Source organism: Antedon mediterranea, chromosome 1 (assembly GCF_964355755.1).
Source record: "Antedon mediterranea chromosome 1, ecAntMedi1.1, whole genome shotgun sequence".
In the NCBI taxonomy this organism is placed as follows: domain Eukaryota; kingdom Metazoa; phylum Echinodermata; class Crinoidea; order Comatulida; family Antedonidae; genus Antedon; species Antedon mediterranea.
Window position 1 is genome coordinate 22,731,932 of NC_092670.1, and position 288,358 is coordinate 23,020,289.

At 33.6% G+C, this 288,358-nt stretch overlaps 8 protein-coding genes across 23 annotated transcripts; 4 read left to right on the forward strand and 4 right to left on the reverse strand.

Moving 5' to 3' along the window:
- The first annotated feature begins 4,469 nt into the window (after positions 1-4,469).
- Positions 4,470-22,813, forward strand: LOC140063208 (fatty acid synthase-like). Its single transcript, XM_072109702.1, has 26 exons — positions 4,470-4,622; positions 5,812-5,961; positions 7,571-7,723; positions 8,171-8,344; positions 8,672-8,872; positions 10,865-11,681; positions 11,772-11,979; positions 12,106-12,295; positions 12,378-12,607; positions 12,826-13,321; positions 13,556-13,747; positions 14,644-14,883; positions 15,044-15,211; positions 15,302-16,565; positions 16,684-16,835; positions 16,955-17,167; positions 17,258-17,587; positions 17,697-17,816; positions 18,046-18,168; positions 18,379-18,602; positions 18,839-18,974; positions 19,378-19,574; positions 19,702-19,948; positions 20,249-21,228; positions 21,564-21,824; positions 21,978-22,813. Exons 2-26 carry the CDS (start codon positions 5,823-5,825, stop codon positions 22,089-22,091), a joined length of 7,569 nt encoding a protein of 2,522 aa, XP_071965803.1. The 5' UTR covers positions 4,470-4,622; positions 5,812-5,822; the 3' UTR covers positions 22,092-22,813.
- Positions 22,814-24,253: 1,440 nt separating this feature from the next.
- LOC140043070 (phospholipid-transporting ATPase ABCA3-like) lies at positions 24,254-37,948 on the reverse strand. The gene is made up of 20 exons (XM_072087739.1): positions 37,517-37,948; positions 36,185-36,463; positions 35,610-35,854; positions 34,093-34,333; positions 33,245-33,418; positions 32,825-33,018; positions 32,256-32,402; positions 31,434-31,706; positions 31,121-31,279; positions 30,603-30,813; positions 30,141-30,390; positions 29,670-29,923; positions 28,128-29,372; positions 27,633-27,832; positions 27,252-27,438; positions 26,982-27,094; positions 26,671-26,858; positions 25,776-25,946; positions 25,200-25,381; positions 24,254-24,732 (listed from the first exon to the last, which is right to left on the reverse strand). Exons 1-20 carry the CDS (start codon positions 37,860-37,862, stop codon positions 24,527-24,529), a joined length of 5,265 nt encoding a protein of 1,754 aa, XP_071943840.1. The 5' UTR covers positions 37,863-37,948; the 3' UTR covers positions 24,254-24,526.
- A 1,239-nt stretch (positions 37,949-39,187) lies between these two features.
- LOC140063218 (mitochondrial thiamine pyrophosphate carrier-like) lies at positions 39,188-99,331 on the forward strand. Of its 15 annotated transcripts, none has more exons than XR_011847603.1 (8): positions 39,188-39,452; positions 39,819-39,971; positions 40,069-40,251; positions 40,865-41,045; positions 41,786-41,899; positions 54,504-54,550; positions 68,138-68,231; positions 87,883-88,732. XR_011847603.1 is itself a non-coding variant. In XM_072109795.1 (7 exons), the coding sequence occupies exons 1-6, from the start codon at positions 39,324-39,326 to the stop codon at positions 54,506-54,508; spliced, it is 765 nt and encodes a 254-aa protein (XP_071965896.1). In that variant the 5' UTR covers positions 39,188-39,323; the 3' UTR covers positions 54,509-54,550; positions 98,461-99,331. The 15 variants fall into 15 exon arrangements, 7 of the variants coding, with proteins under 7 accessions (XP_071965896.1, XP_071965887.1, XP_071965865.1 ...); XR_011847602.1 differs by having other exon boundaries at positions 68,135-68,231; positions 87,883-88,731; XR_011847601.1 differs by lacking the exons at positions 54,504-54,550; positions 87,883-88,732 and adding an exon at positions 98,461-99,331 and having other exon boundaries at positions 68,135-68,231.
- A 4,090-nt stretch (positions 99,332-103,421) lies between these two features.
- Positions 103,422-120,813, reverse strand: LOC140063267 (heparan sulfate glucosamine 3-O-sulfotransferase 6-like). The gene is made up of 2 exons (XM_072109806.1): positions 120,029-120,813; positions 103,422-106,245 (listed from the first exon to the last, which is right to left on the reverse strand). The coding sequence occupies exons 1-2, from the start codon at positions 120,547-120,549 to the stop codon at positions 105,603-105,605; spliced, it is 1,164 nt and encodes a 387-aa protein (XP_071965907.1). The 5' UTR covers positions 120,550-120,813; the 3' UTR covers positions 103,422-105,602.
- Positions 120,814-124,794: 3,981 nt separating this feature from the next.
- Positions 124,795-126,537, forward strand: LOC140043086 (galactosylceramide sulfotransferase-like). The gene is made up of 2 exons (XM_072087741.1): positions 124,795-124,832; positions 125,430-126,537. The coding sequence occupies exons 1-2, from the start codon at positions 124,795-124,797 to the stop codon at positions 126,535-126,537; spliced, it is 1,146 nt and encodes a 381-aa protein (XP_071943842.1).
- A 1,145-nt stretch (positions 126,538-127,682) lies between these two features.
- On the forward strand, positions 127,683-153,733 carry LOC140043102 (ras-associating and dilute domain-containing protein-like). The gene is made up of 13 exons (XM_072087742.1): positions 127,683-128,001; positions 128,844-129,024; positions 136,926-138,773; positions 142,031-142,130; positions 142,222-142,471; positions 143,961-144,201; positions 144,696-144,865; positions 146,369-146,519; positions 150,370-150,522; positions 150,894-151,661; positions 151,924-152,036; positions 152,175-152,314; positions 152,452-153,733. The coding sequence occupies exons 1-13, from the start codon at positions 127,729-127,731 to the stop codon at positions 152,549-152,551; spliced, it is 4,488 nt and encodes a 1,495-aa protein (XP_071943843.1). The 5' UTR covers positions 127,683-127,728; the 3' UTR covers positions 152,552-153,733.
- Positions 153,734-160,076: 6,343 nt separating this feature from the next.
- On the reverse strand, positions 160,077-210,800 carry LOC140063325 (uncharacterized). 2 transcript variants are annotated; one of them, XM_072109819.1, is made up of 56 exons: positions 210,795-210,800; positions 192,376-192,489; positions 191,794-192,129; positions 191,266-191,379; positions 189,473-189,586; positions 186,246-186,359; positions 185,313-185,426; positions 185,102-185,215; positions 184,797-184,910; positions 184,477-184,587; positions 183,701-183,814; positions 183,445-183,558; positions 183,210-183,323; positions 182,807-182,920; positions 182,456-182,569; positions 182,176-182,289; positions 181,566-181,793; positions 181,216-181,329; positions 180,856-180,969; positions 180,343-180,456; positions 179,834-180,061; positions 179,522-179,635; positions 178,863-178,976; positions 178,644-178,757; positions 177,703-177,816; positions 177,251-177,364; positions 176,680-176,793; positions 176,444-176,557; positions 175,951-176,064; positions 175,644-175,757; positions 175,315-175,428; positions 174,799-174,912; positions 174,244-174,357; positions 173,376-173,603; positions 172,969-173,082; positions 172,531-172,644; positions 172,107-172,220; positions 171,658-171,771; positions 171,064-171,405; positions 170,758-170,871; positions 169,704-169,817; positions 169,222-169,335; positions 168,617-168,850; positions 168,392-168,511; positions 168,095-168,208; positions 167,321-167,680; positions 167,025-167,147; positions 166,752-166,865; positions 166,493-166,603; positions 165,943-166,062; positions 165,173-165,286; positions 164,794-165,021; positions 164,522-164,635; positions 163,700-163,850; positions 162,862-163,005; positions 160,077-162,427 (listed from the first exon to the last, which is right to left on the reverse strand). In XM_072109819.1, the coding sequence occupies exons 2-56, from the start codon at positions 192,467-192,469 to the stop codon at positions 162,343-162,345; spliced, it is 7,575 nt and encodes a 2,524-aa protein (XP_071965920.1). In that variant the 5' UTR covers positions 192,470-192,489; positions 210,795-210,800; the 3' UTR covers positions 160,077-162,342. The 2 variants fall into 2 exon arrangements, with proteins under 2 accessions (XP_071965920.1, XP_071965919.1); XM_072109818.1 differs by lacking the exon at positions 210,795-210,800 and adding an exon at positions 198,993-199,411.
- Positions 210,801-214,091: 3,291 nt separating this feature from the next.
- On the reverse strand, positions 214,092-235,220 carry LOC140043118 (uncharacterized). Its single transcript, XM_072087743.1, has 20 exons — positions 235,138-235,220; positions 234,498-234,611; positions 234,048-234,161; positions 233,386-233,499; positions 227,226-233,006; positions 226,748-226,861; positions 225,725-225,838; positions 225,231-225,344; positions 224,239-224,358; positions 224,003-224,116; positions 222,198-222,473; positions 221,672-221,785; positions 220,857-220,970; positions 218,748-218,861; positions 218,350-218,466; positions 217,582-217,869; positions 215,709-217,079; positions 215,138-215,251; positions 214,745-214,885; positions 214,092-214,312 (listed from the first exon to the last, which is right to left on the reverse strand). The coding sequence occupies exons 2-20, from the start codon at positions 234,556-234,558 to the stop codon at positions 214,092-214,094; spliced, it is 9,516 nt and encodes a 3,171-aa protein (XP_071943844.1). The 5' UTR covers positions 234,559-234,611; positions 235,138-235,220.
- Positions 235,221-288,358: the final 53,138 nt, after the last annotated feature.

Below are 288,358 nucleotides of genomic sequence, written 5' to 3' on the forward strand. Positions count from 1 at the left end.
GATCTTTCCGTTTACGCGCGGCAGCCTTTTAGTCTAACTACTGTACAAAATAACTAAATGTAAGTTCTATTAACAGTTAAAATATTGTTTAGGTAATATATATCGTTATTCTACAGACAGAAAGTATGTAAATAAGTCTAAATCAACGTTAAGAACGGCCCTTAAATTTAGTATTTATAGTCTACAGGAAACTACAGTAGACCAGTATCTGCAATGAAAGGTAATTTGATTAAAACGTTAACAAGATTTTACTAAGTAGAGGTTCAAACAAACCTAACGATTGATTTAGTTAAATAATTATTTTCAGCGAATAATTAATTACAGTAAATTTTATACGGCCGGCCCACCCCAAAGAAATTTAATTTAAAACAATCTTTAAAACAAAGAGGGCAGTAGAGTTACAGAAAATAAAGAAACAAAAAAGAAAATCTTGAATATGAACGACTTGAATAAAATCAATTATTAAAATGGGTAAAACATCATTTTACAGCATCATGGAGGTAGGTTATAATTGTTTAAATATTTCTTTTAGAGTCTGTGTTCATAAATACTAATTTATGTTGTTTACATTGGCCTAAAACAACTGATGATGTTAGGCCCTATAAAGATGAGGATGCCAGTTTAACACCATGCGGGTAAACAATCATCTTCTCCGGGAGTGTGAAACTCAAACGCACCACGCACAGAATACATGCAAGCCTAGCCTTGATTTAATCTCATCTATTTCTGATGTCAGTGTCCTAACGGTTGATAATCTACGATATTATCTAATAAGTACTTAATTTACTACACTTATGTTTATTTGCCATCTTCCAATAAATTATTTTTCTGAACATCTATTTTTACATTGAATCCGATTTGAACTCAGTTTTGATCGTTCACAATCACATGCCTTTTGATTAACATTGTTGATACAAATCCGGTTCTTAACTATATTAAACCAGAATAAAGTTGTAATAATTTATCTCAAGATAGTAAAAAAACCTCAAATCAATAATTGGCATTATTATGTTGTTTGTATTGTTTTAAAGCAAATATTGATAAAAGTACTGATATTAGATAATACTAATTATACACCATCAGTTACTCTAGGGTGCCAATAAGTTATTTTTACCATGTTGAACTTAAATCACACCTTGCTGATGCCTGATAAAGTAGTATTGTACAGTAACTATAATTATACGCCAATGAATGAGCTCTGCGTGATCCAAGAATAGCATACCTCAAGTGAATCTATAAGGATATTGATCAGTAAATATTCATATACTGATAAAGCATCATATATTTAGAACAAGTTGTTATTTTTAGACTATATTTAGGCCATAGCAAATAGATGAGATCGTTCTTGTCAGCCACCCGCTTGAAAAATTTGGCACTGTATCAAAAAATTCCATCTTTGTTTTTTAAATAAATAAATGTTGTTCATTGTTCAAAAGTGAAAAATAATAATGATATTTGCAAAAATATGTTATTGACTTAATGTTACTGTAATCTAAAATTTATGGCTTAACTGGATGTAGACCTAACTAGCTTGTTGCTAACAGTTGCGATGCATTGAGTGTTTGCGCATGCGACGCATTGAGGGTTTACGCATGCGACGCATTGAGCGTTTACGCATGCGACGCATTGAGTGTTTGCGCATGTGATGCATTGAGCGTTTGCGCATGTGACGCATTGAGTGTTTGTGCATGGTAATAACAAAATTTAATTCGAGAATTTTTCATTTGAATTTTTATTTGCATGTCTATAAAATTCAGCTTTTAAGTGTAGTTTAACAGTTAATCATTGTTATAATGTTTCACCATGAAAACAAAGTGTCCATTTGATACGTCTTCACATTAGTGTTAGTTTGTGGTAAAACTGACCATATTGCATTTAGATAATAGAATAGAAAGAGGCTGATTACTTTATTTTAGTTTGACTTCTATGAACTTTACTTAATTCACCACAATTCACTGAACTTAGAAAGGTTGTATATTTACCTTATAATACAAACTTAACTTAATTTTAGATTATGTGATTACCAACTTAGAAAACTAAAAGTTCATAGAAAACATTTGAAACATTGGAAACTATTAATATATTAGATTAAAATTGAAATGCATAATGGTTGAAAATCATGTTAATTATGGTAGTAATGACACTGAGATTGTCTGCTATTATAAGTTTGATATGATCTCTACATCTTTTCTGCAGAGTTTGTTTTATTTATTTATTATGTTAATTAGTGTTTTTTATTTTTCTATAAATAACTAAATTAATGGTGAACATACATTTATGTTGTTTCTGAAAGAAATTTTTTCTAAACTATTAAATAACTACTATTAGTACTACCAATGACAACAGAGGCTACAAGCCCAGTTTCAACTTTTTAGAAACATTCATCTCTCTGCACGTATTGTAATAATTTTCTTTATTTTCTATTTTTAGCTATAGACAGTAAATAACTATGTTTAACATTGTAATTAGATGATATTTGTGATACAGGGTACATTAATAACATTAATAATGATGAGTATATGCAGTGCTTGATATGTTATGATAATGGCTATTGTTTTTCTATTTTTAGCCCAATTCTATGTTAACTCTTTAAATACTACATATGGGGTTTGTGATAGCTAGTTTTGCTTATGTTTCAAAAACATGCGATATATGCATGCATGGAGTAATGCATGATATGCCAATAAAAGTCTATTTTCGTCCAGACTAATTATTATAATATCTTGGTTCATTTCTTATTGAAGTACTTATACTAACACAATAGCATATTGTTTGATGCTAGCTACTTTATAGATAAGGATAACATTTAGTTATTGTATTCAGACAACATAATAATCAGATATAATATTTATAATCAATGATATGTTATATGGGGTCAATGTCGTGTCAAAATCTGAATCTGTGTGGATTTAAACGCTGCATTTGGTATAAAAATGTCTAAAGCATCGATCATACTTAATTTGGTCAAATTAACTTGACCAAAAAAAAAAGTCCTGGTTTACAATTCCCTCAATTAATTGTTAATTATACTGATCACACCTGCCCAGTAGAACTCTCTATGTGGTCTGGGTAAAACCATGTGAGCTTAAAATTACGAATACTCCAGGAGTTTATAACATTCACCATGGAGGTTTCCTCCATGCATTCACCATCTGCTTCATTCATATGTTATAATGTCAGTTAAATTTTGAATGTGAAACCATAGTAAAACCAAGAAATATTTCTTACAAAAAACGCTGCTCGCTTATTGAAAAATATTTTTTATTTCAAATGTTTTTGAATGTGTCATTTTATTGTCACATAATAGATAGTTATTTTACCTGAAAAAATGTAATTTAAAGCAACAAATACTTAAATTGTCTGTCAGACAATGGTTTTTGGGTTTCTTTTCATTTTTTATATGTGAATAAATATTACTTTTTTGTTACAGAAGTGAATACTCAATTTCTGTCACTTTAGTTAATTTTATTGCTAAGGTCAAATCTGGGGGTCACTTCATCACCCTAGATATTTCAATTGTGAAGTATCCTATTACAAACACAAACTTTAATGGACTGTTTCGATAATAATTCAATGAATATCTGACACTGACAGTGAATATAGGGATTTGTAATTTTAGCATGACATGTCCTAATAGACTCTTTCCCAGCCGTTTTTTGGGTCTACTGTAGCAGCTGGAATCAATAAATCATAGTGGAGTTTCCATTTTCACAAAACTGTCTGTCCTTAGAACTATAACTGCTGCTTGCTTTAGCTTCTGATTGAGTAGTCCTAATGGGACGTAGCGGGCTAGAGCAGCAGCGTGATAACCAAGGGGAAATTATCCAAGTGTGAACAATTGTCAAATTTACCGATGGCCTTGGGTAAATTTACCATCTTTTAAGTTTAGTGCAAACAAGGCTTAAGTATCGCACACAGTGTATTCTCAAATTTATGTTGTGGTTAGATTCGGTTATGTAGACAGAAGTGTACATTTTAATGCAGAACAAACAAAAACCAAATTAATTTTGAATTGTCAAAATGAATTATTAAATTTGCCTATGATGACTAGACTTTTATACTCAAATTATGAACAGCTTGAACAACAACCAATTTCATAAAACACCACAATAAAATATTGTGAATGAATATTAATTTTCATTTTTAATTCATGAATCAAGAAACGTATACTGGTAGACGTAATCTAATTTGTATTATATGTAACTAGCTGCATTTACTTATTTTGCAGAAATAATTAATTATACAGTATCCCCTTTTACAATAATGGTATCACCCATAATATGGGCTGATGTTATCGATTGCATCATAGCAAAGCGGGGCTTTTGATTGGCTAGAAGTGTGCTTGGTAAAAAGTGTGGTTAGGGTATGTTGAATGCCTGCTCAAGATGTGGTGTGATTCAGTTGTTCTTACTGACATTATTATCTGATGGCAAATACCGTTTTTTTCTGATATTTTCTGTGCAGTATAAAAAGGGTGGGATTTGAGGAAAGCGTCAATTTTAAGACGAACGCTCGGTACTAGTGCATGCTTGATAGTAGTGCAGGCTCGTATTAGTACGCTTTTTTTAGAAGCAGTGTTGTAACAACAGCACTTCATCTCTTCTGTGCTTTTCTTCTCTGAGGTAGGATCAGTTTAAAAATTATTTTAAAATTAATTTTATGCAACTAGGCCGTAGATTAAACTTTAGTGTACAGTGGAGAAACATAGGCTAGAATAAACCTTGTGGTGTTTTAGTGTTATGTACATAATTTGTTTAAAATATTTTTTTGTGCTTAATTTCAATAACCTAAATTATTAATGATTGTTGTAGCAATTCACATTTAGAAATACTGTAAACTTAAAACAAAAAATATATTGGCACACTGTACGAAATTTTGACAATTATCATTTAGTAGGTTAGCTAGTAATGATTATCCAAACCAAAGGTTTTTGGCAGGCGAATGCTAGTAATAACACTTGGGAGAGGTCCATCTAAATAAATTATTTGAAGTTGGCTTCTAACCATAATTTTACATTCAGTTTCTCATTTAGGCTTAATTAATTACGGTATAACTGTAAAATAAAACCACATGATAAATATTCTCTTGTGTCGTGTAATTGGTGAAGTGCGAATAAAATAAACAACAATATTCCTGTTTATGAATAAACTATGCAGTAGAGAGAATGATGAGGTGATATTTTAAAATGTTACGCCTCAGTGATTTCTCTCAGAGGAAACTCTTGAATGGGGAATACAGATTGGCTGTTTGCCAATTAATATTTCTATGGCAACACATATGAGGTGATTTTCATTCAGCTGATTCTTATGGGCTGATATTGATAAAAATGAAGTACTTTGTGGCAGATGGTATATTGTATTTCATCATTAATGTTTATTTGAAGTTTTTATAGGTAATGAGATATATCTCACCATTTGTTTTGTATAAAGTTCCTCAGCCAATACATTTATAATTTTTTATTTTTAAAATACATTTCATACAAATCATAATTTTTTCTGTTTTAGTTTTTTATTGTAGTACTGTAATTGAATTTATATTTATTGGATAAAATAAATAAAATGGTGTTATTTAAATAGATGTTTTATGTCCAAACAAAAAACAAAAACAAAAATGACAAACCAGGATTGTCTTTTCCTTGCACCCCTCCCCACCCCCCCCCCTATTTCATGAAACATGGGAGAAGATTTGGTTCAGTATTTCAATTTTTGTGCCTTTATAATTGTCTCCTTTTTAAAAAAACTTTAACTGCGATTTCTTGGTTTTATGCAGCAAATAAAGTTTTATTTTGTTTTTTTATGAACTACTTGATAGTCACAAGCAATATGGAGCCATCAGCAGATGACATTGTTATTGGAGGGATCTCAGGCCGTCTTCCTGAATCAGACAATCTACAAGAATTCTGGCAACACTTGATCAATGGCGAGGATATGGTTACAGAAGATGACCGCAGATGGTTGCCAGGTAAAGACAAATTTTGTAGCAAATCATTTTAAAACTTAAGGTATCTATATTCACTCATGATTATTATTTTGAATTTAAACCGTCTAAAATAAAACTTTTAATAATGGAAATCAACAGTTTCGTTATTGCCTTTCTTTACGCCATTCCAAATTCAATCAAGAAATCTGAATTCACACACCAAATCCCACCTATTTAATTTGCACTTTCTTCATTATTCTTTTCTGTTCATTGTGGAGCGCTTAAAGACTCCCTGCATTTGTGCTACCATATATTTCGGTGTATAAGTCGCACCTATGTATAAGACGCACCCCCTAACTGAGAGTAAAATATCGGTATTTTATATATCGTCGATGTATAAGACGCACCTTATATTTCATCAAAACAATTTTTTTTTAAATTGTAATCAATATTATTTTGTTATATCTACAACGGCGTCCTTTATTTCGATTTTTTTCTTACCAAGGCTCGGCCGCGCTCAGGCTCAACAAGTTCTTTCTAACTTGTTATTCATGAGTTTCACACCGAAATATACGGTATATTAAAGGAAAGGAACACCCTGGGCTAAATGTGCCACTGTGCTTATAGATAAATGTAATAAAAACATGATTACAATGGTTCAAGGTACAATAGTAAGCAATTTAGTTAAAAAATAGACTTTTAAACGACAACATATCGGAAATTGAACAGCGCCATTTTGACAGGTTAAGAGCAAATATGTGACGTCAGATTAGGTGGACGCATTCAAGCAAATCCAAGCGTCCATCGTCTTAGTACAGTATTTCAATATGGAAGTGCGGGATATAACCATAAATAAAATCAATTAAATAGCCTAACATACCTAATAATTCGGAATATGGCTTGGAGTTTTTATAATTCAGAAAATTTGGAACCAGAATATACAGAAAGAGAGTTAGTTTTGCGTTGTGCAGATGAGGAAAAAAGAAGAGAAGAAGAACATTCTCGAGCATAACAAGCCGTCGAAGAATGGTGTACTTTCGGCCAGTGTATCTGTACTGTATGCCTTACTAGGCCTAGAACTCGTGTTGAACGAAAATAAAGTAGACACTGCATCGTCAACCAACAGCCTTCGTTTGGAAGGTTTGCCAGTTAATTCCCCTACCAAATCCCGTTTGAAACAGCTAGGCAATAAAAGTAACAATAGATTAATAATAGCTGAAAGATTTACGAATTGGCTTGCAGAAGAAAAGATCGAGCGAAGGTTTGTTTACCAAGCCAGCGCATGCTCATACCGCGTCATCGCCGTCCTGCATGACCGCATGTCGCGTTATTAGCCAATCATATTAGCGGATTCGCTTATCCAATAGAAGCGCCGAATGCAACCGCGAATCTTAAAATTTTCGTCGGCCGTATCTGACGTCACAAACAGGCTGCCATGAGCACAAGATGGCGATTTTCAAATGTCTTGAAAACAGCTTTAAATTCCTGTTTACTAGAAAACTACAAATCCGATTTAAACATAAATTGTTCTGAATATTAAGTTGGTAGGGTTACTTTTATAATAGTTAGGTAAAATATTAGGTTGTTCCTTTCCTTTAAATTGAACTTATTATTATTATTATACATTTTTATTTATTTATTTCATTTTCAGGACTTTATGGTTTGCCAAAAAGGAACGGTAAAATAAATAGCTTGGCTCACTTTGATGCAGTATTCTTTGGTGTCCATGCAAAGCAAGCTCATACGATGGACCCACAACTTCGCTTGATGCTAGAAATTACATATGAAGCAATCGTTGATGCAGGTAATTAATGTTAATTAAAGGATTTCCAATAAAAAAACACAATATAAGAAGGTAGAAACTAAGTAAAGCTCTGTCTACACTATCAAACTTTGTGATAAAAAAAATCTAATATACCTATATATGGACATGTCATTTTACTAACATATTTGGGAATGTCACTACCATATTTGGGCACATCACACTTTTTTTTATCAAACTAGTGTCATAGTGTAGACAGAGCTTAAGAACTACAGTAAAACGTGTATTAAAAAGGAAAAAAAAGGGTTTCTCCTGAATAGAGATCTTCCAAAGGTGCGGTTTTACTTTCATAAGAGATCGGTTTGACGTAATGGCCTTAGGGCTCTGTTTTAGAAGAATGCAAGATAAGGCATGGGTCGTCTGTAGAGGACCTAATCCAAATTTCCGAAGTAAGGTACAATAAACCCGTTATTTCTTGTTTGTTTCTAGGTATTGATCCAGAGTCTCTGCGTGGCAGCAACACAGGTGTATTTGTTGGTAGCAGTGGATCTGAGGCATCTGAAGGGTTTGGAAATGACCCTGATACCCTACAAGGATACACAATGACTGGGTGCAACAGGGCTATGTTAGCTAATAGAGTCTCATTTTTCTTTGATCTCAAAGGTAGGTTAAACCAATTTTTAATTCTATATAGTTTCACTATTTAAATTGTACTCTAAATGACGTTATTTATAGTTCATTTTGGTATAGTTCTACTCAGTTTCTCTCAAACTCAACATGATAATATAGTACAGGAAATATATGCACATAATTAGTAAAACGTTGAAAAAGAGAATTTACCTTTTAACCACCTATTGCCACTTTATAAATACATAATAATATTGACTGATGGGTTGTGTTTAATGGAGCATGCACACCTTTTGAAATTTAGTGTTGGTTACACACCCATATGATCCTTATTGTAAATATATGTATAATTGTATTTAACAGGACCAAGTTACAGTTTAGATACAGCCTGTTCTTCAGGGCTGCTTTGCCTAGAAAATGCAGTCCAGGCTATTCGCAGCGGACAATGTGATGCTGCCATTGTTGGTGGCCTTAATATACTGCTAAAGCCCCATAATGCCTTGCAGTTTCTAAAACTTGGAATGTTGTCTCCTGAGGGAGCTTGCAAATCCTTTGATGTTGAAGGTAATTTATATTATATATATTTATATCCGTATCATGGTTGAATTGTCACAGTCACCACCATCAGTTTGACCATTGTAACTGTCACCACCATCACTTTTACCATTGTCATTGTCACCACCATCACTTTTACCATTGTCACCACCATCACTTTTACCTTTTTCACTGTCACCACCATCACTTTTACCATTGTCACTATCACCACCATCACTTTTACCATTGTCATTGTCACCACCATCACTTTTACCATTGTCACTATCACCACCATCACTTTTACCATTGTCATTGTCACCACCATCACTTTTACCATTGTCACTATCACCACCATCACTTTTACCATTGTCATTGTCACCACCATCACTTTTACCATTGTCACTGTCACCACCATCACTTTTACCATTGTCACTGGCACCACCATCACTTTTACCATTGTCATTGGCACCACCATCACTTTTACCATTTTCACTGTCACCACCATCACTTTTACCATTTTCACTGTCACCACCATCACTTTTACCATTGTCATTGTCACCACCATCACTTTTACCATTTTCACTGTCACCATCATCATTTTTACCATTGTCATTGTCACCACCATCACTTTTACCATTGTCACCATCATCACTTTTACCATTGTCATTGTCACCACCATCACTTTTACCATTTTCACTGTCACCATCATCACTTTTACCATTGTCATTGTCACCATCATCACTTTTACCATTGTCATTGTCACCATCATCACTTTTACCATTGTCATTGTCACCACCATCACTTTTACCATTGTCATTGTCACCATCATCACTTCCACCATTGTCATTGTCACCACCATCACTTTTACCATTGTCATTGTCACCATCATCACTTTTACCATTGTCATTGTCACCATCATCACTTCCACCATTGTCATTGTCACCATCATCACTTTTACCATTTTCATTGTCACCACCATCACTTTTACCATTTTCATTCTCACCACCATCACTTCCACCATTGTCATTGTCACCACCATCACTTTTATCATTTTCATTGTAACCACCATCACTTTTACCATTGTCATTGTCACCATCATCACTTTTACCATTGTCATTGTCACCATCATCACTTTTACCATTGTCATTGTCACCATCATCACTTTTGTCATTGTCACCATCATCACTTTTGTTATTGTCACCATCATCACTTTTGTTATTGTCACCATCATCACTTTTGTCATTGTCACCATCATCACTTTTACCATTGTCATTGTCACCATCATCACTTTTACCATTGTCATTGTCACCATCATCACTTTTGTTATTGTCACCATCATCACTTGTACCATTGTTATTGTCACCATCATCACTTGTACCATTGTCATTGTCACCATCATCACTTTTGTTATTGTCACCATCATCACTTTTGTTATTGTCACCATCATCACTTGTACCATTGTCATTGTCACCATCATCACTTTTGTTATTGTCACCATCATCACTTTTGTTATTGTCACCATCATCACTTTTGTTATTGTCACCATCACTTTTACCATTGTCATTGTCACCATCATCACTTGTACCATTGTCATTGTCACCATCATCACTTTTGTTATTGTCACCATCATCACTTTTGTTATTGTCACCATCATCACTTGTACCATTGTCATTGTCACCATCATCACTTTTGTCATTGTTACCATCATCACTTTTGTCATTGTCACCATCATCACTTTTGTCATTGTCACCATCATCACTTTTACCATTGTCATTGTCACCACCATCACTTTTACCATTTTCATTGTCACCATCATCACTTTTACCATTGTCATTGTCACCATCATCACTTTTGTTATTGTCACCATCATCACTTGTACCATTGTCACTGCCACAATCATTGTCAATATTGTCACAATCACCACTACCAACATCATACACTATCACCATCATGGTCATCACCATTACTATCACATTTTTTTATTTTACAACACTACATGCACTTGGTTTATATTTTATACAGGTAATGGATATTGTAGATCTGAAGGCTTTGTAGCAGTTGTACTTACAAAACAGTCTGTGGCTAAGAGGTCATACGCAACAGTAGTTCATTCAGGAACAAATACTGATGGGTTTAAGGAACAAGGTATAACATTTCCATCGGGTTATATGCAGAAGCAACTACTAGAGAGGGTCTACTCAGAAGCAAAGATTAACCCAAATGATGTCAAATATGTAGAAGCTCATGGCACCGGTACAAAGGTCGGAGATCCGCAAGAGGTTAACACAATCACCGATGTCTTCTGTAGCGATAGAACTGCTCCCTTACTTATAGGATCCGTCAAGTCAAATATGGGCCACTCAGAAGCCTCTTCTGGTCTTGCTGCCTTAGCTAAAGTCATCCTAAGCTTTGAAAACAATACAATCCCACCCAATCTACACTTTCATAATCCTAACCCTGATATTCCTGGACTTAACGATGGAAGACTAAAAGTTGTCACGGAACCAACCAGTTTTGATGGCGGTTATGTGGGTCTTAATTCATTTGGTTTTGGAGGCGCTAATGTTCATGTGATATTAAAACCAAATATGAGTAACAACAAATCAAACGTATGTAGCATCCCTCGTCTGATTACATGTACAGGCAGAACAGAACAATCGATACAAGCACAGATTGATGCGGTTAATTCTCATAAGGACAATTCTGAATTTGTCAGCCTAGTCAATGAAGTATCCAAGCAGTCAATGGCAGGCTTACCAGCTCGTGGCTTTACAGTTGTACAAGAGAAAGATGAGCTTGTTGAAACCAAAACAGATGTCAATCCTGATAAAGAATTGTGGTAAGGGCTTTTAAATAATCTTCAAGCCTAATAGGACGAACTGCCTGAGTAGGCTCCTGGTTGTAATGTTTTATATTGTTTATTCATCAGGTATGTTTTCTCTGGTATGGGATCTCAATGGGCTGGAATGGGTCATGACCTCATGGTGCTCGACACCTTCAGGTCATCTATAGAGCAAAGTCACAAATTGCTATCAGAAATTGACCCTGGTGTTGACCTTTGTGACTTGATATACAAAGGCGATAATGAGAAGCTTAATGATACTGTCATATCATTTGTTGGAATTGCTGCTATTCAGGTATGTTTTTCTTTCATACACAAAAATTATTTTTCCTTTGAGTACTTTGCTATGGGGTATACTGTGACTGTGTAATAATGGTATTTCTTGCAATTTTACAATAGTAGAATGGTATATTCTTTGCAGATTGCTCTGGTTGACTGTTTGAATGCAGTTGGTCTAGTGCCCCATGGCATTGTGGGTCATTCTGTTGGTGAACTTGGTTGTGGATATGCAGATGGTAGTCTTACAGCAGAAGAAGCTCTTTTAGCAGCATACTGGAGAGGACGCTGTGTCAGAGAGGCTAAACTTCCACCAGGATCAATGGCTGCAGTTGGTAAGTCTAGACCGTTTTCTCTTCCAGTTTAAAATTTATTATTGCATCCAACTTTCTTCTAAATTAAATATTTCTATTGAAGGTCTGACCTGGCAAGAGGCTAAAGACCGATGCCCAAAAGGTGTTGTACCTGCTTGTCACAACTCTGAAGACACTGTGACTATATCTGGTGAAAAAGATGCTGTAAAGAAATTTGTGGCAGAGCTTGTAGCTGAAGATGTGTTTGCAAGAGAAGTAAAGAGTTCAGGAGTAGCATTCCATTCTCACTTTATGAAAGATATTGCACCAGAGCTGAAGAAAGAACTCTCTAAAGTAAGTATGCTCAATACTTTATTCTTTCTCTTTATTTCCAACTTAAAGAAGTCACCGTCCCGGACCTAAGAACATCAATTTTTAAAATACACAGTTGTGTATAGAAGAGGAGATTGAAAGATTTCTAAATAGAAGTTGTGAGAATATCTATTCAAAAATTTAGTTTTGTGATTTTTTTATTTTTAAGTAACATTCATGTTTTTATTATTTTGTTTTAGGTCATAAAATCTCCAAAGCTTAGGACATCTCGTTGGATTAGTTCATCTATCCCAGAATCCAAGTGGAACAGTGAGCTTGCTCAGTTCTCCTCTGCAGATTATCATGTCAACAATCTCATCAGTCCAGTTCTCTTCCAAGAAGCTTTACAAAAGATTCCTTCAAATGCAGTGGTTGTTGAAATTGCTCCACATTGCCTTTTACAAGCAATACTTAAACGCTCACTTCACCGTGACAGCGCCATCATCGGACTGTCTAGCCGTAAAGAAACAGAAAACTTAACCTTTTTCTTGAAAGGTATTGGTAGAGTTCACTTGAATGGCATCACCTTAGATGCAAATCAGTTATATGAACCAGTAACATATCCAGTATCTAGAGGAACACCATCGATAGCACCTCTTGTACATTGGGATCATTCCCAAGAATGGGATGTGCCGACTGTAGAGATGTTTGGAGGTGGTGGAGGAAGTTCAGCTACAGTTTCTAAGTTTAATATTGGTAAGTTGGTAGACCTTTAACATTCAACATTATACCAGAAAACAATTATTTGATAGAAATGTTAATCCAGAAAAAGAATGCACGAAGAATTTCATTACATTTTCATGCAATGCAGGTATAAGATCACACAGAGGAAAGCCTAGTCAAGATTGCCTCAAGATGAAGGCATCTAGCCTAGAAGGTGGAGAATGATATTTACATAAATTGAAATAACAATGTTATGAATTTTTCTAGATATTTCACCAGAATCACCTGATCACTACCTGCTTGGTCATTGCATCGATGGTCGTGTGCTGTTTCCAGCTACAGGCTACCTCTGCCTTGCATGGCGTGCGCTTGCTAAATTCAGCAACACTCTTCCAGAACAGACACCAGTTGTTTTTGAAGATATACACATTCATAGGGCTACGATTTTACCAAAGAAAGGTAATAACTGTGAAATTTAGCATTTAGAAATAGCTTCAGCATTCATTGGCAAATGAAGTGCATCATCTACAGCACAGACAAGAGGAAGAACAAGGTCATATAGATGGCTGCAGTCGCGTGCTCATTAGTGTTTACCGACCGACCAACCTACCAACTGACCGAAATTGCTGAACATGTTTAAAAATGTTGAAATGTTTAAAAACATTTATATTTTTTTTATTTACACGTGCGTAGCCTGTCACTTTTGACATGCTCGTATAACATAATTTCGAGTTGAAAAGTAAGTCAAGAAAACAGAAATCGGGCAAAAAGAGTGCATAATAACATTTAACGCGCAGTGCGCATGCAAAAATCTGCGCACTCAGATTTTGCCTGAAACGTACTCCTATTTCATCGAAAATAAATTTTGAAATTTTTAAGCGCACGTACGCATGCGCTACGCACGTAATTGTATTGCCATATGATTTATGCCCTGAAATTTATGAGTACCAAATTTTATTTAATTGTGATTCATGGTTGTGAAGATATGATTACAAACATGATTTCGTTAAATCGTGCATAGATCGCGTAATTTTTTATTGCGCACCGTGAAAACATAACCACATCGATTCCTGGCCATAAGGAATATACTGTGAAAAATTGACTTAGCTTGATTAAACTGATACCAAGATAAGGTCATATACAAGTTAGTGTTTACCGACCAACCGACCGACATAGTGAGCTGTAGAGTCGCGTTGCACGCGACTAAAAATATACATCTAGCAAGTTTGTTGACATCTGGTCGAATGGCAGGCCATGAACTCAGTATAGCTCTCCACCAGCATTGCAAGCAAATAATATTAGGCATTCCATTTCAGGAAATTATATTAAAGCAAGTGTTTCATTTTCATTTTTAGGTGCAGTGACGTTAGAGGTACGTTTAGCCCCAGCCTCAAACACATTTGAAGTAGCTGAGGGTGATCAGTTGACTGTATCGGGCAAAATATACTTACCAGAAGACATCAAGAAATCAGAATTGACTGGAAAGGATGATATGCTGAAGAAGCTGAACTCAAAAGATGTTTACAAAGAACTAAGATTGCGAGGTTATGATTATGGTCCGACTTTTCAAGGCATTCTATCTTCTACTGAGGATGGTTAGTGTTGTTATCTATTATTTTGTCTCTTCCATTTTTGCAAAACACATTGTCTCGGATTGACCCTCCTCAACTCTCCCAACAAACATTTCCTTTCATAGATTATTGTTTTTTTTTGTCTACATTGTTGTTTAATAACTTAATTTTATGTGTCTTTTAGGAAGCCATGGTAGTTTGAAGTGGACTGGTAACTGGGTGTCATTCTTGGACACTATGTTACAGATGTCAGTACTAGGCCTACCAGGAAGAAGCCTTCGTTTACCAACTCGTGTTCAAACCATTACCATCAATCCCACAATGCAACCTGATGTCATTGATAATGAACAAGGTAAAAAGAAGATTGATTGAAATTGACCCCTGACCTCTTGCAAATAACAAGAATGCACGTTTTCACAAAAATGTTATTTGTTTATTTCAGAATTGACTGTTTTTCTGGACAAAAACACAGGTTTGTGCTCATCAGGAGGTGTAGAAATACGTGGTCTACATGCAACAGTGACATCACGTCGTCAACAGCAACAAGCTTTACCCACATTAGAAGACGTGACCTTTGTTCCATACTATGAATCAAAATTGATGAAAGATAACCAGAAGGTCCATGATTATCAGACATTCTGTCATAGGTACGTTGGCCATGTTCTGCAGACTTTATCTGAGAAATTCCAGACATCAAATGATGGATTCCCTTACACAAGTATGATGAAGAGAGTGGTAGAAGACAAAACAAGTTTATTTTTGCAAGAAGATGTTGATCTTTACATAGATGACCCTGAATGCGGATTTGTCCGTATTGTTAAAGATATACTTGCGCTGCCAGTATCTGGAGACTTTGAAAAACATGTCTACAGCATCATTGATAAGCATTCAGAGGTTTTAAGCAAAGACAAGATGTTAAAGGGACTTCTTAAAAGCAGACATCTGAAGAATTGTCTGGATGTGGTTCTTGAGAATGTGAATGTAAGGAACATGAAGATTGTGGAGGTTGGCGCTCGTAAAGGCAGATTGTTTTCCAGGGTTGTGCCACTACTTTGCTCTCATCCAGCAGTTGAAGTTGATATCCTGGTGACTGATCCAAACCTGGAGAACTTTGAATCTCTGCAGACAGCTCTGGAATCTGTAGATGCCACCCAAGTAGAATGGAACACTTCAGATCAAGCGCCATCCAGTCTTAATAAAGCACATCTGGTTGTTGTAGATGGACTTGCACGAACAGCTCCAGATATTCCAACAACTTTGGCAAACATTAGAGAAATCATCCAGGATGATGGATTCCTTCTCTTGCATGAGGTCACTGCCAACTTCCATGCTGGTTTCAGCTTTGATGGATTCATCGATGGATTAATTCCAAAAGATAAGATCCCAAGAGAGTTAGGCATCTATCTCAATGGTGCCCAATGGATGACGGTAATCAAAGAGGCAGGCTTTGAAGTTGTCAGCCGTAAGAGCGATGGTATGCTTTGCACAATGTATTTATGCAAGAAAGTTGGTTGCAGTGTTTCAAAGTCATTGGATATCGTGAATATAACTAGTTCTAATTTGGAATGGGTGAATGAACTCAAAAGCAAAGTTAATGAAGAGAACAATGAGGACCGATTATGGCTTGTGTCTGACCAGGAGTACGATGCTGGTGTAGTTGGAATGGTCAATTGTATAAGACAAGAACCAGGTGGTCAACGTATAAGGTCAGTATCATATAAATATAATAGTTTTCTTTGTTAACAATTATGTAAAATAAATTGGTATTCTAAAGTGACCGTATTCTTAAATTTATTCATGTTTAAAATTGTGTTGCTTTTGCAGATGTATTTTCAATGCAAACTTGGAGCAAAGTGACCAGCTTGATCTTTCTCTATCCAGTAAGATGATGACCGATGTACTGAAGCGTGACCTTGTAATGAATGTCTATAGAAATGGTCAATTGGGGTCATTCAGACACAATGCACTAAGCAAAGGTACATTGAATAGTTGGTACAATTAGTGTACAGTTTCCATCTGATAGTGTCTTGGTGGTCTCTTGTTTGCTGCTTTCATGTTTATTTCTTAAAACGTATCCTATATATTTTTTCAATAGATGACAACAAAGCTGGTTTTGAGACTAAGCATGCATATGTGAATGTTTTAACCAGAGGTGACCTTTCATCACTTGCATGGGTTGCAGCTCCTGCACATCTCACCATGGCAACAGAAGACCGTAACAAACAGGCTTGTCGAGTCCATTATGCTGCCCTCAACTTCAGAGACATCATGCTTGCTACAGGAAAGCTACCTCCGGATGCATTGCCAGGTAATATTTTGATTTATTCTCAATTGTTAAAGAAGTCTGTTTTTTTAGTGTACATGGATCACAAAATAATCCTTATCTTTTTATAATTAGGTAATCTTGCACAAGAAGATTGCATTCTGGGAATGGAGTTTTCCGGATATAATTCCAAAGGGCAAAGAATCATGGGATTGCTACCAGCTAAAGCCCTGGCAACAACTGTAATGGCTGATGAGCGCTTCACTTGGTCCGTTCCAACTGAGTGGAAACTGGAAGGCGCTGCATCTGTTCCTGTTGTATATGCTACAGCTTACTACGCATTGATAGTAAGAGGACGCATGAAAAAAGGTGAAAGTGTGTTGATACACTCGGGCAGTGGTGGTGTGGGTCAAGCTGCTATCTCAATTGCCTTGCATCATGGTTGTAATGTGTTTACAACGGTAGGTAAGTACAAGTAATTTATTTACCATATGTTAGATACAGTATGTTAGATATTCCTATATTTTATTTGGTTATTTAATTGGCTATTCATTATTTCATATTTTTACTCCAGGTACTGCAGAGAAGAAGGCATATCTACAACAGAAGTTTCCGTCGCTTGATGATGATTGCTTTGCAAATTCTCGTAACACAACATTCGAACAACACATTTTAACAGCAACAAAAGGAAAAGGTTAGTTGTATATACAATACAGGTATCCTTTCTATTAGAAATGACTTGAGATTTTATGGGTATTTAGCAACATTGGTATTTAATTAGAATCACTTTAACAGAAGACAATTGAAAAGAAGAACCAAAAATGAGTAAGTAATAGCCTACACTGAAAGTGAAAGCCCTACATGCAGCATATGTGTATGTAAAATACATAATATTCAAATTGTGTAATTGCATACTCTTTCAGGTGTCAATTTGGTGTTGAATTCATTAGCAGAAGAGAAACTTCAAGCCAGTGTACGAGTGCTAGCAAGACATGGACGATTCCTGGAGATTGGCAAATACGACCTGTCTAACAACACTCCACTAGGTATGATGGATGGTGTCACTTGCAACAAGACTCTTTTAAATCTTGTCCAAGTTTAAGTATACTTTATGTGACAAAAAAATGTGATGTGCCCAGAATATAGATTATTTCATATCACTACCTTCTTTGGGTACATCACACTTTTTTTGTCAAACTAGTTTGATATTGTAGACAGAGCTTTACTGTACTGTATTTCTATCATTCTGTTATCAGGAATGGCAGTGTTCCTTCGCAATGTCTCATTCCATGGAATCCTTTTGGATGCACTCTTTGAAGAAGGTAATGATGAATGGCAGACAGTGGCAGATCTTGTTACTGAAGGAATCAAGTCGGGAGCAGTTGTTCCACTGAGAACAACAGTCTTTGAGAAAGATGATGTTGAAAGTGCGTTCCGTTACATGGCACAAGGGAAACACATTGGAAAGGTCTTAGTGAAGGTATGTGTTCATGGTTTTATATTTTATCTCAGATATTTAATGGTAAACAGTATGATATATGTCTATAGCTGTTGAGATACAGTACCATTAGATGTAAATTGTAAGAAGGGAAATACAACGCTGTTAGGATTTTCTTCATATATGTATACTGTATATAGAGATACTGTATTTTATTGGATTTTACTTAATTGAAATATTAATAATTTATTAATATCCTTGTATTTGTATTTTTGTAGGTAAGAGATACAGTGGAGCAGTCCTTCTCAATCAATGCAATATCGCACACTTACTGCCATCCTAACAAAGTCTACGTCATCACTGGTGGTCTTGGAGGATTTGGATTGGAGCTCTCTCATTGGTTGATTCACAAAGGTAAATCATTTTGTGATGTAAATAATACAATAATAAGGATAATGCAGTTAGAAATGTGATAGTAGTATAAAATAGATAATAAATATTAAATTTGCCTTTAAAAACAACCTGAAAATGTTGAATCTGTTATTTACAGTATATTACTATTTGTTTTATAATTATTTAGTAAAGCTCTGTCTACACTATCAAACTAGTTTGACAGAAAAGTGTGTTGTGCCCAAATATGGTAGTGATATGACATCATGTCCATATATGGGCACATCGCATTTTTTTGTCAAATAAACTTTAATAGTGTAGACAGAGTTTATCTCAGAGAGTGGGAACACGTTTTATCTGAAATTATTCAGTGGGTCTTCTGGTATTATATGTATGTATATATTATTTTACAATATATTTTTTTCAGGTGCAAAAACGCTGGTTTTGACATCTCGTTCTGGAATCAAAACAGGTTACCAATCTTTATGTGTGAATGGTTGGCGTGAGAAAGGCATCAATGTGATTATATCAAAACGTGATGTTTCTAAACGTAAGGAAGCTGAACTTTTGATTCAGGAGAGCAGTGATGTGGGTCCAATTGGTGGAATCTTCCATCTAGCTATGGTAAGAAGTTTAATATGAAATAATAACATACAAAAGTTTGCTTTTTTTCAATTATGTACACTGATTTTTAAGAAAAAAATTATGTGATGAATCAATTCTTAATGTTCACTTTCACTTCATTTAATAGGTTTTACGAGATGGGATGTTTGAGAATCAGACAACTGAAGACTTCAAGGCAGTTTGCGCTCCTAAAGTAACCGGTACAACCAACCTAGACGACGCTAGTCGAGCAGTGTGTGACGACAACCTGGATTGGTTTGTTGTGTTTTCTTCTGTGAGCTGTGGACGTGGGAATGCAGGCCAGACTAACTATGGATATGCTAACTCAACGATGGAAAGGATTTGTGAAAAGAGGACACATAATGGCTTACCTGGTAAGACCTTATTGCAAGAATAATGGGATTTGAATGAAGAATGATCAAGCAGCTTAGAATACATTATTTTATAAAAAGTCTTTCTACATTTATTTCCCTTACTGCACGTATATTTATAAATCATAAATGAATTAATATCCTTCTGAAACACAGCCTTATTAACACATAAAATTACTATATTATTATTATTATGTGAAACAATAAATGAAACAAAAATAAATTAATGGCAGCTTACCCACTAGCAGGTCAAATATGTTTACATTGTGAGAAAATTATAATGTATGTTATTTTTCTTGTTAGGTTTGGCCATCCAGTGGGGAGCCATTGGTGATGTCGGAGTAGTACTTGAACAAATGGGTGATAATGAAACCGTGATTGGTGGAACACATCCTCAACGTATCTTGTCTTGCCTTGACACGCTTGATTACTTCTTAACAACAAATCACGCCATTGTTTCCAGCTTTGTGCGAGCAGAGACCAAATCACGTTCTAAATCAGACAAAGGGAACTCTTTAGATCTTGTAGCTGTTGTGGCTAATGTACTTGGTGTGCGTGACCCTTCAACTATGAACCCTGACACGACATTAGCCGATCTTGGTTTGGATTCACTGATGGGTGTTGAAGTTAAGCAAACATTGGAAAGAGATTTTGAACTTGCTATTTCTATGAAAGATGTTCGCTTACTAACATTTAATAAACTCAAAGAATTATCTAACAGTAGCAGTGAACCCACGGCATTGGTTGAAAGTAAACCAGTAATTCCAGCCATTGATCAACATACTTTTGTTTCGCATAACGATAAAAGAACTTTAGTTAAACTTAATGACATTGACAATGATAAAAGGCCAGTTTTCTTAATCCATCCTATGGAAGGCTCGGTTGACATCCTAACAGATCTGGCTGCCAATATGTCCTCACCATGTTATGGTCTGCAGTGCTCAGCCAATGTTCCAATGGCATCAATGGAAGAGATTGCTGCACACTACATCAAGAACATTAAAGACCAACAACCAGAAGGTCCATGGACTATCGTTGGTTATTCATACGGTTGTTGCATAGCAACTGAAATGAGTCTTCAGTTGCAGTCACATGATCACCACTTGACCAATGATTGTCTGGTGTTCCTTGACGGCTCACCTGACTTTGTAAAGGCCCATTTTGGAAGGTTTGCTCATCAGCTGTCATTGGAGAAAGACGCAGATGGGGTTGAAGTCGGTCTTGAGTGTGGCATTGAGACCTCGTGTATCTTGGCCATTCTTGAAAAATTTGATAGGACGCCGGTTAGTAAAATGTTTCTTTTCTAAATTTTATTTCAGTTTTTGTATCCTGTAAGTGAAGTGAGTGTTAATATACCACTTATGAGTCCTACTTAGAATAATATACATTTTTTCCAGGGTATTTGGTCCTAATCCTTTCTTTTCATGGGTAAAAACAAAAAGTCTCGCATGTGACTTGATTTTATACGTTAATGTATATCTAATCCATTACCTGCTTTGTTTGTTTTCTGTTTTCATGATAACGTTCACAATTTTAAAGTTTTACTGTTACTGCCATGTAAAACTATAGATATTTTTTTTTCAAAATTGTTTGATATTTATAAATCTTTTTCGTTTAGTTAATAAGCGAATTTATCACTTTAGCTGACTTGGACACAAAAATATCTCATGCAGTTAGCATCATTAAAAATGAACATCCTACTCAGAACGAGAATGATCTGAAGTTTGCAATGACCTCTTACATTAATCGAATGAAAGCTTCACAAAAATATGAAAACAGTGGCTACTTTAATGGATCGATCCACCTGCTACGCCCTCAAGAAGGCTTCACTAGCAAGAATGACGATGTTAGTCTGCCGGAAGACTATGGATTAGATAAGGTAATGATGCTTTTGGTTTTCCACTTGTTCACACTGTACAATACACTATACACTATATGATGTACACTACAGCACACTAAGTATACACTACACATTACATTAATATATATTAATAATTAATTTATAATGATTTATATTTCTTTTGTGTTTTAGGTTTGTTCAGGTGACATCAAGGTCTCTTACCACAATGGTGACCATGCATCATTTATTCAGAAGGAGGAAGCACAACAGATAGCACAGCATATCAACAACATAATCTGTACTTAAAAGCAATATTTAGCAGATAGTTTAAGTTATCTTACACCCTCTATTAAGAAATATCAAAATTTATTTAAAAAACAAAAACATTTTTAAATATTTCCAATGATTTGTTTTTGCAAAAAAACTAGGATGGAAATTTAATATCTATGTTACAATTATTGTACAATTTATTTATAATCCTTAAACCAATTGAATAATTTAAAACAGTACGAGTATAATTTTATAACTTTCACATTGACATTATTACTTTATATTAGACTACTTTTTCACTTCAATTTGGAAAAACGCCAATGAATTGTTTGTTAACAATGATGGCAAATGAAAATAAAGTTTCGTAAATAAACATGTTAAATAGTAGATTGAATAATGTGAACTTCAAATTCAAATACACCAAAATTCCCTTATATTTTATTAGGTTTGGAAAAAAATAGAAAAAATTATAATACGAAAAAGGCAAGAGAATTGTTTTTTTGGTCAAAAAAACAAAGATGGCAAATGTAAATATTTATATATAAATTCAGTATTATAGCAAATTACAAAATATATATACAAATACAAAATACAAATAAATACAAATTTACAACTCATAAAAGAAGTTTATACTGCTGCGTTTAATATTTTTGTTTTAGTTGTACAAATGAAAATGTTTGCGATTGAATGAATTGTTTTTATTAAACTGAAAACAAGGATAAAGATTGCAGATAAAAGTTTAGTACATGTATTTTTATTTCCGGAAACTTATTTGACAAAATATAATTATTTAAATTAATCTATTTAAATGATAAGTACAAATATTAATTGTTTTTGTGCAATATATCATTTATTTTATTTATGACCAATAAATATTGCACAGTAATCATATTTGCATATTTGATTTATCTTTGATTGTTATTTAATAGTCATATTTTAATGGATATTTCACTACAATTCCAGGTATACAGATGTCTATTATAAAAAAAAATGATTAAGTACTTTGAAATTCACTAAACTATACAGATATTAAGTCTTTATGTAGCTGTGTCATCGAGTTATGAAATCATGGAGTCACAAATAAATTATTATATATATTACTATTTGTATATATTATGATTAAATGTAAATTTTGTTTAATATGACATCCACTAAGTGAAATAAATATCATTGGATTCAGAAAACATATTTGGTTGAGTTTGCATACACAAGTTGCATTGCGAATGTTCTTAAGTTATAACCCTTCATGTCACCTGCCAACACTTTACATACACTATACAAAATATTGCTGTTGACTATGTGAACTCCAGTTTTAATAGGTTTAAAAAAGTACTGTATATGTTTTCATATGTATAAAGCATTCAGTATTTACTACTGCAAATGAATAGGGTTGATTATTTCATCATGTGACCTCATAGACAATAATAGAATCTGTTCATATTTCTGAGCAAACTAAAGCTCTGTCTACACTATCAACATTTATGTGACAAAAAAATTTGATGTGGACATATATGATATATATGGACATGATAGTGTCTTCACTGCCATATTTGGGCATATCACTACCCTATTTGAGCACATCACATTGTTTTTGTCAAACTAGTTTTACTTTTACAGTACTTTTGCATTGCTTTATTGCATGTTCTATTAAAAGGTTATAATATTGAGGATTAATGAACAAGGCATGTTAATTCGTATAAATCATATTATCATGCATAAACATTGTCCTAAAATTAAAAGCTTTTAGTTGGTGTTGTGGAGAGAGGGTATGAAGTCAACTTATGACTCGTCATCAAATCACACAGTGACTCTGAAAACTTTGTCTTTCTGGCAGTTCGCATTATTTTACTATGGTAAATATTGCCTTTCCAGTCGATAATTCTTACCCAGAAATTCTGGTTTGAAAAATATGAAAGAATATGGGAATATCTACAAACACTTATGTAACTTTACCTCTTATATACTTGTTATTTTCATTCGTTCTACATACAAAATTGTCAATTTTAAATTACCTTACAATATATAATATTTTTCTATCACTCATCCATTATACTATACAAATTTTTAATTTTTTAATTTATTTATATAATTATATATTATAATCTTTATATAGCTATTTATAATATGTTTTAATCTATACTGTATAAACTGGTCCCTCTCTTGATAATGTCATTTTCACTTTTCTCATTCCACCATTTCAATGTATACTACACTATACCTAGGTCTAAATGCTGGCAACTTGGCTTGTGTCTGTAAGCTAGGCACTCATATTCATCTCTCTCTTTACCAAGTTTGAAATAAATACCAGCTTACAACTTGAGAAGTCGCACCCACCAGAAGCTGGTGAGTATATGTTTTAGATGATCTCAATATAAGTTATAAATACTACTGTATACTAAAGGCTATCTACAATACATTGAACATTGTATTTGATTTCTATACTATATGAAGTACAATAAAACCATGACATGTTATTGTACGACACGATCATCTTCCCTCTGTGCTCGGGCAAAGTTAAGAAAAACTTGCTCTAAAGTAGTCTGACTAACAGAGTAATCTTCTATACTGAACTTGTCCTTGGCACCTTCCATTATTCCAAAAATATTGGCCCATGTTTTATCGGAACGTTTGATGTGATAATGGATTATTCCCTGATGCTCGTCTTTCAATTCACAATCTGAGAGATAAAATTGTTTGAATGAAAATTGGAAACAGAATATTGATATAGATTGTGGGCTCATTGTATACTGTATATTCAGACTACATACAGTATAAGCACATGGTATATATATTTTCTAATGTTGAGATATTGTGTGTGAAAATAAATGTCTGTATTTTCTGCTTATTGCAATACACATTCAGGTTAGTTTCGGTATAAATAGTATAATTTTGTACTATTTCTTCATTCTAATAATAATAATGAACAAATTTCTTTTTTCAAAGGTATTGTTTTTTATGATTGTAGCCCATGTGGTGAACAGAAACCTCTGTCTACACTATCAAAGTAACTAGTTGGACAAAAAAAGTCATCATCATGTCCATATATGGGCACATCACATTTTTTTGTCACATAAAGTTTGATAGTGTAGACTGAGCTATACATAAAATATACTGATATGACATCAGATTATTGTCATTACAAACCTGGAAACGTTGTCTCAATGAACTCCTTCAATGGTTGTATATCATTCCTACTGTCAATCTTAGCATGGATTGTATATCCTTCACCAAATCTATGCTTAAGGTGCTGGGTACTTCCAAGACATCGGAACGTTCCATTCACCATAATAGCTAGCCTTGTACACAAAGCTTCACATTCTTCCATACTGTAAGAAAAACATGGCTAAAGTTATTCACTCCTATGGATACAGATAAACTTTATTTCATCCTTCACAGGAAATTTACATGGTTGCAGTTCAAGAATACAATAATGATGATATTGAAAACTTAACAAACAATTTAAGTAAATACATCAAACAAATTATCACTGAAAATTGTCATTATAACATCGTATCCTTGGGATAAACAAATATCTATAGCGGTTTGTTTATGTCCACGACTGGAGTCTACCGCTTTGTTCAATAAAGCTGGAGACAATTACAGAATTGAAAGAATCGGATGGATCCGCTATAACTGCCGTAAACCAGGTTTTAATCAGGTAAACTGTATTTATTTTATATAATCTGTTTACTTAAATTTGCCTATTTTGGATTATTTTACCTGTGAGATGTTAAAACGATGCATTTTCCACTCTCTCTAACTTGTGATAGAGTGTCCCATAACATCCTCCTAGCAACAGGGTCCATACCAGTCGTAGGTTCATCAAGGAATACGATTGGTGGATCACCCATCAATGCAATAGCTGTACTTAGTTTACGTTTATTTCCTCCACTGAAAAATAAATAGTAATATTATTATAGTAAATAGTAACATATTTAGCATTAAAAATGATTGTACAGTATTAGTTAACTCCACTGAGTTTTATACTGTACAACCTACTTATTATTATTCTTTACAGATTGTATATGGCCTAACCACGTTGAAACACCGGTTCTCGTCAGATCATCGAAGTTAAGCAATGTTGGGCCGGTAAAAGTTTGGATGGGAGATCATCTGGGAATACCGGGAGCTGTATATGGAGCTGGGGTCCCGTTAGGCATTTAAAATCAGCACTGCTGACTCTTATGGCAGCCCCTGCATCTAGTATTTGCCTCAGACGTATTGGCTTATGCCTCTACTCTGGTTAAGGTGGGCACTGGACAAGAGAAGCCCTTGATCAATGTTGGAACCAGCCAAAGGTGCTTTAAACAGTCCTGGCTTAGTCATCATTCAGATGAATGTGAGTCTAATTGACATTAATTGTAGATAGTAGTCGGCTATATATATTGATTGTGACAGTAATGAAGGTTCAATAAAAAATAAACACACAAGGCGATTGCAATGTATATTACAATTGGCGTATGTGTGCAATAAGTGTGCATTCACATAATACGTGAAGGTCAGTCTGTACTTCATCGCATTTACAAAGACATACATCGGGTGCCATGTAAGACCACCGGCCAGTTTCTATTCTAAGGTTATGCGATATAAGTCGTAAAAAGAAAAAAACCTGTACCTATAAGCACCGGTCATTTTGTCCGCATGTGGCTCAATGGTCAATGCTTTTAGAAGTCTGTTAACTTCTCCAGGAATCAATTTCTCTGGCATTCCACGAAGCCTTCCGAACATTGTCAGAGTTTCTCGACCGGTCATCTGATCAATGAGGGCATCAAATTGAGGACAATATCCCATATGTTGTTGAACCTAGAATAATAAGTTTTGTGATGTTTTTTTGTAAGAACAAATTTTAATTACTAATTTATGTTAATTTATGTATATTGACATTATTATTCTGCGATTTCCTTCTTAAAAATGAATGTATCTCACCTTTTTAATGTTTGTTTTGACGTCAAATCCATCTAGAAAAGCATTACCGGAGGATATTGCGGTATCACCTGTCAACATCTTGAAGGTGGTAGTCTTGCCTGCGCCATTCACACCTAAAAAAACAATTAACATAGATTTTTTTATGGGTACAATAAGAATGGTAGATATCTGTACTGTCCTGCCCACCCATAACCAACACATGCTAACAGCATTAAGCAGCACTAAGGGGTATCCCAATACTGGCAGTGATCTTACTATGTGTAAACTTACCAAGAAGTCCAAAGCATTCACCAAGGGGAATCCCCACAGTTATGTCATTGACAGCAACCAGACCCTTTGCGCCCCTTAATGTGTATATTTTCCTAAGATCTTTGATTACGAGGGCATCTGTCTGGTTTAGATTGGTCATTGGGCTCATATCAATGCGTTGCCGTTCTGCCGCAACATCTTCATCTTCCTTTAAGGAAAAAAGACACAAACATTTAAGTTAATTGAAGTCTACTCACTATACAACTCCACTATTGCTTTGGTTGGAAACTACTGACAGTTAAGTTTATTTGTTGTTTGTACTCATTTACTGTGCTATGTTATTACTCTATGGATATGAATTCTGAATTAAAAGATGAATAGAATACAAATCTTTTGTCATACCTTAATTACAGAAGCATCTTGAATAATTTCTTTATGTTGGTTTCTTTTTGATTTTAACGAATAACAGATTTTCCGAAGAAGTTTGTTGTCAATTATAAACACCGCAGCAAAATAAACAACTCCTTCCCACGCCAAGAATGTGAGGTAACGTCCAATACCGCCTTCTTCCCAAGCAATATAGTTCTCCTGGTAAACGACTTCTGTTATACAAACAAAAATTTTAGTTTGGTCAAAATGACATACTGTATGAATCTTGACAAATAACACCAAATTATAATTATTGGGCTATAATTCGTCAATTAAAATCTAGTTATTATTTGAGTTAAAAAAAAAATATATTGTGGCAAATGTGTTCTTATGATATTCTACATAAAATAGTCTTTTAAGTCTTTGGGGGTGGAGTTGTTTTTGTCATCTGGCAGGATTTGAACGCAGGACCACCAAACTACATTAGACAGTATTACCATTACCATGACATCAACAAAGCCTGCTTACCTTCAGTCTCACAATATAGTCTGCTAATATCACCAAGGGAACTGCAAATGGTTTCAATTTGATAGTTGTTATAAAAGATGTCAAATCCTCTTGCCAGGCAATATGGCGGTGATAGCATGAAAATCCAATCACATATTCTGGCTGCTTCTTGGAAGTCAAAAGCCTCAAAACTCAAGAAGTTCAAGATAAAATATGGCAATAGACCCAACACTAGATTGATTATAACGATGCGAACATAACCGGTTGCAGGTACGTCAAAAATGAACGACAACAGGTACGTTACTGGAATTACCGCCCATCCGTGAAGATACAGCAACAGAAGGATTTCCCAGATATGGCCGTCTTCAACGTATGCTTCTATGCTACATGCGACAAACAGGATACAGATACAAATGCATGGAACCATGTAGTTTATCATATCCCAAAGGAAAGTAGAGAACCAGAAGTTTGAAAGTCGTACGCCACTAACAAACTGGAGATGTTTTGATTTGACAGAACTCTCTTTGATGAGGAAGACGGAGAAGCTACCCGAAAGAAATGCCATGCCGAAAGAAATTGCAAACGCAACCGCATAACCCGTACCGAACGAGTTAGATTGATCTGCAGCTTGTCTTTCTAAATTTCTAGGTAATGGAAAGTTTAAGGTGGAAATATGGTAACTATCGTTAGCCATGCATTTCAGAACGGCGTTATCGATTGCGTTTAGCGCCAATGGTGGAACATGTAGCGGTTGGTTATTAAAAAACCCTCTCGCATAAACGTTATCATTCCCATCAGGAAGGAACTCGGCTGCAATGAGATTTTTCCGATAAAACACGGATTCTACATCTTTCTGTATATCCAAGAGGTACGACCTCATGTCTTGTGGTTTATCAATCTCATTATTGATATCCACAAATACACTGCTTTCCTTATTTTTAAACTGGTTTCCGTAGCAATTCATGAGCGTTTCTGATAGGGCGGTAGATGTGTAGTTACCGCTAGAAGCTTGTGTTACGATTTCAGACTCGTATCTCTCAACTGATATCTCTAAGGCGGGAGAATCGCCAACGTTTGGGATTGTTTTAATAATGATGATTGCCAAGGCTGCAAAGATGAGTGGGATTGAAAGTTGGATTAGGCCTACTAATAAGTTACGGTAAGAGTGTACGATGTGTTTGATGAACATTGCGTAGAATTGCTGTCCGTAAAGTGTCATCCCCGTGTTTTGTTGTTTCGAATCGTATGCATCTCTAAACAGGTTTTCTAAGAAAAAAAATACATTATATTTACTTTTTTTAAACATTTACATAGTTTACTTTTTATTCTTTATTTTAAATTGAGTAAAGGGTGTCTTATTTTAAATTGAGTAAAGGGTGTCTTATTTTTTATTGTGGTTTAAATATATTGAAGCACTGTCAAGAGAAAGTAAAAGTTCAGGCCAGCACTCAAACTGAAGTATGCGGATACGCTTTCATCATTATTTCAAATCAATAAACTGCGGTTCTCAGGATTGGCGCACCTCATATAAAAGTATGAAATAAAATAATTGTTAACTCCTACCTGTTGATTCCATTATTTCTACTTCAGTATCCTCTTGGAATAAACTGGCTTGTCCGTTGGCATCAACTGCTCCATAAGTCGGCTGGATAAGGCTGCTCTCTGTAATTTTACCGTTTGTGTGATTTCCATTCATCTTCAAATCTTTTTCTTCCATAGCTAGCATGTTTCCATTTGATGTGCCATTTGGTTTTATTATGGCAGGACCTAAGTTTTGTAGTTTGTCTTTCAAGGTGTCATCCATAGATTCTCCAGCTCTAAACATTTTAAAATTAGTTGGTAAGTTATAATATAATAGTATTTATGCATCAACTTTTACCTGGATAAGAAGCCTAGCACAATTTTGTTTCAAAAACCTACTGGATTTGAAGACTAGTATAACTTTGCTAGAAGGAATATACCTCTGGGATTAGAAGCCTAACTTTTCTATGCATGGCTAATCTTAACTTTCTTTAAAACCACTGTAGCACTTACTTAAGGAATACTTCTTCCATGGTTGTAACAGAAGCACCGTAACTAGCAATCCCTAAGGAGACCTTGTTACTTTCCAACTCTTCAAAAAGCTCTTCAAACTTTCCAGATGATTCACTTGGTAGAATGAATGAAATCTCCGAACCAACGTTGCTTTCTAACTCAGAATCAGGAACATGCGTTTGAATGATGTTTCGCATCCGCTGTACATCACATACTGGTTCTTTCACAATCACCATGTGATACCCAACACCTGGTTAAATATGCAAATAAGGTCAGTAAGTTTATAATTAAATTATGATATAACAGTAATAACTGCAATAATTGAAGCTAAGTGTTATGTTCCTTTTTAACATGGGAGATATATGCCCAAATATGGTAGTGATATTACATCATTATGTCTACAGTATATATGGGCACATCACATAAAGTTTGATAGTATAGACAAGAGCTTTAAAATATTACCATATTTCTTTTTTAAGAATAATGAAGAGCCACAGCATTGAAGTTGTCCTGATGACATAATGGCAATTCTGTCGCCTAAGAGGTCAGCTTCATCCATGAAATGCGTTGTTAATAGGATTGTGCGGCCTTCTCTGTGACGCTGTAGCAGATCCCATGTGAAACGTCTTGCATCGGGATCCATACCAGAGGTCGGCTCATCTAACATCACAACCTTTCAAAGAAGAACGATAAATGTATTCTGCATGGAACAAGGAGATTGGGATTTACTTTATGTAGCTTCTGTGATGAAGGTTTCTACACTTAGGATTTTTTATAGTGTCACTTTCAATTTTATCCACTTTTCAGTGCATAAACTTGAGGGATTGGGGTCGCAGGAAGTAGTTCCTGTCTATGACCTGAATTGGCCGGAACCGGATTTAAAGGGACACTTTCCTCTGAAATAAATAAAACCCTAAGGTGTCCTCTTAATAGATTAGATTATATTAATTATTACTTAGTTTACATTAATGTTATGTTACCTTTGAGTTGGCAATCAGGGCTATGCCCACAGACAGCTTTCTCTTCATACCACCTGACAATGACTTGGACAGCTGGTTCCGTTTGTCTGACAGGCCGGTAGCTTCAATGTAATGGTTAACCTCATTTTTTACTTCATTGGCATCCTCTAGACCTTTTAACTATAATAGAAAAATCTGACAATATAATATTTGACAAAAACATAAAAAACAAATACTGTAGAACACCTACAGGTATAGGACAACCTATTATGAGGAGACCACTGATATTAGGGTAAACTTTCCAATGAACATTTAAAAAAAAAACCAATCATACCTTTGCAAAAAATTCCAAGTGTTCTTGAACTGTCAAATCATCAAACAGTACATCATGTTGAGGGCATAGTCCTAGGCTAGTACGCACTCCCTCTATCTCTCTTTTGATGTCATAGCCGTTGACGTAAGCTCTTCCACTAGTCGGTTGTATCAGGCCTACCAACATAGACATTGTAGTGGTCTTGCCTGCCCCATTGTGGCCAAGAAGCACAGTTACCTGACCTTCGTACATATCCATTGAGATCTCATTAACGGCTGTCTTTTCCTTAAACATCTGCAAAAATATATTAAAGTAAATTCTTTTTGAACACCAACCAAATAAATATACACAACACTGAAAAAATGGGGAGTTCCATCATGGTTTAAACAGTGCTTTTACTGTCATTAATAGGTCTATTTAAAAAAAATGTATTAAAGATGTATTGTCCCCCAATAACATGAAAAATATAGAATAATATAATCAGACTTTGAATAGATTATTTTGTAGTTTTATTAAATCACTTTCGTAAAAAAAAAACCTGAACAATTTTATTTTTAAAATGACAAAATAAATGGTAAAATTCAACCAAAAACCCATTGGCTGGCAGCCAATTTTACTTTTTTATGCTTTAAATTACAGTTTTTTAGGTAAACAAATGTTTTTTTTCCATCGAATTTTTGGTCAAAGTGGATAACTATTAGGTGACATTGAAATGGCATATTCAACAAAAAAATTGTTCAATAATGACAATACATCTATAACTGAATAATTTTCTTTTTGTATTTATACCTATAAACTATTCAAAATAAGATCTGAAACATTTCATTCACATCATGAACTAACCTTTTTGAGTTTCCTAAACTGTATTCCAGGTACCAGGCCAATTGGATCTACTTCAAATAAGTCTTCATTCTCATATTCCTTCTTTCCAAGTGGATCATTCTGCCCCTCAACATGTACCGTGGTTGGCATACCGCACCAGTATGATTTCTATATTACAAAAAAACACAATTCCTCACAACGTACATCATTGTTAAATTTATGATTTTTGTTCCACAAATACTAAGCAGATAATTCATACAACAAAAAGTACTTTTCTCAGAGCTCTACAACTAAAAGCTTGCTTATTTGCTGAGTTCCTTTTACACTGAATATAATGATTGATTGTACTTTCATTTAATTTTATAATTATTCAAATCCTATATTTCATGTACAAAATGTTATATATATATATATCTACACTATCAAACCTGTTTGAAAAAAAAAGTGTGATGTGCCCAAATATGGTAGAGATATGCCCAAATGTAGTAGTGATATGACATTATCATGTCAATATATGGGCATATCACATTTTGTTATCAAATAAAGTTTGATAGTGTAGACAGAGCTTCAATTTATTATTTCAGAAAAACTACCATACGTACTGTAAATGGAAAATACCAAGGTTTTGGGATTCCAAATTCTCCAGGAAAGACTGCATCGACATACCACGTTAAACCTCCATAGAGAAAAGCATCAAACAGTAACATGCACATGGCCCATGCAAAGGCAAAGTTGTCGTCTACAGTGACTGGTTCACCGATGTTATCCCAACGAGCGCCCTCACCTGTGAAACAATTACATCATCATTAATAGACTTGCCACAAATCCCTAGTTAGTTTTTTATAATGTAGGTATGACTTTCCATGTATGCCAAAATTGTTCATTTTAATGAAGCTGAATCACCATCTCGAACCATGAATATCATTAAAAACAAGTTCATTTCAGTACACACTAAATAACTAAGAACATGGTTTGGCCATGATGTACAGCAATTCTATTGTTATTCTTACCAGTGCCTTCATGTAGGCCAATAATAAAGGTCCCAAGTCCCATGCAAGTATTTGGCAGTACACATAGTCCAAACTTAACACCAGCCGTCGCAGAACGATACCGAATCACCAAAAACCAGAATGGTAGGTAGGTAATGAACCACAGTAGACCAGCTGCTACCGCTGCATTATTAGCTGAAAGGTGACACATTAAACACATTAGGATAAAAAATCAAATAGTTATTTCAGTCCAGTTTGTTAAGGATATGACCAAGCATAATCCCACCCCCTAATGTAGGCTAAATTCGGACACAATTCCTTGGTAAATTCCATTGTTAATGCCATCCGAGTATAATACCACCCTCCCCACCCCCCCTAAATTTTTCCAAATATCTTACCCAGGTTCTGCCACTGAGCGCGGTCATATACAGTATATATTTTTATTGCTCTGTCTACACTTTTAAAGTTTTTGTGACAAAAAAATGTGATGTGCCCATATATGGAAATGATGATGTCATATCACTACAGTATTTGGGTACATCACCATTTTTTTGTCAAACTAGTTTAAAAGTGTAGACAGAGCTTTATTTATTTAAACATAAAAAACTCCATCAAATTATTCTTTTTGAACATATAAATTGCCTTAGTGCTCTTTTTTTAATGTGAGACACAGCCAAGGACTACCAAAAGTGAAAAAGTCTCTGTCCATTAAATTGTGACAATTTGTTTCACAGAACAAACAAAAGCTCATCTATAAAAACGAAGTAATTGAATGGGAAAACATCCTAACAACAGGATTTAAACACTGAATCCAGTAGTCACCAAGTTACAACTACGCTAACCACAGGTTAAAAAATATGCTTACATACCTTTTGAAAAGCAAACACTGACGAGAAAACACCAATTGATGACAGCGATGGAGTACAGCAAAAGGAAGACAAACACTACAGTTGGATCTGTATTGTTGAGGACGGCTGCGTTGACTTTCTTGACTTTCACGGTGAAGAACAATGTCATGATTGCTACTGTGATAATGAGATAGATGAGGTATTTGACAAACCAAGCTAGCCAATGTACCCAGTTACTCAATCCCATCATCTTCATCGATTCCTGGAAAAGTAAGTAAAATAAGTTATGTAGGATTTTGACTTGGCTGGCATGGTTCAGTTTAGCCCTCACCTACTGTGAGGAGAAGACAGGTTGGGAGTAGTAATTTAAATTTAAAAGGCAAATAAAAAACTACCATACAATCAAATATTTAATCTCCTCATTCATTCTAAAGCTCTGTCTACACTATCAAACTAGTTTGAAAAAGGACACATTGGGACCGATCATTCTAAAGCTCTGTCTACACTATCAAACTAGTTTGAAAAAGGACACATTGGGACCGATTCATTCTAAAGCTCTGTCTACACTATCAAACTAGTTTGAAAAAGGACACATTGGGACCGATTCATTCTAAAGCTCTGTCTACACTATCAAACTAGTTTGAAAGGACACATTGGGACCGATTCATTCTAAAGCTCTGTCTACACTATCAAACTAGTTTGAAAGGACACATTGGGACCGATTCATTCTAAAGCTCTGTCTACACTATCAAACTAGTTTGAAAGGACACATTGGGACCGATTCATTCTAAAGCTCTGTCTACACTATCAAACTAGTTTGAAAGGACACATTGGGACCAATTCATTCTAAAGCTCTGTCTACACTATCAAACTAGTTTGAAAGGACACATTGGGACCGATTCATTCTAAAGCTCTGTCTACACTATCAAACTAGTTTGAAAGGACACATTGGGACCGATTCATTCTAAAGCTCTGTCTACACTATCAAACTAGTTTGAAAGGACACATTGGGACTGATTCATTCTAAAGCTCTGTCTACACTATCAAACTAGTTTGAAAGGACACATTGGGACCGATCATTCTAAAGCTCTGTCTACACTATCAAACTAGTTTGAAAAAGGACACATTGGGACCGATCATTCTAAAGCTCTGTCTACACTATCAAACTAGTTTGAAAAAGGACACATTGGGACCGATTCATTCTAAAGCTCTGTCTACACTATCAAACTAGTTTGAAAGAACACATTGGGACCGATCATTCTAAAGCTCTGTCTACACTATCAAACTAGTTTGAAAAAGGACACATTGGGACCGATTCATTCTAAAGCTCTGTCTACACTATCAAACTAGTTTGAAAGGACACATTGGGACCGACCCTTAACAGGAGTAAGGCGTAATGTTTAAACACATGTTGCTCCTTGTTCATTTCACAGGAAAGTGTCCCCTGAATAGGGGTGTCCCTTGAATAAAGGTTTCCCCTGAATAGGGTGCCCCAAAGGAAAGGGTTCTACTAATTAAATAATTAAAATAAATCTTACTTTAAGGCGCTTTTCTTTTTCATAAGCAACGTTCTTAGCAATATTGAGGGCGACAAACACCAAACTAATCATAATAAGATCGGGCATGTTTGTTTGTATGAAGATGACGAAATCATCTTGGAAATAGGTTTGGTACGGGTAACGCTGCAACACTGTTGTAATATTCTCAGTTGAGAATCCAAGGAACTGAATTAATGCATTATCAATTGCATGCTGTATTGGTAGGAAGCCTTCCGCCTTATAACCTAAAATAAAACGTACAAAATGTTAAATTTACACAATAATACTCTAGTACCATATTTGGTATTATACTGAACTTCAAATGGAAGTAATTTTCCACTGATGAATGAATGAATTTTAAGGCCTTTTATACTGTATACATTTTGTTGTTGCAATTCAGTTTTTTATTTAACTGTGTAATTTTCGTATTTGTTATATTTAGGTATTTGCTATTAATATTTTAGAAATTTAACATTTTTGATGTGTAAATAAGATTTGTGTATGTATGCACTATTAGACCAGCTATTAACCAATCACATAGTGGTAAATAAATTTTGTATAATTCAACATTTTACCTGGTGTACCACCCCATGTTTCATTTTTCTCTCTTGGTCCAGCAGCTTGGTATAAAGGATATAGAAACCCTGTGTACCATCGTTGACTTTCTGAGAAAGCATCGACTAATACGTTGCGTGGATTTGGACTCAAACGAATGCTATAGTTTAAGTTAGACGGTAAGTTGTATGGATCTGGGAATTCATTATTAAAGACAACAGCGCCAAGAACATTAGAGTATGTTGTGTTCTCGTTTCTGATTGCTACCAATAAATCCTCTTCGTCTTTGAATCCAATTGCTAACAAAAAAATTTAATTTAAAAACAATAAAAGATGGTTACCATTAAATTTGGAACTTTTAATACCTAATCACAAAAGCTTCAGCTCTAGGCCTAGCAATCCCATCCAGGCTTGACTAATATGTCTGGCCTAGCTATATAGCTAAACCTACTTAGGCCTAGGCCTAGGACCTACTAGACTAGCCTAGCTATGCCCCTCTAGCTACTCTCTACTCTACTACACTAGGCTAGGCTCTAGACTAGGCCTAGCCTAGGCTAGGCCTAGTAAGTAGGCCTAGTAGTAGTAGGCCTAGCTAGGCCTCCTCCTATGCTTAATATGCCTAGCTAACCTGGCCGGTTTTAGACCTAGTAATTATGTATACTTAGTACTGTACGTACTCTCTATGATTAGGCCTGGGCAAGGAAGTAGGCCTACGTTTTAACAATCCTCACTATTATTATTACATAATGATTGTTGCTTATTTGTGTTTTAAAAAAAAGTTTTGTGAGATATTATTTTTCACAAAAAAGTTTTTGGGCTCTAGAGGGCGATATATTGGTACGTAATATACAGAACCATATTATATATAAAATATACCAAATTATATAAGAAGAATGAATAGTTCTGTTCCACTGCACCATACGCAAAGTTAGTTTATACACTCAAATATTGTTTTGATAAGTGTGATTTATTCTTGGTGTTTTACAGAAAAGATTTGAATACAAAATTACAAATGTAAGACATGGAAAATCAACACAAGGACCTATAACAAATTACAAATATTTCTAGTTCTCCTATTCATATTGTAATTGTATTAGGCCTACTTATATAGATATGAAAACAATAATTAATAATTGATTGATTGTAAATCGAACAACCATCTAAATAGTTTATGGAGGAATTACTCTGAAGTGACGCATAACTAAGAGTGACGCGCCGCATTGACGTACTTTGACACTCCCGTACGTATGTACATAAAATGTTTGTACACGCGTGCGTGTACAGTTGGTTAAGAATGTACTAAAATTAATAAAATACACGTATACGTTATGATTACGTAAATACCTACTTACTTTTTCCGATTTTGATAAGACTAAACCTTACATCCAGATTGCTTTTAAAATTCTCCATGACGTCATCCACAACGGACACATTCGGTGAATAAAAAATATCCCAATGATAAGGGGGTAACAATTGATGAACGGGTGGGGTCAGATTCCATGGTAAATTGTTCACTTGAAAGTCCCCATAAATAGTTGGTTTGGTGTAATCCACTGGCTCAATAAACCCTCTAGCAATCAATAAAATCGCTGCGAATATTACCGGAAGTCCGATTTCAAAGACTGTTACCAGAGGCTTGCGTTTTTGCAGTATCCAATTTTTCCAAAATAAAAGTCCAAATTGCTTAAAACCGGCCATATTGAATCTATCCTTTAAACATTAATAACAAACATACATGTCGATGTTCTGGAGTGGCTATGTGCTTTGGTTAGGCCTACCGATAAGTCTAGAAAGCGACTATGATATTAATATGCTGTTATTATATAAATTACTTCATTTATTAGCATGTGAGAGGCGGTCACTCTGCATGCAAGGTACAAAGGTCCATTTTTGTTTATCTTAATTAGTTAACTATTATCATTAAGAATAATACTGATGATGAATAAGCAAATACGCTAAAAGTCCGCTGAACTTTCACCGAATTATTTTAATTTATTTTGTAGGCTATAGGTCTTTTTTTATTTGTCTACATAGTCTCTGTACTAGAATTTTTTCACCGAACAATTCTATTTTTTGCGACAATTTTTCTGAATAAAATATTTCGGTTTATCTCAAATTTATTTATTTTTTATTCATTTGATACGGTATAGGCCTATAAAAAGTACAAAACGATAGCACACAGCTAAAAATGTTTAAATACAAAATATTAGTTAATTTTAAATAGCGTAAAATACTATAAAATAATATATATTTTTAGCCACTGATGATGAATTGACGTTGAAAACATTCTAGTGAGTTTAGGAAGTAGCTTGTATTCTTATAAATACATTATACAGTATATATATAATGTTTTTTGCCTGATTTGTTTATTATATATTTATATAATGTAAGTATAATGATCAAAATCCGTTGAAAATGACTATTTGCCATGCTGTTTACAAATGATAGCTTAGTTTTGGTAAGTTAATACGTTATACAACGAGTTATGTAACATTAACAATACATATCATATAAATTAATATAGGCCTTATTTATAATACAATATTTTGTTGGCGTTTAAGATGAATAAAATGTAATTACACTTTATATTACGATTTTAATATACCTAAATGCAGTTCAATACTAATTAATTTAATGTCAATTTCGACTTCTGTTAAAAAATGCTAATCTATTCACACCAGTCTGAAATTATAGGCTACCCGTGATTCCAGTGGTTCATAAAAACGTTGATAATTGTGAGCTTACTGGGAAAGAGAGAACAATAAATGCATTAAAATCATTGATAAGCTTTTGAGTTTTTAAATATTTTTATGACATCTACAATGCCATAGAGATATTATAGTAGATATTATAGTTCACTATAATTGACAGTACACAGGTACAACAGTAGGTGAAAAACAGAGCCATATATATGGCTCCGGTGAAAAAAACAGTGTAACGCCACCAACGATGTATCTCAGTGGAAGAGGAGTACACCACACACAACGCACAAACACATCATTTGATTTTTTTTTTCACGTCGTTCACGTTCTTCTTCTGTTTTCACTTCACGTTAATGATCGGAGTTTGCCAAACAATATAAAGAATGGTTAGCCTAAAAGTATGATGAAATACAATGTCGCCGCCATTATCGTAATATCTAATTAATTACGAGCTGAAATGGTTGGATTTGACCCAAATCAACAAAGAAAATTGACACCATTTGACCATGCTGCAGCCGGTGCAGTCAGCGGGGTAATCACTCGGTCTGTTGCACAACCGCTCGATGTCCTCAAAATAAGATTCCAGGTAGGCTGCTAGGCCTAGCTCAAGAGCCTAGACTACTTCTTCTAGTTGGCAATAGAATAAAAGACATAGTAAGCTTATAAATGCATCATTTAATGAGGATAAAAAGCAAAGAATTATGTGTGACCTAGGCTAACCCAAGTTATTAATCATATAAACTAAAATTATGATTAATAATAATAAATAAAAAGGGCCTAGGCTAGGCCCTATAGGCCTACTAGCTAGCCTAAAAATATAGTAGTACTAGCCTAGGAATAATAGGCTAGGCCCTAGCTAGTTAAGTTACGCCTATCTCTAGCCTACCAGGCATAGATAGGCTAGTAGTACTGCTGGACCCCTATTTATTACGCCATTTGTATCTCTCTGTAGCTTCAAGTGGAGCCATTGAAATTTGGAACTGGTTCCAAATACACTGGTGTTGCTCAAGCTGTGGGCAAGATATACCAAGAAGAAGGTCTCTTCGCCCTCTGGAAGGGTCATGTAGCTGCTCAGGGTCTCTCTGTTATCTTTGGAATATCACAGGTTATTTATGTTGTATTTTTTTCTTCACTAATATTAATTACAAAATTAAAAACATGCCTACAATTGTTTATTTAAATCTTTATTTGTTTTCTTTCAGTTTGTCTCTTTTGAATTTCTAACTAAGAATACATATTACTTGCTGCCAGAGAATCTCACACAGCCACTTTACAAACCAGTCTATCATTTTTTCTGTGGAGGTATTGCTGGATGTGTATCTACCTGTGTATCTCAGCCTATTGATGTCTTACGGACTCGTCTTGTGTCCCAGGGGGAACCAAAGGTAAGGCCTTTGGCAGTGAGTTCTTTCAATAGAGTGTCAAGCCTGCTTTTAACCTTCAACAATAGTATCTATGACCAAAATTAAAGAATTGGGAAGAAACTGTATTTAAAAACTCTTCTTTTGTGTATGTGTCGGGTAGTAATAATATAGTTAATAATTGAGATATTGAAATGTTTTATTTATACTGGGCGACCTCTTCAGTCAAAGACTTGTCTCCCAGAGGGCCCAGTTATAATCAGTGGCTGTGATGTATTAATACACCGGGGTAACCCCCTACTCGTCTCGAAAGATGTACTAGGTTCTTTAAAGTGCACATGAGCTAGATGTGTACACTGGACCTACGGTAATGTGATTGGTATTCAACCCTGTCGTTACTTACAATACATAGGCCTTGTTACACCAGTAAAGCCATAAACTACCTGTTGCCATCTCACTCAATTCTGGCCGATTCAATTCACTGTCCAGTTGTAACTGGCCTTCTTCACCTCCTTCTCCAGTCCATTCCTCCAGGTGTTTCCTGGCATCCTCTATTTCTTTCACTTGGAGGTTCCTTTTGAGGATGTACCTAGTTTAATAGAGATATAAAACATGAAACATTTTTTTTTACTTGTAGGTATACACAGGTATTAGACATGCTGTAGGTATGATGTACCAAGAGGCTGGTGTACGCACATTTTACAAAGGGTTGACCCCCACTCTCATCCAGCTTTTTCCTTACAACGGTCTTCAATTTGGCTTTTATTCATTTTTCAAGACTTTGTGGAAACCGGTCATGTCAAAGAAAAATGAAATAGGTAGACCTTAAATTTGTATATTTAGTTAGCATTCTTCAAGATTTCAATTTATTTTCCAAATTGCATAAGCTTATTTAATGAGATTAATAGTTAAAATAATGTAAAAAATGGAGGGAAATAACCAAAAGGTCAATGCTCATTTTTATGGCTACCCTTATACATATAAAACGGATGCAGAAATTCTGCCCTCTACAGACACACATCAGCTGCAATTCAGCATACCAGGGATGCAATACCCAACTTTTTTTTAATGGTGTCCAATTTGTTTATTATGTGTAGTTTTGTACATAAGACCAACTTCTTAACATTTTATTAAATTACAATTAATCGAGCAATAATAAATTCAAGCAAAAATAATGGAAACAATAGAAAAGAATGACAACTAATAGCCTTTTCACATCTGCATAATTTGTAACCATGTTTTATCTCCCGATTTATTAATAGTTCATATGATCATTCGCCCACTGTCATCAATCTTGGGAGAAAGCCTAGTTGCGCGCTATTTCATTACTATGCTCAGTTTATTACCAGGCTAATACACGCTTGCAGTAACAACAACTCGGAACAAAAGCAGGCCTCTCTTTCACATGGATTCCTTGTAAAATCTCGGGTCAATTCCCAGAAAATTGTCTTCACACTATGCAAGCCTGGTTATAAGTTACTTTTTGCAGGTGAGAAAAGGGTATAGGTAAAAAAAAACTAAATTTCATAATTGACCATGAATGTTAATGTCTTTTTAGGGGCTATTGGAAGTGGAATTTGTGGATCTGGCGCTGGCCTGTGTTCCAAGATTATTATCTACCCACTAGATCTCATAAAGAAGAGGCTTCAAGTCATCGGCTTTGAGGAAGCCCGTAAGTCTTTTGGTTCTCCACCCCAAGGCTCCAATTTCTACCATTGTATATGTTCAATAGTTAAAAGGGAAGGTTTTTTGGGGTTTTATAAAGGGTTGTCGCCCAGTTTATTAAAAGCTGTCGTTACTGCTGGTCTTACATTCTCTGTCTATGAACAGACTTGTGCAATATTATTATATCGTCATAGCAGCTGACAACTTTAATTATTATCATGGTAACTAACAATAATCTCTATAATTGTCATGGTAACTGACAATAATAATATTCATTTCGGCAACGAACTACAACCGCGGTCATAATTGTTTTCAAATTCATTTGAATAGCTAAGATTGCCGGGAAACATTGTTTTTATAGTTGATTGATTAAGTTCAAGTTCAAGTTAAAAAAACATTATTTATTCAACAATGGCATTATACAGTATAATATAATTATAGGTGTGTACATAAATGAAAACATAGTAATAAGCCATCATTTGTGGTCTTCTCTAGAAGAAAACAAGTTTTCAAATTTTAATTAATATTTTTATCTTGATCAAATAACCTATTAGCAAAATATTATTCAAAAATTAAAAAATAATAGAAAGGCTATGTTTAAGTATCGTTCACACTGGCTCTGACGAATAAAGTAAACATTTTGTTTCCGCGACTCTCCATGCAGGTGTGAACAACCCTTTAAATGTAGATATTAACTAAAAACATTTTCTTAAATTTTGCATCAATGTTTTAAAAAAAATATAATATATAATAAATTAAAAAAGTATAATTCATTTACAAAATCGCGGAAATATGCAATGAAATCCAGTTACCTATGTGTGTTGTATTTTATGCCATAGACACTCACTCTCGTACAATACATTATATGCAATGAAATCCAGTTACCTATGTGTGTTGTATCTTATGCCATAGACACTCACTCTCGTACAATACATTATATGCAATGAAATCCAGTTACCTATGTGTGTTGTATTTTATGCCATAGACACTCGCTCTCGTACAATACATTTTGAAAGATGAACCAGAACAGCCTTAAATATTTCGGTTCGTTTGCATACACATTTAGATTACTATTTATTTTTTGTATTTTGTATTAAAACACATTTATGCACAAGAACTAACCCACCAAGCAATAATTATTTATTTATTCAGTATTATAATATTTATTTTGTAAATTGTTTTAATATTTAATAAATTTAAAACTACAAACTAATTTGTTTTGTATTTGTTTAATAATAGTAAATTTAAATTTCAAGAAATCGTTGTTACACTGTTCATGGAGGTCTTGTACCTCCATGCACCGTTGTTCACTTTGAACACTGTTCCACCACTACACTAATGAATACTATACTTTGCATTCCTTGGTTTTTCCGCTACATTTATACCATTTGTATTCAATTTGTAATAAGTATATATGTTTTGTCGTAGATTCATTCATTCTACTATATTTCGTAATATATCGCATCTGTCTTCTTATAATGCTAGGGATGTGTGAATTTAATTCACTCATCATTTAGGTTACCTGGTCTGTTGACCCTGCACTAATTGTATACTATGTTTGTTTATTGTTAGAACTGGATACAAATCCATTAGGTGAATCCTGTACATGTTTAGCCCCAAACTAATATGCATTAATTTAATCCAAGTTTAGCAGATAGATTGTCAGGTAAAAATGACATTAATAATAGGAAAATAACGCTTAAAAAAGACATTTCGCCTCTATCATGGGGTCATTATCAAGTCCAATGAACAAAAAAAACACATAACCATACCTTAGGGTGAACCAACATGTCTATATGTTCACACTGTGTACGCTTTGTGTGTGACTAATAAACCTAGCTATCTTTCTATGTTGATTAACATATTTAATATTAACATAAGTTCTAATTTTGTATTATCTGTTTATTGTTGCTAACCCAATGCAAATCACAACCATCAGGTGCACACTGTACACAATTACTTGCGGCCAGTGAGTCAATTAGCCTCAAACCAAGGAGGTGTATGATGGACACTTCCTCTGCAAACAGATCTATTCAACCCATTGTTTGTTGCTTATTGAAATATAGTCAGTTGTTTATAGATATCTGAGATAACTGCTTTTTGTTAGATTTTACTGACGTGCATAATGCATGATAATAAGCTTTTTAATTTAATTACTGTAATTTTCCTCTTCACGTTAAGAATCATCGTTACTTTGAAAATTCAATCATGTTGTTGCCTCGTGAATGTACTCCAAAATCACAACCACAGAGGAATTAGTTTTAACAGTTTAATAAAGCTCTGTCTACACTATCAAACTAGTATGATGTGCCCAAATATGGTGCTGATATGCCCAAATATGGTAGTGATATGCCGAAATATGGTAGTGATATGCCTAAATATGGTAGTGATATGCCCAAATATAGTAGGTATATGACATCCTGTCCATATAAGTTTGATGTGTAGACAGCTTTAAAAAAAAATCTGTACACATAAATCTGTTTTCTTCAGTCAGTACTGAATCCTGTCACAATGGTGAACACTACAGCCAGCCCTTATTCAAAGGAAACCCCTATTAAAGGCACACTTTTTTTGAGTTCTGAAGTTATCACTAACCTACTACCTATACTTTTCTTCCACGATCTAATCGGAAAGCTGGTGACAATGCTTTTTCTTTCACTACTCCACAGATCCGGAACGAGCTTCCTGTCGATTTAAGAGAAGCGAATTCGGCACGCAAACTTTTCTTTTTAATTAATGCCAGTATTGTTAGGTGCTCTGTTATTTGTAGGGCGCCATTTAAAAACTTTCATAGAATAGAATAGCTGAGACATTTGTATCTATATCATGCATACCGCCCTCTAGTGTGTAATATTTACAGTTTTTGTTTTTCTACAGTGAAGTACTGTAGTATTTTAATGTTGGTGGTGTGTGTGTGTACAATCTCCCATAGGTCTAACTAAATGACTCATAGCAATACTGTATCTATGACTTCACGTCTAATAAATCTGATTACTTTACACATATACACTGTTATAATGATAATATTCACAGTCATTCTGTATAGGCCTAGTATGAACATTTTTTAAAATGCTTTTTTTTTTTCATCTCAATTCTGCCATTTCTTTCTGTTTAGTTACACTTTTGGTTAGCTTTTTTAATCATGTGGCACCACACAACACAAAGCCATCATGCTTGGCAGCGTAAAATTGTGTAAAATAGTAGAAGGCGTCATGTTGCTATACACGAGAGGTGCCATGTCGCAAGACGAGAAATGTAACACTAACAGTAATGATGAATTCTCTGGCATTCACAGCATTGTTTTCCGTCCTTTTCTTTCTTTTTTTTTGCTGTTTTTTATGCTGTAATTAATTTGTCTGTGCTTTATTAATTATTTAAGCCTTGCATTGTTACATCAATATTATTGAAAATCTCTGTAGCCTTGTAGTACAACAAACTACATTGCTGGCATTTCAGTTGATTAAAATTTAATTTTTAATGATTTTTTTGTGTAAACTATTTGTGTTTGGAACTGTTATGCATTCCTATTCTTCTCTCTCCAAAAAATTAAATGTTTTATGTTAGCATGGATGTAATATTTTTGGTGGTTTAATATCATATTTCTCATAATTTAATTTTTAATCATTTTTTTTTGTGTAAAACTATTTGAGTTAAGACATTCCTATTCTTCTCTATTCAGAAAATAAACTTAATTTTTATTTTAGCTTGGATATAATATTGTTTGGTGATTTAATATCATATTTCTCATAAAGCTTTGATGTCCCTGAATGAAATGTGACATTTTTTGGTTTGATATCATTCCTCTCTAGACGAAGTAATCTAAAACTTTACTTTTACAATTAGCTTTGACGCAACTAAAATATGTTTTTTTTTTTACTTCTCATAAAGTTTGTCTGATTTGAACTAGAAATGTTGCTATTATTGCTGATGAGCGAAATATGTAAAGGCGTGAAATACATTAGCGTAATGCCAAAACTTGTTTTACTGTTACAGATTACATTAGAGAAATGTCAGATCCGATGTGATGGCCATTAACGCAGAATATTTTAAACTACGTCGTTCATGTTGCCTCGAGTATTGGTGTTAGCTACAGCGTCACTAAAAACTAAAAATATCTCGACTGACTTATTAGCGCCAACGTGAAGCGTAAAATATTTATTGTATTTTCTTTATTCATAGAAATAACAATACAAAATTTGACATACTGTAGTACAATGCAATATATCTTATTTTGTTATACAAGTTTAAATTGGGAAATTGATTAAAATTATTAAATTCATGAAAATGTTTTTTTCTATAGTTTGTTGGTACTACTAAATCCAATAAATAATGATAATAATAATAATAAAAATAATAATAATAAAAACATATTCTTAAGTTTGTTCAACTTTGTAGTAGTTTCCAGAATGTTGTGAAATTCTGATTTTTCAAAAGCATCATTTATAATTTTTCCAAATGCATCATTTGTATTCTTTATAATAGCTTTTTGTTGTTGCGAAGATATTTCATAGATAACCCTATTAATTCATAAAAGGTCACGTCCAAGCATCAAAGGTCAGATATAATGGGAATGAATAATCATAGCCAGAGGGGTAGCTAACTTGCAATGGTACCATATGCTCTGTACGCTATATCACGACAGCAAAACAGGTCAAACTCGTCACACGTATACCGGTTGATGAACGCGTTAAATTCCGATACAACTAACGATCTTTATTTCTGACAACTTTAATGAAACATACATGAACCGTGAAGCGTGCAACTCCGCACGGGCCAATTAAGTATCATTATTTGAATTTGGTCGTTAGCGTACGATTTTTTGAATATTGTGTCAGGTGCAGAATAAATTCAAGTAATATAGCTACCAAGGCTAAGATAGAAAAAAATATTAGGTTACTGATATGATCATGCCTGATTAGACATCTGCCAATTCATTGGTCTAAATAATGTATAGTTCCATTTTATAAAGATTAGTAACATCGTTAATGTTTAATGATTGACGAGAGGGACTTTTAATGTTTCTATTTGGAAAAATTATTAATTTTATTTCATAAGATCATTAGCTTTGTCAGTTGCATTCAACTGTGGGTATTTTGCTTTAAGAAATATCTCAATTTGATAATTATATATAATAATATAAGTATTTATTAAATTTATGCTTTAATTTAAATTTGTTCAATTGTATTACATAGTTTGCGCAATGAAACCCATAAATTTCCTCATGTAAATATTATTTGAATCCCCCAAAACATTGATTTTATTTTTTGTAATATTGTCAAATTATCTTAGTTAGGTTCCTCTGTTTGTAGAAGCGTAATGACATTCTAGAAAAGCGGGAAAAAATGAAATTAATTGAAATTGAGTTATTTCAAATATTATGTTTCAATAAGTCAGACATTTTAAAAATAAATTTATAGTTATAATTTAGAACTCATTTTGAAACAGTCACTTTAATTGATTGTCAAAACAATCGTGACAAATGTCGAAGGTTAACCATAAACTCGCTTCCCCTCCGAGTGGGAGCGCCGTTCACACCGACATGCCTTATTGCCAATAGGTTGTTCAACCCAACTCAGACAGGAATTTTATCTATTTTATGATCTCTGCAATGTATCGGTTACAGTGCCTATGGTTCTGTCAATGATCTGCTAGCCTTATGGCGAGGGATCTGATAGCTATATCTTTTGCCAATTGAAATATAAAAAACAACTTATATACTTGTCAACACATTTTAAATTGTGGTTTGAAAAACATTTGCATTTACCTTTTACATAACAGTTTTGGTTACATACAAATTTTATATATTTTTTACAAGGCATTTCCGCAACCCCATTATACATATATTTATACATAGGCCTAGTATATACACATTATATATATATACTTGATACATATTCTTACATACATACATGTTTACATTTTACATACATGTATACATAATACATTTTACATATAATTATACCTTTTTAAATTATAAATTTTTACATACAATGTGACATATACACTTATTAAAGTATACATTTTACATATATGTTTTATATTCCTTTTATTTTATATTTACTATTCTAAAATACATTTTCTATTATTTTAATTGATTTCAAGTTAATATTGCGTCTATCTCAAAATGTATAATTTATCATATAAAATGATAATTAACAGGCATATCCGCAAAAACATTTATATTACTTATTCTTTAAAGAAACAATATTTTATTATTAATATTTCTGTTTTTTATTTTCTGTCATTATTTATGTTAAACACATTGCATTGTTTCAATTATACCATTTACTATTAATGTGTAACACCATTCCATCAATATTGAATAATAATATTAATATTTAAACCCCTTTAACATTGAAAGTTGTGAGAAACTTTTAGACTAGAGCATTGCGTTTAAAAAATTAATATAATTAATATAGGATTCAATGATATGCAGAGCCACTTGATATGGTAAACATCTTAATTTAATAAAATATATTTCATCAAAATAGTCTTCCAGACTATATAAGAAAAAAACTATCTATTTTGTTGGTACTGTACAGAAGAACACAAAACGTCGCTAGAACACAAAACGATGTCTATAGACGTGAAATCCCGTTTGTTTGACGCATACATAGCAAGTATTTTCTTATATAACAGTGAACTCTGGGTACTAAACAAAAAATTACAAGAGAGTATAGATATATATCACAGGAAAATGTTGCGAAAGATGATAGATATTAACAGATAGAGTGTGTAACACGAAAATATACGAGATAACAAAACAAGAAGAATGGAGTAAAAGAATTAAACGAAGGAGACTAAAATGGTATGGACACATAATTAGATTACCGGATGATACCCCAATCAAACAAACAATGAAGGAAACTAACAGGAAAGTAAAACTGGATGAATCAAATAAAGAAAGACTTACAAGGACTAGTAGACACTAACACAATAACAAACCATCCTGCCATAAACAGAAAAAAATGGAAACAAATTGTGGAAAGTGTAATGTCGGAAGACGGAAAACGTTAGCAACAACAACACAACACTGTACAGAAGACATTTTAGAAAAAAAAACAAAGCTCTGTCTACACTATCAAACTATTTTGACAAAAAAAAGTGTGATGTGCCCAAATATGGTAGTGATATGCCCAAATATGGTAGTGATATGCACAATTATGGTAGTGATATCACATCATCATGTCTATACATTTTTTTTGTCACATCCCCATGGTCAGATTTTTTAAAGGTGAAAAATTGTTTAAAAAGGCCTTCTAGAAATTCGAAGGGTAAGAAGGACAGTACAACCTATTCAGACCATTCCTTCCTTTCCCAAACACCCTTTATTTAAGTGACCCCTGATAATTATAGTTCACACTGAATGAAAGGTGGCGTTATGTTAACTAATGGAGAATCATAGAAATAATGAATTTGTTTATTTATTTATTCGGTATATAAAAAATATATTACAAAACGACAGTCAAGGACTGAAATGAATTGTATTACAAATATATAAAAATGTCCCGGTATTCCATTCCGTGAAACTTAATAAGTGGGGATGTAGCTTAATTTGAGAGGAAATACGCACACCTGCTGTGCCACCCTCTTTGCCATTGACTTCACACTCCTCCTACATGATAAAGAAAAACTTTTGCAATTAAACCACTCCAAAGTACAGTGAAAAATGTGACCACGGCGTATTTGTGTATAGTTTCAATACAGGAAGCATTACTTGTGTAACAAGAGGCCAATGTACATGCACTCTACTTCATGTGGTTTTCTTATTAAACTTGCATGTAGTGTGAAAGGAAAGGAAAGCGAAGGTAATATAGATTAACCGACTTAACACAATTGGAGAACATGGATTATGCTATTGTTATGGGATAACCTCTTGGGAAAGCTAGATTTTCATATCTTTCAGACAAACACATCGTAACCCTTTGTACACTATTTTTTAATTCATTTTGTTTTATGAGTACAGAAATGAATGCAATATTGTTAAACTGGACAAACATTGTTTTCTGGTTTGTTTGGTAGCATTGTTAGACGTTTCACCTTATCTTTGAGAAAAAAAAACTTTTGTTCCTGTCAATTTTTTTTTTTTTCAGAATGAAAAGGAGATTATTTTGTTTATCTTTTTGTGAGAAATACCGACCTTGTCGTAAACATATTTAGCTTTTTTTTGGCTCTTGAATTATAATACCCTGTGTTCCCCAACATTCAAAACGGATAAACGTCCTTGGTCATTAGATATTTATATTACTAACATTTACTACACTGTACTTGCACTTATATAATATACTTTATTCAACAACCAATGTTGTAATTCATTGTAACTGTATAATGCATGAGACACATGACACAAACCATCCTATAAAAGCTTGATGTGAAATACAACATGTGCCATAAAACAAGCAATGAAACGCAACCCATCGATATACTGATTAATTTCAGAAAAGAACGAATATTATACAAAATAAACCATTATGACATTTATGTATATCGTTTGCCTGACATGCAAATAGAATATGCACTTTTTGCTACAGGCTTAAATGAATCTGCAAGTGGGGAAATTGCTCAAACTAAGACTTGAACTCAGATTTGTATAGTTTAGGCAAGAAACCCTTGTTTCTTCACCATGCAATCCTTAAGATATATAAGATGAAATATGAAAAACACAAAATATTTATTCGTTTTTATTGTTACATAAAATGTAATTAACGTCTAAAAATACAACAGACACACACAAATTTTGTTAACATCATAACATTCATTTACGATTTAATGCATTCTTGACATAACAGAGAAAATGACAAAAACATTGTTAAAACGAGCATAATTGTAAATTGTAAGCGTTCTGAAATTCATAACCGCCGTCATTTTACGATTTAACATTATTGTAACATGCACGTAATTTAAGCTCAATAATTATTTTTGCGTGGTGACATTCAATCAGCTGACCTAATTTGAATGATTTAAGTTTTTCAAACTGTGTTTTATTATAGTAACAGTTGTTTGAATGTATAAATTAAGCTCCAATCTTTACTGTAGTTGTGCGGCTGATCATGATTAAAAAAGGTCTGCTGTTTTTTTATGACGAGTGAGTCACAAATTTATTTTAAACAAAAATGAAACATTTTCCCAATTAATACCGCTTATCATACGGTAGGACTTAGGTAATGCAGAAACCCTCCTTTGGGACATCCCTATTCTCATGATACGAACAATAAAGAGGAAAATATGTTTTTACAAGTAAACCTATCCTTATTCAGAGGACACCCCTATTAAGTGGGAACTTTGTTGGTTCCCAAAAATGTCTTAATAGGTATTCTACTGTATGCATGTATCTTTAAAATTAGATTTTAATTTTATATCTCCATGATTATTGTATGAGGATAAAGTATGGCGTGACCTTACCAAACTGTATTGTAGCTATAAGAAATATGCCAAATTGGGGTAATTGCAGAAGCTATCATAACGCCCATTTGTTTGTAATCATGCTCAGTTGCTTTGTAGTCTCTGTATGTGCGGTATGGTCATAAAAGTCCCTAGTGTTTTTTGCAAGTAAATGTTATGGGGATAGTTAACCACAATTTGTGGAATTTTATTGGAATAAAAGAAAAACAGATTTCAGGAAATAAACTTGTTGTATGTTTCGTCTGTCATTAATTTACTTAATTCGAAATTCAAAGCTTTTATTTGTATTTTAGTTTTGAACTTTCTGGTTGCTTGTCTGTGTGTGCTGTGATTTGTCATTCACACCTCATTAGCTGGTGAAACACAGATTTTATGGCAATACCACAGTGTATTCTGGCAACCTTTTATCGATAAAACATTTACCTCTTAACCCCAAGATGTTGTAACACCTGCATATACATTCAAATATGGTATTTGTTAGGTTGTTATTGAGGTAAAAGGTAGGAAAAGTACTGTAATATTATTTTAATAATTAATAGGGTAAATATATGTCTTGGAGCATATGGCTTGGAGGCAATTTTCAGTTCTTAAGGATGAAAATCACAGTATTACAATAGGCCTGCTATTTCGTAAACTATAACCTCCTCATAGGAGGTGCAACATGACCCCTTTATACCTTGTTCATCACAGTTACTATGAAATAAGTTTTACTTGATTTGTCGTAGGAGAGAGATTCCTGCAGACTTGCCACTGGCTAATTCTTGATTGCATCCTATCTTTATCCCTCTCTCCCCAGCCCCACATTTCATCAATCCTGACCACACCTATGCTTCTTTTACTCAATGGTGTTAGGTTTTTTTGTCTTTCAAAATCAGAATAGAAAGTCATTATTTTTGTCACTCAGTTTTGGCTGAAACCTCCGGAATAGAATCTTTTATCATTAATATATATATTTATATATATATATATTTATATATATATATATTTATATATATATATATTTATATATATATATATTTATATATATATATATTTATATATATATATATATTTATATATATATATATTTATATATATATATATTTATATATATATATATTTAACATATTTTACCATATTTGCACATGTTCTGTTGATTTGTCATGAACTACACCAACATACAACATTAATGTTTGCAGTTATTACTACTTAAAGTGCGTGTTAAGATCATGATACATCGTCGTGGATTGCGATCGCGGTTTGGTATCACATGATTGGTTGAAAGATGCCCTCACAAGCGATGAGGTTTTCATGTAAATCTTTCGTCACCTCAGCGGTCTGCCGTCTTTACTGCTTGTTAGTATTTTCACAGAATCTTGTTGTTTACTGTAAGTTCATTTTACGGCTTTTGTTGACAGATTTTTACTAATCCAATAGCCAAACACTGTCAGGATTTCTGTCTTACAACATCCATTTTCATCGCGTTGAAACGTTGTAGTATACACAGACTGAACATATTTACTGATAAATTGTCTCGTAACATCTCAATGTTTTAATACACACAAATCTTCACAAGCTTTTGTCTGGAAATAACATTTTTTTTTTCGAAAATACATGAAAGAAAATTTGATGACAACGTTATCTTATAAAATATATAGATATTTCTTTTCTTTTTGAATAACTTGGATATTGCCTTAATTTATTTCTGAAAGAAGAAAAAAATCAAGTAAAGAGAAGTAAAAATCATTGTAACCACTACTGGTCAATGCAGTCCCCTTCTATCTGAATAGGAATGTCCCTTGCAGAGGTGTCATCTGGTGTTTTCCAGAAAATAACCCCTTTGTAATGACACCATATTAAAAAACAATTGCTATACATATTTTTATTTGCATGTATTTTGATGTCCTGTATTGCATATATTTATCAAAGAAATTCAATGTCAACAAAAGTTTTTATCATCAGAAATGTAGGTTGAAATTATGATTCCGATCATGTCATATTTTAATCATTACTCCAATTCCCAGGCAGCTAGATATCTAGTTTCATAACTTTGAAATTTAATACTAAATCTAGATTCTAAAAATTGAGAAGAAGCCATTAAAATCTAGAGTTTTATGAAACATATACAGAAAATAATGGAAACTGGTGTTTAGTTGCAGAATGCGTATAATGACACAATATTTAATTCATTATAGAATACAAAAGTTGAAAATAATGACTATTTGTAATAATTATGATGTATCATCATTATCTATCGAAGGCTACCTTTATAACTCGTATTTTATGCACAAACAAATCATCAATATGACCTTTTGTTTTATGATGCGCTACTTGGCTACATAGCTGTCGAGTCAAAAAGTCATTCTTTGCATGCTCAGAATCATAACCATGCGTAGATTGGCTATTAGACTGAATTAAATGTGTAGTTACATGGCACGTGAGGAAAAGGAAAGGTCATCATAGCGCCACAAACTTCAAACAAAAAGATCTTCGCATGTACAAGAGTGTTTCGTAACCATGTACACGCTAGGTTCAGGTACGTGCTCTTGATCATTGTATTGTATTACGCTTAGTGCTCCCAATGGAAGAAGAAAGGATGTGTTCAAATTCAGGAATATTGTGGTTCTGACTTTAATGCTACAAATGTCTAGTCTACGTATATTTATTGGTATAGTCTGTAGTCTACCTATATCTGTAGTATCATGGTTTACATTTAATTTTGTTTCAAGTTACAAACCAACTACCGGTATTGAAAAACCTAATCTCATTACTTCTTACTTCTCAAACTTTATTCCAATTTCTATTAATTTTCTTTTCTGTCTGCCAGGATATTTTTGTTTTTGATTTTTCAAAAACAGATAACTAATCTCTCCATAGAAATTTAAATATATTTTAGTGTAGTAAAAATAGTACCATGCTATTACAGAACTATCTTACATGATTCCAGTGTACTCTGTAAAATGTTATCAGAATTAAGTCAACCGTGAAATTACCAATTAAAACTACTAATTTACAGCTAAAAATATTTTGAAAAATATCATCTTACTGTCTGTGTAATTGAATGACACAGACCAAAAGTGTAAAACATTCGATTACAAAAAGTAATTTGTGCTCACAATTGTGGTAAACTTAAATAAATTAAATATAATTTGTATCATTTTTTACACCTCAATTATCATATTGGTATACCGCAGGATAAAAGGAGAAATAACACTTCTTTTTTTTTTCAGAATAGTTATTTTTGGTAAAAGAACAAATAAGAAGTATTCCTGCTAAGGTATTTAAGAATTTAAAAATTATTTTCCTTAAAATTTTGACAATTTAGTTTTTAGAATTTACAGTACAGAAAAATTACTTGTACTACCCTATGCTAAAACACATCTAGTGTAGCCTGAAGTTGAGTGCTCCTTGGATTGTGGAGTACAAGTTTTAATACAGCTAAAAAGGTTGAGTACAGTACCCTGGAGTTGAATACAGCAGCGAGTTCAATAAACTACAATCTGAATTTTAAGTATAGGCTAGTTGAATAGGTCCTAAAGTTGAGCACATCCTGACATTGAATACAGTCTGACATTTAGTACAGCCTGACATTTAGTACAGCCTGACATTGAGTACAACCTGACATTGAGTACAGCATGACATTGAGTACAGCCTGACATTGAGTACAGTCTGACATTGAGTTTTGTCTGATTTTGAATACTGCCTAAAGTTGATTACAGCTTGAAGTTGAGAGTTAGAGGGTGTTTGAGTACAGCCTGAAATTTAGTACAGTGAGGAAATAAGTAAAATTCTAAACTATACTGTACTCAATGTAAGATGCATTATATATTTTCAATAACAAGTAACAAGAATCTACTCTATTAATCCATCCACACTAAATGTATCATACCTTTCAAAGACAAGTGCCCACAATAAATGAGATGTTTTGCATTGTTTGTCTTAATCATCTCCATAAAGGTTCTGTGGTAATTGGTCGGTATAGTTTAGCATGCGTTCAAATATATCTATCTTCACCTACTGGTTCAGACCTTTCTGGTCTAGCCTTTCCATATGGAATGTCTTTCTGGTTTTGTATATTTAATTTGATCTTGACCATTTCTTTGTCTTTCAACTTGCCCATAAGCCAACACAACATAAATCCCACTTGTGTCTAAATGGTCGGTACTTTGGAATAACACATATATCTATCTTCACCACTGGTAAGGCACTGGTCTTTTTTGCTTTTGTATATTTTTGTAGAATCTCAACCATTATAAATTTTATAGAATCTTTCAACTACTTTTGGAACACAACAGAGATCACTGATTTTGTCTAGGCATATGTATAGTTTACATAGCAAATCTATCTTCACCTAGGCCTAGTAACTGATGCAGCCACTACTCTTCTTATTCTTCACCAGGCCTAGTAACTGATGCAGCCACTACTCTTCTTATTCTTCACCTAGGCCTAGTAACTGATGCAGCCACTACTCTTCTTATTCTTCACCAGGCCTAGTAACTGATGCAGCCACTACTCTTCTTATTCTTCACCAGGCCTAGTAACTGATGCAGCCACTACTCTTCTTATTCTTCACCTAGGCCTAGGCCTAGTAACTGATGCAGCCACTACTCTTCTTATTCTTCACCAGGCCTAGTAACTGATGCAGCCACTACTCTTCTTATTCTTCACCAGGCCTAGTAACTGATGCAGCCACTACTCTTCTTATTCTTCACCAGGCCTAGTAACTGATGCAGCCACTACTCTTCTTATTCTTCACCAGGCCTAGTAACTGATGCAGCCACTACTCTTCTTATTCTTCACCTAGGCCTAGTAACTGATGCAGCCACTACTCTTCTTATTCTTCACCAGGCCTAGTAACTGATGCAGCCACTACTCTTCTTATTCTTCACCTAGGCCTAGTAACTGATGCAGCCACTACTCTTCTTATTCTTCACCAGGCCTAGTAACTGATGCAGCCACTACTCTTCTTATTCTTCACCTAGGCCTAGTAACTGATGCAGCCACTACTCTTCTTATTTTTGGTTTTTTATATTTGTTTAATCTCGACTACTTCTACAATTTCTGTAGACTTTCTTCATCCTTTCAACTGCCTATAGCCACTATTAACAAGTGTGAATGACTTGGTTATTTAATCATATAAAACAGAGAATGTATTTGATTTATCAGGGTGTTAATTATTCGTAGATTGCCTCAATTTATCATGCGGTTTCTTTGAATCACAAATAATGTTTAGAAATTTTCCCGTAATCTGAATTTCATATCTGTCGTACTTTATTCGGTTGTTGCACTCGAAATAAGTGCAATTTGGTTTTATTTCATCACTTTGTGGATATTTTCCATCTTGCATTTGGCGGATACTTTGATATTCTATATATATTTAAAACATAGAGCATCAACTATAACTAACAAAATAGAAATGGTTTTTTGTATATGGAGAGGGAGACTTTTTTTAAGAAACCTAATTATGGCAAAAAAAACGAATGTAATGGAACACAAGCCCAGCTGCATAAATGTGACCAACCCATGTACGACTATATTCAAAATGAGGTTTTGCACAGTATAGCAAGATGATGATGAACTTTTTAAAAAAAATGTCATGATTACCAAAATATATACATTTTATGATTTTACTTAGTTGAGATTTGTGCCTTCTTAAAATGTTGACGATTGAAGATACTCTATCCTTCTTTTACTTGGACTTCACTTCACTAAAAATATTCACAATGAATGGTTTAGTATATAATAATGACATGGACTATTTTTAATACTTTAAATATAAAGATAACCTTATATAGGATAGACAGAAAAAAGTTCTGTTAAAATGAATATAGTAGGTAGTTGTAAGATAGTTATGGCATGTAATCTCTATCTCGATGTACTACATCACAACCCAAGAAGAAGAAGTGATTTGTAGGCTAAACTAGAATAACAAATGGATGATATATAAGCCAAGGCTTGCTATAGATATTAGATTTAGTACTTTGGATTAGAAAAAATTGGGTTATCTGTCATTTATGTTTCATGCCCTCTATAGTTTAAAACAGCAAACGAGTGATGTCATGTGGGTTGTAACTAGAACCAGCTCTCAACGCCTTCGGCAATCGCATTCCAAACCATGTCTCATCTACCACCTCCGAGGCATCTCTATATTTTTCTTGGCAACAAACGAAGCAAAATTTCTTTCATTTTCCACCACTCTACACTTGGCCTTCTTGCTTCAATCAGTAAAATCATTTGAAAAAATAATTGATTCCCTTGCTCTAGAAATACTAATAAGGTCGTAATTCTATAAAGAAAGCACTCGGGCTAAATAGCCTCTTGTCGATGCTGTTTAACCAGTTAACGTTATGCCTCCAGAAATGTACGATGTTCAAAAAGTATATAAACAGATTTAGTTAATTGTCGGCCATATGCTTAGATTAAAATATTATCTTAGAGAAAATTTGATTTCTGTACTGTTGTGTTTTCGAAAAAAATAATTCAGTTCTTTACTTTTAAAGGATAAATATAAATTAGATAATAAAATAGTGGTTTGGGCAATATGCAGATATATCTATATATCTTTACTGTTAAGGAATGATATTGTTGGTACAATTTGGAACCACTATTTGGGGAAATCCCTATTGAGGGGATACTTTCCTGTGAAACGGAGAAGAGGAAATATATGTTTTAATTTCACAACCAACCCCCTATTAAGAGGACACTTTGTTTGGTCCTAAAGGTGTCCCCTTATCAGGAGTTCTACTATAACAGAATCTTATATTTAAAGATCTTTATTGTTTTGAGCATCAACACATTTTTCTAGGGCAAGTGAGTTTGATTACAGTTGCTAGGTAACTAACGATGGAGATTGTGATGAATCAAAATATTTTCAAACTAAGAATTAAAATGAGAAGATTATTCTACCATTTCAAGTAATAACTTTAAATAATCAAATCGAGCGTCTTCTTTTTTTAAGCAGATTTGAATTATTTTCTGTTTTTTCCTCTCGTGCGTGAATAAGATTGAATTCATATAAACAGAAAATTGTGAATCTAAAAAAATTGGTGTTTTTTAGAATGGCTGCGAATCTGATATAAAAGAAATAAAAACAAACCAACAACAAAAATTATAGGTCTAAAATGTTAAAACATATATTTCAATATTTAAAACATTATATAGGCATACTTGCAAGGATATCAAAGAAACATTATGTTTCTTTGTCATATTTGGTTATAATTCATAAGGCAATTCAAAATAGAACTTGTTTACATTGTTGTGCTACACATCGCTCACAAAACAAAGGTCATTAATATTATGGTTAAAACCAAAATATATTTTAATTTCATTTTCTATACTAATACTACTGAAAATAGAACTTAAAAAAACCCTGTGCATATATAATTAATAAAAACAAGTCAATAACTAAAAAGATAGTAATACTAAAGTTTCATGTACAATATCCACTTTCAGTTATCATACAATATATCTTTATCCGGCCCTCATGGGGAATTTAAAAAAGAGGGGATGGGTTGCATCAGTGTACAAATACATATGAAATTTTAAGTTTATATGAAATTTATATAATTGGTTTTAAAGTCTGATAGCAATAATAATAATAATAATATTTTTCGGTCACAAAAAATAATAACCAGGAGTGAGAATAGGCTAAAGCCCAAAGAGATTCTGCACTCACTCACTCCATACAATACAAACAGTTAAAATAAAACCTTAAAGAAGAAAATTAAACAATTGTACATACAAATAATACATAACATGAAATAAAGTGTTTTGTTAGAGTAGCCTAAAATATTGAAATTTTTATGTTATTTGATATTTGCTCCCATAGTCTAGGAAAGGAAACAAATACAGAATTATGAAAAGTAATATAATTCAAACAACAATAAAATGAAATGAATTTATTTTAAGGTTATAGTTTGCAAGTAAATTAAGTGCAAGTCATTAGGTAGTACTACACATTCTGTATAGAGAGCATAGTTTAAATTAAACTCGACTACAAAGTGTTAGTAAACGGACATATTTATCTTGCATACAGTAGACATAGGTACTTGTACATTAAATTCATATTGTTCCTAACCAGTGGAAAACTTTTTTATTACTCGATCTGTATTACTTTTTTAATACTTTAACTGGATGACAAACTGATACACTTTTTATACTTTTATAACACTGATTACGTATTTGTAGTTTTGTGAGGTTTCTACTTTTTTACAACAACTGTAAAAAAGATTGGATGAAAGAAAGATTGATGAGACGTGAATTGAATGAGACAGGTTGACAATAGTAGCCAAATTGAAATACTTATTTTCGGATTTCATTTGTCCAACTGAACAATCCTTATTGATTATTTTCTTACGATAGAACGAGATATGGTTATCGCGCTTATATGACACGCCACTAACGCTACAAAACATCGCAGAATGCGTAGGATGTTGTTTCCAAAAATTTCCAAAAATAGGGTTAGTTACTGAAAGTGTCACAACAGTAGATGTTTATTACACTATTGTAGTATTTAGTTTGTGTGATGTAAAAGATTTTTTTTCCAGAAAGGGTATAACTGTAGGCCTATATATAATTTGTTGGCAAAGAGTTTATATTACTTAGAGAGTTCAATATAATGACAGCCCAAAAGGGATTTACCATAGAGAGTGACTGTCACAGTGGCTGCATCACATTGGCCAATCAAGTTATGCTCCCTCCCCCTATTCGGTAATTCATTGTACGCCTTTGTTGTAGTGTGTTAAGCGTAAAAGTTATATATTATATAATGTAATATATAACTTTTACCTGAAATTCATTGCCATTCTGTAGTTTAATATATAATGTATATTTATGTATATTAAATGTATGTTCTGATTTAGGGTGGTTCTTGATAATTATTAGTTTTATATACCAAATAAAGATTGTCATAGCATATTGCAATATAATGTTGAAACATAATTTACAATTATAAGCCTAAGGCATCCCCAGATATAAATCCCACTTTTCTTATACATATAATTATATTCTTTTTTTATGTTATTTACACCGTTGTATGTTGTCATCAGTGTCAGCTGCGTTAATATCAGTTTCATAGCTATCTTGTCATCGGCTCTTCGATCTTCTCTTCTGTCGCCTTCATATTAACCACCAACAGAATACCTTTAATGGATTTCACAAATGTGTACAGGGGGAATCCACAATAGCGATTGCCACAGGGAATAGTAATGGAAAGTATACCTACTGATGATATATTTATCAATAATTACAATGAAATGATATTATCAAAACCCCTGATCAAAACATGCTATTTCTAAACACAATGTGTCCATATAAGATGTATTCAGTATTATAACACACCTGGGTGTGTTCTTGTAATATTTGATTGGTTGATTTTGTGTCACATGCAGTTCAGGATTTAGTTCTATCTGATAGTTAAAGTTCTATTTAATGGTTCTATTGCACAGCAGCCATTTTAAATGCAGTTTAGTATTTAGTTCTATTTGACACTTAAAGTTCTATTTAATAGTTCTATTGCACAGCAGCCATTTTAAATGCAGTTTAGTATTTAGTTCTATTGGAAGGTTAAAGTTCTATTTAATGGTTTTATTGCACAGCAGCCATTTTAAATGCAGTTTAGTATTTAGTTCTATTTGACACTTAAAGTTCTATTTAATAGTTCTATTTCACAGCAGCCATTTTAAATGCAGTTTAGTATTTAGTTCTATTGGAAGGTTAAAGTTCTATTTAATGGTTTTATTGCACAGCAGCCATTTTAAATGCAGTTTAGTATTTAGTTCTATTTGACAGTTAAAGTTCTATTTAATAGTTCTATTGCACAGCAGCCATTTTAAATGCAGTTCAGTATTTAGTTCTATTGCATGGTTAAAGTTCTATTTAATAGTTCTATTGCACAGCAGCCATTTTAAATGCAGTTCAGTATTTAGTTCTATTGCATGGTTAAAGTTCTATTTAATGGTTCTAGCGATCATATAGTTTGTCGTAAATATAGTTTCAGATTTGGTCGACTACTCATGATTGGTCAAACGTTCTTCAATGATATTGTATGGCAGCTAGTATATAGCATAAAAAGGCGATTTATCTATGTTTAAATGGCAAGTTAATTAGCATTAGTTAATGATATCCTGTTAAAGATGTATAATGTTGGATTATGATGCCTTTAATGGATTTATTTGCCATTTGCTGTTAAAACCTTGGGGACAATTCATAAGTTAACGATTACAAAATGCTCATCGCAAAATGTCATGTTAAGCTAAATAGATTAGGTTATGCAGTATCTAATTCTATCCAGTGTTTTTTTTGTTTTTTTTTACAGTAGACCCTACTATTAATGGGACACCTTCAAAACCCAACAAATTGTCTCCTTAATAGAGGTAGTCAGAAGCTACAAATTATACCTTCTCAAAATTAAAAAGTCTGTTAATTAACTATTAAAGTATAATGGTATGGTACGCAAAATAATGAAACACAGTATCATACGTCATTTAATATTTCAACACTTAACTATGTCGTCATCCAAAAAGTGCTTTAGGCATTTCTCGCATAATGGCTATACTTAATTGTTGCATAGAGTTCCCTATATCAGTTTTTGTTTCAAGAATGCATGTTTTCATTACTATATTTATGCAATTTTGTTTCAAAAAGGATCGTGATTTTCAGGACAAATTTGCTCTGCATGCCCACTACATGTGAACCGTTCTGCCTTGGACAACCACTGTCATTGGTATGTTGCGGCCATCAGGCAAACATATGTGGCCTTTGACAGCTTAGCCACCCAGACAAAACACTGAGTCATTTTTGTGATTTATATAAACTAATGCAATATGTTTAATTTCATTATTTATTCGATCTATTTCAACATAAACTTAACAAAAAAAAATGAAATTGGGGAGACCAGGGTCAACCTAAGTGAACTTAATCACTGTAGATGAGCTGGTTGACCCAACCTCAAAGTCAGTATAGACACAGAATACAATTAATGAATCAAAATGAATGTGAACTTTTCTAATGAAGGCTGAGCAGCATCTGTCAATGATCTGTTTAAAATAATTATTTATTGATTAGTAGAATCTCTTTTAATATTGGGATACCTTCAGGACCCAATAAAGTGTCCCCTTAAAATATAGGTGTCCACTGAATACAGGTTGGCGTCATAGTGTTGACACATATATTTACCCCTCATATCACTTGTTTAATAAGAAAGTGGTGTACTAATGGTGGAGTTCTACAGTATTATCATTTTTTATTTTGAATGATATTTTGAAGTTACAATCTGAATTCATCTGTAATTATTTCTTATTTCATGCCGTGAAGTGTACCGACTTTTGACAATCAAAAATGTAATTGATAATGATTAAACAATAAGAGACGAACAACGGTAGATGATGAGCTCCTTAGAAACCGATGCCATTTATTGTCATGGTAACCATAAAAAAAGAATATTTGACGTTGTCGGTATAAAAAAGGTAATATGCTGTAGTTGATGAATATTTCTAGACTGGCAATTCACCGCTTTTTATTAGATCACTTTAGTGGCATTCTTATTATTAATTGTTTTAATAAAACATTTTTTTCAAGACTAGTTGGGGGGGGGGGGGGCGAGGGCGGGTTACACACACAGTCACTGATCATAACTGGGCCCTCTAGGAGACCATTCTTTTACAGTACTTATAAATAAATTACAAATTCTAAATTAAAATTCTTTGGTCAAAAAATAAATATACAGTAAATAAAACTAAACAAATAAGACAGGTCTAATATTCAATTGAAATTACAAATGGTGAAAATATAAATATTAGTTGGTAGAATATCAATTATTAATTTTGTAAATTACAATTTTGTGCCGTAGGGCCCCTCTGAAGAGCACTGAGAGGGCTACCCTACTGAAAGAATATGGAATACATAAATAAAATATCAAATAATAATTTGCAACACGTAATTGTTTCAATATTGTTTATGTCATAAAGTTGAAAACTGTATGGAGCTATTCCAGTTGGTTATCATACCCACCAAAGGCTATTCCAATTAGTTGCTTACCCCCTGTGGTTATATTCCCACCTGCAAAAACATGAATCTGTCCATACTCAGCATGAAAGCTAGGTTAAGGGCGGACATTTTCGATCAGATTTCATGTGAACGCTTAATTTTATCGGTATGGGTGTAATTGGAATTTTAAGGCATGCCAGTTTTGTTTTCGTTTGGTTTCATATTTACATTTTGTCAATTTCATTCTGTTTACTTCGTGCACTAACATTACTATTTATAGACTTGATAATGGATGTTAACAGTAATAATAATAATTGTATTTTTCCTGTTTGTAACAGAGGCACCATTTCCTTAATAATAAAAAACGAACCGTACCGTATCATAATCTTATTTTATAAGATACAGTAGTTATATTAATAATATTTACTCAACAAAGTGTAGAATACATTGAAATTAACTTTAAAAATATGTCAATAACTTCATTCCAAAATACAATTAATGCAACATTTAAACTAAGTTTTCTTTTCTAAAACTGATTTCTATTTTTAATGTATATTTTCTCTATTTATTATTTTGATTATTGTTTGTCTTTAATTTATTATGTTTGTTATGATATTTCCAGTTACTGTACCCATGGAGTATTCTTTACTCCACATCATGTGGATCAAACACTTATGGAAACATACTCCCATAATGCAGCTAGTAATCTGCGCAAAGTTGTGTCTTGATCTAACCAGGTTTCCATTTATATTCTTTACTTTAACACTTTGGAAATCAGTGCACTAGTATTGAAAGTGCCTGCAAAATCAAGAAAGAATAATAAATAAATAAATAAATACATTTTTAAAAACCCCAATATATATATATTAAAATTATAATTTGTATCTGATTATTTTCATCATGATTAGCCTGACAGCCAATGCAATGGCAGAACCAGCGTGTATTTTCTATACCTTAAATTGTTACTAATATTTTTTTAAGTTATTTGTAATTCATCAAAACGAACCTAGTTTTTTAAACCTATGTAAATACTCCTATGATAAAAATGGAAGAACCTTAAAGGCGGTGGTATAGCTTACATATGATGTCATAGATACGCCTCCGTGTGATCTATTGAAACATAATTATTCAAAAATTGAGTCCTGTGAAGATTTGACCTTGTTGTTCTCATCTCCTTCCAGCTACTTTACTCTACTCCATCCTCATTGTTGCTCTTCACATTGTTTCCTTGAGTTGAGATTTGGTTTTAAAAACGTAATCATTACTGTTATTTGTATTTGTATTGTACTATATGACAAATTATGCAGATTCAGATTAATGATTAAAGGTAAATGGCACACATTCCTGTCATAACTATACTTGTATTATATCATCCTTTATTTCAAATAAAAAACATAAGAATGCAAACATCCCAGGTCACAGGTTGGAAGACCAAGCATATGCATGGTAAACAAGACAACAAATACAAAACACTTAAAAAAAGAAGGTAAAAATAGTAGAAAACGCATCCAAAAAATGCGTGAAATTCAGATTGTTATAAAAAAAAAACAAATTACAGTTAAAAATGACATTATGAGTGAACAAAAATGAAACGCCAAATAACTTAATACAATTTTTTGCTCTGGGTGGAAGGTACTCATGTAGCCACAATATAATATTTCACTTTTTAGTATAGCTCTTTTTTTCATAGAAATATTTCAGCTTTCTTAATCGGTTGTAAATGGTTTGGCAATTTCAAATGTTTTATAAAGTTCCTTCTTGTATGCGAGGATGCGAAGATTTTCAGTTGATTACTACTGAGAATTTGATCAAGGATTTGACGCAATTCAGCTGTTATCACATGACCTATATTTCAACACTTAAGAAATACTTTTGTACACTACTATTATATTCTGTTGTTGTTAATTTAAACGCTAAGAACTTGAAATTGAATCACATCTACAGATACTTATGTGTAGAAGCTATTAAATCTGAAATGTAAAAGCATATTTTAAATTGCTTAGTTCCGTAACATTTAATGGGAAATTTAATGAAACATTGCATTTTGAAGGAATTTGTTGCCCTACACAAGTTGATGTACCATGTGAATTTCTTTCATTTCATTTTTTTAAATTCAATTCTCGTTTATTAAAAAGAAGTTCCATTGCAGAAAAATCTGAATTGCGCCAAATTTACATACTAATAAAAAAAGTATATAAATACTGTATAACATTTTTCTTAAATTTTGTATAGATAACTGTACTCAACAACTTATTGTTTATCTGTATATTCCAAACTATTAATTATAATTATATTGGTTTTATAACATACCTATTCATAAAATTCATTCAATTAATTCACTGATTTTAGGTTGAATGAACTAGACAGCTACGGTAGGTGGGAAGCTACAGTATGTTATTGAAAAGGCAACTCTCAAATTTTGGCCGCAAAGTAGAAACATGTTGGTTTTCGAAAGTGCAACAGTCAGAAAATTCTCAAAATGCTTACAAAAAGCTGAACCTACAGCAGAACCATTTAATAGAATCATTAAATAGAACATTTACTGTGCGATATAATTATTACACAATGGCACATGATATGAAATTAACCAATCAGATAAGGATACAATGAGTTGTGTTTTAATATACAGTATACAGTACATTTTTATTTAAAATATAATGTTAAAATAAATGTGTGAAATTTGAAAAGCTCTCTTTGCAATACTAATATTATACTAATACAATTTTGCAATGAAAATTGGGTTTTCTCATACAAAATGTAGAACTAATTATTTTTTTAAGTCTAGCTATTTAGAGTGTGGGAATGTAAATATAGAAACACAGTATATTCTCTATTCCATAGGTATTAAAAAATAATATGGTATTTGAATTCTATTAATTAAAATGATTAATTTCCAATTTAAGTGCTAATTAAAATGAATTTGTAAGTGTGAAAAATTGAAGGGCTGTATAATCAACTATTAATTATTTATTATCAACACTTTTTTGGTTTCTGTATCATAACTAGAATATGGTATTTGTTACAATTTTTGTTCCAAGGCACAATTAAATGAATTAATAAGACACATAATATAGACTAACATATACAATAAGTAGCTGATTCATCGTACTGTCTATGGTATCTATATTATAGTATATTGTTAATATTGTATATATATAAATCATACTGTAAGTTATAGAAACAGTGCTCATATTCGGAACATGATCTCATAATCACGTTGAGCATAGCTCATTGGCGAAAGTTCTGTATTTTTTAGTTGGATGAAAAAATGTCTTTATTATATATGAATTCTGTAATACAGCGTCACACATGTATCACATGTGATATATTTATAGTAGGCCATATGCATGTAGCCATAGCCTTAACATTAATATTCAGGTGCCACACTATATGTATTGCAGAATTTGCCTGTAATAATGGGCAGTGCCACATGTGATGCATATACTGTATAAGACTGTATCAAATCTTTATGTGACAAAAAAATGTGATGTGCCCATATATAATACTATACTGTACTTTACTTTATTGCCAACCAAATCAACATAAACAATTATCATTGACAAAAGGTGATAAGATGATGATGTCATATCACTATCATATTTGGGCATATCGCTACCATATTTGGGCACATCAAACTTTCCAGCTACTTGAAGTTTAGGCTTTCGATACCTCCATGCAGTATTGTGTGTGAGAAAGTCTTACATAAACTTATTAGAAGATATAAAAGTGAATGAGAAATAAACATACTTCATCGTGACACAATGCACTTCTTTATAGTTCAGTTCTATGAGGTTGAAAAGTATGATGAAGACTATAAAACAAGAAAGTCTTTTTAATAAGGGTGAAGTAGGTAATAAAACTAAACCATCTTGGTGAAGAAGACAGTCAAATTTTATTTGTAAAATTGGGACTGTGTTTGCTAGAGTATGATGTCTTGCCTTGTCAGGGAGAGGTTGTAAGATCGAATCCTGTCAGAAGAATTTATCACACAATCCATTTATGGGAGACTGTATCCGTTGTGAGATATGTGGAAACATTATAAAGCTATGTCTACACTACCAAACTAGTTTGACAGAAAAGTGTGATGTGCCCAAAAATGGTAGTGATAGGCCAAAAGATGGTAGTAATATGTATCATCATATATATCATCGTGTCCATATAATGGGCACATCACATTTTTTTGTCACATAAAGTTTGATAGTGTAGTTGTACGTCCCACATAATCCATGATGCCCCATTTAAAATGACTGACACAGCAAACAAAATAAAGATGCCTCTTGCCTCAAATCACCTTATAATAACTTAACACATTACATCTGCATCACAGCTGCTATAACAAAAGTTACAGACAAAAAATAGGATAAACGGTACACAGACTTGATCGTGTACAAGTACACCATAGCTATGGTAATGATATACGTGAGACGAGAAGTAAACTTGGCGAAATTCATAGAACATAATTAGAAAAAAAATAACGGAACTTTATAAAAAGTATAGTAAAACATGTTTGCCCTAACAATAACATTTGAGTCTATTTAAAATGTTACTTTCCGTAGAGTGTAAATAGTCATCCATTTATTTGTCTAATAGTGTTTATCATTGATTATAAGCCTATGTATCATTTTAGGACATTGAATGAATTTAATTCATGTGTAGTACAAACCTTATTTTACTACAGAGTTTCTTGCAAACTGTTAAACAATATTGTATGTGTTACTAGTTACGGTGCCAGAATGCCTGGGTGCACAGATATTTATACCTACTAAAATATCACCATTTGTAATAATAGCTGCACAATCGTATCCATTCGTTTTCTGCTTCTTCTTCTGATCGTTTATTCGTCATAACATACTTTCACTTTTTTGTTGGTTTGCAGCAGGATAACCGATATAGATCCATCTGTTGCTATGACATCTCGTAACTGAGCAGCGTCACTTGTTGACCTCTTGTAATTGAAGCTGCCGTTCTCATTGGTAAGAATTGTTTTTCTTTCATCGTTTCATCTATTCATTCAGTTTTCTTTTCCTTTTCCTTTTCAATCTTATTTATAGAGGGTGACCCTAAACAGCGTATGTTGACAATCAAAGAGCCCTCATGATGAGTTATGATAACTTTCTGTGATTGACACTGACAGTGGCGGTGTGCATACTAGTACACCCCCTACTCGTCTCGAAAGATGTACTAGTTTCTTTAAAGTGCACATGAGCTAGATGTGTACGCTGGACCTATGGTACCGATTATAGTCCTTATCCAAGAAGACATGTTCTACCACCAGAACCATGGAGCGAGTGAGCCTCAAACCCTTGCTGATGTTATGGCTAGGTATTATGATTCCACTGTCTCATTTAAAATGTTGGATCGGCTTGGCCACTCACTTGCTCATCTGCAGTACAATCTTGCAGGAACAGATGTATACAATAAAAGTACACCCATTTGGTGTTACCGTACCTTCTCATAGCATAAGGGTACGTTCATACAATCAGTATTTGACTGTTGTTAACCGCAGAAGTGTTCCATCCACTTCTCTTCCATTTTCTTGTGTTATTTTCTGAAACGAATTATAAATATCTACCATGATTTGATATCTAGTTACCGTACCTCTCTCATAGCATAAGGGTATGTTCATACAATCAGCATTTGACTGTTGTTAAACTCAGAAATGTTCCATCCACTTCTCTTTCATTTTCTCGTGTTATTTCCTGAAACGAATTATAAATATCTACCATGATTTGATATCTAGTTACCGTACCTCTCTCATAGCATAAGGGTACGTTCATACAATCAGTATTTGACTATTGTTAAACTCAGAAATGTTCCATCCACTTCTCTTTCATTTTCTCGTGTTATTTCCTGAAACGAATTATAAATATCTAACATGATTGATTGTACACCATTATTTTAAAATTGAACAGGAAAACAAGTTTGCAGTAAAACTCTGTCCATATATCTAACTGACCATTATTTAAGTCATAAATTTGCGGTAATAGAAGTCAAGATAGATAAGTTCCGTTGATGAATCGTTAGTTTTGTATTGAATTGCGTCTTCAAGGAAAATCAAAACCGAATTGAAGGAATAAAAGATGATTATTTGTGACATTATAATATTGCTCGCTTCTTTGCGAATAATTAAACGTTGGCTTTCATTAATAATTGTTGAAAGCTAATACTTAAAAATATGGCTTATGTACATAAATTGTCAATTTTATTTTATGATTGTTTTTACATATTTGGATTTTTCAAAATGTAATATCGCATTAAATGTATAGAAGTGAATATGAATTGCGCAAGATGTCTTGTCTCCTCTTTTAGATTCAGTTTATGTATAGCATCTTTTTGTAGTTGTGCTTGTCTTGCGAGGGAAACTACACTTTTAAAAAATAATCTTGGATGTTGATGATAATTGATATGGAATTTTATCAAATGTTTTATATTGCCTTTTTATGTGTTTTCATAACTGTTTTAATTTTGTATGCAAGAAATCCATCATAATTTTCACTTGTTATCTTAGGGATTTAAAACTGGAGATCTAGTTGTACACATCTGGCTTGTGTGCACTTTAAAGAACCCAGTGAATCTTTTGAAGGGGTTACTCGGTGTACCAGACATTTTTTTCCCTCTGACGAATAAGCATTTGGTGGCAAGTAAACGCCCAGTAATATGGTGTTGACTGCATTAGCACGTTGGGAATCGCTTTGTTAAAAACACTATATAAGTCATTTATTGTTATTAGCACCACATAACAACAATAATAACAAATAAACAACAATAAGTTGCATCAATATGTATGGCACAGACATAGTTAGCAGTGAATTTTTTTCGAATAAAAATCATGTATTTTTTCGTTCACATACACTTGATATATAGCTACAAATGAAGGCCTAAGGGAATAACGCAGCCAAAGATTTGACTTCATTTCACTGCCCTTGACATCAATTTGAACATTATTAAAATATCGCAGCGAAGACTACAAGCAGAACGCACATGAGAAGGCATCTATCTTTATCCAACCTACATTCACTGACAACTCCACAACTTTTGACTCCAGTTTATTTCGACTTAATTTCTCTATTTTACAATCGATCATCTTTTTTTCCCCTTTAAGCTGAGAATTACTAACTCCGTGAATGATTTCTCTAGAGTTTCCACTGATTAACGGCAACAAATGTTGTATTTGAATATAGGTTATAATATAATGGCATTTTCAAACAAATTTTTGATTCTGAGAAAAAAACAAATAAGTTGATATACCTTAGTTGCCAATTAAATTCATCATCTACTTATTATACTTGATCACCAAAATACATAAATCATATTTAATAAATGTTATTTTAAATAGCTAAAATTTCTTGAAAATGATCAAATAGATGAAACATTGATTTGTCAATAAGTATTCTGTCGCTTTATTTACAAGTAACCCTTGTTTTACTTTATCTTAAATTGTTAAGTCAATGTATCTTAAGACAATTTCTTTCTGCAAAGAAAATAAACTTCTTTTTTTATTGGGACATTTGGACATAATTTTTCCTTCTTTTACTTTTTATCTGAAATTATTTAGTGGATCTTCTGGAAAAAGTCAGTAAATGTTGTTTTTATTTCGCAAAAATTTTCTTTACAAGCATTTTTCTCGTCCGGATCATTTGGACTTACATTTTCTATTTTACTATTTATCTTCCTCTTTCTCTTGGATTACTGCTTCGTATCACATGAATGATTATCAGATATTTTCAAGCACTGGATTACATTTTTATCCTATTTTATGATGTTCTACTGACGTCTGATGAATTTAATTTTTTTCATAAATATAATATTTTAATGCATCTGACATTCTGTTTTGTTATTAATAGGTAAATTGATTTGATATTCAATTTATCAATATGGTTAAAATCCACTGGATTTTATCGGATATCATAATTTTATCAAGATGTATTTAGAAGAAAAATATAGTTGACACAAAATATTAAACTTTTTATTACATTTTGTTTTCTTTCCTTGGCAGTTAAAATGCTTAGTTTTTTCAGAAAGTATCTTTTTTACCAATTTATTGTTGCGTTGTATTCTGGTCTACCAATCTTAATAAATAGTGAGTGTGTACAATTATATTGCTTTTTGTTCAAAGTATTTAACATAGCTGAAAAAAGTTAAACATAAATAGTTCTTTGGTGTTTGTGAGAAACTGTATTAATTTAGTTAGCTTAATTCTGTTTATGTTCAAAATTCTGTGAAAACTTAAATTTCTATTATATATAAGAGCATTACCTACTAATTTACATGTTTTTAAAAAGAATAGTATTGAAGCCATTTTTTGTTTGCTATAATTTTAGCCAATTTTAACCATATAGTTGCATAAGAACCATGGCAGGCACAGGGTTCTGTTTTAAAATCCTGGATACACCACTAACTTTTGTCCAGTTTTTGTTAGTTGTATTTGAATGTCTCATTCATTAAAAAAAATTATAGGTAACAACTAACAAAAAACAAACTTGAATGAAACCTTGAATAGGTATTATTACTTAGAAGGTTAAGTGTTAGAGAATAGCTTTTATATTGAACAATCATTTATGGCTGAATTACATTTATGTTCAGTTCTCAAATTGCGTTATGAAGTGATCAATCAATTAAGAAATTAATCAATTTTAAAGGTTAACAACATATGCGCTAATAGCACCTAATTGAAATGTTAAATCCTGATCACTTTAATCGTCAAAATGCATTTTTTATTTTTATTAATGTTTTATCTTGATTATTATCTAATTTGTTATGAATAAAAGTGAAAAACCAGAGCCTTGCGTCTGCCATGGTTCTTATGAAACTAAACTTTGATGTGTGTTTGATATTACTATTAGTTAAGAGAGTTAAACTTTTTTGGGTAAAAATAGCTAAAGCTGTGTTCATACACCCTATAGTTAAGAGTATCCAAAGCTGTGTTCATACACCCTATAGTTAAGAGTATCCAAAGCTGTGTTCATACACCCTATAGTTAAGAGTATCCAAAGCTGTGTTCATACACCCTATAGTTAAGAGTATCCAAAGCTGTGTTCATACACCCTATAGTTAAGAGTATCCAAAGCTGTGTTCATACACCCTATAGTTAAGAGTATCCAAATAATAAGTGTGATTGTTTAACTTTTTTTTTTATTTAACTCGGATGTATCTCCGATATGACTCGGATGTTTTCCAGATATACTCAGCTGTTCCCCAAATTTCCCCCAAATATACCAGGGTGTACCTCTGATATGACTCTGATGTATCCTAGGTTTAAGAGGCATATCCGACATAACGTTATTCTGTACTAGACACGTTTGAATTCAAAACAAGTTAAACCGAAATATTTAACATAGCGGAAAAAGTATACAAAAATAGGTTTTTTGGTGTTTGTGAGACACTATTAATTTAGGTAGCTTACAGTAATTTTGTTTTTTTTTTTTAAATTCTGTAAAACCTGTATCCAATTTGTGGAAAACTCAAAAATACAAGGGCATTACATATACTGCAGCATCAAGATTCCTATGACATTGGCTTCTTGGTCACGTGTCTAAATATGTAAGAAATAAATCATAATTTCTATTAATAAAAGAAATAGAATAGTTATTTGCGAAAAGAAATATTGTATAGATTCTGAAAAATTATAGATCATCTAATATATTATATTAAGCACATTATTCATCATATTTTTACTAGTGCGATTTATTGACCTTCACAGTATGTATAATGGCTCAAAATAAACCAATCAAATACAACTTAAGTTCTCCCCGAGTACGTCATGAAAGCGCATCGCAGGTTTGAAGTTGCGCTTCACAAGTTTCTCACTCCCCCGAGAATTTAAAACATTTTATTGTCGCTGTTTATATGTAGACTTCATTATTTATAGCTTAACGGCCGAAACCTTTCATATGCCGGCAGGAATAATATTTAAAAATAGACGTTCCATTAAAGAGTGCTTGTTGATTTACAAGTGGATTACAATTTACATTTGTATTACAAAGGTCGCCTTCCAATTTATTAATTTAAGGTTCCCTTTTATTTATTAGAGACAACATTTCTTGCTTAAAATGTTTATGCACCCTATGCACACCTGCTCTAGATACACACCACAAAAAAAGACTCACATTTTCACATAATGCTTTCTATCTCTTTTTATTTTTTTGTTGTATATGTTTTATATGGACAGTTTGTCTGACATAAAATAAATCCCATACTAATCCACCTTGTCAAATTTATCAACATAGAAGAGCTGTAGTTTTAATGACATTTTTAAATAATTATATACTATGTATTTAATATAAACACATTAGGCATAGAACAATAATTCTAAACCGCCGGTGATATACTGACTGAAATTTAATTAATTAATTTGAAACGATAAGATGAGGAAATCTGTGAGAATGAGAAAAAGTTGTCACAACCGAGATTCGAACCCGGAACCTTCTGCTTGATATGCAGATGTCCTATGTATTTAATATATATGTAACTCGTAATTCAGCTACTACTACTAGCTGCTATGTTTTAGTTGTATGTAATTTAACTTCAATAAAGTGTAAAGGCAATCCCCTTTTCCATCCCCTGAGATGAGGAAGGTTGGAGTGTACCATGCCAAGCTATTGTTGTACTAGTACTCCGATATTTGACAGTAGGTGTGTGGCATCTAAAATTCCTAGGTATGAAATTTTTTATTCTTTCGAAATTCCTATAGACAAGATGCCAAAAATAATTACCTTTAAATTGAAAACAACATAATTACGAATGACATAATTAATAGGTTGAAAGCAAATGGCAAAATGTATGATGATCAAAGTTGAAAACCTGTATTGGTTCATCTCAAGTAAATTTACTATTTGACTTGACTCATAGATTGTACACGTGCTGGGGGCTGAGCAGCTTCAATGCAATGGAATATTTTGAAAATACTAAATGCCAGTAGCTGTATATTCACCATTCACCTTTACGCTTAAAGGGGAACACTTAAAATTAAGAAAAATCTCCTATTTAAGTACATACAATTTAAGGGAAATAATTAAATATTTATTGAGTTAAGTAAAATACTTAATATAAAATAGGAAATATCTCACTTAAGTGTGATTGGTGAATACGGCCACCGGATTGTTTGTTACAGTTTTATTCTGGAACTATACATCAAGGTTCTCAAGTACTATAGAATGTCTATTAAATTTATGCGAATGAATACATTCAATGAAAATTATGAGTTTGTCCAAAAAAACGAAACCTCTGTAAAAACGAACCCTTTTCTATGACCATATGAGTGTCAAAACCATGGAGTAAAGAATAAGCTTTACTCCATGGTCAAAACACAACAGGATGCCCTTTCATTTTCATGACATTCAAACTTTACTCCATGGTTCCAATTGAATGCAGAAAAAATAATTTTACTGTTTGACATGGCGCATAAAAACTACTGAAATTTTATATTTACTACGGATATTTTGTGTTAAGACTGCTGAAATTAATTATAGCAAGTTAAGAACTCTGGGTTGTTGATCTTATTCATTTATTTATTCTTTCTTTTGACTGGATTGCATTTTCAGTAACGTAGTACTGCTTTTCAAAATGGTCCAGTTACAAGGTTTAAAAAGTAAAGACAAGTTATAACATATATACAGAAAAAGAAAAGCATACATAATTTGAAAAATATATACAGAATAATACAAATATATACAGAATAATACAGATAATACAGATAGTATACAGAGCACTTACCCATCTAATGTTAAATGAATTACAGTAACTACAAGGAAATAATGAAGTACTCTATACATGCCAAGACAATTGCTAGGGTATATTCTAGAAAGGTATACAATAGCGCTATGAGCATCTAGTGTATTTGAGGGATATAGAGTGTTTGTAGGCATAAGAGTGTTTGTGTGTCTTTATTATTGAATATTTTGGAAGGTAGATATAACGATATCGACAGTATACCTTAGGAGAGTGTTTTAGGTCGATACAATTCCAGGGTGCTATGAGCCATTTAGAAAATGATGTTGGTTTCTTAATTACTAGGAAAAATAGAAAACACTTGTGTATATTGTATGAATGCTAGAGGGTACAATATCACTTAGCTTTGGTTATTATTCCTCAATGTATATTCAAATGTAATCTGTGATTGCAATGAGTGTAGGTATGTTCTAATTTTAGAATATAATTTAGATACTTACACAAATCATTGGAATATTACATTTTAAATACAGTAGAGCCCATAACAGGGACACCTTTGGGGCCATCAAAGTGCCTCCTGAATAGTGTTGTCCCCTGAATAGAAAGGAGTTGACTGTAGTGTTATTATCTCTCATTATTTCCCATGATAAATGGTCCTGTTTCTGCTGCATAAAAATAACCAGTTAAAAACGCAGAGACAGACCCCCAGTGTCCGCTTAATAGTGATGTTCCCTTGAATATTTCCCAAAGGAGGTGTAGTGTATTTTCAATGACACTGAAAGAGACTAGAAACACGATTCGAACCAAGGTTTTAATAAGTAAACATAATTAAGCATCAATCTATATTGCCACACTGTTATAAAGAAAAGTAGCAATAATACTCTTAAATAAGTATAGTATATAATTGACAGGATGCTACAGACCCCAAGTTTTGGTAATGAGAAAAACATATGATTTGAACCCTAGAATTACAATGACAAGCACTAACCCACTGTGCCACTTTTGATAAATATATTATATGATATTATATATTAATATATTGTTATATATATAATATATTATTCATTTATCAGCATCAATTACCTTATCAAATCCATTAAATTTCTAATAATTGTGAAATTTCAATCTGTAGTTTGTATCAACAATTTTAACTGAAAACAAGAAATGTATAATAACAACTTTTAACTTCAGGCATTAGCGATGTTACCATAGTAACAGATGTGTGGATTCTACTTAGCTAAAGAATTGTTATATTGTGAAACCAATCAATGTTAATATTCCACCAGGTGTTCATGCACTTGCCTAAATGTAGGCCTATTATGATTTTAAAACATATTTATTGTGGTTGATGAATAGGACTTTTGTTTAGCACTTTACTGAACTTGGAAACCCTTACGGCAACATTGAATTCAAAACCTTTGAGGTACCTATTGCACCGCATGGCAATTTCCATTCACTATATTGACATTACCGTATTTCTTTGATATTTCTTTTCTCAAAGCAAAAAGATTTTTTTTTTCTGTCAGAAAATGAAGTTACCAAATTAGTAAGAATCTATTCCATTTATCACATACATAAACATATGACCATTCAAAACTATGGTGTAAACAAAAACTAATTAATTTTATATTATCTTATTGTTGTTTTGTTAGCATAATGCGATTAACCGTTTCCAGACTAAGACTTACGGTGGAGGCTCCTTTTCTTTTGTTGCATCTTCTCTTCATACATACAAACTCTCTCCTTTTGAAAAACTTTCACTCACTTTTGACTCATTTAAATATTAATTTAAGAACTCCTTTGTTTAATAATAATAATAATAATAATAATAATAATAATTTAGGTATTTATATAGCGCCAGAATCAACTAAACCGAAGTAAAAATCAAAGGCACTTATATTGGATGTTAAAAAGATGCGTTTTAAGTTCTTTTTTAAAAATAGCAATAGAAGTTGATTTAGTAAAATGACAAGGGAGAGAATTAGCAAATTTCAGGATACAATGCACCTTATCATCTTTTTGCAATTGGCCCTTTATAAATGTTTGATTATTATTATTATTATTATTATTATTACAGTGCATAAGCCTAGTATTAGTTAATTTTTACCTTTCTTTTATTATTAATTTCATAATGTGATCCTAACTGTATCGAGATGAAATTGCTGGTGCTGGAATATATTAAATGAAAAGCTCCCTCATTTCTTATTTGTTTAGAAAAATATTTTATCATAACATATGCATTAATAAAGACTTTAAATGTCCTTCACAAAATTAGAATAAATTAAAATTTATTAGAAGGTCAGTTAGGTTATATGCTAGTGTCCTGTATCTGTTTGTTGTGATTTATGTTTATTGTGTCAGACTATATCTTGCTAAGTTCATATCCATTAGCCAATCACCTAATTTCTACCACTTAGCCCATCTGTTTAAACTCGTAAAATGTTACGTATTACTTCAGAATTTACAGATTACGATAATGCACGATATATATTGGTGAATTCCCTGTAGTATATTGCTTTGTTTAGATGGAACAAGATCTGCGACATTGTAACGATTTGATTTCTATTGTAATTTGATAGCAATACAAAAGAACTTGATAGCACTGTTTTCGGTATATAAAGACAAATTTTAAATGTAAAAAACAGTTAAGGGTGTTTTAACTCAAATTGCTAATTTCAGGACAGATTTAAAAACTCATTTTTTTAACTTCTTCATTTTCTGCCATTTTATTTTTATTGTTAAACACATAAAAATATGCGTTTATATAAAAATAAGAAAATAGAAATCTAAATACGATTTTAGTTAATTATTAGATACAGTAAATTCAATTTCACAAAATCTTTCAAGAGCTCTCTAAAATGTAAAGCCGTGAAAATAAAAACTACTGTATATCCTAATTACTGTGTATATTGCATTGAATTTAAAGATGTATTTCCCCCCAAAAACATGAAAAATGTAGATTAACTAAATTAGAAGGTTTCACTTGTAAAATAACATAATAACCATTTTTTGCTTTTAATTAACAGTTTTTCTCAGGTAAATCAATTTTGTTTAGATCTAATTTTTGTTCAAAATGGATAACTATTATGTGACATTAAAATTGCATATTCAAAAAAACAAATTGTACAAATTAATTTTCAGAGGGACAATACATCTTTAAAAAATCTTTGAAAACCCAGACTTAAACATGGCATAAAAAAAATACATACTTGATTATATTACACAAATTAAATGTCACTAAAGCCTTTCAAATCTCTCTCTAATGCTGCAAAAATAAGGACTATTCCTTGATTGCCGTATATAATACGTGATTCTTTTACAATTAAAACCCGGACTTGTTAAACATGGCATAAAAAAACAAAACATGCTTTTCGTCCTTGAGTATGTCATTAACATTCCTGGAGCAGGCTAGTAATTACATCCAACTCCCATTAACGAAAGATACTAAAATAATAAATCCGCAATAAGAGGGTAATTACACTTTTCAAATCGTGCATCTAGCTAATCAATAAATAATAGCACTGAATCTGTCGTGCTCGTTGGCCGACGTGCTTGCCATCGAATCCGAGGAGTTAAGTTCCAGGTTGTTTTTTTTTGTGGGTGTTGCCAAGATATTGGAGAATGCTAATATTAAGTCAGAGACAATCCTGTCATTAAGCTATTCCCTTCTCTAACGATCAAACTGCCAACATAGCACCATTTAGTACATTTTTAATTATCATTAATTTATCTAATTTGTTTTGAAATAAAAAATATGACACATATGTCAAAACGCATTTTTCAATTTCATTTGTTTGTAAGAATATCTATACTTTCCACAAGTCTCTATCATTGATTCTTTTTTTACATAGTGTTCAACAACATACATTTCAGCTTTTGTATAATGGCATGCCAAGTATGACAAAATGTTTCTTTTAATGAACATCTCGACAGTTTCCATCTTCTCTCAATCCCACACCTTGGCATCCCTGTCACACTATGATCAAATGTCCATTACCTAAATATCTCTAGCAGTATTAATGCTTGGTCACTCCAAAAGCTGAAACTAAAACTGAAATAGAGTATAGCCATGATATTGTCCATCTAGGTACCTAGTTTTTATAAGAAGAGATATCTTTTTCTTGTTATCGATAATATATAAATGCCTTCAGATGATGATTGTAAGTGCTCTGATATCAAATTACAGGAAAATGAATCCTCAGTGTGCAGTTTCTGTCATTTAGTGATATCAGTGAATACCACATTAAGTATCAATGTATCTATCAATACATCACTATTTACTTATTTATTCAAGTTTGCTTCATATAGAGTATTTATTGTATCTGTTTTCTGTTTCATAACTTTAAGTGGCAACTTTCGTTGCTGTTGGTTTTGCTGAAATAAATAAAATTTTTAAAAAATATCACATCGAGAATTTTATATTATTTAAAAATTATGTTTTATGCTTTTTGATGGGATTATAAGGGTTTATTTTAGTGGATAAGCTAAACTGTAAGCATGAGGTTAAGTGTCTATGGACTTTGTTATTTAGGTTGTTAGAGGGATCAGAGGCAGGGGTGTAGGTACTATTGATTGCAACTAGTTTGTTGATTGCCACAATTCCAACGGTAAAGTAAATCAAAATAAATAACAAAAATAACAATAGTACTTAGTGATTATAATAAAATTTCAAAAATCACAAAACCTGCATCCCAAAAATGAGAAAAAGTCCATCCCAAAAAAGAGAAAAACTCCATCCCAAAAATAAGAAAAGCTCTATCCCAAAAAAGAGAAAAACCCCATCCCAAAAATAAGAAAAACTCTATCCCAAAAATGAGAAAAACTCTATCCCAAAAATGAGAAAAACTCCATCCCAAAAATGAGAAAAACTCTATCCCAAAAATGAGAAAAACTCCATTACAAAAATGAGAAAAACTCTATCCCAAAAATGAGAAAATCTCCATTACAATAATGAGAAAATCTCCATCCCAAAAATGAGAAAAACTCCATCCAAAAAATGAGAAAAACTCTATCCCAAAAATGAGAAAAACTCCATTACAAAAATGAGAAAATCTCCATCCCAAAAATGAGAAAAACTCCATCCAAAAAATGCGAAAAACTCCATCCTAAAAATGAGAAAAACTCCATCCCAATGAGAAAAACTTCATCCTAAAAATGAGAAAAACTCTGACTATCCCGAAAATGAGATAAACTCCATCCCAATACGTTTTTTTTATTTTATGAGAAAGATCTGAAATTCCAATAAAAGAAGATAGTGTATATGGTTCTCATTGTTATTCACTAACTTTCGTCTTCTAGCTGTTTCTCATCAATTTTTAATTGACCGCTTGAATGAATCACAAACAACGAATCTCCGGTCGCCAGCAATTCACTGTGATGTCAGACATGCTATAATCTTTTGTTATTCTTGTCAATTAACACTGTTTTGGTTTGTCATATTACATGATTCATCTCCGGTTAATATCTTTTTAATGTTTATATTAGATTACTATTTGATCAAGATGAATTAAATAGGCACTTAGTAAATGTGAATATACTTTACTAGGTCTCCCTCTAATTATAAACCATTTTACGATTTGAAAAGATAGATAGTTAAAAACACACCGTAATAAAAGATTACTCCAAAATAAAGACTTCTTTCAATAGAAGACACTACCACTCTAATAATGACCATTCCAACTAATGACCACTCCAACCAATGACCTTTGAAATAAGGACTCCTACATCTCAAGATAATAATCAATAGAAGACTCAACCCAGATTCAACAGTATCTGGTTTTCAGAAAGATATTCGTGTTATTTCAATGTTTAAATTACAGATTCATTTTGCATTTGCTTCAATAAATAATAAGTATGAAATAGTTTTTTTATCTTTTATGAGTCTCTCTCATCTTTATTTGAGTGTAGGTTTTAACTCCTTGATCCACATTATTATATAATACAATTTAATAATATTATATATCAAGTTATCAATTTTGAAATATGAAATAGTTATTCACAATTGATCTTTTATATTATATTCATTTTGACATTTGTATTAAATTATAATATAGAATGAATTCAATATACAGATCTTCCATAATCCCCCTTCAGTTATCATCTACATCATATTTTTATTTTATAATGAAATTTTTGATAAATGTTTGTTAAAGGAGGACAGATTTTTGTAATAATCAGGATGATAATATTTCAAAGCTGTTTTTAGGGAGTAGAAGGCTGTGTGCAGAGATGTGGTATGCAAGACTGAAAAAAGTGGCTTAGCAGAGGGTGCAAAGGCCCCTAGTTTAGCATCCAACGGTAGGCAATTGCATCAGGCTGCTCATGCTTTGGGGCTCCCTTAAGCTCTAGGCCCTGGGTTCTTAGCTAGGAAGCACTCGTAGCCATTGTGCCACTGACTGAACAATGAGCACCGTTTAGTGACGTCTAGTTTATGCGCTTTGTATGAAGGAATATGCAATCAGGATTTTTTTATGAATGATGAATGAGCTTCTTCCATTTAGTTTCTAATTTCTTATTGCAGTAACTAATTTAGCATGAACATGGTAGAACAGTTAGTATTAGTAAATATATAGTACAGTTGGTACAGCATCCGTTTGACGTGTTTGATTTCAGAACATTACTCAATATAATGTTTTATTACTTGTATTATTTACAGGCCCACTGCTATAATGATTTCTCAACTTGTTTAATAAATCATTCACAAATTTCTTCAAACAACTTGTCTCATTGCTCAATAGATCAACCAGTCTAAAAAACTTGTCAATGTCTTATACTTTAAATCGTAAATCTGTGTAAGTTTAAGAAAATCAATAATTGACTGGATTTTTATCTTCGTGTGTTCAAAATAAATAACATGCTGGCGTCATTTATTGACAGATTTTTTACTTTACGTTAAACTGCTTGTCAGTATTTGACTGTCATTGCGAACATTTGAGGAAACACCGATCAATTATTGTCGTACTTGTACCAGATACTCGAGCGCTTTCGATTTGCGATGAACTAGGGCCTATGGATATTGTGTCATCACCTGAATCTAAAATCTGCCAAAAAATGTCTATAATTCTTGATTCCTTCATACAAAGCACATTGGACTAGATATCACTAAATGGCGCTCATTATTCAGCCCACCACATCTCTGCACACACCCTTCTGCTTCCTAAAAACCTGCTTTTACCATCCTACTTATTACAGGAATCTGTCCTCCTGATTCAAGTGATGAAGCACTGTATCAGCACATTGAATCAAAAGTTCTTCATTCTGGTAAAACCAGTTTAGTTAAATGATGGCATGTCACTACCATATTTGGGCACATCACATTTTTGTTGTCAAACTAGTTTGATAGTGTAGACAGAGCTTAACTATTTTTACAAACTCGCCCTACTCCTTTCACTTTTACATTAATCATTTATATCCTGCAACTACAGGTATGTCCCTTCTTTTTAGAAATACTTTTAAATGTGTTGCTCATAGCTATGGGAGAATAGTCTGTGAAGAGTTTAAAGATTAGAAATAAATAAGAGGTAGGATTGTCAGCCGTAAGTAATTTGAAATTTCAAAAGAGACAGTATGATGATGTATGATGAAAAGGTTTAGTTGTTGAGTATCTGCAATAACCTAACAGCAAGTCCTAAGTTTAATCTGTTCCATGTTTTCTAGTAAATCGCTACTTGACGCTTCAGGCAAAAACAGATAAAAGTAGTTGAAAACATAATCCTTCTGGTCAATCCCATGTTGTTGACTTAGTTTCACCTTTCTAAGAAGTAAAAATTTAGCATTGAAGGGTAAACGGTGAAGGGAGGGGGTGTAGAAAAACATATGTAGAAAATAAAACTTCATTATTATATGTGGAGATATCTCTATGCTTCTAAAGCTCTGTCTACACTACCAACTAGTTTGACAAAATAAGTGTGATGTGCCCAAATTTGGTAGTGATATGCTCAAATATGGTGGTGATATGAAATCATCATGTCCATATATGGGCACATCACTTTTTACTCGGGGTACCCGAGTCTAGGACTTACTCATGTTCTCCTCCTCCTCCTCCTCCTCCATCTGGACACTATTGAGTAAAAAGTGTGATTTATAAAGTACTACTCCTCCCTTATTCGTTGTAGTATTGAGCTCGGATTTAGCATGAATATACTACAGTTACATGTCCTCAAAGCTATAGAGCCGGATTTTTAAATTTCAAACTGGATGCAGCCATATCACGTCTCGAAGATGGTACCGTATAGCCGTATTTGGTAGCGCGGTTATTGATGTGTATGTGACGTTGCATCCGGTCTTATGACGTCATTACAGCTTCTTTCGCTGTACCCCGAGTATTGCACATTCGTGCTTGTTTTGTCACATAAAGTTTGATAGTGTAGACTGGGCTTAATGCTTGCCAATATCAGAAACTATGAATTGTTAAGATTTTATCTTTTTCAAATCAAGATGTACATACAGTGTATGATAAATAAATAATAAAGATATCTAGCAACATTTATGAGTTTTAGAGTTTTAATAAAGTCATTGATCGTTGTAAATGTATATGACAATGAATCATATTAGTTGAACCATTGCTTTATCTGTCATAAAACATAATAATATTTTTATTACTGTCAGTTGTTTTCTTAGTAATTTGTTTATTTTGATTGATATATTTTGTCAAAAAGTTTCCGCCTTGGCTTCCTTGAAATATCGATAAGTTGTAAACCATGCCTGCTTGTCTGGTGGTGTTTACACCTTTTAAAATTATCTACCGCATAAGGCATAAACTGCACTTATCTGGTCCATTCTCTGTGTAAACATATAAACATTATAAAACATACATACAGTATGACAAATGCATATACAGTAAGCCTATGCATATACAGTATGACAAATGCATATACAGGAAGCCTATGCATGTACAGTATGACAAATGCATATACAGGAAGCCTATGCATATACAGTATGACAAATGCATATACAGTAAGCCTATGCATATACAGTATGACAAATGCATATACAGTAAGTCTATGCATATACAGTATGACAAATGCATATACAGTAAGCCTATGCATGTACAGTATGACAAATGCATATACAGTAAGCCTATGCATATACAGTATGACAAATGCATATACAGTAAGCCTATGCATATACAGTATGACAAATGCATATACAGTAAGCCTATGCATATACAGTATGACAAATGCATATACAGTAAGCCTATGCATATACAGTATGACAAATGCATATACAGTAAGCCTATGCATATACAGTAAGCCTATGCATGTACAGTATGACAAATGCATATACAGGAAGCCTATGCATATACAGTATGACAAATGCATATACAGTAAGCCTATGCATATACAGTATGACAAATGCATATACAGTAAGCCTATGCATATACAGTATGACAAATGCATATACAGTAAGCCTATGCATGTACAGTATGACAAATGCATATACAGTAAGCCTATGCATGTACAGTATGACAAATGCATATACAGTAAGCCTATGCATGTACAGTATGACAAATGCATATACAGTAAGCCTATGCATGTACAGTATGACAAATGCATATACAGTAAGCCTATGCATGTACAGTAAGCCTATGCATATACAGTAAGCCTATGCATATACAGTATTGCCTATGCATATACAGTATGACAAATGCATATACAGTAAGCCTATGCATGTACAGTATGACAAATGCATATACAGTAAGCCTATGCATGTACAGTATGACAAATGCATATACAGTAAGCCTATGCATGTACAGTATGACAAATGCATATACAGTAAGCCTATGCATATACAGTATGACAAATGCATATACAGTAAGCCTATGCATATACAGTATGACAAATGCATATACAGTAAGCCTATGCATGTACAGTAAGCCTATGCATATACAGTAAGCCTATGCATATACAGTATTGCCTATGCATATACAGTATGACAAATGCATATACAGTAAGCCTATGCATGTACAGTATGACAAATGCATATACAGTAAGCCTATGCATGTACAGTATGACAAATGCATATACAGTAAGCCTATGCATATACAGTATGACAAATGCATATACAGTAAGCCTATGCATGTACAGTATAATGTACTTACTGTACTATATTATTCTTTATTGAATCTTTATTTACGAAGCTTAGCTAGCGTATTTTTTTATTTGTGTACCAAAATGTTTTTTTTTATTACGAATATTAAGCCAAAGCTAAACTACATTTTACTTTACTGGTATACCAAAAATACCTGAATTGTATTGTATTTTACTGGTTTAGTGAACTTCCCTGTGGTTTAATATCCCTGTGATTTGTCATTGGGATTTATTTCTAGTTTTGGCTGTCAGTAATTCCACCACATATTGTGTATAACAACATAACCCTATGTAATTGTCCATTAATCTCTCTCTAACAACACCCAAGAGACCAGAATACTTAACCTTTCCTAGCCAAATTGATATCAAAGGTTTCTAAACCTACATTTCATCCACTATGCTAATTTCTGCTTATAAAAAAAGCAGCTAAAATATGGTGTGAATAAATTACTATACTGTATGGGTCTGTTTCTGCTGCATAGCGCCGAATAAACCATTTATTTCAAAATAGATTTGAAATAATAAATGTTTATATTGACAGCATTTCCGCTCAATTTTTGCTCCAAAATAACTGTTTCAGTGGGTGTTCGTTGACAAATACTGTAACCCAAAATGCAATTGGTCCTGGCGGTTAATTCAAACGTTACTGCAATGTAGTTGAATCAAGGTCAGCAGCTGTCAATCAAATAACCGTTTTTTTATGTTGCAGATAAAAGTTGCACAGTAATAACCATTGAAATAACGTTCTAACACCGAATTGAATGGGTGTTTTTAACTATTATTTTTCCGCTGCCATTTAACCGGTTATTTTTATGCAGCAGAAAATTTGTTATGAAGACTACAGTACCAATTACAGGGGACACCTTCAGGACCCCTATTAAGGAGACACAACAAAGTGTTCCCTTAATATTGCTCTTTGTTCGTTTAATATTAGTATCAGCATACATGTTTATTGTAAAGTTTATCAGAGTATTTGAAACCTACAATAGCTGAAAATTAATGATTATTTACAGATTAATTTCCATCTGGTATCCTTAATAATTTATTAATGTGTTGTACCACAAAGAAAAATCAGGTATTAATTTTATCTTCTCATAATCTGCTGTATTCCTCTGGAATATATTAATAATTAGAATTTAAACCTCCTCTTGGTTGCCTGAAGATCACATCAAGGAAGATAAGTACAAATAAATCCTTTACTTGAACCAACAGACAATCAACGCACATCCCATAATGCATAGCTATTTTTAAATTACCAACAGAAGGCTACAACAAAAGCAATAATGATAGAGCTATTTCCAGTGGGATTCTGATTGTGCGTAAATATCCCATTGGAATTTACTGAAATATGAATATAGGGTAATAACGACGTATTCTGTACTTGAAAACTTAAGTTACTTGCAAACTCAGAAAGTTAGGTATTATCAATGGCGTAATGGCTATGAGCACTCACTGGCTAAACCCAGGGGCGCTGGACCTTATGGGGGCCTCTGAGCAGTGTCCAGAGGAAAAAACAGGAATTAAAAAATGTGTCGAAAAAGACTAAAACACCTGAGGCCTCCAGTGTTGGTGGGGGGTGGGGGGGGGGGCACTTATTATAGCCACGTGCCATCCAACACCAAGACACAGAGTCACTACAAATATTTTCTATCTTTTCCATTATTATGAGGATTTTTTTAAATGGGTGAATGTTTAATCAACGGTTGTATTTTCGTCATGAATCAAGAGATCGCACATTTGCAATAAACATTTTGTAAAAGCACAAGCCAACTTGTATCCACCAGCTGTTTTCGCGCAATATCTTAGCCTAGAGTGGAAGACAGTGTTGTGTGTTTGATTCTGTGTGTCCCTGGTTGAAGTCTTGCTTGATGCATTTTCTAAATATATATTTTAGTCGGTGGAGGAGATATTTTGCTGTGAAGTTGTTTATGAGTATAACAAATTATGAGGAAAATACACAACCAAGGATTAAGACGAGACAACCAGATCAAGTTTATACAGTACTGTAGTAGTCAATGTTTACAATTGATTTTGCTGTTGAAAATAAAACAAAAGTTTTACGTAAACAGAGCAATAAAAAAAATGTGAAACAACATGGGTTTTATTACAAACATTTTTTATTTGCACAAACATAATTATCATTTATCAAAAAATAGTATAATATTAATATAGTTTGCTTTGACCTTGTTTACTTTGAGTGGTGTAATCCTCTGGGCTTTATAAATCAATCATATTAAAAAGCCTTGACCTTGATGTTCTATTTTTACATAATCATACCATCATAAAGTGGAGAAAAATTGTGTGGATAGTGTACATTATTTTTCCCTAGGCTTCTCAGTTGATTTCAATACCAATTTCATCCTTGGAATAATTTTCTTTGTTCTAATTAAAAAACATTCCTATACTATGATTTGTGTAGTTAATTGCGTTTTTGTTAACCTTTTTTTAAACTTTTTTAAATGTTCACAACATTCAATAAGAAAAGGAATTCCTAATTACTGGTTGTTAAGTCTTGTTATTAATATGAGGGTAAGATTGTTGCACCAAGACAATCTAACAACAGGACACTGAGCTTGCCTTGCCAAGATAGGAACCAGTAACAGTAACTTTGATCTTATGTCTGGCTGCAACAAATACTGTACCAACAGTACTATACATTATGGCGCACTGTGTCTGAAAGGGGCATTGAACTGATTGTGTCACAGCCACAGACAAACCCTTTGATCTCCGGAGGTCAGCATCCTGTTGTTAGATTTCCTTGGTTGCGATGTAATTGTGTCAGGATTTGAACCATAGACCTGGAATTAGGCACCAAGGCACAGAGCCACTACAAATATCTTCTATATTTTTCTTCATTTTATTCTTGTAGTATGTAAACGAGTGGATCCGTAGAAGTAAAGGTTATTGAAAAAGGCAGTCTCGTTTCGTTGTTTGTCGTCAGGGTACTGAAAAGGTAAATTAGCATAACACAGTGTAATTTGCATACTGCTTGTTTCTACACATTAGAACCCCTGGAGACACCTTTATGACCCAACACAGTGCCTCCTGAATTAGGGTTGGTTGTTATATATTTTCACTTGTTTGTTTCATGTTATTAATGTATCTCCTTAATAGGTGTGTTCCAAAGAGGGGTTCTTCTATATAGAGTAGAGTGTCTACTTGGTATTGGTACTTCCCCTTTTTTTTCACTGTCCACTAATATTTAATAATAATTTTAATTCAGAATTCTTTAAAAAAAATGTGTTCTTATATTTGATATCAAATCAATTGTATAACATATGGACTAATATTAAGTTTGAATAAATTAAATTTACAAATTAAATTAAACATTAGATATTTGTGATGAATCGGAACAGTAATTATGTCGTAGATGGAGTTTACGATTAGTGCAATAATTGGGCATGTAATAGATTCCTGTAACTTACATTACAGTCAATAATAAGCATAGGACTTTTTACAAACAATAGTACTGAATTAATATTAGTCAAAAATGCACATAGAAAAAAAAACTTTTCCCAGTGGCTTTGCCGTGAAGAAAGTAGTCTCTCAATGTGACCTAGAAATGATACTATTCATTTTTCATGTCTTGTTTATCATTTTTTTTTATCAAGCATAATGAATCTGCTTCGTGAAAATACAGATACATAATATAGTTTATTGTGTAGATATATATATATATTTTAATATATTTTGTTTATGTCTTTCAACCATGTTAATGGTGGCATATGGTCACTGTAGGGTGATGATGAAATAAAAATAAAATAAAAATATTTCTCATTTGAGAAGGTTATAATATATTGTATATTGTACTAAAGTTCTTGTTGGATTGCCTGCACAAAAAATAGAGGAAAACGTCCTTGAGTTATTTAAGTGTGAGGCAATTATTACATTACACACAAAAATAAAATGGTGATTTAATTTGAATCAAATAATTGTCATGTTTGTACTTCTGCACCAGCTGATTCGCCTGCTTACGTACTTGAAACAATATATCACAAAACAAAATGATGAGATAGCTTTTGAAATAACAGTACAGTATTTGGTTTGTAAATATTATTACATTCTGTATTGTTTTATGTTACAGGCAGACAAGAGCCCTCTAGGTTGTAGAAGATCTCATGAATATTCATAGATTTCAGAAGTGTAGTCTTCAGTATGTTATCAAAGAAAGAAAAGTTCACTAATTTCAAACCGCATAAAGAATAAAAGGTTTATCAACTGATTCGAAATATAGAACCCTCCTTTTGAAGACCCCTCCTTTTTAAGACCCCTTTGAAGGGTACACATTTTCCTGTAACAAAAGATTGGTGATGTATGTTTTAACCCTGCATCCACAATAACAATATTAATATTTACTGCCAAGTTGGCCCTATATTCAGTGGACACCCTTTTAAAGGGACACTTCTTTGATTCTTGAAGGTGTCCCCTTGGATTGGAGTTCTACTGTATGAGATAATAGACATTTGTTTGCCAAATATAATATATATAATAATAGTTAACTACAGAAATTCTAATTTGTAATGTTTTAACACTATTTGTTGTACAGCAATTGCAATACTTTACTGGCCCTATTCATTCAGGGGACACCCTTTAAAAGGATCGCCCTTTATTGATTCTTGAAGCTGTCCCCTAATTGGAGTTCTACTCTATGAGATAATAGACATTTTTGCCAAATATAGTAATAATAATAGATAGTTAACTAGAGATATTCCAAAACAAAACAGACAATACCTATGACAAATGGATAAAGTAGAAAAGGTATAAATTGTCCATTGTGTGTCATAGAATATAATCAGTTGCATCTACAAATTTATAATATTCGTACCTATTCTGACATCAATGAAGCAGAATGAGCATTGTAATTTTATTTTATTTTTTAAAGTTTAATTGAAGCTATTGAACTATGGAAAATTTAAACCCAACATTACTGGCTGACTCTCCAATAAAATTTACAAAGCTTTATTATCGGTACCTTCATCTAATTATTTTAACCTCAGTCTTCCACCGCACACCACCACCCACCACACCCCTGCCACACTATCAAACTTTATGTAACAAAAAAATGTGATGTGCCCATATATGGACAAGATGATGTCATACCACTACCATATTTGGGTATATTTTTTTTATAGTGTAGACAGAGCTTTACACTGGGGCCTAGAATGAGTCTACCATTACTTGAGGCCCCATGACCTAATTCTTTGTATAGTCCTTACAATATGTTATGTATGTTGTTAATGTTATTTCTATATCATTACTTGTTTGCGGAGGCAAATTCATCAACAGATGTAGAAATAAGCCAATTGCTGATACCAATTAGGTTAATGTATGTTTTGTATATTTTATCAATAAATCAAATTATCTATATAAACACATAAAATGGGAAATGAAGATATATTTAGTACTCATGAAACCAAAATACTGGACATATAGTTAATCGAGTTAATTAAAGACCACTTTAGAACCAAATTTTGTTAGAGAAAGATCACTATAGAACCACATTTTGTAGGAATATTGTAGATATCTTCATATAAAGCACAACAAAGGCATTATTTACTATGGTACCTATATAATAATCAATGTACCTTATTGATTAACAGATATATATTTATTATATTTATTTCCAGCTTGCAAACAGGATGTTTTCTTGGCCATGAGAAAAATCCTGGTAGGCCTACTGATATAAAGTTGAGGCAGCAGATGACCTAATCTTTATAGGCGCACAAACAACTACAATGCTGGTACTCGGTAGTGAACAGAGTTAGAATTCCGACCCATAAAAGACTTTTAACCATCAAGCTACTAATACAGTTATTATAGTATTCATTTAAATATGTATTTACAGGCATAGAGAAACTCTAAACTACCCAGTATTATAATGGACATTTAAACAAAATAACAATATATTTAAATAAAGAGAGACTAAATATAGAAAGCAAAGCTTATAAGGGAAGGGGTGGGAGTTACTGTTATGGTCCCATGACCAAGTGTGGTCGTATGGTCACTTCACATATTTGATTTGATTTGATTTATTCAATATCGGCTCATTACAATTACAACAGAATACATAAAAATATATAATGAAACAAAAAGCCAGGATTGTCACAAGCGAACCCAATCACTGTTTAAAGACTTTCTTTTAACATAAATAAAATATAATATAAAAATAAAATAAATGACGAAAAAAAATTAAATAATAAAAATCTAAGACATTATGTAAAAAAAATACAGCAGGGACCAGGTAAAATCAAAAGAAATAGTGTTGGCGAAGACTAGTCTCGAATTCTCGAAACCTGCCAAGGAGAGCAAGCTCACTTAATTCAGAGGGAAGACCATTCCAAAGTTTACAGAATCTAGGAAAGAGTGAAGATTGAAAACAGATAGTTCGAGCAAAGGGTGGCCCAATAGAAGATCAAATTTGTGACGAGAAATAGGAGAAAAAAAAGAAGAAACATCGAGTTCAATAATAGGAGTGTATAAACATTTGACAACAAAGATAATAGTTTGTAAATCAATCCGAGAAGTCAAAGAAGGAAGATGAAGGAGAGCTAATCTTTCGGCGTAAGTAGGACGTTCAAAGTGTTTACATGGAAAAAAGTATCTTGTAAGAATGCGTTGAGGTTTTTCAAGGAGATTAAGATGAGAAGCCAAATGTGGAAACCACACAGGAGCACCATATTCCAGAATCGGACGACATAAGGATTTGTAAAGCAGAAAAAGAGAATGAGAGTCATTGGTACCAACAGTACGACGGATAAATCCTAAAGTCCTGGAGGCAGAAGAGTGAACAGCTAAAATGTGGTCGTGCCAGGAAAGGGTACTACTATTAAGGGTAATGCCAAGGTATTTATAATTTAGGCCTATGGCTGTTAGTTAGAGATAGAGGGATATCATTAAGAGTATAAGGGTAGAGTGGGATTTCGAGAGCGAGAAACGTGCATAACTTTACATTTATTGATGTTAAGTGACATTTTATTTCACCAGTTCCCTCCACAAGTCTTCGTTATGTGCCAACATCTGTGTTTCTGAGAAGGACTTTCTAGTCCATTCCGTGATGTTATCTAACCCATTTTTTCTGCCTCTTATTCCGATCCCTTTCAAGATGTTCATGGACTGATTATTGTTTCACGTGATACAGCCCATCATTTCAAAAGTAAACAATTCAAGAGACATTGGAGAAAGGCGTTGTGGTAGGGAGATCTCTGTATAGAGAGATGTCTGGTGGAGAGATCTCTGGTGGAGAGATGTCTGGTGGAGAGATGTCTGATAGGGAGATCTCTGGTGGAGAGATGTCTGGTGGAGAGATGTCTGGTAGGGAGATCTCTGTATAGAGAGATGTCTGGTGGAGAGATCTCTGGTGGAGAGATGTCTGGTGGAGAGATGTCTGGTGGAGAGATCTCTGGTGGAGAGATGTCTGGTGGAGAGATGTCTGGTAGGGAGATCTCTGTATAGAGAGATGTCTGGTGGAGAGATGTCTGGTGGAGAGATGTCTGGTGGGGAGATCTCTGTATAGGGAGATGTCTGGTGGAGAGATGTCTGGTGGAGAGATGTCTGGTGGAGAGATGTCTGGTAGGGAGATGTCTGGTAGGGAGATCTCTGTATAGAGAGATGTCTGGTGGAGAGATGTCTGGTAGGGAGATCTCTGTATAAAGAGATGTCTGGTGGAGAGATGTCTGGTGGAGAGATGTCTGGTAGGGAGATCTCTGTATAGAGAGATGTCTGGTGGAGAGATGTCTGGTGGAGAGATGTCTGGTAGGGAGATGTCTGGTAGGGAGATCTCTGTATAGAGAGATGTCTGGTGGAGAGATGTCTGGTAGGGAGATCTCTGTATAGAGAGATGTCTGGTGGAGAGATGTCTGGTAGGGAGATCTCTGTATAGAGAGGTGTCTGGTGGAGAGATGTCTGGTAGGGAGATCTCTGTATAGAGAGATGCCTGGTGGAGAGATGTCTGGTGGAGAGATGTCTGGTGGAGAGATGTCTGGTGGAGAGATGTCTGGTAGGGAGATCTCTGTATAGAGAGATGTCTGGTGGAGAGATGTCTGGTGGAGAGATGTCTGGTGGAGAGATGTCTGGTGGAGAGATCTCTGTATAGAGAGATGTCTGGTGGAGAGATGTCTGGTGGAGAGATCTCTGTATAGAGAGATGTCTGGTGGAGAGATGTCTGGTGGAGAGATGTCTGGTGGAGAGATGTCTGGTAGAGAGATGTCTGGTGGAGAGATGTCTGGTGGAGAGATGTCTGGTGGAGAGATGTCTGGTGGAGAGATGTCTGGTCAATGGGTGTATGAATGAGGATTTTTAAAACTATTTTAAAAGAATTTCCCGCAATTATGGCTCTCATCTTAAGCCAATCATAAGAAAAAAATGCTAAGATCCATGAGTAATTATAACATTAGTTTGATGTATGAATTAGATCTTCTTCTTCGTTTCAAGCTAAATATTCTTCCATAAAATACCATTAATATGTAAGGAGAGTATGGTGATTAAAGCATATGAAACGCTATATGGGATCATTTATTACTAAAAGATAACCCCGAAGCATTACACTAACAATAACGTCGGCTTCACTCACCAATTAGACAGTCGTATTTTAACAAATTTAGCCTTCTTATTCGATATAAAGAGTACGTTTGTGATGGTTATTACATTCAGTAGATCCTACGTGCCTCTGGGTACAATTGTTAAATTACTAACTGCGTTTCAATGTTCAGATTGTATACCTTTTGTGGGTTAATTTTTAACTTTAATATTCTGTAATTAGTAAACATCAATTTATAACGGACTGTGATATCGTTTAAAGAAGTTCTAGATGTATTAATAAGTTACTTGGGTAACTCACAAGTATTTCCATTAAAGATGTATTGTAATGAAGAATAATTAAAACAGACTTTGAATAGGTTATTTTGTATAGTCTTAATAGAATAAATCTCTTCCATAGAAAAAAACGAAAAAGAAACATGTTTTCTCTTATAAAATGACAAAATAAATGGTTAAATTCAACAACAAAAAACCCATTTACGGGCAGCCAATTTTCTTTAAATTACAGTTCAGGTAAATAACATTTTTTTCGATCCAATTTTTGGTCAAACTATTATGTGACATTAAAATGGCACATTCGACAAAAAAAATTGTAAGAATTATTTGTTGAGGGTGACAATATAAGCCTATATCTTTAAACGGCGTTAACTTCATTACAACACTATAAAAGTATAATACCATATAGTAGGCATATTCTTTATTTTTGGTCAAAGTGGATAACTGTTATGTGACATTAAAATGGCACATTCGACAAAAAAGAATTATTTTTTGAGGGGACAATAGGCCTACATCTTTAAACGGCGTTAACTTCATTATATAACACTATATAAAAGTATAATACCACATAGTAGGCATATTCTTTATTTTTAAAGAAAGTAGCATTTTAATATATAGAATCCTATAGCCTACCGTACTATACGTTAAGAAAATCTAAACGTATGCAAGTAAAATATAATGGTAGTGATTAGCGCAATAAAATATATCCATATTTATATGGATTTGATCTAATGGATGGGATATCAAGGTTTCTGCTGTTTTACTAATTCGTTTCCTATCCTATTTGGCGCCTTTTATGCTTTATATCCATCAGGCTTATCGCTAATGGCCTCTTACATGTAAAGTGACATATTATGATATTCAAAACAACAATTTCACAACTGGGATATTTGAAAATACTAATTTGTTTTACGACTCAACGCGGTGTTTCAAACTGCGGAGGTCAGAATACATAAGTGGCATTAATACGGGCCTTTATGGTATGATCAATTTTACAACTGGGATTTGTACCGTATACGATTTCTCCTTGAAAAAAATAATGCGTTTTAAATGGTTCTGAATACTTCTACTCCAGCGCGTAAAAATAAGTTTAAACAAAGACAAAGTGGTTTGATACGGGTTTATTGGTAATGGCTTGTGAAGCCATTATGATATTCACAACAACTTTGCCTATTTATGAATATGCAACGATTATTATTTGAAAGCAATAATTTCTTCTACAATTCTTCAAATGTTGCGCAAATATACGCGAGAGTTTACTTATTGTCTAAAGCTCTGTTTACACTATTTGACAAAAAAGTGAGATGTGCCCAAATACGATAATAAATTTATATAGATTATTACAAAATTTGACAAGTGTGTTACAGGTATATTACACAATACATCAATTATTACAAAATACGATGAACAGACTTTGCGCGCTTAGCCATAGAGGGAAAACTTAAATTTTAAAAAAAGAACAAACAAATGGGCTTATTTTGTAATGGCTTTATTTAAAGTAATGTTTAAATTGTGTGATTTACGGTACATCATATCTAAACTAGAATATGTAAACGATTTTTCCTTTTAAAAGTTTTTTGAACATTTTTCTCGACACTAAGTACCTGCATTGCGCGGTGCTTTCAACAAAGGCAATGTGGCATGTAGGCCTACTTTGTACAGTATTTGCTTTTTTTTCGTATCATCGCCCAAATGAGCCATAAACACTATATATGTAACAGCATGTGTTGGCTTAATAGCATTTTTAGTTTCTGTCGTAATCATCCGGTGAAGTAAAAGCTGTTATGAAATATTGATGTTGAGTAGGCCGGTAGTGAACTAATCCTTCGATCATGTACGTATGTATTATGATGTGATGACCATTTATAACTAGTGTAACTTTGCTTATGGCCTGTGCGTCTCACATGGGCTATTAGCCTGAAAGTGTTAAAATGCTTTCCTGTTAACTCTGCAGTATATGTTTTTCCGTGGTTAGGCCTAGAATATGCAAGAATTATTTCAAATGTTCAGTATTATTACACGAGTAAGTTAGTCCAAACCTCTTGATATGTTTATACCGAAACTTTCATGTACCGGCTTAGGTGCATGTATATCTTACTACGAATCAGGCCAAACACGATAGAAATAAGTTAGCTAACTTACTATCTTTCTGTTATTTGTTACTCTCAGTAGGCTTATATGTTTTCCCTGTGATTAGAGTATGGCAAGAATTATTTTATATCATCAGTAGGCCTACTAAAATGAGTTAGTCCAAGCCTTACGGATATGTTTATTGCGAAATTTTTAAGTACCCCTTATTTCGTACTACGAATAGACTTCACACTTCAGTACGGTACCATATCAGACCCAGCACATCACATAGCTACACTATCCTCTCCTAGACTTGTCCCAAATCTGTATTCATTGTCTTTTTTTAAATTTTTATTTGTTTTTATTTCGATTTTTGTCTGAAAACTCAAGTAATACACGTATGAAACGCCATATGTGCAAAAATATTTATATTTTTACTAATAATATTAAGACAAAACTCCGTCTGGAGCCCAGACTATATCCTCTACCTATATCGTTATAATCCTAAAGCTCTGTCTACATTATCAAACTAGATTGACAAAAAAAAGTGTGATGTGCCCAAATTTTATAATTAGATAGCTACTATATTAGCCTAGGTTGTAATACGCTATACGAATTACAGATAGGCCGTTGTATACGTAATAACTCGTAATATTATTATATACAGTATGATATCAATTAATGGAGGATATAATCAATATGTATTGAAATAAAGGTATGTTACCCGTCAGTTCCTGCAATTCCACTAGTGCATAAAAAAGCATTATTCATTAGCGTTAAAGTACAGTGATCCAGACCCCGAGGCAGTCGTTTGTCGGCCCAACATTCACCATATTAAAATCTATTAATCTACGCTACTCACAAAATTGATTATATTTGATGTTTTTTACAAAGTATTTTGACAAGCACGCGACAACAAGTTGATGATCTTAGTGTATCAATTGGCCGGATTTTGTATAGGCAGGTAATTTCAAAATGACAGATGCTCTATTTTTTAGTGACATCGTATGTTTATTTTGTTAAAATTCAAAGAAGTATAGATTTTTACAAATGTCGATACGTTCTAAGTCATTAAAAATTATAATTGCGAAAAGAAAATATGATATTTATTTCTAAATTAAACCATTAGGATATTTCACTATAATATCGCTATGATTAAACTTGAAATAAACATATACTTTTATAGTTGTGTTGTGTTACTTTAGTTGACCTCTGTACAGATTTGGCCCATACCTTGGGATGTAAGCAGGTATTAGTGCGTATATAGTTCCACTGTCATTTACATTTTGATTATGGTCGGCAGTTTAGTATCCTGGGCTAATTATAAGCCGTCCCGCCAAGAAAAAAAATTGCCATTTAGCTTTTGACAGGGCAGAGGCATTATGACATACAAGCTTAGCCTATAATGTCGATTTTTGTATTTGTTTGCGGTCCTCTGAATTATTAGTGCACTTAATCCGTCACTATGTAGGCTATAGTTTTATTTAAGCAGCCGCTATAAGTAGGCTATGCTTCTACTAAAACTGTACAACAATATTTCAAATGTAAAAAGCCGCTTAGAGTTGAGATAAATAGCTTAGATGAATTAATGCTCCTGCTTGCCGTTTTAACAAAATAGATAAATGAAAAATGTATTAGTGTAATTGGGTTTGAGATTGCATCTATTATACTCTAGTCAACGGTATATATGCATTTATCTTAAGTGCATGGCCAGTTCTTATTTTTATATCTAACGTGGGTTGACGATAAAATCTTAGTTAGAGGTTCATTTTTAAAGCTATTTAATAGAGATTGTACGCGTGTTGTAGCCGTATAAATATATTGCATTGGGATACCACAGTAAGTAGATAGTATAAACGCAGCTTCGTTTAATCGGCGTTCAAAGTAGCAGAGTTGTCCAGCGTGAGCCTAAATTCAACGTTTAATTTTTACTTCATAGATATATTGTGAACTATATAATATATGCTTTCATCTAAAAGATGACTACGTGCTATGTCTGAGTCCGTATATTTGGTATGGACACAAAATATCTGTTTCTGCAGTGTTAGCTTATGTATGTCTTTCTATGGGCCTATCGTACAGTTAGATAGAAAGTATACAATTCCAAGTTGTGATTCGCATTCGTATACACAGATATTATGTATCCAATTTAGAACTCACAACAAAATCGTGCTTTTGTATAATACAATGATGATGATGATACATGCCCTCCGCCACTTTTAAATTCCATTTAACTAAATACTTATTTTTAGCATAAAAGAGATTGTTTGACTTTTTTTACTGTATATATACTAGGAAAAAGGGAAACTCCAGTAAATCGTTAGCATTTACTGTATATATTGAGACCCGGATCTTAACTATAAACTTATCAATTAGTATGTATAAACAAATCAATGAACGTAAACGTATAGTATAAGGCCTACCACTCGAGCGAGGCCGTATATTAAATGATAGGCCTTATAATATTTACTGTTTAATGATATTTCCACTTCAAATACGTCTCATTAGAATCCATAAAGGGAAATTTAGTTATACTAATCATGATTATATTTCATTTATCCTATAGATTCTTAAAACTGCATCGGAAGACTTGTGTGCCAAAACAAGAGACTGATCGAAAAGACAGATAGACGAGGCATTTGTTTTCAATGTTATCTCAATTGCTATTCTAAGCCAAAAATAATGATGTCGTGATGACCGCCCTATTACAGAAGCATCGATATATCTACAATAACTTGCTGTTATACTCATTAATTAATCATAGCATTGTATTACACGGATGTTGTGAGTGTTGATCAATAAAAACACCGGTATTCCTCACTAATAATAATAGTTCGCACAATGAGCTATTAAGCCGTCGCAGACAGGTAAATTACATTAATGTGCCAAAATTCTGTATAAATCATAATAAGGATTCATATAGCAAGATGCATAATTGTTACGACTTAAAAGCGATAAGCAATATTAACAAAAGTCACGTGTTGTTCGATTACTTTAAGCTTTCAAATCTCAATTAAAGATTGGATACGGCTCATCATAAACATACACTTAATATCTCTGTATATACAACGCACCATAAGCATTTAACATTTCCACGGCATGTGATTTATTTTAAAAACCAATTTATTTGAATCATGATTCTATTATAAACACCAGAGTCCCCATTTATCAACTTAATTTATATATAGGATTTTGAAATTTCAATCCTAAACAAACATGATAGGCAACATCTAAGCATGGAGAAAAGGTACGCTGAAGAATAGAATTACCTCATGTTGGCGTTCCATATTTACATTTGAAGAGTGCGGTGCGGACATATACATTCACAGGCTGGCTGACTTTGAGTAAAGTAGCCTAGTGAATCTGTATGCACGTGACTTGTTGAAAGAAACGCAAGCATTTAAGAAAAAATAAAATGAATTGTTTTTGTAAAACCAGTGTAGAGTGGAAGAGTATTATTTTGCTATAATTATCATATAAATCCGTTCGACAACCAACTTCAGCTTGTGAGCTTAATATATATCTATATACGCCACTTTGCATTGAGTTGATGGCTGTGAATGCTAGAATACGGGTCACCTCTTGTCTGCGACACAGTTACAGAATGTGTGATAGTTAAAAAGATATATTAAGCTTGCCTAATGTACCGAATCAACTTATATATTACAAATTAAACGTTGTTTTTTATTTCTTAAACCTAATTGATCGAAACGTTGAAATACTCAATTATAGTTGCCCATGCTTGGAGTAACCTGTTTATTCTTTTAAAAAATAACGACCAGTTCATAGGTTCGTGCTTTCATACGGTCAACAGCTGGTGTTGTTCCGGCCTTTTGACCATTGAGGTTAGAGGTTCCAATCCCACGCTGTCCACTAGTCTGTGCCATGTGATGAGACAATAATTGTACGGTACAAACACTGGAGATTTTAGGCAACGATACCGGTGCCAAAATCGTGTTGAACATGCATGGCACCTATGTGCTACCGAATTCTGAGAACTTTATATTAGGCCTATATAATAAATCGTTATACTACTGGAAATTTAAACGGGGAGGGGAAATCACAAACCGCATATTTATTCCTCGTGCTTACTTGCGTACTACATTTGGGAATCACAAATGCATAGTGTTTCACAAGCATTCAAACACGATACCGTATGTCGTTCGTACAAACGTTTCATACGTCACAAGTATCATCTCTTTGTGATGACGTCACTGAAGATTTGATTACATATGCCCGCAGTTTCATCTCTCAGTGGACATTAACACCATTGGAAGTCTCTAGAGAAATATATACGTATGATTGTGAATATCAATATATAATTATTAAGATGATAATAAAACACAATTATACATATAAAACAGAAATAAGATGACCGTATTCAGCTATATAGATCAGGTGTAATAGCCTACTACTAATTGGAAAAAAAGTCTTCAGATAGCTGTGAAAATGAAATTCATTTTTAAGAGTATCGTGGCATAGACGTGCTTTAATATAATCACTTTAATCCTAGCATTATATGGTACGCGTTTTACGTGCCTTGATTGTCAATGGCAACTGTGAAGGAATCATGAGTTGTAGGCCTAGTTTATGCTGCTGTAGGCCTAAATTATTAAAGAGTATCTTTTTACTATTAAGTATGCCTTTTATGCATAGTGCATGTATGTTCACACTGAAATACAGAAGAACCCTCGTTTGGCACACCCTATTAAGATGGCCCACGACCCTTTTACGGGGACACATTCAAGAGTCTATGAAAACGAACGAGAGAAAAACTACGACCAACCCAACAGGCCCAAGCAAGAAGACACCATTCTTGGGTCCTGAAGGTGTCCCCTCATTAGGGGTTCTACTGTAAAAAAACGTACTACTGTAGAGAGACTGTATATTGTTTATTCCCGGACAACTTAATACAAATAAAAATACGTAAAACAACGAATGAAAAGAAACTAGAAATATTATTTATCTACGAACAAAAAAATTTACATAACACATGCACATATTTTGAATAATTACTGGTGTTCCAACGACTTAAACTGGAAAAGGGATACCGTAGTAAGAGACAAAATAAAGAACACATTTAGGCCTATATTTGAAGATATGTTTTATTGTACAGTTTATGAAACGAAGAAGACGAGACTAATGAAGACGAAAATATTGTCAGCTAAATTCGGGTTGTTTAGGCCAATATAAAAATACACGGTACCTATTCTATGCTGGAAGCAATATGGTTCGCAGGAGAAGTGGTCTGTCCTGCTTAGAAATTGTTATGTCAAAACTGAGAATGACGACGAGCTAAGACACCGTGAATTGAAAATTGCGTGTATAGGCCTACAACAATCAATTCACAATCACACTCACAACGACGACACATATTAGGCCTAAGGTAAGTGAAAATGATTTGTATGTCGATTTTAAATTTCTATGTTGCCACCTGTTGCGACGCCTTTCATGTGAAATAATACGATTTTGACACTTTTGAGAACACGTGTTCAAAATAAGGGGTTTTAAAAACACCACGCTGTTAAGATAATCCTAGCGTTAATAACGTGACGTTGAGTTGAGTCTCCCAGCATGTTCTCCGCATTAATTAAGAACATAACCAATTAATTAGTAAATGGATTTGCACATGCCATGTAGGAATTAAGATGAATTCATTCATGCTTATACAGTTTATATAAAAAGATGCATCAGTTATTTTATAAGGCTTCTAAACCGCGGATGTTGAAAAGGCGATCCTCCATTTTTATAAATCCCGGAGTCCCTTTAATTTTGATTATATAAGAGATGTCAACGTTTGTAGTATATTTCTATTGATATTTTGAAAAGAGTTTGTGTAGCATTACCGATCCTGATATTATTTCTGCATAGGTTAAAGATGTATTGTCCCCTTGGAAAAATAATTCTTACAGTTTTTGTTGTTAAATATGCCATTTTAATGTCACATAATACCAAAAAATGGATCGAAAAAAATTTATTTACCTGAAAAAAACTATAATTGAAAGAAAAAAAATAGCCAAATTGGCTGTCAGCCAATGGGTTTTTATGAATTTAGCCATTTAGGCCTATTTTGTCATTTTATAAGTGAAAAAAAAATTTTGTTTCGTTTTTTTTTTCTATTGAAAAGACTTGCTCTATTAAAACTACAAAATAACTTTTTTAAGGGACAATACATGGCTATGCTTACTATGAGGTATAGCCTTCTATTGAAACATGTAATTTCATAAACTGAACACGTCGACACGAAAGTATTTGGTTCTGTCCACCTTGTTCTATTGTCACCATATACCTGTATTGTTTTGCATCACCATTTGACGAATGAATTGTAGGCCTATGTATTTTGGGGCATATTAGGTCTGGTATAGCACTTTTTATACAGTATTACATTTGAAATTACATGTGAAACCCAAGCCATATTACTATACATATTTATAGGCACAGGCTTCCTTTATTTAACTCTTGTGGATCTTTCTGCGCGGAGTGAAAGTTTGTTCTTGGCTTTACAAGTTGAAACAAAACTCGTTGCAAACAAGCCAACGCCGATCAATATGATCTCACCAAAACAGCATGTAAATCAACGTTTGTTTTGTTTGTTTTTACCAATAACATACGTTAAATTGATCGTTATAACTATCTAGTACAGATTTCAATATAGTTTAGTAAAGCAATTACCCGTATGCAACTATCAAACAGATCGCTGTAATCTAAACAATCAAACAAAGAAATAACCATCGGTTTATTTTATGAAATTTCATTCGATAAAGCGCCAGTTATTGTACAAATTCATTGTGCAGCCCAGTGTGAAAATAATTGTTCCGAACCAGTAGGTTGAAGATAGTGGAATACATGGTATTGTGTCCGTCCCTCGAAAAGAAAACAAAACACGGTTGCTGTTAGTTAGTGCTGTTAGTGTAATTTTATATCGAAATCAAATGGTTGATAAAGAAAATCGCGTGCGGGTTTTTCGGGAAGGAGAGAAGGGAGGTGCTATAAGAGATTCTCTAATTAGACACCAATTGTTTTGACACAGACGCGCTCGCCGTTTTTTATTTTTAAATCACGAATTGTATTGTATTGTATGACCAATGCCAAAATATTCCAATTAAATGCAGTGATATTGAAATAATTACTTATTTTTCCATGAAATAACTTAACAAAGTTATTAAAGTCAATAATTAGGAACGTCAACAAACCATATTACACAAACCATGGAGGAAAAAATAAATTATTTTTTCCTCTCCATGCACAAACCAACAGTGGTTGAAGGATTATTCCATTGTGATACAGGGGTGCTCTTTTGATTCCCCCTGTGGAGCACAGGCTATTCTCGGTTTATCTAGGTACGAGAGGCACGAAAGGGACTACGTAGACATGCATTATCGTTCCCAGTGCAGGCTAAACGATACCACCACCAAATTGGCAAGTTGAGGTCCAAATGCACTGTCTGCTAAATGCTCGTCCCCAATACCACACCCATCTTTTTTTAGAAACACCCCACACTATAATAATAACAATAGAAATACACCATTTTGACAACAATGTATAGTTTATTGCTGTTATCTCCTCACATTTACTGCTAAATTGTACAGGAATTGTATAAAAATTCATAATATAGTTAGTGATAGGTTAGAACAATGATCATGGCTTAACAGTGTTTATTTAGGACCATGTTTGTCAATCTGGCTACAATAACATAATAATTTTTTTAGTAGGCTTTTAATTCTACTGGGCAGAGTTGGTATGGTATAGAGTGTAATTGAGAGCTTACATAAGTGATTTTATCCAGCCAAAATTGTATGTTTAAGCCAGTTTGTGTCAAGCCTCTTAACACACCACACCCAACACCCACACCCCACCCCAATTTCACAAAAAAAACCTGCAAACACTGGTTTAAAATACTGTCACCAGCACATAGATCTTGTCACATTTGTAGCCTTATCCCCAGTTCCATTAAACTATGCCTTTTCTTTCCTTTTAGTACATCATCCCTGTTTTAATAATTTTCATTAATAGTATCTAGATAATTAAATGGATAATCAGTAAAAATGAGATTTATTTTTAATTGATAATATTATTTCTCTTCTAAATTTATCAAAATAAAATACACTCTTACAATTCACTATATTCTCGCAACTGAAAATGCACTTAAATTATGAGATATATTCTGTTATTAGCACCAATGGAAACAAACCAAAACAAATTTTAATCACAAATTATGTGCTGCCAACAATAACAAATCATATACACTCTTTTTGTTTTTGACCAATAATGAATTTATCAATTAAATATATATTGAAATTGTAACCCTTTTACCAGTTTTATAAGTTATATTTAATACCACATTCAGACTACATATTGTTGTGAGTGATCGGTTGTGATGCAATCGATGGTGATTGGGAGACCTTTCACACATAACAGAATCATGAATATATTTTTAACGGTTGGGTCAAAGGCCAAAGCCAAGCCAGGCCAAAGCCAAGCCGTGCAGAACCGAAACCAACATATTGCATACTCTGCAAATATAGTAACTACTTTTCGTATTATTAGGCCTACTACTTATAACAACCAATCAAAATGCGAACCATATGGTAGTCCAAATAGGATAGTAAAACAATTTATATTTATTCTTCCATTACAACAAAATCACTCCTCTTAATAATAGATTGTGTTAAGTACATTTACGTTTTAACATATATTCTACTGGTAGGAATACCAGATTTAAATATAAATATGTTTTTATATACAGTACACCTAATACCTTGCGTTTTGTCACATGACTTACACTTATGTCACCTGACTTATAGAACTTTAATACATACATTTATACAGTTCTGTTTTCTATAACAAAAACATTAATATTATTGGAAGTAAACACAATTTAAATTGATAAATCTTTTGATTTATTTACAGCGATATTGAGTTGATACCCGTGTATTCATAACATAGTCATTTTTTAGTTATGTGTATTAGTTTAGACTCTAGATTGAATTAAAAAGGGATTTTTTTCTTTCAATTAGATAACGTTTTAAAGATGTTAAATCCTTAACAAAAATTTATCCTAAAATGATTCAGAACTTGTTTTATAATAAGCACCTCATACTAGATTAATTTTATTAATGAAAAAATTTATTTATTTAAATATTAAATATATGACACAGCCTTTTATGTCATTAATGTAAAAGGTAAATTAGGAACACTAAATCTGTCATTATATAACCATGGATATAGGTCCATGGTATAACATTTACTGTACCCTGTATTTTAAGAAGATCATGTAAAAGTTAGTAAAAAGTGTCTATAATAATTTTACTGTAAATCAAATGTTTTAATGTGAAAAATTGGTGTAGAAAAAATATGATTGTTAAAAATTGATGATTAAACCAAGTACATTTGACCTTTGAACTAATGATGTCATCTGTTTGAAATATTGGTAGAACCATTCAGGTCCATGGTAGAAATAACTGGGACAATAGTGCAAAACTAATTCCTTCATACTAGGACCAAACAATAGGCTATAACAGCCTAAGTACTGTGCATGTTAATTAATTAAAAACCTACTGACTACATTGCTGTTGTGATTAGCATAGTCACGGAAGCTATCACAATGCTGATTTAGTATCTGAGCATGCTCAGTAATCATTTCATTTCACAATCATACTATTGAACAAACAATAAATAATAAACAAATTATCTCTTTATTATTATACATCATCGTTCATGTTCTGTTCCAAACTGATCTTCCCAATGGAAATCAGTTCCAATCATTTTGTAGAATTTTTTGTTCCAAGGCTCGTAAAATTCATACATTTTACGTAAAATATCTGGTCGTATTTCCGGATGTTTGCGTCCTTTTGTCTTTCCTAGACATTTCGATGTATCAAATCCATCCTTCTTTTTCAAACAAGGAAACCCCTTTGTTTCGTTGTGATAAAAATAACTTTCATCAATAACAATGTCCAATCCTAAAAATGTTTGTACACGTATTAACTCCTCGTGCGGATTCTTAATTAAGTTCTCCCCGTTAACGAATAATATCTGCTCTAACGGGAACACTTTAAGCCAATTGCGGATATGTTTAGCATACAGTCCTATCCGTATCACTCCCCATTCTGAAGATAACCTTCCATTCGCCTCAAAAAGTAGATCCTCAAAATCTTTCAAGTTTTTATAACCTTTACTCATTGTTTGAACATAGTCTGAAATTGCTCTCGTAACTGGATTTCTTAAGACTAAAATTAACTTGACTTTCTTTGACATCTTATAAATTCTTTCTGGTGCTTTTTCAGTTACGAAATATCCAGGCGTCTTTTCCAACGTAACCTGGCCTTCTAGAGAGGGTGGCATTTGCTTTCTGTAAGATACAAAAGATAAATACAGTATTAAATTTGACCCTTAGTGTACAATAATTTGTTTGTGTAAATTGTAATTGTGATTGTAATGTTGTAACACTAGAGTCTATGTTTAGGCTAATTATTGATAATAATAATAATAATTGCTAATAATTGAGCAGTAACAGTATGTGGAAAACTGCATAGTTTACAGGGTGGGCGGTTTCCTAAGCGGAAACCGCCCGTTGCTCTGCGTTGTGTGTAAATGAAATAACATAGATTCTATATTTTTATTACAGTTACCGCTCGTCTGTGTAATTGGCCATTACAGTTATACATGTGCCACAGACCTGAAGAAGGAGGTTAACAGAATACAACCATTTAAATAGTAAAAATTGCATGAGGGTGGGGCAGGGAAACTAACTAACTTATTTGGCCTGTTATAGTAAATTATATATTTATATAGTTTTAAGCTTGTTTTGTAACATGTAAAGTAGAATGAACCCTGGGATCTGGAGGCAAACATTGCACTTTGGTAGTACTTAAATCATTCATTCATTCATTCATTCATAAATTATAAATTGATGTAATGAGGATACAGGATGGTATGGAATAAAAGCACCATTCATTTCTGCTACGTTGACCACATGAACAAAGCAGGGAGTATTACCACACAGATACCAGATCCAATTGATAGTGTATGGCCTTCTGATAGTACAATCAAGAATACGGTAGCTCCTTTAGTACAATACAAGTACAGTAATCCTAGAGTTGATTATATACTTGATTCCCGTTAATTCAAAAGAATGGTAATACGTTGAAATAGATTTTGGTAACTACAACTTAATACAAACACTTTTGTTATATGGTTTCGCGAATTCCAATGATAACAGTTAATACTCAACAATATGACAGGATTTCAAAGGTCGGTCTTTCTTTACAAAAAGTGATTGAATAAAATCATGTGGATCTAAGTATTGCCTTATTGAATCTTTTAATTAAATTTATTTGAGTTAAAAGGAGTTTTGAGCAATTGTGCGCAAAAAACAATGCCCGTGAAGAAGAACAACATGTTATTGATAAGCTCTGTCTACACTATCAAACTTTATGTGACAAAAAATGTGATGTGCCCATATATAGACATATCACTACCATTTTTTAGCATACCACTACCATATTTGGGCATATCACAGTTTTTTTGTCAACAAGTTTGATAGTGTAGACAGGCGCTTTACAACTGAGAGAATAGTAAATATAGTTTAGAATTCTTTACACATACTGCGGGTTGTTGTAACTGTAACCACTGGTAAATACTGATTGAATTCAAGTGCAGTGTGAGTCATGTAAATTGTAATTTAAATTCCAACAACACATTGTGTATCCAATATTTAATCAACTCTCAAAATAATTTCTGCCTTTTATAACTTGAAATATTCACAATACTTTTAAACTAAAATATGTTTGTTGAATTTATGAATAACTTTCATATTTAGTAATAATAACTGCTACTGTATATACTAGGTCTCTATCTCTGCCATTGTAGCCCTGTTTTTAATAACATGCCCGCAGCTGTATTAGGTATTTCTTTTCCAATTATCATGTTTTAAGGCCCATTTACACTAGGGCGATAACGATCGACGATAAAAAGATAAATATGCATTTTCCATACCTAAAACAAAAGAATTTAAAAAAGTTTTCATCCTAGAACTATAGGATTATCATCTATGCTGCCTTTAATGAAAATAATATTTCCACACGTCCAATCAAATGACGTCATGATTAGTAAGAGCAATAATATCATTACAATACAACTATTTTATTGTTTTATTGATCATGACGTCATTTGATTGGACGTGTGGAAATATTATTTTTATCAAATACAGCATACATGATTATCCTATAGTTCTAGAACGAAAACTGTTCTAATTTCTTTTCTTTTATCCAAGAAAAATGCATGTTTATCTATTTATCGTCAATCGTTATTGCCCTAGTGTAAATGGGCCTTTAGGCTATGTTTATTGCATTGTTTAATATCTAGCTTTGGTTAAAATTACCTTATTCTTTTCTAATTATCATGTTTTAGGCTATGTTTATTGCATTGTTTAATATCTAGCTCTGGTTAAAATTACCTTATTCTTTTCCAATTATCATGTTTTAGGCTATGTTTATTGCTTTGTTTAATGATTATTTTAGCTCTATATCTTTCCCTTAGCCCTGGTTTAATCAGCCAAATCTTGACCTTTGTAAAATGCTTGTTCAACCATAAATTACACAAGCGTTTACAACCAAGAACAAAGCATACACGCTCTATTTTTTTTTAATTTTGCTGTTTCCCCAGTTGTTCTATAACCAAATTTATAAAATATTCAAAACCTCGTGATCTTATCATGGAGTGAATTGTTTCCTTGGCGAGCTTATCAATTGGGTAATATAGTCGTTATCCCATAATACTTTACTAAGTTGATATCAATTTTGTAGAAAAACAAGTTTACAACCAGGAAATCTAGATATATGAAGGACATTGTAAATACTATAATCGATAAAGAACATGATTAACAGAGAGTAGGTGTTTGGTTATCCATGCTTAATGCTGTAGGCAGTTTCATTGTAAAATAATCCACCTCTGATTTTAATAAGTGTCTAATCTGTTTACTTTTAATAAGTTGAAGTTCATGTTTGTTTGGCCTACTTAGTCATATGTACATTTAGTTTTTGTTTTGTTTTTGTACTTTTCAATATTTGTGATATACAGTATATAAATCCAGGCAAATTATTTAAAAAAATGACAATGCTGTGGGTATTAGTGGTGGTACCTCAATGGAGATACAAAATGACAATGCCGTGGGTATTAGTGGCTGAATCTCAATGGAGATACAAAATGACAATGCTGTGGGTATTAGTGGTGGTACCTCAATGGAGATACAAAATGACAATGCTGTGGGTATTAGTGGTGGTACCTCAATGGAGATACAAAATGACAATGCTGTGGGTATTAGTGGTGGTACCTCAATGGAGATACAAAATAAAATAAGCGAAAAGCTAAATCAAAACTATAAAGTAAAACAATCAGAAAAATTAGCACACAGTATTTATATGTATATATCAGGCAAAGAACATTAATTCTAAACCGCCCAATGATATATGTACTGAAATTTAATTAATTTGAAATGATAAAGATAAGGAAATCTGTGAGAAAGAGAAAAAGTCGCCCCAACTGATATTTCATCTTTGGAGAGGTCATCTTTGGTGACAATTTTTACATCATTGGGACAATGTCTCTTATTAGATTCAAATTGTTGAATATTGCATTTATTTTATATTTCTACTGTAGTAATGTTGCTCGCTTCATTTCTGTGACAATGTTTAATAAAACGTTCTATGTTTGTTAATCGTTGGTGACAATCTAAGAGTTTCAACCAAACATTGTTGAAATAAATATACTGCGTGTGTAGTGTCCGTGACAACAGTGTAAATAAGTCCAGACTGGATGACTTCACTTTAAGATTGGTATATAAGTACCTAGTCGTCATATCATCCGTAAATTACCTTTTAATCAAAACTTTTACATCAATGTTGTTATATGTCAGGATGTTATTGTTACAAATTGTTCTCAAAAAGAAAAATTCTACTGAAACAATTCATTCAAGCTACAGCATAACTATTTGCTGATTTTCAATTTATATTTGCTTGTACGCGGTGATATTATTTATGCGTCAATCTGTTAAGATTCTTGTGACCCACACGTTTATCGTTTAATGGCTTAGCTTGGAAAGGAAAGCAACGTTAATATGCGAATGACAACGCAAGTAGATGTTAATTGGTATGTAGAGCATGCCAGATTTCAAAATTAACTCTACGGTAGATTAAGATGGATTTGGTTTGTACCATACAAGAAAAAAAAACTCACAACAAAAACAATGTTACAATATGTCTGTGGTTTACCAGATATCTTGACAAGTAATGTATATTTCCGTAGGTATATATTTAGTAATGCTTATCTCATTTGCATAACAGTAATGGTTTTTGTGACTACCACACATGAATGAAAACCTCAAAACAACAACAATGAGAAACCACAAATAGTGTTTAGTGATATATTGGTTGTAGTCATAGTAAACCACCAAAAAATGAAAAAATATTATGTTTTAAAATATACTTTTGTTTACAATTCATCACATTTGTCTCTATTAGCCTACATTTTATGATACATGTGAAGATATAATTTTTCCACTGCACTGTACTACAGTAGTAACGAATTGATTCGCTTTAATTTGAGCATTGAGTGAAGTAGTGGAGCTGTAGCTTGGTGGTTAACATGCTTGCCTTACAATCCCAAAAGCCAAGGTTCAATCCTGACCTGAAACCAAGATTATACTGTAACTCACTATTTATATTCTAATCCCTAGCCCTAGTTTATAAGCACAAAATACTTTATCCCTCCTGTAATTGCTAGGTTACTGTACGTCCTGTTTGATGAATAATGATGTAAAAAAAATGTTATTGGAGCATGACAAGACAGTAGAATACTGTACTATCTTAGTGAAGTCTTCATGTCTGTACTTATTTACAATGTAGTCACGGACACATTACATATTGAACATTAGCAGAATAGTAAACAAAGGTATTGTAACATGTCGTAAAGTTTGTTGATTATATTTGGATGGATGCAGTAAATAGATACTTGTTATATCTGGTCTTTTTTATGCATCATTGCATCTGCTGTGTACACATTTCTCTTAAATATTGATTGCAAAATATATTAAAATACATCATAATATTTCCACCACGATTTATACATAAACTAGTGCGTTGGTGCATATGGGTTTAATTTAATAATGGTGAATTTTTATTTTTATGTATTATCGGTTAAAGTACTGTTGGCTACTAGGTAGTATTATGTTGCGTTCGTTCGATGCTGTGGAGTAATGATGCATAAGTGTTACACAATCAATAGCAACCACGTTCAATTTAGCGTGTATGATACTTATTCTAAATTGTATATGTAGATGATTTGTTGGATATCTTTCTGATTATCTCTCTGTGTACACTTGTAATGAAGTGTGCTCAGTAAGTTGGCTCCCCGTAGTATTATTCCCAAGAATGTATAAGTATACTGTAGTTATTTCCTATGATAGTATTACAACATTAATTATTAATACCATTAAGTTTAAAGGCAAATAGAGAAATTATTATTCATACAGCAACAACTGTAGTACAGGTCCTGTATTCTAAGAATACTGTAAGCAAATGTGAAAATATATAATCTTTACTGTATATATTTGTTTCAATACTCTAATATTGAGGAGGTACTCATCCTAATATTAAGAATGTACTCACCCTAATATTGAGGAGACTCTCGCCAAAATATTGAAGAGGTACTTGGCCTAATATTGAGAATGTACAGTGCTCACCCTAATATTGAGGAGACTCTCGCTAAAATATTGAAGAGGTACTTGGCCTAATATTTAGGAGGTACTCACCCTAATATTGAGTTGAGTATGTACTCTGTCTAATATAGTGAGGAGGTATTGTACACTAATATTGAGAAGATACTCAGCCTGATATTGAGTTGAGTATGTACTCTGTCTAATATAGTGAGGAGGTATTGTACACTAATATTGAGAAGATACTCAGCCTGATATTGAGTTGAGTATGTACTCTGTCTAATATAGTGAGGAGGTATTGTACACTAATATTGAGAAGATACTCAGCCTGATATTGGTCGTTCTACTGTATACTGTAGTATATTGAGAAGATACTCTCCTTAATATTGAGGATACAGTACTCGCTCTTAATTTAAACCGTGTCTCAGTAAACAGTCTTACTATATCATTCAGCAGTATATTAAATCCTACAATAATTAAATTCTATTTAACTGAACTGATTAATATCTCTAAGCAAACACAACAAACATTAACGTAAACACACACCAATGGAACAGAGATTAAAATCTGTGGACAATGATAGCCCTACGGGAATAGGAACAAGTATTCTTTTTGTTGTGTGCTTCAATATCGTGTTCGTAAACAAACTTTGCATTGAATAGAGTTTTAGTAATTGAATTTCTATTTTATTTACTGTAGGCATGCCTCCATGCTGTAGGGAATGCACTGTGACCTTGGCAAATATCAGCAGTGTTGTTAGACCTGTTATTATTACTGTATATAATATTTAAAAATTAAGTAGGTCATGATGAAAAAACAGCTGTATGGGTTGTAAATCTCCTAAAAAAGTATACTTTTTGTAAAGGCATTGTTTTACATTTGTTTTTTTGTACATTTTTATATTATTTTGTAAATTGGAAAATAATTCAAAAGTAAGCCCACTACTTTACATATTAGTACTGTACTATGATATAATTATACAGTGAACCACATACTACTGTAATCACAATTCGGAGTGTTTAATAATAAATTATTTGGGAAATAATGTTGAAAATTAATTTAGGTATTTAGGTATCATAGACACATCACTTTCAAACCCACTCTCCCCACCAACAACAATTCTATTTTTACAGTACTGATCTGTAATCAACTTCTGTAAATATTAAAGCATATTAATAATTTATTAAAGCAGCATACACTTAATAAACAAGTACAAATTTCAATTGAAATAATGTATACAATTTTGGCAAGAGTATCGCTTTGAGATTAACACAAGACAGTGAATATTTGCCATTCACATGGGAAATAATTTAAATTAAAGAGGATCCCTAATATACTATGATAAATAATTCATAAATATAGCAGCATGATATTTTAAGCGTAGTAGTACTATATTACAATATATTATTCAAAAAAATAGGTTTGAGGACATAATATATTATTTACATACATAAGTATTAGACGATACAAACGTTACTTTTTATTACAATTAACTCTATATATTTCTAAGTTCAGGTCGGATGGAGGGGGCATGTGGTACAGTAGGAAACATACTGTAATAATAAGGGGTGGGAGGGAAGGGGTTTGGCCTGGGGTTAAACATTGTCAATGAGGTGTTTTTTATTCTTCCAACCAGAGTTTGTTCACTTTTCTTGACAGCCATACTGTAGATACAGTACAGATGACGTTACTGGGAACTGGGACTACAGATGTCATTTTCAACTACCCCAAACACGGACAAACATACACTGTACGTTAGGCCTACACTACAGTATCACATACAGTAAGTTACAGTACTGTAGCTAGCCTGGTTTTACTAGCCTAGGCTAGTTTGACATCAAGCCCCATTTATTTGACTATAGTATCACACACTAGCCTAGTTTGACATTAAGCCCCATTTATTTGACTATGTACAGTATCACATGATGATCTGTATGATGATGACCCTGTTGATTATTTGTAACAGTTGCCTTAACATATTATGATAAATGTGTCAACATTATAATGTATTTATACGCTCCAAGTACTCCCTTGTGTTACAGTTAGCCATCTTTATTAAATTTAATTATCTAGCATTCATCATGGTATAGATATTGATTCTGTTGTGTGCATACTGGTTACTATACATTATAATGAAAATTAGAGTTAAGTTATTGTATTATTTGCTTTTTGAATACCTTACTGTAGATCCTGCTCCACAGTAAATGACGATGTATCAATAAAGGGTTTAATAGTTTAGTATGAATAATATTGAATACAATATCAACTAATCTCCATTCATTTTGCTTTTGCCTACACATTATGGCATATCAAAAATGGCATGTGACATAATTTAATAGGGTGCAATGCTGTTTTTTTTTAAATAAAAGAAAAGTTTGATTAACAATATAATTGAAAACGATCTGAGTATGGGTAAGAGATTAGAGTTTCGTAATTCATTTTTTTCTATTAATACCATTTCATGAAAAAAGTGTTTGGCATTTTTCTATACAGTACTACTGTACATACCGTACATTGATGAAAATGAAAATTTGTTTTCCTTTTTAACCAGATATTCTCCCGCTACAGAACTTGGTATGTGTTCATTATTTTGGATATACCATTGAATGGTTGTACTGTACTTTTCTTGTTTCAATTACAAACAACAAAACTAGTACATTGAAAACTAGTGCAGTGAACCAATCTAGAAGTTGACCCCACCTGACCTACAATAAACTCATGGCAACCAACAAATTGTAAAGAAAGTAGTAATAAAAGCAGTAATTTGGCAACCACAACTTTTTATTGATCTGTTTTAAATCAACTGTTTTTTTATTTCTGCACCACACACTATTAGGACAATGCAAAGCTAAGTGTCATCATTTATAATAACTAATAAAATAGAAATTTACAGCACATGGAAATGGATTTGGACTTTTGGAATTTCTTCTTTGAGTGACCTCTTCAGTTAAGACTATTCTCTCAGATGACCCTGTACAGGACCATAATCAGCACACAGGGAGAGGAATCAGCACACAGGAAGAGGATCCCCACAGTGCAGTACTATTTTCATGTGCAATGTATAGTACACAGGACCAACAGCTTCAAGTCCCATCCAAAGGACGAGGCAATGAGAGTCAAGTTTTCAATGATACAAGTATGGATACGGTAACTGTATGTCACAGAACTCGAATCCATTGAGAATATAGAAGAAACCAACGGCAAATGATGCCAAATGTCTGGTTTCTACATGACGGCGCGCTACATTGTACTGGTTTCTACATGACGGCGCGCTACATTGTACTGGTTTCTACATGACGGCGCGCTACATTGTACTGGTTTCTACATGACGGCGCGCTACATTGTACTGGTTTCTACATGACGGCGCGCTACATTGTACTGGTTTCTACATGACGGCGCGCTACATTGTACTGGTTTCTACATGACGGCGCGCTACATTGTACTGGTTTCTACATGACGGCGCGCTACATTGTACTGGTTTCTACATGACGGCGCGCTACATTGTACTGGTTTCTACATGACGGCGCGCTACATTGTACTGGTTTCTACATGACGGCGCGCTACATTGTACTGGTTTCTACATGACGGCGCGCTACATTGTACTGGTTTCTACATGACGGCGCGCTACATTGTACTGGTTTCTACATGACGGCGCGCTACATTGTACTGGTTTCTACATGACGGCGCGCTACATTGTACTGGTTTCTACATGACGGCGCGCTACATTGTACTGGTTTCTACATGACGGCGCGCTACATTGTACTGGTTTCTACATGACGGCGCGCTACATTGTACTGGTTTCTACATGACGGCGCGCTACATTGTACTGGTTTCTACATGACGGCGCGCTACATTGTACTGGTTTCTACATGACGGCGCGCTACATTGTACTGGTTTCTACATGACGGCGCGCTACATTGTACTGGTTTCTACATGACGGCGCGCTACATTGTACTGGTTTCTACATGACGGCGCGCTACATTGTACTGGTTTCTACATGACGGCGCGCTACATTGTACTGGTTTCTACATGACGGCGCGCTACATTGTACTGGTTTCTACATGACGGCGCGCTACATTGTACTGGTTTCTACATGACGGCGCGCTACATTGTACTGGTTTCTACATGACGGCGCGCTACATTGTACTGGTTTCTACATGACGGCGCGCTACATTGTACTGGTTTCTACATGACGGCGCGCTACATTGTACTGGTTTCTACATGACGGCGCGCTACATTGTACTGGTTTCTACATGACGGCGCGCTACATTGTACGCATGGCGAGTATTTAACTAATCATAATTTGTATTGATTGATGTTCAATTGATGTTGTGTTATTCGACCCCAGGTTCACATAATTGGTAATAACAATCATTTAATTTAACTTACTGTATTTACTTTCAATGAACATTCATTATTTGTAAATTTCTCATTTTGGGAATTTATTCTAACATTGAATACTGTAATAACTTCATGTTTAAATAAAGTAAGAAAAAGTATATACTATGTTTTAGGTAATGTATGAATAAAATATTATTTTTATGCTAATTCATAATGAATTATTCATATTTACAGTACAGTATATATTTATAGTTATATCTGCCTGTCTAGTACAGTCCATGTGGCTCCCCACTTTCCAAAGATTTTTGTGTTCAATAAAAAAATAGGCTTTGATATTTACAGTTAATTATTAGATATCCCGTAAAAAAAATTCACTTTCAAATTTATTTTAAAAGCTGACCGACCCTGTACAGTATTTCAATTGATGATGTCGTCTTTTTTAAGCCTACCGCAATGATTACTGTACTGTACAGTACTTGATACAAAAGACAATATATATAGCTATTGTTTATTCCATACAGAAATCTTCCTATGGTCTTTTCAAATATGTTATTCTCAATAGAGTATAGTTTAATAAAAATCTACTATATACAAAGCAAAAAATAATCTAATTGTTGTAACAATAACAGCAGTAGCACAATGCATAATTTATTTCAACAATGCATTGCGGATAATAACGATTAGGTGTCAGAAGACACCTCCTCCATTAGGCTAATTTTCGTGCATATTTGACACAGAATGTAATGAATGTATTTAACAATCAATGTATAAGGGTAAATGTACTTTTACTCCCTAGCATCTGTTGGTTAATCTTTATTATTTATTAGTCACCTAATTAGTTATTCATCCATCTTAGAAATGTATCTTATCGTAGAAGAAAAGCGGTAAGTAATTCTATCCAAAGGAATAAATGAGGGGGAGGAATACAGTATTTAAAGAATTAACCAATATATAATAAGTCTAATCAGTCATGCACCAATGTTGGAAAGGGAATATAACATTTAATGTTATGAACATAAACTGTAACAGTAAGCCTAAGCCCTTTCACTTTGGGTGGCGAACTAAAAACTACCCTTAATTACGAAATACTATTAAGTTTTTTTTTTTTTTTTAATTTAATGAGAGTGATCCATCCAGCAATTGCTGATCATTAGGGACCCTCAGAGGTTCACAAGACAAACATACAGTATACACAAGATGCTCTACATAAACAAAGTCTTATTACAAGTCTTTGGGAGTGGAATTGTCATTTTGTCCTTAGAAAAAATCCTGACATGTGCCGGGACTTGAACCCAGGACCCTTGAAGTGGTAGCCAAGCATCATAACCACCAAGCCACAACTCCACTCCTACAGTCCATACTACAGTAACATAATAGCATTTGTAGAGAGGAAAATGAAAGCTTCTACTTTTCAAGCTATACTGTAACTCGCTCTTTGATTGAGGAAATGTTGGTTGGTTTATCAAGGTACTTTTTTTGTACTTTATAGTGAATCTACTACCGTTAGCCTCTTGAGAAGAATTCACAAACGGCAAACCCAAACTAAAATTACGGGACTGAAATGGAAAATAAATAAAATAAATTGTTGATTTTATAGATCATCCTTACCTTGAATCCATTTTTTATGATTCAATTTTTTAAATGAAAATACAGTAAAAAAAATCTCTACCTTTAAAAATTTTATCAATCCTATTTTATAATGATACCTTGATATTTTTTACAATGTAGTGTGATGTTACTCGAAGATTATCGTGTGATATTTTTGCTTCATTTGTTCTCATCTCAGTGTATTGTATCCAGTGATTTCACACAACAGCTGTGCATTGTAACAAATAATTTTAATTGTTCATAAAATTACTGTTTACTTCAACGCTATTGCGTTACGTTTTGACCAAAAAAATCATTAGAAATCATGATAAATCTAAAAATTATATTACTGTACTAAATGGAAAATGATAATTTGATATATTTTTCCAATTGTTTTAGGGTAAATTTCAGCAAGGAAAGTTCTATTTTGTATGTAGCCATTTTGTATCAGAGAATTTGGTTGTTTTTGTGTTCTTGTAGCGCTTATCTGTTGTAATTTTTCTGTGTATCTTTACTGTTTTAAATTTCTGTTAATTTCTTTTTAATGGACAAATAAAGATAGTATGACTACTGTATGACCAGGGAGTTGTTATCAACTCCCTGGTATGACGGAGTATTAATATGTTGAGGCTTGTTCAATGATGATAGATATTTACTACTGTTGCACTGTATGTACCAGCAACTTCTTAGCAGCGTCATTCACATCTTTATCAATAAAAACACCAGTCAGAACTATCATGTTTAACTATTGTTGGTCTTTCTCATAACAGTCATGATTTGATATCAAATAACATACCAGTTACCAATGTTTTGAGAATTACAAGTTCAATTGGGAAATATTACTGTAGTTTAAGTGGTTAGGAGCAACGGCCTAAAATTGTTAAAATTAACCAAGATATTGTCCTTCTAAACAAATTTTGTTGTACATTTTTGTTGTTGAATATACCATTTTAATGTCACATAATAGTTATTCACTTTGACCAAAAACTGGATCGAAAACATTTTTAAAAATAAATACTGTATATACCTAAATTGTCATTGTCATTTTTTTTTTAAATAACCGTTTCTTTTGCCTTTTTATAAGTGAAATAATTTTTTTTTCTAATTGTCCGTATTTTGCATTACATAATTTGGAGGTTGGAAATAAGAGTCTGTCCCACCTCTCTTGTGGAGATTATTTTCCCTACCATGAAGGAATAAAGATTATTTCTATATATTGGTTCTCATTTTATGTCCCAATGGCTTCCAAAATTGCTATTTACTATTTACTGTGCTTTTCCGTTCGGTGTCTATTTAAAAATCCTGATAATTTCTTTTCCCAGGTTTCACTCAACCATACTTCCCTGATAAGGCTTTCCCTTTTTGGGCGACAGGAACTAACCGCGACACAAACGATTATTTAAAGGAAATAGGCAATGGAGAAAACAGATTTTAGTACGGAAACAATAAAGTCAAAATGGATGTTCTGTTACCAGAGATAAAGAAAGTTTATATCTAGAATGCCATACAATAGGAAGGAACACAGTCCATTGTCTGTACAGTAGTTCATAAATAATATCAATAATATTATCAATTCCTTTACTGTATACAATAAGCACTCTATACTGATCCATTATTCTAGTAGAATCTCTTGAAATGCAGCACCATTATACTCTATTGTATATTATCTTTTTATTATCTACTGTAATACAGTAGTTTGCATACAAATTGTACTACATACAGTCAACTCTCCAAATACTGGACACACTGAAAACCGGAAACTTTCCCATTACCAGACTTTTCTTGAGGTTCAAAAGGTCTCAAATTTCTTTTTACCATTTAAACCACATTCTGAAAACCAGACATATTTGGCCATCCCAAAGGTGTCCGGTATTGGGAGAGTAGACTGCAGTTTTAATCTAGCTTTCTTCAATTCTTTTTTCTAACAACCCAACATAACTGTCTTTCACAAATTTACTTTTTAATACTGCACTGTAGTGGAAAACAACTATAGACCTTAAGAAGAGAATTCAGGCTCTGAGTGAGAGTGTTTTAAGATTTTTCTAATTTCAGGAAAGCTAACATATGTATGGTATTGATATTGAAGCACTAAATTGTAACATGACAATTCAAGTTAATACAATAGATTTTGATATTAAATATTGATTAATGTACAGACTGTATGTATTTTAAGCAAACATGACTAAAATAACAAGTACAGTAGTAGAGAACTACACATAAATAAAAGTTTATTTAGATTGGTATTTTAAAAATTATTCATTATTCTTCATATTCAGCAGAAAAGCAAAAGGAGGCATTTAGATGAGGCCGATTTAAACATTTAAAAGAAGTTTCTACAATTTTTTTTTATAGGAAAATCACACAGTTGACTTTGGCACGTGCTTTTACAGTTCATAAAGTTGCTGAATCTGTTGTGGGCTTGTTTAAATCATGGAATACAGTACATTATTATCATAATAACAGAAACTCAATTTTGAGTACTCAACATACGTACCTATACCACTCTTCACCTCTATCATAATAACGATCAAAATAATGCGTTTCCGGGCCTGATGCGCGTACGTCCGGATGTAATCGTATAAATTCCAATAGGGCTCGAGTTCCTCCCTTCTTTACGCCTATAATAATCGCATCAGGTAACTTACTGGTTCCTTTAATAGTTCCAGATTTTGAACTCTGATGATTTTTATCATTATAATCTACACCATCTTCTGATTTTGATGCATTACCTTGTCGTGGTTGAACACCCATTTCAAAGGGTAATCGTTCCAGTAAAGTTGGTGTCATATTATTTAATTTCATGGTGGGTGAAAATTTTGGCGATGAAGGCACAGATTTTATGACCGTTCCATGTTGGTTTAATAATGGTGAACCTGGTGAATATTGGACAGTACTTGGCTGTATTGTATATAACATGTAAAAAACAACAAATACTGACGATATTAGCGCTATATATCTACAAGGTCCGTTTGTACATTTCCTACGGAAACGCCAGCAATTGTTGGACGGCTCCATAGCCTCAGTCTCCACTTAGCTGAGCGACTTTCACACGTACAGAAAAAGGGAAGAAGCCTTCCCAAAAAAGGCTCAGCAACACGATTGCAACAAACACGAAAGTCACAGATGATAATAAGCCTACTGTAATACTCTTGAATCCAGTTTTAAGCGTATAAACATTCGCAACTTTCAGTTGATAAAAACATTCGTCTCATTGTTGTATTTATTACCACTTTTAGTCAACCAAAACTCATCTCTGACTGAGAACAAACTTAGCAGTTGTTGCTTTTTTCAGTAAGTTGTTGCTTTGATTGTTCAATCAGATCGAGGGATTGGAATGATATTCGACATTGAGGGCGCTGTAATACATTTTCCACTTGTCAAAACGCAAGATTCATTATACACAATAATGTATGTTCATCTTTGTTAATCAAATATTCCATTTATCAATAATTAAAGAATAAATATTATGTAATGGCTGATATTTATTTATTTATTTATTTATTTGGAATTACACCTTTAGATCGGTGGCACACTTAGCACAAAGGTGCATCCTTCACAATATAAAATATAACAATTAACAGAAAAGTAAAAAAAGGCAAAAGCAACTATCAACCCCTATCCTACCTACTCGAGTTCCTCCCTTCTTTACGCCTACAATAATCGCATCAGGTAACTTACTGGTTCCTTTAATAGTTCCAGATTTTGAACTCTGATGATTTTTATCATTATAATCTACACCATCTTCTGATTTTGATGCATTACCTTGTCGTGGTTGAACACCCATTTCAAAGGGTAATCGTTCCAGTAAAGTTGGTGTCATATTATTTAATTTCATGGTGGGTGAAAATGTTGGCGATGAAGGACACCTTTTCACCTTTTCTTAAACCAAATTTACTTACAGCCCATAATTATAGCCATAAAAACACAAGAGTTTACTTTGTCTTCACATAACGTAACAAACATACATGGTACATAATAAATGTCTTGAAATGTTGCTGGTTCGGGCCAGGAGGTTTGATATAGCAGTGCTCCCCCATTGATAACATACAGAGGGCAGTGAGATGAAGGTTTCTGAGTAGTCTAGCATGCAGTATGTATGGAGTTAATGGAGTAAAAGAGGGCTGCAGGAAAAGTACAAGGCTCTTTTTCAACATGAAATAGTATATGTGAGGGAATGTGGACTGCTTCTCTATTGATGAATATGGCTGAAATTGACCCATAGTGTAATAATATGTTCTTTCCTCTTAAATTAATATTGTGTCACGGTTGCTCTTCATTCATTGATTTAATACTGTATGTTCTCTATGCCTTGTGAATGCATGTAAAGTCTTTCCTTGGTATGAAGCTCGACTGTACACATTAATTTGCATTTCATACATGGTGTTAGTCTTAAAAGGTCATCACACCTGCACCTTACAAACTCTGTAAAATCAAAGGTCCCCAAAAAAGAAATCATCGCATCAGGGGAATTGGCATTGGCATTCTATAGGAATACGTTCTGGGAGAAAGTAGCAAAAAGCAAAACAGCACTTGAAATAAAATCTATTCCCCCAACAACAATTATAAGTGCTGCAAAATGTAATTCCCTGCATGTCTATTACTATGGTACAGCAGTGGATAGAAAATACTCTTCAACCCACAGACTGGGGGACGGAAAGTTACAAATGGCGTGGTGTGTCCATTGATGACAAATTTAGCCCCAGTACCACTGTTTGTGAAGAATACCACGGCATCAGCACATGCTCAATTCCTACCTATAGACAGACGATGATAACCGGATAATAAAAATGAATGGATTAATAGATTGTAAGATTGTATAATTCTATTGTTGTGACAGTACAAATGTAAATGTGTAAATGAACTGTTTTATTAGACACCATATAGTCCTGCATTATAATGCATAGGACCACTGCCTATTATTATAACTGTGGTGATATCTTAATACTTAAATGTGTGTTTTGCTGCCAAATAGCACTTATATTGCAGTTGAAATGTTTGACACTAAAGAAATATAAAAAGCATTATAAAAACTGCTATCAAGTGGTAATTAGATATACAATATATGTTTTTTGTTCATTATTAGACATTTTTTGCCATTGGCGGCCAGTTTGTTTAAAAAAACCTATTTCCCCTACCTGGATTTTTCAAGACTTTTAGCATGTTCATAGGCCTATAGGGACCTTATAGAAATGCATTGTGGTGAAAAAAATTCTGTTGCAATTTTGTCAACCTTTTACTGATTCTGAGCTTATCTTTCCTGTACTAGAGGCCTGCCCTCACCTTGTCAACATTTACGTGTGAACTCCTTTTTTTTGACATGTGATATTATTTCATACCGGTATTTATTTTCACCACCACCACCACCACCACAACAGAGCAAAGTACAGATTATAATCTACTTCGTATGTAACGCTGTTTAAATAAACCATAGCAACATTAACATTGATAACTCTAAATGACATATGCTATGTCTAAATCATGTTGTATCGCCGTGAGTATTAAATGTTTGTTGATTTTTTTTATAACATTTGAACCATACACTTGTATATGCTTAACATGTTGGGATTAAAAAGAACTGTCTGAATTGTATTCTAATAAACTGGTTTAACGTGTCCAGGTTGTGTGTGCGCACAGTGCACACACAACCTGGACACGTGCACCTGGGGCTTTAAGGTATAGGCCTATCATATAACGTGCAATGTTGCTTGAAAACCAGTTAAACCACTCTTTTTGGACACCCCTATTCATGGATCTTATTCCCCTGTTAAGAAATTTGTTGCGGATCCCGATGACTAACATGAAGTATAAACCATGTCATGTTAATACTACACAAGAACCTCTATTAAAAAAGACAACTTAAATAGGGGTATCCCTGTACCATGGAGGTATAGCATTTTTTATATAACACCTATATAAATTCCTGTCATTTGATTGGACGAATGTGGGTCACATGGCGTGCAATAGTACGCACTATTCAAGGATCGTTAAATAGTACTTTTTGAAACATTTTTGTGTACGAAAAAAAAACGTCTAGATGTTATATAAAACAAATAATGAATGTTTTGTATTCGTGTAATGGTACAAATAATGGCACTTGGTGAATGATGAAAGGTTATATCAACTCGGCTTTGCCTCGTTGATATAACCTTTCATCATTCACCTCGTGCCATTATTTGTACCATTGCACTCATAAACATTCATTATTTGTATAATATTTTATACCTCCATGGTTGTAGTGCTAAAAACAAATATAACCAGTTGTTCGATCTATAGGAAACTATTTTACAGGAAATTGTAATATTGGTATTCATAGGATGAGTTCTCCTGTATGTAGGAATTACAAGGTAAAAAACAAAAATATATTTCAGGAAATGAAGGGCGTTTTTTAAAATATTTTTAAAATAATCACATTGATTTATGCTACCAATTTATATGACACTACTTTACATGAACAAAATGAATGAAACATTTTCAACTTCAAGAAAACCATTTAATCCAATAATAATATCGTACAAAAGAACAAAAAAATGAGATCCAAGATTTACCTTTATTTGCTGCTTTATGTGTATTTATTGTAATATGGCGCGCCAAGCTGTCATTTATTCGGAAATAAAGATATCTTAATTTTAAACTAAGATATCTAAGTTTAAAACTTAATTCATTTCTTATTAATTTCTTAATTATCCAATACAAAAGTTTAAAACTAAGATATCTGTATATCCGAATAAATGACAGCTTGGCGCGCCATAAGTAATAATAATAATAATAATAATAATAATTTATTTGGAGTTTACACTTTTACAACAGTGGCACTCGACCAAATGGAGGGTGCATCCATTTATTTCCGAATAAATGACAGCTTGGCGGGTCCTATTATATACTGTAGCCATTTTCTAGATAGGCAAATTCCGTAAATCATATCGGTCACTACTGAGTGACTTCCTGTAGCATGGAAGTATGTTGCGGGTTAGGTTAGACATGGATAAATGTATGTATGTCACACTGTGATGCTTTGTCATGGAATTTGCCTATGATACTCGAGAAATGTAAATAAGGGCCTACCGATTTTATTTTGTGTTTGTCTTTTTCTGTTTATGCCTTATTAGCACTTTAATTTCTTTGGTTTCAGACACTTTGTATAGTGGTTGTTACTTTTATCACGCTATCAATGAATCAATTCAGGCCTAATTATCCAATACAAACATTTAGGCCAATGCCTATTTCAACTTTTCCAATAAGGTGAGTCCAAACGTTTTATCTATGTCTATCTATCTATGCATAGTGAAAGAAAGTCCAAGGTAAGTTAAATCATATAAATCCAAAGGCAAATAACTGAAAAAATGACAATGCAGTGGCTGAATCTCAATGGAGATACAAAAAAAAAGCGAAAAGCTAAATCAAAACGATAAAGTAAAACAGCCAGAAAAGTTAGCAGAGCTTTCGGGTACTAGCCCTTCATCAGTGCAAGTGAAGTTATATATAAACATAACAGGCACAAATCATTAATTCTAAACCGCCCGGTGATTAAATTGAAACGAAGTTATGTTCCTATTGTTGCGTAGCATCTATTATTATTCCCGTCACGCTTCATTGCTTGTCAGAACCGAAAGTTTATTGTTTAACTACAAAACATTGGCCTAAGACAACCTAGGCAAGTTACGGCTTTCGCTCTGTGTGGGTGAAATCATTTATTGCAGGCGATGTTTGCTCACTGTTCATGGGAATTATTTCGTTATCCAATGAAAAGCGTTCCAATAGAGATTGTCTTTAGGAGGGCCCTGGATGTCATCAGAATTCGTTATGCTAATATAGGCCTAGATCTGTTTGCAGCACTCACTTGCACTTTGTAATTTCTAGTCTACATTTCCTAATTTCTGTTTTTTTTTACCTTTCAGTTATGTTCCCCCACTACCGCCAATACCGACGAAATGTCCTTCTAAACAACAGATCGTATTTGTTAAAACGCATAAGACTGGAAGTACGACATTAGCGAGACTAATAGAGCAATATGCAGTCGATCACAAGCTCAACGTGGTCAGGAAAATAGGAGAAAGGGGATCTGTCCATTTTGACCAAAAGTTCAACTATGGCTGTCCTAAATTATTCTTACCCCCACGTGGAGTTAAAACAGGAGATTATAAGAATTATAAATATGATATTTTTACCATACATGCTCATTATAACAGGTCGGTGTATGATTCATTTATGAATGAAAATTCATTTTATTTTACAATACTTAGAAATCCGGTGATGCAGTTCGAATCTGCATTCGATTTTTTCTCAATAGGTTCAAAAGTCAAATTAACGGGTTCAAAGGAAAATATATTAGATAAGTTTATGTTGAATGTTGAGAAGTATTGGAAGAAACTTGGTAAAATGCAGAAACGATATATGCATAACAACCAACTTTGGGACATGGGTGTTGATGACGTTTCAATATGTTTGAAACAAAATTGCTCAAATAATTTATTTGAAAAATTGGATAACGAAATGGATTTAGTTTTGATAAATGAGTTTTATGACGAGTCATTGATACTCTTGAAGAAAATGTTATGCTGGGATTTTGAAGATATTCTTTATCTCCCGAGAAATAAGCGGGCAAAACGCACTAATATGACGACAGCCGTATACCAAAAGATAGCAAAATGGAACGCAGCCGACATGAAATTATACAATTATTTTGAAGAGCGGTTAAAAGAACGTATTTCAAACTATGGTGAAGATTTCACTGCAGATTTAGCAGCATTTCGTGAAATGACGAAGTTTCTTCTAGACGTATGCGTTTCAAAGGAAAGGTTTGACGTCGGTACACGCGCACGTAACAGGTATTTGCTGAAACAAAACATTACTTCTGAGAATTGTCAACGAATTGGGAAAAATGATGTCTGTCAATTTAGTAACGGATATACTTTGAATCTTAGTTTGCCGCAGATGTGTAAACAGGTTACTTTAGATGGTTCTGTTATGGATCGAACCATCCGTAAAATAATGAAGATGCAATGATCAAATATCGAATAACTTTTATTGATATTATAAGTGGGTAAGCATAAACTGTATTCAAACAAAAGTTCACCTCTCCTCATTACTGAGCATGCGAATCGAAGTAGGCATTCGTTTGCGTACTATTACTAAAATATTTTTATATTTGTTAGTAATGAAATATAAAGGTAAAGTTAGTATTATCGTCCCTAAGCTTAACTGGAAACTGAGGAAATTCGGACTAGGGATCCTCTCTGCGGACCTCCACGGCAGCCAGCAGAGATCAGTACACCGGGAGGCATTTTTTCTATGCAGTTAAGGCAGAAATAATAAATAATTATTTAATCTCTCTGCATGCTTATATAGCATTATTCATGATTTATGCCTTAATTGTATAGAAAAAAAATAATGCCACCGAGAGACGATCCCCTACCCCTTTTCGACTAATCAAAGATAGTGACACTATATTTGGAATAATGTACTGTTCTGTAATCTTTTCACAAATGAAATATCATGCTTGTCGCCCTCAAGGGACAAACAATTTATTTACTTTATTGTTCCAGACTAACATTTTCTGTTTTTTCGGTAAGAACACAAAAACGGAAATCGCTAAATCATCCGACTTTAAAATAAAAACAAAAACAAAAAATGAAATATTATTGGTAGAAAGAAGAAGCTATTGTAAAGTCATTTAATCATATAAATAAAATATAATAATTAAAATATATATTTATAGTCCTGTTAGTTATATAGCGTAGATGTAGTAAAGTGACAGTTTACATGTTTATTACTAACATTAATTTTTAAAATGTTGTTAAATTAAAATATTAGTACTTTGTGAAAGTGGCACACAATATGTGAATGATGCACTCTGATACAAAAATATATAGACATTCCACACACTTAAAATAAATATGAAGAAACAACTAATTAAGCAAACGACATTAAAAGTACTTTAGTAAAAAGATAACATAAATAGAGGAAAGAAATAAATTATATATTATTATATATACAAAACCCCGATTATTTTGTTATGGAATCATTTAACCGTGACCGTGACAATAATTGTTTATTTAGCACGCGCTTAGAGTGTCTTTCTCTTCACGCACGAGTGGGCACGTCAGACAAGACAGTTTTTCCATTGATAGAGTAGACACAGCCGAAACTCATTTGTTTTCTATCAGAATGATCTGAAATTCTTTTTAACAATTCACGATGAGCAGTGAAGAAATAGTAAAAGATTTTATCGAGAACGGAGGCGATGTTCATAATTTAGAAGGTTTGTTTGAAAGCAAACGGGGCACCATGAACGTTCTGAGGGACCCACGGGTACTCTCTCACCTGAGATCGCTACACCAGCAAGGTAGTGACAGTGAGTCTGTGTCAGGTGCTCAGCCTGGCTTAGATGAAAGTGTTGAGAGTTTGAGTGACAAAATAAATATCTACAACAAACGACATAGCGTTGGGACATTTACTATAATTCAAAAGGTAAGGCAGTATTTAATGACATTTTAAAACCATATATATATTTGTAAGTTAGTTAGCGCTTAAATTAAAGTTTTTCAAATTATTTGTGTGTGAAATAGACTAGCATAAAAAAACAATATAAAGTTTGGTAGAGTTTGGCCTACTGCATAATTCACTTATTAAATCAATAATGGTATCAATAACAGAAATGTGGGAATCACCATCATGATTCACAAACTAAAATCAATAATAGTTAATTGACCCCTATTGAAATATCAGATTATTTTGCATACAATAAACATGTTGTGCATCAACACAATTCTAATTTATGATTTTGTATGCTCATCTGTGCATATGCTTTAAAAATATCAGTATTATATAGTCTATTACATACCTTGCTTACTTGGATAAACAAACAATAGCATCTCTCTCCGAAGAGAGAAATACAATTACGAAAAGAAGAACGTTTTCATAAATCTACTGTATATAAGAGACAATAAAAGCTTGTTAAACTTAAAACTGTAGACGTTAAAACATACGGTATGTATCAAAATTTATAACATAAGCTTTATTTATTACACACACAAATAACTTAATTACAGTAGATTTTTTTACAGTAAGGCCATGTTATTAATGAATAAAATAAACTTTGTTTGCCCCTCCAAAAAATGACAAAATATATATATATACAGTATATATAGCTTATACAAATATTTTGTGTCTATTTTACCAAAAACCTATTAACTTCTAGACAATGGGCTTGCTGCTTTCGGTTAACTATTTTTCCTTTAGATTACGGTTTTATCGGGTAAACTATTATGTGACATTTAAATGGCCTATTCAACAAAACAATTTAATTTTAGGGGTTAGGATATGAAGGACCAATCCATGTTTCACTAGAAGATCAACGACACAAAGTGACAAAAGTGTTACAAGTGACAAACCAAGTGACAGTCGAACAACTACTACCGATCCTCACTCAGAAATTTAACATCTCAAAAAACGACAAACGTCCACAAGTTCTCTATATGATCCAAGAATCAGGTAAGGACTTACTATTTCTTAATTTAATTTACTTGGTATACATACCAGGCATAGCCAAAAGGAAATGTGTGCTCAAGGGCATACTTTCCCCTGTTTTAGTGAGTTATTTAATAAATTAGAGAAAGAAGAATAGAAGTGTCGGCTTTTTAAAATATGTGTCAGTGGCAGATTAAAGGGTATGGACGAAGCCCCTTATGGTGAAGAAATGTGTACAAAATACTACTGGGCCAATGGCAAACCCCCAGATCCTGTTTGTTTTTTAGTGTTTTCACAAAAAACTGAACTCCTCAGAATATGCATATAATTAATTTATAGTGACTCCTTAGCTACTGTCCAATTCTTAACAAAACACTTTTTTTGTATAGTACTTGAATAATGTTGTTTGCTAAGCAAATACAATCTCAGTGGTAAGATGTTGACTCAAAGTCAACTTAGAATTCTATACCAGTTACTGTTCACAACACCTGAAATGAACATGTATTGTGACAATTGACTGAATGTTTTATAAGTCAATGGTTACCATGCAACGGTCAGATGGAAAACTAAGTTTTAAAATTGGCTTTAAACAGAACAAATTAATAAATGGTTGGATTCTTGAAACTTAAGTCAGTACATAAGAATAGGTTTCTAAATAGGCTGACAATCAACTACTGTATAGTGTTAGAAGGTCCCAAATGGACAGTTACACTGTAGGTACAGTTAGCTAAATATACAGTTTAGTAGTTATGTGGTTTTCCCCATAGGAATTATGTTAATAAAGATGTATTAAAATGGGTTATGATACAAGGAAACAACATCAAAAGTAATTAATATTTATCTTAGATGTATTACCATGTTATCATGCCACACTACATCCATGCATTAGGTAAGTTTGTACGTTCCTACTGTAGCATAAGTACTGTTACCTTTATAAATAACTAGTAGTACTAAATAACACAGTGCATGTGTTTTAGGGAGTGAAAAGATGTAGATTTGGGAGGGGTGAGCTAGTGACTCCACCCTATCCCCTGAGATAAAGGACTCCCTCTAGGATAAATGACTCCTGAAGGATAAAGATCCCCCCCCCCCCCACTGGGATAAAGGACTTGTATCCTAGGATAAAGGACCGCCCCTACTAGTTTTAAGTATTTGGGGGTGGTTTTTGATGAATATCTGACCTGGGGGGAACACATAAATTACATTATAAAGAAACTAAATTCACGCATGTACTGCCTACGTAAACTACGCTCATTTAATGTCGATAGCCACATCCTTCGTATGTTTTATTTGTCAGTTATTAGTTCTGTTTGGGGATATTGTCTGGTGGGGTGGGTTGGGAATGTTGGTAGGGGAGATAGGGATAGAATAGACATGTTGGTGAGGAGGGCAGGGAGGATGGTTGGATATGAATTACCTGTGGTGGACTCGGTCTATCATGAACGGTTGCGCAATATGTTTAGTGTGATATGGAATGATGTTAGTCCTCCCCTTAACTCGGACATTGCCGACTGCCTTATGGAACGTAGTGGTAGACTGAGGCCGCCACGCGGATCCACTGAACGCCATCGTCTCTCCTTCCTCCCAAGAGGCATACGAGACTATTATGAAAGATTTCAAAGATAGGGGAATTTATTACAAATACACTATTTTTGTTATTATTATTATCACACTTATGTTTTATGCCTATCATTTCTCTTTTCTTTACGGCATTGTAATAAGACAGCAACACAATTTCCCAAGTTGGGATGAATAAAGTTTCCTTGTATCCTTGTATCCTTGTATCCTTGTAGGATAAATGACCGCCCTTCTAGGATAAAGGAATCCCCCTCCTCCATCATTCAGTCCTTTATCCACATTCCTAGGATGAGGAAGTAATTATTATATTAACATTTTTTTTTAATACAACTTAGAAACCAGTATCTTTGTATTGCATCATACTGTAATTGCTTTAATTAGGTTTTACTTTCTTTATAATTCTCATTTACATTGTAATATGAGTGGTTATAATTTGACCTATGAACTCTTTGTTTCAGATTAGTTTAGTTTATAAAATCCTTTTACAAAATCAAAAAAATGTCTTTCTTTCTTTGGCAAAATGAAAATTAAATAATTAAAAAAAATTAACAAAAAAACTCATAATTTATTGTCATGCTTCCCTCAATTGAAAGTCGTGTATAATTGCAATAAAAAGCCACCTGCATACAAATGAACACCTGCCTTCATTGTGTCTTTGGCATTGATGGACAATTTAATGAACAGGTTTAATTTCCCCGGAAACGTTGAGGAAACTCTACGCTGAAAACGCTTCTAATCTTTCGTAATTGTTTTTTTTTCTGTGTGGCCTTTTGCAAATTCATTTGATGATTGTGCTTTACAATGTTTAATCACTTTTTCCTGTAGAAATTTTATAAATTATTGTTATAATGGTTTTTTAAAGCTTTGCATTAACTGTCTCTGTGGTCTTTAAGTGTGGTACTTGCCCTGTTAATGAGAGGTTACAGGTTCACATTCTGTGATTAATAAGGATCGTAGGCTACTAATAGTCGGGGTACATGTCTAGATCCATAGATACAAAGATGACAAATTAGACATATATATATATATATGTAACACTATAGCAAAAACCCCACTGAAAATCCCAACCAAATTCTATTCCCTCCTTTCCAAGACATTCCAAAGCAATCCCCAATCCCCAATCCCAATCCCCATCATCCTTTTTTTTATAATATCTCTATGGTTTTAATATTTATCATGTTAAACAAAATGACTTGATGAAATCAATGCATTCACAGAGTACCCCACAGGTTTCAGAGTATTATTCTCTACTACACAATATGTTTGTTTATTTAACGGTAACACAAATAATTCTTGACCTTGATATTTGGGTGATGTCTGTTCCCATTCACGTCCTTTATACACCCTCTTTTGTACCCATTCAGTAACTACAGCTGCTTCAAGCAGATTTTGATTTTAAATATTAAAAGTATGTTCCGTCCCATTAAACAATTCCTTTTGAAATTTCAAGCTCAATTAGAACTCAATTAAGCGTCGATCAAGATTAGAAATACTCCCTCAAATTATGTAGATAGTCTACCCGCAGTGTTCCAATAATGCTACCGTGTATTATGTTACTGTATCAAATAAAGCGGTGCTGATTTATATATATATATATAGTTGTTTAATATCTAACGAGTGCTTTGAAAATTGTTAAATGATAGTGCACCAGATTTATGAACATTAACATTACAGCATAAAAAATGAGAATGAAGTAGTGTTTTACAGTAGAACCACTATTAGGGAACAAAGTGTGTCCTCAATAGAGGTGTCCACTGAATATATATTACCTTTAGTTTCATGTGAGACAGTCCCCTTAAAATGAATATAGATGTCCCAAAGGAAGGGTGCACAGCTACTGTATAGTAGGTTTGCTTACTTATTAATTAATTTATTTATAATTTATAAAATTGAAATGGCAATAATATTGTTTAAACAAATCTATACAGTAAATTTTTAGTATTTGTTGGTATCGTTATATTTATTATAATTGTTGTTATGTATAATATATACAACCAATACATATAACTATTTTTTAGTTTTACAGTATTTAAATCAGAATATAATTTTAACCTAAATACAATGTACCTTTATATGGAATTGATGTTGGTGTTTTAATGAATTGTATTTTTGTAAATTTTAATTTGATCAAATTTGTAATTGTGAATCTTTTGCTTGTTTTTACTATACTATATTTCTGAAAACAATTTTTCCATGTACAACTTTTTATATATGGAACAAATAAATATTTGATTTATATACAAATTTTAATTTTCATAGTATTTTACCAAAATCAGTAAAAAGGAATGTAATATCATATCTTTTTGGCAACACAGATGTTTTTGTTTGTTTTCATATTCAATTCTACTGATATTCATTTACAGTTCTAAGTTTCCCTAATTCTTTGTTGTTAATTTCTTTCATAATTCTTTCAAGCATATTGATTTAGCATAATACCTTTGACGTTCAGCTGACTAGGGGGTTGGACGTTCAGTTTTGCAGCGGATAAATAAAAGCGCTAAAGCTCCTATGAGGCATAAAGTTTCAACAAAGAAACTTATTGATAAGTACCAATAGACGACAAATATGTGTGGTTAAGTACCAATAGACGGCAAGTATGTTTGGTGATCTAATATTTAGAATTTTCTGGTGTTGTATCCTACATAAGTAACTGTAGCAACTTGTGTTATAATAGTGTTACGTTGTATTGAAGTAAGCTCATCAAGTACCTATCCCTTTGTGTACTTATTGAGGGCAGGTTTAATAAGTATTAAGCTGCTTAGCTGTTAAATGCTGTTAACAGACAGTTAGTTAGTGACAGATCTGTGAACGTTTCATAGGATGAGATTTAAATTGTGGTTTTTTATTAACTGTAATGGATATATGAGGTAAGTAACTTTCTTATTCATTCAAAAAAACGTCTGGAAACTCACTCGTACACAGAAGCATTCTAGATCATGCCATTATATAGCATTCAACTTTTCCTTACAAAATTTATCATAAAAATTGAAACTTAATTTTATGATGTACTTGTATTGTTTTGGTTTCAGATTTGTGTATTGTGTCATAATTAAAAAACAATAGAAATGCTTGTAGATAATTAACATAATTAAAAAAAAAAACAATAAAGAAATCATTAAGTATAGTTTTTATTAGACTTTGTTCTATATCACTATCGTAATTTTTCTACACTTTCGAGCACAAAGAGGTTGTTCTTGATGAACTTTTCTATGACTAAATGAATAAAGGTAATAAACTTAAGTAGTTAGCTACAGCACAGTTGCACAAAGATCTAATTTTACAATTGGTTTGCAGTGGCCCTTAATTGCTCGGCCACTCGATTCGACATAGAGCAACTTGTTGCTTTGTGACATGGCTAAGTAGACCAGTGAAGAGTGAAAATATGTATGTAATTTCACTCTTCCTTGTGTAGACATTGTTTAAATATCTAGCCACGTCTGGCCTGTTCTTTTATATTCACTAAACCCAGTCTAGAGTTAATTTTAAGGTCTCCTAGTAGATTCTCAGCATCATCCTTTGGATAGGATGTGAAGCCGTTGGTTCAATGTAGGCTACATAGTGCACGATTTGAAAAGAGTATGAGATCATCTCCTGGTGTGCTGATCTGGTAGGCGCTGCACTGCTGTCTTACGTGGGTCCGTGGACGGCCTAATCAAAATCTCAGTTTCCAGTTAAGCTTGAGAACCAAGGGATAAATACATTTAAACTAAGTTTTTGCTTTTTGTGTCCCTTGATATTATTGCATTGATTTTCTTAGGCCTACAACAACATTATTTCATGGCATTCCAACGTCTATACAACTATCATTGCATACAGATAACTTTGGCCTCTCCTCGCTGAAGGCACTCTAATCAAAATCAATTCCAATTGAATGCTAGGTTTTCAATTGTAAAGATTTAAAGACAATACTTGCATTGTTATTAAGCTTAAATATATTGGAGTGTTTGTGCTATTTAGATGTTAAGTACTGTACAAACACTAACATTGATTGGTATTGGCATTTCACTATTCTCAATACTGTTATCCTCTACTTAAAGAAAGATTTAGTCATGCTAGCGTTACCTTGCAAAGTACAACGAACATCACCCATTCTCATCTCGGTAGGAAGAGTATTAAATAGCTTTGTTTTTATAACCTAATAACATCAATAGTGTTATCTATGGCATTGGTTTTGTGTTTGTCTATCAAGAAGAAGGATGTATTGTTGCTCAATTAGACTGGTAAGTTTTTGTGTTTGTTGACTGTTGAAATAGATGGTGTAGTTAGATGAATCTTGTAAATTGTATGTGATTAATGTATCTGTACATATGCACTACCATGGTGTAGTCAATTAAACCACGTTGTCATCCTCTCGCTCTTTTAAACTTGCTATAGAGTAAGACTATTTCATATGAAAAGAACCCCTATTACTGTAAGTGGACACCTTAGATGGTTCCAACTAGAGACGCAACACAAAGACGTAACGCAATGTAGGGATTTGACCAATCACAAGCGATAAATTATTTGATATGCTGCTTGTCATTGGTCCTATTGAGACCAAGCTTGGGATTTGTGTTTGTGTTAAAAAATATATTTTCTTTTATTCTCAAGAAAGTTTTGTTAATAGGGGTATTTACTGTATGTATACGTTTTGTCTACTAGTCTCGGAGCCTTGTCCACACGAGTGTTTTGATTGTTGAATCAATAAAATATTTATTTAACAGAATATTTATAGAAGCTTGCAATTAAATGATTTAAATTGATTTGATTGGTTGACGATATTGGCAGCCACAATGAAGTTGTAGTTAGTCTACTGTACATTGCTTATGAACAGTTATTTTGCAAAGCAAACAAATGTTGCCAGGAGATCATGTTATAAAATCGTGTTTCTTGTAACACTTTTGATTTGAGTAATTACTACAATCTTTTTGGTCAACAATAATCAAGCTCAACGTGACTGAGTAAGGTTTATTCTACTCTTGCCCTCAAGTGATGATTAACAATGTTTCATAGCAACATTGAATGTAAATAAATGCGCAGTTAGTAAATACTTCTGCCAAAAAGGGTTTGAAACAATGAATTAAAATAGGTTTAGTAGCTAGGAGTTATTATTGTACAGTTTATGGTAAGATCAGAAAGCAGATAGTTTGAGACCTATAAGCCAGTACAGCATTAAAAGATATAAGTAGTATTTTAACACCCATCCACCTCCTTCCCCACTCCCCAAACCTCAGAATGAGTCTTGATTAGAATGCATCTCTTGTAGGAATAAGGTAGTTAAGCACGTGCAGATGCAGCGTTATAGATTAGGGTGGGCGGGGGCTAAATATTTCATAAATGATTAAACAATCCGTCAGGTTACAGAAAAATAAAAATAGTCATTATTTTTATTTAAAAAAAGATATGACTGTTAAATTTTAGTTAAGTGCTGCTTTCTTGTAGGGGCCTAACCCGGCCAATATATATATACCAATAATATTATGCGCTATACTTTGGAAAGTTATTACTGTATAAGTATACAGTAAAACCTTTCATTTGGGACAACTGTATTGAGAGGACACTTTCCCTAGTAAAGGGATGTAAGATTAACATGTCAATATAGCCAGCCCCTATTCAGCTGATTAAGGAGACACTTTGATAGGTCTCTGGAGGTGTCCCTTTAATAGGGATTCTTATGCATTTTAAATCACATTGTAGAAATCAACCCACCATCCAATCTGTTATTATATACGGTACAAAGGAAACTCGGAAAACAACAATTTTACAGCCTGTTATAATATGATATAAATAACACTACAAATATTTTATTGGATGTTGAAAACTAAGTTGGAGAAATGAAATTGTATGAATTTAATTAAATTTGATACATTTGTCAGTTTTTATTTTACTCTGGAGTATTGTGTAAACAATGGTGATAATTCAATTCAATCAATTCATCGACATTTTTATGAAGATGTACTTGTCTGTGCATCTAATCTACACTGAATGAAACAGTGTGTCAGTTTCTGAGTATTTCTTTACTGCAGTCTATTTTAGATTTAATAGAGAATGGTAAGGTGTAATTAGTAAGGGATATCAGACTAGCCTGTGAGAGGCATAGATTTGAGTCCTGTCTGTGCCATATTGCTTGTATCATAGGCAAGATAGATTATTGTCATTGTTTCGTCCTCGGATAGGATATAAAGCCATCAATTCCATATATTAATAATAAACTTTTTAAACTACTGTATTTTAAAAGAGTAAAGGATTGCCTCCTGATGTGCTGATCTTGGTCTTTGGAACATTCTTGTACTGAAGAGGCCATCAAGTATAAACAAGAAATAAATCAAATATTAATAATTAGATGTGTATTATTTTTTTTCTTATAGGTGAAATCCTTTTATCTAAAGAAGATAGACCTCTGGAAATTGTAGTGAATGCTGAGCATGACGTCCGGTTTCTCTTGAAAATGGATAACGTAAAAGAGAGTCCGTCAACCTACTCTTTTGATGATGGGGAGACATCACCAGCAACAAACCACAAACATTTATCAAAATTCTTTGGCGTTAGTAGCGATGAGCTAAACGCTGCCATCTCCCCAAGTCTTCCATCAAACATGTCCAAGTGGAAAGGAGTACCAGGATGGTTTAAGAAACATCATGGTGATGACTTAAGCTTAAGCAGTAACAGTAGCGGCAGTAGTGGTCAACATGGTAAACCAGTTGATGAGTACCATAATGGCGTCAAAGGATTGATGTTGAATCCACAAAGTCCTAAGTTCAGAAGAAAATCTGAAACTCTTGCAGAACCTATTAAGATTCGTTCAAAATCAAAGAAAGAGAAACACAAATTAAAGCAAAGACCAAAGTCGATAAGTGAGGTTTTAGAAAGAAAGTTAACACGCAAAAAGAAATTGACATTGGAAATCAGCGTTGACGTTGAGTTGTCATTTGACGAATGTACTCCAGGAATCATTAAAGTTTTTGGTGATGAGATCTCTTCTGGTGCAACTTATAAAAGTGTGTTAGCTTCTGAACAATCAACTGCTGAAGGAATCGTAAAAGAGGTGCTTGATCGGTATTCTTTATCAAAAGATCATTCCAACGAGTATGTATTATGTGATGTTGTTGGAAAGTTGGATACCAAAAGGGTCAAAGGTCAGAAAAAGATTCTCTTTGATGAAGGAGACTGGCACATGGAATACTTAAGAGTCATTGAAAATAACGATAAACCGCTTTTGTTACAGGGGTTTTGGAAACCATGTGAAGGTTGTTTTAGACGTTTTGAAATTCGCCGCCGTTCCAAATGTATCGCAACAGACCATGATTACGTTACAAGAGGATTAAATGAAAACGCCAAAAGATTTCAAATGCACAGAACGAAAGCATCCAGTGTAGACTTTGGGGAAAGGGGGAGACTTGGCACTCAAGCTGATGCAAATACAAATGTTAAAAATGAAAGAGAAGAAACAGAAAGTAGTGACGAACATAGTGAGATGTATCATTTACCAGTGCCACAAGAATTTCCATATTTGATATATATTAAAGGTTCTGGAGGTAGTGGAGATCTATTGTGCTATCCTCTTAATTTACCAGTTACAATAATTGGTAAAAGACTATCAAACCAGACAATCCACCAACAGCAAAACCGTGCAGATATTCTTCTTACAGCTTCAGATATCTTTATCAAACATTGCAGAATTATGACGCAATACTTGCATAATTTATCACTTGAACATTTTGATGAGACGCAAGTTGACGTTTATCTCGAGCCGTTCCCATCAGCCATAGTCCATGTAAATGGAAACATAGTTGAAGAAAAAACACAACTTAATTCTGGCGATCTTGTTGGAATTGGTTCTAGTTATCTGTTCATCTTTAAAAATCCTACCGACGAAAACGTGAACGAGATGTCATGGTTGAATGAGTCTCTTAACGCACACAAATTAGATTCTTCTTCAGGTGAGGCTTTCGTGAGGAACATACATCCAGATTTGGAACCTTTAGCGGATGAATACGAGGCAGATTCAGCTAGAATGAAGATCATCTATTCAAAGGGGGCTGAAGATGATTTGTTGCAGCATGTCTTGCCAATGGCTTGTGATGGAGAGTTCCCTCTGGTTCCAGCTTTTGTCTTTACTATGTGCATTGAGCACACAGCCTACCATCATGAACATGATGACACAAAGGCTCTCTTGTGTAAGATTGCTAATCTAATGCAGAATGAGGCGTGGGTAAGTTGGAAAGATTAGATTCAGTAGCAGTGTCTTCAATTGTTTTTAACATTTAATATATTGTTGTGTATAAACCCTGATTTCGTGCCTAGCTTACTTGGATAAACTGACATTAGCCTATTTCTCTTAGAAAAGAGCACTAAAACTTGAATACATCCCTTTTAAACAATATAACATTCTATGAACAACAACAATGAGAACAACCCATTTCTGGTTTGTGTATTAGGTGATACTGTATGTATAACTAATTCTTTTATTATGTTATATGACATAATACAATCAAGTGAATTGAATGTTGCTGACGCATCTCGTTGTGAGTGGGCCTTTAATCTTCAAATCTTAGCAGTTCATCTTTACCTCTCCAAACAATGATTCATTGCTATGAGCCTTTCTGATTAGCAATGTATATAAAACCAATATTCCATGTCTTTTGTTAATGATAACAAAGCTGTTAATATTATAAACATACAGTACATATAGGTTAGACTTATGACCTATAATACCGGCATCACATGTGATACATATGTGACAATGTATTCAAGAATTTGATATTGAAAAATGTCAGAAAGTTCTGAGAATTGGCTATTCTTTTAAATAGTCTTATACTACATATGCATGCGAATTTTCATACCAAAAGTCAAATATTTTATAATTAGGTTATGCATTATCATGCATATCAGCTATTTTTTCTGTCAGAATCTTTATTTATTTATTTATTTCTTTATATATTTATTTATTTATTTATTATTTCCTTAGCACTATTTTGTCCGTCAATTATCTTGATATCAGTTTCATCTAGCTAAGTTAATTTTTCAGAGTATATTTCTTATGGCCAGGAATCGATGTGGTTATGTTTTCGAAATTACGATTTAACGAAATCACGTTTGTAACCATATCTTCACAAGCATGAATCACAATTAAACAAAATTTTGTACTCATAAATTTCAGGTAATATTTCATCATATGGCAATATATTTACATGCGTAGCGCATATAACACATCGTACGTACGCTTTTTCAAAATTGTCACAATTTATTTTCGATGAAATTAGAGTACGTTTCAGGCAATTTTAAGCGTTTAAAAAATTGCTATAAGTGCGCAGATTTTTTAATGTTAAACGTAATGCGCACTCTTTTTGTCCGATTTCTGTTGTACAACCTTTCTTTAATAATTTCATATTTTATTCATTTTTCAACGCGAAATTGCGTTATACGAGCATGTCAAAAGTGACAGGCTATGCACGTGTAACCAGATGAAATTTTTTGAGAATCTACGCACGTGTAAGTTAACAAAATGGTGAAAATATGCTAAATTTTAAAATTAATATAGATCGTCAGAATTCTGGGGAACACCTATTTTTTATTTCATTTTCTTGAAGTGTATGTATCATATGTATGATTTATTATCAAATTAAGAGAACAAAAGTTGATTAAGTCATCATTAATTGCATTTTAAATTTAAAAAAATTAATTCCAACAATCAAACAAATTATGACATTTTCTTAGGCCAAAATAACAAACTTAACATTAACTTCCTTCCTTAAAATGTTATTAAAGTTAAAAGTATATAGTTTGACAGTGCATCATTTTTTTCAATTTTTAAAGATGTCGTCATAGTAAAAAATTTTAATTCATTACATTGCGGTATGTAATAATCTATCTGCACCATAGTAAATACACAGAGGAATCTTTCCATAACTTTTAGTTAGTCAGTTGTGTATGGCTCGTTGGTCTGTGCTCGTGTCTATGGCATTCAAGGTACCAAGATCGAGTCTCACCTTGGGAAATGAAACAAAATAAGATTTTTTTATTATTCGTATTGTTTGTTCAATTTTATTTCTTAGTGTATAGATTATACACATGATTTTTAATGAAATCTAGATAAAAAGTAACTTATGTCTTTATTATTATGTAACAAATGTGGTTTATGACATTATACGCAGAGGAATCTTTAATCGTATTGTGATACCGGTTATTGTATTTGCGTTAGCAAGATCCTTTCACCTATTATAAATAATTAAAGATTCTGAGAAAATTAATCAATCAATATATCTTTTAAAAATCATTTAAATTTGTTTAAATTAATGCATATAACCTATAATTTGTCATAGTGATGAATTAAATCTAGTTGTTATATATTATTCTAAAGGAAGTAGAATATTAATTTGAAATATGTTTTCAGAATGGATATCTTATTAATATGCTTTCATAATATAAAAACTAGCACATTCAATATGTTTTCAGTTTCAATTGCGTGACATTTTAAATTTAAAGAGAAAAACAGGAAATATTGAGCACGTACATTAATATACAGTACACATTTTTAATTTGTTTTCATTGGAAATTTTCGTAACTAAAGTCTGTGATATACAAAATAAAGAAAACAGTAGCCAATAGTAGTTGATGTTGTGTAAGCCTTCACATTCATATATGCTCATGTTTAAGTACCATGTCTCCGCATCTAAATATAACCATTGTTCTTTGTGTCGTTGTACACCCCCGTTTCCATATATATAGGCCCAACAACCTGCAGACCAATATGCAAATCATCTCGGTATGCAACGCGCAGACACAAGTATTTACATGACTACGTAAACACTACACAGTCTACGTAATTTTTCTACCCCATTTTTCTACCCCACAGAGTTTATGAATAAGTGTTGACTTCTTAATAGTTGATTCAGCTGATTTACAAAGTTTATTGACATTTATTTTAAATGTAGATACTTAACCACTACTAAAGGAGCCCTGTTTAATTAACCTTTAAAATTATTTGAAATCTGCTTCCCTAACAACTAAACGTCTGGTCATCAGCGTGCATAATTGGGTCATTAACAGAAGCCTAATAACTGATTTCTCTTTTGTGCATTGACTATTTGATAACGATTTGTTTATCTTGAGGTTATGCGAGTTTTATCTTCACCTGCTCTGTAGGCCTATTCTTTATTTTTTATTTTTATAACCATTTGTGCATTGAACTCAATGAGGATAATATTTAACAATACAGAAGAACCCCTATGAAGGGGATATCTTCAGGACCCAATGTACCTTGAAATGTGGTTAATTTTAAGCTACAACCACTTAATTGTATCACAGAAAAGTGTTCCCTTAATGGGGGTGTCACCTGATTATAGATGTCCCCAGAATAGAGGAGTTCTACTGCATATACAATTACACAGATCATTTTAAGTTAGTAAACTTATTTTAAAGGAATTGAGATCTGAAAGTTTACTACCGTGAAATGAAAGATTAATATTTTCAGTGTTAACTTTAGGAATATCAAATTGCTATCAATTAAAAACAAATCAATTGCATTCATTTCAGTTAAAAACAAAGACGTTAGCAAGTTCACAATCGGAGAAGTAAGTATTAAATTATTTAAAGCTTTCGCCTAAAAAATAACAAAATAATCCGTACAATGGAGTAATTTGAGTTAAAAAAAACCTTTTTCAGGCCGGGAGATGTAAGCGAAATATTATCAGCACTAATGCCTGAACTTCAACCTATTATCATTTGGATGTCAAACTCTTTGGAGCTGTTAAACCATCTACAGAAACACATTCATGAGTACATTGTTATCAATGAAGAAGCCTCGCCTCTGTCGTCATCAGATTCTATCTGTAATGTTGATGAAGAAGTGCTGTCCGTTCTTGAAGAGATAGTAATGTATACATTCCAACAGACTGTTTACTATCTAACAAAGGTAAAGAGGATTTCATTTCATTTATCGTAATCCATTACAATTTCAACGATAATATACACAAAACTAATGCAGAAGTTATCATTTTGGTCGTTAAATTATTACTACAAAAATACTATCTTATAAATACTAAATATAAACATTTGATAACATGTATGGTTGTACATTTTGAGATACAATGACATATAAGGACACTTTATAGGATTCAAACCTACAACCTCCAGATCTGTAGTCTAAAAAAAAAGTTAAAGACAAAATAACTTGACACTGCTTCATATTTATTACTAATAGGGTTAATGATTGAAAAAAATCTAATTTATTAATCTATAACTTTGGCTGCTCATCATAGTGTACTCGGTTCAAATCCTGACCTGACTCACTAGCTGAATGTTTCATGTGAGCAATGATGCCAGTAAAACTTTATAATTATCATGTAAGACTTTTGCTGAACACACCATTGGATAACTCTTACCCCAATAACCCAATAAAATAGTGCATGGCATAACAACATGGACTATTTAAAGCACATAAATGTCTTAATAAAATCAATGGATAGCAAGAACTTAATGTAAAGCCTCACCTTTCTATACTAATGTTTGCCCTTATAATAATAGGCAAAGTTTCCTAGAAGCAGTAGAAATATTTATTCTACCCAGTGCTGAAAGTTGGTATTAATTTATAGTAGGCATAGAAAAGTGGTTCAAATCTTAGTTAATATTTGGCTCCTCCGACTCTCAGGCTAGCCTTTTGGAGGTTGCCACCTTCTTTTGCTTTTAATTTTTATAATCCAGAAATATATCGAAATAGAAATATTGACATTCTTTTAATGATTCTCGGTTGACAGTAATGATTTGTACGTTACATTTTCTTGTCATTTGTTCTTTTTTTAAACCTTATTATTACGTTTCATTGTTGTTATTGATTATGTTTTTATCTTTTCTGCAATTGAAGGAAATAACTGTTTATTTTGATTGAAACATGTAGAAAGCAAATTCTAAAGAAAAAAGTTTCGAAATTCCAATTTTGCAGCCTTGCTGGCATGGTTGTGAAAGGTTTAGTTTAAATAGTTTAGTGCAGTCTTAAAGTATATAGGCCTTGATTAAAACCCTTCCTTTGGGACACCTCTAAAAAAGGGGCAATTTTTTTTCAAACGTAAAGAACTCAACCAATTCAGAAGATATTCTTGTGCAAGAGACACCCCCATAATGGGACATTTTGTTGAATAATGTTAAAGTGTAAAGTATATAGGCCTAGAGTAAAACCCTTCCTTTGGGACACCTCTATAAAGGGGACAATTTTTCTGTAAAATCAATACCCATTCAGAGGATATCCCCTATTAACGGGACACTTTGTTGAATACCAAAAGTGTCCACTAGGGGTTCTTTAATTTAAGCTACAACCACTTTAATTTTAAAATTGCTTTTTCATATTTCTAAAATATGTTATTCTATTGGTTTATAAGTTTTCTATTAAATTGTTGTATCTATCTTAGACACTGTACATCAGTTTACCATTAATACTGGACTCCAGTCCGTTTCTTAATGATGACAGCGGGGATGATGAAAACAAGAAAGAGGAGAAAGCCCTTGGTATCAACAGTATACTTGGCATCTTTCAGGCAACCTTTGACCTTTTCAACAGCTTAAACGTAAACAATAACATACTGAAGCAGTTGTTTGCGTACTTGCTGTTCTTCACGAATGCTTCGCTGTTTAACATGTTGATGGAACGAGGTTTGTTATAACATTTTGTTTTGCCAAAGAAACAATATTACATGTACAGTAGTCTAATACCCTGCAAAATGAAACTTGTAATAGGTTTGAATAATGTGAATACAATTTTGTGTTCTTACTGTGCGCTCGTGTATTGCCCTGGTATTAAACTGGCCAGTTGTAGTAATCATATAGCCCACAACTACGCTTTCCTTCTGAAATTTGGCAATATTCTGCCATAAAAACCACTTTTTTTCAGTAGTTAGGTAGTTATATTTACACAATTTGTGTACAAAAGAATAGAGATTTTACTGTGTAATTTGGACTATCTCCCCACTGATAAAAAAGTGCTTATTTTCAACAAGCTTGTGTAACACAAATAAAATCCCAAAAATTATGAAACATAGGGGATTCGATGATTATTGGAATGTATGATCAATATAAATTTAACTAACTTGGATGCAATTTTAGCATAGTCTTGATTTTAACTAAATCAATTTATAATCATTTTCCAGGGCCTAGCCGTAAGAGCTTCAAGTGGTCAAAAGGCGTTCAGATGCGTGGTAACTTGGATCACATTGAAGGCTGGATACAAGACCATGGTATGCAGGACATTGCACACTTTCTTGGCCTAATATCAACTACTGCTGATCTTCTGGCAACTCCTAAGCTACAACTAATGCAGGTAAACCTTGATCTTCTAGCAACCCCTAAGCTACAACCATGGAGGAAAAAATAAATTTATTTTTTCCTCCATATGCTACAACTAATGTAGGTAAACCTTGATCTTCTGGCAACCCCTAAGCTACACCTATTGCAGGTAAACCTTGATCTTCTGGCAACCCCTAAGCTACAACTAATGCAGGTAAACCTTGATCTTCTGGCAACCCCTAAGCTACAACTAATGCAGGTAAACCTTGATCTTCTGGCAATCCATAAGCTACACCTAATGCAGGTAAACCTTGATCTTCTGGCAACCCCTAAGCTACAACTAATGCAGGTAAATCTTGATCTTCTGGCAACCCCTAAGCTACACCTAATGCAGGTAAACCTTGATCTTCTGGCAACCCCTAAGCTACAACTAATGCAGGTAAACCTTGATCTTCTGCCAACCCCTAAGCTACACCTAATGCAGGTAAACCTTGATCTTCTGCCAACCCCTAAGCTACAACTAATGCAGGTAAACCTTGATCTTCTGCCAACCCCTAAGCTACAACTAATGCAGGTAAACCTTGATCTTCTGGCAATCCCTAAGCTACACCTAATGCAGGTAAACCTTGATTTTCTGGCAATCCCTAAGCTACACCTAATGCAGGTAAACCTTGATCTTCTGGCAACCCCTAAGCTACAACTAATGCAGGTAACCCTTGATCTTCTGGCAACCCCTAAGCTACACCTAATGCAGGTAAACCTTGATCTTCTGGCAATCCCTAAGCTACAACTAATGCAGGTAAACCTTGATCTTCTGGCAATCCCATAAGCTACAACTAATGCAGGTAAACCTTGATCTTCTGGCAACCCCTAAGCTACAACTAATGCAGGTAAACCTTGATCTTCTGGCAATCCCTAAGCTACACCTAATGCAGGTAAACCTTGATCTTCTGGCAACCCCTAAGCTACAACTAATGCAGGTAAACCTTGATCTTTTGGCAACCCCTAAGCTACAACTAATGCAGTAAACCATTGATAAACCTGTTTAGACAGGTTCCATCAATAGCATATAAATAGTTGTTTGTAATCAATATACAGTAAAACTCTTATTAGAGGGACAAGTTTGGAACCTAATAAAGTGTCCCCACAATAAGCGTTGACTGTAGTGTTTAAATAATACTGTATATTTCCTCTTGTTCAATTCATGGTAAAGTGTCCCATTAATGGTGGTGGTACTATCTTCTGAATAGAGCTGTCCTAAAAGAGTGGTTCTACTGTTAAGCTCTGTCTACACTATCAAACTAGTTTGACAAAAAAAGTGTGATGTGCCCAAATATGGTAGTAATATGACATCATCACGTCCATATATGGGCACATCACACTTTTTTTGTCAAACTAGTTTGATAGTGTAGACAGAGCTTAATAAATGATAATAATAATGTGGTTATTGCACATCTTTTTTTTATTTAATTATTTAGTTACAATTTCTATGTGGAGAACTTACTGTACACACTTAATATATATTATATTTTGTTAGGCAACGTGGAGTTCTTTACGACGTGACTTCCCTCGTTTGAACACAGCCCAGATGCAACATATCCTGAGTGAATATCAACTTGGTTCAAGTAAGACCAGCCCTAAGGGTTGGTACCCTCCACCAGAACAGGTTGAAGATGCTCTTAAAACAGGTACAGTATTAGTATACTCCTTAAATAATGATATATTATATTAATAGTTATTGTATTCAGCTCACAGTTCTATACTGCAGTAGGTTGTGGAGTAGCATTTGGCAAGTTGAGGTTAAAATGTGATCTTTTATTTTTTAACACAATTTGTAGCTCCACAAATGTTAAGCTCTGTATACTGTACACTATCAAACTAGTAGTGATATACCAAAAATATGGTAGTGCATAGAGTAAACTCCATGGGTAGTGATATGACATCATCATATCCATACTGTATATGGGCACATCACAGTGTTTGATAGTGTTGACAAGAGCTTTTGTTCTTTTCTACCATCAAAATTTTTAAACTTTACCCCATACTTTTTTCAACTGAGCATGAAAAGATACTAAATATTATTAGGACTCAAACATATGTTACTACTTGTTGCATGACTAAATCACAAACTCCGTTGATTGTTAATCATTGTAAATTAATTTTGAAAATTGAAGGTCTGACGTTGTAGCCCTTTATAACTGTGAAAATAAACATCATCAGTTGGTAAACAAGTCAATTTTAATTAAATTTCTAATAATAATTTGGCAGGCAAACATTTATTGCTTCTAAATTAACATCATTTTAATTGGGTTCATTGACTTAATTAAGTAGAAGACAACATGTTGCACAAAATCACTCCAATTCAAGGAAATTTAATATAGATAGAGTTGGATAGCCGAGTGGTTAGGACACTTGACTGTCGTACAGATAGACCCGGGTTCAATGCCCGACAACTCCCAGTTCACTCAGCTGTAAAATGAGTACCTGGTTGAAAATACTAGGGAGAAAAAAGGCGGCGTGGAAAGGAACTGGCCACCCTACCACATAATGCCGAGGCTTAGTACAATGAGCTCCTAACAGCTCATTTCCCTACGTTCAGAGAACACGGGACTCATCTTTACCTTACTATAATAATAAAACAGTTGTCATGATGATATATTATGATATAAAGTTTGATAGTGTAAACAGAGCTTGATAAATGATAATTTACAATTTATAAGTTAAGAATTGTATACACTAAAGCCTAATATATATGTATTTCAAGGAAAAACAGTTAATATTGGCAAAATAAATGTTTCTTAGATAGTCAGTGTGATTTCATTTTAAAAAGAGACTTTAAAGAAACTCTTTTATTATGGCAGAAATGAAAATAGGAACTTCTGATATCTATTAATTATTAAATTTGAAGACAGCTCTCCTGGATGCGCCCCTGGTTGTTATAGCGTAAATAATTGGACATTGATTATTGCCATTGCAAACATTTACAACTGCGAAAATAGAACACTCAATTTTAATTCACTTGCTAACAGTATTTGGACATGCAAACATTTATAGCTGCTAAATTAACATCATCCTGCTGCTAAATGATTTAATAAAGTTCATTAAATTGTTTAAGTAGAAGCCAAACTGGCTCTAATCAAAGTTACTGAGGTTTTACCGCAAGACGCCATATAAGCCTGAATTATTCAGATTTTAACGATATCTTGCATGATAGATGTTGTTATAGCCTAAATAATTTAACGTTATTTATTGACTTAATTTAATGTCATTACCAAACTAGTTTCTACTATTCATTCAGCTGTCAATATAACATATTTTTTGTCACAAACAATTTTTCATTCCAATTTCTATTCTGTTGAGGCTCAGCCAAATGCTATTATAACCTAATTATTTTCTCTTAATTTAAAGTTATTTTATTGACATCCAAAAACCTGTTTCTAATATTTAGACTTTGGTTATCACCTGTCTATTAGGTTAGGCCTACATATCGTAAGCGCTACTATACATTATCAACTTTTGTTTCCATATGAAATGTTGTTTTCCCAGTGATTTTGTGTCCGTCATACAAATCTTTTGTGTTCTCTGCAACACCTGCCTATAATAAGAAGCTTTTCATTCGTTAATTTCTGTTTTAATAATAAACTACAAATGTAAACAAAGGATTATTTCTTCTTATTGTTAGAGCGCCGGATATTTTTACTCACACACACATACGCCGGTTTATATTCATGTACTGAAACCAGGCCAGTTCAAAAATGTAATTTTACCATTGCGTTGATTATGCAAAGAAATCTATAATTTGTGAATTGTTTGAGTGACCTTTGATTATGGTAATACCTCAGTTAATTAAACTTTATCCATTACAAATCAACATTAAAATGATGATGAATCGTTGTGTACATATATTACATTTTTTTCAAGCCCAATTAATTTTTGTTAATGAATAGAAGTGTTGTTACTATGTACATTTCTAACAAATCGTTGGAACTATGAGTGATATTGAAGGAAATGACACTATTATATGGCAGTAGAATGTATAAAGAACACGTACTGTATCCAGAAGATGTGCTCAAGGCAATACAGTGATGTTACAATTGCTGTATTTGTGTTCAATAAAATATATTTCTCCATAGTAATATAACCTATAATAAAGTACCATAGGTAAATTGAATTATGAACTACTTTTTGATGTCTATTAATATTATATGTTTGCGCTCCTCCGTTGAAAAAAATCCTGGGTCTTCTGCCGTAAATATTTAGTTTATAAAAATATGTGATATCATATGTTTAGACTAAGATAAGATAAAACTTTATTTTCATGACCACAACAAGGATGCTAAATTACACACACTATACAGAAAACATAAGACTTAACAGTAATATATATCAATACAATATATAAGCACATTAGGCAATGAACATTAATTCGAAACCGCCCGGTGATATACTGAAATTTAATTAATTAATTTGAAACGATAAAGATGAGGAAATCTGTGAGAATGAGAATAAAGACTAAAATTAGAGAACGTACATGGTTGCAAGAGGGATAAAAAAATAAACTATCTTTTTTTTAACCATATTTAATGAGGGTGATCCATCCAGCAATTGCTGATCATTAGGAACCCTCGGAGGTTCACAAGACAAACATATACACAAGATGCTCTTCATAAACAATAAACAAAGTCTTATTACAATTCTTTGGGAGTGGAGTTGTAATTTTGTCTTTAGAAAAAATCCTGACAGGACTTCAACCCAGGACCCTTGGAGCGGTAGCCAAGCATCATAACCGTTTTAAATCACTTGTTAAGATTCATTTAAGTGAATTGTTACCGGTGATCTAGGGTGGTTGCAGTTAAAATAATTAAAAATGGTATAAAAGTTATAATTAATAATGAGAACATGCTTTGAAGTTTAGTTTTAGTTTAAGTTTAGTTTAAGTTGTTTTAAAATTATGTTTAAATATGCCGTAGGGCCACTCGGAAGAGCAGTTTTATTTTATTACTGAGAGGGCTACCCTACTGAAAGAAAACGAAATAAAAAAAAATAAAATAACCACCAGGCCACAACTCCACTCCATTGAAATGTTGAATTGCGATGGACAGACCAGGGAGTTGTAAAATATTTTACAACTCCCTGGACAGACTAAGATATTTCACATGAATATGATGATAATAAAATATCATGTGATTGAATAATTTTGAGACACATTGTATAATCAGTGACAAGAGGAAGAGAATGTCGCTTGTTGAATGCAACAAACAGAAAATTGCTGCCAAGGGCTACAATGTTCTGTAGGAAATGCCTGTGACATCTGCCACCTTGTCCATTCTTTCTGATGTAGTAGAACGCTGGTAATTTGTCATTGAACACTTTCATGTCTCCTTAAAAATAAATTGTCTAGTGCATTTATAGAATATGGATGTAATTTACTTATAGAAAATATGAACACGCAATTTATAAAATATATTATGTGCACAATATTCACTTAATGAGCTTGCAGAATCGTACATAATTAGTGTTTTTATTTTATAATTTCAGATGAAATTCTTGAAGGTTTCAATAATCATCCTCCATTGGTACTGCCCTCTAGTGGGTATGTTCTTGAGTTGAGAAAACAAGTAACAAACACAGCATTCTACAGTCAACTGCAAGCTTTAAGTAGTGCTTTCCCCTCCATCACCATAGAAACAGGTACTGGGTATATTCAGTGTTATTATAACCATGGGGAATGTTATTGCCCACTATGAATAGGAATTGTGCCAGGTGTGAGAACAAACCTAAAGTAGAAGACCTGATCAGACAATTTTCTTTAATCTCATTGGTTGTCATGGGCAGGACGTTAAATCAATTTTTACCATATACTGTATTTGAGTTATTGAATTCTATGGAATCTGGAAATTTTTATATTTATTGTAGTTTTTTATATAATTGAATTTTTATGATAAGTATTTTTGTACTGATTGTATTGTCGGGGTCCTCCATGATCAGCTTGAAACATGGTTCAAACAAATGCACATATGCAAGAAAAAAATCACTAATAAAAAATATTTATCTTTTGACAGGTAATCCAGAACTTGCAGCTCCATCCTCATCAACGACGGAAGAGAAAGAAACAAATGAAAAAATAAGAAACAGACAATCATCGTTATTGAAACGCCAAGAGAAAATGGATGCTAATGACTTGACGAATCGCTCGGTTGAAAGCGACCAATCAGATACCAACAATACTGAATTGGTTGAAAGTACAACCGTTAAACAGTCCCGTCAAAGTGATTCCTATCTTCCAGAAAATAGACCACTTCAAGTTGACAGTGTAGCAAACATTTCCCATTCAAGAAAAAAGCAAGATTTGCGAAATGGTAACGTACAAACAAATGGCAGTTTAGTAGCTGCACAAATGCGTAGAATGGAAGAGTCCGACAAGAGAACTCAAGTTCAGAAGATCCGGAATGAAAGCGCAGAAACTAAGAGACGTTTGAGTTATCGTAATGCAATGGGCCAAAAGGACAGTGAAGACGGCTTATCTGTAAACAGAGATAATGTAGTGAAGGATGATGGGAAAAGAAGTGGTGAGGATGGACTATCTACAACTACCAAGCAAAGTGTCGATTCTGCGGTACAGGACACCCCCAGAGTTGATGTGACACCACCAAATTGGGATAAATCAATTCCATTATTGGAAGGAAAATCTAGCGTGATTCCGCCTCCTCCAGGTTGGACGTCAAGCATGGAGAAAAAGAACATAAATGACCTGGCCAATAACAATAAGTTGGATGGTCAAGGATCATTCAAAGAATCATCTAAAAAGCCAACAATAGAAAGTTCATTAGGTATGGTAACATTTTTATGCTAGGTCAAAGTTCAAAAGTCGGCTTCCGCATCTTTACTGTTATTTTCAAAAGTTATATTTTTGTTGTGTAACTTTTCCCCACTGCTCCCCATATCTTAACGCCAATTTTTAATGAATGGGAAAACCTTTCAAGACTTCATATTGACAATTCAAACAACTATAATCTTCTATATTTCTGTTGTGCTTTTATTTACACAATTTCATGATTTTGTAGTCAATATAAATATTTCTTCTTTCTTTAGAACCTGAAACAAAAGAGAATTGCACTTCAACAGAGAGTGATCTTGATGACGTGTTTGTTGTGGATCTTGAAAAAGACTCTGGAGGAATTGGCCTAGGACTAATAGATGGCATGGTAGGGCTTTGTTAGTTTATACAATTTTATTATTATATTTTCTCTAAACATTGTATCATATCATGCCATAAATACTGCGCATTATTTGAATGACCAATGTTAGCTTGCAGTTAATTTTTAACTTAATTTTTTTTCCAGTTTACTGCGTTACGTGCACCTGGAATCTATGTAAGAACGCTGTTAGCAGATGGGCCAGCAGCTGAAGATGGTCGTCTTCGAATGGGAGATAGAATATTAGCTGTGAATGGAACTAGTTTGGTTGGAGCTGACTATCAAAAGTATAGTGCTATATTATAGTATACAAATAATGTTGTTAATGACCGTTATACAGTATTTGGAGCCAATTATTATTAATAATACAAGTTTTCAATGGCTAGAATATTACAGTAATATTCTATTGTTGTTTCTTTTACAGTGCAATGCAGTTAATCCGAAGTTCAGGTGTGAAAATGCGATTCCTGATTGCACGTTCTGACAAAAATGTCGCTATAAAGATTTCAAACTCTAGCTGCTGAATACCGTGTGATATAATCCCTCCCCCTAGAACACTAAATTGTGGAGCAGCAACTGAGGATGGGTCTATACCTGGGGAAACCTTGGTTCTGGAAAAAATAATTGTAAGCATTTCTTTTAAAAACTCATTTGACCTGGCTTGGGAAAACATAAATCCAGACCTAAGGTCAATACTGGGACTATACCCGATGATATGCCTGTTTGTGAAGTCAGACATAAAGTAGGGGGTAGGATTAGAAATGAAGTGGGATTATGACCGAGGATATACGGTTATTAATGATACCTAAATTCAGCATCTGCAACTCAAACTAAATAAAAACCAGGTATTATTTTAATATATAAAACTTATCAATTTTACAAAAAGAGTATTTTTAATTTTATAAATATACTGTATAATATCCAATGCTGAAGTTTAGGCTAAACATCTAATTTAAGCTAAATTCGGACACAAGATAAATTATATTGTTAATGCAATATAATCCTACCATGGGACTATACTCGATTATACACGGTACTACTAGTTATGTTTGTAAAACAGATTTTAAATTGTCTTTTATAAATGCATGTAAATATAATATAAATTCTATTAGCCATATTCACAAATCACACTAAAGTAAGATATTTTTATAATAACAATACGAATTTCACTTTAAAGTGGTGTTCACTTTGATAGAAAAAGTTTTAAATATTCAGATTGTTTTTTTACTTAGGATATATACATCCACAAGGGTGAATATTATGCCCAGTTGTACTGAGTACACTTTTGGTACATGAAATGAGTACAGTTTACAAAATACAATCATATTCATGACATTACAAATTGTAAATGAAAGCTTATAATAAGATAATACAGCAAATTTCTGAGTGCATTATAGTATTAAATGAAGGCTTAGTAAAAACGCTACTGAATAATATACAATTAATAATTATATCAATACAATCTACATACAGGCCATCGAATTTAAAGATTGTAATTATTTGTTTAAAATCAGATAAATGTAGTAAGTCACAAGCTTCCCGAAATAGCAGTTTTAATGGAAATGTTGAAAGCCATATTATTTGTCTTAATATATATTTATTTCTGGAGTTGTAAATAATACGTTTTATTTACTATTTAATGAAAATACTATTGCTAGTTTTTTTATTTGCAAAAATCTTTATACAAAAGAATTAAAACTAAATGTTTGCCGTTACTGTAAAATAGCTACTCATTTCCCTGACAACATTTAATAAAAATTACACATAAACAGTAAATATGTTTTATGACATAACTGGTTACTTTATCATAACTAACATGTGCAGAATCAAATATAATTTGTTCTGCGCATTTTACCTCAACATATTTTAATAAGTAGACATTTTGGCGATTTTTCAAAAAAGTCCCTGTACAGGGGAAAATGACCAATTTTTATTTTTGAAATTTTTTTTAAATGACCAAATTTCGACCCTTAACTGGTTACTATGACTCTATAAGATGTTGATAATGCAATATATGTGCATATATAAAAGTCGATATTTTGGCCATTTTTAATAAACAATGCGCAGATACGAATAATGGGTTCTGCGCATGTCAATTGTGCTATAGTAACCAGTTTTATCGAAAAATAAAAAGGTCGAAAATTTGCCATTTTTTGGAAAAAATATCCCTGTACTATAGTACAAGGAAATTTGCGAAAAATGACCGATTTTCGACCCTTTTATTTTTTGACATAAATGGTTACTATTGCATAATAAACATGCTCAGAGGCGAATAATGGGTTCTGCGCATGTCAATTGTGCTATAATAACCAGTTTTATCGAAAAATAAAAAGGTCGAAAATTTGCCATTTTTTGGAAAAAATCCCTGTACTATAGTACAAGGAAATTTGCGAAAAATGGCCGATTTTCGACCCTTTTATTTTTTGACATAAATGGTTACTATTGCATAATAAACATGCTCAGAGGCGAATAATGGGTTCTGCGCATGTCAATTGTGCTATAATAACCAGTTTTATCGAAAAATAAAAAGGTCGAAAATTTGCCATTTTTTGAAAAATCCCTGTACTATATATAGTACAGGGAAATTTTTGAAAAATGGCCGATTTGGGACCCTTTTATTTTTTTACATAAATGGTTACTATAGCATAATAAACATGCGCAGAGACGAATAATGGGTTCTGCGCATGTCAATTGTGCTATGTTAACCAGTTTTGACATAAATTTTTACTATTGCATAATAAATATGCGCAGATACGAATAATGGCTTCTGCGCATGTCAATTGTGCTATGTTAACCAGTTGACATAAATTGTTACTATTGCATAAAAAACATGCGCAAAGACGAATAATTGGTTCTGCGCATGTCAATTGTACTATAGTAACCAGTTTTATCTAAAAATAAAAAAGTCGAAAATTAGCCATTTTTTGGAAAAAAATCCCTGTACTATTATAGTACAAGGAAATTTGCGAAAAATGGCCGATTTTCGACCCTTTTATTTTTTGACATAAATGGTTGCTATTGCATAATAAACATGCTCAGAGGCGAATAATGGGTTCTGCGCATATCAATTGTGCTATAATAACCAGTTTTATCGAAAAATAAAAGATCGAAAATTTGCCATTTTGTGAAAAATCCCTGTACTATATATAGTACAGGGAAATTTTTGAAAAATGGCCGATTTTGGACCCTTTTATTTTTTTACATAAATGGTTACTATAGCATAAAAAAACATGCGCAGAGTCGAATAATGGGTTCTGCGCATGTCAATTGTGCTATGTTAAGTAGTTTTGACATAAATGGTTACTATAGTATAATAAACATGCGCAGAGGAGAATAATGGGTTCTGCGCATGTCAATTGTGCTATAGTAACCAGTTTTGTCGAAAAATAAAAAGGTCGAAAATTTGCCTTTTTTTGGAAAAAAAATCCCTGTACTATAGTACAAGAAAATTTGCGAAAAATGGCCGATTTTCGACCCTTTTATTTTTTGACATAAATGGTTACTATTGCATAATAAACATGCTCAGAGGCGAATAATGGGTTCTGCGCATGTCAATTGTGCTATAGTAACCAGTTTTGACATAAATGATAACTATTGCATAATAAACATGCGCAGAAGCGAATAATTTGTTCTGCGCATGTCAATTGTGCTATAGTAACCAGTTTTGTCGAAAAATAAAAAGGTCGAAAAATTGCCATTTTTTGGAAAAAAATCCCTGTATTGTAGTACAAGGAAATTTGCGAAAAATGGCCGATTTTCGACCCTTTTATTTTTTGACATAAATGGTTACTATAGCATAAACAACATGCGCAAAGACGAATAATGGGTTCTGCGCATGTCAATTGTGCTATGTTAACCAGTTTTGACATAAATTGTTACTATTGCATAATAAACATGCGCAGATACGAATAATGGGTTCTGCGCATGTCGATTGTGCTATGTTAAGCAGTTTTGACATAAATTGTTACTATTGCATAATAAACATGCGCAGATACGAATAATGGGTTCTGCGCATGTCAATTGTGCTATAGTAACCAGTTTGATCTAAAAATAAAAAAGTCGAAAATTAGCCATTTTTTAAAAAAAATCCCTGTACTATAGTACAGGGAATTTTCGAAAAATGGCCGATTTTCGACCCTTTTATTTCTTGACATAAATGGTTACTATAGCATAAAAAACATGCTCAGAGGCGAATAATGGGTTCTGCGCATGTCAATTGTGCTATAGTAACCAGTTTTGACATAAATGGTAACTATTGCATAATAAACATGCGCAGAAGCGAATAATTTGTTCTGTGCATGTCAATTGTGCTATAGTAACCAGTTTTGTCGAAAAATAAAAAGGTCGAAAAATTGCCATTTTTTGGAAAAAAATCCCTGTACTGTAGTACAAGGAAATTTGCGAAAAATGGCCGATTTTCGACCCTTTTATTTTTTGACATAAATGGTTACTATAGCATAAAAAACATGCGCAAAGACGAATAATGGGTTCTGCGCATGTCAATTGTGCTATGTTAACCAGTTTTGACATAAATTGTTACTATTGCATAATAAACATGCGCAGATACGAATAATGGGTTCTGCGCATGTCAATTGTGCTATGTTAAGCAGTTTTGACATAAATTGTTACTATTGCATAATAAACATGCGCAGATACGAATAATGGGTTGGTTCTGCGCATGTCAATTGTGCTATAGTAACCAGTTTGATCTAAAAATAAAAAAGTCGAAAATTAGCCATTTTTTTGAAAAAATCCCTGTACTATAGTACAGGGAATTTTCGAAAAATGGCCGATTTTCGACCCTTTTATTTCTTGACATAAATGGTTACTATAGCATAAAAAACATGCACAGAGGGGAATAATGGGTTCTGCGCATGTTAATTGTGCTATAGTAACCAGTTTTGACATAAATGGTTACTATTGCATAATAAACATGCGCAGAGGCGAATAATTGGTTCTGCGCATGCCAATTGTGCTATAGTAACCAGTTTTATCGAAAAATAAAGAGGTCGAAAATTTGCCATTTTTTGGAAAAAATTCCTGTACTATAGTACAAGGAAATTTTCGAAAAATGGCCGATTTTCGACCCTTTTATTTTTTGACCTAAATGGTTACTATAGCATAAAAAAACATGCGCAAAGACGAATAATGGGTTCTGCGCATGTCAATTGTGCTATGTTAACCAGTTTTGACATAAATTGTTACTATTGCATAATAAACATGCGCAGATACGAATAATGGGTTCTGCGCATGTCAATTGTGCTATGTTAAGCAGTTTTGACATAAATTGTTACTATTGCATAATAAACATGCGCAGATACGAATAATGGGTTCTGCGCATGTCAATTGTGCTATAGTAACCAGTTTTATCGAAAAATAAAAAGGTCGAAAATTTTCCATTTTTTGGAAAAAATCCCTGTACTATAGTACAAGGAAATTTTCGAAAAATGGCCGATTTTCGACCCTTTTATTTTTTGACATAAATGGTTACTATAGCATAAAAAACATGCGCAGAGTCGAATAATGGGTTCTGCGCATGTCAATTGTGCTATGTTAACTAGTTTTGACATAAATGGTTACTATAGTATAATAAACATGCGTAGAGGGGAATTGTGCTATAGTAACCACTTTTGACATAAATGGTTACTATTGCATAATAAACATGCGCAGGGGCGAATGATGGGTTCTGCGCATGTCAATTGTGCTATAGTAACCAGTTTTATCGAAAAATAAAAAGGTCGAAAATTAGCCATTTTTTGGAAAAAATCCCTGTACTATAGTACAAGGAAATTTGCGAAAAATGGCCGATTTTCGACCCTTTTATTTTTTGACATAAATGGTTACTATAGCATAATAAACATGCGCAGAGACGAATAATGGGTTCTGCGCATGTCAATTGTGCTATGTTAACCAGTTTTGACATAAATTGTTACTATTGCATAATAAACATGCGCAGATACGAATGATGGGTTCTGCGCATGTCAATTGTGCTATAGTAACCAGTTTAATCTAAAAATAAAAAAGTCGAAAATTAGCCATTATTTTGAAAAAATCCCTGTACTATAGTACAAGGAAAATTTCGAAAAATGGCCGATTTTCGACCCTTTTATTTTTTTACATAAATGGTTACTATAGCATAAAAAACATGCGCAGAGTCGAATAATGGGTTCTGCGCATGTCAATTGTGCTATGTTAACTAGTTTTGACATAAATGGTTACTATAGTATAATAAACATGCGTAGAGGGGAATTGTGCTATAGTAACCACTTTTGACATAAATGGTTACTATTGCATAATAAACATGCTCAGGGGCGAATGATGGGTTCTGCGCATGTCAATTGTGCTATAGTAACCAGTTTTATCGAAAAATAAAAAGGTCGAAAATTAGCCATTTTTTGGAAAAAATCCCTGGGTTCTGCGCATGTCAATTGTGCTATGGTAACCAGTTTTGACATAAATAGTTCCTATAGTATAATAAGCATGCGCAGAGGCGAATAATGGGTTCTGCGCATGTCAATTGTATGACTCTATAAGATGTTGATAATGCAATATATATGCATATATTGCAATATTATTGCATATAAGTGATATTTAAAAGGTCGACATTTTGGCCATTTCTTTTATTTTTTTGGAAATAACTTGTTACTGCATATATAGCCTATAACTGGTATATGGTTACTGCAAATAACTGGTATATGCATATATGGCAATTCACTTCTTATTGCATAATAAGTGAATTTTAAAAGGTCAACATTTTGGCCATTTTTGGAAAAATCCCTGAAATTTTCGAAAAAAGACGAAATTTCGACCTTTTTATTTTTTGAAATAACTGGTTACTATGACTCTATAAGATGTTGATAATGCAATATATATGCATATATGGCTATATTATTGCATAAGTGAATTTTAAAAGGTCGAAATTTTGGCCATTTTTGAAAAAATCCCTGTACTAAATAGAACAGGGAATTTTTCGAAGAAAGACCAAATTTCGACCTTTTTATTTTTTGGAAATTTTCGAAAAAAGACATTTTGGTCATTTTTGAAAAAATCCTTGTACAGGGAAATTCTCGAAAAATGATCAAATTTCGCCCCTTATATATTTTTAAATAACTGGTTACTGTATCATAATTGCCATGCGCAGAATCAAATATGAGTGTGTTCTTTCCGAGAAATGGCCAAATATCGACCTTATTTTTTTATAATAAAATTTTTCTAAAAAAATCTGTGTACAGAGAAATTTCATAATTAGCCAAATTTTGACCTTTTAAATTATTGACATAACTGGTAACATCATAATTTACATGCGCAGAATCTCATAATGTGTTCTGAGCTTGTTACTTCAAAATCTTTTAATAAGTCGACATTTGGCCGGTTTTCGATATCACAATACTATATGTACATATATAGCAATATTATAGCATAATTGAATTAGTCAAAAATTCAAAACAAACCATTTATAAAAATTATTATTAATTTATGGTAAAAAATGTATAATAGTGCTATACACTATTTGTTTCTGACACCAAAAAACAATAAATACATTTTTTTTATTACCAAAACTTTTTTTATTGCAAAAATCTCACCAGTTATAATTCTTCTAAGTACTGATTATGATAAAACATTTACATATGAAGTAACTTACATTACTTTTTAAAATAGTTCATAACATGTGGGACACTCATGTGAAAATAAACTAAAACTATAGAGTATAACCGTGACTCAAGTTTGATATAAACCTTATCAGGTTTTTGTGTGCTACAAGTAATAATGATATTTGACACAGTTTTTATACTTTCAATTTACATCGCATAAATAAGTTAATAAAATAATTTTTTTTAAATCTATTTTGTAGTAAGTAAAACAAACGAATTACAAAAATATTTAAATATAGTCATGTATAAGAAACTATTAAATGATTGCAAGCTAAACATGAATCTAATGAAAGAACCGTGAAGGAATTAAATAAACGAGCATTATGATTGGTTTATTCCATGTGTACGCATATCTAAATTTAAATGTAAACTAACAAGCATTATAATTGGTTTATTCCATTTGTAAATTTTAATTTAAACAAACGAGCATTATGATTGGTTTATTCCATGTGTACGCATATGTAAATTTAAATGTAAACTAACAAGCATTATAATTGGTTTATTCCATTTGTAAATTTTAATTTACACAAACGAGCATTATGATTGGTTTATTCCATTTGTACACATTTGTAAATTTAAATGTAAACTAACAATCATTATAATTGGTTTATTCCATTTGTAAATTTTAATTTACACAAACGAGCATTATGATTGGTTTATTCCATTTGTACACATTTGTAAATTTAAATGTAAACTAACAATCATTATAATTGGTTTATTCATTTGTAAATTTTAATTTAAAAAAACGAGCATTATGATTGGGTTATTCCATTTGTACACATTTGTAAATTTAAATGTAAACTAACAAGCATTATAATTGGTTTATTCCATTTGAAAATTTTAATTTAAACAAACGAGCATTATGATTGGTTTATTCCATTTGTACACATTTGTAAATTTAAATGTAAACTAACAAGCATTATAATTGGTTTATTCCATTTGTAAATTTTAATTTAAAAAAACGAGCATTATGATTGGCTTATTCCATTTGTACACATTTGTAAATTTAAATGTAAACTAACAAGCATTATAATTGGTTTATTCCATTTGTAAATTTTAATTTAAACAAACGAGCATTATGATTGGCTTATTCCATTTGTACACATTTGTAAATTTAAATGTAAACTAACAATCATTATAATTGGTTTATCATTTGTAAATTTTAATTTAAACAAACGAGCATTATGATTGGTTTATTCCATTTGTACACATTTGTAAATTTAAATGTAAACTAACAATCATTATAATTGGTTTATCATTTGTAAATTTTAATTTAAACAAACGAGCATTATGATTGGTTTATTCCATTTGTACACATTTGTAAATTTAAATGTAAACTAACAAGCATTATAATTGGTTTATTCATTTGTAAATTTTAATTTAAACAAACGAGCATTATGATTGGTTTATTCCATTTGTACACATTTGTAAATTTAAATGTAAACTAACAAGCATTATAATTGGTTTATTCCATTTGAACATTTTAATTTAAACAAACGAGCATTATGATTGGTTTATTCCATTTGTACACATTTGTAAATTTAAATGTAAACTAAAAAGCATTATAATTGGTTTATTCCATTTGAAAAATTTTATTTAAACAAACGAGCATTATGATTGGCTTATTCCATTTGTACACATTTGTAAATTTAAATGTAAACTAACAATCATTATAATTGGTTTATCATTTGTAAATTTTAATTTAAACAAACGAGCATTATGATTGGTTTATTCCATTTGTACACATTTGTAAATTTAAATGTAAACTAACAAGCATTATAATTGGTTTATTCATTTGTAAATTTTAATTTAAACAAACGAGCATTATGATTGGTTTATTCCATTTGTACACATTTGTAAATTTAAATGTAAACTAACAAGCATTATAATTGGTTTATTCCATTTGAAAATTAAACAAACAAGCATTATGATTGGTTGGTTCAATCTGTAAATTTAAATGTTTTTGATGTAATGTATTGTATGTGTGTTCAATCATATTTTAAGAAAAAATATAGGTTTAGAAGAAAAAAAGATAGTTTAGATCATTGATCATTCTTGACAATTTAGACAGTACTGTATTTATTTAAAGAGTATTACTATCTTGTCTCAATTATGATTATGATAACTATTGTACATTTTGGTTTTCTTTTAGGAGGTAACGTATATGAAATAAATAAAAACAAATAAAACTGTTTTACTTTTACCATTATCATATTCTATGCAACAAACATGCATAAAAAATGAAAAAGTGAGAAAGACGTCAATTATTTCTGAATATTATATTACTATATTAATGTACAAAATGAGGAATAGCCCTCTCAAGGTGATAAAGAGTTTAAGACAACTAAATCATAAGTACATACTAAGTCACGCTTTGGTAATTTAAGTAGTTGGCAGACAACCAATCTTAAGTGAGATTAACATCGCAAATAAAATTGACCTTACCTACATTGCAAAAGGTTAAATAATTTACATAGCCTCATATTATCATATCAATCCCCCTAATGAGAAATACTGCATTGAACATTTAAAACTTACAACCTTATCTTACATAAAAAATAATAATCTAAAAATATCTCACCCACAACGTATAAACAATATACAGCATATATTAAAATCTACATATGAAAATAGCATCCTAATTTAAAGTTATTTCATGTCGCTCACAAATGCGTCTTCTGTAAGGTGAAATCTTCTGTGCTCTGCGGCCATGGGTTCTCGTAACTATTAATCTCTGCTACAGCAGCCCTTTAAATAAATAAAAACAACGAATATAATGATATATAATACTTAAAAGACTTTATTAAACAAATTACATAATGTGAAAGCATGATGGAATAGTGGTATGATTCATGGATCGAGATTGTATCAGTGATCACTGTATATTACATTATTATATATCAGATTCATACAGCATATTTATTATATCAAGATCATATCAGTGGATATAGTTTAATTTATTAACATCATTTGTATTATATCATAAAATATACATAGAAATCATTCTCAGAGGCACAAATAAAACAAACAAAAACATTGCAAAGTAAAACTATCTTAAACAAAAATAAATCTAAAGTCATTATTCTCATGCATGTTCAGTGGCATTAACTGAAAGAAACCGCTGTGGCAGATGATGGCCCAGTAACGGGCTAAAGCCCCACCTGAGAATAATATTTTCTTACCTGCTTCCTCCTGCTGGAACAAAGCCATAAGCATTCTCATTGGCTGCACCTGATTCATCCATCACAGGAATTTGATCATCTAACTGACTATTCGGTAACCCATGGTTACGCTCTGATTTGGCCAGCTCTGCATCATACTTTGCACTAAAGAAAAGGAATCATAGTAATTAGTAAAATATGAAGATAATGACATTTCCAATGCATAAAAAAGAACTATTTTTCAAATAACCAAGCCTCTACTACTACCTCATCACCACTATTATAGCGTAGTACTGTATTGTGTAGTGTAGCACTGTATTGTGTAGTGTAGCACTGTATTGCATAGTGTAACACTGTAGTATAGCACTGTATTGTGTAGTGTAGCATTGTATTGTGTAGTGTAGCACTGTATTGTGTAGTGTAGCACTGTATTGTGTAGTGTAGCACTGTATTGTGTAGTGTAGCACTGTATTGTGTAGTGTAGCACTGTATTGCATAGTGTAGCACTGTATTGCATAGTGTAGCACTGTATTTGGTAGTGTAGCACTGTACTGTGTAGCACTGTATTGTATTGTGTAGTGTAGCACTGTATTGCATAGTGTAGCACTGTAATGTGTAGTGTAACACTGTAGTGTAGCACTGTAGTGTGTAGTGTAACACTGTAGTGTATAGTGTAGCACTGTACTGTGTAGTGTAGCACTGGAGTGTTTGTGTAGCACTGTATTGTAGCACTGTATTGCATAGTGTAGCACTGTATTGCATAGTGTAGCACTGTACTGTGTAGTGTAGCACTGTAGCATGTAGTGTAATTATATACCTATGAGCTCCCTGTTAAATTTGTATAAATCTAACTACTTACTGTTGAGGTCTGTTTTTGCAAAATACCACCAATACGAGGAATAGAATGAAAACGCCTAGGATAGAAATGCACATTATCCACCATGGATCTAATCCAATCTCAGAACCCATAAAAGTATGAACCTCAGCTGCATTATTCTGATCTTGAACAACTGAAATGACAAAGATAATGTATAATTAAGTCAATGCTGGTGCAAAGTAGCATGTCGTGTAGCAATGTAGTATATAGTGTAGCACTGTAGTACATTGTGTAGCACTGTAGTGTGTAGTGTAGCACTGTAGTATATAGTGTAGCACTGTAATATATAGTGTAGCACTAGAGCATATAGTATAGCACTGTAGTGTGTAGTCTACCACTGTAGTGTATCACTATATTATACAGTGTAGCACTGTAGTGTGTAGTGTAGCACTGTAGTGTGTAGTGTAGCACTGTAGTGTGTAGTGTAGCACTGTAATGTGTAGTGTAGCACTGTAATGTGTAGTGTAGCACTGTAGAGTGTAGTGTAGAACTGTAGAGTGTAGTGTAGCACTGTAGAGTGTAGAACTGTAGAGTGTAGTGTAGCACTGTAGAGTGTAGTGTAGCACTGTAGTATATAATGTAGCACTGTAGTAAATAGTGTAGCACTGTAGCATATAGTGTAGCACTGTAGTGTGTAGTGTATCACTGTAGTGTCTAGTTTAGCATGGTATTGTGCAGTGTAGTATGTTAAAGTGTAGTGTAGAAGTGTAGTGTGAAGTGTATGTGGTATGTAGAAGTGTAGCACTGTAGGATGTAGTGTAGCACTGTAGAACGTAGTGTAGCACCATCATTTTGAATACTTACTCATTTGGCAGTTGACTCCATAGTAGTTATCAAAGCATTTACATGTATAAGCATTTGGTCCATTTGTGCATGTTCCTCCATTTTGACAAGGGTTGCCCTCGCATTCATTAATATCTACATATGAAAATAATAGGATAATTACTTTATGTTTGATTACAGCTGCCACTCAATATATTTCTATTCAACAGATTGGGACCTTTCTTGCCCAAAAGAGTGTAATCGATCGATATTAACGATTATCAACCAATGTAAGAGAAAACAAAACTACTCACCAACAGAGCATTTCGGTCCACTCCAGCCACTTTCACACTCGCATACGGCACCATTAACCAAATCTACGCAGATGCCGTGAACCGAGCATGTATCGTTTAGGCAATCATTGATATTAGTTTCACAGAAGATGCCTTCATACCCAACAGGACACGCACAGTTGTATCCATTAGTGTCCAACGTACATTCAGCTTCGTTCTGACAAGGGTCATCTGTACATGATGTTGATACTAAAAAAAAGCAAGAATAAAATGCATGTAGCGTAAATTCAGAGTATTATGTCAGCCATCATGTTAAAGGTGTATTGCTCAATTAAATTATTCTACCATTGGGCAAGATTTTGAAAAGCAGGAGAGATACAATTATTATGTTATTACTTACCAATTACTTCACAGTATAAACCAATATGTGTATCAGGACAGTCACACGTGAATACATCACCATTGCTTACACAATTGCCATTATTTTTACAAGGTTCAGATATGCACACATCAGCTGTGGAACAAAAAGATGATGATAAAATATTTTTCTGGATTCCAAATCATAGTGTATTAAATTTGTAAATGAAATCAAGCCACTGTTTAGTCTAGTATCAATATTAGCAAAAAGATAAATATTTTGGCACTTCATGTATAATACTTGAGACCAACATCAACATCCCGACATTTGGACTAACATAAAAAAAGACTACTGTTACCAATATACGTTTTTCCGGAATTTTAACTTTGGGTTTATATATATTTATATATATTTAAATCCAAAGGCAAATTACTGAAAAAACTGTCAATGCTGTGGGTATCAGTGGCTGGATCTCAATGGAGATACAAAAATAAAAAGCGAAAAGCTAAATCAAAACGATAAAGTAAACAGCCAGAAAAGTTAGCAGAGCTTTCGGGCAACACTAGCCCTTCATCAGTGCAAGTGAAGGAATTTGGATAACGTCATAGTATAAAGCTGGCAAGTGCTGCCTGGGTGGACAGGAATAAAAGAAATATAACAAAGGGAGCCAGGGTGGAGTCTGGATAAAAGTGGAAAACAAAGAAGGTAGCTTGGTAGAGATATAAACAATTTTGGAATGAGACTAAAAAACAGCTTAAATGGTGGTTAATATTGAAACTTAAAACAAATTCCAGGAACAGATTTTAACCTACCAACTTCACAGTATTCACCAGTGTAACCGGAAGGACAATCACAGAAGTAATCGTCCAAGTAATATGTACATGTTCCTCTATTCTGACATTGGTTCAGTATGCAACTCTCTTCTTCTGGACCTAAAACATAAATAATGCAAAAATCAGATCTACAAATGTAGTCACATGTAGTTACACCTTGTGCAAATGAAGCTCTGATTTCTGTTGCAATGGACCCCATTGGAAATAAATTGACTTGTCGATTTTATTTCCCTTGCATCCATTCATTCGGTTTTATTGAATTTTAATATTCCAATTGTTTGTATTTTTTCTTTGTTATGTACTTTAAATGTATTGTTGAATGTATGCTAAATGAATAAATCAATTATGTGACCCCACTCGATACCAGGATTTTTTTTCTCTTCCTTTTCTGGTTGTGTACTGTTTTCCTTAATCACTTTTTTAAATAGCATACTTATAAATATCTTTAATCTGTATAAAAACGAATACATTTCAATTTCTTTATTATTTAATATCAATCAAATACAAATATAGTATATATAAAAAATACCTGTTTCACATCGAGTTCCACTGAAATTGTCATTGCATATGCACATATAGTGATTGAATAAATTATTGCAAACTCCATTCACACACGGGTTACTCGAACACTCGTCCAAATCTGAAAAAAAAAAGGGTTTTATTTATAGGTCAGAAAACTTCTGTGAAGAACAAAGCTAATAAACATTTTATCTATCACAATAAGAAAACGTTCTGATAAGTATATATAATTCTAAATAGGTGTATGTCATCCATATAGTTGGTTTTACCTTCTACACAATTTGTTCCACTCCATCCATCCAGACAGTTGCACTGATATGCTCCACCAACGTTTAAACACTCTGCTCCATTTTGACAGGGATTGCTTGCACACTTATTCTCATCTGTGAAATTAATTCATTGGAAGTTAATAAAGTTAGTAAACAAATAACAAATATGTTTTATCATCTGTAGTGGTTAAAATGATTGCAATTTAGTAATGTGTTGCTGGTCTGATGGGTACTTAGGGTCACACTGGTCAAAGGTCATTGTAAAAATCTCACCTGTAGGCGTTTGGCAGTTGGTCCCCTGCCATAGCGAAGTACATGCACAAATATAAGTTGTAGAGCCTTGATTGACACAGGTTCCTCCATTCCAGCATGGATTGCTCATGCACGCATTCACTTCTAAATAAAATATAAAATAAATACAATATACAATACAGCACCTCTCTCATTGATAATGAAATAATCTCTTTAATAATTTCTTTAGAGGATGAATGGCATTACAGATATATACTATATAAAACCATACAAGTTTTAGCGGTTAGTTACATAATAATATATAATAGTTTGTATACCTTGGTAGCCTTCATTCCTTAGTTCAAGAGAAAAGCCTCTTTCCGTTTTTTCACCATCAGTCACAAAACGCATCCATATTTGATTGGACAACAGTAACATGTTCCCCGGTATACTTCCTCCGCTGGCAGACAATTGTAGTGAACCCACGTCATCAACGTTCGTACCGGTGCCAATCTCAAGAACGTCGTATCGACTCTCTGTGATGAAGTCTTTAAACTGAACCTCTATTGTCCGACCAGGAAAACCGTTGATAAACCAACGACAATTGGCTCCGTTATTGTAGTTGGATGGATAATTCGGAGAGTGGATTTCAATCTTTCCTTCTGCAGGTATTGTGAAATTTAAACGGCACCCAGTCACTAAAAAATAATATACAATATTCTGTTTAGCAAAACATACATTACTATGTCCATACATTAAGATGCATATGCTTTCATAACTTAGATATAATATGAGACATGAGAAATACATTCAATCTGCAATTCATGGATTTTTTGGTTTTTAATTTAATTTAATTTTTTTATTTGACCAAAAACAAAAAACAGGTCAGGAAAAACAAAAGCGACCTAGATCCTGTCTACACTATCAAACTAAGTGTGATGTGCCCAAATATGGTAGTGATATGCTTAAATATGGTAGTGATATGACATCATCATGTCCATGTATTTTGTTACATAAAGTTTGATAGTGTAGACAGAGCTTAACAGCACTAAGCAAACTGCTGAGGACTGAATAGTTAGATGGAGGTAGAGAAGTACAACAATAATACTCACCTAAGTTACAGAGGTCACCTCCCCAGCCTCGAGGGCAGATACAAGTAAAGCTGTTTACAGCATCGATGCAAATTCCTCCATTCAGACACGGATTGCTTTCACATTCATTTATTTCTTTAAATGACACATAGTTACAAATTAATATTCAATAAGGGCATTATTGGAAAATTAGTGCTCTACTACATCACTTGGAATAATAATCAAGGTTTATATATTTCAAGTGTTCTTGCAGTTAAAAAAAAAATATGAATAATAAGAAGGTTAATTAGAAAAATATGATAATAATAAATGTATTACCTCTTTCACAATGAACACCTTCCCAGCCAGGCTGGCAGTTGCAACGATAACCATGCGAATCAAAGCGATTGAAACAGACTCCTGCATTTAAGCAAGGATTGCTGGCGCACTCATCAATATCTATAAATAAAAATATAATTATGATGATATCAATGTTGTCAAATTATTCTAAAGTTTTGTCAATGACTCCTCATGTTATTATCAATACAAGTTCAATGAACTCACCAATTTGGCAGTTAACTCCTGTATAGCCCTGTTGACAGATACAGGCGTAACTATCAATTCCATCATTACAAATTCCTCCATTGATACAAGGTGAACTTTGACATTCGTCAATGTTTGTTTCACATGTAAAGCCATCCCATCCTGCAGTACATGTACAAGTGAATTCTGGGCCGTTGTTTACGCATGTTCCTCCATTTTTACACAAATCAGGTCCATTCATGCATGGACTTTGCTCTATAAAAAAGAATATAAATTCATGAATATTTATCTCTATAGAAAATGTCTGACATTAGGCTAAACTAATGCAATCAATAACGAATCTTAAATAAGTGCCACAGTTAGAATTGAGAGAAATTCTAACATTAAGATATACTAATGACGTGTCTTTAGGCAGGTTTTGTCTTGAATGCATTGGTACTATTCAGTCATTGGTCAGGAGTGTGCAGAAGAAAATATTTTGCTGAATTCTTTCAATTAATTCATTCAATTATTCAATCATTACGTTTATATAATAAAGTGATAGTTCCCTGCAACTATCCCCATCACTTCCAACACCCATACCCACCTCAAATATATACTTTCTGCTTTCTGAAAGAAAAACATACCTATTTCACAATTGATCCCTGCATAACCATCAGGACAAGTACATGTATAAAAACCAACAAAGTCATTGCATATTCCACCATTTAAACATGGATTGCTATCACATTCATCCACATCTGAGAAAAAAGATTTATTTATTCATTTAAATAGCAGAAAATAATAATCTTATACATTATCAGTAATAAAAAAATTGGATATCACATACTAATTTTTTTTTTTTTTAATATATAAAACACTGTACATTGGCTTGCCTTGGGCAAGTAGAGGGCCCAAAATTTCTCCATTTCTAGTAAGCTAAGGAGCAATAAATTCACAATTATATTTTTGGATAATTACTGAAAGATAGGAAAAAAAAAAAAGCTTTTCTGATTTTGGTCAAGTTTAGGGTTTATTATCGGTTGAATAATTATACCACATTTGAGACTAAGTTTCATTCACACGAGTATGTTTAATTGAAAAAACTTTTTGATTTTGATTTTCCTACCAAATTGACAGTTGACGCCTGTGTAAGCCAGAGGACAGGTACATACATACTGATTTACAAGATCATCACAAACACCTCCATTCCTACATGGTGAACTTGAGCATTCATTTATATCTAGAAATTGAAAAAAATCACTTTAAATTATGTGTGTAAGCAATATAACAAAAAGGTAAAAAATATATAGGGGCGCATAAGTTGAGCACTAGACTTCTGATTATAGGATAAGGAGTTTTATTCCAACGCTCATCACATTACTGGAGTCCACTATAGCTCTGTCTACACTATCAAGTTAGACAAAAAAATGTGTGATGTGCCCAAATATGGTAGTGATATGATCATGTCCATATATGGGTACATCACATTTTTTTGTACATAAATTTAATGGTGTAGAGAGCTTTATATTTCCCTGTCTGCACCCAGGTGTTGAGGCGCAAAAATACAACTGTGCTGATTACTAGCTGCGACATTATAGTATGTCTTCCATACGTGTTTGATCCAAATATGACTGGGGTAATAATTTGAAGTACTTAGTGGCTTTGAGCATTAGCGCTATATAAGAACGATGTATTATTATTATATTACATCAAATTGATATGCCTTTACAGTATTATTATTATATTACATCAAATTGATATGCCTTTACAGTATTATTATTATATTACATCAAATTGATATGCCTTTACAGTATTATTATTATATTACATCAAATTGATATGCCTTTACAGTATTATTATTATATTACATCAAATTGATATGCCTTTACAGTATTATTATTATATTACATCAAATTGATATGCCTTTACAGTATTATTATTATATTACATCAAATTGATATGCCTTTACAGTATTATTATTATATTACATCAAATTGATATGCCTTTACAGTATTATTATTATATTACATCAAATTGATATGCCTTTACAGTATTATTATTATATTACATCAAATTGATATGCCTTTACAGTATTATTATTATATTACATCAAATTGATATGCCTTTACAGTATTATTATTATCATAATTATGATATTTAAAATAATTGCCTAAATTTACCTTGGCCGCAAACGATGCCAGTGTAGCCTAATGGACAAATACATTCAAACGTGTTGCGTCCATCGTTACAAACTCCTCCATTCAAACATGGTTGGCTATTACATTCATTTACATCTGAAAAAGTAATAAATATTTAATTTGATATTATTAATTTTTAGCATCATTATTTTATCATTATTATTAATTATTCTTAAATGTTATATACACTTGTAACAAATATATCCTACATAAACATGGTAAACATTTTCAGTGTTCAAAATATCATTTTTGTAATGTAATAAATATTCACTCATTATTTCAACATACCTCCATCGCAGTTGTAGCCTTCCCATCCAGATGGACAGTCACATGTGTAGTGACTGGCTAAATTATTACACTGACCACCATTTTTACATGGACTACTACTGCACTCATTGACGTCCAGCTCACAGTTATACCCTTCCCAACCAGGTTGGCAATTGCATGTGAAACGGTTCAGTTCATTGAAGCAGGTTGCTCCATTTTGGCAGGGGTCACTTTGACACTCGTCTATATCACTTTCGCAGAAATCGCCTGTAAAACCCAACTCACAGACGCATGTGAACTTTTGTCGTCCGTCTATGCATGTTGCGCCATTTTGACATGGGTCACTACCACATTCATTCACATCTAGATTTAACATATAATATTTTCTTGTTAAATATGTTATAAACATGATAAAAATCAGAAGATTTCACTATTTTATTTGATAAACATCACAGGTACAGAATACATTTTAAACCACCTTGAAATTCAATCAATTAATTTGAAGTGATAAAGATGAGGAAATCTGTGAAAATGAGAAAAAGCTTATACCTATTCTGGCAAAGCTATCCTATTATATTATAGGGGTAATTAAATCATGTTTATTACTGGACTCACCTGTTTCACAGTTTTGGCCATCCCATCCAGGTACACAAAAACATGTGTATTGATTTTGACCATCATAACAAGTACCACCATTTAAACATGGGTTGCTTGAACATTCATTTATATCTGAAAACAAATATCATATTATAATAATTAATGGTGTCTGAAATCCAAACTTTTCATGATTAAAGCTCTGTCTACACTATCAAACTTTATGTGACAACAACATATATGGACATGATGATGTTGATGATGTCACTCACTCACTGGTCACTTTTTTTTGTCAAACTAGTTTGATAGTGTAGACAGAGTTTTAGGCTCATGCCTATGTATATTTGTTTGTTATAAAATTGTTGCTATTGCACGCATCCATACACATGAGGTATCAAAATGGTGGCAATTAGTGTACTTGTTTCTATATATTTAAAGCAGGTCATTCATGTACACATATTTCAACTTACTTGTGTTGCAGTCAAAACCAGTCCAACCAGGAGCACAATCACAAGTAAATTCATTAATTCCATCAATGCAAGTTGCTGAACTGGAACATGGGCTACTCAAACATTCATTCACATCTGAAAACAATATATACAAATTAGAAACAAACTAGAAGTAAACATATGATTATGAGAATGTTAAAAAAAATACTGAGAGTAATCAGCCTAATATGACAATGTCATCCCATGGTTTGTTGATTTAAATCAAAGAGTAATCATAGCTAAAATAAGGTGATTCAACAGGGACCACAGAATCAGATATGAGAATTTGAATTACTTCTTCAATAAGAAAACAGTGTACAAAAGATGATTCCTGACAATCACACTGGCCAAGTGATATGGTTAATACCTATCTTCTTCTGCATCTTTATAAACAAAGGGTACATACCATCATTGCAGTTAATTCCTGAGAATCCTAGTAAACATGTACAACTATACATGTTGTTTCCATCAATACAGGTTCCTCCATTTTGACACGGAGAGCTGTCACATTCATTAATATCTGAAACAAACAAAAAGCAATATCAAATGATGTGATTTAACATCCTAGGCTCGTTTCTAACCTCTCTAATTCTATCTATATTCTAATAGGCTGGCCCAAACTGTGTGGTTTTACTATCTAAACCTCTGTTTACACTACCAATCTATGTGATGTGCCCAAATATGGTAGTGATATACCAAACATGGTAGTGATATGACATCATTATGTCCATATATGGGAATAGGAATTTCTGATAAACTGACCTATGCATATTTTGTCATCGCTAATTTTATCCTAGGCTGTCACAAACCAAAAGTGAAATACTATCTATTAATCTATTCTTACTTATTTCACAGTGTGTTCCTTGCCATCCTTGTGCACATGTACAGATGTAGCTGTTGATTAGGTCAATACAGGTTGCTCCATTCAAACATGGGTTACTTGCACACTCATTGTTATCTGAAAATCAAATATAAACAATAAATATACAACACATTACATATTGATACATTATCAGAATTAGTACACAATCCGACATTGTTTGTTATCCTATGAATGCATTATCTACCTGAATAAACTAACATATACCATTATTTCTAAAATAAACACTCAAACGAAAAATGGAACAGTCCAGATGAACTCCCAACAAGACACTTGTTACTAAACACTAAAGTTAGGATCTCATTAATTAACATTAATATACTTTTACTGAAGCAACTGAAGTAGATAAAAAACAAACAAAAACAACATACTTTGTTGACAGTTTGTGCCTGAGTAGCCATCTGGACATGAGCATGTGTATCGGTTCACTTCGTTTGAGCAAACGCCACCATATAAGCACGGGTTGCTAGTGCACTCATTGATGTCCAAGCTACACGTTGGTCCTGTGAATCCCAATGAGCATGTGCAGATGTAGCTATTTTGGTTGTTGCTGCATGTAGCACCATTTACGCATGGGTTACTTGAACACTCATTTATATCTGCAATTAAAATAGGTTATAATATACAATTTTTGTATAAGTTATGATTGTTATTATGATGATAGTCATTTTGATCAGGAATTTAGGAATGACACTGATGATTATGACATTGATAACGATTATGAACAGTATAATAGAGAGGTTTCGTAATGCTGCGAATACGAAACAGATACGTCACGCACATGTTTTCATAAGCCATTGAAGATCGGATTCGCATAGCAAAGAAATATTGAGGGCACCGTCCAAAATATGACTGCGGTAAATTTGAATGAAGCGCAGGTACGTGTTGCTTGGCTGCCTAGGCCTAGCATAACATTAAAGCGAGTAAGGACTCAAAAAACGCCTATTTATAAAAATTGGCATTTTAGTAAATTACTTTCAATAAATCTATAATTATATTACAATCAGGAATCATTCCTGATTCAATGCAAAATGAGCAAAATAGATAAAAAACTATACTCGTTTTGTCGTTACGAATATGACTAGTGATATTCGTCAACATGAATACACTTTTCGAATATGAAATGGGAATGAGCTCAAAATTTTCACAAATGTGTGACGTATCTGTTTTCGTTATCATATTCAGAAGGTTGCAAAACCTATTGTTGATTCAATATGAACAGTGATAATGATTACCAACCTTCATCACACATGTCTCCTTGCCATCCAGATACGCAGGAACAAACAAATTCATTGATCAGATCTGTACAGGCTCCACCATTCTGACATGGAGAACTACCACATTCATTAATTTCTGCAAAAGATAATGAAAATGTTGAGAATATAACATTCGGTGTGCCATCAATATTTTTTCCCTCATTATTTAGACATGCAGCCAAATATTGTCAAAAGAAAGAGTAACCAAGGAGGGGAAAATTTTACAGGACAAACACAAGATGCTCTACACAAACAAAGTCTTGAAATTAAACAAGTCTTTGGGGACTGAACATCCTGATATCAGACAGAATTTGAACTCATGACTCTGGGGATGGTAGGCTAGCATTTAAATTACGAAACTACCACTCCACTATTATTTTAATAGCACCTTCAGCAGTAGTGATATGCCCAAATATGGTAGTGATATGCTCAAATATGGTAGTGATATGATTAAATATGGTAGTGATACGGCATCATCATGTTCATATATAGTCACAAAGTTTGATAGTGCAGACAGAGCTTTAGAAGTTTAACTTACGGAGTTGACAAGTATCACCAGCCCATCCTGGTAGACATGCACAGGTATAGAAGTTGATGTTATTAGTACATGTTCCACCATTCAAGCAAGGTTGGGATGCACATTCATTTATATCTGAAATAAAAGAATAAAAAAAATTGAACGATTAGTTATCGTGACTCCTGTTTGTCAATACAAACCACAATGAAGGAATATTTGTTTCTAATATAACAAAATTTATAGTTGATGATAGGCAAATTTTAATGTTGGTAAGGGGGTTGCCCTACTCTGACGTAATTTTTACTTTATACTATGTACATTGAGAATACTTGTGAATAAATTCGCAAGTAATTCTCAGGTGGGACTCGAACACATGACCTCCAGATCACTAGTCTGCTGTTATTACCTCTAAACCACTGAGCTTGCGCCGATGGTTAGGGGTTAGATTCTAGCTCAAGTAAGCAATGGGTACTGCACCAACAGGATTTTAATTTCGTTGTGTTGTTGCTAAATTGTATTTACAATAACTTGACTTACCCACTTCACAGTTAATACCAGTGTAACCTGGGTTACATTGACAATCATACCGGTTCTGCAGATTATTACAAATACCTCCATTTTGACATGGAGAACTTGAACATTCATTGGAATCTAGTAAAAAGACCAATATGCAAATTAATAATAATAATAATAATAATAATAATATTTATACAGCGCACATATCCACAAAAGTGAGTGTACCTGATTCAAAATTTAATTAATTTATACAGTTGTAGATTTTGACTATTTAATATGTAAATTAGTAGAATGCGTGTTGCAATTTAACACGTGTTGCATACTCATTATGCAAATTAATGTAAACATACCTGTTTCACAGTTCAATCCTATCCATCCAGGTGCACAATTACATATATAGAGATTTTGATTGTTAACACACATGCCGCTATTCTGACATGGATTGCTAGAACATTCATTGAAATCTGACAAAAGAAAAGAGAATATTCATTAAAAACAATTCTGTAATATACACAATTTTTAAACTAAATAATCATAATTGAAGGGGTGACAAAATACATAACAACAGTAACAATAACAGCAATTTTATTGCAAATATAAAGGAAAAAAAAAACTACTGGCTTATTTTAATTTAAAGACACACATAAAACACTCTACCTGTTTGACATTGTGAACCAGTCCATCCTGGGAAACATGTACATTGGTAGAAATTTAACCAATCTGTACACGTTGCTCCATTTTGACATGGGTTACTTAAGCATTCATTAATATCTATAAGATTCCGAAAAACAAACAAAATATAATTAATTATCAAAGGGCAATTAATAAAGTACTTACTTCTAAATAATTGACCCACTGCTTATAAGGAAACAAATTATTATATTTTAACATAACGGAAATTTTGAATACAAAATGGCATTTTAAATACATAGTGTTATTCAATTTTATATTCTATAAGTATTACATAACTACTCCCATGTTTATTTAATTCTATCAAGAAGTCTAATCTCTCACTATATTCAGTGTTCCACATGGATATTGATTGTCGCTAGACTTCTTATGTATTAGTCACAACTGTCAAGGACCATAAAATCCATAAAAGAAAGGGAGACATGTCCTGTGTTTGAAAAAGCTATATATATATTCTTACCAGATGCACATTGAGGACCTGTATAGCCAGGAGCACATTGGCACTGGTAACTGTTAATCAAGTTTAGACAAGTGGCACCGTTCAAACATGGACTGTTTGCGCATTCATTGACATCTGAAACAAACAATAGATATGTATTGATGACTAATATTGACATTTAAAAGTAAGTAATTTAAGAAGTAAATTATATTTCTTAAGGCTTGATTCTGTGAAAGAACATACAAACATATACTCACCAATTTGGCAATTTGTTCCTGTGTAACCCGGACGACATACACACAGATAGCTATTGATACCTTCAAAACAAGTTGCTTCATTCTGGCATGGCATACTTGCACACTCAATTGCATCTTGAGAAAATAACAAATATATATAAATAAATATATAATATAAAGCTTTGTCTACACTATCAAACTAGTTTGACCAAAAAAGTGTGATGTGCACAAATATGGTACTGATATGCCAAAATATGGTAGTGATATAACATCATTATGTCCATATATGGGCACATGACATTTTTTGTCACATAAAGTTTGATAGTGTAGACAGAGCTTTATAGTATCATTTTAGAAGCAAAGAAAATAAACAAGAAAGTATTCAGGGCATGTGTCTTAGCATATAATATAATATTTATGTATGTATATGTAAATCCTTGATTGATTTCCGTGGCAACTCTTGGATACATTATGTGTACAGAATCCAGAATGAGATGTTTAATCCTTCCACTGAATGCCAACGGAATGGGGGTCAGTGTGAACGCAGCATAAACAAGTTGTCCCTTATTGCATATTTTATATATCTACCCACCTATGTTACAGAGTGTGCCTGTCCAACCAGAAGCACAGGTACAGAAAAAGATGTCAATTCCTTGAGTACATGTAGCACCATTAAAACATGGATTGCTAGAGCATTCATTGATATCTGAAATACGCAAATAATGAATAATCATGAGTTAAACGATTGACTGCTCTATTTGACGAGGTGGAGGAAACGAACAAATACAAAACATTCATTATCTGTTTTATAACACAAGCAAGCAAGTTATTAGTAGCTTTTATATTTAAATTTATATGATCATTGTAGAAAAGAGACAACCAAAATTATATTTTAAATATACAGTATAAATTTACACATCACAAATTTCCTCTTCTTTATTGTTTAAAAATAAATATTTTCAGAGATCCTGCACAAGTGCCACTATTTTCATAATAAGAAACAGACAAAAAGTAATTTAACAAGATAATTTGAATATTTGTTACCATTGTCGCATAGAATTCCTGTCCATCCAGGTGCACAATTACAGGTGTAACTATTAGTTTGATCAGTACATGTTGCACCATTCAAGCATGGAGAACTTGCACATTCATTGTTGGCTAGACAAAATAAAAGAATAGGTTTATCAATTTTGATTAAATATTACAATAAACTTAACTAAAATATTATAAATTATTTTTTGGACTATTCCACTATTTTTTAGGGTATTCATCATAGTAAGCTTTATTGGTTCATCTGGGTCAATTACTACTGTCTAGGTCGTGTTCACAGACGGTTCTCAAATACGGTATGATCTCTATTAAAAGGACACCTTTGACACCCAGAATAAGAGTAATTCAGACACTAAAGGCCAACTCAGACAGCGTCGTACGACGAGGCCCGACGGGACGTCTTGTCTGGACTTGACTCGTCCGTGCTGTCTGAGTTGAATCCAGACGAGACGGGTCGTCGTGAGGTAGCGTCGGGGGTAGTTTTAGGTCGTTGTGAGCATATTAAACATGTTTAATTTTCACCCGACGGGACGACTCGTTTGTTGGGTATTGACCAATCACAGGTGTGCGTACGCGTTGCATGGTTTGTTGCGTCATCTTGAATTCAACCAATCAGAAGCGCAGGCAATATAGTCGCGTCAGGGGTTGTCGGGCTGTCTGAGTTGAGCCGTCGCGGAGCGTTGGCACGATTATCTGTCGGTAGGACTTTTGAAAGACGGGTCCAGACAAGACGTCTCGTCGGGCCTCGTCGTACGACGCTGTCTGAGTTGGCCTTAACCAAAAAAACTTCAGTAAATACTGAGAGCTAAAAATATTATGTTATTGCTCCAAAGAAAAATGGACAAAATGACATTCGAACTAGGCAGCCTATTCCAATCACTATAGGGGGACATAGTAATTAATTGGTTTATCCAGTAAGTTTGAGTGTCGTTCACCTGTTTCACAGTTGGTCCCAATCCATCCATCTAAACATATACAAATATATGAATTTATGCCGTCTATACATGCGCCACCATTTTCACAAGGGCCTGGTCCACATTCATTAATATCTAGAAACAAACAATAAACATGATGAAACAATTCTAAATTTTGCCTCTTACAATATTTTGTCATTTATTTATTACAAATCTGTGAATTTAAATCTGAGTACTTACTTGTTTGACAGTTGTCATCGGCATAGCCGTCACGGCATAAGCATGAATATGAATTCTGCTGGTTAAGGCACGTCCCGCTATTCAGACAAGGCTGGCTTGAGCATTCATTAATATCTGTGAAAATGAATACATTACGTAATAAGGGCGAGTGAGTGGCCAAGCGGTAAAGACAGTGGAACCGTAAAACCTAGCCATAACATCTGTAAGAGTTCGAGCCTCAGTCGCTCCATGGTTCTGGTGGTAGAACAATTCTTCTCGGATATGGACTATAAACCGTAGGTCCAGTGTACACAAAATGCACTCCAAAGAACCTAGTACATCTTTTGAGACCCCAATGTACTAGTATACACACAGTCACTGTCACACACACACAGTTATCATAACTCATCATGAGGGCCCCTTGATTGTCAGCATAGGCTGTTTAGGGTCATCCTCTATAAATAAGGTTGAATAAAAAAAATTAAATAATATGGTTATCCTTTACACTACACACTACACTTATTATTTGAAATTTTAGATTTTACAGAATTCTAATTATATATCTTAAACATCTTAATATACATTCAGAAGAACCAGCAATCAAACTTACACCAATTTGAAAATATTTAGTATATTTATATATATTACCAGAATATACAATATAAATGTAATTTACATACCTTGGCCACAATTGGCACCTGTCCAGCCATCTGTACATTGGCATGTGTAACCATTTACCTCATCGCTACAGGTACCACCATTATAACAAGGGTTACTTTCGCATTCATCTCGATCTAAGGACATTTAAAATAGTTATGGTTTTACAAATGTCTTGTAGAATTACACAAAATAATGGTGAAACAAGTTATCATGTTTAAAGAAAGTTATAATAATAATATCTATGTAAAGTTGATTAGCAGTATTAGCACATTGGGAGGTAATTCCCAATTCTGTTCTTTAAATTCTTCAAGGTTAAATATTTATATACGAACCTGTGTCACAGTTGATTCCAATGTAGCCAACTGCACATGTGCAGCGGTAGTTGTTGCGTCCATTAACACAGTTAGCGCCATTCAGACAAGGTGAACTTTGACATTCATCGATGTCAACCTCACACAATGTACCAGTCCAACCAGCGGTACACGAACACAAATATTGATTGACACCATCCAGGCATGTACCATCATTACGGCATGGGAAACTGGTACATTCATTGACATCTACAAATATAACATATTAGTTATCATTATTTATCAACACTGCAATGAATGAAAATTATCTGATACATCAATGAATGGACTGTATGTTAAATTAGTTACTATTCACTTTGTCAAGCTGTTGTTCCTGTAAAAAATTCCCACTGAGGCAACCCAGTGTCATATTGTAATAACGTGTGTACTATAGTAAACAACTGAATATACTATACTAAACACATGTTTAAATATGGTACATTACATGATGATGACATCACGTTAACTATTCATTTACACGATATACCCACCTTGTTCACATCGAAAACCAGTCCATCCACTTAGACAGGAACATTGGTATGCGTTGACACTGTCACGGCAAACACCGCCATTTAAACATGGGCTTGAAGCGCACTCATTATCATCTGTTCAAAAATAAGTTTGCGATAAATCAAAATAATCTTTTCTTGGGCTTTGCTAATAAGGGTATGATAAATTGGGAACTGGCAATCAAGCAACGTAACACAACCTACGCAACGTAAGAAAATTCCCTTCGAATAATTGTGTTTGCCCTGTCTGCTTATTGCGGTTTCGCCCGTGTACATGCTGTACTATGTGTTTTTCAGTGTTCCTGCCTTGCGCCGTTGCATGAAATCAAACTGATTTCTCGTAACGATGTTTGCAGCACTTGTAATTATGCAATACAGGACTTTGCATTAGTATGTTGGTGCGTTGCATTGCGCTCAAGTGAGAACTACGCTTTAGTGTGAACCTACAAAACAAACCTTCTGGTCAAACAAACAATGGAACAATTCTATACTTACTTATTTCACAGAAGGAACCCGAGAATCCATCGGAGCATGCACATGTGAACATGTTCTGTTGGTTGCTACAGCGCCCTCCATTCTGACATGGATTGCTAGCACACTCGTTGTAGTCTATTAAAAAATGGTAATATACCTTTATATTATTTGAATAGCTATTTACAATACGTTGTTGATGTATAATATTTTGTTAATATTAATTATATTTGTTTTTTCCTAAACTTGAAAAAGTATAATGATATATGTGAAACATTTTCATCGATGATATATATGATATATGACAAATGATATATATACACATAAACAGTGGGTTGATATTTGTTGATGTTAATATATGTTGCTGTTTCTCTTAAACCATACCTGTTTCACAGTTAGTACCAATCCAACCAGCAGTACATGAACAGGTATAGCTGTTTACTAGATCTATACAAGTCCCAAGGTTTAAGCATGGACTACTGCTGCACTCATCAAAATCTATGTACAGAAAATAAATAAATAGCAATGAAATTACAGTCAACTTCTATACAACTGGACAGCATTGAGCTGGTCAAAAATGTCTCTTTTTTAGGAATGTATTCAAGAATAATGATATCTTCCATTTAATAATGTTGTTGACCTATATATATATATAACCTTATGGTCCAATCCATTATATTCAGAGGGTTACTTTTACAATACAGAAATGAAACTATTATTCCAAATGCACTTACCAACTTCACAATTATTTCCGACCCATCCTGGATTGCAGTTGCATGTGTACCCGTTGTTCAAATTGTTACACGTTCCCCCATTGGCGCATGGGCTACTAGTACATTCGTTTATGTCGACATCACACATGATACCCGTAAAGCCCGCAGAACAAATGCACATGAATGCATCAACCAAGTTAACACAATTACCGCCATTTCGACAGGGAAAACTTTCACACTCATTTACATCTGTGATACAAAATGATGTTGAAATCATAAGATTAAATAAAAGTTGGTTCTAAAGCTCTACTGTTAAGTATACACTATCAAAGACTATGTGACAAAAAATGTGATGATGATGTCATATCACTACCATATTTGGGAATGTCAATACCATATTTGGGCACATAACACATTTTTTGTCACATGAAGTTTTATAGCGTAGACAGAGCTTTAGTTTTGGTGCTGCAGAGCTTACTGTACACGATAAGCATGGGTGCATTTGACTCACGGCTGGACTAAAAGTTACAAATTTATAACTCACTCTTTCTGGTGACACCACTGTTTTTGTATCTTATTAGTGGTATGAAGGCAGGGGATAAGAGAGGGGTAAAGTGGGGTGGATACTTACCGCTGGCACATGTGTCTCCTTTCCATCCTGATGCACAATTACATTCAAACCGATTCTGTAAGTTAACACAGGACCCTCCATTTTGACAAGGTATACTTGTACATTCATCTACATCTATATACAAAAAAGAGAACATTTGTTTAAAATACAACTTGCTTAAGAATTTTTTCAAATGTAGAAATGAAGATACAATAAATGGGGTGGGGGGGGTGTTAAGATGAGGATGGGTAAATGGGATTTGGTAAATAGTGATGGGGGTGGATATGTTGACGTAACTTACCAATTGTACAGGTCAATCCTCTCCATCCATTAATGCATTGACATGTGAACTGGTCAACGAGATTGGTGCAATGTCCACTGTTTTGGCAAGGGAATGATTGACACTCATCAAAATCTAGACGATAAAAATTGGTTTTAATAGACTGCTTTAATTTGTTGTTTTTGGAACTAAAATTGCGATATGAGTAAAACAGTGACAATCTATAAAAATTTAAAAGCAATTTTAGATTAGAAGGTATTGTACATTAATGCTTAGCCTTTTATACTATATATAAATATTTACGTATGAGGAAATTTAATGGAGAATAGAAAGGTGAGTGAATATCAAAAAAGACAAAACAAAATGATTTACCAGTTTCACAATTGTCCCCAGTGTATCCACTGACGCAGTTGCATTCATATCGATTTTGAAGATTAAGACATGTACCTCCATTGTAACACACATTTACGCTACATTCATTAAAATCTAAAATGAAAAGTCAACAACCAAGTCTATTTATTATATAATGAATTCATATAAAAGAAAGCATAAAAGAAACTGTTATGGTATCAGTGATAGTGGTACAGACAGTGCAATAATCAAAATAGATTGTTCCTCTTTAATGCAAGTATTAATTTCATAATTATAATATTTTCCCCAACAAACATGGAAGAAAGCTTCCTTGATAATAGACTTGCAGCTTCCTTATAAGGTACAGTATGTTTACACCTTTATAAATTGACTGACATCAAAATGGGTCAAAAGTGAAACTTACCATCATTGCATGTGGTCCCAACCCATCCAGGCTGACAGGAGCAAGAATAGCCATTGACACGATCCGTACACGTTGCTCCATTCAAACAAGGATTTGAAACACACTCATCATTATCTAATATAAACAAAAAACATTATTAGATGTAGAAGTATTTGAACTTGGGTAGATGTGTAACGGTGCAAAAAGAAATATGATAAAAAAAGCCACTCCAACATTTGATACAATTTCTACTTACTAATTTCACAGTTGACTCCAGACCAGCCTGTGGGACATTGGCAGCTATATCCATTGACAGCATCATTGCATGTACCACCATTACGACATGGTGAACTGGCGCACTCTAAAACATCTGTATTATAATCAATAACAAAACAAAATCAGCAATTAATCAATCAGGAATAATCAATTATAATCAATAAAAAGACAAAATCAGGAATTTGCATATCTAAAAACTGTTTATTGTGTTGTTGAGCATTATTTGTGTGACTTACCCACTTGGCATTGAAGTCCTTGCCATCCTGAGGTACACTGACAGGTGTAGGCATTTGGGTTATCAGTACAGGTTGCTCCATTCTGACATGGTGCAGAGGCACACTCATTGATATCTGAAAACAATACAATAATATGAATAGAGCTTAACAAAATGAAGTTTAAAGGCAAATTTACACAGACGAGTTGTAACGAAAACGGAACGAAAACCACATTAGGCATTTCTCTCCCTTAGCAGAATCAGTCCATTTCACCCGGGTTTTTGAAAAAATCCGGGTAATAAATCTTGGTCTGTTTTAAACAATTTATGAGTTCTGATTGTTTATCTTGACACACATGAAAGGCCAGATGGAGTATGACAGACACTTCACTACAGAAATTGCTGAAAACCATGTAGGAATTTTCATGAGCTGTCCATGTGACCTTGTTGTAAATGACCTAATAGTACCCTTGGGTTGTATTTGATGGGCAGTTAATATAATCAAATTACAATTTTGTGTTTTATGGGCTGATACTCTTGACAGACCTGTGGACCATTTCTGCTAAGGGAGAGTTTTGCCTCATCCATAGCTTGTTCAACATAGAATCTGTATTCCTGAGCGGAAAACGCCTGTCCAGTCCGTGTGTAAATGGTCATAAGGAATAACATACATGTAGATTTTATATTTGCATTACCGTTTACCGCTTGTCTGTGTAAATTGGCCTTAAGTTGTTTTCCGATGAAATCTTGGCCTTTGCTTATTTTCAATTAAAAAAAGATAACAACAATAATTATTACCATCTTCACAAAGTACTCCACTGTATCCAGGTAAGCATACGCAGGAGTACCCATTGACTTCGTCTACACAAGAGCCAAATACGCATGGATTGCTATTGCATTCATAAATATCTAGGTGCAAAAAACAAAAACAATATTGTTACACAAAAAGTGTACAGAAAGAAGAAGAAGAATAATAATAAAGATTTAACACAACAACAATAGGTAATCATTTTATTCTATATGATCACCTAATTAACAACTGAGCATCACTGAAAGTGGAAATAATATATGTCAAAGGGTTGGAGATAGCCAATTACAAGAGTGAGAGAGATACTTACTTGTATTACAAGTGACGCCAGTGTAGCCGGCTTGACATGTACAAGCAAACCGGTTAACACCGTCCACACATGTTGCTCCGTTTGAACATGGAGTACTCAAGCATTCATTATTGTCTAAAGAAAACAAAGGTAGAAATATTAAAATAGTTTAAATTTGTGTTTCCTTTATCACAGCCATTACTACTAGTCTCCCATCACAGTCGTTTTCTTTGTTGCTTTTGCTAGTCTCATCACAGCTGTTTCTTTCTAATTAGCATGTTTTTACTAGTCAGCTCTAACAGAAGTCTATTTTCTATAAAACTTACTAATATCACAGAAAACACCACTCCACCCCGCTACACATGTGCAAAAATAGCTGTTAGCAAGATCTGTACAGAGGGCACCATTCTGACATGGACTGCTGGCACATTCATCACGATCTGAAACCAAAAAATTGAAATAAAATTATCCTTTGTAATTTTCAAGTGATATTCTAGACGGCATTCTACTGGCTAAACGATGACTAAAGTAACTTACCAACTTCACAGTTAGTGCCGGCAAAACCCTCAACGCACGTACAAGTATAAGAGTTGACTAAATTATTACAGGTTCCACCATTTTCACAGGGAGCAGTGACACATTCATTCACATCTGAAAATGTCATAATTTTTGGTTATTTTTTTACTCTTCATCCAATAAATTGTATACGTCTACGGGGTATATTGGTTTGTTGCTACATGGTATATTAATACAATGGTACTTTGGTATGTTGCTACAATGGTATGTTGCTACAATGGTATGTTGCTACAATGGTATGTTGCTACAATGGTATGTTGCTACAATGGTATGTTGCTACAATGGTACATTGCTACAATAACACATTGGTATGTTGCTACAATGGTATGTTGCTACAATGGTATGTTGCTACAATGGTATGTTGCTACAATGGTATGTTGCTACAATGGTACATTGCTACAATAACACTTTGGTATGTTGCTACAATGGTATGTTGCTACAATGGTACATTGCTACAATAACACATTGGTATGTTGCTACAATGGTACTTTGGTATGTTGCTACAATGGTATGTTGCTACAATGGTATGTTGCTACAATGGTACATTGCTACAATAACACTTTGGTATGTTGCTACAATGGTATGTTGCTACAATGGTATGTTGCTACAATGGTACATTGCTACAATAACACATTGGTATGTTGCTACAATGGTACTTTGGTATGTTGCTACAATGGTATGTTGCTACAATGGTATATTGGTATGTTGCTACAATGGTATGTTGCTACAATGGTATATTGGTATGTTGCTACAATGGTATATTGCTACAATAACACATTGGTATGTTCCTACAATGGTATACTGGTATGTTGCTACAGTGGTATGTTGCTACAATTGTATATTGAAAGCTAAACATGAATGATTGATAGAAAAATTAAAAATTTGATTGCTTACCATCAGCACAGAAGTCTCCAGTGAATCCAGCTGGACACAGACAAACATAGCTGTTGATTTGATCGATGCAGGTAGCTCCATTCAAACATGGTGTACTATTGCACTCATCAATATCTAAATGAAGAAAATCACCATTAAGAAGAGTATAAAATACAATTTGAAATTTACAATTGCCAATGCTATTATTTACATTTCCATACTAAATCACATAATGCTGTGGGTTCGGAAAAAAATTGTTGCAAAGATTCTAATTTTTCTTTAGGACACTGTAGCATTTTTTTGGTTATACTGTATCACAGTATTATAGTAAATTTATGGTCAAGGTGTGTAGGTCAACATCATTAGTAGACTGGTCGTCCAGTAGAGGGCGTTTCTACCGCAAACGACTAAAATCGGAGCATCTGTAGGTCAAAGAGATTGAACACCATCATGATATCATCACGCAAATTAAGCGGAAACAAACGAATAACGATGCCCTCCGTGTCGGGTGGATCTTGTTATTCATACAAAGTGTGTTCTTTCAAGTGTAACGATGCGTGAAAGATGATTATTGAAAAAATTGTCACCAGTACCATCCCCTACATAAATACACGGCAAATTCTTCAACAGTCAAATGAAAACATATTCCACAATTAAAGATATTTATAAAAACAGTAATTAGACAGTAGAATTCAAATGTTTTGTTGTGATAAGTTTATAAGGAATGTGCGGCATGTAATTAAAGAAACTTGTACAGTATTACGATGCAAAATGTTTGCTTTTGGTTTTCCTATTATAGATAGATTATGTCACAATAGATTGCTTGAATAGTATTGAAATAATTTAAAATATATGAAGGTTTTAAATATTCCTAATAAAATCTTGTAATAATAATATTTTTACTATTTTCGAAATAAAAAAGGTAACTCTAGTAAAGGTAACTCTAGTTATTTTTCTTATCTTACTTTTAAATGTTGCAAGCACCATCAGCGGTGGTTGTTTGTGACTAACTTGTTGATTATGATATTAAATACCTTCATGGATGACACGAAACGAGTGGCAAAATGTTTTTTTTTATTTTAAAACCTAATCACTATCTAAAACCTAGACAAATCATTTTATTGAAGGTATTGAGAAACAAATTTTACAAATTTGTAAAATATATTCAATCAGTGGTTTTTCATTGAGTAAAATTTCTCCTACACAGTTTCAAAATGAATATACAGTATCAACATATTTACACTTGATACTTGATTAAGTATAGCAATATCAACAGGCCACATTGTTGTTTGTAATATTGGTGTAGCTTAGAGCATCCAATGCAATACTCATGACTACAAAAATCACACCACTTGATATGTCCACTTGTTACTCAATGCCGTTTCATATGAAAAAGAACTTAAATACTGAACAAGCTGTTGTCTGTGATTCAATAATATGATCTGCAAAAACTGTGAATTATATAGCATTGTTATTTACAGTCGATCAGTGCCAAATCTAGCAATTTTAATAGAAGGAGGGAAGGGGAAATTATTGAAGCAGTAATTGCTATTTTAGTTTTATTGAGGAAAATATATTAATAGTACTTAAGGTAGTACAGTGGAGAAGTGTAATCTTTAATGCTTGTAGTTTGTGTTATTTCAGGCTCCATACATAAATTAATGCAGTCCGAGTATTTGCCATTTTGACTTAAATCGAAGATAAAGCAAATGAAAACAAGAGCTAAAGAATGCGTAAACAGAGGAAATTTGAATTTAACAGTGGGTGTTTATCATCTGCAAAAGATGTTTTCCCCCTACACAATGCTTATTCAATTGATTGTCAGTGTTACGTAGAATGACCCTTACAAGTGTTGCGACAGATGCTAACAATGGGTCATCTGTGACGTACTACCGTCACTTGTAGACGGACTTACAATATAAACATTCTATTCAGAGAAAATTACACCTAATTACAATGCGATTTTACAAATTAATTCCATTTTAATTAAAGTGTGTTGCATCGATTAATTATTTTACAGTTTACAGTTTCTGTAATTGATAAATTTTTTAATGTTTTATTAATGATACTGTAAAGTGGAACCTTTCACATGATTAATTAATCAAGTGAATTTGAAACTAATTATCATTAATTGCTTAAAAAAATGTCTTCTTCCACTGAGAGGTTGGTATAGACAAGTTATTTTACATCTATTTGTATAACTGTTCCTATTATTGTTACCATTTAACTTACTGTAATGTATGCTTGTTATTTTCTTGGAGTGTTTTTAAATAAATGGGAATGAATGGAAAAATGTAATTGTCTTTTAAAGACATTTGACATATTTTAAAAATGATTTTCAATCGAATCAAGCCTTTTGCAACTTTTTGAGCAATTATACCAAGAACTGATAATATCTTTCAACCTCTGAGTTTTTAATTTTATATGAAACAAGAGGACTTTAGTAAATTAATAAATTTACTTAATTAATATTATTAGTTCTGAATTTGTTTTTTTTTTAACCTTTTAACTTTGCATACAAAATGTTTCAGGTTTATAGGAAATATTTTTATTAAATGAAATTCCAACTTAACATTGATTTATACAACACACCTTCACACAACTGCTGTGTAATCATTGATGAACTTTTTTATTATTTACTATTGGATTTTTAAAGGGATGTATTGTAGATAGAAATGTGTGTCATTGTCTGCCGTTTATTGTCGTTTTATTTCTAACCATCAAAACAGACCTCGCTCTTTTGTTATGTAATTTGAATACCTTTTCTTTTTATTGAAATATTTAAACAAATGGATTGGTAAATATTGACACCATCTGCACATGAACCTTCGTGAACAAATGCATGTCTATTGAACTTTGACACATAATTGAGAAGACGGATTTGTAAGTTTTTGTAGTTTGCGCATGTTATTTCCAGTTTTAAACTTCTAGACATCTGTGTTAAAATTCCCTAAAATTGTTTTGAAAGATACACTGTTTACCCTGGGATGTAAAGCTATTGTTAAGTTCAATTAAAATCAAGATACTGTATATTGTGTGAACGAATCACTGGATTAACTATCGTACATATGTCACATGATTGGCTTATGCTATTTCAGCAAGGCACTATCTAAAATATTATTATGTATTGTTAGTGAATTTTCTTCACCTATCAAGCTACAGTAAGTGACACTTGAAATCACTTGGACTTGCTTAAGCTACACTACCCTTTCACTTTGTGTGTGAACATGGTTAGCCAGCATACTTACTTATATCACAGATGGATCCTGTAAATCCTGGTGTACACGTACAAGTAAACCCATTGATCTGATTATTACACACACCAGTATTTAAGCAAGGGTTACTTTGACATTCATTGATATCTGGAAATAAAAAATTAAAATATTAATATATATAATTGATTGTCAGTATATCACCAGGCATTTTAGAATTTCTTCTGTGCCTCTAAATTTATATATATATAAAAATTAACATATTTAATTCTGTAAATTTTACACAAAATAATTGTTATGGGTTAGGTAAAATTTATCAATACACTTAATTTTCCTGACAAATTAATACTGTAGTATTGATCCTACAGACAAAAATGTAAAATATGGTTAAGAGAAAATCAATGCCAAAGGTTGACCATATTTTAATTTAAAAAGAATAGCACAGAATACAGGAAATGAAAACTGAGTACAAAATCGAATAAAAGGCCACAAGGTATTAAGACATGGAGTAGTGTTACTGTGATAAAGCTACCAATAAAGCTAACAATATTAATGCTAAATAATAATTGTTTTGTTGTCAATATTTTACTCATTTTAGTCTTGTTTGATTTTACTAGTTGAATGCTAATTCTACCTAATATTTTTATGCATTTGCAATTTTAGTCTTTGGCTGCCTTGTATGATTTTGAATGATGAAGAAATATGTATTCCTTGAATAATAAGCATGGTGTTTGTTAAATAAAAAATAACTAGCATTGCAATCACTTTTTTATCTGGATCAACTTGAAAAGTCTTTGGAGTAGTACTCAGTGCTTTTATTGGTGGTAAATTTAAATTATTATGATTAACCTATGACCTGTAATTTTTTCAGAATGTGTACATTACTATTTAAAAATAAATAAATCTTAGCTATCTAAACTTTATTTGTAAATGCATAATGAATAATGAATATAGAAACATGTAACTGTACATTCCTGAAACCAAAACCCATAATTACTATACAATAGTAAACCTGTCATATTTGCCTGTTTCTATTGTAATTGCATTGTGCTGCGTTGATGCGGCGTGAAATCAGACAATTTGGACTAAATATGCGCTTTCTAGACAAAGTAATGTTGCACGCCAAAGTCAACAATAGCAACAATACCCTGGGGCGTTAATTTGAAATAGGAAACCAAAATCTTGAATATTATCTATAAAGTAACAACACTGGTTGAATAGTATTCTCACTTTTATTCAAGATAGTCAAACCAACGGATATTAATGAATGGATAAAGCTAAGTATATTTGATTTGTAGCCAGTGGAAGAATCTCATCTCGACTGACTGACCAGAGTAAACAAGTAACTGTAATATGATGACAACTATACTTTATATTTATCAACAAGATAATTTTGCAGTATCACCGTGATTACGTACTGAATTGAGATAAAATAAACAAATAACAATCTCAATACTTTTGTCTGTGATGATAATCTGTTTTTTAAATTTTTTAAACAAATAAAACCTGTCAGTATATTCATAGATGATGCCATGAATCTATTCATTTATACTGGAACATAGAATCCGCCAAAACTGTGTTAATAGTACGCTTGTTCATTGTGCGCATGTGGAAATATTGGAACATGTGTCCTCGCTTCTCACCTCGACGTAGGTTTGTTGGTTTCTAAGTCTACTGTAGGCGACGATCGACGACACATCGATTGCCAATGTACCTGTATGTGAACAATGAATTCACATGAAGCAACTGTAGTCCTACTCTTTACTATTTATATTACTCCCTAATTACAATATAGCCCTACACACTACTATTTTACAGCTCTTATTCACCTGTGTCACAGTCAGTGCCAGTGTATCCAGGTGCACAAATACAGGTGTACGAACGCAGACCGTCAATGCAAGTACCGCCATTAGCACAGGGCGAATTGAAGCAATCATCACCATCTAGATAAAAATATTAATTATTTTGCTTTCAGAATAGATTCTATAACAATTGGTAATTTGCAAGTACAGTACTGTAAAGGACAAAAACTTGGTTCAATTCATTTTATACCAGCTATCGTGTAATGCTTAGTAAAAACCACTAGAGGCTAGTCAATCATACTTGCCACTGTTTGGCAGGTTGCGGAACAGTGTCACTGCAACCTGGTATACAATACAGTAGGTCTTCATAGAATAAATGTGTTACAATAAACCCAGAGGCAGACATCAGGACAGGGGACAGCTAACATATAATAGCAGTATCAAAAGCAATATCAAAAAGTAGTTCATAGTTTAATTTTAGCTGTCCAACGGGAACACATGCCCCTAGCGCATCATCTTGGATCCACCCCTGAAACCCTTTGAAAAATAACTAACCTGCACTGTATGTAAAACTCCATCCAGAAAGAGCAATTGTTGGATCCGAGCTGAATTGCAGCCAAAGTTGATCTGTATTATAAGTATATGTAAGCACAGAAGGAGACCCCATCAACTGCGTGACTGTTGATCCGTCCGATTGCGTCGGTCCAATACCAATCGATAAAATATCTTTTAAATTTTCTGTCTCAAAGCTTATAAACTGTAACTCAATTGTTGTGGCACCATGTGCCCGTATAAGGTAAAAGCATGTTTCTCTCACATTATAATTGTTCGGAAAATTTGAGCTGGCAACGCTTCCTGTTAGGGAATAGTGGTTTGTACCACAAATTACGCCTTTAAAATTTAAAAGATAAAAATTCATTAATATCATTACATATTTACAAGAAAAGAAAAAGCTGCCCAGTGATAGTGATGATTACAAAATCATTTGTAGTGAATAAAATAGTTCGTTTTTGTAAACGTAAGTGAATAACATGTTTAAAAAATGGCATATTCAAAGTCTGATTTTTTTCTGATCATCATTTTAAAGGTTTTTTGGGGATAACACATCTTGAAAAATAATATTGAAAGATAGCATACCTTTTTGTATTTCACAATTTGTACCCTCCCAGTATGTTGCGCATTGGCAGGTGTAATATCCATAGTCCTCGTCCACACACGTTGCCCCATTCATACATGGATTGCTAAAACACTCTGAAACAAAAAAAAAACAATAATTAATTAACTTTAAGGATATGAAAAATTATATTTAAAAATAAAATGCTTTGTAGTAAAAATATCATATTAGGTTTTAATGAATTATGTTTTGTATATTCTGACCAAGATCGTATTGTATCCACACGTAAAAAAAACTATAATTTAAAATCATTATATGCTAAAAATCTATAACTTCATCAAAATTAATATATGTTTTTGTTAATTTAAAAAGCAAGTGTGGCTTGCTGAATATGTTACATATTGATTAAAAGACGAACATGAAATTAGGTCTACTGTACTAGACAAAGAAATTTGATCAATCAATATTTAAAGATCAATAGGCGTATGAACTAATAATTTAAAGGAATTTTTTATATCTATAGAATACAGCAAAAACAGATACTGTATTTTTCTAAACAAAATTATATATAAGATATTGGCCAAGTTCCTTTTCAACGATCCTACAAGGCATACTGTAGGTCTACATTACTTTAAAAAAAAAAATTGCTCAGTCCTACTGTATATATATTCCTAAAAGAAATTTATCTTTATATTTAGGAACACACATTTGAATAACACAACTTACATATTTACCTTAAAATATTTTTATTGCAACACAGTAGGAATGGCTTAGAATATAATCTAAACTATAGAAATGTTATGAACTGTACAACCATAATACTGTAATATAAAGACGCTCACAAAAAAGAATTGACAACCTTTTAAACATGATCTGTCAATATCCTGGTACCAATTTGTAATGTAATCAAATTGGAAGAAAATCGATTGTATGGCTCTTAAATATAACAAAGAAATAGTAAACTCATTGTGTAACTGAGCATTTATCACATGTGATAAGTATAGTATTATTTACATACACTGAAGTAGTACGTATTGTCCATCTTAATTTCATCAACGTGGAACACAATAGGCATTTTCTTCATCTTTTTGTAAATGCTTTATAATAAAGAAAATAGAACATCGGACAACAAAGCATGTTTCATGTAATTTTAGACTATAAAGATCAATTATGAAATAAGTTATGATTATTTTTTTCATTTTAATTATGAAATATTTGAATACTGGAGTGGGCCTGGAGTATATGATCGTCTATAAAGCTTTCCATTTAATTTAAAAAATGAATGGCTAGGCCCTACCCAAATCTCGGATCGCTTAAGAGAGAGTTGCCAAAATTACTTGAAAAATCGATATCCAAAAGAAGGTCATTATTAAATCTTTCGTCAAACTTGACGTTTTTGGTATGATCAACACAAATTGCGCAGTAGAAATGTAAGCAGCCCAGAATTGAGCATACAACAACAAAAAAACGCGACTTGCGTCAAGCTAGGCCTATCTTACAAAACATTAGCAAGGGCCCCATTTAGCAACGGTTGACGCAATATCGTGAATTGTTATACTAACTCTAGTGCGTTAAAATGCATGTTACCTAAAGATTAGGAGTAATATGGAAGAATTAAATATGTTGAGTTGATAAGCACAAATTGCGCAAGGAAAATCTAAGCAGACCAGAAATGCGCATACAGTATAACAACAAAAAATGCGGCTTGCGTCACTCTAGGCCTATCTAACTGTTGACGCAATCTCGGAAATTGGTTAGGCCTACAGTGTGCTACTAAATGCATGTTACTACCTAACCTTTAATTGGAAAAACGGAAGAAATAAATGATGTGGGTTGATCTGCACGAATTGCGCAAGGAAAATTTAGGTAGACTAGAAGTGCGCATTCAACTTAAAACTCGACTTTCGTCAAAATGTTAACGCAATCTCGTGAATTGGTTACCCTGTACAGTGCGCCACCTAACGCATGTTAATGTATACATATAGTAATCTATGGAGGAAATCTAAACATTAATTGGAAAATGGAAGAAATAAATGTTGTGCGTTGATCAGCACGAATTGCGCAATGAAAACATAAGCAGGCTAAATGTGCGCACACAAAGAAACCAGATATTAGTTACTGTACGGTTGATGAAATCTCATAAAATGTGTTGTAGTGCGTAGGCTACCACGTGTTACCTAAGGCTGACAATAATTGGAGTAATGGAAGAAATAAACGACATAGAAAGAAAACACCGCCAAATCGAAATCTTCCGCACGATCTCCTTCAAAGAATACAATATTAATTTGTTCTCGATTCGACCTTTTGTGTATGAAATTAATACGCTTGTTTATAACAATACAGAAAATGAATAAACAATCGTCCATTAAATCGATCCATAATATACAATCACACATTCATCACAAAACCAAAAGAATGAAATAGGTTCAGTAGTGTTACTATGGAAACCAAATAGACAAAATGGCAACGTAATAATGCAGTGCAAATTAACAGTAAATTACATATTAATAACTACAAAATTTATAACACAAAAAAACAATTTTTACGGAACGTATACGGTAGAAAATAGGATGTTGATTTTCATTAATAATTTAAATAGAAGAACGTTTCAGAGTTGCAGACTATTAAAGAAGTGCTGCTGTACCGGATACAGAGGAAAATGACGATGTAAAAGATAGGACACACCACTTCATTGTAAGCCCTATTTCTGGAGGAGTTGCCACTTCGAGTACGATTCAATTAAATTTAAAGCTGTCTACACTATAAACACCAAAAGTTTGATAGTGTAGACAAGGCTTTACACCAATTCGATGGAAGATTCGGGATTAAAAGAAACATATTAATTATATAGTGATCGGTGTGGGCCTACTTTAGTAGATACGTGTATACAACTGTATATATATAAACACAAGAGGCAAAGAACAGTAATTCTAAACCGCCCGGTGACATACTGAAATTTAATTAATTAATTTGAAACGATATATATATATAAATCCAAAGGCAAATTACTGAAAAAATGACAATGCTGTGGGTATCAGTGGCTGGATCTCAATGAAGATACAAAATAAAAGCGAAAAGCTAAATCAAAACGAGAAGTAAAAAAGCCAGAAAAGTTAGCAGAGCTTTTGGGCAACACTAGCCCTTCATCAGTGCAAGAGAATATATATACATATATGGTGCTTAAAGTTTGACGACCTTTGGACACTACTTTAATCACGTGTACTTACTGTAGACCTATATAAATACAAACACATATAGAATGACTTTATTGAAATGTTTTGTACAGTACAGGTAACAAAACAATACGACACTAATGCGATGACACTTGACATCAGTTTGTGAACGAGTCATTCTTCTCTAAAACACCCATCTTTAATAAATTAAACATCTCTGTGTTACAAAGACTAATAACCGTATTTTAGAGTACGATTGTCATAATATTTTTTATTATTTCCTATCGATATGTATAAGTGTATGCGAAGATATACCAAATCAATAATATGAGCTTATGTAATGAGTCATAAAAATCGTTTTACTTGTAGAAACATGTCGATAGTGACTCCAATAATAATCGGCATAAGCGACAAGATAATAAGTATGTAATGTAATAACACTCCATATTAAATAAAAGATGCATTTGTATTCATTACAGAAACATTCTTTGTCTGTTCTGCTGTATTGATTATACATCATCGTCGTAATCTAGTTCTATCATACTGTAGAGAAATCTTGTTTTGTTGCATGGTTCCACAAAGTGAAGAACCAAATAATAAAATTCCGAAAACCAACCTGGTTCAACCCAATAGCCGGTTCGTAATTTACAAAGTACCGTCTTTATAATAAGGCCTTTCATTTTCATTTTTCATTTCTTTATTCGACAACAAGCGGTCCAGGGATTGCGACAGCAACAGAGCACCATAACACATTTGTGTCCGCAATCCCTGTAACATACAACTTAATACAAGTTAAAAATGAATATAAAGTATACAGAATATATAAAAAATTTAATTAATTTGTAATAATATATCAAACATATTATAAAGAACATTATTCATTATTATGCATCCCACATTGTGTTTACATTAATTGAACAACCATTGCCTCATTGGGTTTCGTCAATAGATCTCCTTCATACCGTCTATATTAGTAATACCACCCATTTGGTTACCATAACTGAATACGTTTAATATTTACATTTCACGCTCGATTACCTTAAACAACATAATCTCCAACATTGTATTTTAATTCAGCTATTTCCTTATTAAGTCCTATGGAGAAATAGCTAATCTTTAAGACCTACATTTTCAGAAACCATGAAGAAATAAGTTGATCTCCATGGAAAAAGCAATGGTCTTGCATAAAAAAATATTACAAAAAAAACACAGAAGTTTAAATAAATACCATCGTGTATTTCTCCATTTACTTTTATGTAGGGCCTAATAACAATTCATGCAGTAGACATCAATTTTCTCTGTTGATGTAGGCAGCTGTAAAATAGTCAATTAATTGGCTCTCAAACACAACGGCATTCTTAATTAGATTGGTCCGAGTATTATTAAAAACGAATGATAGACATACAGTACTGTATGTTTTAATAGATGGGAAAAATAGGCCTGTGCCTTTATCAGTCTTGGGTTCGTTTCCAGACAATTGGAGAATTCAAAAATAAAATTCTATTCTCTAGTACGCTTTCTATTCCTTCTTCTAAATGGTCCATTTATCTTCATAATTTTTGTAAATATTTCTAAATATTCATGTATAAATGATTCTTTTATCTATATGGAAAAAGATATTATTCTATTAATTTGTGAAGAAATTATAAAAGGAATAAAAGAAGCCAGCGATCTATTTATCAAAACAGCTACATTTCTCTATAAGAAACGACTACAACTGGAAGACAGCTTTTCTATCCAATTTTTCTATTTTTATATGGTATAGTTTATTCCATTCTGTAAGGGGCGGGTTTCCCGCTGTTGAATGAGTTTGAATAAAAAAAAAAAAAAAAAATTTATTTTAAACTAGCATAATGTGACGCTAAATGGATCTTAAAGGTATACTGTGTACTATGTTATTATAATGTATTATTGATTTAATAAACCTTCGTTAAGATAGAAGGAATTATCTTTAGAATATAAAAGAAATTGACAAAGCAAAAGAAATTCGTCCTTTCTTAGCTTACACGCTGTCTGTCGTAGCAGTATTTATGCATGTCTGGATTATGACAACGGTTTTACACAAGTACAGTGTAGTTCACGATGGAGAAACAATGCCTTAATCGAACCTTAATCAATGTTAACCAACCCGTACACATGTTCTTATAAGTAAATTGAATGGTTCTATAATATTGAGCATCAAACAACTGGAAATTAGCAAAGGCGCAAGTATTTAAAATAAAAATACCTAAAAACAAGAATTTGTAATTTTAATTACAAATTCTTGTTTTAGGTATGTACTTAAAAGAACATACCAGAAGAAAACATTAATAATATTATTAATACTATTTATATTAATATAATATTATTCCCTAATAGAGAAGTACTATTTTATTAAAAGCGGTGTGTACAGGTAGGCCTACATGGCTTGACTGATCAGTTGGTCCTCGAAATGGAAATCGACTTGTCAGTTACGTCCAACGCATAAGATGAATGTTTTCCGGGAAAAATTATTCAAAAACAGTTCCGAAATATTATGGAATATAAATAATGCCAACAAGAAATATGACATGCTTTCTAACCACGTTAAATCAGCAGCTGCAACACACCTTTCAACTAATAAAATATATAAATTTTCCCACGAAATGAGAATACAATATTTATCAAGTGTGACGATCTTAGCTAATAAGTACTTGTAAAGGTATATAATAGAAAAGCCCTAGGATTTGTATTACATTGACGAGAGTAGGATTTAACCACAGGGCCGAAATCTGGTATTGACACACAATACAATAGATGACAACCTATTGTTCAACAACTATCAGGGTACAGGTTAGCACGATAGCGATCAATGGGATGGAATTCAATAGACGACACGGCTGCTGTTTACAACTATTTCCCAGAACTGATTTCTAGAAGATCATCAAAAATAGATAGAAACTACATGTCTGCTGTCTCTTTATTTCTATCAACTGAAATCTAATTGACGGAATTGAGTTGTACAGTATCAGACTAAGTTTAACTGGTATTTGGAATACCTGCATAAACAAAAACGTAATTTTAGTTTGTATAGTATAATAACAGAAAGATACTGTTTTTTTGTATTATTGTACCACAGAGTTTTCATTTCATTTATTTGATCAACAAAACATAATATACAATGTACAAAGATGAATTGGTCAGGGACTGCCAAAGTAATACGATTACTGTAACTACAAGAGTCAGCAGTCCAATGATGATCTTAACTAAAATAAATATCTAATTTTATAAACAAATAAAGTATAAAGCTGTGAGTATACAGAAAAAAAAGATAATAGAGTTTAGAGATAATTATGGTATTACTGTATCTAAAGACGGATCCCAGCGAAATATAGGTATAAGATAATTAAGTAGATATGTTTATACTCTGATGAATATTTAATATACTGATAGACAAAAGAAAACAATGTCAAAGTACATTAAAATGACACATATAGATTCATATTTACCGTTCACTGCTTCCACATTATGCGTTGAACTTAAAACACAAAATATTACAAATAATGAAATAAAATATTTGTCCATTGTAGACCAGTATCTAGAATACAGTTTGTCTATTTGCACTGACAAGTGTGACATTGTCCATATCTCAGGCATTCGAATATATTAAATTGCTATCACCTAGCGACGATACACATTTTTAAACAGCGTATATATCCTTATAAAATCCAAAAATGTTTGTATTTTCCGTAGCCAGGCCCCAGAGAAAACGGCAGGAGGTTCGTTTAAAATGTTAACCACCGGTAAGTATGGTGTTTACGGGAGACGGGTGCTCGTTATCTGGCTTGAATGCTGGGTACATACAAAGCTGACTCACACATCAATAACGGTAACACAAGCTTCATCATTCAGTTACGCCCTCAGAGAGAAAAAGAAGTCAATCAGCCGTGATGGTAACAATAGGTTTAGTGAATGGAAAACAAACATATTGCCTAGAATGACGGTTAGCCATGCCTTTTAAATAAAACACAAGGGTTTTATAAACTCATCAGCGTCATTCATATAACATGCCCTATAAGAATGAACCTGCTCCCGCAAATCTCTCTTAGTTCTTCGCTATTATTAGGCGTATGTACATAATACAGTATTTTAATTTAAAAAATGCACAAGATACCAATAAAAAATACAAATTCGATTAGAAACATAAATTGGTATCATAATATAATCGTTTACAGAATTACAAAAAAGTGTTGATATAAAACCATGGAAACGGCTACATACAATCGAATAAGAAGCTAATAAAATGTGTTGCCTTTTATATTTTATACGTAACAGTATAAAGCACTTGAAATGGATATATTATCTTAATAACAACTGACTGACAGAATTATAGTATTGTATCGATTTACAAGAATAATATTGTCGTCTGCAGAAATAATAGAAAGAACTAGTTTAAAGTTTAAAACATGAATTGACATAAAGTTTGAGTATCATGTATAAGGAACAAACAGAAGATGTATTACGCAGCAATAATATTTATTTCAACATTTACAGTGTTAAGCTCTGTCTACATTATCAAACTAGTTTGACAAAAAAAGTGTGACGTACCTAAATATGGTAGTGATATGACATCATCATGTCCATTATGGATACATCTTTTGTCAAATAAAGTTTGATACTGTAGACAGAGTTTTAGAGTATGAAAGTGAAGCGCTGAGAGACAGAAGCCAATAGAGGACGTGTCTCCATCTTTAATTAACAGTGATATAAATATGTATTTAAAAAATGAGTCGAGTTAACATTTTATTTGCACACTTAATGTTTCATGAAGGTAATAAACTCACTCTTCAATCATCAGGTGATAAGCTCGGAGTAAAGAATATAATGTGAAGTGCAATTATGTATTTATAAAATGTTTGCTATAGGCGTGCCATTTTGGACGGCCATTTCGGAGTACTGTATGTTTAGTGCGTTCATTGATGGTTGAAAATAAACCAAATTAAATGAAACAGACAATTTTGGACATAAACATTTAAAAAATTACTTTTTAACAAGCTTTCCACAGGGAAATTGAAACCGACTCGAAATAGACAAAAGATACAAAATATTATATAAGATATTATCGTTATTATGAAATATTAATTTAAAAAATCGTAATCTCTGATAATGTTTATTTACCAAATTTAGATTTCTTTCATCATTACGTAGGAATGAGCTCATACATGATATACCTATGTAAACGTACGGCCTGGCACGGTATATTTAACCATGATTTAACAACTTAAGGTCATTTAGGAAGGGCGCATTTAACAGATGAACAAATCTATTAAGTTTACAGACAATGATCTTGCCTCCCAAGTAGTACACGAATTTCATATGAATACATCCCACCATAAGGAAATACATCACACAGAGAGAAATTTATTGGTATTAAATTCTGTTTTTATATAATTGTTTACACTTTCAATATTGTTATAAATGCTATTGTTATAACGTTTTTCCGTGAGAATCTAACGTTTTACATTGTGAATAAATATAATAGAAGGGAATGCGTCAATTTGATTCTTGTTCGCGGTTTGTTATTTTTGTTTTATTCTTTTTTTATTTTTCTCCTACTCTCCGTGAGAAACCGATGCTTGAATTATATTCAAATAAAAAATTTAAAAAATTGCTTAATTTAAAAAATAATCTAAGAAATTTCACCTTGATGATTGTGTGTACTGTCTTTGTGACGAAAAAGAGGGCGCTAGCCTATTTATAATATTCAATCAATCAATCAATCAAATCAATCAAAGTAACATTTATTTCTCTTCTTGTAATTCATAGAAAATAAAAATTAACAGTACATATGATTAAAATAAGAGGGGCAACATTCCTAAAAAGCGAAGCTTGTATAAGGCAGCCCATAGAAACTGAAAAAAAAAAAAAACAGGACAACACGGGAACCGGAAACAGGACAAAAACAGTAATGAAGACTTTTAGTTTCAGGGTACCGAAAAGACTAAATATCAAAACTACAATGACTGAAAGGATAATTAAACATAACTAGATAAGAGGTGCCGTTTCAATTTAAAAGAAAAACTCTTCTTAGACAAAGCACTTTTTATATTAACTGGTACGGTACGTTATCCCAGAGTTTAGGACCATAGTGTAGGCTGGTATGTCGTTTATTTGAATGTCGTGTATATTTTTTGTTAAAAGCAAACTTTGACTTTATTTCATATCTTGATAATATAAAGAATGAAAAAAAATATGTTGCCATTTTTTCAAAAGATATTTAAAGGACCAAATTCAAGATGGCCGCCAACATTCAAATAACCCTATTAAAAATCAGAATATCACCAATAATACAAATTATGAATGTGGAACAAGCCCGTTTTGATGGTATTACTGTACCCATTATACAATCCTAACTATGTAAAGCGATAATCTGTTGGCCATCTTGGATTTCAAAATGGCCACCACTAAAAATTAAATTCTTTAAATAATTTTTTTTAAATATGTGTGCATAAATTGTTGTTTGTACACAATGTTCTAAAATTGTCAATGTCCTCTATATAACAGATATATAATACCCCACTATGACTATTGAATTAAATAATCGTTCAAAGTTGGAGTTGCAAAAGTATGGAAAAACTTAACAATTTATATCAAATATTCAACAACAATTACGTCTAACTAGAGGGTTAGATCTATAGTTCGCTCGCTCCCCTCTAGGAAGTGTAAACGAAGGTTGTCGGAATGATAATGACTCGGGTAAAAATGTTTACGGACGTTCTCCTTGTACGTTTTCTGTCGGTTACCATTATTGAAAATGCTTGACATTCGAAAAACTAAACCTACTCTGTTTTACAGTGTCTTAGATGATTAATAACATTTTAAAGTATAGTGTTTATTGTTTTATAGGGCGGAGGTGGAGAGGCAGAGTTAATTTGAGGGAGATGCTTATTCGAGGGATTTTTTAGTTTTAATAATATCGTAACATTTATAATCAAATAAAATCCTCTAATAGATATGAAAAGTGGTAAAAAAGTATAACAAATGCTTGGTAAATTATAGTTAACAGTGTAATGAATTCTATTATAAATAGTATATACAATATTGGGTAGGGGGGGGGGGGGCTGTAGGCAATTATTATGATGTTTTATTGGGGAGGCGTTTATTCAAATAAATACCATCATAATACATTATTTAAATTAAACATCTTTTGAAACTAACTTCCGCGACAGTGTAGGCCGTTTCGGCCCAAGAAGGAAGATGTTTTAGAGAGGCTTGCAATATGGGCACTAATGGGACACAGATAGCCTACAGTTATTCCTGCCAGCTTACTCAATAAAACTCGGCTATCGGGATTTTATTTTTTAACTACTGTACCTTCACACGCGCGGTCCAATCCGAAAATAAACAAAAAACTAAAATAGCTATAGCCACTAACGACCAACTTAACTGAAACCAGGTAGTGGCAAGGTGAACCTGTAAACTCATCGTGAACCCGGAAATTACTTTGACCGCGTACAGTTGAAATTGAGTTGAAAATCTACCGATGAATCAGAAATTTTGTTTTAAAACTCTTTATAATATATTCCTAAGATAAAAATATGGAACAATATCGTAATAGTGAAAACTGTTTTACATTTCGCGGTACACCTGAGATAGTTCAGGTAGGTATCCAAGGCAGAAATTTGTTCCAAAGTTTTTCCATTGTGCTCGCTTATGTCAGAATTAACCATGATTTATATATAGATTCTAAATTACAGATCTCATTTATTTTCATGAAACTGAAACTTGACGGGAGACAGGACCACAATATAAAACAAGTGCATTTATACCTTATTGTGAAATCCTGTATAAATATGTTAAATAATGAATGCGTTATTGTTATGTAATTCAATGTCTGAACCTTCAGGGCCATAGTCACCAGTATGGTTGGTAAGTTTTCAACCTGTCAACTTTTGGCAGAAGCTTGAAGGAAATACAGATACAGCTCTGCCTATAAATAACCTTGTAAATGAATGAACTCCTACTTCTCATCTTCTACAATCTCAACCAATTTCATTAGATATGTACCCCTACAGACAGACCAGCATTATACACTGGTTTGATGAGTGCACATGGTTGTGGTAACTCATGTACTAGGGAAAGACAAGAATGCCTGTTGATGACTCTTGCCCGAGATGAGTGGAGGTGGACAGAGATGACATCAAAAAGCAATTATTATGTCGACCCGGTGAACTATATGGCTTTTGGACATGTAGCATTGTGAAAATAGTGTTGAGGCAAGTGCTTTTGTTAAAACTGAACTTGTATTACCTATACAACCAGTGACACAAATATCTTAAATGGAAAACATCTCTAAAGGACAGAAGCACACTAATTTTGCTTTCTGTCTACAACTTGCTTCTACAAATGCAGACAGAGAAAGAGATTCTAAGTTAAGTATCATTTTGTTTGAAAGAGGCTGATCATAAAGATATTAACTTGAATACAGAGAGTCGACGAAATCTAAATGATGTGGTTGAACTATATCCCTATATATGAATATGAGAGGACATGTATGTGTGGGACTTGCTGGATTTACATCAATTGATCAGGGTCATTGAGCGTGGTATCATTGGAATAACACAAATTAATGATTTCATCAGAGCTGGCAAATCTAGTTAAAATTTAAAGAGAGATGATATCCCGATTAATGAAGAATGCTGCAATTCGCACAAAGGTGTTTGTTGGCCATGGCATGATGAAATTGGACAGAAAATGTTTGAGGCATTGGTAAAAGTCTTGTAGAAGGCAAACTGTCTATATGGGATCCTAAGAAAAAGACGAATATTGGCAAAAAATATATATGACGTTGAATACAGGTGACAAACTTATCAAAGTAAAAGAGGACTCCTATAGAGATTATTTGCCGGTGAAATGAGGTATTTCAGTTATTTTGCCAATTTGTTTCTGAACAAGGTTGTTGGGAACGCAGATCAGTCTGTGGAAGTTTGATGGATACAGTAGTAGAGAACGAAGGAAGGTCAACGTACTGTATCGCATTCAAGATTAGAAATATTTCATTGAAGGACTTTGGCAGAGTTAGTTGTCATTTAACTGAAGAAGTTTATGAGATGTTTTAATATGAAGAAGTGTACAGTCAGTACTGTAGACCTCCTGATGGTCAACATTTTGTGTTAATCACCATGTTGTTGTCATAAGCATATCATTTTGTGTATTTCAATCTAATTTTATTTAACTTATACAAGTTTTAATAAGAAATTTAACCCATTTAAAAAAAATGGCGGCCATTTTAAAAATCAAAATGGCCGCCATTTTGTGTTAATCACCAATGTTGTGGTCATAGGCCTATCATTTTATGTGATTTCAATCAACGTCATTACTTGCACATGTTTTAATAAGAAATTTAATCCATTTAAAAAAAATGGCGGCCATTTTGAAATTCAAAATGTCAGAATACTAATGAATATAGGTTTATAATAATTCTTATATAGCAGAGAACCCATATGAACTTAAAATATTATTCCTAATGGGCGTTACTTTGTCCAATATGGTACATTTATTGGATATTTTACGTATTGGCGGCCATCTTGGATTTGACATCCTTAAGCTTTTTAAAAAAAATGGCAACATATTTTTGTCATTACTTTACATCCTAAAGACACTAAATCAGCTGGAATTTTGCTTTTAACAAAAAAATGACACGAAATTACATAGTGGCCTACACTACCAGTGAACTTAATGCTATGTTTAAAAAAAAGAAATACGTATTTGATTTGCGCTCCGAGTACTGTGGTTATGAAAATTAAGATTGAAACTAAATAAATCATCAAAGTGTGATGACAGGATCGAGTTTAGCCATGAATAGAGGAAAACACTTTGTTGAAGATGGTTAATATCCTGAATTTTAAGAAGACCAAATGAAGAAAATAAAGGATTGGAATGTGATAAAGGAGGAGCATTTGCTATGTATCTTACGGTTTTCTTTTGGATCAATAACTTTTGAGGGATGAAAGATGATAATCTATATATGATACCAGAACTTTTGGATATTTTGTTTCCGACTTGAGTAATCTGATGTGTCCAATTTAGCTTACTGTCCAGATAAACACCAAGAAATTTAGTTTTCTCAACAATAGGTATTAATTGATCTTTAATTTTTAGTTTGAAAGTACTAGTATTTAGTGGTATTTGTGAATTTTTGAACACCATACAACAGCACTTCTTTAGATTAACAGAAAGTTTGTTTGCAGAAAAGTATGTTAAAATTTTGGGTAGATTTTCGGTTGATATTTTAAAAAGGGAATCTATATTTTTATCAGTGTAAATTAGGGTTGTGTCATCAGCATACAACAGAAAAGAAAACATATTTGAGGCATTATGGATATCATTTATATAAATAAAAATAATAGAGGCCCAAGCAGGGAACCTTGAGGGACTCCACAAATAATAGAAAGAAAATCAGAAAGGGTGTGTTTAAATTTAGTGCATTGCTTGCGGTTTGAAAGGTAGCTTTTGAATAAATTATATACAGGGCCACGGACTCCATAATTATGTAACTTATATAATAAAATATCGTGATCAATTGTATCAAAGGCCTTCGAGAGGTCAATGAAAATACCAATGGCAAATTCACCCCTCTCGAAAGCCCCAACAATTTCATTTGTTAATTGAAGAAGTGCGGTGGATGTATTATAGTTCTTACGAAAGCCAAATTGTTTATTGTAAAGTATATTGTTTTTTTGAAGATAATTGTATGTTCGATCATAAATAAGGCGTTCAAGTATTTTGGAAAAGATCGGTAGCACTGATATAGGACGGTAATTACTGGAATCAGATTTGTCACCAGTTTTTAAAATAGGAGTTACTTTAGCTAGTTTAAGGGTGTCAGGAACGGTGCCATTTACAAAACAAAGATTGAAAATGTAGCAGAGGGGTTCAGAAATAAAATAGATAAGTTGTTTAATAATAGACGGGTAAATATCATCAATGCCAGGTGCTTTACTATTTTTGAGGCGCATAACAATATCCATAATCTCAAAAACAGTCACAGGATTGAGAAATAAAGAATTTGTGGATGGCAGAGGGAGGTAATCCTTAAAATTTGCATTAGATGTGTCAATATTTTTGGCGAGGGTAGGTCCAATATTAACAAAAAAATTATTAAAATGCTTTGAAATTATATTGGGATCATCCGTTAAGTTTCCTTCGCAATTTATAGTGACTCTTCAAAATGTTTACTTTCATTCGTTTTTATTAGACTATTTATAATTGTCCATGTTCCTTTGATATTATCTTTCTGCTACTTAAACTTTTTTTCATAATAATCGCGTTTTGTTAATTTTATTAAAGAGTTAAGGGAGTTACGGAATTGCTTATATTCATTTATGTTTTTGTCATTCGGATAGCGGAGGGATTTGGAATACAGTTTTTGTTTATGCTTTATTGAATTTAAGAGTTCATCCGTCATCCAGGTCTTTATTTTTTTTTTCCTGCAGACTGCTCTTGAATTGGAAAATGTTTATCATACAGTCGTTTAAATTCAGTTTCAAATGAAAGTAAAGCAATATTAGGATCATCCGTACCATAAACACCAGTCCAATTAATGTTTGACAAATCGTTTTTTATGTTTGAAATATTTGTTTCGTTAAATTTTCTGTAGGTATGATTAGGGCTTACATAGTTTTTGGGACGGTTTGGTATATTTGATAAGGGTGTAATGTTAAAAATTGGCAAATAATCACTAATGTCACTATAGAAAAGTCCAGATAGACTTGATGATTCAATTTGATTAGATAATATGTTGTCAATTAATGTTGCTGACGTTCGGGTAATACGAGTTGGTCTAATGATTAAGGGTAAAAGAAAATTACTAAAGACAGCATTAACAAAATTGTTGGATTGATTATCGGACTGATGTTTAAGTAGGTCAATGTTAAAATCACTTAATAAGCACATTTTTTTGTTGGTTTTTGCTAAATTATTTAACAGGAGAGCAAAAGCGTCAATAAAAGCATTCGTATCAAGAGATGGTGCCCTATAGATTACACCAACAATAATGTTTTGATTGGATTCAATTTCAATAAAAAGGGAGTCGCATAGGGAGGGGTCTAGGAAAAGATCAGTTCTCTCTTTGAACACATTGTTATTTCGAACATACAGCCCTACACCTCCACCAGCCCGCCCTAGTCTGAATAACTGGAGATATTGGTTAATGGATTATCATCTTTCAACCAGGTTTCCGAGACTGCAATTATATCGAAATCATAATTTACATTGGTTTAAAATAATTTGAAAGAATCAATGTTATGAAGTAAACTTCTAGAATTAATATGCAAGGAAGAAAAGTGTTTCACGTTATTGAGCTCTCCAATTAAGTGGGTTAGTTGGTCAGGTTGATAGTACTTACAATTGGGCTGGATAGAGGAAGAGAAAACATTGGTATCAGGGTCAAAGTCATGAACATGTTTATCATAGTCTGCGTATGGGTTGAAGATTAAATTATTTAATCGATCTTGGTTAGGAAATGTTTCGGTACAGGGGTTCATTTGGGAAGAAAGTGACATATATACAAGTACAAATCCAAAACACACAAAAAAAAAACACAAAAAAACCTCAGATAAACTGGGGACAGGTTAATGAGAAAAATAAATGTACCAAGTGGAATACCAGAGATCAGTCTCCATAGAGATAAAAGTGCCTACACATTTTTTTTTTCTTGAAAAAAAAAAATATAAAAAATGTCTTATTAGGCCTTATGTTGTAGAAATATAAGCGAGAACAATTATTTCAATAATGAATTAGGAAATTCAGAAAAAGAAATTATGAATAAACAAGTTGAGGAAACACTTTAAATGTAAGGTAAATAAATTAATAATAATTTCAAAAATTTTAAGTTTATGCAAACAAAATATGTTCTGAAAAAATCAAATGGATCTAAACAGTTCCATGTATGTGAAAAATAAGAGTTAAATGTTTTTTATTACATTTTGACAATGAACTGCATAGTAAAAAAATATGCAAATTTAACAAGTTAAAAGCGAACTGGTGGTTAGTATTGTTTAATTCTAAATTTAATCGCCTTATGTCACTTGCAAACAATGTACGTGACAATATTTATCATATTCGCACTCCGATAAGCTTTATCAAGGGCTCTGGGACCGCTCGACTGATTCATACGTGTCGTATGCATACAATTAAATTAAAATTAAACGTACACAATTTAAAATTAACACAGGGGGTTTTTCGCGGCACTCACCACACATCACCGACGCTTGGAAATTCTAACGCTTATATTTAATATTTTATTTTAACGTTGACTTTTAGCCGATATACGGTATTAAAATTCAAAGCCCAACTCATCAAACATTTGATCTCAAAATATTAAGTTGAAATTGTTTATATTGTTTATTTAATGCAGCTTATTTTTAATTGGTGTATCTCATTATTACTTTGTTTTGTTTTATTTTGACTTAATTTGTGCTACTTAGTTTTGTTATTTTTGTATTTTATAAGTAATGATGGAGTAAGAGCAGTTTTCTGTTTGGGCTCATGCCTATTACTTGCTCCTGGCAAGATGAATTGTAAAATGTACTTTATGAACTTTTGCCGAATAAATATTATTATTATTATTATTATTATTATTAATGATTTAGATAAATGTACTATAAAAATATACAAGTTATGTTTCGCATATGTGTTATATGGTAACTAGTAGGCTACACGGTTATACACTATTATAACTTATGTATTCTAACACGGGTGCCACTGCATACCAACACTACGATAATATTAAATTGTAGCAACTGTTACAAGGTATTTCACGACAACTTACAGAAATAATGGGCGAATGGAAATTCTGGATATTTTTCCTAGATTATGATCTTTAAAAAAAGTTGTCTTATATAACACGCCATTGTCACAAGTAATCTAGTAAGCATTAGACAGTAAATAATATATGTGTAATATGTGAGACAAGAAGGTATTGTATTTGTAGAAACGAACAACAATTGGATGGCGGAATACGATTTGGCTCTTTGTTAAACAAAACACACAAATAACACCATCTAATTAATGTTCCTGTCTATACTGTATAGCCTAGGCATCAACCCCTTTTCACTGGTCTTTTTCATGGCAAGACATTGGTTGAAAGAGCTCACTTACTTGCGGTGACCATGAGGTAGACATCTGCTTTTAGTCTGGTAGCCTAGAATTATGCTCTGAAGTAGAGAGGAAAGGCCATACAAGAACATAGCAGGTAGATGAGGAAGGTTTAGGTGATAGCCCTCAGAAAGTTTCTGATATATCACAGATCCATTTGGAGAGAAGAACATAGCATCAGGCGGATCAGGGAAGCAATTGAGTTATTTACATGAGGGAAAGATGTGGGAAAGCCGAAAGACCTACACACAGATAGACAGACAGAATACCTGAAATTATACAGAAATAATTGATTAGATTTAATCAAAAGGGTTATATTAGAGCTGGGATGTGTCCAAACAGTTACAAAACTAACTTGCCACAGAAACACTATACTATTTTTGAAGATTTCCTCTATTCACCAAAAACGAGGCTCGTTTTTAGACTTTACATTACAATGTTTGTTTAACCACGGAGAAACACATTCTCTATGGTTTAACGAACATTTGTACAGACATATTGAAAGAGTCAAAATTAGAGTCTATTAGGCATTGTAATGTTCATTTTTAACTCTGACATTTTTACGGACGCATTCAAAGAGTCAAAATGAATAGACTCTTGTAAACAAGACAACCATTATGTCTGTACAAGTGAATAACAGACACTGTTTGTACAGTGGCAGAAAGCTGTAACAATGGTTTAGTATTATATCGAAAAATGAATAAGGAAATTCTCGTAAGCAAATTTCGTCTATATTTATAGAATTAAACCAGAGAATATTGTTTAAAAAGTATGATTTCTATGCGTTACTCCTGATCTCTATAGACTAAAGGCCCATTTAAACTAGGACGATAACGATCGACGATAAATAGATAAGCATGCACTAAACGCCTAATAAGTTTATAACACAAGTTCAATATAGAATCTATATAATAATATTTTCAACCTAATTATTAAAATCTCCGCCGTAGCTAATTAGTAATAACTTACTGGCCAAATCCACTATAAGACAAGCAGAAGCTTTATAGGGCCTTTGTCATATACAGTTGACAACATTAAATATACAGCAATTACATTATTTCGAAAATCATTTCGAAAATAATATGTAAATAAAAAAAACACCGGATTCGTACCCAATATACAATACATCACCACGTGGCATACAATCAACTTACCGTCATATCCATGGACGTGCAAAAACAACGTAAGACATCCTAAGACCGAGCAAATCACAAAATCCCGCATATTATTTCATTACAGTTCATGCATAGACATATTATAAACTATATAATATGCCCAGGTATAAAAATAGTATCAGCACCGGTATAATGACGTAATAATGACGTCAGCCGCTGTAGTTGTGGTCTCGCTATAACGTCTTATTGGACCTGTTTGCACATCACTTTACAAACAGCTCAAAGCCTCCACCACATGGTTTTGACAATTTTACTTTCTATACCAATTCTTTGCATTTTGTTTGGAATGGGTTAACAAAACCGAAGCCTGGTCAGTCAGGTGAAACGTTAGCAAACTTAAGCCTGTTTTCCTGTCGACGTTATTCGACGCTATCGTCTTAATGTTAACAGTTCAACCAGGGAGTTGTTCAACTCCCTGGTTCAACGACGATCGTTTGTAAACGATCAAGTTGAAATGATATCGATAGCGAGTACCTTTTCCTGTAAATCGTTAACATTTCAATGTTTACGTAGAAGATCGCCGATTATTGTTAACGATAGCGTCGATTAACGTCGACAGGAAAACAGGCTTTAGACGCAGTGAAAATACATATACTTTGGAGGTGTCCCATGAATATTGGGGGGGGGGGGGGCCTAAGGAGGGGTTCCAAAGGCGTTGCTTCAATAGAGGAGTCCCAAAGGAGGGGTTCCAAAGAAGGGGTTCCAAAGGAGGGGTTCCAAAGGAGGGGTTCCAAAGGAGGAGTCCCAAAGGAGGAGTTCCAATGGAGGGGTTCCAAAGGAGGAGTCCCAAAGGAGGGGTTCCAAAGGAGTGGTCCCAAAGGAAGGTCCCAAGGGAGGCTTTCGAATGCGTTTCCCCAAAGGAGGGGTTCGAAAGGCGTTACCCAAAGGAGGGGTCCCAAGGATGGGTTCTAAAAAGGCGTTGCTCCAAAGGAGGAGTTCCAAAGGAGGGGTTTCAAAGGAGGGGTTTCAAAGGAGGAGTCCCAAAGGAGGGGTTCCAACGGAGGGGTTCCAAAGGAGGGGTTTCAAAGGAGTGGTTCCAAAGGAGGGGTTCCAAAGGAAGGTCCGAAGGAAGGGTTCCGAAGGCGTTGCCCCAAAGGAGGGGTTTGAAAGGCGTTTCCCCAAAAGAGGGGTCCTAAGGATGGGTCCCAAAAGGGGGAGGGGGGTTCCCACAAAGGAGGCGTCCTAAAGAAGGAGTCCTAAAGGGGGAGGGGGCCCCAAAGGAGGGGTCCAACTGGATATTTTCGTCATGTTGTATTCAGTGAGTGTATAACTCCCTGGTTTAATAGAAACAAACAATTAAATCACAATTATAACATGTACAGATGGGGCAACATCTCACACCCCACAAACAGTAGGCCTACAATAAAAACATATTTCTAAATAATACTAATTCTTTTGTCTATTTTTACATTGGAAATCATTCATGACTGTATCTCACAATGTACCAGCACTTAATATAACTGAATTAAACCCAATGTTTTAATTTTTAATGCATGAAATTTATTAACATTAATATTATTTCTGTTCTATTATTTTATACATTATGAGTAAAAGATTGAAAACTTGTCCTCAAGTCCTGTCAATGACAATATCAGATAGATATACAGCTTAACAAAAATATTTAATTCATACTATAAATAAATATGTAAAAATATGAAGCCTGCACATAAAACAATATCATAACACTGTAATAATGAAATAAATAATAAAATTAACACAAATAAATAAAAAAAATAATTAATAAACACTGTATCTATTTCCTATTTATTTGATTTTGAACACAAGCGAGCTGATCAATGACATAAATATGAATAAACCATTACTTGCAATTGGCCAAATTACTTGCGATGCACTTCACATCATTGTGTAAGGATGTTGTCAATTGTATGTATATATCTTACACCAAAATTCAATAAAGGTTAGGTATTTTAACATTTTAGTAAAGATGGAATGCATGAAAATAATGTGCACAACTACAAAAATACATATTTCTGTGACATCAAAACATTTAATATCTTTTCATTTATTGAAGTGATTATAATTATATACAAAAACAGTTAATGATCACTTAAAGACCCCTTCCCTGCAATTTTGGACGTTTTTTGGAAAATAATACATATATATCACTTTAAAAACATTAAACCATGTCATTCCTTGTCTTAAATGTACGTTTTATGGTAAATTATGATAAAAAGTGAGAAACAATGCACTACCTAAGTAGCTCGCGGCGATCGACCTCTCGTGGACGGTCTTAGGCCTAGCCTAGCTAGGCTTAGTTTTGTAGGCCTAGCTGGTAAACATCGGTAACGTACGAACATTGTACGCGAGCTATATACCTAGCCTGACGTTGTATAGTTGCTGCATTAATTGTCTTTCTATTTTTGCCAGACTCCGTTGATACAAATTGGGGAAAACCCGGTATTTTCGCTGAAAAGTTAGGAGTCTTCCATTTGTTTTGGCCTCACGATCGATCGAAAAGTGGGCGAATTACAGGTGAAAAACAAAAATATCAATCCGCGCGCAATGCATTTTGGGATTTATAGCGGGCCGCTATAATTATTAGAATCGACTTATTTTTCACATTTTTAACCGTTTAAAGACGAAAAAAGTTATCGCAATAGGACCATATAGTATTATTTTTACATTAAATATAGTTTGTGATCTTAAATTAGATCTAAAAATCGTAGGGAATGGGGCTTTAAACGTCAGTCTGAGAGTGTTTTTAATTAAACAAAACATGTATTATTTTAAATTAAAATAACTTTAGTTAATTTGAAGAAATGACAATAACGTATAAACCAGTGCAAATTAATATGAAAGCTATTGATATTAGTAGTAGTACATATGAAGCAAGTGAGTTATTTGATAAATGATGGGGCGCCCTCATTAGTGTGTTTCCTTCCGTGAGTGCAGATCTCTTGGCAATGTTAAGGCCTGTTAGTAAGAAATATACTAGTTGTTAGTGTTAAAACAATTATATTAGTAAGCGACAGATTAATAATTAAACAAAAACAAACTGCATTACTAAAATGAGTATTCAAAAATTATTTTGTTTATTAGTATATCGAGAAATATATTAGTTATATTAGTATTAAGAACAGGAATATTAATTATTATCGTGTATAATAAAAGAAATATAGCATCTAATATTCTTTTACTTTACAAAAATAATGATTTCACATATAAAAAGATAAAATAAACAGATAACTTTAATCAAAACGCTGTTATCTGACCAACAATGGGCATCCGGTTAGTATATGTTAGTTATATGCCCAATTAGTACTGATATGACATCATCATGTCCATATATGGGCACATCAAATTTTTTTGTCCCACAAAGTTTAATAGTGTAAACAGAGCTTTAGAAAGCTTACCTTTTAAATTCTGACAGATGATGCCATCATATTCAGGTGTACAAACACATCTATATCCATTTATAACATCTTCACAAACACCTTGATTGAGACAGGGGTTGCTGGCACATTCATCATCTGATACTGAAACAGAAAATGTTTGCAAAATGGTTGTAATCATAAGAAATAAAGAGGTTAGAAACATTTGTTGACGTTAGAGGAATCGGAAATACCATCCAGATGATAATAATAATAATATCCTGGACTTATAAAGCGCCTAATGTTGTGTTACTTCTAAGTGCTGTATATCATTATCTGAGTCATTTTTAGATCAATTAGTTATCAGTGCAAAGTTGTGTCTTGACCTTACCAAGTACCAATTTGTACAACTGGGTTGAGAAAGGCAAATGTAAGTAAAGTATCTTGCGTAAGAATACAAGAAAATGATGCGACAAGCTTTGGATTTGAACTCATAATCTCACGATCAGTAGTCCGACGTCCAACACACTGCGTCACACACTCTGTAGATCTCTAGCCTGGTGTTCATACATTTAGACAAGTGAGGTATGTACTTACTTGAAGAAGATGAGATGGCATTTGATTGGGTCTCACAGTTGTCACCTGAATATCCAGAAAGACATGTACAAGTGTAGCCATTGATATTATTTCTACATGTACCGCCATTTTGACAAGGAATGTTGTTACAGTGATTAAAATCTGTAAAAAGTAATCAAATAAATGATAATTATATAACAAAAATATAAAGTATGCAACTATTTTAATTATGAATCAACAATACAGTGTTTAATGGTGAAGAAGAATTTGTGTTTTTGTATCTCTAGAAAATTCTGGTTTTGGGAGAGTGACTGAGGCATGTATACTTGGTATTTGGTACAACGTTTAGTACATGTAATATGCCCTAGAGAAGAGTAACCATAAGGCTGCAGATTATTCAAACTAACTACTTACTAGCAATGATTTCGCAGTTGGTGCCTGCATATCCTGGTAGACAGGTGCATCGGTATCCACCAGTGTTCACATCAGTACATGTTCCTCCATTTTGACAGGTAGTAGAGGTGCATGCTGTCAAAGAAAACATTTACTTTGGTTAGGGTAATATTGATAAATACCACCAAGACTGTAATATGGAAACTAAAATGCAACCAACTGCATGTATTCTATTTCGAGCTTTATTACATTTTAAGAGGGCCCATCCAAAGACCATAATCAGCACACTGGGAGATCCCCATACTCTCTTCGAAATAGTGTCCAAGTACTCGTGCAATGTATGTACATGAAACCAACAGAATTATGTTCCACTGAAGTCCTATGATAAAGGACTGATTGTAAAGCAGCTGGCCTTAGAACACAAGCTATATGGCATGGGTTAGCTCGAACCCACGATACTCACATACTAGTCCGATATTTCTTATTCCATTATGCCACAATGCTCTCTCAATAAGCTTTTCCTGCGTAACAATACAATAAATGAACAAACAATTTAAAGATTTAAATTCCATATTTTTAAATCCCAATTTACCTTGATTAATCACTTCACAGTTGGCGCCAGAATATCCAGAAAGACATGAACATTGGTATCCAGATGATGACGCCGAGCATTGTCCCCCATTCTGACATGGAGAGCTTGAACACACACCAGCAATAGCATCACAGAGTGTGCCAGAGAATCCCGTAGCACACTGGCAAGTAAAGCCAGAGGTAGTAGAGATACATGTAGCGCCATTGTAGCATGGGAAGCTATTGCAGTCAATGATGCTTACAGTGTCGCAATAACTGCCAGAGTAACCAACAGGACAGACACATACCATCACTCCAGAAGATGTCGCACATGTTCCTCCGTTAGAGCAAGGTACTTGAATGCAGTCGAAGCCGATAGGCTGATCACAGTTCCACCCTTGATAACCAGACAGACAAGTGCATGTGTAGAATGTGCCACTAATATGACATGTACCACCATTGAGGCAAGGATTGGTAGAACAATGATCTAATACCTGGCATAAGGAACCACTAAAACCATTTAAACATACACATTCGTAAGAGTTGGTTTGATCAAAGCATGTCCCACCATTCAGGCAGGGCTGGGAAACACATTCATTGATGTTCATCTCACAATATGTACCAGTAAATCCTGGTACACATAAACAAACTGGGACATTGTTTTGGATGGAACATGTTCCACCATTCTTACAAAGTGAATCAGAACAGAGAAGCTCCAGCTCGCAGTTGGTTCCCTCGTATCCAGCTGCACATTGGCAGATATAGCCACCTGATGAAACCTGACAAACTCCATTATTTAAACAAGGATTATGTGAACAACTGTCCATGACCTCGTCACAAGTGTAACCACTGAATCCCACCTGACATAGACATCTGAAAGCGTTTTCACGGTCTTCACATATGCCACCATTGACACAAGGCTGGGAGTCACATTCATTAATTTCAACATCGCAATTAGGTCCTTCCCATCCAGATCGACAAGAACACAGGAATATATTACCACTGACTGTACAAGTTCCCCCATTATTGCAAAAGCTGTTACTACAGCCTGAACAGGTAATCCCGTTCCAATCAGATATGCATGCACAGTAGAAATCACCAGAATTTAACACATAGCACATGCCTCCATTTTGACATGGATTACTGGAGCATGCTGTCACTGCCACGATCTGAGTGCAGAGAGTTCCTTCGTAGTTTGAAGGGCAAGTGCAGATGAAGCTACTGCTGCCACTGTTTGTACATGTACCTCCATTCTGACATGGAGAGCTATCACAAGGCTGGGCTTTGGATTGGCAGTAGGTTCCGACGTAGCCAGATTGACAGATGCAGATGAAGCCAGTTGCAGTATCTTGGCAGGTTCCCTTATTTTGACATGGTGAACTACTGCAAGACACTGAAAAAGCAGTTAACATTATTATTAATATTAGTTAAACTAGACATTGCAAAGTGCAAGTGGGTGCTATGAGCAGATTTATAGCATAACAAAATTTTGATTCAGAGCCCTCAATAAGTCATCAAATGTCTTATTATTAGAACATTTCTAATCATTGGTGGATAACAAAACACCTCCCATGAACTATGCAGTGTACAATTGTTGCCCCAAATGAGAGGCCCTCCTTTATTTGTTATTCTGTAATTGCTGTAAGATAAAGGTCTCGTATTCATTTCTGTGCGTAGGGTAATGAGCAGTTAGCTGCTCATTTTACTAAGCCTTGGAATTATGTGGTAGGATGGCCAGTTCCTTTCCACGTCGCTTTATCCTCACTAGTATTTTCAACCAGGTACTCATTTACATCTGAGTAAACTGGGAGTTATGGGAATCTCTATATGACAGTCAAGTGTCCTAAGCATTCGGCTACCCAACTCCAGTAATTGGTGTAAATGTGGACATATACCTGTAGTACTGAAAACTGTTTTCCCTATTACTGAATCATCTTTATCAGCCTTGGCATTGTCATAGATAATAGTCAGTGATTTCAAATCAGCCTTGTAATCTTCATTTGGAGCAAGGTTATAAAATCTAAACACAAATTGATTGAGCTGTGCCTTTGGTACATAGTAAGTCTGTACTATGTTATCATTTTGATCGGTCACGGTGATGATGTAACCACGATCCTCGTAATCCACATGTGGCCAGACCAGAGTAACTGAATCAGCAGTCACGTTATAGACAGTTAAGGAAACTATGTATACAAACAAAAAGAAAATAATATGTTGCAAAGTTTGCATAGTGAGGACACATATTAAGTACAATGTTGTTGTGAGATAATTTCTGCCAACTAACGGAGAGATAATTTCTGCCAACAAGGAAGAGATAATTTCTGCCAACTAACGACCTAATTTTATGTTTTTCCATTATACAAATATTGACTGGGTTGAAGGGCATTGTTTAAAATATATCCCATGTGTCACATATATAGATCCGATTGATATTGTGGATAAAACAGAGATGTGAGCAAGAGGGGTTTTTGGGCATGCCAATAACTACAATAGACCCGCGATTAACCAAACAGGTGCTGGTATAAAATCTAAAATCGCTTGCTTATTAAGTCTCAAAATATCTAGCCCTCAATTGACATGTTTGATTGGTAATTATTGTTGAGTATTGTTTTTCCATTGAATATTTAGTTTAATGCTTGAATAAAAAAGAGCACAAGTGATACCTTCTTCACAATTGTATCCTTTGTAACCCTCTAAACATGAGCAGGAATATCCACTATCACTATGAATACAAACTCCATTATTTGCACATGGGTCGCTGTCACAATCTGAAGTATGTACTGTAAAAAACCAAATGCATAATTAGTAACAGATTCACTTTGGCTCAAAATGTATATACTTGAGTAGCAGTACTTTGTGTAATTTATTGCAATGTCTGTGGTATGTCACTCTCAAAAAGCAAAAAATATTGTGTACACCTAAAAGTAGCATTAATCTAAATAGGTACCAGATGTCTCTATGTAGATGATTACCTAAACAAGTACCAGTGATGTGAAAGTAGGTTGTACTACAAAAATGATACAGTGTGTCTGGCATTAAGAATATTTTATACAATTGTTACCCGTTTCACAAAAAACTCCTTGCCAACCAGTAGGGCATGAACAAGTAAAGGAATTGACTCCATCTAGACACGTTCCACCATTAATACAGGGTAAGCTGGAGCACTCGTTAATATCTAGGATCAAATCAGAGCAGTGTTGTTAACATTTTTCTCCTGGTCAGCTAAATTATTTTGACAAAAAGTGCCCTATGGTAGTAATAAAATGTCATCATGTCCATTTTAGGGGAACATCACATTGTTTTTGTCATATGAAGTTTGATAGTGTAGACAGAGCTTTAGCTTTAGTAATAACAATTCAAGTGGCAGGTGATGACGTCTAGCAGAGTTTTGTCATGGTCAAAGATATCATGACCGTTTCTGTCACAAACAGTGTCTTTATGGTGAAATCTTCATTTTTATCAAAATTACCAAAAGTAACTACAGTACTAACTACTAGTTAGTACATAACATCCACTACTACATCAGTGACTACTTAAATACATCAGTGACTACTTAAATACATCAGTGACCTCCTAAATACAGCAGAGACCTCCTTAATACATCAGTGACCTCCTAAATACAGTAGGGATCTCCTGAATAAAGTAGGGACCTCCATAATACAGAAGGGACCACCTCCTAAATAGCGTAGGGACTTTCATAATACAGCAGGAATTTTCTTAATATAGCAGGAACCTTCTATATACAGTAGGAACCTCCTTAATTATACAGTAGGAACCTCCTAAATACAGTAGAGACCTCCTTTATACAGTAGGGACCTCCATTATACAGCAGGGTCCTCCTTAATTATACAGCAGGGTCCTCCTTAATTATACAGCAGGAACCTCCCTAATACAGTAGGGACCTCCTAAATACAGTAGGGACCTCCTAAATACAGTAGGAACCTCCATAATACAGCAGGGACCTCCTTAATACAGTGGAGACCTCCTTAATACAGTGGTGGCCTCCTAAATACAGCAGGGACCTCCAAAATACAGTAGGGACCTCCCTAATATAATAGGGACCTCCTAAATACAGCAGGAACCTCCATAATACAGCAGGGACCTCCTTAATACACCAGGAATCTCCATAATACAGCAAGGACCTCGTAAATACAGTAGGAACCTCCATAATACAGCAGGGACCTCCTTAATACAGCAGGGATCTCCTTAATACAGCAGGAACCTCCATAATACAGCAGGGATCTCCATAATACAGCAGGGACCTTCTTAATACAGCAGGAACCTCCATAATACAGCAGGGACCTTCTTAATACAGTAGGGACCTCCTTAATACAGCAGGAACCTCCATAATACAGCAGGGACCTCCTTAATACAGCAGGGACCTCCTTAATACAGCAGGAACCTCCATAATACAGCAGGGACCTTCTTAATACAGTAGGGACCTCCTTAATACACCAGAAACCTCCATAATACAGCAGGGACCTTCTTAATACAGTAGGGACCTCCTTAATACAGCAGGAACCTCCATAATACAGCAGGGACCTTCTTAATACAGAAGGAACCTCCTTAATACAGCAAGGACCTCCTTAATACAGCAGGAACCTCCTTAATACAGCAAGAACCTCCTAATACAGCAGGGACCTCCTTAATACAGCAGGAACCTTCTTAATACAGCAGGAACCTTCCTAATACAGCAAGGACCTCCTAAATACAGTAGGGACCTCCTAAATACAGTAGGAACCTCCTAAATACAGTAGGGACCTCCTAAATACAGTAGGGACCTCCATAACACAGCAGGGACCTCCTTAATACAGCAGGGACCTTCTTAATACAGCAGGAACCTTCCTAATACAGCAAGGACCTCCTAAATACAGTAGGGACCTCCATAACACAGCAGGGACCTCCTTAATACAGCAGGGACCTCCATAACACAGCAGGGACCTCCTTAATACAGCAGGGACCTTCTTAATACAGCAGGAACGTCTTAATACAGCAGGGGCCTTCTTAATACAGCAGGGACCTCCTAAATACAGCAGGGACCTCCTAAATACAGCAGGGACCTCCTAAATACAGCAGGGACCTTCTTAATACAGCAGGACCGTCTTAATACAGCAGGGGCCTTCTTATTACAGCAGGAATCTCCTTATTACAGCAGGGACTAAATGCTTACTAGTTTGGCAATTTGTTCCTGACCATCCATTCTCACAGGTACAGGAATATCCATTCACATAGTCGGTACATCTGGCAGAATTCTGACAAGGACTACTATCACATTCATTTTTGTCTGAAAAAAAAAACAACAAATTATCTCATTCAAAGCAGAAACAAATGATGTGTCCAATATACTAGATTTTATAGCATTAAGATAACAAATACTTTAAAACTGTTTTAACAGTTTTAAAGCTTAAAAGCTGTGTCTACTTTATGTGACAACAAAAATGTGATGTGATATCACTACCACATTTGGGCACATCACACTAGGGCACAAACTAGTTTGATAGTTTATACCCCTTTCACACCAAAAGCAAAACTCCGGAGACACTCTAGAGTTGACGCCCCGCTGTTTGGTGTGAACAGCGGAGACACTCCGGAGTTTTGGTGTGAAAGGGGTATTAGACAGGGCTTAACTTTTGCTTCCTGTTCAGCACTGTGTTGTCTATAAAAATGTATGGCTTTTAAATTGATCATCTGAGCGTAATCTACATCCTGGTGATGAACACCATCAGCCTATTTTTCACTATTGCTGCTCCATGTACCACCCTTTGCAGCTATATATCGCAGCCTATTAATCTTGAATAGCTTTAAATGTGACAATTAACATTTTTAGAAATCAGATCACTGCATTTCAAAAACAAGACCTATGTAAACTGGATATTTTTAGGACTGCCCAAAACTGCCCAGTATTGAGAGAGTTGACTGTACTTATGTAATCGTTTTATACCCCTTTCTTTTTTGACCACCTGCAATTCATTTATGTATTCTTACCAATATCACAGGTAACTCCATCATATCCATTTGGACAAAAGCATGTGAACATAATATTGTTGCCAAAGCATTCTCCTTCATTTAGACATGGCTGAGAGTCGCAAACATTAATTTCTGTGAAAACAAAAATATTAAATATGTTTTTTCAAAATAAGATTGAAGTGGTTATAATGTGATGATAATGATTATAAAGATCTGTCTACACTATCAAACTTTATGTGACAAAAAAATGTAATGTGCCCATATATGGACACGATGATGTCATATCACTACCATATTTGGGCACATTACTACCATATTTAAGCACATCACACTTATTGATAGTGTAGACAGAGCTTTAAGTAGCTGATGATGACATAATAACAATTGTTTTAGTTAATTATAAGAAATTTGATTTATTTCTATTTACCTACTGTTATATTTTCATACATGTCTTGTCAAATATTGTATTGTTATGTGGTTCCCAATGATTAGCTTCAGCTGGATGGACCACCCTCATTCTAAATAATTGTTAAAATAAACATACCAACAGTGCTCTGCGAAAATTCTGAAATTTGATATTTTCCTTCTTCTAATGTGTAAACATACAAAATGAAGTCGTAAAAGACTCCTGCATCCAAGTTCCTCACAATATACTGGTTGGAACCAGTGGAAGATGTCACTGCTATTGGAACCTCTGACCTGCCCTCTTCTGTGATGGTTTCTAAGGTGTAGTACAAGACTTCTAAACTTGAAAGGAATGACCAGAGAAATTCGATGCTGGAGTCTGTGATTTCTCCAAGTATTACTGGTACCGAGGAAGCTGAAAATAAAAATATTCAGGTATAAATAAAATATAGGCCTAGTAAAAACATAATGTTGCATGATCAATAAAACAATTATAATGCTTTAATGTATTTTAGATCTTAACTGTATGCCTATGCCTATAAATTAATTAATTTGGAAAACATAACATAATTTATTTAAAAATTATTAGATTTCATTTTTAAATTTACTTCAAATATTTGCAATAAAATAATAATATTTTGTTATAATATACATCCATAAAAAACCCATTTTTAACAATATATATATAATTGATAATTGAAGGATTCGAACTCATGCGCGAAAATGCCCGGTATACATGACCATGATATTCTGGGGCCGACGGCAACCATACAAAATAGCGCCCTCTTCAGAATCAAAACTAACTAGTTAGCAAAGAAAGATAGCTACACTAAAAAACACGAGAGTACAATACACACACGCACGGTTTGTACAAAGTTTACTTTTAAATTACAAGCTTTAAATATCATTATTTGATCATTGTTGTGTATATATTACAAGTTGAATTATAAGTCTTTACATAATTGAATTCAAATATTTGATTTTCAGGAGATTTTGAACTATAATTCTGTGAATTAGCTAGGCTCAACAAAGTCAGGCTCTTCACATCTAAACGACACCCAAACGAGCTCGTATCACCCGCCAAAGAATTTTCATTCGGGAAAACTTTTTAGCCTAGCCATCAGTGATTAGCAGTTAACTACATACGGTTCAAACAAAGTCTAATTTAGGTGTATAAAATATATTTTGTAATCTCATCAAACGCAACGTAGTGCAATGCATCCGGATTTAGCAGAGAATATACACACTCCTGAATGTAATGCAATTATCAGAGAGTTTTTTCAATGCCATAAAGACAATCCATGGAAGAAGTTTATAGGATCTTGTAACTCAATTAACACTAAAATGAATGCATGTTTAAAAGCAGAAAGAAAGGATAGATATAGATTAAACCAGGAAAAAACAAAGGCAAAAAGGAAGAGAATGGGACTTGATTGAAGTTAGTTTGAATGACAACGAACGACAAGATGATGTTCTCTTTGGAAATTAGAATAGAAACAACTCTGGAATTAATTAAAATGAATCAGGGATATGACGATCAAGTACTGTACAAGAAAAAGTTTTCCTGTTATTCAGACAAATATGGTTGATTGCTGACATCGTGTCATAAAAAATTATCCAGACTCAAGTACAGTGGTGCATTGTGAAGAGTTAAATGGTTATATTATATCTATCTATCTGAGGAAAAAAGATAACCGTATTTGAAAAAAAAATAATGACCAATAATGTATGACCATAGTGTTAAGAACTATTTCTTTTCTCTATGGTTGAACAAAGTTGTTGCCGTTTGAAAATAATAAATTTTATAAAAATTAATTATTCGAGTTTGTATTGTAATGAAATAATAATTTTAATATTGTATATTGATTCTAACCCCTCCCCCTCCAACTCCCCCACCCTCTTTCATGTACCCAATACACATTATTTTGGTTAGAATTTGTTTACCAATTGAGCATGTTTTTCCTTGGTAGTCTGGGTTACAAGTACACATAAATGAATTACTTCCATCTGTACAAACTGCTCCATTGTTACAAGGATTGCTACTGCACTCATCTATGTCTGAAATAAGAAAAAGAAAATAACTATTAACTTTTACAGATTTAAACATTTATAAGATAAGTAATATTGCTGCTACTATACATTTAAATTCATCATATTAAAACATCCAATGTAAATATTACCAATTTCGCATCTGGTTCCTGTATATCCAGGAGCACATTCACAGAAGAAGCTGTCAATAAGGTTGATACAGGTGGCACCGTTGAAGCATGGAGAGCTGATGCACTCGTTGACATCTGACGCTACAATATAGAAAACAACATAACACAAAATGTTAGCAATACATTCCATAATACAGGCTGGGTGGGTTAGAAAGAATCCCAAATTCAATATATCTGAACATTCAGCAAAATGGAACCACTTACAGGCTTGCTAAACACATTGTAACACCTACACACATCTCACCACAAAACTAAACACATTTAAACACGTCTCATCTGAAACCACAAAGCTAAACACATCTCATCTTAAACCACAAACCTAAACACATCTCATCTTAAACCACAAACCTAAACACATCTCATCTTAAACCACAAACCTAAACATATCTCATCTTAAACCACAAACCTAAACACATCTCATCTTAAACCACACATATCATCTTAAACCACAAACCTAAACACATCTCATCTTAAACCACAAACCTAAACACATCTCATCTTAAACCACAAAACCTAAACACATCTCATCTTAAACCACAAAGTTAAACACATCTCATCTTAAACCACAAAGCTAAACAAATCTCATCTTAAACCACAAAGCTAAACACATCTCATCTTAAACCACAAACCTAAACACATCTCATCTTAAACCACAAAGCTAAACACATCTCATCTTAAACCACACATCTCATCTTTCAATTCATTTTTTCAGTTCATTTATTTTGTCTCACATATAACAAAAAATAACAAACAATAGAGAGAGACAGGATTCCCAAAAGCGAACTAAATCAAACTATTAAGTGGCTCTCTAAATCTTAAACCACAAACCTAATCACATCTCATCTTAAACCACAAACACTTTGTCAACAAGTACACCTCAACATCCCTTAACACATTTAAATAATCTTAAACACACAACTTTAACAAGTAACACACACACATAAAATTCTTACGTATTTCACAGTTGACCCCAGCATATCCTGGTACGCAGCTACATACGTAATGGTTTATGTGATCAAGACATGTGGCGCCATTTAAACACGGGTTACTGTCGCACTCATGGGAATCTAAGTAAAGAATAAATTAAAGATGTAATAAGTACAAGTGAAACTGTAGATTCAAAATTCTTGTTGACAAATGCTGTAAATTCTACATTCTACTCTCTTCTATTGGCTACTCAGGCATGGGTGGCACTAGGACGTATGTGGCCAGCCTCGGTTCAGGCTCACCAATGTTTTTCCCAGTGTCAATTAATGCTTCCTGAAAAAGGGTCAATGGCTTTTACAGGTAACGACAATGCCTTCCTAATTAGTTAAAATCCTTCAAGAAAAATGGTTAATTGTTACACCGATTAGGTTCTGGTCAATCAAATTCTCTTTTGTATTACGCACCAGCATAACAGTCCTAGCGCCACCTCTGCAGTCAGGGCTTAGGAAATTTATTTTACCTTGATCACAGTTAACACCTTCATATCCCGGGTCACACTGACATAGGTAACCAAGTGAAAGGTCACTGCAGGTACCATATTGACACGGGTCACTAGCACAAGGAATTGCATTTACTGAACAGATAAAAGCAATGGATTACTATCTGGCTCAAGAGGAACACAGTGTTTGTTCAGACACAGGGATGTAACTTGCAGTGTACAATAATTGCTGTCTGAATAAGTTTCCAGATGTATTATATATAGCTACAGCATACTGTATTTATGAAGTTTTTCTGGGGACATTGTAATTAGAATTTACCTTCACACTTCCCCGAGTTGCTACACATTTTTAAGGGAAACAAAATAATACTAATATTGTTTAAAGGACTAGACGGAGGACCATATTTTTACAACGTATTAGGGATGTACATATGATTTCAGAACAATCGCGAGATTAAGGATATAGTAAAGTGAGGTTTGTGATACACCATGTGTTTCCAAAATCATTCTCAAAAGTTAAGAATGTCATTTTTATGTCTTTTGGAGTTGTGCGAACATGTAGCACAACAACCAAACCATAGAAATGCTTAACTTTTATCATTTACATTTTTTGGAACATAGGATGTACTGCAAATCCAACTTTACTAATAAATGTTTACTTACGTTGCTCACAGAATGTTCCATAATACGTTGAAGGGCATTGGCAAATGAAGTGGCCTTGTTCATTGATACATACGCCACCGTTTAAACATGGATTTGGAGAACACTCATCAACATGTTCTGAGCAGTTAGTTACTATATAAAGCTCTGTCTACACTATCAAACTAGTTTGACAAAAAAAGTGATGTGCCCAAATATGGTAGTGATATGACATCATTATGTCCATATATGGGCACATCACATTTTTTTGTCCCATAAAGTTTGATAGTGTAGAGAGCTTAAGAGGGCTTTAATGAACTAATTTGTTCCAAAAATGTTCATAAAAATAAAAATATTTAGTAACAAATCAAAATAAACTTTCAAATAAGCTATCAAAATTCAAACCTTTTTCACAATTTGTTCCAGTCCAACTAATTTGACAAACACATACGTAAGCGTTTGTAATATCATAACAAATGCCGCCGTTTACACAAGGAGAACTATCGCATTCATTAAAATCTAAAATAGAAATAAGAAATATGTATTTGAATGTACAAAAAAATCATTACTATAGTAAATTTTATTTATTCAAACTTTCAGTAAATCTCTCTAAAGTATTGACCATGCATGTGGCAAACTTTGGATGGAAATACTGTAAAATGCTGTAAAGAGAAAAACAACTTCACCCTACACTAAACAACTGAGAAGGCTGAAACAAAATTTACTATACTTAAAATATGAAAAAGAAAGAGAAAAGTAAAATATACAGTACTTCAGTTCAGTGTGTGCGTTGATATTGGAAATAAGTACAGTGGGTGCATCAAATAGTTATACGAGTGCAATATTTGGTAAACATGAATAATTATGTGTAAACGCGACTTACTAATCTCGCATCGCTGGCCTGAGAAGCCCACTTGACAGCTACATAAAGTCACGCCATTTTCTTCCAGACATCGTCCGCCATTATCGCAGTAACCAAAACAAAAGTCAATCATTGAGCAATCAAACCCAGTGAATCCTGGGATACAGACGCATTCATATCCTTTCAAGAAGTTTGTGCATGATCCACCATTCAAACAAGGGTCAGATAAACAATCATCAATGTGAATATCACACAATGACCCTTGAAATCCGGTTGGGCATGTGCACATGAAGCTGTTGATCTGGTCTGTGCAAGTTGCTCCATTCTTACAAGGAAAACTAAGGCATTCATTAATGTTCTCACTGCACTGAAATCCTTCAAAACCTGCCAGGCACTCGCATTCGTAACGGTTTGCCAAATTTACGCATAAAGCGCCATTTAGACAAGGGCTACTTTTGCACTCGTTTATATCAATGCTGCATTGATTACCTTGGTAACCAGATGTACAGGAACACATGTACGCATTTGGAACGTCAGTACATGTCGCACCGTTTAAACAAGGGTTACTTTGGCATTTATTCATAAGGAATTCACAATGGAGACCTTCAGTGTTTTCAGGACAGAAGCACTCATAGCTGTTCACTAAGTCAATGCAGATACCATCATTCTGGCATGGATCACTGCCACACTCATTCACATCCTCCTGACATAGTGACCCTTGATGACCTGGGGTACAGACGCACTCAAACGCAGAATCTAAACTTACACACGTTCCTCCGAATTCGCAGACAATATCCAAACAAAAGTCAGTTTCAATAACAAAGAAAATATCACACATAAAACCACCAAAGCCTTCGGCACAAGAACATTCAAACTGGTTTATTAGATCCTGACATTCACCATTGTTCTGACATGGCTCACTTAAGCATTCATTGATGTCTTCTTGACACTGCACACCAGTGAATCCTGCCATACAATTACAGAGGAACCCACCAGTACCATCATTTACACAAGTGCTATTGTTACTGCATGGCATATCTTGACACACATCAATAAATATTTGGCAGTGCTCTCCAGTGTAACCAGGAATGCAAATACAGCTGTAGCTATCAATGTCATCTATGCACTCTCCATCATTCTCACAAGGCCCGCTCGAGCATTCATCAATGTTGATTTCACAAAGATAACCAGTAAAGCCTTCTGAGCATTTGCATGTAAACATATCAATAACATCAATACATGTCCCATTGTTTTCACAAGGGTTACTGCCACACTCGTTCACATCAATCTCACACTTATCTCCCATGTAACCACCTACACATACACATTCATATGTCTCTAAAAAGTCAATACAGGTTGCATTATTTTCACATGGGTTATCCTCACAATGATTAATGTCAATCTCACACAAATTTCCCTTATATCCATGTATACATTCACAAGTAAACAAATTAATCTCATTCTTGCATGTTCCATTATTCAAACAGGGTGATGACAGACACTCGTCTATTTCCTCCTCGCAATCATAACCTTCATAACCATCAACACAAACACAAGTATAGTTATTTACTTCATCTAGGCATGTACCATTATTTAAACAGGGTGATGACAGACACTTATCTTTTTCCTCCTCGCAATCATAACCTTCATAACCATCAACACAAACACAAGTATAGTTATTTACTTCATCTAGGCATGTTCCATTATTCAAACAGGGTGATGACAGACACTCATCTATTTCCTCCTCGCAATCATAACCTTCATAACCATCAAGACAAACACAAGTATAGTTATTTACTTCATCTAGGCATGTACCATTATTTAAACAGGGTGATGACAGACACTCGTCTATTTCCTCCTCGCAATCATAACCTTCATAACCATCAACACAAACACAAGTATAGTTATTCACCGCATCTAAGCACGTACCATTATTTAAACAGGGTGATGACAGACACTCGTCTATTTCCTCCTCGCAATCATAACCTTCATAACCATCAAGACAAACACAAGTATAGTTATTTACTTCATCTAGGCATGTACCATTATTTAAACAGGGTGATGACAGACACTCATCTATTTCCTCCTCGCAATCATTACCTTCATAACCATCAACACAAACACAAGTATAGTTATTTACTTCATCTAGGCATGTACCATTATTTAAACAGGGTGATGACAGACACTCGTCTATTTCCTCCTCGCAATCATAACCTTCATAACCATCAACACAAACACAAGTATAGTTATTTACTTCATCTAGGCATGTACCATTATTTAAACAGGGTGATGACAGACACTCATCTATTTCCTCCTCGCAATCATAACCTTCATAACCATCAACACAAACACAAGTATAGTTATTTACTTCATCTAGGCATGTTCCATTATTCAAACAGGGTGATGACAGACACTCGTCTATTTCCTCCTCGCAATCAAAACCTTCATAACCACTAAGACAAACACAAGTATAGTTATTCACTGAATCTAGGCATGTACCATTATTTAAACAGGGTAAAGGATCACATTCATCAATATTAATTTTACAATTATCACCTGTAAAACCATCTATGCAAATACACTCATACATATTAATATGATCAATACAGGTGGCATCATTCCAACATGGATGACTTAAGCATTCATCTAAATCTATATCACAAGTTGTACCATTGTATCCTGCAACACACAAGCACTTAAATCCATTCACTGCATCTTCGCATGTACCATTATTTTGACAAGGATCACTGACACATTCATCAACATTTATTTCGCAATGATCTCCAACAAATCCAGGTGTACAATTACAGGTGTAACGATTGATTTCATCTAAACAGACCGCATCATTCATGCATGGTGAACTTCGACATTCATTAATGTTCTCACCACATGTTGGGCCAATAAACCCTTCAACACAGTTGCACTGATAAGAATCGCGTTCATCTTGGCATGTACCATTATTTAAACAGGGGTCACTTTCACACTCGTCCACATCAATTTCACAGAAGGTTCCATTATAACCTTTGACACAGATGCATTCAAAACCAGCAATCTGATCGACACAATCAGCCCCATTTTGACACTGTCCAGTTCTACATTCATCAATCTCAATTTCACAGTGACCTCCAAAATATCCTGGTGAGCATACGCATTCAAATGAACCAATCAAATCAGTGCAATTTGCATTATTGAAACATGGATAATTTTCACATTCATCAATGTTCAGTTCACAGTTTGTTCCATTATAACCACTGACACAAGTACAGAAGTAACCATTGACATCATCTTCACAAGTAGACCCATGTTGGCAGGGAAGGCTTTCGCACTCATTAATATCAACTTCACAGGTATCTCCAATAAACCCATCTAAACACAAACAATTAAATGCACTAACAACATCTATACATGTCCCATTATTCATACAAGGGTCACTCTTACATTCATCGATGTCAATCTCACAGTCATGACCTTCGAACCCAGGTAAACATACACATGCATATTCATTAGCAAGGTTGGTACATGTTGCGTTGTTCTGACACGGGCCGCTTTCACATTCATCAACATCAATTATAAGCTCACAAAAAAACCCACCAAAATTTTCTAGACAGCTACAACTAAAAGAATTTTGCAAGTCATTACAAATTCCGTTATTAAAACACGGTGAGCTGTCACACTCGTCAATATCAATCTCACAGTTTTTGCCTTCAAACCCTGGAAGACACACACACATGTACTCATTCACCATATCTATACATTCGGCACCATTTAAGCATGGTAAACTCGCACATTCATTTATATCAATCTCACACAATTCACCAGTAACACCTGAAAAACAGTCACACTCAAAGCTACCAATCAAGTCCTGGCATGTTCCATTATTAAAACAGGGGTTACTTTCACATTCATCTATTTCCAGCTCACATTGATCTCCTGTGTAACCCTGAAAACATCTACAAAAGTACCCTTCAATTCGGTTAAGACATGTTGCATTATTCTGACATGGATCGCTTAAGCATTCATTAAAATTTTCTTCGCAGCGAGTTCCAAGAAATCCGTCCGAACACTCACAAACGTAGTGATTAGTGTTATCAATACATGTGGCGTTATTTAAACAAGGATTGCTGAAACATTCATTTATATCAGTCCCACAGTCGGATCCAGTAAAACCTGGCAGACAATCGCAAATAAAATAATCTAATCCATCACGACATGTTGCGTTATTACGGCAAGGATTACTTTCACATTCATCAAAGTCGATTTCACAGTTGAAACCGACAAATCCATCAATACATGTACAATTATACTCATCAAGTAAATCCGTACAGGTAGCATTATTAAAACATGGTTGACTATCGCATTCGTTAATCTCGACTTCACAAAATCTACCTGTCCAGCCAGATACACATTTGCAACTATACTCTGCAATCATATCGATACATGTTGCGTTGTTTTCACATTGCGATTCTATGCATTCATCTATGTTATTTTCACAATTTTGTCCAGTAAAACCATCAACACAAATACATTCAAAATAACCAACAAAATCAAGACACGTTGCAGAATTTTGACATGGTTCTTCAATACACTCATCTATGTCAATCTCGCAAAATTCCCCTGCGTAACCAAATGTACAGTTACAACTAAAACTGTTTATCTCATCTATACAAACACCATTATTTTGGCAAGGAACACTTTCGCATTCATTTATAATGTTTATACTGCAGTCTTTCCCTGTGAATCCTACGTTACACAAACATTCATAGTCATCTTCCTTATTTACACATTCTGCATCATTTTGGCAGGGATCCTGAAAACAGAACGGTGGCTCTTGGCAGGTTTCTCCTCGATAATTATCAACGCAAACACATTCATAACGTGCTGTAAGATCTAAGCATTCACCATTATTCAGACATGGTGCGCTATTGCATTCATTTATATCAGTTTCGCAAACATCTCCTGTGAATCCTTCCAAGCATATGCAGTAAAATCCATTCACAATGTCAGTACAGTTGCTGTTATTTTCGCAAGGATCACTCAAACACTCATTTATTTCATCGCTACATGTATCACCTGTGTAGCCACTTGCACATGCACACGTAAAATTATTTTCGTTCATTGTACAAATGCCTTCATTCATGCAAGGATTCTCAAAACAAAAGTTAATCAGTTCACAATTTACGCCAAAAAAACCATTACCGCATGTGCACACGTACCCAGTGTCATCACCTAATGTGCAATCTCCATTGTTTTCGCAAGGATTGTTGAAACAGAAATCGATGAGTTCACAATTTACACCAAAAAAGCCGTTACCACATGTGCACACGTACCCAGTGTCATCACCCAATGTGCAATCTCCATTGTTTTCGCAAGGATTGTTAAAACAGAAATCGATGAGTTCACAATTTATACCAAAAAAACCGTTACCACATGTGCACACGTACCCAGTCTCGTCACCCAATGTGCAATCTCCATTGTTTTCGCAAGGATTGTTAAAACAAAAATCGATAAGTTCACAATTCACGCCAAAAAAACCATCAGGACATGAACACACGTATGCATTGTTTTCATTCAATGTACAATTACCTTCATTTTCACAAGGATTGTCAAAACAAAAGTCAATCAGTTCACAATTTACGCCATGAAAACCTAGCGTACACGTACACACAAATACGTCATTTTCTTCCACACATTCGCCGTTGTTTAAACACGGATCACTGCCGCAAATTCCAAATACAGGAATCTGGATAAAGAAGCTCTCAGACGAGGAAAAAAGACCGTCTGGGGACGATTCTTCCTCCAATACTTTGGAAACAAAAGGAATGGAGGAAGGAGGAAAAAATGTGGTAAGTGAAGTGTAAGTGCTGAATTAGTGAGCTGAAAAACGTGCAAACATATTGATTAAGTAGAGAAGAATAAACTATTATTATGCAAATAAATATACAATTGAGAAAACAGTATATCAGAATATGTGGTAAACTTAAAACCAATATTTCATATTATATACTAAACATTTTAACGTAATTGTGATGTTGAAATGTAGTTTTTTTAAGCTGTTTATATCTGCGTTGAGAAACATATGCTTTCAAATAAATGCAATACATTTCTGCGAGCAACGCACAATTCCAGTTTGGAGGTTGACTAGTGTAAGATTTTTAACTGGTCAATCGTAGAAGCAACTTACTTGTTTCGCAATTGGTTCCAGTAAAACCATCTGGGCATGTGCAAGAGTACTCTCCAGTAAAGTCAACGCACTCTGCTCCATTGAGGCATGGGCTACTTTCACACTCATCAACATCTGTAACAATTAGACAAAACATGAATGAAATGCAGAATAAACATTTTCAGTTTGTTTTCTATGCAACGGCGATTGCCTTTCTTCAGTTTACTCATAACCTCAAAACTTTTCATATTCATTATAAATGTTCAGGGTTGCAAATGTAAATAGCAAATTCTAATAATGGTATCCCTATTTGGTGCCAATCGACATAACATAAACTTTGATATAAACAGAACACAGGATTTGAACACAGGACCCTGGTATTGGTGGTCAAGATACTTGTATATCTGTTGTTGGACAATTGCTAGCTTTGAGGCAAGTTTAATCACTAATATGAATGAGAAGATATAATAAGTCTTACCTATCTTAGCTAATTATGCTAAGAAAACCCACCTCTTTGGCCAATAGATGACATCTACCATATCATGTGACATTCAATTCAATTCAAGGAACATCTACCGCATCATGTGATATCTACCATATCATGTGATATCTACCACATCATGTGACATCTACCATATCATGAGATATCTACACAAGTACCTCACAATGGTTTATCATCTTACCTATTTCACAGAAGATTCCTTCATATCCTGGCAGACATGTACAGATATAACCATCGATGTTATCAACACAAATACCTTGATTTTGACAGGGTAAACTAGCACACTCATCAATGTCTACATAAACAAAAAGCATAATGTAAAATCTACTGAGAATTTGAAATTTTAGGTCACAAAGAGGTCACAGGAAAAGGATTTATGATGGTGTTATGTGAGAAACAAATGTGGTAGCACAATCTATTTTTAAAACATAAAAGTTGCTCTCTGGTCACTAGCTCATCAATCTTTCTCTTTCAAGAAGGTATTTATATGAAATGTACAGCTACAGTAGCATCAACCAGTGATGAACTTATTTGTTTGGAACCATCTCTTCCAAGAGATCCTACAGTATATGTAAGATCATGAAGGTGTTACCATGGCGAATGACTATTGTCCATAACCCTTTTTACTTGCCTATTTCACACTCATCACCAGTGAACCCAGCAGCGCAGACACATGTGTATTTGTTCAGCATATCTACACAAAACCCATCGTTTTGGCACGGTCCACTTTTACATTCATTAATGTCTACAAAATATATTTTTTTAAAATATCATTATTTAGTACATTGTTATCTATAGAATTATCAAATGATTGGCTACCGATCTCAGAGTCCTGTACTGGGTTTAAATCCTGTCTGATTTTTCCTCACCCATAAACAATTCCACTCCTTAAAACTTTGTTTGCATAGAGTGTGTGTATGTGAACAGGATTGCCACTCTTAAAGGACTGTGTATGAGCTTACTATGGCTATCCTTGACATTGCTTAAAACTTGAGAATACTTGAGATATACTATCCTAATATTAAAAGGTTCTCATAAGACTTTCTGGACATTTTAGACCAGCACAAAGGTGCAGTTGGTAATTTTTGTAAATCTTAATGAGATACTGTAATTGAAAATATCGAAAGACAATTAAATATTTTGATTGATTGATTTTCCATACTCAGTGTCTTCATCAGTAGCTCCAGATCACAAATTAGTTTGAGCTTTAGGGAAATCTTCCAAATGAACAGTTTTTATGTTGCTTGAGATCTTTAATTGAGAACACCTACCTTCTTGGCATACGTCGCCTGTATATCCTGGTACACATGTACACTCAAAAGCGTCAGTTTCTCCAACCTGTTGGCAAAGTCCATCGTTCAAACATGGAGAAGTTGAGCATGGGTCACTGTCCTCTGAAACAAAATACATTAATGTCTATGTGAAATTAACTATTTAATTATTCTAAGATAAATAAAACTAGTTTAGAGTATTTTTGATAAAGTGATATGAATCCAATGAAATGACTATTAAATTCAGTATGATGAGCTCTATACTACAGTATTTGTGAAACAAATTATTTTCCAATTCTAAAACTATGTCTACACTATCAAACTTTATGTGACCAAACAAATGTGATGTGCCCATATATGAACATGGCATCATATCACTACCATATTTAAGCATACCAGTACCATATTTGGGAAGATCACACTTTATTTGTCAAACTAGTTTGATAGTATAGACAGAGCTCATGATAATATGAGATTTAAAACAAGTAAAATAAATAAAATAAGTAGTGGAAAAAAATGTAGAAAATGGTTTTTTTATTGGTCAATCTGGTTGGAAGTCACACAAACACAATCTTACAACATTGCAAAAGTCGACTAACACAAATCAAATGTGTTTGCTGCCACCTACCTATTCCACAGTCGAATCCCGAGAAGCCACTGAGACAAAAACAGAAGAATTTTCTACTGTTTCTACTGTAGCAAAAGCCTCTATTTTTGCATGGTTGACTGAAGCAAGGGTCTGAAAATATGAGAGCATGCAAAAGGAAAACTCAATACAGAATTTGTAAGGTGACCTGATCATGTTTAGTTCCAATGGTGTGTATACCCTGAACATGTTTAGTAAAGTTCCAGTGATGTACCCTGAACATGTTTAGTTCCAGTGCTGTTTATACCCTGGACATGTTTAGTTCCAGTGGTGTGTATACCTTGAAGATGTTTAGTTCCAGTGGTGTACCCTGAACATGTTTAGATCCAGTGGTGTGTACACCTTGAAGATGTTTAGCTCCAATGGTGTACCCTGAACATGTTTAGTTCCAGTGGTGTACCCTGAACATGTTTAGTTCCAGTGGTGTACTGTACCCTGAACATGTTTAGTTCCAGTGGTGTACCCTGAACACGTTTAGTTCCAGTGGTGTACCCTGAACACGTTTAGTTCCAATGGTGTACCCTGAACACATTTAGTTCCAGTGGTGTACCCTGAACACGTTTAGTTCCAGTGGTGTACTGTACCCTGAACATGTTTAGTTCCAGTGGTGTACCCTGAACATGTTTAGTTCCAGTGGTGTACCCTGAACATGTTTAGTTCCAATTTGAATGTAAACAATTTGAGATGTGTTGAGATATATATGTTTTCATAAAGTTTTGTTTGTAAAGTTAGAGGGTATGGTAATCATGGTGTGTTTTGTTGATGAATGCAAAATTGTTTTTCCTGGTTGCAGATTAAATTTATATGATACATGCTTTATGATCTAAAAATCTACATGATTACTATGATATCATGAATCTACTAGGATAAATAGTTTGCAATCAAGAAAATAAAATATCAAATATAAAAACATCACACAAAAAAAACACCAATATACATATACTGTAATTGAATATGTAAATTTACTAAAATTAAATTACGTTAAAAAAATTTAATTTCAGTAAGAATTTATCATGAATTGTGACAAATTTTTTCAAACTAAATAAATGTCACAAGGTTAAAGATCAAATTATTTTTCTCTTGAGTTGACTGTCACTTGTTTTTATATGACAAATGAGGGTGAAGGTGGTTGTCAGTAATTAATGCTGTACAGTGAATAGCAGATATAACTATATGATTTGTGGTATACTGAGCTGGTTTCTGCTTTAGGCCTCATTTTGAAGGTCTCATCATTCTCACATTTAAACCATTTTTTAACAATACTCATGGTGGTGTTGTGTATACTTACCTGAGAGCTCTTCTGTTGAAAATGTTACAGCTTGACTCTTAATACCCTCACTGACGGAGAACAGATTTAGTTCATACTGCAACTCAGGATCCAAGTCCTCTATTAAGAAAGTTGTGGTAGTCGAAGAAAGAGTTGTCGATACAGTCTCTTGCACAGAAGAGGATGAGGAACTTATAATAAAATACTCTATAATGTAGCTATCAACAGTTGGGTCGTCCGAAAGCTCCCAGGCAACACTGAGGGATGAATCGCTTATAAATTCGACAGTTAAGTCTTGTGGTGGGTTTGGCGCTGCAAAAGAAAACAAACTTAATGATACTATTAGAAAAAAAAACCAATAAACGGTTAAATTTAACCAAAACCCATTGTCTGACAGACAATTTTACTATTTTTTGCTTCAAATTAAAGTTTTTTTCAAGTAAATAATTATTTTCTTCCAATTTTTTCTAATTTGTGACATTAAAATGGCATATTCAACAAACAAATTGTAAAAATAAATTTTTTCCAGGGGGACAATACATCTTTAATGCAATATTTTGATCGGCGAATTAATTGTTGGAAAGGAGATAAGAAACCATCATTTTTTTTTTTAAATCGCTATAATACCTATTTGTAACCTAACTAAAAAGATAATGCAATAAATGTGTTTTCTGTTGTTACCTGAATCAATACTAACTGGATTACTCAAGACTTCATCAGCAACCGAGTAAATGACAAATTCATATCCAACATCTGTCTGCAGATCCTCTATAACAATGCTGTTATTGGTTGGTGGAATGACAACTTCCTCTAACGTAGCACTGGCATCAATTGGCTCATACTGGAGAAGGTAGTTGTCAATTTCTGGGATTTCTTCCCAGAAGATTTTATAATCCGATTCAGAAGTGCGTACATAGTCGATGAATCCAGGAGCCACTGGTTCTGTTAGGAGAAGAGACTCAATTTATAAGAATGACAAAATATTCTTCACACACATTAATACAACACTTTTATAGATTACTGAGGCTCTGGTTAAGTAGCCTGATCATTTATAAGGTATAAATTTGTATTGGTAAGGTAAAGGTGAGTCCCGTGTTCACTCTGAACCTAGGGGAATGAGCTGTTTCTTTTTCGGTCATTGATAATGTTTATCAAATTTTGTATGATGCAAAAAAAAACGGAATTTAAAAGAAGAATTAGTAGCTTTAAAGAAGTAAACACTCACGACGTATTTGCTTTAATCCTGTGGCAATGTCAACATTTACACCCTGACTTTGAACATCACCCGTGACAGAATAAACCGTAAATGTATAATCCTCAGTTTCTGTCAGATTCGTGATTGTCGTACTTGTTCCGTCTACTTCAACAGTCACAGGTTCTGCGCTTCCGTCAGATGGATAATAAACAACAACATAGCTATCTACTTCTTCATTTGGTTCCAACCAGCTCAAATCTACCGTTGTACCGTCTACGACCACATTAACCGTACTTGGTGGATTTGGTCGGTCTTCAATTCCGACCACGATAGAAGCAGGAGAACTTCGTTCAAGTGCAAGGTACGAGTAAAACTGCACGGCATATCGAATACCCGCCTCAAGATCGTCCATATCGTATGACGTTTGGTTTTTCGCGATTTCAATCTGTGTGAAAGTTTCTGAATCATCCTCGGCTGGTCCGTATCGTAACAAGAGGTAGTCATAATCACCAATTGGTGGGTCCCACGTTAAACTATAGAGTGATGTGCTCACTGGTTTCAAGTACACGTTTGTTGGAGGATTTGGAACTACAATATTAAATTTCATATTGTTGTAAAATGTAATTATAGTAGTAATTTCCAATAGCACAACACTCACCATTAATTTATCATCCTAACTATACTACCTAGGTAGCTAGACCTAGTCTATACCCATTCCCATCAACCAGCCTCTGGGTGGGAGAACACAGTCGCTCACTCATACAGGGCATTATTATTAAGTCTAGCCTAGGGCCTAGGCCTAGGCCTACTACTAGCCAGGTAGGCCTAGCCTCACTCAGGCCTAGGATAAAATACTCGCTTGGCCTAGCTAGCTAGCACTCTAGAGCTAAACAAATACCCTTGGTTGTATTGAGCTATGATTATTTGTACATAAATATTACACTAATGAATGAAAATGTACAACTTACAAGACGTGTATAGCCTAGGCCTAGGCCTAGGCCTATATTTAAAAAATTGTTTCTAAAAACTTTCTTTGGGGGTTGACAATTTTATATTTTTAGCTCATTTTCAAGTATAGCGCCACCAATAGTGTTCAAAGTTTTATTATCGATGGTTGCCGGCCGTCGTGTATAGTTAGTTTGTGTATCATTGTCCGGACTAATTAGTAGTTTAAATACTCTCTTCTTGTGTGATTACTTTATTTGTAAAACTTATTCATATAGTGTTACATACCTTGTTGTCCATAACTTGATTCAATGCACAGTAATAGAAAAACGATATAATAAACTGAAATAGAAACTGATAAAGATTATATATTGCTCACACTTTCAATATTAATTGAACTTTAATTGTTGACTGAAAGTCAATCATGGACGAATCTCAACTAACTTATTGTAATATAAAACTCATTAGCATTATTTCTTGTAACATAAGTAACATAACTAATCTGAAAACGAGAAGTCATTGTCTATGCAGGTCCGTATTTAAAACATTGGTATTGGAGCTTTTTAACATAAGTCATTATAGTTGTTGAGTCAGAGATGTTTATCCAAACGTTAATGTTGGTAACTTTAGGTCTGTCAATTGGATCTTTCTGTAACAAAGCAACAGCAACCACAGAAAGGGTCACCATTCGTGTTGGAAACCTTCTGTGTTTTGATTGCTTCGCAAACGACACATCGGATTTGACCTGGACCTTAAATGACGAAATTGTTCACGAGAACAGTGAATCAGTTCACACACAAGGCTCGTTTAAGCTTTGCCTTAAACCAGTACTTGCTGATGATGGTGGCTTTTACAGATGTAAGAAATCAGGTGGGACAGTACTTAACGAGGTAAAAGTCATTGTCCAAATCCCGGCAAAAGATCCAGATTGTTCGGTTGTAAATAACACGGTACATTGTGCTAGTACGGTGATTGGAGATAGCCTGACATGGTTTGATTCGAGAACACATGACACCATAAAGAAATGTAACACATCGACGGCCGAGTGTCTGCTGTACACAGTTACACCAGACCAGCTGCCACATTTAATCTGCAGGACAACAAGTGCATTTGGATACAACGACAGAGAATGCGATACCAGAAGACCGACAACAACTCTCCCGTCAACGCCTACTACCATACAAACAACACAAGCACATGCTACTGTGACCATTAAGCAAGATCCCCTTGTCATCAACTCTGAAGTATCATTTGTCTGCGAAGCTTCAAAGCCATTTGATAAGCTTCAATGGAAATTTGACAGTAAAATTCTTGATGATTCCACAAAAAACATTAATGGTAATCAGTTGAAAGTCAGCAGCGACGGCGGGAGTCTCCACATATCTGAATTGCAACCAGATGTGAATGGTACGGTAATAAAATGCCTAGTTGGCAACTTGGGAGAAGCTTCCGTCATCTTGATGTTAAACAATAACCATAAGGTGTCATCTAATACAGATGTTCCGGAAGATGGCAGCTTAGTTAAACTGATTGTTTATGTAGGCTGTGCGGTGGCTGTTACTATACTGGCAATAATTCTGTTTGGTATTATCAAACATCATCGACAATCGAAGTCGTCTGCTAAGGAGAATTATGATGTCGCTGGTATTTCCTCAAAAATTGTATAATTGCCTGTACGAATATTGTGACATAAATACCAGTTTTAGTCAGAAAAATAAGTCGTAGTCTTAGGAAGAATATGTCTCCAACCAAAGTTCGGAATCAGGATACGGGGGAGCTCAACACAATATTAACCATCCGTTAAAAATAAATAATGGAGGTACGGTAGCTCGTGTCAGAAATAATAATATAGTGCGTAGTTATAGGTTAAACCAGGGAATAGTTCTACTATTTTCTGGTTGCACGTATAATAATATTAGGTTACAGTAAATCATTTTAAATTAATTTATTAATAAAGCTACGTCTACCTAAACTAGCTAAAGAAAGTTACCGAATATTGTGTATTGAGTATCCGATTAGGTTAAACATACGCGTAAATTATTATATTTATTGGTAGGCCCTATAATAGTAAACCATTTAATATTTATTTCTAGTATGCCTACTCTAATCTAGTTCTTTTCAACTTAATGACGGCATCGACGAGACAATTTCGAGGAGCACCGAATATCTCTAAGTTTACGACGAGTCTTACCGCGTCCGAAAGTCCGCATTTTAATTGGTAAAGAGTCTAATAGTAGTATATAGAAAGCAAGTTTGATAGTATGAAAAGTGAAATTGTTTTTATTCATCATTATTATAATGTCTTATCAGTTATTAAACATCGTCGGTGACCATTATAAAAGTTATTTGGCATGGCAGTAAAGCGTGGTTCCCACTAGCGTCGCAACGTAACGCAATCTACGAAACGTTAGCAAATGCCCTTCTAATAATAGATCTTTCTAAGTTCCGATCCTGTCAATTAAAAAAAGTTGAAAGTTAATTTACGGTTGTTCTTTATGAGAAATTAAAAATAGTCACATGATCATGGAGGTCGTAGAGGTCATTATCACAAACTGACGCAGAAGCACTATTATATCAACGAACAATTTAGTATTGTAAAACTACGCATTTTTTGATCTGTCTGTAATTGTAGCTTCTTATCTTGTTTTAGATTCTCGATACTGTATAAGCAATTCACACTGTTATGAATGGCTTAACGTTACATTCTTAGAAGCTCGCTATATTTAGTTTTAATAAAGATTTTGTTAATGATATTGTTTTCTCTTTGTTTTTATCTTCTTGTTCTTTTATAATATTACCATCAACTGGAAGTATTTGGCCATCTTCTTGACCGTGAAAATTAAACTTTATCACTGTTCACTTGACTGTCCTTACCACGGTAAAATTATCACAGGTGCGATTTAATAAATGCCAATTTACGCAAACAAGCGGGGCGTAAGCGGAAAACCTCGTAGCTTGTCCTACGTGAATCTGTATCTATCCTGGGCGGTAACAGCCCGTACGTTCTGCGTTGTGTAAATGATGATAAGGAATAACATAGATTCTATATTTTTATTACCGTTACCGCTATCTGACAGGGTCTATTTCCAACTTAAACACTAAGGGACGAGTACAATCGAAAGATACATTACTAATGATGCTATATGCACTTAAAATCATTTCAAATGGTAATATTATGCTTGTTTCACAATACAGACGCAACGCAAGGACGATTTGTCCAATCACAAGCGATGGATTATTCGAACAGTGGCTTGTCATTGGTCAACTCGCTTGCTTTGCGCGTACGTCCTTGCGTTAAAGGATGGAAGGTTCAATTATTTTTTTATATAATTTTCCATTTTAACAAATGGCGCCGTCTTCTGAGAAGCTTGGTTCCCACTAGAACGTAACGCAAGGACGTAAACGCAACGCAAGCGTTTTAACCAATGAAAAGCGAAGTTATAGACAGTTAGCAATCACAAGCGAATAAGCCATCGCTTGTGATTGGTCAATTCACTTGCGTTGCGTTACGTCCTTGTGTTGCGTCGCTAGTGGGAGCCACGCTTAAATGTAGTTTTAAAGATTACAAAACATGTAGTTAAAAGTATACTCACTCATTTTAATGTGTATCATTTTTATTTATCAATCCGAATAACATTTGCTATGTAATTGTTACGTGGTCAATGTCCAGTTTAACATTCGATATGTAGTTGTTACGTGGTCAATGTCCAGTTTAACATTCGCTATGTAGTTGTTACGTGGTCAATGTCCAGTTTAACATTCGCTATGTAGTTGTTACGTGGTCAATGTCCAGTTTAACATTCGCTATGTAGTTGTTACGTGGTCAACGTCCAGTTAATCATTACTCCACAGCAGTGTGAATTCAATTGAATAATTTGGACAGAGAAGAAACAAATTAAAAGAGTTTTCAAGTGTGGTGCCAGTTGGTACATTATGAATAGAAAGGATGGGACCATCAATGACAAACTACTTCTGAATTTGGTGTCAAGTGTTTGCACAAATGAAAAAAACTATAGGGGTATATGTACCTACGTCACAATGGATAATGATGTTGTTCTAATATCTTTGATTATATATTACTAAAATTAAGTATACATCTTAAGTTTCAGTGTGGCGCTTATTGCCATTGCTTCATATAGGCCTAATTGCGTCATTTAATTGATATCGACGTTTGTTATTCATTCAGGTATATATCTACAGTTATCCATCCCAGAGTGGTTTACAAAATGTAGTTTAAAACTAGATAATCAAACTCATCAACTATTCCGACCATGGATGGGTACCATACCGTACAGTAGTATGTAGTATAGTAACTATATGAGCGAACAAACGACTATTAATAGTTTGCGTCCGCTTTTGTAACTGGTTTAAGCGTGGTTCCCACTAGCGACGCAACACAAGGACGTAACGCAACGCAAGTGAATTGATCAATCACAAGCGATGGCTTATTCGCTTGTGAAAATTATTTTCAAATAATTTGATGTCTCTTAAAAGGTTATGTCGGATCACTAACAACCTAATTTGTGTGATTTAATTTCGCTACTATAAGTCCTTAACAATAAATCCGCCATAAAGGTATAAGCTAACAATAGTTATTTAAGTATTCTTTTTTGACAAGGATCACACGTCTTGTCGGTTATAAGCACCCATTCATGTTCTTAGACACGCCCCTTATATATTTCGTTTTTCATTCTGACGCATGACATGATTTTCATTTCCTAATATGAAATGATTACTACTTGAGAACATAAAAAGAGAGATTAACTAGAATTTAATTCGTCACTTTGACGAATTATAGGTGATCATTGTTATCAATTTAATGAAATTAACATTTTTTAAACATGCATGTACGTTAACATACGATCGTAAAAAGTTGATGTACGCCATCCTATGACATGATGCATACACTTATATCGCTGAGTTGTGCCTATTATATGCCATATACAATATGTACAGTATATACTGTATATCTATATACAGTGTAGCATAGGTGAAATTACGGGACCCACATCATGTTCAAATTTTTTGGTATGATGGAATTATCAAAATAAACTCGAAGATGACAATTTCGAAAGATAATGAATTGAGCAAATAAATATAAGGATTGGAAGATAATTTGACACGTAGAAGCGCAATGCGCGCTCTTTGAAATTTGTATAACTTTGACTAAAGAAATTTAAAAACAACGTTTTAACTTCAACTGGCCATATGATAACATCAAAACATCCGATAGGCTTAATTTTTATATGAATTCATATCTACATTTAATCAGCTTTCATAATAAATTATAATCTTCAAGGTCACCTTTAATTCTAAAGAGCTATAACATATTCAAATGTATGGTGTAGCTGAAATTACACGACCTTGGTTATTAAAGTTTTTACACATGATGACGTCATCAAAATAAAAATGGTGACAACTCTTGAAAAAGATAATTAATTGAGCAAGCACATATTAAAATTTCGGCGAAAATCGGGCTCAAATAACGGAGATGCGCTCTATTGAATGTGATAACCCACACAAAAAGATAAAAATTACTAATTTTTAAATTGAAGTGGCCATTTGATGACGTCATACCATTTTGTACGTCTAATGTGTACATGAATATGTATCTACAACCCAATGGCTTCCCGAATAAGTTAAAAAAATTGGGGGTCATCTTCCATTCTGAAGAGTTATATTCATTTTAAAAAGGCCTTATTTTTCACCATTTTCAGCACTTTGATGCAATTAATTTGCGCATTTTGTTATTTTTAACCTGCTCGTATAGCGTTATTTTCAGTCGGAACTTACTCAAATTTGGTGAATGTACTAAGGATGGTGAGTAGAACGCGATTTGTATAAAAAATTGCAATTTTTACGCTTTGTAAGTATCGCGCGCGCAAAATATTTTTTTTGCGCAGTAATTTTTTGAAACACGCAAATGGCCTAATTCATGCTCTAAATTGATTAAAACGTAATTTTGAGCTTTTTAAATTTTTACTGCGCGATTCCACACGCATGACCCTACGTGCGCGCGCATTTTTACTTGCTAATATTTTTACCCTTGACCTGAAGTTTACGTGTAGTGAATTTCATAAATATGTGATAATAAATTATGGATATATGATTGATAATGTGATTTCACAAAATGGCGTATACGTGACGCCACGGATGAGTGATCACGCTGAAAAGCTTATTATGGCTAAGTTAAAATATTTGAAAGACATTGTGAAATTTTTGAGATCATTGCTATTCAACTTTTTGAGATATTTGACGAACAAAAAGTGTACAGAAAGAAGAATAACTAGATTTGAACTCGTCACTTTGACGAGTTCGGGTTATCCGCGCAAAGGCAACATGCACATACTTTAAACTATATGAACTTCGACAAATATTATGCCATCCTATGACATGAATTAAACGTGTTTACAGTGCTGAATTGTACCTATTATGTAGCATACAGCATGTTATAGAATACACTGTTATATGTTATATACAGTGTAGTATAGAGGAAATTACAAGACCATCTTTTAAATCCAATTATTAACACGATGATGTCATCAAATTGACATATAAAGATAACTATTTTAGAAGATAATTATCTAAATAATTACATTAATACAAATTTGAAGAATTTTGGGCACGTAAAAGTGACATGCGCTCTCGTTTAAACGCAATGAACTTTTACGCAAAGGATGAAAATACGACTTTTTTTATTCAACTGGCCATATGATGACGTCACAACATCTGGTTGGCAAAATATTTACATGAATTCGTATCTACAATTCAATGACTTCCAGAAAACGTTTAAATCATGATTATCACTTTTTATTCTGACGAGATATAACAGATTAAAATTTACTGTAAAGATGAAAATAAGTGACCCACGTTGTTTACATTTTTAGACATGATGAGGTCATAAAAATTTAAATATTTTAACTCCTACGAAAGATAGTTGATTGACGTAGACAATATTGAAATCTCGGGGGAAATGGAATACGCATAAGCGAGATGCGCTCTGTTGAATGTGATGAGCAATAACGAAAGAGACAAAAATCCTATATTTTATATTCGAGTGGCCATACGATGACGTCACAATATCCGGTTAGCCATATTAATGCATGATTTGATATCTGCAACTCATCTACTACCAGAATATGTAATTATAAAAAAGTTCACCACGTAGTTTAGAATCTATGACTGTTTAAAAAAAGGCATAATTTTGACAAATTTTTGAACTTTTTCATCAAAATTGCGTGCAAATTGTTTAATTCTACGTCCTCGTATGACGTGATTTTAGGTCGGAATTGATAGAAAATTGGTAAATTTACTAGAAAAGGCTGAAAAAACAAAAATCAAGCAAAAAAAAGATTTTTTTTCGCTACGTGCGCACGCGCGCATAAAAAAATTGCGCACGCGTGGGAATTTTTGAAATGCTCAAAATGACATGAAACGCGTAGAAAGTTGATTAGAAGTTGATTATTCGCATTTTGAAATTTTGAACGCGCGTGCACGCGTAACTTTATGTAAAACATGCCATTTTTAATCCACAGAAAGTTTGCGCATGATATAACTTAAATTTTCACAAAGTTTCAATACAAAATGACTTTTGGTTTTTAATCTATGATCAATCATTGAAATTCATAAAATCGCGCGTAACTTACGCTGCGCAACTCAAAATTCATAAAGAAAAGTTTCTTGCACATCTACAGCTAGAGGGCAATCTTTTGACAAAGTTACACAATTTTATGTTAACCCGAATTAGAGATATGCCACCAACAAAATTCGGGGAAAGAAAGAAGAATAACATAGAAAAAACTAGATTTGAACTCGTCACTACGGACGAGTTAGGTTATCCGCAGCGCAAAAGCCACGTGCACGTCGTACGTTAGAATATTGCGCGCAGATAAACGATGATGCCATTGAAACAATTTCAGTTTTCTCTCTATTTTGCGTCACGTCTAAGTATATACGGTATACAATATATTATACTCTATACGTACTACATACAGTGCAGAATAGGTGAAAATAAGTGACCAAAGTTATTGACGCCTTTGAACATGATGACGTCATCACAATTGAAAAAAATGGTGAATCATGCGAAAGATAATTAATTGACCTAGACAAAATAAAAAAAATGAGTGAAATGGAATACGGATAAGTGGAGATGCGCTCTATTAAATTTGACGAACTATGACGAAAGAGAAAAAAATCCTATATTTTATATATGGGTGGCCATACGATGACGTCAAAATGTCCGGTTAGCCATATCAATGCATGTTTCGAGAAATATAACTCATTTACTTCCAGAATATGTAATTTTAAAAAAGTTCACCACGTAGTTTAGAGTTTATGACTGTTTAAAAAAAGATCTAATTTTGACGATTTTTTGAAGTTTTTCATCAAAAACACGCGCAAATTATCCAATTATACGTGCTCGTGTGACGTGATTTTAAGTCGAAATTGATTGAAAATTGATAAATTTACTAGGAAAGGGTGAAAAAACAAAAATCAAGCAAAAAAACGATGTTTTTGCGTTACGTGCGCACGCGCGCGTAAGAAAAGTGCGCACGCGTGGGAATTTTTGAAATGCTCAAAATTACATGAAACGCGTAGAAAGTTGATTAGAAATTGATTTTTCGCATTTTGATATTTTAAACGCGCGTGCGCGCGTAACTTTCATTAAAACATGCCATTTTCTCTCCATAGAAAGTTAGCGCATGATATGACTTAAATTTTCACCAAGTTTCAATACAAAATGACATATAGTTTTTATTCTATGATCAATCATTGAAATTCATAAAATTGCGCGTAACTTACGCTGCGCAACTCGAAATTCAAAAAAAAAAGTTTCTTGCACATCTACAGCTACAGGGTTATTTTTTGACAAAGTTATACATTCATATGTTGGCCAGAATTAGAAATACGCTGCCAACAAAAAATGGGAGAGAAGTGTGTAAAGAAAGAAATAAATACTAGATTTGAACTCGTCACTACGGACGAGTTAGGTTATCCGCAGCGCAAAAGCCACGTGCACGTCATACGTTAGAATATTGAGCGCAAAAAAAAAAACGATTATGGCATTGAAAAATGTTAGTGCGCTCTCTATTTTGCGTCGCGTCTAAGTATATACGGTATAACACTATATACTGTATACGTACTACATACAGTGCAGAATAGGTGAAAATAAGTGACCAAAGTTATTGACGCATTTGAACATGATGACGTCATCACAATTTTTAAAATCGTGGATCATGCGAAAGATAATTGATTGATCTAGACAATATAAAAAAATTGAGTGAAATGGAATAAGGATAAGTAGAGATGCGCTCTATTAAATTGACGAGCTATGACGAAAGAGAAAAAAATCCTATATTTTATATTCGGGTGGCCATACGATGACGTCACAATGTCCGGTTAGCCATATCAATGCATGATTCGAGAAAAACAACTCATCTACTTCCAGAATATGTAATTTTAAAAAAGTTCACCACGTAGTTTAGAATTTATGACTGTTTAAAAAAAGGTCTAATTTTGACGATTTTTTGAAGTTTTTCATCAAAAACACGCGCAAATTATCCAATTCTACGTGCTCGTGTGACGTGATTTTAAGTCTAAATTGATTGAAAATTTATAAATTTACTAGAAAAGGCTGAAAAAACAAAAATCAAGCAAAAAAAAGATGTTTTTGCGCTATGTGCGCACGCGCGCGTAAAAAATTTGCGCACGCGTGGGAATTTTTGAAATGCTCAAAATGACATGAAATGCATAGAAAGTTGAGTAGAAATTGATTTTTCGCATTTTGAAATTTTAAACGCGCGTGCGCGCGTAACTTTTTGCAAAACATGCCATTTTTAATCCATAGAAAGTTTGCGCATGATATGACTTAAATTTTCACCAAGTTTCAATACAAAATGACTTTTGGTTTTTAATCTATGATCAATCATTGAAATTCATAAAATCGCGCGTAACTTACGCTGCGCAACTCCGAAATCGTCCAAAAGCTTGGCTGCACATCTACAGCTATAGGTCAATCTTATGACAAAGTTATACAATCTTATGTTGGCCAGAATTAGAGATATGCGACCAACAAAATTCGTGGAAAGAAAGAAGAACATAGAAAAAAAAAAAAAAAAAAAAAAAGATCCTGACAATAACAAGGGGTTATCCGCCAAGTGCGGATAACCAACTAGATTTGAACTCGTCACTACGGACGAGTTAGGTTATCCGCAGCGCAAAAGCTACATGCGCGTCATACGTTAGAATATTGCGCGCAGAAAAACGATTATGCCATTGAAAAAATGTTAGCGCGCTCTCTATTTTGTGTCACGTCAAAGTGTATACGGTATACACTATATACTGTATACGTACTACGTACAGTTCAGAATAGGTGAAAATAAGTGACCAAAGTTATTGACGCTTTTGCACATGATGACGTCATAACAATTGTTAAAATGGTGAATCATGCGAAAGATAATTGATTGACCTAGACAATATAAAGAAATGGAGGGCAATGGAATACGGATAAGTGGAGATGCGCTCTATTAAATGTGATGAGCTATGACAAAAGAGAAAAGAATCCTATATTTTATATTCCAGTGGCCATACGATGACGTCATAATGTCCGGTTAGCCATATGGATGCATGATTTGATATCTACAACTCATCTACTTCCAGAATCTGAAATTTTAAAAATGTTCACCACGGAGTTTAGAATCTATGACTTTTAAAATAAAGGCATAATTTTCACGAATTTTTGAACTTTTTCATCAAAAACACGCGCAAATTTTTCAATTCTACGTGCTCGTATGACGTGATTTTAAGTCCAAATTGTTTGAAAGTTGGTAAATTTACTAGAAAAGGCTGGAAAAACAAAAATCAAAAAAAAAAAAGATGTTTTTGCGCTACGTGCGCACGCGCGCGTAAAAAAATTGCGCATGCCTGGGAATTTTTTAAATGCTCAAAATGACATGAAACGCGTAGAAAGTTGATTAGAAGTTGATTTTTTGCATTTTGAAATTTTAAACGCGCGTGCGCGCGTAACTTCCTGTGAAACATGCCATTTTTAATCCATAGAAAGTTTGCGCTTGATATGACTTAAATGTTCACTAAGTTTCAATACAAAATGACTTTCGGTTTTTAATCTATGATCAATCATTTAAATTCATAAAACCGCGCGTAACTTACGCTGCGCAACTCAAAATTCATAAAAAAAAGTTTCTTGCACATCTACAGCTACAGGGCAATCCTTTGACAAAGTTATACAATCATATGTTTGCCAGAGTTAGAGATACGCTGCGAACAAAATTCGTGGAAAGAAAGAAGAACATAGAAAAAAAAAAAAAAAAAAAAAAAAAAGAAAAAAAAAAAGATCCTGACAATAACAAGGGGTTATCCGCCAAGTGCGGATAACCAACTAGATTTGAACTCGTCACTACGGACGAGTTAGGTTATCCGCGGCGCAAAAGCCACGTGCACGTCATACGTTAGAATATTGCGCGCAAAAAAAAAACGATTAATGACATTGAAAAAATGTTAGTGCGCTCTCTATTTTGTGTCACGTCTGAGTATATACAGTATGTACTATATACTGTATATGTACTACGTACAGTTCAGAATAGGTGAAAATAAGGGACCAAAGTTATTGACGCTTTTGAACAAGATGACGTCATAAAAATTTTAAAAATGGTGAATCATGCGAAAGATAATTGATTGACCTAGACAATATAAAAAATAGAGGGCAATGGAATACGGATAAGGGGAGATGCGCTCTATTAAATGTGACGAGCTATGACGAAAGAGACAAAAATCCTATATTTCATATTTGAGTGGCCAAACGATGACGTCACAATGTCCGGTTCGCCATATCGATGCATGATTCGAAATCTACAACTAATCAACTTCCAGAATATGTAATTTTAAAAAAGTTCACCACGTAGTTTACAATCTATGACTTTTTTAAAAAAGGCATAATTTTCACGAATTTTTTAACTTTTTCATCAAAAACGCGCGCAAATTTTTCAATTCTACGTGCTCGTATGACGTGATTTTTAGTCGAAATTGTTTGAAAGTTGGTAAATCTACTAAAAAAAGACAGGAAAAACAAAATTCAAGCCAAAAAATGATGTTTTTGCGTTACGTGCGCACGCGCGCGTAAAAAAAATGCGCACGTGTAGAAATTTTTGAAATGCTCAAAATGACATGAAACGCGTAGAAAGTTGATTAGAAGTTGATTTTTCGCATTTTGAAATTTTAAACGCGCGTGCGCGCGTAACTTACTGCACAACCTGCCATTTTTAATCCATAGAAAGTTTGCGCTTAATATGACTTAAATTTTCACCAAGTTTCAATACAAAATGACTTTTGGTTTTTAATCTATGATCAATAATTGAAATTCATAAAATCACGCGTAACTTACGCTGCGCAACTCGGACGGGACCGAAAACCTTATTACGACATCTTCAGATAGAGGTCAATCTTCTGATAAAGTTATACAATGTTATGTTAAGAAGATTTAGAGATACACGCGCAACAAAATTCTGGGAAAGAAAGAAGAAAAAAGAAAAACTAGATTTGAACTCGTCACTACGGACGAGTTAGGTTATCCGCAGCGCAAAGGCCACGCGCACGTCATACGTTAAAATATTGCGCGCAGAAAAACGATTAAGTCATTGAAACAATTTCAGTGCGCTCTCTATTTTTCGTCACGTCTGAGTATATACGGTATACACTATATACTGTATACGTACTACATACAGTGCAGAATAGGTGAAAATAAGTGACCAAAGTTATTGACGCTTTTGAACATGATGACGTCATCACAATTTTGAAAATGGTGAATCGTCCGAAAGATAATTGATAGAGCTAGACAACATAAAAAATGGGGGGAAATGGAATACAAATAAGTGGAGATGCGCTATATTAAATGTGACGAGCTACGAGGAAAGAGACAAAAATCATTTATTTTATATTCGAGTGGTCATACGATGACGTCACAATGTCCGGTTAGCCATATTGATGCATGATTTGATATCTGCAACTAATCTACTAACAGAATATGTAATTATAAAAAAGTTCACCACGTAGTTTAGAATCTATGATTGTTTAAAAAAAGGCATAATTTTGACAAATTTTTGAACTTTTTCATCAAAAATGCGCGTAAATTGTTTAATTCTACGTGCTCGTATGACGTGATTTTAAGTCGAAATTGTTTGAAAGTTGGTAAATTTTCTAAAAAAGACAGGAAAAACAAAAATCAAGCAAAAAAATGATGTTTTTGCGCTACGTGCGCACGTGCGCGTAAAAAAATTGCGCACGCGTGGGAATTTTTGAAATGCTCAAAATGACATGAAACGCGTAGAAAGTTGATTAGAAATTGATTTTTCCCATTTTGAAATTTTAAACGCGCGTGCGCGCGTAACTTTCTGTGAAACATGCCATTTTCTCTCCATAGAAAGTTAGCGCATGATATAAATTAAACTTTTGCCAAGTTTCAATTTAAATGGTTTAATAGTTTTCGATCTAAATTAAATACGCGAAATTCATAAAATCGCGCGTAACTTACGCTGCGCAACTCAAACGGTACCGAAAACCTTATTACGACATATTCAGATAGAGATCAATCTTCTGATAAAGTTACAAAATGTTATGTTGAGAAGATTTAGAGATATACGCGCAACAAAATTCTGGGAAAGAAAGAAGAATAAGAAAGAAAAAAAAAAAAAAAAAAAAAAAAAAAAAAGATCCTGACAATAACAAGAGGTTATCCGCCAAGTGCGGATAACCAAAAAGAAAAAAAACTAGATTTGAACTCGTCACTACGGACGAGTTAGGTTATCCGCAGCGCAAAAGCCACGTGCACGTCATACGTTAGAATATTGCGTGCAGAAAAACGATTATGCCACTGAAAAAAATGTTAGTGCGCCCTCTATTTTGTGTCACGTTTAAGTATATACGGTATACACTATTATACTGTATACGTACTACATACAGTGTAGAATAGGTGAAAATAAGTGACCAAAGTTATTGACGCTTTTGGACATGATGACGTCATAACAATTTTAAAAATGGTAAATCAATCGAAAGATAATTGATTGACCTAGACAATATATAAAAATGGGGGAAAATGGAATACGGATAAGTGGAGATGCGCTCTATTAAATGTGATGAGCAATGACGAAAGAGACAAAAATCCTATATTTGATATTCGTGTGGCCATACGATAACGTCACAATGTCCGGTTAGCCAAATCGATGCATGATTCGATATCTACAACTCATCTACATTCAGAATATGTAATTTTAAAAAAGTTCACCACGTAGTTTAGAATCTATGACTGTTTAAAAAAAGGCATAATTTTGACAAATTTTTGAACTTTTTCATAAAAAATGCGCGTAAATTGTTTAATTCTACGTGCTCGTATGACGTGATTTTAAGTTGAAATTGTTTGAAAGTTGGTAAATTTACTAAAAAAGACAGGAAAAACAAAAATCAAGCAAAAAAATGATGTTTTTGCGCTACGTGCGCACGCGCGCGTAAAAAAATTGCGCACGCGTGGGAATTTTTGAAATGCTCAAAATGACATGAAACGCGTAGAAAGTTGATTAGAAATTGATTTTTCGCATTTTGAAATTTCAAACGCGCGTGCGCGCGTAACTTTTTGTGAAGCATGCAATTTTTAATCCATAGAAAGTTTGCGCATTATATGACTTAAATTTTCACCAAGTTTCAATACAAACAAACTTTTAGGTTTTATTCTATGATCAATCATTGAAATTCATAAAATCGCGCGTAACTTACGCTGCGCAACTCGGACACGACTGAAAACCTTATTACGACATCTTCAGATAGAGGTCAATCTTCTGATAAAGTTATACAATGTTATGTTAAGAAGATTTAGAGATACACTAGCAACAAAATTTGTGGAAAGAAAGAAGAAAATAGAAAAAAAAAGAGAAAAAGAAAAATAAAAAAAAGATCCTGACAATAACAAGGGGTTATCCGCCAAGTGCGGATAACCAATAAAAAAAAAAAAAAAAAGATCCTGACAATAACAAGGGGTTATCCGCCAAGTGCGGATAACCAACTAGATTTGAACTCGTCACTACGGACGAGTTAGGTTATCCGCAGTCCTAAAGCCACGTGCACGTCATACGTTGGAATATTGCGCGCAGAAAAACGATTATGCCATTGAAAAAATGTGAGTGCGCTCTCTATTTTGTGTCACGTCAACGTGTATACGGTATACACTATATACCGTATACGTACTACATACAGTTCAGAATAGGTGAAAATAAGTGACCAAAGTTATTGACGCTTTTGCACATGATGACGTCATAACAATTTTTAAAATGGTGAATCATGCGAAAGATAATTGATTGACATAGACAATATAAAGAAATGGAGGGCAATGGAATACGGATAAGTGGAGATGCGCTCTATTAAATGTGATGAGCTATACGAAAGAGAAAAAAATCCTATATTTTATATTCGAGTGGCCATACGATGACATCACAATGTCCTGATAGCCATATTGATACATGATTCGATATCTACAACTCATCTACTACCAGAATATGTAATTATAAAAAAGTTTACCACGTAGTTTAGAATCTATGACTGTTTAAAAAAAGGCATAATTTTGACAAATTTTTGGACTTTTTCATCAAAATTGCGCGCAAATTGTTTAATTCTACGTGCTCGTATGACGAGATTTTAAGGCAAAATTGATTGAAAATTGGTAAATATATTATAAAAGGCAGAAAAAACGAAAATCAAGCAAAAAAAAGATGTTTTTGCGCTACGTGCGCACGGGCGCGTAAAAAAAGTGCGCACGCGTGGGAATTTTTGAAATGCTCAAAATGACATGAAACGCGTAGAAAGTTGATTAGAAATGAATTTTGCGCATTTTGAAATTTTGAACGCGCGTGCGCGCGTAACTTTATGTAAAACATGCCATTTTTAATCCACAGAAAGTTTGCGCATGATATAACTTAAATTTTCACCAAGTTTCAATAGAAAATGACTTTTTGTTTTTAATCTATGATCAATTATTGAAATTCATAAAATTGCGCGTAACTTACGCTGCGCAACTCGAAAATCAAAAAACAAAGTTTCTTGCACATCTACAGATATAGGTCAATCTTATGACAAAGTTATACAATCATTTGTTAGCCAGAATTAGAGATATGCTTGCAACAAAATTCGTGGAAAGAAAGAAGAATATAGAAAAAAAAAAAAAAGAAAAAAAAAAAAAAAAAAGATCCTGACAATAACAAGGGGTTATCCGCCAAGTGCGGATAACCAACTAGACTTGAACTCGTCACTTCGGACGAGTTAGGTTATCCGCAGCGCAAAGGCCACGTGCACGCCACACGTCAGAATATTGCGCGCAGAAAAACGATTATGCCATTGAAAAAAAAATTAGTGCGCTCTCTATTTTGCGTCACGTATAAGTATATACGGTATACGCTATATACTGTATAGGTACTACATACAGTGCAGAATAGGTGAAAATATGTGACCAAAGTTACTGACGCTTTTGCACATGATGACGTCATAGAAATTTCAAAAAATGTGAATCATGCGAAAGATAATTGATTGACCTAGACAATATATTAAAATGGAGGGAAATGGAATACGGATAAGTGGAGATGCGCTCTATTAAACGTGATGAGCTATGCGAAAAAGACAAAAATCCTATATTTTATATTCGAGTGGCCATACGATGACGTCATAATGTTCGGTTAGCCATATTCATGAATGATTTGATATCTACAACTCATCTACTTCCAGAATCTGTAATTTAAAAAAAGTTCACCACGTAGTTTATAATCTATGACTTTTTTAAAAAAGGCATAATTTTCACGAATTTTTGAACTTTTTCATCAAAAACGCGCGCAAATTTTTCAATTCTACGTGCTCGTATGACGTGATTTTAAGTCGAAATTGTTTGGAAGTTAGTAAATCTACTAAAAAAAGACAGGAAAAACAAAAATCAAGCCAAAAAATGATGTTTTTGCGATACGTGCGCACGCACGCGTAACAAAATTGCGCACGCGTAGGAATTTTTGAAACGCTCAAAATGACATGAAACGCGTAGAAAGTTGATTAGAAATTAATTTTTCGCATTTTGAAATTTTAAATGCGCGTGCGCGCGTAACTTTCTGCGCAACCTGCCATTTTTAATCCATAGAAAGTTTCCGATTAATATGACTTAAATTTTCACCAAGTTTCAAAACAAAATTACTTTTGGTTTTTAATCTATGATCAATCATTGAAATTCATAAAATCGCGCGTAAGTTACGCTGCGCAACTCGGACTGGACCGAAAACCTTATTACGACATCTTCAGATAGAGGTCAATCTTCTGATAAAGTTATACAATGTTATGTTAAGAAGATTTTGAGATACACGCGCAACAAAATTCTGGGAAAGAAAGAAGAAAAAAGAAAAAAAAGAAAAAAAAAAAGATCCTGACAATAACAAGAGGTTATCCGCCAAGTGCGGATAACCAACTAGATTTGAACTCGTCACTACGTACGAGTTAGGTTATCCGCAGCGCAAAGGCCACGTGCACGTCATACGTTAAAATATTGCGCGCAGAAAAACGATTAAGTCATTGAAACAATTTCAGTGTGCTCTTTATTTTTCGTCACGTCTGAGTATATACGGTATACACTATATACTGTATACGTACTACATACAGTGCAGAATAGGTGAAAATAAGTGACCAAAGTTATTGACGCTTTTGAACATGATGACGTCATCACAATTTTGAAAATGGTGAATCGTGCGAAAGATAATTGATTGACCTAGACAATATAAGAAAATTGAGGGAAATGGAATACGGATAAGTGGAGATGCGCTCTATTAAATGTGACGAGCTATGACGAAAGAGAAAAAAATCCTATATTTTTTATTCGAGTGGCCATACGATGACGTCATAATATTCAGTTAGCCATATTAATGCAAGATTCGATAAAGACAACTCATCTACTTCCAGAATATGTAATTTAAAAAATTTTCACCACGTAGTTTAGAATTTATGACTGTTTTAAGAAAGGCATAATTTTGACAATTTTGTGAACTTTTTCATCAAAAACGCGTGCAAATTGTTCAATTCTACGTGCTCGTATGACGTGATTTTAAGTCGAAATTGATAGACAATTGGTAAATTTACTAGAAAAGGCTGAAAAACCAAAAATCAAGCAAAAAAAAGATGTTTCTGCGCTACGTGCACACGCGCGCGTAAAAAAATTGCGCACGCGTGGGAATTTTTGAAATGCTCAAAATGACCTGAAACGCGTAGAAAGTTGATTAGAAATTGATTTTACGCATTTTGAAATTTTAAACGCGCGTGCGCGCGTAACTTTATGGAAAAGTGCAATTTTCAATCCATAGAAAGTTAGCGCATGATATAAACTACACTTTTGCCAAGTTTCAATTAAAATTGCTTTTTGGTTTTTGATATATGTTAAATACGCAAAAATCACAAAAACGCGCGTAACTTACGCTGCGCAACTATAAAGTCAAAAAACGAAACGTCCTGCACATCTACAGCTACAGGTCAATCTTAAGAAAAAGTTACACAATATTTTGTTTGCCAGAATTTGAGATACGCTGCCAACAAAATTCAGGGAAAGAAAGAAGAATAACATAGAAAAACTAGATTTGAACTCGTCACTACGGACGAGTTAGGTTATCCGCAGTCCTAAAGCCACGTGCACGTCATACGTTGGAATATTGCGCGCAGAAAAACGATTATGCCATTGAAAAAAATGTGAGTGCGCTGTCTATTTTGTGTCACGTCAAAGTGTATACGGTATACACTATATACCGTATACGTACTACATACAGTTCAGAATAGGTGAAAATAAGTGACCAAAGTTATTGACGCTTTTGGACATGATGACGTCATCACAATTTTTAAAATGGTGAATCGTGCGAAAGATAATTGATAGACCTAGACAATATAAAAAAAATGGGGGGAAATGGAATACAAATAAGTGAAGATGCGCTATATTAAATGTGACGAGCTACGAGGAAAGAGACAAAAATCCTATATTTTATATTCGAGTGGCCATATGATGACGTCACAATGTCCGGTTAGCCATATTGATGCATGATTTGATATCTGCAACTCATCTACTACCAGAATATGTAATTATAAAAAAGTTCACCACGTAGTTTAGAATTTATGACTGTTTAAAAAAAGGCATAATTTTGACTAATTTTTGAACTTTTTCATCAAAAATGCGCGTAAATTGTTTAATTCTACGTGCTCGTATGACGTGATTTTAAGTCGAAATTGTTTGAAAATTTATAAATTTACTAGAAAAGGCTGAAAAAACAAAAATCAAGCAAAAAAAGGATGTTTTTGCGCTACGTGCGCACGCGCGCGTAAAAAAATTGCGCACGTGTGGGAATTTTTGAAATGCTTAAAATGACATGAAACGCGTAGAAAGTTGATTAGAAATTGATTTTTTGCATTTTGAAATTTTAAACGCGCGTGCGCGCGTAACTTTTTGTAAAACATGCTATTTTTAATCCATAGAAAGTTTGCGCATGATATGACTTAAATTTTCACCAAGTTTCAATACAAAATAACTTTTAGTTTTTATTCTATGATCAATCATTGAAATTCACAAAATCGCGCGTAACTTACGCTGCGCGACTCAAAATTTGAAAATAAAAGTTTCTTGCACATCTACAGCTACATATCAATCTTATGAAAAAGTTATACAATCATATGTTGTCCAAAATTAGAGATATGCGACCAACAAAATTCGTGGAAAGAAAGAAGAAAATAGAAAAAAAAAGAGAAAAAAAAAAAGATCCTGACAATAACAAGAGGTTATCCGCCAAGTGCGGATAACCAAAAAAAAAAAAAAAAAAAAAAAGATCCTGACAATAACAAGGGGTTATCCGCCAAGTGCGGATAACCAAAAAAAAAAGATCCTGACAATAACAAGGGGTTATCCGCCAAGTGCGGATAACCAAAAAAAAAAAAAAAAAAAGATCCTGACAATAACAAGGGGTTATCCGCCAAGTGCGGATAACCAACTAGATTTGAACTCGTCACTACGGACGAGTTAGGTTATCCGCCTCGCAAAACCCACGCGCATGACACCTAAGTTAGAATATTGCGCGCAGAAAAACGATTATGCCATTGAAAAAATGTTAGTGAGCCCTCTATTTTGTGTCGCGTCTAAGTGTGTACGGTATACACTATATACTGTATACGTACTGCATACAGTGCAGAATAGGTGAAAATAAGTGACCAAAGTTATTGACGCATTTGAACATGATGACGTCATCACAATTTTAAAAATGGTGAATCATGCGAAAGATAATTGATTGATCTAGACAATATAAAAAAATTGAGTGAAATGGAATACGGATAAGTGGAGATGCGCTCTATTAAATTTGACGAGCTATGACGAAAGAGAAAAAAATCTTATATTTTATATTCGGGTGGCCATACGATGACGTCACAATGTCCGGTTAGCCATATCAATGCATGATTCGAGAAAAACAACTCATCTACTTCCAGAATATGTAATTTTAAAAAAGTTCACCACGTAGTTTAGAAGTTATGACAGTTTAAAAAAAGGTCTAATTTTGACGATTTTTTGAAGTTTTTCATCAAAAACACGCGCAAATTATCCAATTCTACGTGCTCGTGTGACGTGATTATAAGTCGAAATTGATTGAAAATTTATAAATTTACTAGAAAAGGCTGAAAAAATAAAAATCAAGCAAAAAAAAGATGTTTTTGCGCTACGTGCGCACGCGCGCGTAAAAAAATTGCGCACGCGTGGGAATTTTTGAAATGCTCAAAATGACATGAAACGCATAGAAAGTTGATTAGAAATTGATTTATCGCATTTTGAAATTTTAAACGCGCGTGCGCGCGTAACTTTTTAAAACCATGCCATTTTTAATCCATAGAAAGTTTGCGCATGATATGACTTAAATTTTCACCAAGTTTCAATACAAAATGACTTTTGGTTTTTAATCTATGATCAATCATTGAAATTCATAAAATCGAGCGTAACTTACGCTGCGCGACTCGAAAATCAAAAAACAAAGTTTCTTGCACATCTACAGATATAGTTCAATCTTATGACAAAGTTATACAATCATTTGTTAGCCAGAATTAGAGATATGCTTGCAACAAAATTCGTGGAAAGAAAGAAGAAAAAAGAAAAAAAAGAACTAGATTTGAACTCGTCACTACGGACGAGTTAGGTTATCCGCAGTCCTAAAGCCACGTGCACGTCATACGTTGGAATATTGCGCGCAGAAGAACGATTATGCCATTGAAAAAATGTGAGTGCGCTCTCTATTTTGTGTCACGTCAAAGTGTATACGGTATACACTATATACCGTATACGTACTACATACAGTTCAGAATAGGTGAAAATAAGTGACCAAAGTTATTGACGCTTTTGCACATGATGACGTCATAACAATTTTTAAAATGGTGAATCATGCGAAAGATAATTGATTGACATAGACAATATAAAGAAATGGAGGGCAATGGAATACGGATAAGTGGAGATGCGCTCTATTAAATGTGATGAGCTATACGAAAGAGAAAAAAATCCTATATTTTATATTCGAGTGGCCATACGATGACGTCACAATGTCCTGATAGCCATATTGATACATGATTCGATATCTACAACTCATCTACTACCAGAATATGTAATTATAAAAAAGTTTACCACGTAGTTTAGAATCTATGACTGTTTAAAAAAAGGCATAATTTTGACAAATTTTTGGACTTTTTCATCAAAATTGCGCGCAAATTGTTTAATTCTACGTGCTCGTATGACGAGATTTTAAGGCAAAATTGATTGAAAATTGGTAAATATATTATAAAAGACAGAAAAAACAAAAATCAAACAAAAAAAAGATGTTTTTGCGCTACGTGCGCACGGGCGCGTAAAAAAAGTGCGCACGCGTGGGAATTTTTGAAATGCTCAAAATGACATGAAACGCGTAGAAAGTTGATTAGAAATTGATTTTTCGCAATTTGAAATTTTAAGCGCGCGTGCGCGCGTAACTTTTTGTAAAACATGCCATTTTCTCTCCATAGAAAGTTAGCGCATAATATGACTTAAATTTTCACCAAGTTTCTATACAAAATGACTTTTAGTTTTTATTCTATGATCAATCATTGAAATTCATAAAATCGCGCGTAACTTACGCTGCGCGACTCAAAATTCATAAAAAAAAGTTTCTTGCACATCTACAGCTACAGCGCAATCTTTTCACAAAGTTATACAACTTTATGTTGGCCGGAATTAGAGATACGCAGCGAACAAAATTCGTGGAAAGAAAGAAGAATATAGAAAAAAAAAAAAAAGAAAAAACTAGATTTGAACTCGTCACTACGGACGAGTTAGGTTATCCGCCTCGCAAACGCCACGTGCACATCATACGTTAGAATATTGCGTACAGAAAAACGATTATGCCAATGAAAAAATGTTAGTGCGCTCTCTATTTTGTGTCACGTCTAAATATATACAGTATAACACTATATTCTGTATACGTACTACATACAGTTCAGAATAGGTGAAAATAAGTGACCAAAGTTAATGACGCTTTTGCACATGATGACGTCATAAAAAATTTTAAAATGGTGAATCATGCGAAAGATAATTGATTGACCTAGACAATATAAAGAAATGGAAGGCAATGGAATACGGATAAGTGGAGATGCGCTCTATTAAATGTGATGAGCTAAGACGAAAGTGAAAAAAATCCTATATTTTATATTTGAGTGGCCATACGATAACGTCACAATGTCCGGTTAGCTATATTGATGCATGATTCGATATCTACAACTCATCTACTTCCAGAATATGTAATTTTAAAAAAGTTCACCACGTAGTTTAGAATCTATGACATTTTTAAAAAAGGCATAATTTTCACGAATTTTTTAACTTTTTCATCAAAAACGCGCGCAAATTTTTCAATTCTACGTGCTCGTATGACGTGATTTTAAGTCGAAATTGTTTGAAAGTTGGTAAATCTACTAAAAAAAGACAGGAAAAACAAAAATCAAGCCAAAAAATGATGTTTTTGCGCTACGTGCGCACGCGCGCGTAAAACAATTGCGCACGTGTGGGAATTTTTGAAATGCTCAAAATGACATGAAATGCGTAGAAAGTTGATTAGAAATTGATTTTTCGCATTTTGAAATTTTAAACGCGCATGCGCGCGTAACTTTCTCTAAAACATGCCATTTTCTCTCCATAGAAAGTTAGCGCATGATATGACTTAAATTTTCACCAAGTTTCAATACAAAATGATATATAGTTTTTATTCTATGATCAATCATTGAAATTCATAAAATCGCGCGTAACTTACGCTGCGCGACTCAAAATTCATAAAAAAAAGTTTCTTGCACATCTACAGCTACAGGGCAATCTTTTGACAAAGTTATACAATCATATGTTGGCCAGAATTAGAGATACGCTGCCAACAAAAAATGGGAGAGAAGTGTGTAAAGAAAGAAATAAATACTAGATTTGAACTCGTCACTTTGACGAGTTCGGGTTATCCGCGCAAACGCAACATGCACATACGTTTAAAATATATGAACGCCGATAATTATTATGCCATCCTATGACATGAATTAAATATGTTTACAGTGCTGAATTGTACCTATTTTGTAGCATACATCATATTACAGTGTTTACAGAATACACTGTATATGTTATATACAGTGAAGCATAGACGGAATTACGAGACCCATCTTTTAAATCTAATTATTAACACGATGACTTCATCAAATTGACATATAAAAACAACAATTTTAGAAGATAATTATCTAATTAATTACATTAATACAAATTTGAAGAATTTTGGGCACGTAAAAGTGAGATGCGCTCTCGTTTAAACGCAATGAACTTTTACGCAAGAGGTGAAAATACGACTTTTTTTATTCAATTGGCCATATGATGACGTCACAACATCTGATTGGCAAAATGTTCACATGATTTCGTATCTACAATCCAATAGCTTCCAGAAAACGTTTTAATCATGATTATCACTTTTTATTCAGACGAGCTATAACAGAGTAAAATTTACTGTAAAGATGAAAATAAGTGACCCACGTTATTTACATTTTTAGACATGATGCCGTCATAACAATTAACATATTTTTATCTCATGCGAAAGATAATTGATTGACGTAGACAATAATAAAATCTCGGGGGAAATGGAATTCGTATGAGCGAGATGCGCTTTGTTGAATGTGATGAGCAATAACGAAATAGACAAAAATCCTATATTTTATATTCGAGTGGCCATATGATGACGTCACAATGTCCGGTTAGCCATTTTCATGCATGATTTGATATCTACAACTCATCTACTTCCAGAATCTGAAATTTTAAAAATGTTCACCACGGAGTTTAGAATCTATGACAGTTTAAAAAAAGGCATAATTTTGACAAATTTTTGAACTTTTTCATCAAAAATGCGCGCAAATTGTTTAATTCTACGTGCTCGTATGACGTGATTTTAAGTCGAAATTGATTTAAAATTGATCAATTTACTAGAAAAGGCTGAAAAAACAAAAATCAAGCAAAAAAAAGATGTTTTTGCGCTATGTGCGCACGCGCGCGTAAAAAAATTGCGCACGCGTGGGAATTTTTGAAATGCTCAAAATGACATGAAACGCGTAGAAAGTTGATTAGAAATTGATTTTTCGCATTTTGAAATTTCAAACGCGCGTGCGCGCGTAACCTTTTGTGAAACATGCCATTTTTAATCCATAGAAAGTTTGCGCATGATATTACTTAAATTTACACAAAGTTTCAATACAAAATGACTTTTGGTTTTTAATCTATGATCAATCATTGAAATTCATAAAATCGCGCGTAACTTACGCTGCGCAACTCTAAATTCATTAAAAAAAGTTTCTTGCACATCTACAGCTACAGGGCAATCTTTTGACAAAGTTAAACAATTTTATGTTAACCAGAATTAGAGATATGCCACCAACAAAATTCGGGGAAAGAAAGAAGAATAACATAGAAAAAAAAAAAAAAGATCCTGACAATAACAAGGGGTTATCCGCCAAGTGCGGATAACCAACTAGATTTGAACTCGTCACTACGGACGAGTTAGGTTATCCGCAGTGCAAAAGCCACGTGCACGTCATACGTTAGAATAGTGCGCGCAAAAAAATAAAACGATTATGGCATTGAAAAATGTTAGTGCGCTCTCTATGTTGCGTCGCGTCTAAGTATATACGGTATAACACTATATACTGTATACGTACTACATACAGTGCAGAACAGGTGAAAATAAGTGACCAAAGTTATTGACGCATTTGAACATGATGACGTCATCACAATTTTTAAAATGGTGGATCATGCGAAAGGTAATTGATTGATCTAGACAATATAAAAAAATTGAGTTAAATGGAATAAGGATAAGTAGAGATGCGCTCTATTAAATTGACGAGCTATGACGAAAGAGAAAAAAATCCTATATTTTATATTCGGGTGGCCAAACGATGACGTCACAATGTCTGGTTAGCCATATCAATGCATGATTCGAGAAAAACAACTCATCTACTTCCAGAATCTGAAATTTTAAATATTTTCACCTCGGAGTTTAGAATCTATGACTGTTTTAAAAAAGGCATAATTTTGACGAATTTTTGAACTTTTTCTTCAAAAACGCGCGCAAATTGTTCAATTCTACGTGCTCGTATGACGTGATTTTAAGTCGAAATTGATTGAAAATTGGTAAATGTACTAGAAAAGGCTGAAAAAACAAAAATCAAGCAAAAAAAAGATGTTTTTGCGCTACGTGCGCACGCGCGCGTAAAAAATATGCGCACGCATGGGAATTTTTTAAATGCTTAAAATGACCTGAAACGCGTAGAAAGTTGAATAGAAATGGATTTTTCGCAATTTGAAATTCTAAACGCGCGTGCGCGCGTAACTTTTCGGAAAAGTGTCATTTTAAATCCATAGAAAGTTAGCGCATGATATAAATTACACTTTTGCCAAGTTTCAATTAAAATTGCTTTTTGGTTTTCAATCTATGTTAAATACGCAAAATTCACAAAATCGCGCGTAACTTACGCTGCGCGACTCTAAAGTCAAAAAACGAAACGTCCTGCACATCTACAGCTACAGGTCAATCCTATGAAAAAGTTACACAATCTTCTGTTTGCCAGAATTAGAGATACGCTGCCAACAAAATTCAGGGAAAGAAAGAAGAATAACATAGAAAAAAAAAAAAAAAAAAAAAAAAAAAGATCCTGACAATAACAAGAGGTTATCCGCCAAGTGCGGATAACCAACTAGATTTGAACTCGTCACTACGGACGAGTTAGGTTATCCGCAGCGCAAAATCCACGTGCACGTCATACGTTAGAATATTGCGCGCAGAAAAACGATTATGCCATTGAAAAAAATGTTAGTGTGCCCTCTATTTTGAGTCACGTCTAAGTATATACGGTATACACTATATACTGTATACCTACTACATACAGTGAAGAATATGTGAAAATAATTGGCCCAAGTTATTGACGTTTTTGGACATGATGACGTCATCACAATTTTAAAAACGGTATATCATGCGAAAGATAATTGATTGGCATAGACAATATAAAAAAATGGGGGGAAATGGAATTCGGATAAGTGGAGATGCGCTCTATTAAATGTGATGAGCTATGATGAAAGAGACAAAAATCCTATATTTTATATTTGAGTGGCCATACGATGACGTCACTATGTCCTGTTAGCCATATCAATTCATGATTCGATATCTACAACTCATCAACTTCCAGAATGTGTAATTTAAAAAAAGTTCACCTTGTAGTTTACAATCTATGACTGTTTTAAAAAAGGCATAATTTTGACAAATTTTTGAACTTTTTCTTCAAAAACGCGCGCAAATTGTTCAATTCTGCGTGCTCGTATGACGAGATTTTAAATCAAAATTTATTGAAAATTGGTAAATTTACTAGAAAAGGCTGAAAAAACAAAAATCAAGCAAAAAAAAGATGTTTTTGCGCTACGTGCGCACGCGCGCGTAAAAAAACTGCGCACTCGTGGGAATTTTTGAAATGCTCAAAATGACCTGAAACGCGTAGAAAGTTGATTAGAAATTGATTTTACGCATTTTGAAATTTTAAACGCGCGTGCGCGCGTAATTTTTTGTGAAACATGCCATTTTTAATCCATAAAAAGTTTGCGCTTAATATGACTTAAATTTTCACTAAGTTTCAAAACAAAATGACTTATAGTTTTTAATCTATGATCAATCATTGAAATTCATAAAATCGCACTTAACTTACGCTGCGCGACTCTAAAGTCAAAAAACGAAACGTCCTGCACATCTACCGCTACAGGTCAATATTATGACAAAGTTACACAATCTTATGTTGGCCAGAATTAGAGATATGCGACCAACAAAATTCGTGGAAAGAAAGAAGAAAATAGAAACTAGATTTGAACTCGTCACTACGGACGAGTTAGGTTATCCGCAGTGCAAAAGCCACATGCACGTCATACGTTAGAATATTGCGCGCAAAAAAAAAAACGATTATGGCATTGAAAAATGTTAGTGCGCTCTCTATTTTGCGTCGCGTCTAAGTATATACGCTATAACACTATATACTGTATACGTACTACATACAGTGCAGAATAGGTGAAAATAAGTGACCAAAGTTATTGACGCATTTGAACATGATGACGTCATCACAATTTTTAAAATGGTGGATCATACAAAAAGATAATTGATTGATCTAGACAATATAAAAAAATTGAGTGAAATGGAATAAGGATAAGTAGAGATGCGCTCTGTCAAATTGACGAGCTATGACGAAAGAGAAAAAAATCCTATATTTTATATTCGGGTGGCCATACGATGACGTCACAATGTCCGGTTAGCCATATCAATGCATGATTCGAGAAAAAAAACTCATCTACTTCCAGAATCTGAAATTTTAAATATTTTCACCTTGGAGTTTAGAATCTATGACTTTTTAAAAAAAGGCATAATTTTCACAAATTTTTGAACTTTTTCATCAAAAACGCGCGCAAATTGTTCAATTCTACGTGCTCGTATGACGTGATTTTAAGTCGAAATTGTTTGAAAGTTGGTAAAATTACTAGAGAAGGCTGAAAAAACAAAAATCAAGCAAAAAAAACATGTTTTTGCGCTACGTGCGCACGCGCGCGTAAAAAAATTGCGTACGCGTGGGAATTTTTGAAATGCTCAAAATGACATGAAACGCATAGAAAGTTGATTAGAAATTGATTTTTCGCATTTTGAAATTTTAAACGCGCGTGCGCGCGTAACTTTTTGTAAAACCTGCCATTTTTAATCCATAGAAAGTTTGCGCATGATATGACTTAAATTTTCACCAAGTTTCAATACAAAATGACTTTTGGTTTTTAATCTATGATAAATCATTGAAATTCATAAAATCGCGCGTAACTTACGCTGCGTAACTCCGAAATCGTCCAAAAGCTTGGCTGCACATCTACAGCTATAGGTAAATATTATGACAAAGTTATACAATCTTATGTTGGCCAGAATTAGAGATATACGACCAACAAAATTCGTGGAAAGAAAGAAGAACATAGAAAAAAAAAAAAAAAAAAAAAAAAAAAGATCCTGACAATAACAAGAGGTTATCCGCCAAGTGCGGATAACCAAAAAAAAGAGAAAAAAAATAAAAAAAAAAAGATCCTGACAATAACAAGAGGTTATCCGCCAAGTGCGGATAACCAACTAGATTTGAACTCGTCACTACGGACGAGTTAGGTTATCCGCAGAGCAAAAGCCACGTGCACGTCATACGTTAGAATATTGCGCAGAGAAAAACATTATGCCATTGAAAAAATGTTAGTGCGCTCTCTATTTTACGTCACGTCTAAGTATACACAGTATACACTATATATTGTATACGTACTACATACAGTGAAGAATATGTGAAAATAAGTGGCCCAAGTTATTGACGCTTTTGGACATGATGACGTCATCACAATTTTAAAAACGGTATATCATGCGAAAGATAATTGATTGGCATAGACAATATAAAAAAATGGGGGGAAATGGAATTGGGATAAGTGGAGATGCGCTCTATTAAATGTGATGAGCTATGACGAAAGAGACAAAAATCCTATATTTTATATTTGAGTGGCCATACGATGAGGTCACTATGTCCTGTTAGCCATATCGATGCATGATTCGATATCTAAAACTAATCAACTTCCAGAATATGTAATTTTAAAAAAGTTCACCACGTAGTTTACAATCTATGACTGTTTTAAAAAAGGCAAAATTTTGACAAATTTTTGACCTTTTTCATCAAAAACGCGCGCAAATTGTTCAATTCTACGTGCTCGTATGACGTGATTTTAATTCAAAATTGATTGAAAATTGGTAAATTTACTAGAAAAGGCTGAAAAAACAAAAATCAAGCAAAAAAAAGATGTTTTTGCGCTAAGTGTGCACGCGCGCGTAAAAAAACTGCGCATGCGTGAGAATTTTTGAAATGTTCAAAATGACCTGAAACGCGTAGAAAGTTGATTAGAAATTGATTTTACGCATTTTGAAATTTTAAACGCGCGTGCGCGCGTAATTTTCTGTTAAACATGCAATTTTTAATCCATAGAAAGTTTGCGCTTGATATGACTTAAATTTTCACCAAGTTTCAATACAAAATGACTTTTAGTTTTTATTCTATGATCAATCATTGAAATTCATAAAATCGCGCGTAACTTACGCTGCGCAACTCGGACGCGACTGAAAACCTTATTACGACATCTTCAGATAGAGGTCAAACTTCTGATAAAGTTATACAATGTTATGTTAAGAAGATTTAGAGATACACTGGCAACAAAATTCGTGGAAAGAAAGAAGAAAATAGAAAAAAAAGAAAAAAAAAAAAAAAAAAGATCCTGACAATAACAAGGGGTTATCCGCCAAGTGCGGATAACCAACTAGATTTGAACTCGTCACTACGGACGAGTTAGGTTATCCGCAGAGCAAAAGCCACGTGCACGTCACACGTTAGAATATTGCGCGCAGAAAAACGATTATGCCATTGAAAAAAATGTTAGTGCGCCCTCTATTTTGCGTCGCCTCTAAGTATACGGTATAACACTATGTACTGAATATGTACTACATACAGTGCAGAATAGGTGAAAATAAGTGACCAAAGTTATTGACGCTTTTGAACATGATGACGTCATCACAATTTTAAAAATGGTGAATCGTGCGAAAGATAATTGATTGACTTAGACAATATAAAAAAAATGGGAGAAAATGGAATATGGATAAGTGGAGATGCGCTCTATTTAATGTGACGAGCTATGAGGAAAGAGACAAAAATCCTATATTTTATATTCGAGTGGCCATACGATGACGTCATAAGGTCCGGTTAGCCATATTGATGCATGATTCGATATCTGCAACTCATCTACTACCAGAATTTGTAATTATAAAAAAGTTCACCACGTAGTTTAGAATCTATGACAGTTTAAAAAAAGGCATAATTTTGACAAATTTTTGAACTTTTTCATCAAAAATGCGCGCAAATTGTTTAATTCTACGTGCTCGTATGACGTGATTTTAAGTCGAAATTGATTTAAAATTGATAAATTTACTAGAAAAGGCTGAAAAAACAAAAATCAAGCAAAAAAAAGATGTTTTTGCGCTACGTGTGCACGCGCGCGTAAAAAATTTGCGCACGTGTGGGAATTTTTCAAATGCTCAAAATGACATGAAATGCGTAGAAAGTTGATTAGAAATTGATTTTTCGCATTTTGAAATTTCAAACGCGCGTGCGCGCGTAACTTTTTGTAAGACATGCTATTTTTAATCCATAGAAAGTTTGCGCATGATATGACTTAAATTTTCACCAAGTTTCAATACAAAATGACTTTTAGTTTTTATTCTATGATCAATCATTGAAATTCACAAAATCGCGCGTAACTTACGCTGCGCGACTCGAAATTTGAAAAAAAAAGTTTCTTGCACATCTACAGCTACATATCAATCTTATGACAAAGTTATACAATCATATGTTGCCCAAAATTAGAGATATGCGACCAACAAAATTCGTGGAAAGAAAGAAGAAAATAGAAAAAAAAAGAGAAAAAAAAAAAGATCCTGACAATAACAAGAGGTTATCCGCCAAGTGCGGATAACCAAAAAAAAAAAAAAAAAAAAAGATCCTGACAATAACAAGGGGTTATCCGCCAAGTGCGGATAACCAACTAGATTTGAACTCGTCACTACGGACGAGTTAGGTTATCCGCAGCGCAAAGGCCACGTGCACGTCATACATTAAAATATTGCGCGCAGAAAAACGATTAAGTCATTGAAACAATTTCAGTGTGCTCTCTATTTTTCGTCACGTCTAAATATATACGGTATACGCTATATACTGTATACGTACTACATACAGTGCAGAATAGGTGAAAATAAGTGACCAAAGTTATTGACGCTTTTGAACATGATGACGTCATCACAATTTTGTAAATGGTGAATCCTGCGAAAGATAATTGATAAACCTAGACAACAAAAAAAATGGGGGGAAATGGAATACAAATAAGGTAAGATGCGCTATATTAAATGTGACGAGCTACGTGGAAAGAGACAAAAATCCTATATTTTATATTCGAGTGGCCATACGATGACGTCACAAGGTCCGGTTAGCCATATTGATGCATGATTTGATATCTGCAACTCATCTACTATCAGAATATGTAATTATAAAAATGTTCACCACGTAGTTTAGAATCTATGACTGTTTAAAAAAAGGCATAATTTTGACAAATTTTTGAACTTTTTCATCAAAAATGCGCGTAAATTGTTTAATTCTACGTGCTTGTATGACGTGATTTTAAGTTGAAATTGTTTGAAAGTTGGTAAAATGACTAGAAAAGGATGGAAAAAACAAAATCAACCAAAAAAACGATAATTTTGCGCTACGTGCGCACGCGCGCGTAAAAAAATTGCGCACGCGTGGAAATTTTTGAAATGCTCAAAATGACATGAAACGCGTAGAAAGTTGATTAGAAATTAATTTTTCGCATTTTGAAATTTTAAACGCGCGTGCGCGCGTAACTTTATGCGCAACCTGCCATTTTTAATCCATAGAAAGTTTTCGCTTGATATGACTTAAATTTTCACCAAGTTTCAATACAAAATGACTTTTGGTTTTTAATCTATGATCAATCATTGAAATTCATAAAATCGCGCGTAACTTACGCTGCGCAGCTCGAAAATCAAAAAACAAAGTTTCTTGCACATCTACAGATATAGGTCAATCTTATGAAAAAGTTATACAATCTTATGTTGACCAGAATTAGAGATATGCGACCAACAAAATTCGTGGAAAGAAAGAAGAAAATAGAAAAAAAAAGAGAAAAATAAAAAAAACTAGATTTGAACTCGTCACTACGGACGAGTTAGGTTATCCGCAGCGCAAAAGCCGCGCGCACGATATAAGTTAGAATATTGCGCGCAGAAAAACGATTATGCCATTTAAAAAATGTTAGTGCGCTCTCTATTTTGCGTCACGTCTGAGTATATACGGTATACACTATATAATGTATACGTACTACATACAGTGCAGAATAGGTGAAAATAAGTGACCAAAGTTATTGACGCTTTTGGACATGATGACGTCATAACAATTTTAAAAATGGTGAATCATTCGAAAGATAATTGATTGAACTAGGCAATATATAAAAATGGGGGAAAATGGAATACGGATAAGTGGAGATGCGCTCTATTAAATGTGATGAGCTATGACGAAAGAGACAAAAATCCTATATTTGATATTCGTGTGGCCATACGATGACGTCAAAATGTCCGGTTTGCCAAATCGATGCATGATTCTATATCTACAACTCATCTACATTCAGAATATGTAATTTTAAAAAAGTTCACCACGTAGTTTAGAATTTATGACTGTTTAAAAAAAGGCATAATTCTGATAAATTTTTGAACTTTTTCATCAAAAATGCGCGTAAATTGTTTAATTCTACGTGCTCGTATGACGTGATTTTAAGTCGAAATTGATTGAAAATTTATGAATTTACTAGAAAAGGCTGAAAAAACAAAAATCAAGCAAAAAAAGGATGTTTTTGCGCTACGTGCGCACGCGCGCGTAAAAAAATTGCGCACGCGTGGGAATTTTTGAAATGCTCAAAATGACATGAAACGCGTAGAAAGTTGATTAGTAATTGATTTTTCTCATTTTGAAATTTTAAACGCGCGTGCGCGCGCAACTTTTTGTAAAACATGCTATTTTTAATCCATAGAAAGTTTGCGCATGATATGACTTAAATTTTCACCAAGTTTCAATACAAAATGACTTTTAGTTTTTATTCTATGATCAATCATTGAAATTCACAAAATCGCGCGTAACTTACGCTGCGCGACTCGAAATTTGAAAAAAAAAGTTTCTTGCACATCTACAGCTACATATCAATCTTATGAACAAGTTATACAATCATATGTTGCCCAAAATTAGAGATATGCGACCAACAAAATTCGTGGAAAGAAAGAAGAAAATAGAAAAAAAAAGAGAAAAAAAAAAAAAAAGATCCTGACAATAACAAGAGGTTATCCGCCAAGTGCGGATAACCAACTAGATTTGAACTCGTCACTTTGACGAGTTCGGGTTATCCGCGCAAACGCAACATGCACATACGTTTAAAATATATGAACGCCGATAATTATTATGCCATCCTATGACATGAATTAAATATGTTTACAGTGCTGAATTGTACCTATTTTGTAGCATACATCATATTACAGTGTTTACAGAATACACTGTATATGTTATATACAGTGAAGCATAGACGGAATTACGAGACCCATCTTTTAAATCTAATTATTAACACGATGACTTCATCAAATTGACATATAAAAACAACAATTTTAGAAGATAATTATCTAATTAATTACATTAATACAAATTTGAAAAATTTTGGGCACGTAAAAGTGAGATGCGCTCTCGTTTAAACGCAATGAACTTTTACGCAAGAGGTGAAAATACGACTTTTTTTATTCAATTGGCCATATGATGACGTCACAACATCTGATTGGCAAAATGTTCACATGATTTCGTATCTACAATCCAATAGCTTCCAGAAAACGTTTTAATCATGATTATCACTTTTTATTCAGACGAGCTATAACAGAGTAAAATTTACTGTAAAGATGAAAATAAATGACCCACGTTATTTACATTTTTAGACATGATGCCGTCATAACAATTAACATATTTTTATCTCATGCGAAAGATAATTGATTGACGTAGACAATAATAAAATCTCGGGGGAAATGGAATTCGTATGAGCGAGATGCGCTTTGTTGAATGTGATGAGCAATAACGAAATAGACAAAAATCCTATATTTTATATTCGAGTGGCCATATGATGACGTCACAATGTCCGGTTAGCCATTTTCATGCATGATTTGATATCTACAACTCATCTACTTCCAGAATCTGAAATTTTAAAAATGTTCACCACGGAGTTTAGAATCTATGACAGTTTAAAAAAAGGCATAATTTTGACAAATTTTTGAACTTTTTCATCAAAAATGCGCGCAAATTGTTTAATTCTACGTGCTCGTATGACGTGATTTTAAGTCGAAATTGATTTAAAATTGATCAATTTACTAGAAAAGGCTGAAAAAACAAAAATCAAGCAAAAAAAAGATGTTTTTGCGCTATGTGCGCACGCGCGCGTAAAAAAATTGCGCACGCGTGGGAATTTTTGAAATGCTCAAAATGACATGAAACGCGTAGAAAGTTGATTAGAAATTGATTTTTCGCATTTTGAAATTTCAAACGCGCGTGCGCGCGTAACCTTTTGTGAAACATGCCATTTTTAATCCATAGAAAGTTTGCGCATGATATTACTTAAATTTACACAAAGTTTCAATACAAAATGACTTTTGGTTTTTAATCTATGATCAATCATTGAAATTCATAAAATCGCGCGTAACTTACGCTGCGCAAATCTAAATTCATTAAAAAAAGTTTCTTGCACATCTACAGCTACAGGGCAATCTTTTGACAAAGTTAAACAATTTTATGTTAACCAGAATTAGAGATATGCCACCAACAAAATTCGGGGAAAGAAAGAAGAATAACATAGAACTAGATTTGAACTCGTCACTACGGACGAGTTAGGTTATCCGCAGCGCAAAAGCCACGTGCACGTCGTACGTTGGAATATTGCGCGCAAAAAAACGATTATGGCATTGAAAAAATGTTAGTGCGCTCTCTATTTTGCGCCACGTCTAAGTGTATACGGTATAACACTATATACTGTATACGTACTACATACAGTGCGGAATAGGTGAAAATAAGTGACCAAAGTTATTGACGCATTTGAACATGATGACGTCATCACAATTTTAAAAATGGTGAATCATGGGAAAGACAATTGATTGACCTAGACAATAATAAAAAAATGATGGAATTGGAAAATGGATAAAGGAGATGCGCTCTATTAAATGTGACGAGCTATGACGAAAGAGAAAAAAATCCTATATTTCATATTTGAGTGGCCAAACGATGACGTCACAATGTCCGGTTAGCCATATCGATGCATGATTCGATATCTACAACTCATCAACTTCTAGAATGTGTAATTTTAAAAAAGTTCACCTCGTAGTTTACAATCTATGACTGTTTTAAAAAAGACATAATTTTGACGAATTTTTGAACTTTTTCTTCAAAAACGCGCGCAAATTGTTCAATTCTACGTGCTCGTATGACGTGATTTTAAGTCGAAATTGATTGAAAATTGGTAAATTTACTAGAAAAGGCTGAAAAAACAAAAATAAAGCAAAAAAAAGATGTTTTTGCGCTATGTGCGCACGCGCGCGTAAAAAAAGTGCGCACGCGTGGGAATTTTTGAAACGCTCAAAATGACATGAAACGCGTAGAAAGTTGAATAGAAATTGATTTTTCGCATTTTGAAATTTTAAATGCGCGTGCGCGCGTAACTTTCTGGGCAACCTGCCATTTTTAATCCATAGAAAGTTTCCGATTAATATGACTTAAATTTTCACCAAGTTTCAAAACAAAATTACTTTTGGTTTTTAATCTATGATCAATCATTGAAATTCATAAAATCGCGCGTAAGTTACGCTGCGCAACTCGGACTGGACCGAAAACCTTATTACGACATCTTCAGACAGAGGTCAATCTTCTGATAAAGTTATACAATGTTATGTTAAGAAGATTTTGAGATACACGCGCAACAAAATTCTGGGAAAGAAAGAAGAAAAAAGAAAAAAAAGAAAAAAAAAAAAAAGATCCTGACAATAACAAGAGGTTATCCGCCAAAGTGCGGATAACCAACTAGATTTGAACTCGTCACTACGGACGAGTTAGGTTATCCGCAGTGCAAAAGCCACGTGCACGTCGTACGTTAGAATAGTGCGCGCAAAAAAATAAAACGATTATGGCATTGAAAAATGTTAGTGCGCTCTCTATGTTGCGTCGCGTCTAAGTATATACGGTATAACACTATATACTGTATACGTACTACATACAGTGCAGGATAGGTGAAAATAAGTGACCAAAGTTATTGACGCTTTTGAACATGATGACGTCATCACAATTTTAAAAATGGTAGATTATGCGAAAGATAATTGATCGACCTAGACAATATATAAAAATGGAGGGAAATGAAATACGGATAAGTGGAGATGCGCTCTATTAAATATGATGAGCTATGAAGAAAGAGACAAAAATTCTATATTTTATATTCGAGTGGCCATACGATGACGTCATAAGGTCCGTTTAGCCATATTGATACATGATTCGATATCTGCAACTCATCTACTACCAGAATTTGTAATTATAAAAAAGTTCACCACGTAGTTTAGAATCTATGACAGTTTAAAAAAAGGCATAATTTTGACAAATTTTTGAACTTTTTCATCAAAAATGCGCGTAAATTGTTTAATTCTACGTGCTCGTATGACGTGATTTTAAGTCGAAATTGTTTGAAAGCTGGTAAATTTTCTAAAAAAGACAGGAAAAACAAAAATCAATCAAAAAAATGATGTTTTTGCGCTACGTGCGCACGTGCGCGTAAAAAAATTGCGCACGCATGGGAATTTTTGAAATGCTCAAAATGACATGAAACGCGTAGAAAGTTGATTAGATATTAATTTTTCGCATTTTGAAATTTTAAATACGCGTGCGCGCGTAACTTATTATGAAACATGCCATTTTTAATCCATAGAAACTTTGCGCATTATATGACTTAAATGTTCACCAAGTTTCAATACAAAACGACTTTTAGTTTTTATTCTATGATCAATCATTGAAATTCACAAAATCGCGCGTAACTTACGCTGCGCGACTCGAAATTTGAAAAAAAAAGTTTCTTGCACATCTACAGCTACAGGGCAATCTTTTGACAAAGTTATACAATCATATGTTGGCCAGAATTAGAGATACGCTGCGCACAAAAAATGGGGGAGAAGGATGTAAGGAAAGAAATAAATACTAGATTTGAACTCGTCACTACGGACGAGTTAGGTTATCCGCAGTCCTAAAGCCACGTGCACGTCATACGTTGGAATATTGCGCGCAGAAAAACGATTATGCCATTGAAAAAATGTGAGTGCGCTCTCTATTTTGTGTCACGTCAAAGTGTATACGGTATACACTATATACCGTATACGTACTACATACAGTTCAGAATAGGTGAAAATAAGTGACCAAAGTTATTGACGCTTTTGGACATGATGACGTCATCACAATTTTTAAAATGGTGAATCGTGCGAAAGATAATTGATAGACCTAGACAATATAAAAAAAATGGGGGGAAATGGAATACAAATAAGTGAAGATGCGCTATATTAAATGTTACGAGCTACGAGGAAAGAGACAAAAATCCTATATTTTATATTCGAGTGGCCATATGTAGACGTCACAATGTCCGGTTAGCCATATTGATGCATGATTTGATATCTGCAACTCATCTACTACCAGAATATGTAATTATAAAAAAGTTCACCACGTAGTTTAGAATTTATGACTGTTTAAAAAAAGGCATAATTTTGACTAATTTTTTAACTTTTTCATCAAAAATGCGCGTAAATTGTTTAATTCTACGTGCTCGTATGACGTGATTTTAAGTCGAAATTGTTTGAAAGTTGGTAAATTTTCTAAAAGAGACAGGAAAAACAAAAATCAAGCAAAAAAATGATGTTTTTGCGCTACGTGCGCACGTGCGCGTAAAAAAAATTGCGCACGCATGGGAATTTTTGAAATGCTCAAAATGACATGAAACGCGTAGAAAGTTGATTAGATATTGATTTTTCGCATTTTAAAATTTTAAACGCGCGTGCGCGCGTAACTTTTTGTAAAACATGTCATTTTTAATCAATAGAAAGTTTGCGCATTATATGACTTAAATGTTCACCAAGTTTCAATATAAAATGAATTTTAGTTTTTAATCTACGATCAATCATTGAAATTCATAAAATCGCGCGTAACTTACGCTGCGCAACTCCGAAATCGTCCAAAAGCTTGGCTGCACATCTACAGCTACAGGTCAATCTTATGACAAAGTTATACAATGTTATATTTGCCAGAATTAGAGATATGCGACCAACAAAATTCGTGGAAAGAAAGAAGAACAAAGAAAAAGAAAAAGAAAAAAAAAAAAAAAAAAAAAAAGATCCTGACAATAACAAGGGGTTATCCGCCAAGTGCGGATAACCAAAAAAAAAAAAAAGATCCTGACAATAACAAGGGGTTATCCGCCAAGTGCGGATAACCAACTAGATTTGAACTCGTCACTACGGACGAGTTAGGTTATCCGCCTCGCAAAACCCACGCGCATGACACCTAAGTTAGAATATTGCGCGCAGAAAAACGATTATGCCATTGAAAAAATGTTAGTGAGCCCTCTATTTTGTGTCGCGTCTAAGTGTGTACGGTATACACTATATACTGTATACGTACTGCATACAGTGCAGAATAGGTGAAAATAAGTGACCAAAGTTATTGACGCATTTGAACATGATGACGTCATCACAATTTTAAAAATGGTGAATCATGCGAAAGATAATTGATTGATCTAGACAATATAAAAAAATTGAGTGAAATGGAATACGGATAAGTGGAGATGCGCTCTATTAAATTTGACGAGCTATGACGAAAGAGAAAAAAATCTTATATTTTATATTCGGGTGGCCATACGATGACGTCACAATGTCCGGTTAGCCATATCAATGCATGATTCGAGAAAAACAACTCATCTACTTCCAGAATATGTAATTTTAAAAAAGTTCACCACGTAGTTTAGAAGTTATGACAGTTTAAAAAAAGGTCTAATTTTGACGATTTTTTGAAGTTTTTCATCAAAAACACGCGCAAATTATCCAATTCTACGTGCTCGTGTGACGTGATTATAAGTCGAAATTGATTGAAAATTTATAAATTTACTAGAAAAGGCTGAAAAAATAAAAATCAAGCAAAAAAAAGATGTTTTTGCGCTACGTGCGCACGCGCGCGTAAAAAAATTGCGCACGCGTGGGAATTTTTGAAATGCTCAAAATGACATGAAACGCATAGAAAGTTGATTAGAAATTGATTTATCGCATTTTGAAATTTTAAACGCGCGTGCGCGCGTAACTTTTTAAAACCATGCCATTTTTAATCCATAGAAAGTTTGCGCATGATATGACTTAAATTTTCACCAAGTTTCAATACAAAATGACTTTTGGTTTTTAATCTATGATCAATCATTGAAATTCATAAAATCGAGCGTAACTTACGCTGCGCGACTCGAAAATCAAAAAACAAAGTTTCTTGCACATCTACAGATATAGTTCAATCTTATGACAAAGTTATACAATCATTTGTTAGCCAGAATTAGAGATATGCTTGCAACAAAATTCGTGGAAAGAAAGAAGAAAAAAGAAAAAAAAGAAAAAAAATAAAAAAAAAAAGATCCTGACAATAACAAGGGGTTATCCGCCAAGTGCGGATAACCAACTAGATTTGAACTCGTCACTACGGACGAGTTAGGTTATCCGCAGCGCAAAGGCCACGTGCACGTCATACGTTAGAATATAGCGCGCAGAAAAACGATTATGCCATTGAGAAAATGTTAGCGCGCTCTCTATTTTGCTTCACGTCAAAGTGTATACGGTATACACTATATACTGTATACGTACTACGTACAGTTCAGAATAGGTGAAAATAAGTGACCAAAGTTATTGACGCTTTTGCACATGATGACGTCATAACAATTTTTAAAATGGTGAATCATGTGAAAGATAATTGATTGACCTAGACAATATAAAGAAATGGAGGGCAATGGAATACGGATAAGTGGAGATGCGCTCTATTAAATGTGATGAGCTATACGAAAGAGAAAAAAATCCTATATTTTATATTCGAGTAGCCATACGATGACGTCACAATGTCCTGTTAGCCATATTGATACATGATTCGATATCTACAACTCATCTACTACCAGAATATGTAATTATAAAAAGGTTCACCACGTAGTTTAGAATCTATGACTGTTTAAAAAATGCATAATTTTGACAAATTTTTAGACTTTTTCATCAAAATTGCGCGCAAATTGTTTAATTCTACGTGCTCGTATGACGAGATTTTAAGGCAAAATTGATTGAAAGTTGATAAATTTATTATAAAAGACAGAAAAAACAAAAATCAAGCAAAAAAAAGATGTTTTTGCGCTACGTGCGCACGTGCGCGTAAGAAAAGTGCGCAAGCGTGGGAATTTTTGAAATGCTCAAAATGACATGAAACGCGTAGAAAGTTGATTAGAAATTGATTTTTCGCATCTTGAAATTTTAAACGCGCGTGCGCGCACAACTTTTTGCGCAACCTGCCATATTTAATCTACAGAAAGTTTGCGCTTTATATGACTTAAATTTTCACCAAGTTTCAATACAAAATGACTTTTGGTTTTTAATCTATGATCAATAATTGAAATTCATAAAATCGCGCGTAACTTACGCTGCGCAACTCGAAATTTGAAAAAAAAAGTTTCTTGCACATCTACAGATATAGGGCAATCTTTTGAAAAAGTTATACAATCTTCTGTTGGCTAGAATTAGAGATACGCTGCCCACAAAAAATGGGAGAGAAGTGTGGAAAGAAAGAAATAAATACTAGATTTGAACTCGTCACGTTGACGAGTTAGGCTATCGCCCAACGCATCGTAACACGCACATGTTATTTATTATGCTTAGTCTACAATAGGCTGCACTACAACGATTGTAAAGAACAGCTGGAATACATCAAAATCGTTTAATAAGTGTCAACAGTTGACGGTATTAGCATTGTAAACGGTTTAGTTGACGGTTATTTTTTATTTTACACCACTCACGTTTATTCAATTATTTGAAAATGATGACCTTTTCAAATTAAAAAAAAAGTTCATAAGTCTAAAAAGGAATTGTTTTAGTAATAAAATATTGAAAATTGGAAGAAAATTGATAACGTTTACGCGGTATGCGCTCTATTGAATGTGACGAACTGTGTCGAAAGAGACAAAATCCCTATATTTTACATTTGTGTGGCCATACGATGACGTCACAACAGCCCAGAGGTAAACATTTTGCATGAATTCATATCTACAGTATATATGCTTACATATTAGGTTAAAAAAATTGGGGGTCACCAGACATCCCGGAGAGCTATAATCGATTCAAAATAGGCATATTTTTACACAAATTTGCATAAAATTACCAATTTTCAAGCGCACGATTTTTAAAGTTTGACGTGCACGTGTGTCATTATTTTGCATTCATAATTCATCAAATATGAAAGAAATATATCATAAAACTATGAAAAACAATAATCAAGCGCAAAAACGGGCTTTCTAGGCTGCGTACGAGCGAAGTGCGCAATAGCGCGCGCGCAACGCAAATTTTTTTTGAAAAATGTGAAATGCTTAAAATGTCCTGAAACGTGTAGAAAGTTGATTAGAAATTGATTTTGAGCATTTTTAACTTTCAAAGCGCGCGTACGCGCGATTTGACCAATGTTCAAAATTTTGCTGATGATACAGGAAGATGACCCTTGACATGAAGCATACGTGTGTCAAGTGGTATTTAAAAATAGCTATTGGTTTTCAAGTTATAGTCAATCTAAGAATTTCAGAAAATCGCGCGTAGTTACGCTACGCGACCATATTTTCATTAAACCAAAGTTTGTTGCACAACTACATATATACGTGCATCTGCTGGCCAAGTTACAACATAACTGCTACCGCCGTTTTTGAGATCTGCGTGACACAAAAATTGAGCAGAAAAAATGAAATTTGTGACAATAACAATAGGCTATCGCTCTACAGAGAGTAGAGCGATAGCCTAACTAGATTTGAACTCGTCACTACGGACGAGTTAGGTTATCCGCAGCGCAAAGGCCACGTGCACGTCATACATTAAAATATTGCGCGCAGAAAAACCATTAAGTCATTGAAACAATTTCAGTGTGCTCTCTATTTTTCGTCACGTCTGAATATATACGGTATACGCTAATATACTGTATACGTACTACATACAGTGCAGAATAGGTGAAAATAAGTGACCAAAGTTATTGACGCTTTTGGACATGATGACGTCATCACAATTTCTAAAATGGTTAATCATGCGAAAGATAATTGATTGACCTAGACAATATAAAGAAATGGAGGGCAATGGAATACGGATAACCGGAGATGCGCTCTATTAAATGTGATGAGCTATACGAAAGAGAAAAAAATCCTATATTCTATATTCGAGTAGCCATACGATGACGTCACAATGTCCTGTTAGCCATATTGATACATGATTCGATATCTACAACTCATCTACTACCAGAATATGTATTTACAAAAAAGTTCACCACGTAGTTTAGAATCTATGACTGTTTAAAAAAAGGCATAATTTTGACAAATTTTTAGACTTTTTCATCAAAATTGCGCGCAAATTGTTTAATTCTACGTGCTCGTATGACGAGATTTTAAGGCAAAATTGATTGAAAGTTGATAAATTTATTATAAAAGACAGAAAAAACAAAAATCAAGCAAAAAAAAGATGTTTTTGCGCTACGTGCGCACGTGCGCGTAAAAAAAGTGCGCAAGCGTGGGAATTTTTGAAATGCTCAAAATGACATGAAACGCGTAGAAAGTTGATTAGAAATTGATTTTTCGCACTTTGAAATTTTAAACGCGCGTGCGCGCGTAACTTTTTGCGCAACCTGCCATATTTAATCTACAGAAAGTTTGCGCTTTATATGACTTAAATTTTCACCAAGTTTTAATACAAAATGACTTTTGGTTTTTAATCTATGATCAATAATTGAAATTCATAAAATCACGCGTAACTTACGCTGCGCGACTCGAAATTTGAAAAAAAAAGTTTCTTGCACATCTACAGATATAGGGCAATCTTTTGACAAAGTTATACAATCTTCTGTTGGCTAGAATTAGAGATACGCTGCCCACAAAAAATGGGAGAGAAGTGTGGAAAGAAAGAAATAAATACTAGATTTGAACTCGTCACTACGGACGAGTTAGGTTATCCGCAGCGCAAAGGCCACGTGCACGTCATACGTTAGAATATTGCGCGCAGAAAAACGATTAAGGCATTGAAACAATTTCAGTGTGCTCTCTATTTTTCGTCACCTCTAAGTATATACGGTATACACTATATACTGTATACGTACTACATACAGTGCAGAATAGGTGAAAATAAGTGACCAAATTTTATTGACGCTTTTGAACATGATGACGTCATCACAATTTTAAAAATGGTGAATCGTGCGAAAGATAATTGATTGACCTAGACAACATAAAAAAATGGGGGGGAAATGGAATACAAATAAGTGGAGATGCGCTATATTAAATGTGACGAGCTACGAGGAAAGAGACAAAAATCCTATATTTTATATTCGAGTGGCCATACGATGACGTCAGAATGTCCGGTTAGCCATATTGATGCATTATTTGATATCTGCAACTCATCTACTACCAGAATATGTAATTATAAAAAAGTTCACCACGTAGTTTAGAATCTATGACTGTTTAAAAAAAGACATAATTTTGACAAATTTTTGAACTTTTTCATCAAAAATGCGCGTAAATTGTTTAATTCTACGTGCTCGTATGACGTGATTTTAAGTCGAAATTGTTTGAAAGCTGGTAAATTTTCTAAAAAAGACAGGAAAAACAAAAATCAATCAAAAAAATGATGTTTTTGCGCTACGTGCGCACGTGCGCGTAAAAAAATTGCGCACGCGTGGGAATTTTTGAAATGCTCAAAATGACATGAAACGCGTAGAAAGTTGATTAGATATTGATTTTTCGCATTTTGAAATTTTAAATACGCGTGCGCGCGTAACTTTTTATGAATCATGCCATTTCTAATCCATAGAAAGTTTGCGCATTATATGACTTAATTGTTCACCAAGTTTCAATACAAAATGACTTTTAGTTTTTATTCTATGATCAATCATTGAAATTCACAAAATCGCGCGTAACTTACGCTGCGCGACTCGAAATTTGAAAAAAAAAGTTTCTTGCACATCTACAGCTACATGGCAATCTTTTGACAAAGTTATACAATCATATGTTGGCCAGAATTAGAGATACGCTGCGCACAAAAAATGGGGGAGAAGGGTGGAAGGAAACAAATAAATACTAGATTTGAACTCGTCACTACGGACGAGTTAGGTTATCCGCATCGCAAAACCCACGCGCATGACACCTAAGTTAGAATATTGCGCGCAGAAAAACGATTATGCCATTGAAAAAATGTTAGTGAGCCCTCTATTTTGTGTCGCGTCTAAGTGTGTACGGTATACACTAAATACTGTATACGTACTACATACAGTGCAGAATAGGTGAAAATAAGTGACCAAAGTTATTGACGCATTTGAACATGATGACGTCATCACAATTTTAAATATGGTAAATCATGCGAAAGATAATTGATTGATCTAGACAATATAAAAAAATTGAGTGAAATGGAATACGGATAAGTGGAGATGCGCTCTATCAAATTTGACGAGCTATGACGAAAGTGAAAAAAATCCTATATTTCATATTTGAGGGGCCAAAGGATGACGTCACAATGTCCGGTTAGCCATATCACTGCATGATTCGAGAAAAACAACTCATCTACTTCCAGAATATGTAATTTTAAAAAAGTTCACCACGTAGTTTAGAATTTATGACTGTTTAAAAAAAGGTCTAATTTTGACGATTTTTTTAAGTTTTTCATCAAAAACACGTGCAAATTATCCAATTCTACGTGCTCGTGTGACGTGATTTTAAGTCGAAATTGATTGAAAATTCATAAATTTACTAGAAAAGGCTGAAAAAACAAAATATTTTTAACTCATGCGAAAGATAATTGATTGACCTAGAAAATATAAAAAAATTGAGTGAAATGGAATACGGATAAGTAGAGATGCGCTCTATTAAATTTGACGAGCTATGACGAAAGAGAACAAAATCCTATTTTTATATTTGGGTGGCCATACGATGACGTCGCAATGTCCGGTTAGCAATATCAATGCATGATTCTATATCTACAACTCATCAAATTCCAGAATATGTAATTTTAAAAAAGTTCACCACGTAGTTTAGAATTTATGACTGTTTAAAAAAATGTCTAATTTTGACAAATTTTTGAAGTTTTTCTTCAAAAACGTGCCTAAATTGTTCAATTCTACGTGCTCGTATGACGTGATTTTAAGTCGAAATTGATTGAAAATTGATAAATTTACTAGAAAAGGCTGAAATAACAAAAATCAAGCAAAAAAAAGACGTTTTTGCGCTACGTGCGCACGCGCGCGTAAAAAAATTGCGAACGCGTGGGAATTTTTGAAATGCTCAAAATGACATGAAACGCGTAGAAAGTTGATTAGAAATTGAATTTTCGCATTTTGAAATTTTAAACGCGCGTGCGCGCGTAACTTTCTGTCAAACATGCCATTTTTAATCCATAGAAAGTTTGAGCATGTTATGACTTAAATTTTCACCAAGTTTCAATACAAAATGACTTTTAGTTTTTATTCTATGATCAATCATTGAAATTCATAAAATTGCGCGTAACTTACGCTGCGCAACTCGAAATTCGAAAAAAAAAGTTTCTTGCACATCTACAGCTACAGGGCTATCTTTTGACAAAGTTATACAATCATATGTTGGCCAGAATTAGAGATACGCTGCGAACAAAAATCGTGGAAAGAAAGAAGAAAATAGAAGACTAGATTTGAACTCGTCACTACGTACGAGTTAGGTTATCCGCAGCGCAAAAGCCACGCGCACGATATAAGTTAGAAAATGTTAGTGTGCTCTCTATTTTGCGTCACGTCTGAGTATAAACGGTATACACTATATACTGTATACGTACTACATACAGTGCAGAATAGGTGAAAATAAGTGACCAAAGTTATTGACGCGTTTGGACATGATGACGTCATAACAATTTTAAAAATGGTGAATCATTCTAAAGATAATTGATTAACCTAGGCAATATATAAAAATGGGGGGAAATGGAATACGGATAAGTGGAGATGCGCTCTATTAAATGTGATGAGCTTTGACGAAAGAGACAAAAATCCTATATTTTATATTCGTGTGGCCATACGATGACGTCACAATGTCCGGTTAGCCAAATCGATGCATGATTCTATATCTACAACTCATCTACATTCAGAATATGTAATTTAAAAAAAATTCACCACGTAGTTTAGAATCTATGACTGTTTAAATAAAGGCATAATTTGTACAAATTTTTGAACTTTTTCATCAAAAATGCGCGTAAATTGTTTAATTCTACGTGCTCGTATGATGTGATTTTAAGTCGAAATTGTTTGAAAGTTGGTAAATTTACTAAAAAAGACAGGAAAAACAAAAATCAAGCAAAAAAATGATGTTTTTGCTCTACATGCGCACGCGCGCGTAAAAAAATTGCGCACGCGTGGGAATTTTTGAAATGCTCAAAATGACATGAAACGCGTAGAAAGTTCATTAGAAATTGATTTTTTGCATTTTTTAATTTTAAACGCGCGTGCGCGCGTAACTTTCTGTAAAACATGCCATTTTCTCTCCATAGAAAGTTAGCGCATGATATGACTTAAATTTTCACCAAGTTTCAATACAAAATGATATATAGTTTTTATTCTATGATCAATCATTGAAATTCATAAAATCGCGCGTAACTTACGCTGCGCGACTCAAAATTCATAAAAAAAAGTTTCTTGCACATCTACAGCTACAGGGCAATCTTTTGACAAATTTATACAATCATATGTTGGCCAGAATTAGAGATACGCTGCCAACAAAAAATGGGAGAGAAGTGTATAAAGAAAGAAATAAATACTAGATTTGAACTCGTCACTACGGACGAGTTAGGTTATCCGCAGTCCTATAGCCACGTGCACGTCATACGTTGGAATATTGCGCGCAGAAAAACGATTATGCCATTGAAAAAATGTGAGTGCGCTCTCTATTTTGTGTCACGTCAAGTGTATACGGTATACACTATATACCGTATACGTACTACATACAGTTCAGAATAGGTGAAAATAAGTGACCAAAGTTATTGACGCTTTTGCATATGATGACGTCATAACAATTTTTAAAATGGTGAATCATGCGAAAGATAATTGATTGACATAGACAATATAAAGAAATTGAGGGCAATGGAATACGGATAAGTGGAGATGCGCTCTATTAAATGTGATGAGCTATACGAAAGAAAAAAAAATCCTATATTTTATATTCGAGTGGCCATACAATGACGTCACAATGTCCTGATAGCCATATTGATACATGATTCGATATCTACAACTCATCTACTACCAGAATATGTAATTATAAAAAAGTTTACCACGTAGTTTAGAATCTATGACTGTTTAAAAAAAGGCATAATTTTGACAAATTTTTGGACTTTTTCATCAAAATTGCGCGCAAATTGTTTAATTCTACGTGCTCGTATGACGAGATTTTAAGGCAAAATTGATTGAAAATTGGTAAATATATTATAAAAGACAGAAAAAACAAAAATCAAGCAAAAAAAAGATGTTTTTGCGCTACGTGCGCACGCGCGCGTAAAAAAATTGCGCAAGCCTGGGAATTTTTGAAATGCTCAAAATGATATGAAACGCGTAGAAAATTGATTAGAAGTTGATTTTTTGCATTTTGAAATTTTAAACGCGCGTGCGCGCGTAACTTTCTGTGAAACATGCAATTTTTAATCCATAGAAAGTTTGCGCTTGATATGACTTAAATTTTCACAAAGTTTCAATACAAAATAACTTTCGGTTTTTAATCTATGATCAATCATTTAAATTCATAAAATCGCGCGTAACTTACGCTGCGCAACTCCGAAATCGTCCAAAAGCTTGGCTGCACATCTACAGCTATAGGTCAATCTTATGACAAAGTTATACAATCTTATGTTGGCCAGAATTAGAGATATGCGACCAACAAAATTCGTGGAAAGAAAGAAGAACATAGAAAAAAAAAAAAAAAAAAAAAAAAAAAAAGATCCTGACAATAACAAGGGGTTATCCGCCAAGTGCGGATAACCAACTAGATTTGAACTCGTCACTACGGACGAGTTAGGTTATCCGCAGTCCTAAAGTCACGTGCACGTCATACGTTGGAATATTGCGCGCAGAAAAACGATTATGCCATTGAAAAAATGTGAGTGCGCTCTCTATTTTGTGTCACGTCAAAGTGTATACGGTATACACTATATACCGTATACGTACTACATACAGTTCAGAATAGGTGAAAATAAGTGACCAAAGTTATTGAGGCTTTTGCACATGATGACGTCATAACAATTTTTAAAATGGTGAATCATGTGAAAGATAATTGATTGACATAGGCAATATAAAGAAATGGAGGGCAATGGAATACGGATAAGTGGAGATGCGCTCTATTAAATGTGATGAGCTATACGAAAGAGAAAAAAATCCTATATTTTATATTCGAGTGGCCATACGATGACGTCACAATGTCCTGATAGCCATATTGATACATGATTCGATATCTACAACTCATCTACTACCAGAATATGTAATTATAAAAAAGTTTACCACTTAGTTTTTAGAATCTATGACTGTTTAAAAAAAGGCTTAATTTTCACAAATT

Bases quoted from the DNA above. Each gene is read 5' to 3' on its own strand.
- LOC140043102 (XM_072087742.1), top strand. From the start codon at position 127,729: ATGAGCAGTGAAGAAATAGTAAAAGATTTTATCGAGAACGGAGGCGAT. The intron at 138,774-142,030 runs GTTGGAAAGATT...TAATATTTTCAG, and splicing joins GCAGAATGAGGCGTGGGTAA to TGTTAACTTTAGGAATATCA. The intron at 150,523-150,893 runs GTACTGGGTATA...ATCTTTTGACAG, and splicing joins CTCCATCACCATAGAAACAG to GTAATCCAGAACTTGCAGCT.
- LOC140063218 (XM_072109713.1), top strand. From the start codon at position 39,324: ATGGTTGGATTTGACCCAAATCAACAAAGAAAATTGACACCATTTGAC. The intron at 39,972-40,068 runs GTTATTTATGTT...GTTTTCTTTCAG, and splicing joins TTATCTTTGGAATATCACAG to TTTGTCTCTTTTGAATTTCT. The intron at 41,046-41,785 runs GTAGACCTTAAA...ATGTCTTTTTAG, and splicing joins GTCAAAGAAAAATGAAATAG to GGGCTATTGGAAGTGGAATT.
- LOC140043118 (XM_072087743.1), bottom strand. From the start codon at position 234,558: ATGCTGAACAAATACACATGTGTCTGCGCTGCTGGGTTCACTGGTGAT. The intron at 233,007-233,385 runs GTAAGTTGCTTC...TTGTTTCCAAAG, and splicing joins TGGAACCAATTGCGAAACAA to TATTGGAGGAAGAATCGTCC. The intron at 217,870-218,349 runs GTATCACTTGTG...TTGTATACATAG, and splicing joins AGGATACAATTGTGAAGAAG to TTTCCTTAACTGTCTATAAC.
- LOC140063208 (XM_072109702.1), top strand. From the start codon at position 5,823: ATGGAGCCATCAGCAGATGACATTGTTATTGGAGGGATCTCAGGCCGT. The intron at 18,975-19,377 runs GTAAATCATTTT...TATTTTTTTCAG, and splicing joins TCATTGGTTGATTCACAAAG to GTGCAAAAACGCTGGTTTTG. The intron at 21,825-21,977 runs GTAATGATGCTT...TTTGTGTTTTAG, and splicing joins AAGACTATGGATTAGATAAG to GTTTGTTCAGGTGACATCAA.
- LOC140063267 (XM_072109806.1), bottom strand. From the start codon at position 120,549: ATGGAGCCGTCCAACAATTGCTGGCGTTTCCGTAGGAAATGTACAAAC. The intron at 106,246-120,028 runs GTACGTATGTTG...TGTATCTTACAG, and splicing joins AGAGGTGAAGAGTGGTATAG to AAAGCAAATGCCACCCTCTC.
- LOC140063325 (XM_072109818.1), bottom strand. From the start codon at position 199,140: ATGCCTGAGATATGGACAATGTCACACTTGTCAGTGCAAATAGACAAA. The intron at 182,570-182,806 runs GTAAATCATTTT...TTTATCGTCTAG, and splicing joins TGGGGACAATTGTGAAACTG to ATTTTGATGAGTGTCAATCA. The intron at 177,817-178,643 runs GTGAACGACACT...TATTTTGTCTAG, and splicing joins TGGGACCAACTGTGAAACAG to CCAACAATGAATGTGCAAGT.
- LOC140043070 (XM_072087739.1), bottom strand. From the start codon at position 37,862: ATGGCCGGTTTTAAGCAATTTGGACTTTTATTTTGGAAAAATTGGATA. The intron at 29,373-29,669 runs GTAGGAGTTAAC...TTTTTTTCTTAG, and splicing joins AGAAATAATGGAATCAACAG to AAAACCTGTTTAGAGATGCA. The intron at 27,095-27,251 runs GTAAGTTTACAC...TTGTTTTTTTAG, and splicing joins TGAATGCTTTGGACTTCTTG to GTGTGAATGGCGCAGGCAAG.
- LOC140043086 (XM_072087741.1), top strand. From the start codon at position 124,795: ATGTCTATCTATCTATGCATAGTGAAAGAAAGTCCAAG. The intron at 124,833-125,429 runs GTAAGTTAAATC...TTTACCTTTCAG, and splicing joins ATAGTGAAAGAAAGTCCAAG to TTATGTTCCCCCACTACCGC.